We start from the raw sequence: 220,450 nt of genomic DNA on the forward strand, positions 1-220,450 counted from the left end.
CCTCAGAATCCGAGGTTTTGCAGACTGACAAAAGATGCAGGAAGGAAAACACTAGGCTCTCATTTCCACATGCCAGTCCGATACCAGTAAGTGCTTTCTGTGAGGGCACAATGAACACCACAATATCCCTTTTGGCATTCTGACACCTAGTAATTAGGCCTACACATCAAAATGTTTGAAGGGTATAAGTGGGACCTCCATGAAGAAAGTGGGGAAAAATAGATAAACAGAGACATCACTGCTGCATTTGTGGACAAAATTGTCAATGAACTTTTATTTTTTTAAACAATCAATGGGTCTTGCTGCAACTAGCACCGTAAACCCTTCATTTTGAAAATTTACAGCTGAATTAAGAAAGTGGGAACAAACAAACACGTGGGCACAGAGCTGGGTGAATTATGAGACAGATGGTCCATTGAACAATTTGTCACCCAGCCTGACCCTTTGCCTGCTGAGAACAAACTCTTCTAAATGTTGCTGCCTGCTCTGATCAGACTCTTGACAAGGCTTTGCATTTGTTTGATAGTGACTGCAAAACTCTGTCCACTCTCAGACATGACCCCTGCCACATTTTGCAGGAAAAACTAGGTTCACACGCAGACCGAGTCTAACTGTGTGGGACAGACTTAACCAAGGGTGTGGGACATGGTCGCCTTTTTGTCAAACGACATTTGGGGATTTTTACTATTTGTTACATCCAATGTTTGCAAGTAACATTTGAATGGCATAGCTTTAGCATTTATTCTGATCTGTTCTCACAGCAATATTTTGTCTCTGTTCTGAGCAAATGCAGGTCAGGGCAAGATTTTGCTTGCTCAAATGTGATTTATATCCTTTATTTATAAAACTGTAAAACCTGAGTCAACGCGCATGCACCAACTAGTCACATCCATTCAAAGCGTAAACTGCATGGATCAATTACATATGAAAAAAAAACTCATCTATAATCTCCCTTCCTCCTTGAACTTCTGCAGCAGGGGGTCATCAGCCTTCAAGGCAAAGGTCAGGGTTTGTTTCTGGTAGTACTCCGGATCCAACTGCAGGTTCTCTATCACACTGGAGAGTAGATGTGCACGTTCCACCATGGTGCCTGGAGCATCGTAGCCAACAGCAGTGAAATGAACATGCAGGTGGTAGTAGGAGGGCTGATAATGGAGGTAAATCCTCAGGCTGCTCTTTGGAACATTATATCGCTTAAAGATAGCCATCTGTGGGGGAAATATAGACTTAGTTTAGTTTAGTATAGATAAAGGGTGGAAACAGGCTGTTCAGCCCACCGAGTCCACGTCAACCATCGATCACCCCATACACTAGTTCCATGTTCACTACTTATATATCCTACATATTAGGGACAATTTATAGAGGCCAATAAACCTGCAAACCGACACACCTTTGGAATGTGGGAGAAAACCCGAGCACCCGGAGAAAACCCAGGGCCGGATTTACGTATAAGCTTCACAAGCTTACGCTTTGGGCTTCGAGATCCAGCGGGGCCTCGCAGAGCCGGATTTACCACTACGCTTCATAGGTTGAAGCCTAGGGCCTCGAAATCTAGGGGGCCTCCGGCTAAGGCAGGACACCTGCCGTTCAACTCTGAGCGGGCCCCCCTCTCTATCTTTCTCTCTCTCTGTCACTCTCCGTCTCCGCCCGCCATCCGTATCCGTGTCCAGGTCTCCGTTCTCCGTCCGCTCATCATCCGCCGGCACGGCCGGCCGCCTTGCACATGCGCACTGCACGGCCAGCACATCCTCCACCCTGCACATGCGCACAACCGCGGCCAGCACATCATCGGCCGCCCTGCGCACGCGTACTGCCACAGCGACTGGTCGGCACAGGGACTTTGGAAGTCGTCTGTGAACGCTGGTCACCACAGCGTCTCGAGTGAATCGTGGATGCAGAAGGGAAGGTAATGTTGCAATTTGATGGTTAATGTTTGCAAACTGCATGAATAGCAGTTTTGATTAATACAGTATTTCTAAACTGAATTTGTAATCAAAGCTCCTTGTTAAGGGAAAAAAAAAGTCGTTGAGCACCTCGCAGCAGTAGAGTTGCTGCCTTACAGCTCTTGCAGCGCCTGAGACCCGGGTTCGATCCCAACATATCACCACAATAACCCTAACCTCACCCTAGCAAACCAATATCCTTTGTTGTAACTGTTCTTCACTCATCCTCTCTCATTTTCAAGCTCACTTGTTTTCTCACTTTCCTCATTTTGAATGTTCACATAACTGTTTCTCTTGCTATTTATTAATGCTCTCTGATCTACTGAATTTTCACAACACTTTCTGTTTCTATTCCAGATTTACAGCATTTGCATTTTTTGTAATTTTTAATTGGGGTCATTCACTGGGTCATCACTTTCTTCCAACACTGCTACAATAACAGTGAACATCACAGTTTGGTGCATATGAGCACCGCAGTCGTCTCAGTCAACCTCCAACACGTGTGATATTACAAGGCCCACGGCTCAAACTTGTTTACAAGCTTGGGCCACATTGGGCATCAGTAAGGGCAGAATTGAACTGTTCTCCCAAGATTCAACGGCACTGAAGCCAAAGGAAAAAGCGTATAAATGTCAGGAACTGAGTTAGAGGGAAAACCGTGGGATTGATACAGAGTCACTTTAGCCAAAAGCCAGCCAGTGTGCCAAGAGACTTTATGCACAGTAAATCTCAATGGTTTCATTCTCTCCATGGATGTCATGTAGCCAGCTGCATATGAAAACAAATTGGCTGATGCACGCTAAAGGCAGCAGCTGCAATTTCCACATAACCAACACTTCCTAATGCGAAGGAAAGGGCACTGTAGCTTGAGAAAACAGATTCATACCTGTCCTTCCTGTAGTATGGTCTGTAGCATCGGCAGATGCTCTGCTGTCAGATCCCGCAGTGACTTCACCTCTCGGCGGTGGGCAATAGCAATCGCATACAAGTCATCAACCTGCAGCAAGCAACAGAGTCAGACAACTTCCTTCTCAGAACATTTACTGTGCTCTAGTATAAAACTATTCCCTTAAACTCATGTCTCAAGAACAAGTGTAAAGAATTCTTGATTATCCTCTGACATGGAGCTCATGGATATCTCTGCCCAACCACTTCTATCCCTTCTCCCCTTCTCATGGTCTCTCTTCCTCCAGCATCAAACCCATATCCCTTTGCTGTTCTCCCAAGTCGTCAGCTCATTTTATTCATGACTCAGTTTTCATCTGTGTTCAAGAAGGAACTGCAGATGCTGGAAAATCGAAGGTACACAAAACAGCTGGAGAAACTCAGCGGGTTCAGCTGCATCTATGGAGCAAAGGAAATAGGCAACGTTTCGGGCCGAAACCCTTCTTCAGACTTCATCTGTTTTAGTTACCAAATCAGGGCTTTCGCTTAACTTTTTTTCCCTGTTGCCAGCTGGGCAACCTTGGCAGCTTTTTAGGTTGCCAAATGACAGTTTAGGTGGTCATTTAAGATGGCTTGCATGACGTGTGCGATAATGTGCTCGGACGAAGTGCGTAGTTACCAGTCGGAATTATACTCAATGAAGCATTCACATATTATTTCTGCTTCAAATAAAGTCACAAACTAAACATTCACCAATCAAGACATGATATATCCCACAATGATATGCAGAAAATTATAAGACAGTATCTCAACTTTTTTTACACATTGCAATTAATGCAATTTCTATTAGTTCTTTCCACTTCCAAACAAAAATGTGGTTAAATTATTCAGCGTATGATCAACCTGTGTCAATAAATCCTGGACCATGGTAACATATATGCATACGTATAGTTGTGAATGTTGCTCATTAAATAACTACAGTACTGATATTCCATATTAAGAGCATTGATTTGCTGTTAAAATTAATTCTGTAATAACGTGTCAACGGTAGCAGTGACAATCGAACACTGCGGTTTTAATGTTTCATGTGTTCACAATATAATTAATCCATCTTTATGGATTAAAACAAATAATAACATTGGGAATTAAAACACATTTGATCGCATTCCGTTATCAAACATAGTCAATGTTCGCTCTGAAGAATTTTCCAGGACAATAGGGTCAGGGAGGGGGGTATGTACGAGTCAGTGCGGGGTGGATAGATGGCGGGGCGGGGGGGGGGGGTTAGAAGGCAGTCGGTGCAGAATGGATGGATTGAGGCAGGTGAATTAGTACGTGTTGGTTGGAGTAGGTAAAATTGTGAGGGGAGAGCACGGGGGATGTCAGTGATGTTGAATGGGGGGGTTCAGTACGGGATGGATGGGGTAGACAAAAGTGCTGGAGAAACTTAGTGGGTGAGGCAGCATCTATGGAGCGAAGGAAATAGGCAATGCTTCTTCAGACTGAATGGGAGGATCAGCACAGGTTGTATGGGGGCGGGTAGATCAGCACAGGATGAATGGAGGGAGTCAGTACAATGTGGATCGGAGGGTCTGTGCAGGATGAATGGGGGATCACTACAGGATGAATGAGGGGACGGTGCAGGGTAAATGGAGGGTGGGTCAGTACAAGATGAATGCGTGGATTAGTACAGGATGGATGGGGATGGATGGGCGGGTGGCAGGAGAATCAATGTGAGGTGGATAGGGTGATCAGCGCAGGATGGGGAGATGGGGAGGGGAGCTCAGGGGATGTCAGTGAGGACTGAATAGAGGCGGGAATGGGGATCAGTGCTAGATGTAGAGGAGGGGGTCCCAGGATAAGTGGGGAGGGGTGGAGGGGGCGTACAAGAGAGAGAGAGAAGGGGGGGGGGGGGGGGGGCGAGGTGGGGAGGAAGGAAGGTCAGCGCCCCTCGGACAACATCGCCCCGCTGCCTTGGCCGTTGGGAACTCCTCGCCACCGCCTCCCTCCTCCGCCAGCCAACAGCAAGGTGTGGGGCCGAGCGGTGCAGCTCCAAGATCCTATAGCTATAGGATCTATGGTGCAGCTGCTTCAGAAGTGTTGGAGCGAATGATGGGTCCCGCACAGCAGCCGCGACAGCGGCTCCATCTCTTCCTCTTCCCTGATAGCGGCCGCTGCTTTCAAATCAAACCCTCCCGCATGCCGAGGCCTCCCGCTCCCTCCCTCCTCCCGGCCTCGGCGTGTGGGAGGGTTTGTTTTGAAAGTGCACCGTTAGCGGATTTTCAAGCAGCGGCCCTTATCAGGGCTGGCGGGGGGCGGGAGGAGGAGGAGATGCAGCCGCTGTTGCTGTTTGGGGGCCGTCATTCGCTTCAACCCTTCGTCACCCCGCATCTAGTATCTTTCCCACGCAATACAGCCGTCACCACCGACACAAAATGTCTCGTTCCTTTTCTCCAGAGATGCTGCCTGACCCGCGGAGTTACTCCAGTTTTTTGTGTCTATCTTCAGTACAAACCAAGCCGGGTAAAATGACTCGGTGTTTAGGTTGCCCGGCGGCGCTTTGAGTGGTCAATGGCACCCGGGCAACCGTTAATTTCGAGCCCTGCAAATCCCTTGAACGTGCTGTGACTAAATCTAAGCTCATCCCTGCCTTAACTCAATACCACAGGTACCACAGGGAGTTTGTATGTTCTCCCTGTGACCACGTGGGTTTCCTCTGGGTGTTCCAGTTTTCTCCCACACTCCAAATATGTGCTGGTTTGTTGGTCAATTGGCTTCTATCAACATTTTGGAGTGTACAGGACAGAACTAGCGAACTGGTGATTTTTGGTCGGCAAGGACTCGGTGGGCTGATGGGCCTGTTTCCATACTGTATTGCTAAACTAAACTAACCCAAATTAAACTAGTGAAATGCACAAATGATTATGGAGAATTTATATTTCAATTTAGGCAGCTGATTATTATTAGGATGATCTGTAATGATGGCACAATAATTCAGAATTCAAAGGCTGGACAATGTGTTTCCAGATTAATTAAGGCTTAAACCAGGAACGTGTGATGGAATACTCTCCACTTGTCTGGATGAGAGCAATTTTAACACTCAAAAGGCTCAACACCATACAGGACCGAGCAACCCCTTCACAACCATTCACTCACTCCACTACTGACTCAGTGGCAGCAATCAGCACCATCTACGGGATGCACTGCAGCAACTCACAAAGATTCCTACAACAATGCTTTCCAAACCTACAAACTCAACCAGATAGAAAGACCGGGCAGCAATGATTAGGCTGCATCCTTTTATCCCCTATTCCCATTACCTTGTATTTGTACACCGTTTATGGAATTGTGCAGGTTAATGGGGGATACAGTGGAAGACTATTGAGTGGATGATACAGTGGCATGAGGCATGATATGGTGAGATACTGTGGGGACGTATTATGTGGGAGTCTGGGGGAGAGGTGATGTGGTGGGATATTGTGTAAATGAGGGATGATAGACTGGGAGGACAGGCTGTGATATTCAAGATTCAAGATTCAAGATTCAATTTAATTTTCATTTGGACCCCTTGAGGTCCAAACGAAATGCCGTTTCTGCAGCCATACATTACAAACAAATAGATCCAAGACACAACATAATTTACATAAACATCCATCACATCGCTGTGATGGAAGGCCAAAAAAACCTATCTCTCCACTGCACTCTCCCCCCCCCGATGTCAGAGTCAAAGTCAAAGCCCCCGGCTGGCGATGGCGATTGTCCCGCGGCCATTAAAGCCACGCCGGGTGGTGCGAGGTCGCACACCGGGTCTTGGTGTTAGAGCCCCCGGCGTGCGCTCGCAGAGTCCCGCGGCCATTCCAAGCCGCGCGGGGCGGTGCTGTAAGGCCCCGCTCCAGGAGCTCTTCAACCCCGCAACTCGGGCGGGAGAAGTCGCCGTTGCAGGAGCCCTGAAAAGCGGTCTCCCTCCAGGGACCCGCGGGCTCCCGGTGCCGCCGTCCGCCAGACCCACAGTTGCAGCCTCCGAATCACCGGAGGTTGGGCCGCAGCAGCAGCGCTCCACCACCGCTCCACCCGCTCCAGACTCGGCCAGCTCCGCGACGGTGAGGTGAGTCGTCGGCACCAGAGTCCCCGGTCTTCTCCTGTTGGAGGCCGCTCCTCGTTGCAGCCCCAACGACAACGGAGACCCGACAGAAAAGGTTGGGTCTCCCGTGCAGGGAGAGATTTAAAAGTTACCCCTTCCCTCCCACCCCACCCCACCCCCCCCCCCCCCCCCCCCCCCCCCCCACACACACCCCCCAACAAAAAATAACAAAAACTACATAGAAACATAGACAAAAAATAATAAAAACGCGGACGGGCTGCAGAGGCCGCTGCTGACGAGAGTCATGCCGCCTACCGGGCAACATGGATACTTGATTGGAATCCAGTATAGTCTTTCGCTGGTACACAAAAAAGCTGGAGAAACTCAGCGGGTGCAGCAGCATCTATGGAGCGAAGGAAATAGGCAAGGTTTCGGCCCGAAACGTTGCCTATTTCCTTCGCTCCATAGATGCTGCTGCACCCGCTGAGTTTCTCCAGCTTTTTTGTGTACCTTCGATTTTCCAGCATCTGCAGTTCCTTCTTAAACATAGTCTTTTGCTGATTGGATAGCATGCAACAAAAAAGCTTTTCACTGTACTTTGGCACACATGACAATAAATTAAACTAAAAAAAACGTAAATCTGCACCACCTGAAAGTTGCCCAATCCACACGCTATCCAGACTTGGAAATATATCATTGTCCCTAGCCCCTTTTTGGGTCAAAATCATGGAACTCTTCCTAACAACAGTGGGTAAACTCACAACTTCCGGCCAACACTGGTTCAAGGAGGCAACTCGCCACCACCTTCTCATGGGCAACTAAGGATGGGCAATTAAATACTGACTCTACCCGCAAACCCATTATCATCTTCACAGAGAACTACACATCACGCCTCCCACTCGTTCTGAGGCTGTGTCCTCTGGTCCTACCCCACTAGTGGAAACTAGTTCTCAATTATAACTGAATGCTCCCTCTCACTTGGGTAATCATGGCTTGAGATTTCTCATTCCAGAAGGATGTTTGTTTTTAAAAGAGGCTTTAGGAATCCTTAAACTGTCTCCGGGATCTCCGGTTTCCATCCACACTCCAAAGACATACAAGTGTGCAGGTTAACTGGCTTGATAACATTGCAAATTGTCCTAGTATGTGTAGGATAATGTTACGTGTGCGGGGATCGCTGGTCAGCGCAGACTCAATGAGCTGGCAGGTCTGTTTCCGCACTGTATCTCTCAACTAAACTAAACTAAATGTCTGAAGAAGGGTTTCGGCCCGAAACGTTGCCTATTTCCTTCGCTCCATAGATGCTGCTGCGCCCGCTGAGTTTCTCCAGCTTTTTTGTGTAACCTAAACTAAATGTTTTACTGACAGAGGCAGAGAGGTTGGACATTGAAGGAAGGTTGGTAGAGCCTTCATGTTTGTAGGAGTTGACACATTTCACTGAAGAATCTGAGAGACTGGATCTAACCATTAATTTCCATAAAACCAGATTATAATGTTAGACTATTAAACCAGTCAACTTGTGATTTACCTGCTCCAACTGCTCAAGATCAATCAAGGACAGAGAATAAATATAGCTTTGCTGTATATTGACCCACATCTCAAAACTGAAGGAATGGCACCTCATTCATCATCATACCTGCTTTTGATTCCACTTGAAGTCTGGAATAAGAATGAAGCCATTTTTTGGGTCCGGATGTTCATGAATTATTCGATCTGCTTCAGCCTTCTTTTCCAGAATGTTATACACCCACTGAAAGAAAATACACAAATCAATCTAATGAAGATGAACAGACCTGCATGTCTGTCACCAAGATTACGTCATTATACATATTTGTAAGCATCTAAAGCCGCAAATTATGTAAAAAAACAGGCGAATGCTATGAATAGGTTATAAGGTCATAAGTGATAGGAGCTATTCAGCCCATCAAATCTACTACCGCCATTCAATCAAGGCTGATCTATCACTCCCTCCTAACCCCATTCTCCTGCCTTCTCCCCATAACCCCTGACACCCGTACCAATCAAGAATCTATTTATCTCTGCCTCAATGGATAAGAATGAGGGAACTGAGGGCTACTGCTGAATGGGGGTCTTGATTAAGCCTTTTGTTATTCTCATCTAGTCTTTGAATACTGCCTGCAAATTAAACAAATGAAAGACTATTTGAGATGGCAGGTCTTTGAAATGCTTGTCCTGGGATTGTCATCATTGTAATCAACCCATCATCAAATAAAAAAATGCTCATCTTTTGTTTTGTTTTAAACAAAATATTTGTCATGGGTTTACTTGTGTGTGCGCATATCTGCCCTGAGTTCACTGTTGTTTGTTGTCGATATTTTACTGATGTGGATGACAATGTAGTGAATGTGGTTAGTGAATTAGCAGATGCCAACAATATTTGTGGCACAATGAACAGTGAGAAAGGCTAACTAACAAACAAAAGGATCTGGATCAACCAGAGAAGTGGGCCAAGGATAGGGAAATGGATTTTAACTTTGTTTAAGAAGTAACTGCAGATGCTGGAAAATCAAAGGTAGACACAATGTTGCCTATTGCCAGCTCCATAGATGCTGCCTCACCCGCTGAGTTTCTCCAGCATTTTTGTCTACCTTGGATTTTAACTTTGATGAGTTGATGATGATCTATTTGGGTAAGTCAACCAAGACAGATAATGAATGGTAGGGAAAAATAAAGAATCAAAGAACTGCAGATGCTGGTTTACATCAAAGATAAACACAAAGTACTGGAGTAACACCGGATCAGGAGGCATCTCTGGAGGGAAAGGATAGGTGACATTTCAAGTCATGGCCTTCGTCAGACCTGAGGAAGGGTCCTGACCCGAATTGCCCCATATCCTTTTTCTCCAGCGATGCTGCGTGACTGGCTGAGTTACTCCAATAAATGGTGTGGTCCTGAAGAGTGTACTGGGGCAGAGAGACCAAGGGGTACAGGCACACAGTTCCCTGCAACTGGCAGCACAGGTGTGAAGGAATCATTGATCATCCTTGTTTTCATTGGTAAGGTACTGAGTACTGGAGTTGGTACGATATGCTACAAATGTCCTCTGTCCATTCCCTTCACATATGCTGTATAAAAATAATAATAATAATACATTTTATTTGTGGGCGCCTTTCAAAAGCCTCAAGGACACCTTACAGAATTTAACAAGGGTAAAAAAACATATAATCGGACCCGCTGAGTTCCTCCAGCAGTGTTTTTTGCACGTGAAGCAAAACTATCAGTTCTATGTTACAGACTATTCCGACCTAGACATAACATCACCTTTCCTTCATCGTAATTAGGTGCAAAAAAATCTGGATGATTTGTCTGTGTCAACTACTGGCCGACAATAAATATTGCTTTAAAAGATTAAATGTCTTGCCAATATTCATTTGGTGAGCTCACATGTGAAGTATGTATGCCTTTGAGAGATCCTGGAGAATGGCAATTGCTTGTGATACTGTCATTCAATTCAAATCTAAAACTTTAACATGATAGGGAAGAAGAACTGAGCAGGGGAAGGAATATGTGGATTGCTATCTGGTGGGGAATCATTTGATGTGTGATGGACTACCACTGCAATCATTCAAAGTAGCCATCCAGAGAACATTCTATTTCAGTCTGGGACTGATGCCCAACTAAACTACTGTGCAGCTTGGCTCCAAGTTTTTGCTATTTCTGCTGCAACACAGACTTAACAAAAATAATTTCAATAAATAAATGGACCAAGCACACTGCTTTCAACCCGATAAAAAGTTTTGATGCAAGACAGAAAGGCGTTAGAAAATGCTGTACAAAATTGGAGTGAGGCTACGCTGGAGAGATTAGGGCATGCGATATACTGGATAGGACTATCCTTAAAAATCAGTGTTTACTTTAAAATAAAGGTGATGTATACCGAGAAAGCTTTGAATGCCGGAAGCGTAGACTAGAGAGGACTCTAGATTTGCTCAGGGCAAGTACCCTGTATATAGCCCCCACATTCATGCATCTCTCATAGAAACATAGAAAATAGGTGCAGGAGTAGGCCATTCGGCCCTTCGAGCCTGCACCGCCATTCAATATTATCATGGCTGATCATCCAACTCAGTATCCCATCCCTGCCTTCTCTCCATACCCCCTGATCCCTTTCGCCACAAGGGCTACATCTAACTCCCTCTTAAATATAGCCAATGAACTGGCCTCAACTACCTTCTGTGGCAGAGAATTCCACAGATTCACCACTCTCTGTGTAAAAAATGATTTTCTCATCTCGGTCCTAAAAGACTTCTTATCCTGGAACTGTGACCCCTTGTTCTGGACTTCCCCAACATCGGGACTAATCTTCCTGCATCTAGCCTGTCCAACGACTTAAGAATTTTGTAAGTTTCTATAAGATCCCCCCTCAATCTTCTGAATTCCAGCGTGTACAAGCCGAGTCTATCCAGTCTTTCTTCATATGAAAGTCCTGCCATCCCAGGAATCAGTCTGGTGATTGTGCTTCCAGGCCAAAATTTAAAATGACCATCCTTGAGATTGAAATACAGGTGCACCAACGATTTTTCAGCAGGCGACTATGACGGGATGTGGCGACTATGACGGGATGAAGCGGCCGATCTTGACCTGATCGTGACTTTCGCGTCCAATCGGCGGGTCGATTCTGCCCCCTACGGCCATGGCTCTGGAAATCCTGCCTGGCCGGAACCGGCAAATCCATTCCCATACCGGACTACCGAGTCCGACTTTGTTAGCTGGTTTTTCAGACCCACCGAGGCCGCGACCTTCGTTGGCCTGGCAAAGTCGATAATACGGCAAGGCCCAGAACCAAGGGTGCCGGAAAATGGGTGGTGAGCCTGTACTCCATGACCTCACCGCATTTCATTAATGTGATCTCATTGAGACCATTCATCACTCTAATTCTGACCTCTGACCTTCTTCAATCGACACAGTAGACTCCACAAAAACTACAGCTGGAGGCGCCATTCATTGAACCAGGACCATAATAGCCCTTTCTGGTCAAAGATTCGTGACCCAAAGATATTACAATTCTTTCCCACCACACAGTCACGCCCCATAGTTGCTGCTTGACCCACTCCAGCAGTAAGTATAAGGCAGGCATGTGCCCTGAGTAATTTCTCAGGGTAGGCAATCAGTCAGCTTTTAAAAAATCTTAAAACGCGCATGCGCAGATTGTTCTCCTCTCTTTAAGCAGTCAGTCGACTGTTATAAAGTCTTCAAAAGCCATTTCTCTTAATAAAGTACCATATTTCCAGGCAATGAAGACGCATCCCCATTTTGAGTTGCTAAATTTTGAAAGAAGGCTAGTGAGACATAGAATTTCTCACGCTCAAAAAAAATAAAATAAATGGAGTAATAATTCAATTTGCCCAAGGCTTCCAAATCTCCTCCATTCTGAATTACTGAATGGGTGGAGGGTGACGGCAGGTGGAGAGATGGTGGGAAAAACGGGAGCACACTGGGACAAGTTGAATCAGTTGTGATCTTATTGAATGACAATACTAGTTCAAGGGACCAATTGGGGGGAGAGTTCCTTTCACAGCATGTGGGGAGTCTGGCGAGGGGTAAAGTTGCGGGGAGGGCAGGATCGTTGAGAAGGAGGGGGTCAGGGACCATGACAGTAACCCACTCACTCACTGCTGCTGCGGCACTCCGGGCGCGGAGCGACCGCATTGTGGCCGGGGAGGGAAGTAGCTCAGGTGGCTACGAGCAGCTGCCGGGACCTCAGCGTCTTCTGCCAGCCCATTCACCTCTGGCAGTGCTCTCTGTCCGAACAGCGAGGGGACCAACTCAAGAGTAAAGATCATAGAGCGGAGCAGGCAGTGGGCGATGGGCAACAGGACAGCGGGCGGTGGAGCTTACTCCTGTGTCAGCGCGAACAAGGGACCAATTGAGGTTACTCGCGCTGACACAGGAGTAAGCTCCACCGCCCGCTGTCCTGTTATCCATCGCCCGCTGACCCGCTCTTCAGCTGGTTGCTGACATGATCCCCGACCCCCTCCTTCTCAACGCCCCTGCCCTCCCCGCAACTTTACCTCTGTAGACTCCCCACACACTGCGAAAGGAACTCTTTCCCCCCCACCACAGCGGTGCTGTCCTTTTACAGCCACTTCCCACTTTACAGCTGCTTCCTATCAGCTGCTAGCAATGAGGGATAGACTTGGCTATCCCTCAGTATAGCAACACCGTTCTTGATGTTGCTGTACTGAGGGATAGCGAAATCTATCTTTGTAACAACCTAACCTTCGGCCTCCAAGACGCATGTAAATTTTCATGCCTTATATTTGGGCGAAAAAATAGCGTCTTCAATGCTGGGAAATACGGTATTTAAAAACATATAGCTCAAAGAAATCTGCTTACCACATTATTTGCACACAAACTCCATTCTTCTCTCTTTGTTTCTTAAGATACTCTTAAGATAATGACAATCCATGTTTGAAAAACCCGCACTGGAACTTGCGCTGCGCATGCACAGTACGTAGTCTACGGTGCAAATGCAGAATTTCAGCTGCCTTTAGCTCCCCCTTTCATTGAAGGCTTGAAGCAGTGTCGACGGCACGTCAGCTGCACACACTTTCGCATATCACATGTACTCCGGATTAAAGGCACGGAGAATTATACCGACCTAAGAGATTGATGCCTAAGATTGATCTCTTAGGTAGCCATAATTCGCCTGTGCCTTTACTATTTATATTTAATAATTATCATTTTATAATTTTAGTCAGGGTAGGCAGTGCCTACGTTGCCTACCCTGATGGCATGTGCCTGGTATAAGGGATAATAAATCTATGGAAATAGTGCAGATGAGAAACTCACCTGTGTGGATAGACACAAAAAGCTGGAGTAACTCATTGGGACAGGCAGCATCTCCGTAGAGGAGGAATGGGTGACTTTTCGGGTTGAGACCCATCTTCAGATGGGTCCATGATGTGGCCTGGATTGGAGGGCTTTTGTTGTGGGGAGCGAGTGAAAAGACTGGGGTTGTTTTCCTTGGAGTGAATGTAAGTTGATAGTGGTAAATATGATTGTGAGGGACACAGGTAGGGTATAGGAGCATCACAGACAGAGCTCGGTTTTTTAAGGTGAGAGGGGGGAGTTTTAAAGCGGATCTGAGAAAAAAAGGTTTTTATGTGTAGGAAGGAACTGCAGATGCGAGTTTACACCGCAGACACAAAATTCAAGAGAAACTCAGCGGGTCAGGCAGCAGCTCTGGTGAAAAAGAATAGGTGACATTTTGGGTTGGAACCCTCCTTCAGACTGCAAGTGTTAAAGTTTGGTTGGAGCTGCAGGAACCGTTGCCAGAGGAGGTGACAGGATCAGATACAATTACTATGCTGATGAGTAGAGCCAGGATTTTGCTATAAATGCCATGTGTCTTTTTATGCCTTCTTTGAAATTTCACAATGCCTTTTTCATGATCGAGTGCCTAAACCAGCCTTTTTTGACGTTTTGCTAAAAGGTCGTGCTACGTATATTACTAAAAGTGTGATCTTGACCGCTTTTGGCCCACTGTGCTGTGATTTTCAAGAGAACGCCGCCACCTACGGCCTACATTTTTGGCCACCTCGCTCAGAGCCCCCCTCCGCCTTCCTGGACCGGAGGATTTTTCCCCATCAATGACAAATCAGAGAGATATTAATGTTTTTTTTTAATTCACCATTCTCTCTGCTGCCTGTGCTGGAGGAAGGGGAAGGGACTATAAAACCAGGAAGTGGTGTGCCTCACTCAGTCTCTGCAAGATGGATGAATCCAAAGGGTCACGTCTCTCTGAGCTCTGAATAACACTGAACTCATGTCTACTTAACTGTGAGTCCCCTTAATGTGGTTTGAAAATGAAAATATGGTTTGTTTGAAGTAAAAAGGCACTGCCTGCAAATGGTTGTTTGGGTGCTATGGCGAAGTTAAAAGGCACTACTTACTGCAAATGGTGGTTTGGGTGCTTTGGGTTGAAGTTAAAAGGCACTACTTATTGCAAATGGTGGCTTGGGTGCTTTGGCTTGAAGTTAAAAGGCACTACTTACTGCAAATGATGGCTTGGGTACTTTGGCTTGAAGTTAAAAGGCACAACTTACTGTAAATGGTGGCTTGGGTGCTTTAGCATTGGTGGGCGGCGCAACTCACGTCGCAGCGGCCTCTGCAGTCCGTCCGTCTTTTTATTATTTTTTGTCTCGTTTGAATGTAGTTTTTTTTTTTTTGTGTGTATGTGTGTGGGTATGTGTGTGGGGGGTGGGGGGTGGGGGAAACTTTTAAAATCTATCCCCTGCACGGAGAACCTGACCTTTTCTCTGTCGGGTCTCCGTTGTTGTTGGGGCCAAGCACTGTGGAGCGGCCTCCAGCAGGAACGACCTGGGGCTCCAGTCGCGGAGCCTGCGGACCTACTCACCATCATGGAGCTGGCCGATTTCGGAGCGGGTGGAGCTGTGGTGGCGCTCGGCTACGACCCGACCCCGGAGATTCGGAGGCTTCCCGCAGGTCTGGTGGACAGTGACACCGGGAGCCCGCGGGTCCCTGCTGGGAGACCGCTTTTCGGGACTTCCGCAACGGCGACTTCACCCGCCCGAGTTGCGGGGTTGAAGAGTACCTGGAGCAGGGCCTTACATCATCGCCCGGCGCGGCTTGGAATGGCTGTGGGACTTTGCTAGCGCACGCCGGACGCACCAACAACAAGATCCGGAGCGCGGCCTTGCATCACCCGGCGCGGCGTAAATGGCCGCGGGACAATTACCATCACCTGCCGGGGGCTTTGACTCTGACATCGGGAGGGGAATGTGGAGTGCAGGGGACAGATAAGTCTTTGCCTTCCATCACAGCGAGGAAGAGATGCGCTGTGATGGATGTTTGTGTAAATTGTGTTGTGTCTTGGTTCTTTCTTGTGTGTATCTGCAGAAACAACATTCCATTTGAACCTCAATGAGGTTCAAATGACAAATAAATTGTATTGTAATGTATTGGCTTGAAGTTAAAAGGCACTACTTACTGCAAATGGTGGCTTGGGTGCTTTGGCCTGAATTTAAAAGGCACTACTTACTGCAAATGGTGGCTTGGGTGCTTTGGCTTGAAGTTGAAAGGCACTACTTACTGCAAATGGTGGCTTGGGTGCTTTGGCTTGAAGTTGAAAGGCACTATTTAATGCATATGGTGGCTTGGGTGCTTTGGCTTGAAGTTGAAAGGCACTGCAAATGGTGGGTTGGGTGCTTTAGCTTGAAGTTGAAAGGCACTACTTACTGCAAATGGTGGCTTGGGTGCTTTGGCTTGAAGTTGAAAGGCACTATTTAATGCATATGGTGGCTTGGGTGCTTTGGCTTGAAGTTGAAAGGCACTGCAAATGGTGGGTTGGGTGCTTTAGCTTGAAGTTGAAAGGCACTACTTACTGAAAATTGGCTCAGTCACTCCTGCTGGAGTGGCCCAGCCCGAGGGAGGAACGGCACTCCCGCTGGAGTGGCCCAGCCCGAGGGAGGAACGGCACTCCCGTCGGAGTGGCCCAGCCCGAGGGAGGAACGGCACTCCCGCTGGAGTGGCCCAGCCCGAGGGAGGAACGGCACTTCCGTCGGAGTGGCCCAGCCCGAGGGAGGAACGGCACTGCCGCTGGAGTGGCCCAGCCCGAGGGAGGAACGGCACTCCCGTCGGAGTGGCCCAGCCCGAGGGAGGAACGGCACTCCCGTCGGAGTGGCCCAGCCCGAGGATGGAATGGTACTCATGTGAGGGCGATCCGGTCTGGGGGCTGGGACGGTGCTCCGGTGGCTGGGACGACGTTCTGGCGGCGGTGTCCAGAGTCCTGGGCTCAGCCGCGGGCCGGCGGCTGCGTGTGCTGGACTGGAGGTGCGGCGGCTTCGACCACCCCCGGGCCGCAGTGTTTGAACCGGCCCGTTCGCGGGGTTCGGTGAGCTGCGGGACTGTTTGTACCATCGCCCGGTGGGGTATCGCCTCAGCGCAGAGGGAGAAGAGGAGGGAAGACTGCAGCCCTAAGATTTTTGCCTCCACCACAGTGAGGAGGTGTTTGGAGCACTCACTGTGGTGGATGTTAATTTGTGTTTATTGTTGTTTATTATTGTATTATTGTATGTATGACTGCAGGCACGAAATTTCGTTCAGACCGTAAGGTCTGAATGCCAATAAAGGAAATTCATTCAAAATGGTGGCTTGGGTGCTTTGGCTTGAAGTTGAAAGGCACTACTTACTGCAAATGGTGTCTTGGGCGGTTTGGCTTGAAGTTGAAAGGCACTACTTACTGCAAATGGTGGCTTGGGTGCTTTGGCTTGAAGTTAAAAGGCACTACTTACTGCAAATGGTGGCTTGGGTGGTTTGGCTTGAAGTTGAAAGGCACGACTTACTTCAAATGGTCGCTTGAGTGCTTTAGCTTAAAGTTGAAAGGCAGTACTTACTGCAAATGGCGGTTTGGGTGCTTTGGCTTGAAGTTAAAAGGCACTACTACAAATGCACTTACTTTCTGTTTGCACTGTATATTGATTTTAGATAAAACGCTACCACTTATGGATGTCATTTTTGGCCATCTTACTCAGTCACCCCTCTGCTCAGCAGGTGCAGAGAATTATTCCCATCAATGAAAAATAAAAGTGTTATCAGTGTTTTAAAAATGTTGAGAATCTCTCTCCTGTCAATCACGCCATGAAGGCCACACCTTTTCCGGTGGGAGGGGGAGGGGTTATAAAACCCGGAAGTGTGGGTGTGGCTCAGCCTCTGCATGATAGGGGAGGGAGAGGTCACAACTCTGTCTGAACTGTGAATCAACTGAACACACTGAATGTCTACTGAACTGTGAGTTTGGTGTTTTGTGTGGTTTTATGGTGGTTTCACCCTGCATGAAATGGTATGAATCTGCATTTGAATTTGGTGGCTTTGCACCCTGCTTGAAGTGGAATGAAACTGCACTTGAATTTGGCGACCTTGCATCCTGCTTGAAGTGGTATGAAACTGTACTGAATTTGATGGCCTTGCACCCTGCTTGAAGTGGTAGGAAACTGCACTTGAATTCGGTGGCCTTGCACCCTGGTTGAAATGGTAGGAAAATGGATTTGAATTTGGTGGCCTCGCACCCGGCTTGAAATGGAATTTCAAGGAATAGCCATGAGTCAACTGCCAGCCCACCAGCCGTGAGTGAGCTGCCAGCAGATCAGGCTTGAGGGACTTAGCTGCCACCCCAAGAACCCATACCAGCGCTCCAGAAAGCCCCCCCCCCCACTGGCCACCAATATTGGAATTGGTGGAGAGGTGGAATATTGCGTCGGGGGACCAGCCCTCCCGTGTGAACATGGGACCCAACGGGTCCCACTTAATCTAGTCTGCAGTCAGAATCGTCAGTGAAATCATGCAGAAAAAGTCCCTCTTGTGTTTATTGCTTCCAATTTTGCAAACGTCCCACAAGCTACCACTTCCCTTGAGAAACGTGGCGAAACATTAGTGAATAACTTGCAGGTTTTCAACAAAGTAACTGATGATATCCGTAAAGTTCTTGGCGATGTAGGTAAAGACATACAAGGAAAATGTGAGAATGATTTTAGATCTTGAAATACAAAGGACAGCTAAGGTTCTCAAATGTAGTTGTAATGCAAAAGATATCAACATGAATATAGAGTATGTAGCTTTTTTTTGGGTATGCACCAGTGACCTCAGCTGGGGTGAAAGAAGTTTTTCACAACTGAAGTATATTCTGTCTGACAGATGGCATAGTTTACCACCAGATAATTTGAAAAAAATGCTAGCAACTGGTCATTTAACGTATTATACTTTATATTACTATTTTTAACCATATTTTGGTGGTGGAAATAAATGCCTATTTATACCTTTTTTGTCAATGAATGCCTTTTTAGACCTTTTTTTGTCAATGAATGCCTTTTTATACCTTTTTTGTAATTTTATTTTGCCCTTTGATTGCCTTTTTGCCTGCCTATTTCAGAGTTTTTTAGTGCCTAAACATCCTGGCTCTACTGATGGCGCATTTAGAGAACACTTAAATAGCCAAGGCGTAGAAGATTACAGTTCCAATGCAGGCACATAGGATTAGTGTGGATGGGCAAGAAGGTCAGCAAGTGGTGGAGGGCAGAAAGATTTGTTTCTGTGCTTGGGCAACTATGAGTATGTTTTACATGAATCGAAACAAACTCCAATGTTGCATTTTGCACCTTTTATGTTCCCTTGTTGTATCTTCACTCACTAACCACCCTCGCTTAAAAGCTTTTGTTTCCTTGTTCAGATTCTCTCACTAAATGTCCATATATACCCATCGACCGGTTAATCTCAAGTTTAGCTAATCTCCACCGCAACCCTGGCATCACTTCATCAGAGATATTCCATTCGTACCAAAGATGCTCTTTGCAACTTAAAATCTATTTGTTTTCTCCTCCTCCTCAGTTCTGATGAAATGCCTTCAACCTGAAATCCTGCTTCTCCTTCCATAGCTGCTTCTTGAAGCAGTGATTGTTTCCATTGTGGGTTTTTTTTAATATAATGAATAGCCTTTTTAGCAAATAACGCAACAGAAAGTGTTTCAGATGAAAAACTTGGCAAAAAATGGTGTGCCGTGGTTACGAAAAGGAAGGCAGCTAGAATGTTCAGATTTTAAACAGCGTGTGCTTTAAATGGTTGAGAGACAATATGATTGTAATTAACACCTGCTAATGAGTACTGTGCAATTTTGAACCATATTTCAAAATATATTAGATTATTGAAAGAAATGCAGACAAAGGTTTTCTGAATTCATTCCACATTAAAAAGGGTAGGACATTCAGAACAAATTAATGACTCCTGCACATAACAAAGGGGTGATGTAATTGCTTATTTAACATTTGAAACAATTGGATAGGTGGATATACAGACCCTGCCATGCCTGAGCTTCTCGAACAAGACAATTACTTTTCGAGTTTAGGATGACAGCAAAATATGGATTTCAAGGAAAACTTAATTAAAAATGACAATAAAATTATAAAACAGGGTACTCAGAAGGAGTTCAAGCAGGGCCCACGCAGCTTCCCACCAGCAAATACGGGCCAAGATTATTGACTTAGAAATGCATAAAGAAAACAGTGCAACTTGTAGAGCTGCCACTGTACTACTCCAGTGCTGTCTGTGTGGAGTTTGCATGCTCTCCTTTTAATGCATGGGTTTCCTCTGGGTATTGTGTTTTTTTCCCATATTCCAATACATGCACTTTAGTCGGTTCATTGGCCACTAAATTGTCTGTGTGTGTGCAGAAGAGTGGTATAATCTGGGGAGGGGGGAGGGGGAAGGATGGAATTAACAGGAGTATAGTGAAAATAAAATGACATTATAGAATTAGTATAAAAATGAGTGCTAGATTATTGGCAAGGACTCAATGTGCATACAAACCTATTTCCTGTTCTTTTTTTATATTTTTATTTTTATTTTTTTTATTAAGAAAGATAGAAATAAAAGAAGTAAGGAAAGTGAGAAAGAGTTGTGAAAGTGCAGGAAAGTATTGGAAAAAGAGAGCCCATTAGAGAGAGAGTTAGAGAAGAAAGTTAAGAAATAGACCCTAGAAAAGAAAGAGAAACAATCGCTCTATTATGAAAAACTCCGCAAAAAGGGATATACCAACCATATTTTTCATCCCCCGTTACCAGATCCTGGCACCATTTATTTTTTAAATTACTATTGCACCTTATGCTTCTAGAAAGCTCATAAATGCAGACCACGTCTTTTGGAAGTGGTCTGCTTTGCTTGCGAGGAGGAGTCTCATATCTTCCAGGTGTAATGTTTCAAACATGTTTGAAATCCACATTTTTATTGTTGGTATAGGAGCGTTTTTCCAGAATTTGAGTATAAGCTTTTTTCCCATTATTAGCCCGTAATTAAATAAATTCTTTTGAAACACGTTTAGTTCAGGGCTACCTTCCATTATTCCAAAAATAATCCATTCTGCTTTTGGTATCAGTTTTATTTTAAATAGATTTGTGAAAATTTCAAATATTTCGTTCCAGAATTTTTGGATTTTTATACAAAAAACAAAAGAGTGCGCTATGGTAGCTTCTTGAGACTGACATTTATCACAAATGGGTGAGACGTTAGGGAAAAGTTTATTTATTTTGGTTTTTGAATAGTATAGTCTATGTAATGTTTTGAATTGAATTAGAGTATGCCTTACATTGATCGAGCATTTATGCACATATGGAAAGTGTTTATCTCAGCTCTCTTTTGACATTTTTATAGCTAGTTCTTGTTCCCAGTCTCTTCTAATACCGTCAGTTGTAGGTATTTCTATATTTAAAATAGTGTTATATAAGTATGATATTAGGTTTGCTGATTCGGCCTTTGTCTTCATTGCTTCGTCCAGTAAGTCTGGAGGCATGTTATGATAGCCTTTTGTGTATTTTTTCAGATAGTCGCACATTTGAAGATATTTGAAATATTGATTATTTCTCAAATTATATTTCAGTTGTAATTGTTGAAATGATAATAATTTTCCACATTCATGCGAGTCTCCGAGCGTTTTGATTCCTATTTTTTCCCATTGTGTAAATGATTTATCTATAGTAGGTTTAAACGACAGATTATTGACTATTGGCGATAAAAGAGATAGATTTCTTAATTTTATATTCTGTTTTATTTAGAAACATAGAAACATAGAAATTAGGTGCAGGAGTAGGCCATTCGGCCCTTCGAGCCTGCACCGCCATTCAATATGATCATGGCTGATCATCCAACTCAGTATCCCGTACCTGCCTTCTCTCCATACCCCCTGATCCCCTTAGCCACAAGGGCCACATCTAACTCCCTCTTAAATATAGCCAATGAACTGGCCTCAACTACCCTCTGTGGCAGAGAGTTCCAGAGATTCACCACTCTCTGCGTGAAAAAAGTTCTTCTCATCTCGGTTTTAAAGGATTTCCCCTTTATCCTTAAGCTGTGACCCCTTGTCCTGGACTTCCCTAACATCGGGAACAATCTTCCTGCATCTAGCCTGTCCAACCCCTTAAGAATTTTGTAAGTTTCTATAAGATCCCCTCTCAATCTTCTAAATTCTAGAGAGTATAAACCAAGTCTATCCAGTCTTTCTTCATAAGAAAGTCCTGACATCCCAGGAATCAGTCTGGTGAACCGTCTCTGCACTCCCTCTATGGCAATAATGTCCTTCCTCAGATTTGGAGACCAAAACTGTACGCAATGTTTCCAAATTCTAATTGCGCTATGTATAATTGGATTTTTATTGTAATTTTTGTTATTCAGATTCATTGGTGAGAGGAGAGTCGCTCCTATATTGCACGGAGAGCAGTCCTCTCTCTCCATTACAATCCAGTCCACCTGCTGGGCAGAATTGTCCAGCAGGTGAATCATAATTTTAATATTTACTGCCCAATTATAGTACGTAAAGTCAGGGAGCGCTAGACCACCCAGCTCTTTGGGTTTACTCAGGTGTGTTCTTTGTATTCTGTGGGATTTATAGTCCCATATAAAATTTGTAATGTCTGAGTCCAGTTTTTTGAAAAACTTTTTTGGAAGATATATAGGGATTGATTGAAATAGATATAGGATTTGTGGTACAAAGATAATTTTTATAGCATTTATTCGACCTATTAAAGACATCGGGAGCTTTTTCCAGAATTTCCTGGTCTTAAGCTTCTGCAGATAGACACAAAAAACTGGAGTAACTCATTGGGTCAGCCAGTATCTCCGGAGAAAAGGAATAGGTGACTTTTCAGGTCGAAACACTTCTTCAGACTGAGCGTCGGGGAAAGGGAAATGAGAGATATACAGTGCTCTCCATAATTTTGGGACAAAGACCAATCATTTATTTATTTGCCCCTGTACTTCACAATTTGAGATTTGTAAAAGAAAAAAACAATCACATGTGGTTAAAGTGCACATTGTTTAAATTTTAATAAAGGCAATTTTTATACATTTTGGTCTCACCATATAGAAATTACAGCAGTGTTTATACATAGTCCCCCAATTTCAGGGCACCATAATGTTTTGGATATAGCAATGTCATGCAAATGAAAGTAGTCATGTTTAGTATTTTGTTGCAATGACTGTTTGAAGTTTGCGATTCATGGACATCACCAGTTGCTGGGTGTCTTCTCTGGTGATGCTCTGCCAGGACTGTATTGCAGCCATCTTTAGCTTATGCTTGTTTTGGGGGCTAGTCCCCTTCAGTTTTCTCTTCAGCATATAAAAGGCATGCTCAATTGGGTTCAGATCGGGTGATTGACTTGGCCACTCAATTATTGACCATTTTTTAGCTTTGTAAAACTCCTTTGTTGCCTGAGCTGTATGTTTGGGATCATTGTCTTGCTGTGGAAAGAACCGTCAGCCAATGAGTTTTGAGACATTTGTTTGAACTTGAGCTGATAGAATGTGTCTATACACTTCAGAATTCATTATGCTACTACGATCAGTAGTTGTATCATCAATGAAGATAAGTGAGCCAGCAGCCATACATGCCCAGGTCATAACACCCCCACCACCGTGTTTCACAGATGAGGTGGTATGCTTTGGATTTTGGGCAGTTCCTTCTCTCCTCATTACTTTGCACTTGCCATCACTCTGATATAAGTTAATCTTCGTCTCATATGTGCACAGGACCTTTTTCCAGAACTGTGGTTGTTCTTTTAAGTATTTCTTGGCAAAATGTAACCTGGTCATCCTATTTATGCGGCTAACCGGTCGGTGGTTCGCATCTTGCAGTGTAGCCTCTGTATTTATGTTCATGAAGTCTTCTGCGGACAGTGTTAATTGACAAATCCACACCTGACTACTGAAAAGTGTTTCTGATCTGTCGGACAGGTGTTTGAGGATTTTTCTTTATTATACAGTGAGTTCTTCTGTCATCAACTATGGAGGTCTTCCTTGGCCTGCCAGTCCCTTTGTGATTAATAAGCTCATCAGTGCTCTCTTTCTTCTTAATGATGTTCCAAACAGTTGATTTTGGTAAGCCTAAAGTTTGGCTGATGTGTCTAACAGTTTTATTCCTGTTTCTCATTCTCATAATGGCTTCTTTAACTTCCATTGGCACAACTTTGGTCCTCATGTTGATAAACAGCAATAACAGTTTCCAAAGGTGATGGAAAAACTGGAGGAAAGACTAGATGCTGAGTGCTCTCTTATACAGTGCTTTCAGAAAGTATTCAGCCCCCTTCACTTTTTCCATATTTTGTTATGTTACAACCTTATTTTAAAATGGATGAAACTCTTTTTTTTTTAATCATCGATCTACACAGAATACCCCATAATAAAAAAGCGAAAACACGTATTTCAAAATTTTTGCAAAGTAATTAAAAAGATATAACTGAAATATCACATTTACATAAGCATTCAGTCCCTTTACTCAGTACATTGATGAGGCACCTTTGGCAGTGATTACAACCTCAAGTCTTCTTGGGTATGACGCTAGAAGCTTGGCACACTTGTACTTGGGTAATTTCTCCCATTCTTCCCTGCAGATCCTCTCAAGCTCTGTCAGACCAGATGGGGATAGACAGAGTTGACGTGGAAAAGCTTTTCCCACTGAGAGTAGGGAAGATTCAAACAAGGGGACATGACTTGAGAATTAAGGGACTGAAGTTTAGGGGTAACATGAGGCGGAACTTCTTTACTCAGAGAGTGGTAGCTGTGTGGAATGAGCTTCCAGTGAAGGTGGTGGAGGCAGGTTTGTTTTTATCATTTAAAAATAAATTGGATAGTTATATGGATGGGAAGGGAATGGAGGGTTATGGTCTGAGCGCAAGTATATGGGACTAGGGGAGATTATGTGTTCGGCATGTACTAGAAGGGTCGAGATGGCCTGTTTCCGTGCTGTAATTGTTATATGGTTATATGGTTATATGGGAGCGTGAATGCACAACGATTTTCATGTCCCTCCAGAGATTGGGTTCAAATCCGGGCTCTGGTTGGGCCACTCCTGCGTTGTCTTGGCTGTGTGTTTAGGGTCGTTGTCCTGTTGGAAGGTGAACCTCCACCCCAGTCTGAGGTCCAGAACACTCCAGAGAAGGTGTTTAAGAGGGAACTGCAGATGCTGGAGAATCGAAGGTTACACAAAAAAGCTGGAGAAACCCGCTGCACCCGCTGAGTTTCTCCAGCTTTTTTGTGTAACTCCAGAGAAGGTTTTCACCAAGGATCTCTCTCTGTCCTTGCTCCGTTCATCTTGTCCGCAATCCTGACTCGTCTCCCAGTTCCTACCGCTGAAAAACATCCCCACAGCATGATGCTGCCACCACCATGCTTCACTGTAGGTATGGTATTGGCCAGGTGATGAGCAGTGCCTGGTTTACTCCAGACGTGACGCTTGGCATTCCGGCCAAAGAGTTCAATCTTGGTTTGAGAGTTCTTTAGGTGCCTTTTGGCAAACTCCAAGCGGGCTATCATGTGTCTTTTACTGAGGAGTGGCTTCCATTTGCCCACTCCACCATTAAGGGCTGATTGATGGAGTGCTGCAGATATTCTTCTGGAAGGTTTTCCCATCTTCACAGAGGAACCCTGGAACTCTGTCAGAGTGACCATTGGTTTCTTGGTCATCTCCCTGACCAAGTCCCTTCTCCCCTGATTGCTCAGTTAAGCCGGGTGGCCAGCTCTATGAAGAATCCTGGTGGTTCCAAAGTTCTTCCATTTAAGAATGATGGAGGCCACTGTGCTCTTCAGGACCTGCAACGCTGCAGAAATTGTTTTATACCCTTCCCCAGATGTGTCTCTCGACACATCCTGTCTCGGAGGTCTACGGACAATTCCTTGGTCTTCATGGCTTGGTTTTTGTTCTGACATGCACTGTCAACTGTGGGACTGTGTATAAACAGGTGTGTGCCTTTCCAAATCATGTCCAATCAATTTAATTTACCACTATCAAGTTGTTGAAACATCTCAGGATAATCAATGGAACAGGATGAACCTAAGCTCAAATTTGAGTGTCATAGCAAAAGGTCTGAATACTTATGTAAATGTGATATTTCAGTTATTTCTTTTTATTTACTTTGCAAAAATTCCAAACACTGTTTTCGCTTCTTCATTTTGGGGTATTATGTGTTGATTAATGATAAAATACCCTTTAATAAAATCTGACAATGTGCACTTGAATCACATGTGATTTTTTTCTATTACAAATCTCCAATTGTGGAGTAGAGAGGCAAATAAATAGAAGATGTGTCTTTGTCCCAAACATTATGGAGGGCACTGTAGACGGTGACATAAAGAGATGTAGAACAAATGAATGAAAGATATGCAAAAAAGTACCGATGATAAAGGAAACAGGCCATTGTCAGCTATTTGTTGGGTGAGAATGAGTACAGACAATAAGTCTCAACAAGATTACTTTGAAACTGGTATGACGGGTGGGGGAGGGATGGAGAAAGAGCAAGGGTTACAAAGTTAGAGAAATCAATGCTTCTATGATGCCAAGATGATTAATTGGTCAGCCAAATGGCCTGGTGTGTCTTTCTGTTGTCTGCATGTAATCATCACTTTATTTTGATTGTATATATGTGTTGGCTATTGCCACCAAAGATCTTAGCGCAGAGCAAGATAATCCACTCCTGCGAAATACAATGGGCTGACGTGTAGTACGCTATGGAGGGGATCCTGGGCATTTTTCACCGCCCATTTTAGTACCCGGAGCCTACCCGACCCGACTCGCAGTGTAATCAATATTGCGGGGCAACAGTGGGTAAGTTTGTGTGTGTGATATAGGGTTAGATTCATAATTTTGTCAGTTCATACTTTTGTCAAGAATAAAATTTGACTCTGGTAATTGTCTTTTTTAATGTTTTTTAAATCATTTCTTTTTAAATGGCTCACAAGCAGTGTTTGAGTTGATTTTGTAGTAACCGGAACCTACCCGACCCGACCCGACCAGACTCGCAGGGTAATTGACATTGCGGGGGAAGTTTTTGAGTGTGATATAGGGTTAGATTCATAATTCTGTTAGTTCATAATTCTGTTAATTCTTGTTAAAGAATAAAATGTTTATAAACACACATACATGAATGTGATATAAATGTATATAATCATATAACGCACACAATTATATTTCTTCTGATCCAATGATGAACTTTATTTCAGACTAGACAAGGGACATGTCCCCCTCCATGCCCCTCTCCCCGCTGCCCCGGGCCGCTCACTCCCTCTCCACGGGCCGCTCACCCCCTCTCCCGCTGCCCCGGGCCGCGCAACCCCTCTCCCCGGGCCGCGCACCCCCTCTCCCGCTGCCCCGGGCCGCACACTCCCCCTCCCCCGGGCCGCACACTCCCTCTCCCCCCGGCCCCACACTCCCTCTCCCCGGGCCCCCCACTCCCTCTCCCCGGGCCCCAGACTCCCTCTCCCCGGGCCCCGGACGCCCTCTCCCCGGGCCGCACACTCCCTCTCCCCGGGCCCCACACTCCCTCTCCCCGGGCCCCACACTCCCTCTCCCCGGGCCCCACACTCCCTCTCCCCGGGCCCCACACTCCCTCTCCCCGGGCCGCACACTCCCTCTCCCCGGGCCGCACACTCCCTCTCCCCGGGCCCCACACTCCCTCTCCCCGGGCCCCACACCTCTCTCCCTCCCTCTCCCCACTGCCCCGGGCGGGCACACACTCCCTCTCCCCCCGGGGCCCCACACTCCCTCTCCCCGGGCCCCACACTCCCTCTCCCCGGGCCCCCACACCCCTCTCCCCCCGCTGCCCCGGGCCCCACACTCCTCTCTCCCCCCGGCCCCACACTCCCTCTCCCCCCTGCCCCGGGCCCCACACTCCCTCTCCCCCCCGCTGCCCCGGGCCCCACACCCCTCTCCCCGCTGCCCCGGCCCCGGGCCGCACACTCCCTCTCCCCGGGCCCCACACTCCCTCTCCCCGGGCCCCACACACCCCCTCTCCCCCCGGGCCCCACACTCCCTCTCCCCCGGGCCCCACTCCCCCTCTCCCCCCCCGCCCCACACTCCCTCTCCCCACTGCCCCGGGCCGCACACTCCCTCTCCCCCGGCCCCACACACACTCTCTCTCCCCGGCCCCACACTCCCTCTCCCGGGCCCCACACTCCCTCTCCCCACTGCCCCGGGCCGCACACTCCCTCTCCCCGGGCCCCACACTCCCTCTCCCCGGGCCCCACACTCCCTCTCCCCGGGCCCCACACTCCCTCTCCCCGGGCCCCACACTCCCTCTCCCCGGGCCCCACACTCCCTCTCCCCGGGCCCCACACTCCCTCTCCCCGCTGCCCCGGGCCCCACACTCCCTCTCCCCGCTGCCCCGGGCCCCGTACTCCCTCTCCCCGGGCCCCACACTCCCTCTCCCGCCGCCCCGGGCCCCACACTCCCTCTCCCCCCCCTCCCCGGGCCCCACACTCCCTCTCCCCGGGCCCCACCCTCCACTCCCTCTCCCCGGCCCCACACTCCCTCTCCCCGGGCCCCACACTCCCTCTCCCCGGGCCCCACACTCCCTCTCCCCGGGCCCCACACTCCCTCCCCCGCTCCCCGGGCCGCACACTCCATCTCCCCGGGCCGCGCACTCCCTCTCGCCGGGCCCCACACTCCCTCTCCCCGCTGCCCCGGGCCGCACACTCCCTCTCCCCTGGGCCCCACACTCCCTCTCCCCGGGCCCCACACTCCCTCTCCCTGGGCCCCACACTCCCTCTCCCCGGGTCCCACACTCCCTCTCCCCGCTGCCCCAGGCCCCACACTCCCTCTCCCCGCTGCCCCGGGCCGCACACTCCCTCTCCCGGTGCGGAAAAAAGATACGATCTTGGGCCGGAAGCAAGATGGCGGAACAAGACGCGGGGGCTGGTCGCAAAAATGAGTCCTATAATCATCCATGAATCTGCCCATGAGCGTACTACACGTTTGCGTGAGAGTAACCCATCTTGCTCTGCTCTAAGATCTTTGATTGCCACCTCCCCATTCTTTGTGCATGATTCAAATGACAGCACCATCAAAAAAGCATGCAATTGCACCTAAACAATTGCAGAGTCAAGGAGTCACAGAGAGATAGAGCACAGAATCAGGCCCTTCGGCCCAATGACTCCACCCTGACCCCATTTACACTAATCCTGCATTAATCCCATTTTTTATTCTCCACACAGACCCTGGGGCATCAGCGATAGATGCTTTTTCGCTGCATTGGGGGAAATTGTTTTTCTATGCATTCCCTTCTTTCTGCCTCATCAGTCGGGTATTACGCAAAATACAACAAGACTCGGCGTCTGGTATTTTGGTAGTGCCCGATTGGCCTACTCAACCATGGTTCCCTGTGATACTCGACATGGTCTTAGAACCATGTATCACCATCCTGAAATGACCAGATTTGTTGGTTCATCCCGTAACTCGGGATAGCCATCCATGTCATAATACAACAAACTTATTAATTTGTAGAGTTTAAAGAAACCTCTACTGGAACTGGGACTGACGGACTGAACATTGAACGTTATCTCAGCGGCTCACAGGCAGTCCACCAAAAAACAATATCTGGTATACATCAGGAAATTCAAGATTCAAGATACATTTAATTGTCACATGTGCCAAATGGCACAGTGAAATGAAATTCCCATACAGCCATACAATAAAAATAAAGAACACAACACACTATAGAATTTGACATAAAACATCCCCACACAGCAGAATCAATGTTTCCCACTGTGTGGGAAGGCACCAAAGTCAGTCTCTTCCTCCATTGTTCCCCGTGGTCAGGGCCTCCCCAAGCCCTCCGCAGTTGCCGCTACGGGTGGCCCGATGTTCAGGACCGCTCGCCGGTGTGTTGTAAGTCCGACGTCGGGGCTGCGGGACGTCCTCAGCGGCGTGGACACCAGAGTCGGCCCCCTCCTACCGGAGTTGGCTGCTTCCAAAGTCCGCAGGCCGCGCCGGGTGGAGACTGCTGCTGGAGACCCTCTGCAAGGCGCCCTAGGACTCCACGATGTTGTTCAGCGCCACCCACGTGGGAAGCTCTCCGCACCAGAGCTCCACGATGTTGGAGCAACGGCTCAACGCTCCGGAGCTCCAAACGGCGACCCAGGTAGGCATCGCCCGCTCCGTGGTGACTCCAACGCTGCGCCGCCTTTGTAGCAGCCCTGGTCCGGTTCCTGGTCCCCGGCAGGAAAGGCCGCTCCGATCCAGCTGGTAGGCCGCGAGGTGGGGGGGCGAGGACGCGACTCGGAGAAATAGTCGCGTCCCCGCCAGGAAGAGACTGGGAAACAGTTTCCCCCTTACCCTGCCCCCCTCCCCCACATAGAAAAGTAAAAGTTTCCCCCAACACAAGACTTTAGACTAACTTAAAAAAAAAAAAAAAGATAGAAATTACAGACAGGCTGTAGGTAGAGGCTGCTGCCAGTGCAGCGCCCCTAGAGAAACTTCTCCACATTCACTCTCTCGGACTTTCATTATTTGGTAAGTTTCAATGAGGTCTCCCCCTTATACTTCTAAACTCCAGCGAGTACAGACCCAATGCCTTCAAACGCTCATCATATGTTAACCCAATCATTCCTGGGATCATTTTCGTAAACCTCATCAGGATCCTCTCCAACACCAGCACATCCTTCCTCAGATATGAGGCCAAAACTGCTCACAATACTCCAAATGCAGTCTGACCAGTGCCATATAAAACCTCAGCATTACATCACTGTTTTTAATATTCTACTCCTCTCGAAATAAATGCTACCCTATTGTGTTGAGACATGAGAAAGGAGAGAGCACAAGGAATAATATTTATTGAAGTGGACAATACCTGAATACTGAAGGACTGGGATTGAAGGTATGGAGCGGTAATATTCTTGTAGTCATCTGCTGTTTCATTAATCAAGTGCATCTCCTGCTGCAGGTACTTCTTGATATGCTTCTCTGTAGCTGGATATACCACTGTGGTCTTTATTTCTGCCAAAGAATGCAAACTTTCTGTTAGAATTTAAAAAATATTAACACAAAAACAAAATCCAAGTCTTCAACTATTGCCTTCTCCCAACGTAATATGTTTGAGTTAAACCCAAACAAATGGCCTGTTTCTTAGCCTCCAATAATTTTATTCTATAAATAAATAGGATTTATAGAAAGTAACCTTAAGACGTTTCGGGTCGAGACCCTTCTTCCCACTCTCGAATGTCACCCATTCCTTTTCTCCAGAGATGCTGCCTGACCCGCTGAGTTACTCCAGCATTTTGTGTCTATCTTCGGTGTAATCCAGCATCTGCAGTTCCTCCCTTCACAGATCAGATCAAAGCTCTGTTGATGGCCTGCGGAGGAATGCTGCCTTAACCACTCACGTTAAGTACACAGGAATGTTGATGGCCTTTGCGGAGGAAGGAACTGCAGATGCTGGTTTAAACCGATATAGACACAAAAAGCTGGAATAACTCAACTGGTCAGACAGCACCTCTGGAGAAAAAGAATAGGTGACATTTTAGGTCGAGACCCTTCTTCAGACTCAAATTATTTTAATAAATAATAAGAACAGGCCTCAGTTATTTGCTTGCCTGTCACATAAAGGCTACAGGGGGACATCAACTGTTCTTGCACCAAAACAGACGGCTTGCCTGAAAAGATCAGTTAATGTTAGTATCTACATGAGCCATCTATTCCAATCTCACTACCATGCATATTTTCCAAAACAGTCAAGAGAGTCAAGAGTGTTTTATTGTCAAATGTCCCAGATAGAACAATGAAATTCTTACTTGCAGCAGCACAACATAATATGTAAACATAGTCACAAAATGCTGGAGTAACTCAGCGGGACATGCAGCATCTTTTACTGAGAGAAGGAATGGGTGATGTATCTGGTCTCTAGCATTTTGCGTCTATCTTCGATTTAAACCAGCATCTGCAGTTCTTTCCTACACAGAATATGCAAACATAGTACACTGTAAACAATATAATAAACAAGAGAGAAAAACATGTTTAAAAATGCATTGAAACGCCCTAGCCCCATTGATCCAATGAGGGTAGAAGAAATAGGTAGCAAGGTGAAAAGTAAAAGTGGCAGGCAGACAAAACCAGGGCAAAAATCAAAAAGGGCCACTTTTCAACATAATTGTATAAGGGGTAAGAGTGTTGTAAAAACAAGCCTGAAGGCTTTGTGTCTCAATGCAAGGAGCATTCGTAATAAGGTGGATGAGTTGAATGTGCAGATAGTTATTAATGACTATGATATAGTTGGGATCACGGAGACATGGCTCCAGGGTGACCAAGGCTGGGAGCAGAACATCCAGGGATATTCAATATTCAGGAGGGATAGAGAGAAAGGAAAAGGAGGTGGGGTAGCGTTGCTGATTAGAGAGGAGATTAACGCAATGGAAAGGAAGGACATCAGTTTGGAGGATGTGGAATCGGTATGGGTAGAGCTGCGAAACACTAAGGGGCAGAAAACGCTGGTGGGTGTTGTGTACAGGCCACCTAAAAGTAGTAGTGAAGTTGGAGATGGTATCAAACAGGAAATTAGAAATGCGTGTGACAAAGGCAAAACAGTTATAATGGGTGACTTCAATCTACATATAGATTGGGTGAATCAAATTGGCAGGGGTGCTGAGGAAGAGGATTTCTTGGAATGTATGCGGGATAGTTATCTAAATCAACATGTAGAGGAACCAACGAGAGAGCAGGCTATTTTAGACAGGGTATTGAGTAATGAGGAAGGGTTAGTTAGCAGTCTTGTTGTACGTGCCCCCTTGGGCAAGAGTGACCATAATATGGTTGAGTTCTTCATTAGGATGGACAGTGACATTGTTAATTCAGAAACAATGGTTCTGAACTTAAAGAAAGGTAACTTTGAGGGTATGAGATGTGAATTGGCCAAGATTGACTGGCAATTAATTCTAAAAGGGTTGACAGTGGATATGCAATGGAAGACATTTAAAGACTGCATGGATGAACCACAAAAATTGTTCATCCCAGTTTGGCAAAAGAATAAATCAGGGAAGGTAGTGCATCAGGGAGGGAGAGAGAAAACGGGGAATTACAGCCCAGTTAGTCTAACATCAGTAGTGGGGAAACTGCTAGAGTCAGCTATTAAAGATGGGATAGCAGCACATTTGGAAAGTGGTGAAATCATTGGACAAAGTCAGCATGGATTTACAAAAGGTAAATCATGTCTGACGAATCTTATAGAATTTTTCGAGGATGTAACTAGTAGAGTGGATAGGGGAGAACCAGTGGATGTGGTGTATCTGGACTTCCAGAAGGCTTTCGACAAGGTCCCACATAAGAGATTAGTATACAAACTTAAAGCATACGGCATTGGGGGTTCAGTATTGATGTGGATAGAGAACTGGCTGGCAAACAGGAAGCAAAGAGTAGGAGTAAACGGGTAATTTTCACAATGGCAGGCAGTGACTAGTGGGGTACCGCAAGGCTCAGTGCTGGGACCCCAGATATTTACAATATATATTAATGATCTGTATGAGGGAATTGAAGGCAATATCTCCAAGTTTGCAGATGACACTAAGCTGGGGGGCAGTGTTAGCTGTGAGGAGGATGTTAGGAGACTGCAAGGTGACTTGGATAGGCTGGGTGGGTGGGCAAATGTTTGGCAGATGCAGTATAATGTGGATAAATGTGAGGTTATCCATTTTGGTGGCAAAAACAGGAAAGCAGACTATTATCTAAATGGTGGCCGACTAGGAAAAGGGGAGATTGCAGCGAGACCTGGGTGTCATGGTACACCAGTCATTGAAAGTAGGCATGCAGGTGCAGCAGGCAGTGAAGAAAGCAAATGGTATGTTAGCTTTCATAGCAAAAGGATTTGAGTATAGGAGCAGGGAGGTTCTACTGCAGTTGTACAGGGTCTTGATGAGACCACACCTGGAGTATTGCGTACAGTTTTGGTCTCCAAATCTGAGGAAGGACATTATTGCCATAGAGGCAGTGCAGAGAAGGTTCACCAGACTGATTCCTGGGATGTCAGGACTTTCATATGAAGAAAGACTGGATAGACTCGGTTTGTACTCGCTAGAATTTAGAAGATTGAGGGGGGATCTTATAGAAACTTACAAAATTCTTAAGGGGTTTGGACAGGCTAGATGCAGGAAGATTGTTCCCGATGTTAGGGAAGTCCAGGACAAGGGGTCACAGCTTAAGGATAAGGGGGAATCCTTTAAAACTGAGATGAGAAGAACTTTTTTCACACAGAGAGTGGTGAATCTCTGGAACTCTCTGCCACAGAGGGTAGTTGAGGCCAGTTCATTGGCTATATTTAAGAGGGAGTTAGGTGTGGCCCTTGTGGCTAAGGGGATCAGACGGTATGGAGAGAAGGCAGGTACGGGATACTGAGTTGGATGATCAGCTATGATCATATTGAATGGCGGTGCAGGCTCGAAGGGCCGAATGGCCTACTCCTGCACCTAATTTCTATGTTTCTATGTTTCTATCACCTATCCACACTAAGTAGACAATAAAAGCTGGAGAAAATCAGTGGGTGAGGCAGCATCTATGGAGAAAAGGAATGTGCGATGTTTCGGGTCAAGACCCTTCTTCAGACTGGGGGGGGGGGAGAAAGCAAGACCGTAGGCTATGTGGGAGAACTGGGAAGGGGGTGGGGAAGGAGGGAGAAAGCAATGACTACATTAAATTAGAGAAGTCCACGTTCTTAATGCTGGGGTGTAAACTACCGGAGCGAAATATGAGGTGTTGTTCCTCCAATTTGTGATGGGTCTCACTCTGGCAATGGAGGAAGCCCAGGACAGAAAGGTCAGATTCAGAATGGGAGGGGGAGTTGAAGTGTTGGGCAACCAGGCAGTCCTTACTTTCTCTCTCCTTCCCCTCCCACTTCCCAGCTCTCCCACATAGTCTATGGTCTCCACCTCTTCCTTTCTTTCCCCCTCGCCACCCCGACATCAGTCTGAAGAAGGGTCTCGACCCGAAACTTCGCCTACTCCTTTTCTCCATAGATGCTGCCTCACCCTCTGAGATTCTGCAGCATATTTTGTCTACTTTTGATTTTTCCAGTATCTGCAGTTCCTTCTTAAACCTATCCACACAAGTTGTTATCCCAGTTTCACATCCATCCCCTGCACACTCGGGGCAATTTACAGAGGCCAATTAACCTACAAATCTGCATATAGTTAGAATGTGGGGCGAACGTTTTCCTTCCGCCCACAATATTTAAAATGTAAAAGAATATGTGATTCTGTTTGTAGTTTGGTTGTTTGTTTGTTTGTTTGTTTTTTTTACACAAAGTCCGCGAGCATTACCACTTTTCATTTCACTGCACATCTCCTATGTGTATGTGACGAATAAACTTGACTTGACTTGACTTGAAATGGGAGCACCCGGAGGAAATCCATGTGGTCACAGGGTGAATGTGCAAACTCAACAGAGACAGCACCCGAGGTCAGGATCAAACCCGGGTCTCTGGTGCTCTACCAGCTGCGCCACAGTGCCGCAGTGAATAGATAGCTTCGTCCAACTGTTATTAGGCAATTGAACCATCCTACCAACAACTAGAGAGCAGTCTTGAACAACTAGAGAGCAGTCCACCTCACTGGAGACCCTCGGACTATGTTTGATCGGACTTTACTGGTATTTATCCTGGACTAAAAAGCTATTTAAATTATTCCCGTTATCATGTACCTGTGGACTGTGGATAGCTCGATTGTAATCATGTGTTGTCTTCCCGCTGACTGGTTAGCATGCAACAAAAGCTGTTCACAGTACCTCATGAACGATGAGGTACACGTGACAATCAACTAAACTCAAGCTGTTTCATTATATACAATATTAACATCCAACAATCTGAAATATTGCCAGGGATGTCCGAACCAATAGTGTGCATTTGAGATCCTGAAGTCGGATGAGTTTCTAAATTGTACGAATGATCATAAGATCGTAAGTCTGCCCAGCATCCATTATGGATCAGTGGAAATTTTGTTCAACTAAAGATCAGGAAAAGTTCAACAAAATGTTGGACAAGCTTTTGATTATACCTAGACTGCACACAAATAAGTTTGGTTTACGCAAAATCACCTTAAATATCTCAGCCACCTAATTTATATTGCAGTACTCTTACTGCAAATATACTTTAATCAGATTAACTTTATTTAATTGAAGGTGTTGGCTGTCCATGTTCACTTGCATAATCTAACTTCAAGATACTCGGTTGTGCATGAGTATCCTTCCGTGGTCCACTACAATATATAGCCATAACAAGATTTTTTTTCATTTTTTTTACAGTGAAAAGCTTTTGTTGCATGCTATCCAGTCAGCAGAACGATACACCTTTCACCCCACGAGCCGTCACATAGGTGCAGGTGTAGGCCATTCGGCCCTTCGAGCCTGCACCGCCATTCAATATGATCATGGCTGATCATACAACTCAGTATCCTGTACCTGCCTTCTCTTCATACCCCCTGATCCCTTTAGCCACAAGGGCCACATCTAACTCCCTCTTAAATATAGCCAATGAACTGGCCTCAACTACCTTCTGTGGCAGAGAGCTCCATAATAATCTCCCTTTTTGTTCTTGCCACCAAAGTGGATAACCTCACATTTATCCACATTATACTGCATCTGCCATGCATCTGCCTTGTCACCCAACCTAACCAAGTCACTGTGCAGCCTCATAGGATCCTCCTCACAGCTCACACTGCCACCCAGCTTTTGTGTCATCCGCAAATTTGGGGATGTTAACAGAACACTTAATGCAAAAGATGAAGATTTGTGTCACAGCACTAAGGTTCATCTATAGGAATGAGTTATTTGTAGAAAATAACAGAGGAAGCATCAGGAGTCAGCTGTGATTTATAACCACAGATCTCACAAGCAAGCAAATTGCTCAGACTTGGCTTCAAATGTTGTTTGACGCCGAGGTAGCTGATTGTGGCTGAGTGGGAGATGCAGGCAAAGAAGTGTCACGCCCGAAACTTTACCTGATCCTTCTATCCAGAGATGGTGCCTGTCCCATTGAATTACTCCAGCATTTTGTTCTATCTTGGGTGTAAACAAACATCTGCAGTTCCTTTCTACACATAATCTATTTACATATCTCTCAATCAGCAATGGAGGAAGCAAAACAACAAAACAAAATTACATCTACATTGCTGAGACCAAGAGCTCTCTGACTGCCAAGCTTATTCTATATAAAGCACCGAGCAACAATGTACAACAGTGGCAATGCAGTCACCTGGGTGAAGCAAAGGAAACAAGCAAACATATCAACAAAGTCTCTGGGAATTACTCCAAACCTCTTAGTCAAGTAAAGCCTCAATCCCACATGAATTACTATTAACCTTCTAAAATAATAACTATACACTCTCCAATCTAACCTCAGATAAAAGTGGCTCTATTGATGAATTGGAGTGGGTAAGGAACACATTGGTTGGTTAATGTTGACATATATGAAAAATGTGCTCTCAATTGTAAAGAAGTGAATTTTAATGTTGTATTGTTACTCAGACAAACTTGGTGCAGGTGGTGAATGACTGACAATGATAGCAGCCAATAGTAACTGACAATGATAACAGCCAAAGAGAGGTGCTGTTATTGACAGCCAATGAGAGGTACTGTAATTGATGTGTGAGCTTGTGTGTAAATAAAGTTTCTCTTCCAGTTTGAACAAGATGGATGCCCCACTGTGTTTTTTACTGCTCTGAATTATCTTCGGTCTAGCACTGGGTAGGCTGCAAGAATCGCTGCACAATGCACCTCTGCCAACAGGTTATGGGCCCAGCTTTACCTAGAGTTACCCAGAGGTACCCAGAGACAGTTACCCAGGGATTTACCACCGAGAGAAACGTCGCGACATACCGCCTTTCCGGTGAGAGTTAACTTGCTAAGCTAGCACCATGAGTAGACGGAGCGCCCAGTCGAGTAGCCGCTGGTCTCGGCTAGTTTTTGACGGAGATGAAAAGAACTATGAGCTGTTGGAGACGAAATTCTTGGGCCATCTTCGGTTGCAAGAGCTAAAGGATACCATCTTGGAAGAGCCTACCGACAATGAAGAAGAAGACAAGGCCAAAAATGCAGCGGCATATGCTGAGCTAATCCAGTTTCTGGATGACAAGAGTTTGTAGCTGGTAATGCGAGAAGCAGCAGACGATGGGCGGAAAGCGCTAACTATTTTGAGAGATTATTATGCGGGTAAGGGAAAGCCACGTGTAATAAGCCTGTATACAGAACTGACTTCACTTCAAAAGTTGAGCAGCGAGAGTGTAACTGAATATGTTATACGGGCAGAGACAGCCATCACAGCATTGAGAAACGCTGGTGAGGTGTTGAGTGACGGACTGTTAATTGCAATGATTCTGAAGGGACTGCCTGAATCTTTCAAACCATTTGCTATCCATGTCACGCAAAGTGAGCAATGCCTTTTGCCGAATTTAAAACTAAACTACGGAGCTATGAAGACACGGAAAAGATGCGTGCAGCAGCATCCGACGACAATGTCATGAAGGCACGTGTGCAACCGAGTGTGAGACCCGACACGACAAGTACAAGTGTGGAGAGAGCGGACATTGTGTGCTTCAGGTGTGGCCTAAAAGGACATAAAGCCAGAGCATGTCAACGCAAGCAGTGGTGTAGTCACTATAAAAGCACCACACATCGGGACGCAACCTGCAGACGGAAACAGCGGCGGGACGACGCACGACAAGTTTCCGGGGAGACTAACAACAAGGTATATGCATTCCTGGTGAGTGAAAGGGACGCGGTGATTCAGTCAGAGCGTGGAGTCGAGTTGAAAGGGCTGATGGTCGATACGGGGGCAACTTCGCATATCATCACTGATATAGCAAGGTTCAAGAAGTTCGACGATATGTTCCAGTCCGAGACACACTGTGTGGAGTTGGCTGACGGCACAAGGTGTGATGGAGTCGCGGTGCGCAGAGGAGACGCGGAGGTTTGCTTGGTCGACAGCCAAGGGCGCCGCCACAACACAACACTGAGGCAGGCGTTGTACATCCCCTCATACCCGCAGGACATCTTCTCTGTAAAAGCAGCTACTTCCACCAGAGCAACCGTAATCTTCAGGGACGGGGAAGACGTCCTACAACACAAGGACGGTACAAAATTCCACATTCATGAGTACAACAGACTGTACTACTTGCACACGGTAAACGTTGAATGTGATGCCCAATGTAAGAGCAGTTATGATATGCAGACATGGCATGAGATTCTAGAGCACTGTAATTATGAAGATATTCAAACATTACAGAATGTTGTTGAAGGTATGGCAATTAAGGGCAAAACAGACAAACCTGCTCTACACTGTGAAGTGTGTACTCAGGGAAAGTTTATCCAAACTAGGAACAGGGACCCTGATGTAAGAGCCAAAGCAGCTTTGAAGTTGGTACACACAGATTTAGCGGGACCGATAGACCCAGAGTCCAGAGAGGGGTACAGGTTTGCGCTATCATTCACTGATGATTATTCCAGTGCAGTGTTTGTGTACTTTCTAAAGAATAAGAGTGACACCGTGCAAGCCACCGAGAGGTTTCTTGCTGACACAGCCCCATACGGGAAGATTAAATGTATGAGGTCTGACAATGGTACTGAATTCATGGGAAAGAATTACCAGGCACTACTCAGCAGAAATTGCATTAGACATGAGACCTCAGCGCCATACTCACCACACCAGAATGGTACTGCTGAGCGAAATTGGCGCACCCTGTTTGACATGGCCAGGTATATGCTAATAGGGAGTGAGTTACCTAAACAGTTTTGGACCTATGCAGTGCAGACAGCAGCTGTAGTGAGGAACAGATGCTTTAACAAGCGCTCAAAGTAGACGCCTTACTTGATGCTGACAAGAAAATGGCCCAACCTGTCTAGGATGCAAAAATTTGGGTCTGAGTGTTATGCCTATAAACAGGACAAGAGAAAACTGGACTCAAAGTGTGAGAAGGGAATCTTTGTCGGGTACGACAAGAATAGCCCAGCTTACATGGTTTACTATCCTGACAATGGGAAAGTAAAGAAGCACAGACTGGTGAAGTTTGTGACCAAACCAATTGTAGAGAGGCAGACACAGACTGACATGACCCCCAGTGACGATGACTTTGAGGTGCAGAATAGGGCCAGTAGGATGAGAAAAAATACTGATGAGAGTCCAGGACATACTCAGAGCCAAGATCCAGTAACTAGGCCTGAGGTGAATAGCCAAGCACAGATAGGTGAAAACAAGCATGAGCCTGCACGTTACCCTTCTAGATTGAGGAAGAAACCAGGTTACTTAAGTGAATATGTAACTGGCAAGGCGAGTGATGATCATGTAATGATTAACATAGATTATTGCTACAGATTGATGTGTAACATCCCCCTAACATTCAGGGAAGCTGTAACCTCAACTAACTCAAAGGAATGGGTTAACGCAATGCATGAGGAAATACAGTCGCTGAGAGAAAATGACACATTTACCCTAACCAACTTGCCTGAGGGTAAGAAAGCAGTGGGGGGTAGATGGGTATATGCAATCAAGAACAATGTGGATGGATCTGATAAATACAAGGCACGGTATGTAGCCAAAGGATACAGTCAAATATTGGGTGTAGACTATGAGGAGACATTTTCTCCTGTTGATAACCTGACCAGTATCAGAGTGATGATGTAAAAAGCAGCACAGGAAAACCTGATTTTACATCAGATGGATGTCAAAACTGCCTACGTACATGCACCAATAGATTGCGAGATTTACATAGAACAGCCAGAAGGTTATGATGTAAAATCCAGCGTAAATGAAAAGTTGGTGTATAAGTTAGAAAAGTCACTTTATGGGTTACAACAGTCGGGTAGGAATTGGAACAAAATGCTACACGAGTATCTGACTGAAAACGACTTTGTGCAAAACCCAGCTGATCATTGTAAATTGTCACAGTACTTTAGTGAGCCGACGGAAGAGCAATGGGCTACTGTAAAACATGTACAGGTGCACAACCTTTTATCCGATGATCCAAATAACGAAAACCTCCGAATAGCGGACATTTTTTCAGTCCTTGAAGAAAGGTCCTTGAAAACGTTCACCGAGGGCGGCCCGCAGAGGTGACAGCGGCACCTCTGGTCGGTCCTCGAAGAAAGGGGAACTAAATCCCCATTCATAAAAGAGAAGGTGAGGGTATATTGCGCAGGAGGGTTAATAATTGACAATCTGCTGCTGTCTGCCCGCTGAGTTAAAAAGTTCCCACGGTAGACTCACGATACACAGTGTATCGTGAGTCTTGCGTGGGAACTTTTTAACTCAGCGGGCAGCGAGCAGCATATTGTTGCTCCCTTCAGTTTCACCCCACCTACACCCCTCTGCTTCCCGGCCATGTGTGTGACCCCTTCCCTCCCCTCTCCAGCTCCCCGCCCATTGCACCGGCGTGGGGGCTTTGCACTGTCTTCACGTCGGCGATGCCAGCATACAATGCCAGTCACCGGAGACGTCAGGACCAATGGGACACCGACCCCCAGGCCCACTGCAAGCACGGAGATCCCAGAGACCCACAGCCAGCAGCAGCCCAGCCCCGTTCCAACTCCAGAGGAAAACTGCAAACTAGCGGGAGACATCAGGACCACCAGAAGCCGCTCCCCGATGGGCCGCTACGGCGACAAGTGGCAGTTCGCCCACAGCCCGAGCTGTGCCCCCTCATCGGGATACCGACCCCCAGGCCCCCTGCAAGCACGGAGATCCCAGATCAGCAACTCCAGCCCAGCCCCGCTCCAACTCCAGAGGAACACGTAGGGGCAGAAGCTGATGGTGTGCAAGGTACGTCTTGTTCTTGGGGTCGCGCAGCTCGGGCTGTGGGCGAACTGCCACTTGTCGCCGTAGCGGCCCATCGGGGAGCGGATTCCTCTGGAGTTCGAGGGGGAAACATAGAAACATAGAAATTAGGTGCAGGAGTAGGCCATTCGGCCCTTCGAGCCTGCACCGCCATTCAATATGATCATGGCTGATCATCCAACTCGGTATCCCCTTAAGAATTTTGTAAGTTTCTATAAGATCCCCTCTCAATCACCTAAATTCTAGAGAGTATAAACCAAGTCTATCCAGTCTTTCTTCATAAGACAGTCCTGACATCCCAGGAATCAGTCTGGTGAACCTTCTCTGCACTCCCTCTATGGCAATAATGTCCTTCCTCAGATTTGGAGACCAAAACTGCACGCAATACTCCAGGAGGGGGGTATTGTGCTGTTTGATCGCCCCCTGCTATCCCAGGGACAGGGAGTCAGGACGTTCACCGAGGGCGGCCCGCAGAGGTGACAGCGGAACCTCCGGTCGGTCCTCGACGAAAGGGGAACTAAATCCCCATTCATAAAAGAGAAGGTGAGGGTACATTGCGCGGGAGAGTAGGAATCCCAAGACAATGTTGAGTGAGCGCTCACGGAGGGTGGCCCGCAGAGGTGACAGTGGATCCTCCAGTCGGTCCTGGAAGAAAGGGGAACTAAATCCCCTTCATAAAAGAGAAGTGGAGGGTATATTGCCCGGGAGGGTATATCGCCTAACTGGAAGAACCCGGACATTTTTTCCAGGACGTCGTCTGCACACCAAAGCTCACGTTTGGCGCCAAACGCACGTCGCCTCTGCTGCACACGGATATAAGTGTGAAAATGTTGCCTTACATGCTAAGGGCATGTAGCCCCGCTAGGGTGACATGAGTGCGAGAGGTGATTCAATGCTGCGGTCACATTTACAAATTCAGGAATTCATTCAACACACTGCATTTCATACAAATATTTATTCTGCAAGAAAAAACTACATTGAAGACTCAAACTCGCGACCGAGGAACTGCCGGGATCAAGGCGCAAACTCGCGACCTTGCGGATATGAGCCGAGCACTCTACCACTGAGCCAGCCATTAAAATCTACGCTAAAAAAATTCCATTCCGAAGGCCGACAAATTCCGAATTACGAAAAGTGTCTGGTCCCAAGGCTGTCGGATAAAAGGTTGTGCACCTGTACTGAGATATCTGAGAGGCACAATTGAGAAAGAGTTGTGTTACAGGAAATGTGACGATGAGAAACTGGCGTTACAAGCGTACAGTGATGCAGATTGGGCGGCTGATGTAACCGACAGACGTAGTACAACCGGTTATTGTGCAAGCCTAAACAAAAATGGTCCTTTGATTTCATGGAAAACCAAAAAGCAGCCCACCGTTGCACTGTCAACTTGTGAGGCTGACTATATGGCGTTAGCCACAACACTACAAGAGTGTATGTACCTAGTACAATTACTAGAAGGTATTGATGAACATCAGTACCCAACACCCAAGGTTTATGAAGATAACCAGGGTACAATTGCGTTAGCAAAGAATCCTGTAAGTAGACAGAGGTGTAAGCATGTGGACATAAAATATCACTTCGTGAGGTCCACTGTGTATCATGGCAAAATAAGTTTGGAGTATTGCCCAACAGACCAGATGGTAGCAGATGTGATGACAAAACCTGCAACAAAACTTAAGTTGATGGAGTTTGCAAAGTTTATGTTTGGAGAGTAACCATGTATGTAAAAGTCTACATGATGTAACGTAGAAAACCTTAGGATGTTTTATTTTGAGTTAAGATAATAATGCAAGAGCAAGTGGGGGTGTTGACATATATGAAAAATATGCTCTCAATTGTAAAGAAGTTAATCTTAATGTTGTATTGTTACTCAGACAAACTTGGTGCAGGTGGTGAATGACTGACAATGATAGCAGCCAATAGTAACTGACAATGATAACAGCCAAAGAGAGGTGCTGTTATTGAGAGCCAATGAGAGGTACTGTAATTGATGTGTGTGAGCATGTGTGTAAATAAAGTTTCTCTTCCAGTTTGAACAAGATGGATGCCCCACTGTGTTTTTTACTGCTCTGAATTACCTTCGGTCTAGCACTGGGTAGGCTGCAAGAATCGCTGCACAATGCACCTCTGCCAACAGTTAAGCACGAAAGCCAAGTTTGCAACATTGGAAATACATCCAAGTAATCACTCAATCTAAGACAACACTGGGCTGGCCTTTCCATCTGAGCATTGGTTTGGCAGGCATAATCACAAAGAACAAGCATATTTTCCACAATAACACATAACCCATTTCTGATTAGCAACTCAAGAGCTAGAACTGGAAAATATGTGCTGGAATCACCACATGGGATTAAATTTTGCCTGTTAATTTAGCACTTAAAATTTCTGTTACATCCACATTATGAGAACTTTAGACTCCACTCACTGCACTGTTGCTGGCCTATAGGTTGCGGTCACAGCATTTGAATGTTGGAATGAAATCATTGGCCACAACGATCAGCAATTTTGGGACCTCCAGCTGCGCAGGAGTGAAGCAACTGTAGTCTGTTTGTTTGTTATCTAAGGTGATTATAATGCCTCAGATTTAATAAACATTGCTCATCACAAGGAGCATGCTTGACAATCGTGAGATCATTTTATATTTATGATTTTTACTGGGAGAAAATAAACGAACCCATTGTGCAAATTAGAACCATAGTGGTACAGCGTAGTAATGGCCCCAGGTCCCGCCAGGTCCATATGATACACCAATTCACATTTGTTTTGCACCAGTTCTGTACCCTTCCACGCAGCTCCTTGCCTATTCAACAGCCGGTCTAATCTCTCTTAAACACAGTAATTTATTCTGTACTCTGAATGTACTATGGCTGTACATTCAAACACTAGAGGGTATGGCTTTAAGATGAGAGGGGTGAATTTTAAAGGAAACTAGAGCAATGAATCAATGAAAGTAGAGCTTCTCGAGTTCTGGATACTTTATCAAAAGTGAAGGATGGATGACCAGTCAGAAAGGCAATGGAACAGCCAATTCCACTGGCCTCCTGCAGTAATCCTAGCATGATAATTACCAGTCTTCAGCCGATACGGTTTACTCTTTGTGATATCAAGAAATGGCTAAAGGCATTAGATGCAGCAAGGGCTATGGGCCCTTCCAACGTTCCGGCAACAATTAGGGATGTTCACTGATAACTATATAATATTCGGGCCTCTTCAGATAATGAAGCAGCCCACACGCTGATGCAGCAGCACCTGGACAGTACCCTTCTAGGCTGGTAAGTGGCAAGCAAAGATCTTAGAGTAGAGCAAGATAAGCCACTCCTGCGAAATACAATGGGCTGACGTGTAGTACGCTACGGAGGGGATCCTGGGCATTTCGCACCGCCCATTTTAGTAACCGGAGCCTACCTGAACCGACCCGACTCGCAGTGTAATCAATGTTGCGGGGCAACAGTTTGTGTGTGCGATATAGGGTTAGATTCATAATTCTGTCAGTTCATACTTCTTGTCAAGAATAAAATTTGACTCTGGTAATTGTCTTTTTTAATGTTTTTTAAATCATTTCTTTTTAAATGGCTCACAAGCAGTGTTTGAGTTGATTTTGTACTAACCGGAACCTACCCGACCCGACCTGACCCGACTCGCAGGGTAATTTACATTGCGGGGGAAGTTTTTTATGCGTGATATAGGGTTAGATTCATAATTCTGTTAGTTCATACTTCTGTTAATTCTTGTTAAAGAATAAAATGTTTATAAACACACATACATGAATGTGATATAAATGTATATAATCATATAACGCACACAATTTTACTTCGGAGTCACGTGAGTGACTATGTGAAGAACCCACCCAGCGCGCAGGCGCGGCATTACGTCAGCAGTGCAACAGCGGCAGCAGCTGGAGCCAGGCTCTCCAGCTGCAGCATAAAGACGAGACCTCAGGTAAGTGCCTTTTTTGTTACAGAGTCGCGCTAGAGAGAATAATGGCCTCTCGCAAGCGACCAGCCAGGAGGACTGCCTGCCCAACTCCACCCGAGGACGGGTCCATAGCGGGACGGCAGCCTCTCGCAGCGGAGGAGCTTTTTCAACGCTCCCGCTCACCCGACACCGAGCCGCCCCCAGTGCTGCAGATTCCAACGCCCCGCACAGGGAGGAAGGCGACACATAAAACCGACCGGCCGGTGTCCTCCGATGAATCGGAGGAACGGGAACACTCTCCCCCACCGAAAAGGGGAGACGCTCGGATCAGCTGCATGAGGCAGCTCCTCGAGCGCATGATAAACGAGGAGATGCGGCATCTCCCAGGAGGACGGGCTTTGGCCTCCTCCTCTCCACACCCTTCTGTACCCTCTATGTTCGAGGGCAGTAAGGGAGGCCAGGACTGGGCTGGCCTATCCCAAGGGCAGGCGGAGGATATCGTCAGCATGCCGGGCGTGCCGGAAGAAGAGCTACTGGGTGTAGTGGGCCGATATGCGGCACCACCAACAACTGGGATGGTGTTGCCATCCAGAATGGCGGCCACTATAAACAGGCTGTCCAACAACCCGCTGCAGGACAAGGCTGTCCAGCAGGCCCTTGACAACTACATCGCGCCAGAAAATTGCGAGGCGCTGAGGGTCAAGACGGTCAATGGGCAGATCTGGAACCAGCTGGGGCAGCAAATCAGGGCTCAGGAAGTCAAAATGCAGCGAGTCCTGAAGCTCCACTCAGCAGCCGTCACCGCCTTTGCTCGGTCCGTTGGGGATGAAGACCTGACCATACCCCAGCAGGATGCCCTCGCACTGATGTGCAGCACCACGTATGAGCTAAATAACCTACGGCGGGACAACATCAGGCCTGCCCTCAACCCAACATATGCCGGCCTCTGTAAAGCTCCAGCGCCCGAACGACAGGCGCTGCTATTTGGTGCGGATCTGGCCAAAAGGCTCAAGGAGTTGGAAGAGGCGGCAAAACCAGTAGGCCTCATGAGGGCAGGGCCAGGACCGAGCAGGGTGAAGACACCCAGTTGGCCGCACGCCTCGGCAGCCACCAGCAGATACCGAGCTGGTGAAAGCCTGGTGACCGCCTCCCACTACCCCCAGTGCTCTTTTTTAGAGCGGGGCCCAGGGCGGAGCCGTGGGAAGATGCGCCGCCCCACCGCAGCACCAACACGGACAACCTTGGGCCAGACCCACCGAAAACGACCCCACAAGTGAACATGGAGGTAGGTGGGTCTGGTTCCTGTCAACATACACAGACAAAGGGTGTAGTATTAACAGGGGGACGTTTGAGGTTCTTCAAGCATGTTTGGTGCTCCCTTACTAACAATAAGTTTATACTCAACAGTATTAGTGGATACAAAATTGAGTTCAAACCAGGCGTAGAACCGCCAGTTCAGCACATGCCCCAAAGGGTGTTCCTTCCCTCGGCAGTTGAGAAGGTAGAAGGACAAGCTGAACTTGATCGGCTCGTGGCTAAAGGCATCATAGAAATGACCACACACGAGCCGCAAGAATTTGTATCAAATATTTTTCTCAAAACCAAAAAAGATGGTGGATGTCGCATTATTATTGATCTGACGTCACTGAATCAGTCTGTTGAGTATCAACATTTCAAAATGGAGACATTTGTCACTGCCAGACAACTGATCTCCAAGGGATACTACATGGCAAGCATAGATATCAAAGATGCTTACTATTTGGTACCCATTCATAAAGATTACTTTAAATATCTGAAATTTATCTGGAGGGGCCAGCTATGGCAGTACCGAGCTTTGCCCAATGGTTTAACGACAGCTCCCAGACTATTTACGAAAATTCTTAAAGTGGCCATGAAGAAATTGAGAGAACTAAAACATTTAGTTGTGGCCTATCTGGACGATGTTCTCATATTAGGAAGAACACGGGATCAAGCTGTCGCAGGAGTGTTAGCCACTAAACAACTCCTTGAAACTTTGGGTTTTATCCTTCACCCAGATAAATCAATATTGGAGCCTACTACTAACATGGATTACTTAGGCTTCACTATTGACACGATTCACATGACTGTCACTCTGCCCAGAAACAAAACAGTTTCACTCATTGAAGCTTGTAGCCATTTAATTGCTACACCGCAACCTAGAATACGGCATGTAGCCAGAGTTATTGGCTCTATAGTAGCAGCATTTCCGGCTGCCCAACATGGGCCCTTGCATTATCAAAATCTACAAAGAGCAAGGACTCATGCATTACGCCTTCATAGGGGGCATTATGATCGCAAAATGGATTTACCCGCTGAAGCCAAATCAGAACTTCAGTGGTGGGTTGACAATATTTGGCACAGTCACAGTCCTATCGCCGTAACCAATCCTAACATAACCATTGCAACGGATGCCAGTGCTTTAGGCTGGGGAGCTACTAACTCCATAGACAGCACAGGTGGCAGATGGACTAACTCAGAGGCATCGCTACTACAATCACTGGGCATTAACTTTTTTGAAATGCTCGCCGCCTTTTATGGGCTAAAAGCATATGCATCTGATATGCGGCACGTGCATGTTAGAATTATGATCGACAACACTACGGCAGTATCTTATATCCAGCACATGGGTGGCATTAAATCAGTATCATGCGACAAATTAACTGCTATAATCTGGCAATGGTGTGTCGAGAGACATATTTGGCTATCAGCTGCCTATTTACCAGGCAAGCTAAATTTAGTGGCGGACACCAGGTCACGAAAATTCAACGACAACATCGAATGGATGTTGGACCCAAAATTATTTGCTAAAATTGTCAAGCAATATGGTACGCCAGATATAGATTTGTTTGCGTCTAGGTTAAATCACCACCTACCCATGTATGTGGCTTGGGAACCAGACCCAGAGGCAGCAGCGGTAGATGCCTTCACGCTGGATTGGGGAAATTTCTTTTTCTATGCTTTCCCTCCCTTCTGCCTCATCAGTCGGGTACTCCAGAAAATTCAGGCAGACTCAGCCTCTGGCATTCTGGTCGTGCCCGACTGGCCTACCCAACCATGGTTCCCAATGTTCCACGACATGGTGGTAGAGACACCAATGGTCCTTCAACACCACCCCCAATTATTGACTCACCCGGTAACTGGCATTAGCCATCCATGCCACCAAAAATTGAAACTCCCTGGTTTCCAGATTTTGAACAGGCCTTACCGGGGATGGGGTTATCAGACAGAACAATCACCACCATGTCGGCATCCCTGCGAGTTTCCACCAAGAAACAGTACCTGACCTTCATCATGGGAACAGAAAAAACAGGACTTCAAGTTAACTGGACTTGGCCAACAGACTGCACCATAGAAAGGGACATCCGGGTATTGGGGTTAGAGACAGAACAATCACCACCTGTCGGCATGTGCGGAGTTTCCAAGAAACAGTACCTGACCTTCATCATGAGGAAAATGGGAACACCTGAGTACTGTCTGACGCAGGGACATCCTACAAGACGGCTCGATCTCGGATGTGCTGGAGTTCCTGGCCCACCTGCACCCATGATCTCAAGATGAGCTACAGTGCCATCAATACGGCTCGGAGCGCACTGTCCGCATACCTCATGCCGATAGAACAGCATAGTGTGGGATCCCACCCTCTGGTCATCAGACTCCTTAAGGGGATCTTTAATACCAAACCCCCTACACCTAGATACACTCACATGTGGGATGTGAGTGTAGTTCTGACACACCTTCGAGGTTGGCCTCCGGTGGGATCCCTGAGCCTGGAACAGGCCACTTATAAAACCCTCATGCTCATGGCGCTTGTCTCAGCTCAAAGGGTTCAGTCGCTCCATCAGCTAAATCTGAACTACATGGTGACCACCCCAGATACCATTACTTTCACCATGCCGGGGTTGGTAAAACAAAGTAGACCAGGTACATCAAACTCCCCATTGATCTTCCGGGCTTACCCTCCAGAACCTAGGCTGTGTGTGGTGACCCACCTTCATCATTATCTAGACACAACCCAAACGCTTAGAGGGAGAGAGAAAAGCCTTATGGGTTAGCCACAGAAAGCCTTTTGGACGGGTAACCAGCCAAACATTATCCAGATGGTTGAAACAGGTCCTCAGCATGGCAGGGATTAACACAAATGTTTTTAAATCCCATTCAACCAGGGCAGCGTCCACCTCAGCGGCGGATAGGATGCAGGTTCCCCTAGACCACATCCTCAGAGCAGCGGGATGGTCAAGGGAATCGACATTCCAGCGATTTTACAGGAAACCGCTGATGGAACAGGACGTCTTTGCGGATACCATTTTAAAAACCGCAAAGTTATGATTTAAAGCCCATGGGAGCTATTTTTTGTTATAGTTAATAAACATTTCTTTTATAACTAAACAAACTTGTTGGTCTTTAGCTACCACTTCCTCCCTCGATGATCTTTCGGCAGTGAGTGATATAACTGTTACACGGTTTGAAATCACAGACCTTTGAAGTCTTCACGTAGTCACTCACGTGACTCCGAAGTAAAATAGTAAGATTAAACGAGTACTTACCAGTACGAAGTTTGATCTGTATTTTATGAGGAGTTACGATGAGGGATTACGTGCCCTCCGCTCCCACCCTCATTATATAGATCAAATTCGGACTAATGTCTCGTTGGTCTTTACTATCTTTACTTCAACTAGTGTCTATCTGTGATTCCACACCGCTGCTTGGAAGTATGCCGCGCCTGCGCGCTGGGTGGGTTCTTCACGTAATCCCTCATCGTAACTCCTCATAAAATACAGATCAAACTTCGTACTGGTAAGTACTCGTTTAATCTTACTATTATATTTCTTCTTTTTTTTTTTTTTTGTATATTTTATTAGAAGTTAATACAGTACAAAACAGTACAGTGGAACCTAATTTTAGGTGCCAACTATGTAATACCGTGATCCATTCTATGTACAACCTCTAGTTTTATGTTATGAGAAGGAAGTAAGCAAGACAAGAAAAAGAAAACAATAGAAAGAGGAAAAAGTGGAAAAATAGATGGTAGAGAGTAGAAAAACGTGAAGTGTGTATATAAAAAAATAAAAAAGAAAAAGTGGAAATTAGAAATAGAAGAGAAGGCCCCTTAAAAGAGAATTTTTCAAATCTGTATTCGGAGATGTAGATCTATCCACGTCATGAACTGAAATCAGCAATCTTTACGGTACCGCTTCATCACATGATTCCAAAAGGTCGATGAAAGGAGACCAACTCCTTAAGAATTGGTCATATTTATCTATTAGTCGGAGTCTCATTTCTTCAAGGCGTGCTATGTCCATCATATTCCTAAACCACATTTTAACAGTTGGTATGGTTGTATTTTTCCAAAATTTAAGTATCAATTTCTTTCCAATTATTAACCCATAATTAAAAAAAACATTTTGGTCTTTATTTAAATTGGTATCTTCTCCTATTATTCCAAATATAATCCATTCCGTTTTGGGTTCTATTCTTGACTTGAAAAGCTTTGTAAATATATCAAATAATTCACTCCAAAATGTATTGAACTTTGTACATCCTACAAATGAATGTTAGCGTTTTGAAACAAACATTTATCGCATCTGGGAGAGACGTTTGGATAAAATTTATTCAACCTCGTTTTTGAATAATATAGTCTATGTAATAATTTGAATTGAATTAAATTATGTCTTGCATTAATAGAACAGTTATATGTATTCATCAAATACTTTTCCCATCTATCCTTCGAGATCTTTATCATTAGCTCATGTTCCCAATCTTCCCTTAGTGCTTCTGTTGAGGGTGATTCTCTATTTAATATATTACTATAAAAGTATGATATTAATTTTTGTGAATCAGCCTTAATATTCATTGCTTCTTCTAAAGGGTCCAAAAATATAGTTTGAAATCTATGTGTATATTTCTTCATCGTCACATACCTGTATATATTTAAAATATTGATTATCCTTCAATTTAAATTTTAATTTTAATTGTTGAAATGATAACAGCTTGCCCACTTCATACATATCCCCTACTTTCCTAATCCCCAGTCTATCCCATTGTTGATATGTGTTGTCGATGAGAGAAGGTTTGAATGCAGGGTTGTTCAATAGTGGGGTTAGTACTGATAAATTATTTAATTTCAAGGATACTTTTATTTGTTTCCAAATTCTTATTATATTGTGAATAATTGGGTTCTTCTTATATATTCAATTTTATCAGTGAGAGCAGGATCCTTCCTATATCATGAGAGACCTCTTCCACCCCTGCAACAGACTGTTCCAGCCGCTACGGTCAGGCAAACGCCTCCGTTGCCATGCAGTGAGAACGGAGAGGTTGAGAAGGAGTTTCTTTCCAGAGGCAATTCGGACTGTAAACGCCTTTCTCACCAGGGACTAACTGTACAGAACGTTTTTCCTTCTATTATTTATTATGTAAAATAATATGTGTGTTATGATTGTGTTTATAATTTGTTTGGTTGTTTTGTTGTTCCGCGAGCATTGCCACTTTCATTTCACTGCACATCTCGTATGTGTATGTGACAAATAAACTTGACTTGACTTGACTTGATATCGTGCGGATAGCACTCCTCTTTCTCCATTCTTATCCACTCCAACTGCTGAGTGGAACTATCCAGCCAGTACATTATGTTCTTAATATGCACTGCCCAGTAGTAATACATAAAATTAGGTAATGATAAACCCCCAACTTCTTTAGATTTGCACAAATGCTTTCGTTGAATTCTATGTGTTCTGTAGTCCCATATAAAATTAGTGATAGTGGAATCTAGTTTTTTGAAAAAATATTTTGGAATATATATTGGGATCGCTTGAAACAAATATATTAATTGTGGTAAGAAAGTCATTTTTATAGCGTTAATTCTACCTATCAATGAGAGCGGAAGCGTTTTCCAAAATTTAATCGTATCATTCAGTTTATTTAATAGTGGTATAAAATTGGCACTAAATAATGATTTGTGTCTTCTCGTAATTTGAATACCCAGATACTTGAATTTTTCTGTTGCAATTTTGAAGGGGAATTTTAGTAAGTGTCTCGAATCCTGTGGTTTTAAAGACATAATTTCGCTTTTATTCCAATTTATTCTATATCCTGAAAAAGAGCCGAATTCCTCAATTAGTGTTAATAAGGTGGGTATACTCGTTTGTGTATTAGTAATATATAAAAGGATATCATCAGCATATAATGAAATTTTATTCCTTGAGTCCTTGGTGTTATATCCGTGAATATTCGGGTGATTTCTAATCCTTTCGGCCAGCGGTTCTATCATAAGGGCAAATAGAAATGGTGATAAGGCACACCCTTGCCTATTACCCCTTGATAAGTAAAATTTTGGAGATAGCGTATTGTTAGTTAATATTCTTGCCGTAGGTCTATCGTAAAGTAGTTTAACCACAATTATATTTCTTCTGATCCAATGATAAACTTTATTTCAGACCAGACAAGGGACATTAAATAAGAAACATTGTAAACCTCCCCGTAACTTCACACACACTAGGCCTTATCCCACCCCTCTACTCTCTCCCCCCCCCCCCCCCCCCCCCCCCCCCCCCCCCCCCCCCCCCCCGGCACTCCCTCGCCTGCCTCCACACTACAATATCTCCCCCCTCCTATGCCCCTCTCCCCGCTGCCCCGATCCGCGCACCCCCTCTCCCCGGGCCGCCCACTCCCCTCTCCCCGGGCCGCACACTTCCTCTCCCCGCTGCCCCGGGCTGCGCACTCCCTCTCCCCGCTGCCCCGATCCGCGCACCGCCTCTCCCCGGGCTGCACACCCCCTCTCCCCGTGCCGCGCACTCCCTTTCCCCGCTGCCCCGGGCCGCACCCTCCCTCCCCCCGGGCCGCGCACTCCCTCTCCCCGGGCCATATATTTCCTCTCCCCGCTGCCCCGATCCGCGCAACTCCTCTCCCCGGGCTGCACACCCCCTCTCCCGGGCCGCGCACTCCCTCTCCCCGCTGCTCCGGGCCGCGCACTCCCTCTCCCCGCTGCCCCGGGCCGCACACTCCCTCTCCCCGCTGCGGAAAGAAAGATCCGATCTTTGGCCGGAAGCAAGATGGCGGAACAAGATGGCGGAGGCTGGTTGCTAAAATGGGTCCTATAATCACCCATGAATCTGCCCATGGGCGTACTAGACGTTTACGTGAGAGTAACCCATCTTGCTCCGCTCTAAGATCTTTGGTGGCAAGTACCATTCACACTGCATGTGCCAGCTGAGGATGATAACCAGCAAGAGGAAATCCTGCTATTACCCCCTGACCTCCAGCATAGTCAAGCATCAGTCTCACACCAGGCACTCCATCTTCTTCTCCCTCCCACCAGGCAAGAGGTATAGAAGTGTGAAAATGCACACCTCTAGATTCAGAGACAGTTTCTTCCAAATTATTATCAGGCAACTGATCTATCCTACTGACAATTAGAGAGCAGTGCTGAGCTACTATTTACCTCATTGGAGACCCACGAGCTATCTTTATTTGGATTTTACTGGACTTTATCTTGCACTACACATTATTCCCGTCAGCATGTATCTGTACACTGTGGATGGCTCAATTGTAATCGTTTACTGTCTTACTGCTGACTGGTTAGCACGCAACAAAAGCTTTTCACTGTACCTCGGAATCTGACAATAAACTAACTGAACAAAACATTCAATGGCATTACCAGTATTAAATTCCCACCATCAATATTCAATAATTTTACTGACCAGAAACAGAACTGGAGTAGTTAAATGCATAATTAGACTACAAGAATGGGTAAGAGGTTAGGAATCTTGCATTTTACCCCCTGACTCCTCAATGGCTGACCACCATGTACAAAGCCCAAGTCAGGACTGCAATTGAGTACTCACCTAGAAGATGCATTCAACACTCAAGAAGCTTGATACTTATCAATAACAAGCAGACTGCTTGCAAGGGATCCCAGCCACAGCCATTCATTCACTCCACCACCAACATGCAGATACTTCTTGCTTTACTTCACAAAATAATCAATTAATACCACACCATTTAGGCAATTTGGCACAACCAATCCATTCTAAGGAGATGTCAGAACGAGATATGGACAGTGATATAGCACAAATGAATAAGAGATAAGCAAAAAAGTAATGATGATAAAGGAAACAGGTCATTGTTTGCAAGGGGCTGAGTGAAAACGAGTTACAGACAATGAGAGTCAACAAGACGACTTTGAAGCTAACCATTGTTAGCTGGGGGTTGGCCCCTGACTTTCCCGACTCTCAGTCTGAAGGGTCTTGACCCGAAACGTCACCTATTCCTTTTCTCCAGAGATGCTGTCTGACCCAGAGTTACTCCAGCTTTTTGTGTCTATCTTCAATCCATTCCAAGGTTGTCCCATGCAACCCAAAATGCTTGAATTTATTTCCACTTTTCCTTTTTCCTCCCACTTCATTAATCCATCCACACTTCTCTCACATATATTCAGTGATTACAAAGACCATGTCCTCACTAATCCTTGGCTAAATCCTGCAGAAGGGTCTTGACCCGGAACTTCACCTATTCCTTCTCTCCATAGATGCTGCCTCACCTGCTGAGTTTCTCCAGCATTTTTGGTCAATCATTGGCTAAAATCCTCAAGGGCGAAGGTGAACATCCGGAAGTGGTAGTGCATGTCAGCACAAACGATGTCGGAAAAAAGGGGATGAATATTCTGCAGCGTGACTTTAGAGAGCTCGGAAAAATGTTGAAAAGCAGGACCTCCAGGGTTCTTATCTCCGGTTTGCTTCCAATTCCCCGTGCTAGCGAGAGCAGGAACAGGGAGATATAGGACCTGAACGTGTGGCTGAGGAACTGGTGCACGGGGCAGGGATTTAGATTCTTAGATCACTGGGATCTGTTTTTGGGTAAGGGGGAACTGTACAAAAGTGACGGATTGCATCTTAACAGGTGTGGGACCAGCATTCTGGCAGGCAGGTTTGCCACTGCTACACGGGTGGCTTTAAACTGAATAAGGGGGGTGGGGTGTTGAATGGGATAGTGGAGGATGGAGTTAAAGGGAAAGGGTTTCTTAAATGTGTGAGCGTAGAGACCGAGGGGTGTAAAATGAGGGTAGAAGAAATAGGTAGCAAGGTGAAAAGTAAGTGGCAGGCAGACAAAACCAGGGCAAAAATCAAAAAGGGCCACTTTTCAACATAATTGTATAAGGGGTAAGAGTGTTGTAAAAACAAGCCTGAAGGCTTTGTGTCTCAATGCAAGGAGCATTCGTAATAAGGTGGATGAGTTGAATGTGCAGATAGCTATTAATGACTATGATACAGTTGGGATCACGGAGACATGGCTCCAGGGTGACCAAGGCTGGGAGCTGAACATCCAGGGATATTCAATATTCAGGAGGGATAGACAGAAAGGAAAATGAGGTGGGGTAGCGTTATTGATTAGAGAGGGGATTAATGCAATGGAAAGGAAGGACCTTAGTTTGGAGGATGTGGAATCGGTATGGGTAGAGCTGCGAAACACTAAGGGGCAGAAAACGCTGGTGGGTGTTGTGTACAGGCCACCTAACAGTAGTAGTGAAGTTGGAGATGGTATCAAACAGGAAATTAGAAATGCGTGTGACAAAGGCAAAACAGTTATAATGGGTGACTTCTATCTACATATAGATTGGGTGAATCAAATTGGCAGGGGTGCTGAGGAAGAGGATTTCTTGGAATGTATGTGGGATAGTTATCTAAATCAACATGTAGAGGAACCAACGAGAGAGCAGGCTATTTTAGACTGGGTATTGAGTAATGAGGAAGGGTTAATTAGCACTCTTGTTGTACGTGCCCCCTTGGGCAAGAGTGACCACAATATGGTTCAGTTCTTCATTAGAATGGAGAGTGACATTGTTAATTCAGAAACAATGGTTCTGAACTTAAAGAAAGGTAACTTTGAGGGTATGAGACGTGAATTGGCCAAGATTGACTGGCAATTAATTCTAAAAGGGTTGACGGTGGATATGCAATGGAAGACATTTAAAGGCTGCATGGATGAACTACAAAAATTGTTCATACCAGTTTGGCAAAAGAATAAATCAGGGAAGGTAGTACATCCATGGATAACAAGGGAAATCAGGGATAGTATCAAAGCGAAGGATGATGCGTACAAATTAGTCAGAAAAAGCAGCATACCGGAGGACTGGGAGAAATTGAAAGACCAGCAGAGGAGAACAAAGGGCTTAATTAGGAAAGGGAAAATAGATTATGAAAGAAAACTGGCAGGGAACATAAAAACTGACTGCAAAAGTTTTTATAGATATGTGAAAAGAAAGAGATTAGTTAAAACAAATGTAGGTCCCTTGCAGTCAGAAACAGGTGAGTTGATCATGGGGAACAAGGATATGGCAGACCAATTGAATAACTTCTTTGGTTCCGTCTTCACTAAGGAAGACATAAATAATTTGCCGGAAATAGCAGGGGACCGCGGGTCAAAGGAGTTGGAGGAATTCAGTAAAATCCAGGTTAGCCGGGAAGTGGTGTTGGGTAAATTGAATGGATTAAAGGCCGATAAATCCCCAGGGCCAGATAGGCTGCATCCCAGAGTACTTAAGGAATTAGCTCCAGAAATAGTGGATGCATTAGTAATAATCTTTCAAAACTCTTTAGATTCTGGAGTAGTTCCTGAAGATTGGCGGGTAGCAAACGTAACCCCACTTTTTAAGAAGGGAAGGAGAGAGAAAATGGGGAATTACAGACCAGTTAGTCTAACATTGGTAGTGGGGAAACTGCTAGAGTCAGTTATTAAAGATGGGATAGCAGCACATTTGGAAAGAGGTGAAATCATTGGACAAAGTCAGCATGGATTTACGAAAGGTAAATCATGTCTGACGAATCTTATAGAATTTTTCGAGGATGTAACTAGTAGCGTGGATAGGGGAGAACCAGTGGATGTGGTGTATCTGGACTTCCAGAAGGCTTTCGACAAGGTCCCACAAGAGATTAGTATACAAACTTAAAGCACACGGCATTGGGGGTTCAGTATTGATGTGGATAGAGAACTGGCTGGCAAACAGGAAGCAAAGAGTAGGAGTAAACGGGTCCTTTTCACAATGGCAGGCAGTGACTAGTGGGGTACCGCAAGGCTCAGTGCTGGGACCCCAGCTATTTACAATATATATTAATGATCTGGATGAGGGAATTGAAGGCAATATCTCCAAGTTTGCGGATGACACTAAGCTGGGGGGCAGTGTTAGCTGTGAGGAGGATGCTAGGAGACTGCAAGGTGACTTGGATAGGCTGGGTGAGTGGGCAAATGTTTGGCAGATGCAGTATAATGTGGATAAATGTGAGGTTATCCATTTTGGTGGCAAAAAACGGGAAAGCAGACTATTATCTAAATGGTGGCCGATTGGGAAAGGGGGAGATGCAGCGAGGCCTGGGTGTCATGGTACACCAGTCATTGATGGTAGGCATGCAGGTGCAGCAGGCAGTAAAGAAAGCGAATGGTATGTTAGCTTTCATTGCAAAAGGATTTGAGTATAGGAGCAGGGAGGTTCTACTGCAGTTGTACAGGGTCTTGGTGAGACCACACCTGGAGTATTGCGTACAGTTTTGGTCTCCAAATCTGAGGAAGGACATTATTGCCATAGAGGGAGTGCAGAGACGGTTCACCAGACTGATTCCTGGGATGTCAGGACTGTCTTATGAAGAAAGACTGGATAGACTTGGTTTATACTCTCTAGAATTTGGGAGATTGAGAGGGGATCTTATAGAAACTTACAAAATTCTTAAGGGGTTGGACAGGCTAGATGCAGGAAGATTGTTCCCGATGTTAGGGAAGTCCAGGACAAGGGGTCACAGCTTAAGGATAAGGGGGAAATCCTTTAAAGCCGAGATGAGAAGAACTTTTTTCACACAGAGAGTGGTGAATCTCTGGAACTCTCTGCCACAGAGGCTAGTTGAGGCCAGTTCATTGGCTATATTTAAGAGGGAGTTAGATGTGGCCCTTGTGGCTAAGGGGATCAGGGGGTATGGAGAGAAGGCAGGTACGGGATACTGAGTTGGATGATCAGCCATGATCATATTGAATGGCGGTGCAGGCTCGAAGGGCCGAATGGCCTACTCCTGCACCTACTTTCTATATTTCTAAAGATGTTTTTTTTTGTCTAATTAGATTTCTTGTTGCTTAGTCTCATTTAGTTTAATTTATTTTAGAGATACAGTGCAGAAACAGACTCTTCGTCCCCCAAATCTGTGCCGCCCGGTGATTCCCAGCACATTAACACTACCCTACACACTAAGGACCATTTACAATTTTATCAAGCCAATTAACCTACAACCTATACGTGTTTGGAGTGTGGGAGGAAACCGGCGATCCCGGAGAAAACCGACACTGGTCACGTGGTGAACGTACAAACAGCACCCATAGTCAGGATTGCACCCGGGTCTCTGAAGCGGTAAGGCAGCAACTCTACTGCTATGTCACCATGCTGCTCAACTTTATTAAGAGGCCCTAGTGTTGTTATTCCCTTCCGAGGTTATTGCAATCATAAGTCTATTAAAATGACTTTGATTCTTCAGACCATTGAAAATCATGTCTTTAATCCATCAGCTTTCTTTTGACAAAGAGGGAATAAAAAAGACTTTGTAAACTGCGAATGATGATTGTTTTAAACAAGACAACTCATGTAACTGAGCTGCAGCTGTTGTTTCATTAATAATACAAGCGGTAACAGTTATACACAGCAATCAATTTAAAGTACAGTAAGGTTCTAAACAAAGAAACATGGAAACTATGCCAAATCCAGAGCTACACTCTCTGCCAAATGGCGATTAACGCACACGATTTGCCCAACAGTTATTTGAGATTAAGGAATCCTGCTCCTAGTCTTCATCCATGCATTGGACATCAGAAGCAGGGTGGCTAATTCCTGAACCCACATTGACTGCCCCATCACAATCCCTTTTACTGAAACACAGGATTGAAGCCCTGACCATACTCTTGCCCAAAGTATGTAAATCGAGGACCAGAGGACATAGGTTTAAGGTGAAGGGGAAAAGATTTAACAGGAATCTGAGGGGAAACATTTTCACACAAAGGGTGGTGGGTGTATGCACCAAGATGTCAGAGAATGTAGTTGAGGCAGAGACTATCAAAACATTTAAGCAGCAGTTAGACAGGTACATGGATAGGACAGGTTTGGAGGGATATGGACCAAACACGGGCAAGTGGGACTAGTGTAGCTGGGACATGTTAGCTGATGTGGGGAAGTTGAGCCGAAGGACCTGTTTCCACGCTGCATCACTCTATGACTATTATTGTAGCTAAAACAGTGTACTTCCAATATAGCATGAGGCTCACTTTGCAGAACTCTGACGATGTATAACTTAGGAGCCCATCAGGTCCATGGTGACTCTCATCACTCCCCTTAGTTCTATTCCCACTTTTCTTATTTCTTTGTATTCCTCCAACTTATTTTCAATCACATGTGTCCATCAATTCCTCCCTTGATTCTTTGGCATTAATCTAGACAAAGGAGCCAATTGCAAGTCTTTGGGATGTGGGAGGAAACTAGTTCAGTCTTGGAAAACCCATGCAAAGTTCACATTGGCAGCACCCGGGGTGAGAATCAAACCTTGGGTCACTGGACCTGTGAAACAGCAGTGCTAACTGCTGTGTTACAATACTCTTTTAATTAATCTACTGGGCTAACAGGAAACTTGATGGGCAGTGTAAATCTAATTTTAAGATTTATTTTTAATCTCAGGATTCACATTGCATATTAATGGATGACTGGAATACAGTGGTTTGTAACCAACATGTTTAATCTTTTAACATTATAACCTTTGAAGCCTGAAGAAGGGTCCTGTCCCCTAAATGTCACCTATCCATGTCCTCCAGAGATAGTGCTTGACCCACTGCATTACTCCAGTGCTTTGTGTTCTACATATAGACAATTAATTTTACATTTTCTGCTTCTTTTGGGCTCCGTTACCTAGAAGTAAATATCTCTAACAACGTCAGACCACCCTTATTGAACCAATAACCAAGAAAGTTAGGACGTTCGACATGTCTCCAACAACTCTCACCGACTTCAACAGATGTGCCGTAGGAAGCATTTTATCAGGATGTATCACAGCATGATTGGGAAAAACTCCAAGAAAAACTCCATCCATTGTGGACGCAGCCCATACCATCACACAAACCAACCTCCCTTCCATTGACTCCATTTACACCTCATGCTGCCCCGGCAAGGCCACCACTATAATCAAGGACGAGTTGCACCCTAGCCACTCCCACTTCTCCCCCTCTCCCATTGGGCAAAAGGTATAGAAATGTGAAAACGCATACCTGCACATTCAGGGACAGTTTTTTCCAAGCTGTTATCAGGCAACTGAACACCGGTAACCAACAACCAGAGAGCAACCCTGAACTACTATCTACCTCATTGGAGACCCACAGGCTATCTTTGATCGGACTTTAATGGACTTATGTTGCACTAAACGTTATTCACGTTATTCCCTTTATCATATATCTGTACACTGTGGATGGCTCGATTGTAATCATGTATTGTTTTTCGGCTGACTGGTTATCAAGAAAAGCTTTTTGCTGTACCTCAGTGCATGTGACAATAAACTAAACCCAACTGTCTATTTTTTTTGTTCAAGAAGAAACTGCAGATGCTGGAAGATCGAAGGTACACAAAAATGCTGGAGAAACTCAGCAGGTGCAGCAGCATCTATGGAGCGAAGGAAATAGGCGACGTTTCGGGCCAAAACCCTTCTTCAGTCTGGTGGGAGGTGGTGGGGAGAAGGAAGGAAAAAGGGAGGAGGAGGAGCCCGAGGGCGGGGGGATGGGAGGAGACAGCTTGAGGGTTAAGGAAGGTTAAGGTCTATTTTTTTTTACAAGGTCTCTTGATTTTCTATGTACAAGACTGATCAGCTGCCTACAATCCATTACTTGGTTGGCAGAACAGCTTACATGTTAATTTTGGATCCTTTAATTAATGTGATGGTCAAAATAGCCTTTGGAAGTATAAGGAGGAAGGATTTCTCTTTGAACACACAAATACTGTACCGGAAACTAAAGGCTCATCCAGAAGACCTGATACCCAACACACATTGAGTTTCCACTAGCCCTCACAGCCTTCTCCAATGCACTCCTTATTTTTTACTTCCCCTGCCTGGTCTCCCTGCTTTTTGTATTTGCTCTCAAGGCAAAATGCCTCACCTGGACTGCCAGGCAAGATTTTCAGATTAAAAAAAACATGTTTCAAATGCTAAGGATAGACACAAAAAGCTGGAGTAACTGGTCAAGTCAAGTTTATTTGTCACATACATATATGAGATGTGCAGTGAAATGAAAAGTGACAATACTCGCGAATTGTGCGAAAAACAAACTACAAACAGAATATTCACATATTACATATTTGTGGGAGGGAGGGAAGATAAGGAAAAAAACACCAATTTTAAATAGACACCACACAACAGTAAAATTGTACAGTAAAGTTAGTCTCTGGAGAGATAGGAGTTTACAGTCCTAATGGCCTCTGGGAAGAAACTTCTTCTCATCCTCTCCGTTCTCACAGCATGGCAACGGAGGCATTTGCCTGACCATAGCAACTGGAAGTTGCTCGGGTGGAAGGGGTCTCCCATCATCTTGTTGGCTCTGGAGTTGCACCTTCTGATGTAAAGTCCTGCAGAGGGGCGAGTGAAGTTCCCATAGTGGGTTCGGCCGAACGCACTACTCACTGCAGAGCCTTCTTATCCTGGTCAGAGCAGTTCCGAAACCAAATTGTGATATTTCCGGACAAGATGCTTTCCACAGCCACTGAGTAGAAGCATTGGAGGATCCTCAGAAACACTCTGAATCTCCTCAATTGCCTGAGGTGGTAAAGGTGCTGCCTTTCCTTACTCACGAGTGCTGCAGCATGTGATGCCCAAGTCATATCCTCAGAAATGTGGACTCCCAGGTATTTAAAACAGCTCATCCTATCCACAGTATCCCCATTTATCTTCAATGGTGTGTATGTCCTCGGATGATGTGCCCTCCTAAAGTCCACGACCAGCTCCTTCGTTTTTTTTGATATTTAAGAGGAGGCTGTTGTCCTGACACCAGTGTGCCAGATCAGCCACCTCCTCCCGGTAGGCCTTCTCATCGTTGTCTGAGATCAGGCCCACCACCACAGTGTCATCAGCAAACTTGATTATTGAGTTGGAGCTGAACCTGGCCACACAGTCATGTGTGTACAGGGAGTACAGTAGGGGGCTGAGGACGCAATCCTGGGGGGGATCATGTGCTCAGGGTGAGGGACTTCGATGTATTTCCTCTCATCTTGACTACCTGGGGCCTGGTGGTGAGAAAGTCCAGGACCCAGACAACATCTCTGGAGAAAAGGAATAGGTGACTTTTTTGTCGAGACCTTTCTTTAGACCAGAAACGTCACCTATTCCATTTCTCCAGAGGTGCTGCCTGACCCGCTGAGTTACTCCAGCTCTTTGTGTTCATCTTCGACTTATACCAGCATCTGCAGTTCCTTCCGACACATTTCAAATGCTATGGGGATTCAGATATAGAGCATCTGGGATGGCCTTTCATTATTTTTGCATTCTCTAGCCCTGTTTACAGATGTACTCTTGGGTTTTTACTCCTTACCCCTTCTTGTCAGTTTGTTTATATGTTAAATATCTTTCTCTGTAGTCCTTATTCAATTTACGACATACAATTTACCACAAGGAAACATTTTGCCTCAATAAATCTCAGTCTAAACAGGATCCACTGATCTACAAGTTTGGTTTAAAAAAATAACTTTTATTTCTTGTGCTGGACCACTTTCTGTTTGCAAATATTAATGCCACCTGCTGGATGTTCAGGTTCCTACAGCTTTGGGTTACCTTTCCTGTTAGGCAGGAAGTTGTCATAAGCCAGGAAGCCCAGCTCAGGGACAGTACCGCATGGTGCACACTGTAATTCTAGTGTGTAATTTTCTGCCATCCTACCGCACCAGTTTGTTAGACGCATTGTCTGTGAGTAATCATGTTTGTGTAACAGCAGCTTTATACGTTATTGTGCAGCATTGCTATTATTAACAGTTAAGAATGTTTCATGTGCCCTGGCTGGTTTCTTACATAACAGCATTGTATTTAGTGGTGGCATCATAGTTTATGTTTCTATACCAAGTGTATAACGTTACTAAATATGCGGTTTCCCTTTCTGCTTGTATGTTACAGTTTTACAGTTGAATACAGTAAAGAATCAACGACATCTCGTGTCTACGGGTCTTTATTGGATTAATTGTTTAACTTGCTAGATAGCTGGATAGGGACATCCAGCGAGTCCAGTATAGTAAAAAGACAGCACCACAACAAGCTGTACTACAGGGTGGCTCACATCATCACATTGTCCGTCCACACCTCAACGCCATGGCAACAAGCAACCAAGACAACGCTTCACAGAATGAAGCCAAGTCCCTCAGCGTTCGTTCGTACTGCTCTGCAGCCAGCTCCAGTGCCAGCATGGCCGCCCTTAAAGCACGGGCTAAAGCAAAAGCAGCCGAAGCTAGAGCAGCATTCGCTCAGAGAGAGATAGACATGAAGGTCGATGCTGCGCGGATGCAGGCAGAGATGCAGGTCGAGGCTGTGCGGATGCAGGCGACCTTAGAGGCCTTGCAGCAAGAAAAAGAGATGGAAGCAGCCATTGCAGAGGCCGACACCATAGAAGCAGGTTTAATAGAAGAACAAGGGTCACGTAATAGATCACCGAGCCCTGCTCGCCCTCAAAACCAACACGAGCGTACTCTGGACTACGTCATAGAGCAAGCCAGCATAAAGTCAAGCCAACATGTCACTGATTATGATATCGAGAGTGGTAGCATAGTATTTTGCCCATTGCCGCCCATTCACCAGACCAAATCTAATCTGGCCAGTTCATTTCATAGTCATCACAATCCCAGTAATGTGCAAGGAAACGTGGAGCATAAATTGGAGGATAGAAAGCCAACGGCAACCTTTCTGCACAGCGGCTCTAACAACTCTCCTCAAGCCACCAACGATATCAATCCCACCACCATGGACCTTGCCAAATACCTCGCCCGCAGCCAGCTTGTTACAACAGGATTGACGGCCTTTAACGACAAGCCTGAGAATTACTGGGCTTGGAGATCCTCCTTCCAAAACGCCATAGAAGGCCTGGGCCTTTCACCCGGAGAGGAGCTCGATCTTTTGGTAAAATGGCTTGGGAAAGAATCCTCTGAGCAGGCAACAAGAATTAAGGCTGTCAACATGAGGAATCCTAAAGCAGGTTTGAAGATGGCTTGGCAGAGGCTTGAAGAAACTTACGGTTCACCCGAGTCTATCGAGCATGCCCTCTTTACCAAGCTCGAGAACTTTCCCAGGATCACCATCAAAGAGCCATACAAGCTACGTGAGCTCGGGGACCTTCTGTCAGAAATCGAAGCGGCAAAGGCCGATGGGTATCTACCTGGTTTGTCTTACCTTGATACCTCCAGGGGAGTTGCACCGATTGTTGAGAAGCTTCCTTATAATATCCAGGAAAAGTGGACTGAATCTGGATCCAATTATAAACGTCGCCACCGCATCTCTTTCCCCCCATTTAAAGTGTTTGCCGACTTTATCCGTGCGGAGGCAAAAACCAGAACGGATCCCAGCTTCAATCTTTGCCTCTCTCGTCCAGCAATCGTCCAGAGGGATAACATAGAGAGACATGGTAAAACTCTCGTCTCCGTCCACAGGACACAAGCAACTCCAACAACTCCTAAGACACAGAAATCCAGTGACCCATCAAAGCAGTGTCCCATTCATGCCAAGATTCATCCATTAAAGAAGTGCAGAGCCTTCAGAGAAAAGAGCCTGGAAGACCGCAAACACTTCCTTAAGGAACATTCCATTTGTTTCCGCTGCTGCTCCTCCACAAGTCATTTCGCCAAGAACTGTACAGCGGAAGTGAAATGTACCGAGTGCAACAGTGACAGACACCTCTCCGCTCTACATCCAGGCCCAGCCCCCTGGAAGTCCGAGCCATCTCCCCCCGCATCTGAGCATGGCGGGGAGGAAGAGGTAGCAGTAAACCAGGAGATCACCTCCACATGCACGGAGGTGTGCGGTGATGGGGTCAGCGCGAGAGCATCCGCTAAGATATGTCTCCTCTCAGTCTATCCAGAAGGACGTCGCCAAGAGGCACGCAGGATGTACGCCATCTTAGATGAACAGAGCAACCGCTCTCTTGCAACATCCGAGTTTTTCAATATCTTTGGGGTTAAAGGCAATCTTAAGCCATATTCACTGCGGACATGTGCCGGGCTCAAGCAGACTGCAGGTAGAACAGCCTGCGGTTACATGGTGGAGTCTGTGGATGAGAAGACATTGCTCCCTCTTCCTCCACTCCTAGAATGCAATCAAGTGCCTAACAACCGTGCCGAGATCCCCACTCCCAACGTTGCGCTTCACCACAGCCATCTCAGATGCATTGCAAATGCGATTCCTCCACTGGACCCAAACGCCAAATTACTGCTCCTATTGGGAAGAGATATTCTGCAGGTGCATAAAGTGAGGAAACTAATTGACGGTCCCAACAATGCCCCGTACGCCCAGAAGCTGGATCTGGGATGGGTAGTTGTTGGCGATGTAGGTATTGGTGGAGCACATAGACCTACCCAAGTGGAGGGACGTGTTCCAGGATCTACAGATGCGACAGATTCCACGGCCCTACACCACATTCTCAAAGTTGAGCATGCTACAACAGGAGCTCTATCTGTTCTCGGACGCATCAGGCAAGCCAAGATACGCAGTTGCCTATCCGAGGGTCATCACCGAAGACGGAATAACGGAGGTGGGCTTCATCTTTGGCAAAGCAAAGCTAGCAACCCAGCCAGAGCTCACTATTCCAAGACTAGAATCGTGCGCAGCGGTCTTGGCTGTCAAAATCGCAGAGACGATTGGAAAGGAGATGGACGACATCCCCTACCACACGGACGGCAAAGTAGTACTGGGGTACATCTGTAACCGATCGAGGCGATTTACACATGCGTCCACAGCCGTATCCAACGCATCCATCAGTTTTCGCCATCTCATCAGTGGAGGTTCGTTCCCACGCACGACATCCCAGCTGACCCCGGGTCACGGTCCGTCCCAGAAGCTCTAGGTCCGCCCAATCACCGAAATGGTTCTCCTCCTGTCTCCCGAGGACTCTGAGGGTTAAATGGGAAATGTGCATGGGGTCTGGGAGACCCCAGGCGGGGAGTGTGCTGGACCACTTTCTGTTTGCAAATATTAATGCCACCTGCTGGATGTTCAGGTTCCTACAGCTTTGGGTTACCTTTCCTGTTAGGCAGGAAGTTGTCATAAGCCAGGAAGCCCAGCTCAGGGACAGTACCGCATGGTGCACACTGTAATTCTAGTGTGTAATTTTCTGCCATCCACCGCACCAGTTTGTTAGACGCATTGTCTGTGAGTAATCATGTTTGTGTAACAGCAGCTTTATACGTTATTGTGCAGCATTGCTATTATTAACAGTTAAGAATGTTTCATGTGCCCTGGCTGGTTTCTTACATAACAGCATTGTATTTAGTGGTGGCATCATAGTTTATGTTTCTATACCAAGTGTATAACGTTACTAAATATGCGGTTTCCCTTTCTGCTTGTATGTTACAGTTTTACAGTTGAATACAGTAAAGAATCAACGACATCTCGTGTCTACGGGTCTTTATTGGATTAATTGTTTAACTTGCTAGATAGCTGGATAGGGACATCCAGCGAGTCCAGTATATTTCTACTTCTTTCTTCCAGTTCCATATCTGTAGAATGCATCATGCTTGGGAAAGTTGCCATGCAGATATGTTGATACTGTTCCAGACGTTTAGAAAGTTTCTTGGCCAGAGTGCATTGTTGCAGACATGTAGCAACATGTAACAACACTGGTCATAAGGTACATAAACATCCGAGATTTTGTCTCAATAAATTGAAGCAAGGCTGCTGATGACCATCCAAACAACTCTGAAAACCTCATGAAAAATAACTCTATGAAAGATCATTGCAGCATATATAGTTACGATGCTGAAACAATTCAACTTGTTAAATCCCGAACTAGATCATATCTATTTAACAATTAGATACCAGACAGATATAGTGAAACAATCTGGCACAAAATAGAAATAGTCTCTTGCAATGCCATTCTGTTATGAATTCTTATGATTTGTGATCAGGATTAGAAGAAAATTATGCAATGCTCTGATTAGCAATCGATGAATCATTGCATTTTCAGTAACATGTTGGGATGGAAGATTGCAACCCTGTTTCGACTAATGCAATCAACTCGACGTGCACAAATGGAAGATCAAATAGAACAAGTTGTCCAACAACTTTAGGCTGTGCACGTAACACGAAAGAAGAAGAAGTAACACGTTAACCACCATGACATATACAGGTGCACAACCTTTTATCCGACAGCCTTGGGACCAGACACTTTTCGTAATTTGGAATTTGTCGGTCTTCGGAATGGAAATTTTTTAGCGTAGATTTTAATGGCTGGCTCAGTGGTAGAGTGCCCGGCTCATATCCGCAAGGTCGCGAGTTTGCGCCTTGATCCCGGCAGTTCCTCGGTCGCGAGTTTGAGTCTTCAGTGTAGTTTTTTTCTTGCAGAATAAATGTCTGTATGAAATGCAGTGTGTTGAATGAGTTCCTGAATTTGTAAATGTGACCGCAGCATTGAATCACCTCCCGCACTCATGTCACCCTAGCGGGGCTACATGCCCTAAGGCGGCCTAAGGCGACATTTTCACACTCTTATATCCGTGTGCAGCAGAGGCGCCAAACGTGAGCTTTGGTGTGCAGACGACATCCTGGAAAAAATGTCTGGTTTCTTCCAGGTAGGCGATATACCCTCCCGCGCAATATACCCTCCACTTCTCTTTTTAGTTCCCCTTTCTTCCAGGACCGACCCGAGGTTCCGCTGTCACCTCTGCGGGCCACCCTCGGTGAACGCTCACTCAACTTTGTCTTGGGATTCCTACTCTCCCGGTCAATGTACCCTCACCTTCTCTTTTATGAATGGGGATTTAGTTCCCCTTTCGTCGAGGACCGACCGGAGGTTCCGCTGTCACCTCTGCGGGCCGCCCTCGGTGAACGTCCTGTCTCCCTGTCCCTGGGATAGCAGGGGGCGATCAAACAGCACAATACCCCCCTCCCCCTCCCCCCCACCCCCAACTCCAGAGGAATCCGCTCCCCGATGGGCCGCTACGGCGACAAGTGGCAGTTCGCCCACAGCCCGAGCTGCGCGACCACAAGAACAAGACGCACCATGCGCACCATCAGTTTCTGCCCCTCTGGAGTTGGAGCGGGGCTGGGCTGGAGTTGCTGATCTGGGATCTCCGTGCTTGCAGTGGGCCTGGGGGTCGGTGTCCCGATGAGGGGGCACAGCTCGGGCTGTGGGCGAACTGCCACTTGTCGCCGTAGCGGCCCATCGGGGAGCGGCTCCTGGTGGTCCCGATGTCTCCCGCTAGTTTGCAGTTTTCCTCTGGAGTTGGAACGGGGCTGGGCTGCTGCTGGCTGTGGGTCTCTGGGATCTCCGTGCTTGCAGTGGGCCTGGGGGTCGGTGTCCCGTTGGTCCTGACGTCTCCGGTGACTGGCATTGCCGACGTGAAGACAGTGCAAAGCCCCCACGCCGGTGCAATGGGCGGGGAGCTGGAGAGGGGAGGGAAGGGGTCACACACATGGCCGGGAAGCAGAGGGGTGTAGGTGGGGTGAAACTGAAGGGAGCGACAATCTGCAGCTCCCTGCCCGCTGAGTTAAAAAAGTTCCCACGCAAGACTCACGATACACTGTGTATCGTGAGTCTACCGTGGGAACTTTTTTAACTCAGCGGGCAGACAGCAGCATATTGTCAATTATTAACCCTCCCGCGCAATATACCCTCACCTTCTCTTTTATGGATGGGGATTTAGTTCCCCTTTCTTCGAGGACCGACCGGAGGTTCCTCTGTCACCTCTGCGGGCCGCCCTCCGTGAACGTTTTCAAGGACCTTTTTTCAAGGACTGAAAAAATGTCGCTATTCGGAGGTTTTCGTTATTTGGATCTTCGGATAAAAGGTTGTGCACCTGTAAAAATAGCATTTCCTATTTTAAACAAAAAAAATTGAAAACTATACAAAGCACAAATGATTAAAACTTAAATTTGTACTCCCACAGGACAAATAAGATTTTGGCGTGGCTCAGTGGTAGAGTTGCTGCCTTACAGCGCCAGAAATCCGGGTTCAATCCTGACTACAGGTACAGAAGTTTGTACATTCTCCCTGTGACCCCGTGGGTTTTCAGTTCTCTGCTTTCCTCCCACATTCCAAAGATGCACAGGTTTGTAGGTTAATTGGCTTGAGTAAATTGAAAAATGTCCCTAGTGTGTAGGATGGTGTTAATTTACAGTATGGTGGGGTGGTGTGGGGGGGTGGAATGGTGGGGAATGGGGTGGTGTAGGGGGAGGTGGGGTGGTGTGGCTGGGTGTGTGGGGAGGAGGGGAAGGGGAGAAGGGGTGTATGTGGGGAGGAGGGGGAGAGGGGTGTGGGGGTGTGTGTGTGGGGGGGGGGGGGTGTATGGGGAGGGGGGAATCCACTCAGCGACCACCAGCTGCGGCACCACACAGCGACTTTCCCGACTCCACTCTTTGCGGACTCAGTCACCACTTGCGGATTCAGCCTCCTCTCAGGGGCTTTGTTCTCCAGCGGGTGCCGGAAGGGGCGTTACCTTCATGGTGACTAACAGGCGAGAAGACCAATCGGCTGAACAAACGATTTTTAAACCTTCATAACTTTGGTAATCATCGACCGATCGGAACAAAACTTGGTGCGCTTGGAAGAGAGAACGGTGAGTAAGGTGGCGATAAAGGGTACCGATTTTGCACAAATATTTTTTAAAAGCAAATCGGAAGTGGTTAAGATGAAAGTTTTAGTAATAGTATAGATAGGTGTGCTATTGATAATTATATTGAGCAAGTCAAGTAATTGGTGAAGTAGGGAGGAATTTTAACCTATATAGTGGAGGAAGGGGGAGCAACATTACAAAATTGTAGTAAACTGAGTAAGGGCTACAGAGAAAGGTATTAACATATAAAATAATAAAATGTGACATGAAGGGTTAGGGAGTGAAAATCTATGAGTAAATCTTTAGTTAAATGCTAGAAATGCAAAAATAATTTTAAAAAAAGGCTCTGTTTGCTCTGTATCTGAATGCACGGAGCATTTTAAATACGATTTATTGATCGGGAAATTTTCCTTGACCAAGAATTTGAAGAAGTAGCATGCGGAGTGGATTAGAGGAAACTAGCAATGTACTACACTTAGATTCCCAGTAAATATTTCATAAAATACTGTATCAAAGGTATAAAAATATAAAAATCCATGGTGAAGGACGTAGCATCTTGTCAAGTAGTTAGGCATGTTATTGCGAGGGTAAATGATAAACTTCAGTTATGTAGGGCATGAATGAGACTACATCAGGAATACAGTGCACAGTATCTGTCTCTTCATTTAGGTTGAAGATAGACACAAAATGCTGGAGTAACTGGTTGGACGGCATCTCTGGAGAAAAGGAATGGGTGGTGTTTCGGGTCGAGACCCTTCCTCTTGTTGTGGCTAGACAAGAATGTGCAGTTGAGTTACAGTCAGATCAGCAAAGATCTTATGAAATGGTGGAGATGGTTGGAAAAATCAAGTGGCACCCAATTCACGCACACGTGTTGGAAGGAACTGCATATACTGGTTTACACCGAAGAGAGATGCAAAGTGCTGGAGTAACTCAGCGGGTCAGGCATCATCTCTGGAGAAAAATAATAGATGATGTTTGGGTCTGAAGAAGGGTCTCAACCAGAAACGACACCTATTCCTTGTATTGTTGACTATATTTTTCAGATCCATGTTTTTTCAAATATTAATATTTGCTTCAACAATCATGTAAAGTATTTCCTGTTGCTAATAAATCATGATTACAATTATGAACAAATTGTTATCACTAAAAATAGGAATAAAATGGAGATACCTCTCTAAAAAAAATGAAACTGCTAGCATAAGAATCAATTATTATCCAGCAAAAGAGCAACAAATGGAAGACCTAGTTAAAAACCTGTGAGGTAAGATAGTGATGATAGAAAGATGCATTACGTTAATAAATAGCTTTTGAATTCATAATGGTGCTTAAAGAAGCAGCAAGTATACAGAAACATATTTGCGCAGGATATGGAAGTCCAAGCAAAATAATCAGAAACTGCAAAGTTATTTTTTTTCCCTCTATTTACAGCTTGGAGCATTGCTTGCAAGGTCAGGTTTTGATATCCATCAATAACTGCTTTATCATCAGCTGCAGTCCTTATAGCAAAGTACTCCCACAACAGCTGTTACATGAGGAGGCCCAGGATTCTGACAATGATGATAAAGGACCATGAATAAATGTCCAAGTCAGGATATGGTGTGACCCGGGTGGGTGTGAGGGGAGGGTGGAAGGGGGGGGGGGGGGGGGGGGGAAGAATGTACATTTCCAATTTGGCAACTCCCCTCACTGTACATCTGTATGAGTAACTTACTTGTGGACAGGAGACCACACTGATTTTCCCCAAACTGCTCATTCTAAACCAAAGAATCTGCTTCAGCTTTTCAGTGAAGTCGATATTTTTCTTGCCAACGAGGTGACAGATGTTCTATCCCTTTCTGCATTGGAATTAATGTGTGACTGTAGCTGGTGGATCGCATGCTGGGCCAATAGTGCATGTCTGAGTGCCACCTGGTGGCTATGACGTTTGCCTTTCCTATCACCTATATGCATGCAGAAGAAAATACAGCAACATGGAATGAAACAGCACTAGGAGTGATGGTTCAGCTCAATGTGCTGTGTTGATTCTTTCAATGAGCGTTCCTAACTTACTCGTGAAAGTTTAGTTTAGAGATACAGTGCGGAAACAGGCCCGTTGCCTCACCGAGTCCGCATTGACCAGCAATACCCGCACATTAACACTACCCTACACACACTAGGGACAATTTTACATTTATGTATTTATGCCAAGCCAATTAACACACAATCCTGTACGTCTTTGGAGTATGGGAGGAAACCAAAGCTTTCGGAGAAAACCCAGGCGGTCACAGGGAGAACGACCAAACTCCGTATAGACAGCACCCGTACTCCGAATCGAACCTGGGTCTCTGGCGCTGTAAGTGCTGGAAGGCATCAACTCTACTGCCGCATCACTGTGCTGCCCAGTAAAGTTATTAAATCTACTCCAAGCACGTTCTCAGGCATTGAATTCCAGCTCATCACAATTATGTCAAGGAATATTCTTCATGTTACCCACCATTTGCAGCTAATTATTTTATTCCTGTGTTCTCCAATTTCTGACATCCTTCATTGGAAACAGTTTCTCCTTATTTACTTAATCATCCCGAACACCTAGCAGATCTTTAATCAGCTTTGATCCGAGGAAAGAGCCCTAATTCCAGCATCACTTCACCATTCATAGAAACATAGAAACATAGAAATTAGGTGCAGGAGTAGGCCATTCGGCCCTTCGAGCCTGCACCGCCATTCAATATGATCATGGCTGATCATCCAACTCAGTATCCCGTACCTGCCTTCTCTCCATACCCTCTGATCCCCTTAGCCATAAGGGCCACATCTAACTCCCTCTTAAATATAGCAAATGAACTCGCCTTGACTACCCTCTGTGGCAGAGAGTTCCAGAGATTCACCACTCTCTGTGTTAAAAAAGTTCTTCTTATCTCGGTTTTAAAGGATTTCCCCCTTATCCTTAAGCTGTGACCCCTTGTCCTGGAATTCCCCAGCATCGGAAGCAATCTTCCTGCATCTAGCCTGTCCAACCCCTTAAGAATTTTGTAAGTTTCTATAAGATCCCCTCTCAATCTCCTAAATTCTAGAGAGTATAAACCAAGTCTATCCAGTCTTTCTTCATAAGACAGTCCTGACATCCCAGGAATCAGTCTGGTGAACCTTCTCTGCACTCCCTCAGATTTGGAGACCAAAACTGTACGCAATACTCCAGGTGTGGTCTCATCAAGACCCTGTACAACTGCAGTAGAACCTCCCTGCTCCTATACTCAAATCCTTTTGCTATGAAAGCTAACATACCATTCGCTTTCTTCACTGCCTGCTGCACCTGCATGCCTACTTTCAATGACTGGTGTACCATGACACCCAGGTCTCGCTGCATCTCCCCTTTTCCTAGTCGGCCACCATTTAGATACTAGTCTGCTTTCCTGTTTTTGCCACCAAAATGGATAACCTCACATTTATCCACATTATACTGCATCTGCCAAACATTTGCCCACTCACCCAGCCTATCCAAGTCACCTTGCAGTCTCCTAGCATCCTCCTCACAGCTAACACTGCCCCCCAGCTTAGTGTCATCTGCAAACTTGGAGATATTGCCTTCAATTCCCTCATCCAGATCATTAATATATATTGTAAATAGCTGGGGTCCCAGCACTGAACCTTGCGGTACCCCACTAGTCACTGCCTGCCATTGTGAAAAGGACCCGTTTACTGCTACTCTTTTGCTTCCTGTTTGCCAGCCAGTTCTCTATCCACATCAATACTGAACCCCCAATGCCGTGTGCTTTAAGTTTGTATACTAATCTCTTATGTGGGACCTTGTCGAAAGCCTTCTGGAAGTCCAGATACACCACATCCACTGTTCTCCCCCTATCCACGCTACTAGTTACATCCTCGAAAAAATTCTATAAGATTCGTCAGACATGATTTACCTTTCGTAAATCCATGCTGACTTTGTCCAATGATTTCACCACTTTCCAAATGTGCTGCTATCCCATCTTTAATAACTGACTCTAGCAGTTTCCCCACTACCAATGTTAGACTAACTGGTCTGTACTTCCCCATTTTCTCTCTCCCTCCCTTCTTAAAAAGTGGGGTTACGTTTGCTACCCGCCAATCTTCAGGAACTACTCCAGAATCTAAAGAGTTTTGAAAGATTATTACTAATGCATCCACTATTTCTGGAGCTACTTCCTTAAGTACTCTGGGATGCAGCCTATCTGGCCCTGGGGATTTATCGGCCTTTAATCCATTCAATTTACCCAACACCACTTCCCGCCTAACCTGGATTTTACTGAATTCCTCCAACTCCTTTGACCCGCGGTCCCCTGCTATTTCCGGCAAATTATTTATGTCTTCCCTAGTGAAGCCGGCCAGCCCCACGATGTTAAGTCCGCAGCTCCGCAGGCTCCGTGACTTGAGCCCCCAGGTCTTTCCAGCTGGAGGCCGCTCCACGGTGCTAGGCCCCAACGACAACGGAGACCCGACAGAGAAAAGGTCGGGTCTCCCGTGCAGGGAAGATATTTTTTTAATGTTTCTCCCTCCCCCCCCCACCCCCCCGGCCCCCCACATATACACTATTAAAAAACACGAACAACTACATTTAACTAGACAAAAAAAAAAGACAGACAGGCTGCAGGGGCTGCTGCAACAGGCGAGTCGCACCGCCGCCAATTCGGTGTCCTCCAAGCTCTTATAGCGTTTCCTAGTCTTGGAAACTATTTTCTAGCGCCAGCCTAATGATTTATAAACATTTGGTAAATCTTTGAAAGCTAATTTATTTTATGCCTAGGCTTTCCAATTACTGACTGCCTTCATTGGAAACAGTTTCTGCTTATTTACTCAATCAACATCTTGAACGCTAAGAAGGAATGGGGGACCCGGCGGGGGAGGGGGTACCTGTGGCCATGACCGGCAGCAGGCCTGAATTGCCGCTGCGAGCAGAAGACAAAACTGTTTGGTGAACTTTTTCGGTGCCAGAAACGTGCCGGCTCTTGTGAGGACTGCTGTATGATTTTACTAGGTTGTATGCAAAACAAAGCAGTTCACTGTACCTAGACACACGTGACAATAAAGTATCATTGAATCGAATCATTGAACACCTAGAAAATCTTGAATCTGCATTGATCCACGGAAAACAGCCCTAATTCCAGTCTCTTTGCACTATTCCTTTACAATTCGGTGTCCTCCAAGCTCTTGTAGCCCTTTCTACAGTGTTGGATACTGCTTTCCCACACCAGCCTAATATTTGAAAAATGTTTGGTAAATCTGAAAGCTTTCTATTCTATATCTGTTGACACAGTCAGGATCCCATATAGGATCCTGGCCAGGTCCGTGGTGGTTGCCAGAGGTTGGTCGAGGACGCGTTACCGAGGGAAGAAAGAGGGAGGGAACCCAGAGGGAGCCGGTGTGGAGGAGCCACCAAGAACAAAGAGGGAGCCAGTGTGGAAGTGCCACCAGAACAAAGAAGGAGCCGGCGTGGAGGGCCACCAAGAATAAAGAGGGATCATTGGGACTACATTGAACATTTTTGTAACTTTGTCGGCACCCTGTACGTGGCGACTCTGCATACTTTGTGTACGTTAGCAAAACAAAGAATTTCACTGTGATTAAGAAGGAACTGAACTGAACTGAATGTTATTTATAGAGCACTTTAAAAACAACCACTGTGCAACAAAGTGCTGTACATGACTAATCATAAACATAAAACAAAACAATAAAAATATTAAAAGACATTAAAAACAATAAAAAAACAATAGAAACACTAAAACAGGAGCAAAGTCTCATGCAGGGTCGAAAGCCAAGGAATAGAAAAGGGTTTTAAGACTAGTTTTGAAAATGGAAAGTGAAGGGGCCTGTCTAATGTGCAAAGGTAGAGTGTTCCATAATGTCGGAGCAGCAACAGAGAAGGCTCTATCCCCTCTGAGCTTCCGCTTAGACCTCGGTATCTCCAGGAGCAACTGATCAGCTGACCTGAGGCACCGGGCAGGAGCGTAGGGATGAAGCAGCTCAGAGAGGTAAGGCAGGGGCGAGACCATTTAAAGATTTAAAAACAAATAAAAGAATCTTAAAATGAACTCTAAAGTACACAGGCAGCCAGTGGAGGGAGGCCAGAATAGGCGTTATGTGCTCCCTCTTATGTGTTCCAGTTAAAAGGCGAGCAGCAGCATTCTGAACCAACTGGAGACGTGCAAGGGAAGATTGGCTAACTCCAAAATAAAGTGCGTTACAGTAATCCAGCCGAGACGTGATGAAGGCATGGATTACTGTTTCAAAATGCTGTCGTTCAAGAATGGGCTTCACCTTTGCCAGCTGCCTTAAATGAAAGAAGCTGGACTTAACTACCGCGCCTATTTGACGATCTAATTTAAAATCACTGTCCATCTTAAAACCCAAGTTTAAAACTGTTGGCTTCACATACAGTGTCAAGGGACACAAGTCAACAGGGGGAGGTTCACGGGAGCCATTGGGACCAAACACTATCACTTCTGTTTTCTTTTCATTAAAATTTAAAAAGTTTAGGGCCATCCAGGATTTAATGTCATCAAGACATAACAGAAGTGGTTTGACTGAGAAAGCAAGATTCTTCTTCAGCGGCACATATATCTGACTATCATCAGCATAACAATGAAAAGAGATGCCATGCTTTCTAAGAATGGAACCCAGAGGAACTAAGTACAATGAGAAAAGCAGGGGCCCTAAAATTGAGCCCTGTGGAACCCCATATGACAGAGGAGCAGGAGGAGGATTCAGAACCAGCAAGGCTTACACACATAGTTCTGTCTGCCAGATAAGATCTGAACCATTCCAGGGCACTACCACAAATGCCCACTAGGTGCTGTAACCGAGATCTGCAGATGCTGGAAAATCGAAGGTAGACATAAATGCTGGAGAAACTCAGCGGGTGCAGCAGCATCTATGTAGCGAAGGAAATAGGCAGTGTTTCGAACCGAAACGTGACATGTTACATGTAATAATAACATATCATTCATAATAAAGTTTCATTAATTAATTCATTCAGCTTTGAACCTGCCATCATCAGGCACACTTCACACTTTACTCATATTTCAGACTAAAATTAATTACTTCACAATTGTTCTGTTATGTTTCAGCTGCCAGGAGTACTCCATCCGTCATCTTGATCCGACACCTGATATTAACTTCCCCACAACTTACAAGATACAAGGTTTCCACTTCATCCAGGTGGTGAATTTCATGTTCATAAGTGATAGGAGCAGAATAGTAAGATTAAACGAGTACTTACCAGTACGAAGTTTGATCTGTATTTTATGAGGAGTTACGGTGAGGGATTAAGTGAAGACCCCAGCAGGTACTGCGCATGCGGCATACTTCGAAGCAGCGGTGTGAAATCACAGAATAGACACAATATTTGAAGTAAGATAGTAAAGATCACGAGACATCAGTTTACTAGTTCGATCTGTATAATGAGGGTGGGAGCGGCGGGCACTTAATCCCTCACCGTAACTCCTCATAAAATACAGATCAAATTTCGTACTGGTAAGTACTCGTTTAATCTTACTATTTTACTTCGGAGTCACGTGAGTGATTCCGTGAAGACTTCAAAGGTCTGTGATTTCAAACCGTGTAACAGTTTTTATTTCACTCACTGCCGAAGTTTATGAGGGAGGAAGTGTTATCGTAATCAACCAGTGGATCTGCTTTCAAAAGAAACAGAAAGGTATTTGTTAACAATAACAACATAAAAGAGCTCCTCTGAGCTTAAATTAATATTGCAGTTTGTAATATTCTCCTGCAATTAAATCAGGTTTATCAACGGTTTATAATAAAAAATGTTCTGAACACGGTTCCCTTGACCATTCTGCTGTATTGAAAATGTGGTCAACCGGGATGTCCATTCGTTCAGCCGCTGATACCAATGCTGCCCTAGTGGAATGGGATTAAATGTATTATATCTATTCCGGCAGCTTTCGGTACCTGTTTGAGCCACCTTGGAGTGGTTTGGCTCGTACCCCGTCTTGGGTTACTGTGGTTGACCCATAGGCTTTCCTCTCCCTCTGAGATAGTGGGTTGTGTCTATATATAGTAGTAGATGGGTCACCACACTCAACCTGGACTCTGGTGGGTAGGCCCGGAATCCCACCAGTGAATCGGGCGTTCCTGGTCCATATAGCCATATAACGACTACAGCACGGAAAACACAGGCGATCTCGACCCTGCTAGTTCGTGCCGAATCCATATACCTGCGAGTTAGATGTTACCAGACCTAAATATGAACTTGATGCGTCTGGGGTAATCACCATGTATCCAGTCTAGTTTATGGAGTGACCGGACTCTTTGAGCATGTACGAGAGCCATAAGCATGAGCCTTTTTTAAAAAACATAGATTAAGCAAGCTGAGGGATCTGGCTGGTGCCATTCTCTGAGGTATGTCAATATCACACCAATATCCCATACATGGGTATATACCTGGGTGTTTGGGGCTTATATTATAGTTGCCCTTCATAAGTTTACCTTCAGTGGATGGGATCCCATGCTCTGCTGACATGCTGTTTTAGATAAGCAGATAAGGCGCTCCATGCTGTATTTACGGCACTGTAACTCACCTTTAGTCATGGTGTAGATGTTCCAGGAACTCCAATGCGTCAGTGGTTGAATAGTTCGTTGTCCCTGCGTCGTGGCAGTATTTTACCCATGTTAGCTTTTAGTGACTGTTCGCAGGGATGCCGACATGGTGGTAATGGTTCCTTTGGATAATCCCAGTCCCTGGTAAGGTCTATTCAAAACCTGCACCCAGGAGTTTGATGTTTCCCTGGCATGGGTGGCTTATGCCTGATACTGGGTTGAGTCAGCAACCATGGTCCACTAGGGAAATCCATAGGTGACTCGCCCACCGTGTCGTGATGAACTGGGAACCATGGCAGTGTAGGCCGGTCGGGCACGTTCAATATCTCGGAGACAGATCCCATCTGTATTGCGAAGTGCCCGACTGATGAGGCAGAAGGGAGGAAGGCAAAGCAGAAATTCCCCCTTCCAGCGTATAGGCATCTATCGCTGCTGCCTCTAATCTGGTTCCTAAGTCACATACATGGGTTACTGGTGATTCCGTCTTGTGCAACCAAATTGATATCTGGCTTTCAAACTGCTTAATAAATTTAGCAGATATTTTGGGTTATGACATCTATTCAATGTAATCATAAATTTTACCCCATGACATGGTGTCTCCCACTGTGTTCTAGCTTCCTAGGACATAGGCAGCTGATAGTTAAAATGTCTTTTGACACACCATTGCCAGATTTGTTTGACCAATTTGTTGCACAATAATGATTATTATGCTCCCCATATGGTTGATATAAGCCACCACCATAGTATTATCAATCCGTAACCACATATGTACGTGCTGCATTTGAAATGCATATGCTTTTTAGCCCAATAGGCGATCACCAATCCCAAGAAGTTGATGCCTGGTATGTGTAGTAACGATGTTTGTGACTTGGTCCATCTGTTACCTGTGCTGGATATGGAGTTTAGTTGCTCCCCAGCCTAAAGTACTGGCATTGGTTTTTAAAATAACCAAGTTGGGATTGGTGATGATAATAGGGCTGAAAACTATGCCAAATATATGTCTGCCCACCACCTTAATTGTGATATAGCTTCAGTGGGTACATTTATGATTTGATTATAGTGACCCAAGTATCTTGGCAAAGTAACAGTCATATGGACGGAATTATTATTGAAGCCCAGATAATCCTTGGTAGAAACGCTTCAATTCTGGTTTATCTGGGCGTGGGATGAACCTCAGCTTTAGGGAGCTGTTTCGTAGCTAGAACTGCTCCACAGCTAATTCCTTTGTTTCCCCTAATATGAGGATATCATCCAATATGTGCCATGATTATGCTTGTTTTCTTAATATTTTCATGGCCATTTATAATAGTTTAGGGCTGAGGTTTAGACCATATGAAATGCTATATGCTCCCATGGTTGCCCTAACCGGGATATCCATGATCCAGGTAAATATATTTAGGTATCTATAATGATCCTAGTGTATGGGTATAAGATAGTTAGCATCTTCCATATCAATGCTCCCCATAGGTATCCTTGGGAGATCAGATGTCTGGCAGTGACAAAACCCCGTCTCCATCTTAAAGTGGATATACTCAACAGATTTATTTAGTGATATTAGATCAATGATGATGCTACATTCACCATCTTTTATAGTTTTGGTGAATATATTCGATACAAATTCCAATGGTTCATTTTTACTCCCAAGATCCGTTTAGTAATGAGCCTTTTTAGTTCAGCTTGCCTTCTCACTTCTCTTTTCTTAGAGGGAGAAAATGCCCTTTGGGCGCATTGCTGAACTGGCGGTAATATGCCCAATTTGAATTCGTTTTTATCCTCTAATACTGTTGAGTATATTTTAGTTATTTGTGACAGCATCCCATGCTTTATCCACAAGTGTAAATGCCCCCCCCCCCCCCCCCCCATGCAGTTAGTAGAACACCCTTGTTTTAGTGTTAACTGGGAGGAACCAGACTACCTACCTCCATGCTTGTTGTTTTTCATGAAGGCGTAGTTTTCTGGTATGCTGGTGCTGTCGGTGGGGCGGCGCATCTTCCCACGGCTCCGCTCTGGGCCCCGTCTAAAAAGAACTATGGGGGATGTGAAGCGGTCACCAGGCTTTCACCAGTCCTTGTTTGATATCGCTGGTGGATGCCGAGGGGTGCTGCCAGCTGGGTGTTGGATGCGATGTCCTGCTCGTCCCATAGCCTGCCTTCATGAGGCGCACAGGTTGGCTGCCTCTCTTCCCGCAGCAGTGGTTTGCATAGCCCCATATATTCGGGGTTGCGGGCAGGTCTATATGCACCATTGTTCAGTCGAGTATCCCAAATATGGGAACATCTTAGGCGTCAGCACCCTGATAGTGCAAAGGGATAGTCCTTATCCTGGGAGAATATAATCCGTGGAAAAGGCGGCATTGTGGTAACATCTTGACCTTCTGTAGAATTCGCTGCTTGTCTGCGAGTCTACTAGACCCAGCTGCCTGCGGATTTGCCTCTGGAAAGGCCTGCTCCTGCAGGGCTTTTGTTGGGAAGATGGTCGCGTGGAGGAGCCATGTAGTGGCCCACGACACCCAGTAGCTCTTCCTGATCCTGCTCCCCTGGCATACTGCTGTTCTCGTCCGCCTGCCCTGCGCTTAAGCCAGCCCAGCCCTGGCCTCCTTAGCTAGCCTCTAAAAAGGGAGCAAAAGGGGTGCGCTAAATTGGAGGAGGCATAGCTCAAACTCCGCTGTTGCATCAATCCCTCGACAAGGGAGATGGCTAGTGCAATAGCACTGGGGTAGGAGTCAGCTCCCTTGGCATTCAGCCAGTGCCCCTTTTCTCCTGGAGGTAAATTCCATGACCTCCTCTGGCTTGGGGAGACAGATACTCTTATTCTTGCTGTCTTCAACCTGTGCCAGTTTTGGAGGAAGTTGGCTCCTGTAGAACCTGTAAATTGGTAAGATTTTCCCCTTACCTGCATGTAGAGGCTGCCTGCCGTATTCCAGGCGGCATTGTGGCGGTTCCCGGGCGGTGATTCTCCTAGTCAGGAGTCTGCAGGGCTGCCGGTCGGGTTTTTAAAAACTTCACGCTGGTCCGCTGCTGTTTACCAAACAGCTGTTCAGCGGACCGGTATAGCGCAGCACCCTGCAGCGGTCCGCAGCGTTTGCGGTCCGGGTAGCGCTTTTTTTTTCCCCCGTCCACTGTCGGCTCCACGCTGGAGTCGAAACGGGGCCGCTCACCATGCCTCTCTACTTTGCTCCCCCTGGAGCAAAAACCACAAGGCCCGATTAAGGTAAGTACTTACCTCTCGTCCTTGGATGCGGGAGCTAGCCCGACTCCCGCTGGCCGCGTTCTGCACAGCTGCGTAATGCCGCATGCGCAGTACCTGCTGGGGTCTTCACGGAATCACTAACGTGACTCAGAAGTAAAATTAAGCCATTCGGCCCATCGTCTACTCTGCCATTCAATCATGGCTGTTCTATCTCTCCCTCTTAACCCCATTCTCCTGCCTTCTCCCCATTGCCCCTGACACCAGTATTAATCAGGAATCTATCTATCTGCTTTAAAAATATCCATTGCCTTGGCCTGCACAGCCTTCTGTGGCAATGAATTCCACAGATTCACCACTCTCTGACTAAAGAAATTCCTCCTCATCTCAATTCTAAAGGAACGTCCTTTAATTCTGAGGCTATGGCCTCTGGTCCTAGACTCTCCCACTAGTGGAGAAATTCACTCTATCCAGGCCTTTCACTATCCGGTAAGTTTCAATGCGGTCTCCCCTCATCCTTCTAAACATCAGCATGTGGAAGCCCAATTTAGTCAAATGCTCATCATATGTCAACCCACTCATTCCTGGGATTATTCTTGCAAACCTCCTCTGGGCCCACTCCAGAGCCAACATGCCCTTCCACAGATATGGGGCCCAAAATTGCTCATAATAATCCAAATGTGGTCCGACCAGCACCTCAACATTACATTGAAGATAGATACAAAAAGCTGGAGTAACTCAGCAGGACAGGCAGCATCTCTGTAGAGAAGGAATGGGTGACGATTTGGGTCTCGCAACGTCACTTATACCTTCCCTCCATAGATTGTTTCTATCTTTGATTTAAACCAGCATCTGCAGCAACTTCGTACACATAGCATTACATCCCTGTTTTTGTATTCTAATATATAGACATCAATGTAAAACATCAATTCCTTCTGAAGATCTCTCCTGGTCCGAGAACACTGATGCAATTATAAAGAAAGCACATCAGCCCCTCTACTTCCTGAGAAGATTATGGAGAGACGGTATGTCAAGGAGGACTCTCTCGAACTTCTGCAGGTCACAGTAGAGAGCATGCTGACCGGTTGCATCGTGGCTTCGTTCGGCAATTTGAGCGCCCAGGAGCGGAAAAGACTGTAAAAAGTTGTAAACACTGCCCAGTACATCATTGGCTCTGACCTCCTGACTTTCTTCTGAATTCAGGAAAAAGCAGAAAAAAGCTTCAGTAACTCGTATCTAATTCATTTTCTGGAATTGGATGGTGTAACAACTTTGGTGGCACAGATTCAGATTCAACTTTAATTGTCATTGTCAGTGTACAGTACAGAGACAACGAAATGCACAGTGGCACAGCTGGTAGAGCTGCAGCCCCCAGCTCCAGAGACCAGGTTTGATATTAAACTCGGGTGCTCTGTATGTAGTTTGCAAGTTCTCCTTGTGAGTGTATGGATTTCCTATGGGTGCTCTGACTTCCTCCCACATCCCAACGACGTACGTGTTTTTAGGTTAATTGACTTCTGTAAATTGCCCCTGTTGTGGAGGGAGTAGATGAGAAAAATGGGTAACAGAAAAAATGTGAATGGGTATTCAATAGTTAGCGTGCATTGGGTGGGCTGACAGGCCTGTTTCAATGCTGTATTTTCAATAAAATAAAACCCACTCCTTTAACTCTCTTCAATTTCTCAAAACAAAAGGTATAACTTTGAGAACGTTACTAGGCTCAAGCCAATCTATTTATAGGATCCATTCTTTGTTTAATCTTACTTAGGTCCTTTCTCTCAGTTCGTTTTTGCTTACATTGATATCTATATAATGCTATTCCCTACCTTTGTACACAACTCATAGGTTTCATAGACTCTAAATACAATTGCTACCCTGCTCCCATTTTCACCTTGCCCATACACAACTTTTTGCTTCTCTTTCACCATTTTAGTGACCTGCATCCAAGTACAAGCCCAAGATAGACACAAAAAGCTGGAGTAACTCAGCGGGTCAGACATCATCTCTGGCAAAATGGAATAGGTGACTTTTCATGTCGAGACACTTCTTCAGACTGAGAGTCAGGGGAAAGATATGCAGAAAAATGAAAGAAATGCAAAAAAGTAATGACGATAAAGGAAACGGGCCATTGCTGTGCTCCCTTTGAGGACTAACTCCACTCTCCTGGTCTCCATCCCACCTATTCCAACATTGCCATCTTCCACACCAGTTCTTTCAATACCTTTTATCTCAACAATGATTTACCTTATCATGGTTGGTTAAGTGTTTGATTGTATCTAAAATGTACTCAAAAAGCTGGAGTACTTCAGCAGGACGGGCAACATCTCTGGAGAGAAGGATCTCAACCCGAAACATCGTCCTTTCCTTCTCTTCAGAGATGCTACTTGTCCCGCTGAGTTACTCCAGCTTTCAGTATAAACCGGCATCTGCAGTTTCTTCCTACATGGTAGATTTTATCTGTTCCATTTCTTGCTATTTCTTGTGCTGAATCCCTCTGTCCCCATTCATAACCGATAGAGTTCATCCATCCACCAATCATTCAGTTTCTCCAGCACTTTTGTCTACCTCCGATTTTCCAGCATCTGCAGTTCCTTCTTGAACATAATATGTGAATACTTCATTGAGCATAATTCCAACTGGTAACTACACACTTCATCCAAGCACATTATCACATGCTTCATGCAAACCGTCTTAAATGACCACCTAAACTGTCATTTGGCAACCTAAAAATCTGTCAAGGTTGCCCGTCTGACAACAGGGAAAAAAAGTTAAGCGAGAGCCCTGATCAGTCTAACTTTTTCTTAAATGTTGGGATGGTCCCTGCCTCAACTACCTCCTCTGGCAGCTTGTTCCATACACCCATCACCCTTTGTGTGGATAAAGTTACCCCTTAAAAAGTTACCTCTTAAAAATACTTCATACAAAAAACATTGAAATCATATTTCTACAGTGCACTAAAACATGATTTTAATACATCAAATTTCAAAAGGTTCCTACCCTGGGAGGGGGGACACCCTTCTTCCACACCCTCTCCCCACTCGGTTGCTCCACTCCCTCACCGGGTACCCCCAAGGCCAGGGGTCAGTGATCGCACAGCCTCCCCCCCTTTCAAAAATGCTCCAATCCAATTTAAAGCATATATATTGTATTCACCAGTATGCACCATATTGCACAATTTCAAGCTGAAAAATGCAAATGTTCCGTACCAATGGGAGAGGGACTATGCTGCCCCCGGGCTTGGTCTATCGCAATTTCTCACTCCCAACTCTCACCCAATGTCGGCAGCCCTGTTTTAAGACAAGAAAAAAGTGTTGTTTGACAAATCCACTCTCGTTTGCCCGTAAGTAGCATGATGGATCAGAGGAACATGACATATTAAAAAAATATCTAAATTGTTAGATGAAAAAGATCTCAAATATTTTAGGGCAACATATTAGCAGGAACAGAAAATGGACAATTTTCAGGTTGCTATTTGTCATTAAGGTCGTGATAGGAGCAGAATTAGGCTTTGGCCCATTAAGTCTACTCCACCATTTAATCACGGCTAATCTATCTCTCCCTCCTAACCCCATACTCCTACCTTCTCCCCATAACCCTTGACACCTGTACTAATCAAGAATCTATCTATTTCTGCCGTAACAATATCCGTTGACATGGTCATTAATAGCATGACCGACTGCAGAAACTCAGCTATTCACACTCTAAGGGATTAGAAGAAAGTACAATTGCCACATATCCAAGTTGCTGACAACCAAGTGGCAAAAGAATGAGCAATGGGAAGGAAGCAGAGAATTTGCACAGAGAATTACAGGAAACATGCGATTAAGTTAGAAAGGGTGCAGAAATGATTCACAAGGGTGTTGCCTGGATTGGAGGTCTTGAATTATGAGGAAAGATTGGATAGGGCGGAATCTGTTTTCCTTGGAACAAAGGAAGCTGAGAGGTGACATGATAAAGGTATATAAAATTATGAGCGTCAGAAGTAAGGTAAATAGTCAGTGTCTGTTTCCCATGACTAATGTGTTTAAAACCTGAGGGCATATATTTATGGTGAGAGGGAGGAGATTTAAAGGGAATCACACAAGAAAGAGTAGTTGGTTTCTGGTTTTTGGGAATCAGTTTAGTTTAGTTTAGTAAACAGGCCCTTCGGCCCATTGGGTCCGTGCCGACCAGCGACCCCTGCACACTAACACTATCCTATACACACCAGGAACAATTTACAATTATCCCAAGCCAATTAGCCTGTAATCCTGGACATCTTTTGTAGTGTGGGAGGAAACCGTGGATCCTGGAGAAAACCCACACAGATCACTGAGAGATGTACAAACTTCATACAGACAGCACCAGTAGTCTGGATCGAACCTGGGTCCCCGGTGCAATAAGGCAGCAACTACTGCTGTGCCACTGTGTCACCCATCTCAGCTGCCAGAGAAAATGCTGGAGGCAGGAACAGTAATGACATTTTGGAGGCACTTGGACAGATACTTGAATGAGCAGTGCACGGCAGAATATCAAATTAATGCAGGCATGTGGGACTATTTTTGGTGGGCGTGATGATGGCGGGTTGAAGGACGTTTCTATGCAGTACAGCACTATGACACTGCAATGGTGAGGAATTAATAAATGCTTGTATTCAGAGGATCAGGTGGCCTACATAAAACTTAATGTGTGGGTACAACAAGCAATTGGAAAATTGCTGGAGAGAAATCACTAAGTTAAGGAAATATTTCTGTAATGATCCAGGTCCTTGATGGGATCACACAGGCATTGAGTGCAGTTTTGTCTTTGAATCCAAATAAGGATATACTTGCCTTAGAATTTAAATTTCATGGTGCAGTTGTTGGAGTCCAGTCCTGTGGTTTACTAGTGTGTAGAAGGAACTGCAGATGCTGATTTAAACCGAAGATAGAAACAAATGAGGGAGTAACTCAGCGGGACAGGCAGCATTTCTGGAGAGAAGGAATGGGTGACGTTTCAGGTTGAGACCCTTCTTCTTCAGAAGAAGGCATGGTCCCATAGTGACATCCTGGGTGCTTTGTCCCAGCATGGAGCAAATAGATCTACAGGTACATACAAACACACACTGCGGATCCAATCACTGTCAATATATGTAAAACTAAAGTGATCAGTTTATCACCACTTGTGTGACAAGTTGTGTCAAATAGTCGCCCACTGTGTAACATGAAAGTCATAACTCTAATTGAGCTGTAACAATCCTTGCTACAGCTGCATCTTATGATTTTAAACCAATTTCTGCTTCCATGCATCCAACTACAGGCTAGTTTTTTGCTTGCAGTGCCCTCCATAATGTTTGGGACAAAGACCCATCATTTATTTATATGAAATTTGTAATAGAAAAAAAAAATCACATGTGGTTAAAGTGCACATTGTCAGATTTTAATAAATGCCATTTTTATACATTTTGGTTTCACCATGTAGAAATTGCAGCTGTGTTTATACACAGTCCCCCCTCCCCTTCTCAGGACACCATATTGTTTTGTCAATGTCATGTAAATGAAAGTAGTCAGGTTTGTATTTTTTTTCATATCCTTTGCATGCAATGACTGCTTGAAGTCTGCAATGCATGGACATCACCAGTTGCTGGGTGTCATCTGGTGAAGCTCTGCCAGGACTGTATTGCAGCCATCTTTAGCTTATGCTTGTTTTGGAGGCTAGTCCCCTGCAGTTTTCTCTTCAGCATATAAAAGGCATGCTCAATTGGATTCAGATCGGGTGATTAACTTGGCCATTCAAGAATTGACCATTTTATAGCTTTGAAAAACTCCTTTGTTGCCTGAGCTGTATGCTTGGGATCACTGTCTTGCTGTAGAATGAACCACCGGCCAAGGAGTTTTGAGGCATTTATTTGAACTTTAACAGATAGGATGTGTCTATACACTTCAGAATTCATATTGCTACTACCATCAGCAGTTGTATCATCAATGACGATGAGTGAGCCAGTACCTTTAACAGCCATACATGCCCAGGCCATAACACCCCCACCACCATGTTTCACAGATGAGGTGGTATGCTTTGGATCTTGGGCAGTTCCTTCTCTCCGCCATACTTTGCTCTTGCCATCACTCTGATATAAGTTAATCTTCATCTCATCTGTCCACAAGGCCTTTTTCCAGAACTGTGGTTGCTCTCTTAAGTATTTCTTGGCAAACCGCAACCTGGCCATCCTATTTTTGCGGCTAACCAGAGATTCAGATTCAGATTCAATTTTAATTGTCATTGTCAGTGTACAGTAAAGAGACAACGAAATGCAGAGGTTTGCATCTTGCAGTATAGCCTCTATTTCGGTTCATGACGTCTTCTGCGGACAGTGATAATTGACAAATTCACACCTGACTCTTGAGTGTGTTTCTGAGTGTGTTTCTGATCTGTCGGACAGGTGTTTGGGCATTTTTCTTCAGAGAGAATTCTTCTGTCATCAGCAAATCCTTTTTCATAGCAAAAGGATTTGAGTATAGGAGCAGGGAGGTTCTACTGCAGTTGTACAGGGTCTTGGTGAGACCACACCTGGAGTATTGCGTACAGTTTTGGTCTCCAAATCTGAGGAAGGACATTATTGCCATAGAGGGAGTGCAGAGAAGGATCACCAGACTGATTCCTGGGACGTCAGGACTGTCTTATGAAGAAAGACTGGATAGACTTGGTTTATACTCTCTAGAATTTAGGAGATTGAGAGGGGATCTTATAGAAACTTACTAAATTCTTAAGGGGTTGGACAGGCTAGATGCAGGAAGATTGTTCCCGATGTTGGGGAAGTCCAGGACAAGGGGTCACAGCTTAAGGATAAAGGGGAAATCCTTTAAATCCGAGATGAGAAAAACTTTTTTCACACAGAGAGTGGTGAATCTCTGGAACTCTCTGCCACAGAGGGTAGTTGAGGCCAGTTCATTGGCTATATTTAAGAGGGAGTTAGATGTGGCACTTGTGGCTAAGAGGATCAGAAGGTATGGAGAGAAGGCAGGTACGGGATACTGAGTTGGATGATCAGCCATGATCATATTGAATGGCGGTGCAGGCTCGAAGGGCCGAATGGCCTACTCCTGCACCTAATTTCTATGTTTCTATGTTATATGTTTCTATCAGCTGTGGAGGTCTTCCTTGGACTGCCAGTCCCTTTGCGATCAGTAAGCTCACCAGTGCTCTCTTTCTTCTTAACGATGTTCAAAACAGTTGATTTGGGTAAGCATAAGGTGTGGCTGATGTCTCGAACAGTATTATTCTTGTTTCTCAGTCTCATAACGGCTTCTTTAACTTTCATCGGCACAACTTTGGTCCTCATGTTGATGACAGCAATAAAAGTTTCCAAAGGTTATGGAAAGACTGGAGGAAAGACTAGGTGCTGAGAGCTCTCATAGATCTGCTTGAAGGAGGCAATTAAACACACCTGAGCAAACACAAATGCCTGTGAAGCCATGTCTCCCAAACATTATGGTGCCCTAAAATGGGGGGACTATGTATAAACACTGCTGTAAATTCTACATGGTGAAACCAGAATGTATATGGCCTTTAATAATATCTGACAATGTACACTTTAACCACATGTGATTTTTTCTATTACAAATCTCAATTTGAGGAGTAGAGGCAAATAAATAAATCATGGGTCTTTGTCCCAAACATTATGGAGGGCACTGTATATTAATGATTTCTACATTAACTCTATAGTGGTGCATTGGTAGATCTGCTGCCTTATTGTGCCAGAGACCCAGGTTCGATTCTGACTATGGGTGCTGTCTGTAGGGAGTTTGTACGTTCTCCCTGTGACTGCTCCGGTTTCCTCCACATTCCAAAGACGTGCAGGTTTGTAGATTAATTGGCTTTGTAAATTGTTCCTAGTGTCGGATAGAACTAGTGTAGGGGTGATCACTGTTTCGGTGCTGACTCGGTGGGCTGAAGGACCTGTTTCCATGCAATATCTCTAAGAAACTGGTGTCCTGGTGTTAGCCATGTCTAATGGAAAATGTGGTACCAAGATGGCACCCAACCCAGACAACTATTTGTGTGCTAGTCACAGAAGCGGAACTGCTATCACACATTACAATCGCTCCACGCTTTTAAATCTCTATTCCCTTATCCTGTATCTGCACACTGTGAATGGCTCAATTGTAATAATGTACTGTCTTTCCGCTGACTGGTAAGCACATAACAAAAGCTTTCACTGTACCACGGTACACGTGACAATAAACTAAACTAGTATGATTACTAAATATTATAGAAACATAGAAAAAGGGTACAGGAATAGGCCATTCGGCCCTTTGAGCTAGCACCACCATTCAATATGATCATGGCTGATCATCCAAAATCAGTACCCCGCTCCTGCTTGTTCTCCATATCCCTTGATTCTGTTAGCACGAAGAGCTAAATCTAACATTATTAGTATAATAAAATACAATTTTGTCAGACAGAAATTCGGAAGACTGATGAGGTGCAAGCTGCACTTGTTAAAATAACACTGGGCTCGAGTGCAGTGGTCTGTGTGTTACTGTTAAAGTAACAATGATTGCTGACCATGCAGAAAGCAAGGCAAGAATGGGTTTGTACTGTACCATTGAGGGCCGAAGGTGCATGAAGGTGGTGTGTGCTGTAGATGTCATTCTGCATTTGAAGACGAAGATCTGCATTCTTGTTGAGAAGCTGTGGCAGTGTTTCCTCGCGGAAAGGAGTCTTCTCGAGAATGATCACGGCATCTTGATCATCACCACAGTCTTCTTCAACCTGCCGCGGGAAAACAGCTGGTTAACAATCTGATAGAATTCTCTCTACACCAGAAACTGCATTGAAAATTATTTAGCCTGTTCAATACAACCTAATTAATTAGGGCCTGCACGGTTGTGCAGCAGTAGCGTTGCTGCTTTACAGCGCCAGAGAATCGGGTTCGATTTTGATTACGGGTGCTTGTCTGTGCGGAGTTTGTAAATTCTCAACACACAGTGACTGTGTGGATTTTCTCCAGGATCTCCAGTTTCCTCCCACAATCCAAAGACGTAGAGGTTTGTAGGTTAATTGGCTTGGTATAATTGTAAATTGTCCCTAGTGTGTGTAGGATTGTGTACATGTGCAAGGATCGCTTGACGGCACGGACTCAGGGGGCCGAAGGGCTATTTCCATGCTGTGTCTCTGAACTAGACTAAAAACTGAGCAACGTGGATCCTTTGTCAAGCAACAATAAAACCAGCTTACATCAATATTCCACTTTAAACAAAGCAAAATCCCTCAAGATGTTTCACAGGAGTATTGTCTAACAAAATTTGTCACCAAATCTTGTAGGTATTAGTGTACAATGCACTCCATAATGTTTGGGACAAGATCCATCATTTATTCATTTGCCTCTGTATTCCACAACTTATAATAGAAAAAAGTCACGCGGTTAAAGTGCACAGCGTCGGATTTTAATAAAGGTCATTTTTATACATTTTGGTTTCACCATGTAAAATTATAGCAGTGTTTATACAGTCCCCCCATTTCAGGGCACCATAATGTTTGGGACACAGCAATGTCATGTAAATGAAAGTAGTTTGTTGCATATGCTTTGCATGCAATGACTGCTTGAAGTCTACGATTCATGGATATCACCAATTGCTGGGTGTCTTCTCTGGTGATGCTCTGCCAGGCCTGTATTGCAGCCATCTTTAGCTTATACTTGTTTTGGGGACTAGTCCAGTTTTCTCTTCAGCATATAAATGGCATGACAATTGGGTTATGATCGGGTAATTGACTTGGCCACTCAAGCTTTGAAAAACTGCTTTGTTGCTTTAACAGTATGTTTGGGATCATTGTTTTACTGTAGAATGAACTGCCAGCCAATGAGTTTTGAAGTATTTGTTTGAACTTGAGCAGATAGGATGTGTCTATACACTTCAGAATTCATTATGCTACTACCATCAGCAGTTGTATCATCAATGAAGATAAGTGAGCCAGTACCTTCAGCAGCCATGCATGCACAGGCCATAACACCCCCACCACCGTATTTCACAGATGATGTGGTATGCTTTGGATCTTGAGGCAACTCCTTCTCTCCTCAATCCTTTGCTCTGGATCGCCATCACTCTGAAATAAATTAATCTTCATCTCATCTGTCCACAAGACCTTTTTCCATGACTGTGGTTGCTCTTTTAATTACTTCTTGGCAAACTGTACCCTGGCCATTCTATTTTTGCAGCTAACCAGTGGTTTGCATTTTGCAGTGTAGCCTTTGTATTTCTGTTCATGAAGGCTTCTGCAAATAGTGGTCATTGACAAATCCACACCTAACTCCTGAAGAGTTTTTCTGATCTGTCGGACAGGTATTTGGGGATTTTTCTTTATTATAGAGAGAATTCTTCTGTCATCTTCAGCGGATGTCTCCCTTTGCGATTTGAAAGCTCACTAGTGCTCTCTTTCTTCTTAATGATGCTGCAAACTGTTGATTTTGGTAAGGCTACGGGTTGGCTGATGTCTAACGGTTTTATTCTTGTTTCTCAGTCACATAATGGCTTCTTTGACTTTAATTGGAAACTTTGGTCCGCTTGTTGATAAACAGCAATAAAAGTTTCCAAAGATGATGGAAAGATTGGAGGAAAGACTAGATGCTGAGAGCTCTCTTGTACCTGCATTAAGGAGGCATTTAAACACACCTGAGCAATTACAAAGACCTGTGAAGCCATGTGTCCCAAATATTACGGTGCCCTGAAATGGGGGGAACTATGTATAAACACAGCTGTAATTTCTACATGGTGAAACCAAATCGTATAAAAAATGGTCTTGAATAAAATCTGACAATGTGCACTTTAACCACATGTGATTTATTCTATTACAAATCTCAAATTGTGGAATACAGAGGCAAACAAATAAGTGATGGGTCTTTGTCCCAAACATTATGGAGGGCACTGTATATAACCAGAGGCTTCATATAAATTGGTTTCAGATTACATTGGCAGAAATAATGCCCTGAGGTGCAAAATCTAGAGGAAATTCCAGATTTTAGCATCTTTGACAGCTGAAAGCTTAGCTGCTGAAGGTGAAGCAAATAAATCTTTACAAGCTTAGTCAAAATTAGATGCACATATTTATACTGAATAATTATATGCCTGGAGGGTATAGTAGAAGAAACAAGATTACAGAGTTTGAAACCAGGAGAAGGATTTAAGAGGCATGTAAACATGGAATCAATATCTCCATAGATCAGAACAGAATTTCCTGCGCTGAAACGAGTCAGTAGGTTCTGCCATAATTCACTTCATCATATCAACATAATTCTCTAAACCTTACCTGTTAAATAGTTTCCCCTTAATGCAATTCTCCTTTGTGGTTTAAGTACTTCAATATCCTTGATTGGACTTTGCTGACTTCACCTTGTACTAAACGTTATTCCCTTATCATGTATCTATACACTGTAAATGGCTCAGTTGTAATCATGTATTGTCTTTCTGCTAACTGGATAGCACGCAACAAAAGCTTTTTGCTGTACCTCGGTAAACCTCCAATAAACTAAACTGAACTAGAATGTATTCTTTTTTTTAAGAAGGAACTGCAGTCTTCCAGCATTTTTGTCTACCTAGAATGTATTCTACATCTGATGCGTATAAATAGTTTTCTCCTGAGCCTCATCGATTTTTGGACGCCATCACAAATGGGGCGGCATGCTGACGCAGCGGTAGAGTTGCTGCGTTACAGCGCCAGAGAACTGGGTTCGATTTGGACTTTGGGCATTGTCTGAATGGAGTTTGCACTTTCTCCCCGTGACCGCGCGCGTTTCCCCCGGGTGCTTCCGTTTCTTCTCACACTCCTAAGACGTATAGGTTTGTAGATTAAGATACAAGATACAAGATAGTTTTAATTGTCACGTGTGCCTAATGGCACAGTGAAATGAATTTCCATACAGCCATACATTAAAAAAAAATCAACAGGACACAACACACTATAGAGTTGACATAAAACATCCCCACACAGCAGAATCAAAGTTCCCCACTGTGTGGGAAGGCACCAAAGTCAGTCTCTTCCTCCACTATTCCCCGTGGTCAGGGTCTCCCCAAGCCCTCCGCAGTTGCCGCTACTGGCGGCCCGATGTTCAGGCCCGCACGCCGGGGTATTAAAAGTCCGACGTCGGGGCTGCGGGACGTCCTCAGCGGCGTGGAGAGTCGGCCCCCTCCTACCGGAGTCTGCTGCTTCCAATGTCCGCAGGCCGCGCCGGGTGGAGACTGCTGCTGGAGACCCTCTGCAAGGCGCCCCAGGACTCCACGATGCCGTTCAGCGCCGCCCGCGTTGGAAGCTCTCCGCACCAGAGCTCCACGATGTTGGAGCAACGGCCCAACGCTCCGGAGCTCCAACGGCGACCCAGGTAGGTATCGCCCGCTCCGCAGTGACTCCAGCGCTGCGCCGCCGCTGTAGCAGCCCTGGTCCGGTTCCCGGTCCCCGGCAGGAAAGGCCGCTCTGATCCAGCTGGTAGGCCGCGAGGTGGGGGGCGAGGACGCGACTCGGAGAAATAGTCGCGTCCCCACCAGGAAGAGACTGGGAGACGGTTTCCCCCTTACCCTGCCCCCCTCCCCCACATAGAAAAGTTAAAGTTCCCCCTAACACAACACTTTGGTCTAACTAAAAATAATAAAAAAGACAGAAAAAACAGACAGGCTGTAGGCAGAGTTGGCTTTGGTAAAAACTGTTAGTAGTTCTTAGTGTGTAAGATAGTGCTAGTGTATGGGGATCGCTGGTCAGCGCACTCGGTCGGCCAAAGGACCTGTTTCCACGTTAAACTAAAATTAATTTATCCACTCTTTTCAACTCGATTCACAACTTAATAAATAAATGTCAGAACAATCAACCTTTCTTTTCAAGATTAAGGGGAATTGATCTGGTAAATGCATAGAATGTTTTACCCAGGTAGGAGAGTCAAGAATCAGAGGACATAGGTTTAAGATGAGAGGGGAAAGATTTAACATGAACCTGAGGAATAACTTAATCACTCAAAAGGTGGTGGGTATATGAGGTAGTCAAGGCAGATACAATAGCACATTTGGAAAGACTCAAAGCGGTACATGGAACGAAGGAGATGGCAAAAGGTGAACACTGCCCGGTCCATCACGGGTACTGACCTCCCCACCTTCTAAAGGATTTATAGGAGGCGCTGCCTCAAAAAGGCAGCTAGCATCACCAGAAAGTAGGGAAAACGCGGGGACTTTGCAGGCCTGAACGCTGGTCGCCGTGGGAGGTCAAGTGTATTGTTGATAAAGTTGGCAATATTTTAATTTGATAACTGTTTGTTTGTAAACTGCCAATATAGGCAGTCTTTGATCGTGTTACTTCTCTGTATTTTTGTTTGATTTGAATAAAAGCATTTTGTATTATTAAAAAAATCATCATCAGAAACACACTCCACCCTGGACACACTCTCATTTCCCTCCCGTTCAAACAACCATAATGCTATTGAACATTACAAACTCCAACTACGAACTACCTTAGTTTCACAAGGGCAGCATTTCTCAAACGGGATCCCCCAGAAGGCTAGGGTTCCACCAGAGGTCGTGAGGGGTTCCGCGAGAAACAATGATAAACTACCGGCTCGCGGGCCGGATGCGGCCAATGAAGGGGTCCAATCCGGCCATGGGGATGATTTCCCCAATGCCAGAGCGGGCTGCAGCTGTCCCTGGTGCCGGATCGGGCTGCAGATATCCCCGGTGCCGGGGCGTCCGGATCCCCTTGAGCTGCCGCTTGTGCTCGTGACCCTCCTCCCTAGTCAGCCACGGGCTCCTTATATGGCATGAGAGGCCACGGCTGCACGTTGCCAGCATGTGACGGCTCCTCGACTGATACCTGATCTGACCAATCGAACTGCAGATGCCGCTCGGGGGGGGGTCCGAATGCGGCGAGAGCTAGACAAACAGGCTGACCGTCATCCCGCGTGACTGGACAGTCAGCTGTGGCCAATGAGGAGGGAGGGGGAGGGCGCTGAGCAGGGTTCGTTTGCGCGGTGTGGAGCGGCTGGATGCTGGGTTCAAATGCTGTGAGGAAACAACAAGTTTAGCGATGCGGGCTGCGCGGTGGATACTTTTCTCTGCACTGTGTGGTGCAGCATGGCGTAGCAGAGAGCTCAGCCGACTGCAAAGCGTCTCTGTTCTAGGCCCTTCCCGGTCTCCCGATCGTCCCAGAAACCCGCACTGACCACAATCTCTCTTGGATGCCAGCACTAAAATGGTGGGGGAGAAGTAAATATAGCGAAACAACAATTTGTTTTGATAGTTCTACATGTGTGTCTGCTAATGTTCGATTTCAAATGGTTTATTAATGGAAAGGATGTGGCTCCCAAAACAATCTTAGCCAAAATAGCATTGTTTTTTTCCCTCTCTCATCACAACTTTCTTATAGCCTACGATTGGTAAGTTAATACCAATTATAAACGTAATGCTTGCTAGGCAATCGTGTTCATAAGAAACAAAATTCGTAAAGTGAAACACTTTGTAGTTATAACCATATAACCATATAACAATTACAGCACGGAAACAGGCCATCTCGGCCCTACAAGTCCATGCCGAACAAATTTTTTTTCCCTTAGTCCCACCTGCCTGCACTCGTACCATAACCCTCCATTCCCTTCTCATCCATATGCCTATCCAATTTTTTTTTAAATGATACCAATGAACCTGCCTCCACCACTTCCACTGGGAGCTCATTCCACACCGCCACCACTCTCTACGTAAAGAAGTTCCCCCTCATATTACCCCTAAACTTCTGTCCCTTAATTCTGAAAAGCAAGAGACTTATAGCAGAGACTGAGACGCGAGAGCAGATTGAAAAAACGAAGGGGACCTGCCCTTCCCCAACTGCGCAGGCGTGGCTGACGGGTCCCCGTTGTGACTCCAGAGATCGCCATTGTGCAAGTCAAAATGGCGATCTCAAAATGGCGGCGGGCCCAGCAGCCCCCAACTCAGGGGTTCCCTGAGACATGAAAACAATTTCAAGGGTTCCGCAAGGGTGAAAAGGTTGAGAAACGCCGCACTCGGAACTTTGGGCTTTCTTTTTTTTTGTACTATATTATTTGTCTAATATTTAATTTATTTTTGTTTATATTATCTATGGAGTACTGCTTACAAACCTGTTGTGCTGCTGCAAGTAAGAATTTCATTGTTCCATTTTGGTACATATGATAATTAAACACTCTGGAGTCTTGATAGGAAAAGTGTAGAGGGGTATGAGCTAGATGCAGGAAAATGTTTCCCAATGTGGGGCGAGTCCAGAACTAGGGGCCACAGTCTTAGAATAAAGGGGAGGTCATTTAAGACTGAGGTCAGAAAAAACGTTTTCACCCAGAGAGTTGTGCATTTATTAAATTCCCTGCCACAGAGGGCAGTGGAGGCCAAGCCACTGGATGGATTCAAGAGAGAGTTAGATAGAGCTCTAGGGGCTAGTGGAGTCAAGGGATATGGGGAGAAGGCAGGCATGGGTTATTGATAGGGGACGATCAGCCATGATCACAATGAATGGCAGTGCTGGCTCGAAGGGCCGAATGGCCTCCTCCTGCATCTATTTTCTATTTCTGTGTAAATGCAGGCAAATGGGGCATCTTTGTTGGCATGGACGAGTTGGGGTGAAGGGCCTGTTTCTGTGCTGCATGACTCCTTGTCCTTCTCTATAAATAGTCCTCATTCAGTTCTGCATCTGGCAGCCAGTTTCACATTAAAGCAGTTGTTTCTCCATGAACAAATGCATTGTAGTTATATTGAGCAAGAATTGATGACAAGCGCTGCAAGAAAATAACAGATTCATTACCCTGCAGATTGAAGTGATCTATTCATATGCCAGAAAATGCCCAATTGAAATGCAAAATGTAATCAAGGGGTAAAAGGTGTACATCATGACCTTCTGAAGGAACATTCCTTCATAAGGTGGCTCAGCCATAATTGTGAATTTGAAGCCACAATTTCCTATGACAAATCATCAGTCCTTTGTGGCAGTGTTATAAGCTCTTTCCCCTGAATCATACGATTCAAGTCCTTTTCAGGCATTTGTGCATAACATTTGCTGGCATATCATGGCTGTAATAATGGAATGCTTCATGTACAAAGTGGCACCTTTAAGATTCGCTATGAAATTGATGACACCTTTCAGGTGAATATATAATCCAAGGCGTTAATTGCAAGAGGACAATCCTCAACCACCGATTAAACAGGTAACCTGGTCAATTTTTCATGAACCTCGCAGAATATTCAGTTAGAATACACCTGGAAAGTAGTGCGGCCGGGAGTGTTCCCAGCGAGTGGGGCCAAGCCCTCCAGTAGTCCGGCTCCCTCACTGCGGATGTTGGATCTGCCCAGTAGGCCCGGCTCGCCTGCTACGGACGGCAACCGCACTGAGAGAGCGATGAGGGATCCTCGAGCAACCGCCGAGAGTGAGGAAGGCCGTCAGAGAGCGGGGTGAGGTGGGCCATCGAGGAACGAGGTGGACCACATTGTGGACTTTGTAACTTTGTGGGCATCCTGTAGGTGGTGACCCTTTACATACTTTGTGTATGGTATGCAAAACAACGAATTTCACTGTGACGTCACATGTGATAATAAAGTATCAATCAATAAACCAATCAATCAACTAATTTAGTATGTTATTCAAGGAGGGTCTCTTTCACTGAAATGAAGGGATAGAAACACATCAGGAGACAATCATTCAAACAAAGGCCTCCGAAAACAAATAACATGGAATTTTTTTGAAGATGATCATGGAGCTCCGTGCCGCGTAGTGTTTCCGTTCCGTCCCCACGCTGGAGTCTCCATCATCCCGACGAGAGAGTTTTAACATCGGACCGTTGGCAGAGGCATTGCGGAGGGTTCAAAGGCCCTGACCATGGGTGAACAAAGGAGGAAGATAACTGAACTTTATTGCCTTCCATCACAGTGAGGAATGTTGATTCCGCTGTGGTGGATGTTTATGTTAAAATTATTGTCTATAGCGTACTTTTTTTACTTGTATGGCCGTATGGTAACTCAAATATCACTGTACCTTAATTGGTGCACGTGCCAATAAATGTGAACTTGGTAAGATGTCTGAAATAAACAAGCAATCTAAAAATGAAAAAAACTCTTGAGCAATTGTAATTTTCCACCCCCGGCAACAAAAGCCACAGGAGGAATGGCTTGCATTGAGCATTGAAGTTGCATTGGGCTCTGGCTGGGAAATGTCAAGGTCACCTGGTAAGCCTAAGTAGCCTGGTAAGGCCATCACCGACAAAGCTGATCAAATCCTAATGTGGCCGATCGTCTTCCAGGGTTATCGCCATCACATACACCAGTCACATACCAACCTCTCCACGCTCAATCATCAGCACAGTGACAAAAAGTGTAATCGAAAGTGGTCAAGAGATACTTCTTAGCAAGTTGCTCACAATGTCCAGGTTACACTTCACTAGGAGGATTCAGCTCATTGCCTTACCACCCTTAAGCAAAGGGCTCAAATACACAGGTAAGATCAGAATGCTTGTTCTTGGCATCGGGCAGGCTTTTGAGTGAGGGTAGAATCAAGGAAAAAGTTAAAAAAAGTCAAAAGACATCAGAGGGAATACTGTTACGGTTGAAGTCATATCCCACACAAGGAATGCACTACTGTTATTAAACGTTATTTAACCTTACTCCAGGAATCACAACAGGAGTTCTGCCCAAGATTTTTGCAGAGTTGCAGATGTACTTTAGTCCATCTCACAAACCAGACTCCCCAATGTTGACTCTATCTATACATCACATTGACTTGGAAAAGCAGCCAATATAATGATAGACTTAAGATAGAAACTAAGTGCTCGAGCAAAGGAGAAAAAGGGTGATGTTTTGGGTTGAGACAATTTTTCAGACAGAATTCAGATTTCACATTTGAGGCTGAAGAACGGTCCTGGCCTAAAATGTGTCTATCTTTTGTATAAACCACCATCTGCAGTTTTTTGCTTCTACAAAGACCACCAGGGGGCCGGGGCGATGGCTGCCCTGCCGGCAGTCTATTTGTCTTTTCACTCTTTTTGTTATTTTTTTAGTTTGTTAAAAGTTTTTGTTTTAATGTTATTCGGTTTGTTTTATGTGGGAGAAGGGGGGAGGGAGGAGGGGATCGGGGGAAACTTTTTTTTCAGGTTCTTACCTTCCCAGAGATGTGATTGAATTTCGGGCCACATTCGCCGGGCTCTGCGGCCTACCATCGATGGAGCTGGAAGCCTCCTCGGATTGTCGTGAGCCCCGCCGCGGGGCGTAGACTTAACGTCGGAGCTGATCCCTTGCCTGGGATCGCTCCCACCACGGAACCAACACCAAGGGCTCGCAGTCTTTGGGAGAGCCCGAGTCGGAAAGCTCAAACGTCGTGGAAGGTTCAACCTGCCCCGACGCGAGGTTCGATCGCCCGACGCAGGGGAGCTGACATTCCCCTGATGCGGGAGCTTGATCGCATCGACACGGAGGGCCCGAACGCCACCGGCTTGGGGAGTCAAGATCATCCTGTCAACGGGGGCTCGAGGCCCACGACCGAGGAAGAACTAAGGGAAGGACTTGAACTTTATTTCGCCTTCCATCACAGTGAGGAATGTGTAGGAGTCACTGTGGTGGATGTTCATTTTAAAATGTGTTTTTGAGTGATCTGTTACTTTTAATTGTATGACTGACCTGGAAATGAAGTTCCTCTTATGTTGCAAAACATACTCGGCGAATAAAGTATGATTCTGATTCTGATTCATAATCATAGACTTGACCCACCCCAGTCATTACTTCTCTCTGCTCCTGTTAGGCAAAAGATACAGAAGGTTGAAAGCATGCACCACCAGACTCAGGAACAGTGTCTTCCCTTCTGTTAACAGGCGTATGAACGGTCCTGCCATGAACTAGGGTACTGCCGGCTACATTGGAAATTGTTTGTGGAACCGATGCGCAACGTAGAGAACTATATTCTGTAGTCTGCATCCTCCTTTGCTCTACCTATTGGACTTGAATTTGACTAGATTGTATTCAAGTATAATATTGTCTGATCTGATTGGATAGTATGCCAAACAAAGCTTTTCACTCTACCTCGGACTATCTTTAATTATACTTTACTGGACTTGATCGTGCACAAAACGTTATTCCCTTCATCATATATACACTGTTTGAGTGCTCGACGGTAATCATGTACAGTCTTTCCACTGACTGGTTAGCACGCTGCAAAAAGCTTTTCATTGTACCTCAGTACCCATGACAATAAACTAATCTACCTAATTACACATGACAATAATAAACCTAGCCCTTAAACTAATTCATTTAATGGAAAATAAAGGACATAAAATACTCCCATGAATACACAGTTACTGCTATATGTTTTTAATTCCTGGCTCTTTGTTAAAAATGTGAGGGATCGCTGGTGATGTGGACTCGGTGGGCCAAAGGGCCTGTTAAGAAACATTGAAAATAGGTGCAGGAGGAGGCCATTCGGCCCTTCGAGCCAGCACCGCCATTCATTGTGATCATGGCTGATCGTCCCCAATCAATAACCCGTGCCTGCCTTCTCCCCATATCCCTTGATTCCATTAGCCCCTAGAGCTCTATCTAACTCTCTCTTAATTCCATCCAGTGATTCGGCCTCAACTGCCCTCCGAGGCAGGGAATTCCACAAATTCACAACTCTTTGGGGTGAAAATGTTTTTTCTCACCTCAGTCTTAAATGGCCTCCCCTTTATTCTAAGATTGTGGCCCCTGGTTCTGGACTCGCCCAACATTGGGATCATTTTTCCTGCATCTAGCTTGTCCTGTCCTTTTATAATTTTATGTTTCAATAAGATCCACCCTCATCCTTCTAAACTCCAGTGAATACAAGCCTAGTCTTTTCAATCTTTCCTCATACGACAGTCCCGCCATCCCAGGGATCAATTTCGTGAACCTACGCTGCGCTGCCTCCATCACAAGGATGTCCTTCCTCAAATTAGGAGACCAAAACTGTACACAATACTCCAGATGTGGTCTTTCCAGAGCCCTATACAACTGCAGAATAACTTATATACTGAAATCCTCTTGTTATGAAGGCCAACATTCCATTAGCTTTCTTCACTGCCTGCTGTACCTGCACGCCAACTTTCAGTGACCAGTGTACAAGGACACCCTGGTCTCGCTGCACCTCCCCTCTACGTAACTCCATTAAGATAATAATCTGCCCCCTTGTTTTTGCTACCAAAGTGGATAACCTCACATTTATCTATATTATACTGCATCTGCCACGCATCTGCCCACTCACTCAACCTGTCCAGGTCACCCTGCAACCTCCTAACATCCTCTTCACAGTTCACACTGCCACCCAACTTTGTGTCATCGGCAAACTTGCTAGTGTTGCTCCTAATTCCCTCTTCCAAATCATTAATATATATGTTAACCGTAGCAGCCCCAAACACCGAGGCTTGCGGCACTCCACTCGCCACTGCCTGCCATTCTGAAAAGGACCCGTTCACTCCTACTCTTTGCTTCCTGTCTGCCAACCAATTTTCTATCCATTTCAACACCCTACCCCCAATACCATGTGCTCTAATTTTGGTCACCGGTCTCCCGTGCGGGACCTTATCAAAGGCTTTCTGAAAGTCTAGATACACTACATGCACTGGCTCCCCTTCATCCATTTTACTTGTCACATCCTCAAAAAACTTCAGAAGATTAGTCAAGCATGATTTTCCTTTCATAAATCCATGCTGACTTGGACTAATCCTTTTACTGCTATCCAAATGCACCAATATTACCTCGTTAATAATTGACTACAGCATCTTTCCCACCACCAAGGTCAGGCTAACTGGTCTGTAATTCCCAGTTTTCTCTCTCTCTCCTTTCTTGAAAAGTGGGATAACATTAGCTATCCTCCAATCCACAGGAACTGATCCTGAATCTATTGATCATTACACGCTGTATCTCTAAACTAAACTAAATACTAGTGGAAACTCCCTCTCCAGCACTTTGCATTATGTTCACAAAACTTCTTGCCTTCTGCACTCCTTTTATGACCTTCTGGAAGGCATTGGTAATGGTAATCACTTAATGAGCTGCAAATGCTCATTAAGCAGAACATCTGTGTAGATATAATTTTTTTAAATAACACATTGGCAGAAAAAAATCCACTTGCCAAAATATTTTTCCATATTTCAGAATTCCCATTAGACAGAGACAAATAATAATACTATTACAGCAAAGTACAGGAATACTAATTTCCAATATTTTCCAAGTTGACTGAATAATAACAGTATTATAAGGCTTCCTGCAAACTTCAGTAGTAATAATCTCGTGAATGCTTCATACTCCCGATTTCATCATTACTGGTGGTTAGCTGGTCACAGCCAAGGTGACATGTTCAAGGAGCACAAGGGGCAGTGTAGATGTATGTCAGGACTCATATCAGCCAATCTCCCAGGTCCCCTTCCCACACTGACCTTTATGGCTTAGACCTCCTCCATTGTCAGATTGTGAGCCTCTGGGTTAGGAAGACAAATAGTTCATCATATGCAGGGATTGAAGGTTTATTGATCACATGCAGGCAGAGGCGATAACTTTAACTTTGCATCATGTTCAGCATTGATATTGTGGGCTGAAAGGACTGTTCCTATGCTGCACTTTTCTAAATTCTCTGATCTCCTGACTGACTGCTCTGAGATTAGCTGTTAAAGACTTATTACTCTACAACAGGCTGGCATTAGTGAAAATGTTTAATTAACTGTGTTATAGTTTAGGCCCTCAATTTCATGAATGAAATTAATTAAAGTCCATACAGATAGATTTTCATAAATTCAGACTTTAGTCTCACTTTTTAGTTAGAGTTGATTCATGGGGGCCTTCTTTGTGTTCCAGCACATCAGCAAGGACTTTGAAGACTTTCTTGCACTTTAATCCACTGCAGCACTTTCTTCAGCCTTTTTAATGCTTTTCCCACTAAATACAATTAACCTGCTGCAAGTTTCCACGACATTTATTCCACAGAACAACACATCGGAATCTCCAGTAAAACAGGCATCTGTGAAGCCCCCTCAGCCATTTTGTGTGCTAGCCTGAAGCAAAGCGCGTGATTGGCCAACTGGCAGACAACTCAATGTTAAGCATGCTTTGATTGGACTAATAAATTCCCGACATTTTTCCGTTTTTTCTCTAATTTAATAAAAATGTGCAAGTCTTCTTCATATCAAGTTTCAGGGGTGATTTATATAAAAAATGTTCACAATATATGAAAATTTCATGTAATTTGGTGACTTAGGTCACGAAACTGCAGAATAAAGCTCCTCGGCCCACAGCCTACTATAGACATGAGGCTATTAAACACAAGTAGCAACGGAATGGGTGACGTTTTGGGTCGAGACCCTTTCATTGCTTTGGTCTTAGAGGGGGGGGGGGGGGGGGGGTGTGTGTGTGTGTGTGTGTGTGTGTGTGTGTGTGTGTGTGTGTGTGTGTGTGTGTGTGTGTGTGTGTGTGTGTGTGTGTGTGTGTGTGTGTGTGTGTGTGTGTGTGTGTGTGTGTGTGTGTGTGTCTTATATATATATTCACACATACAGTGCCCTCCATAATGTTTGGGACAAAGACCCATCATTTATTTATTTGCCTCTGTACTCTACTCAAAGATTTGTAATAGGAAAAAAAAATCACATGTGGTTAAAGTGCACATTGTCAGATTTTAATAAAGGGCATTTTTATACATCTTGGTTTCACCATATAAAAATTACAGCTGTGTTTATACATAGTCCCCCCCCCCCCCTTCTCTGGTGATGCTCCACCAGGACTGTATTGCAGCCAGCTTTAGCTTATGCTTGTTTTGGGGAGTAGTCCCCTTCAGTTTTCTCTTCAGCATATAAAAGTCATGCTTTATTAGGTTCAGATCGAGTTATTGGCCACTTAAGAATATACCGTTTTTTAGTTTTGAAAAGCTCCTTTGTTGTTTTAGCAGTATGTTTGGGATCATTGTCTTACTGTAGAATGAACCACCGGCCAATGAGTTTTTAGGCGTTTGTTTGAAATTGAGGAGAAAGGATGTGTCTATACACTTCAGAATTCATTATGCTACTACCATCAGCAGTTGTATCGTCAATGAAGATAACCGAGCCAGTACCTTCAGCAGCCATACATGTACAGGCCAAATCAACCTCACCACCGTGTTTCACAGATGAGTTGGTATGCTTTGGATCTTGGGCAGTTCCTTGTGTCCTCCATACTTTGCTCTTGCCATCACTCTGATATAAGTTAATCTTCATCTCATCTGTCCACAAGGCCTTTTTCCAGACTGTGGTTGCTCTTTTAATTACTAGTTGGCAAACTGTAACCCGGCCATCCTACTTTTGCAGCTGAGCAGTGGTTTGCATCTTGCAGTGTAGCCTCTGTATTTCTGTTCATGAAGTCTTCTACGGACAGTGGTCATTGACAAATCCACACCTGACTCCTGAAGAGTGTTTCTGACCTGTCCGACAGGTGTTTGTGGATTTTTCTTCACTATAGAGGGAATTCTTCTATCATCAGCTGTGGAGGTCTACCTTGGCCTGACAGTCCCTTTGCGAATAGTAAGCTCACCAGTGCTTTCTTTCTTCTTAATGATGTTCCAAACAGTTGATTTTGGTAAGCCTAAGGTTTGGCTGATGTCTCCAACAGTTTTATTCTTGTTTCTCAGTCTCATAATGGCTTTTATGACTTTCATTGGCACAACTTTGGTCCTCGTGTTGATAAACAGCAATAAAAGTTTCCAAAGGTGATGGAAAGACTGGAGGAAAGACTCGGTGCTGAGAGTTCTCTTGTACATGCATTAAGGAGGCAAGTATTACACACCTGAGCAATTACAAACACCTGGAAAGCCATGTGTCCCAAACATTATGGTGCCCTGAAATGGGGGGACTACATATAAACACTGCTGTAATTTCTACATGATGAAACCAAAATATATAAAAATGGCCTTTGACCACATGTGATTTTTTCTATTACAAATATCAAATTGTGGAGTACAGAGGCAAATAAATTAATGATGGGCCCTTGTCCCAAACATTATGTAGGGCACTATATATATAGTGCCCTACATAATATATATATATAATATATATAATATATACTAGACCAAGTGCAGACCCGTTGGGTCTGCTCCCCCAATGGTGTGATCCCCCAACCCAATATTCCACCATGCACCCGTCTCCTCCAATGGAACTGAAGCCGTTCTCAAAAGTAAGATTCCAGCACTGCCCTGCCTCCCTCAGCAGTGGATTAAAAAAAAAATCCAATGGCACCTCCCCTGCCTGCTGCAGCAGTGAAAAGTTCAGAGTGTTCCTGTCTTGTAACTTTGTTTCTAAGTGTGTTGGAAGCTGACATGTAAATGGAGAAGCCAGTTTATTTTTGAAATACTTGAGGGTGGGGGGGGGTGAGAAGGATTTGATTAAAAACGTGTACTTCAACACGACGAAATGTAATGAGGAGCGGATAATTAGAAATAAAAGCGAAATCTCTACCGAAATGGAAAAGATCTTGGAGATTGAGCGTCTGGATTGGGCGTGGCAATGAATCAAAGGAAGAAATGCAGCCGGCAGCCGTACATGCAAATGGATCCATTCCGATTGGACATCTGCGAGCATCGGCCATTCCGATTGGACATCTGCGAGTATCGGGCATGAATCAAAAGGCAGAAAGGGATCCGGACGGCAAGCCCCAGAGTTTTATATATATACTAGACCAAGTGCAGACCCGTTGGGTCTGCTCCCCCAATGGTGTGACCCCCCAACCCAATATTCCACCATGCACCCGTCTCCTCCAATGGAACTGAAGCCGTTCTCAAAAGTAAGATTCCAGCACTGCCCTGCCTCTTTAAAAAAAAATCCAATGGCACCTCCCCTGCCTGCTGCAGCAGTGAAAAGTTCAGAATGTTCCTGTCTTGCAACTTTGTTTCGAAGTGTGTTGGAAGCTGACATGTAAATGGAGAAGCCTGTTTATTTTTGAAATACTTGGCTGTGGTGGGGGGGGGGGGGGGGGGGGGGGGAGAAGGATTTGATTAAAAACGTGTACTTCAACACGACGAAATGAAATGAGGAGCGGATACTTAGAAAGAAAAGCGAAATCTCTACCGAAATGGAAAATATCTCGGAGATTGAGCGTCTGGATTGGGCGTGGCAATGAATCAAAGGAAGAAATGCAGCCGGCAGCCGTACATGCAAATTAATCCATTCCGATTGGACATCTGCGAGCATCGGCCATTCCGATTGGACATCTGCGAGTATCGGGCACGAATCGAAAGGCAGGAAGGGCGCCGGTCAGCAGTCGGTCGGAAGGCCCCAGAGTTTTAAATGTATACTAGACCAAGTGCAGACCCGTTGGGTCTGCTCCCCCAATGGTGTGATCCCCCAACCCAATATTCCACCATGCACCCGTCTCCTCCAATGGAACTGAAGCCGTTCTCAAAAGTAAGATTCCAGCACTGCCCTGCCTCTTTAAAAAAAAATCCCTCCCCTGCCTGCCGCAGCAGTGAAAAGTTCAGTGTTCCTGTCTTGCAACATTGTTTCGAAGTGTGTTGGAAGCTGAGGAAGGAGCAGCCGTCAACGAATCGAAAGGCAGGAAGGGATCCGTACTGCAGGCGGACTGATTTGAGTTTTATATATATACTAGACCAAGTGCAGATCCGTTGGGTCTGCTCCCCCAATGGTGTGATCCCCCAACCCAATATTCCACCATGCACCCGTCTCCTCCAATGGAACTGAAGCCGTTCTCAAAAGTAAGATTCCAGCACTGCCCTGCCTCTTTAAAAAAAATCCCTGCCTGCTGCAGCAGTGAAAAGTTCAGTGTTCCTGTCTTGCAACATTGTTTTGAAGTGTGTTGGAAGCTGAGGAAGGAGCAGCCGTCAACGAATCGAAAGGAAGGAAGGGATCCGTACTGCAGGCGGACAGATTTGAGTTTTATATATATACTAGACCAAGTGCAGACCCGTTGGGTCTGCTCCCCCAATGGTGTGATCCCCCAACCCAATATTCCGCCATGCACCCGTCTCCTCCATTGGAACTGAGCCCGTTCCCAAATGTAAGATTGCAGCCCTCCCCTGCCTGCTGCAGCAGTGAAAAGTTCAGTGTTCCTCTCTTGCAACTTTGTTTCGAAGTGTGTTGGAAGCTGACATGTAAATGGAGAAGCCTGTTTATTTTTGAAATTGGGGGTGGGTGGCGGAGGGGGGGGGAGAAGGATTTGATTAAAAACATGTACTTCAACACGACGAAATGAAATGAGGAGCGGATACTTAGAAAGAAAAGCGAAATCTCTACCGAAATGGAAAATATCTCGGAGATTGAGCGTCTGGATTGGGCGTGGCAATGAATCAAAGGAAGAAATGCAGCCGGACGCCGTACTGCTGGCGGACGGACTGATTTGAGTTTTATATATATACTAGACCAAGTGCAGACCCGTTGGGTCTGCTCCCCCAATGGTGTGATCCCCCAACGGTGTGATCCCCCAACCCAATATTCCACCATGCACCCGTCTCCTCCATTGGAACTGAGCCCGTTCCCAAATGTAAGATTGCAGCCCTCCCCTGCCTGCTGCAGCAGTGAAAAGTTCAGTGTTCCTCTCTTGCAACTTTGTTTCGAAGTGTGTTGGAAGCTGACATGTAAATGGGGAAGCCTGTTTATTTTTGAAATACTTGGGGGTGGGTGGGGTGGGGGGGGAGAAGGATTTGATTAAAAACATGTACTTCAACACGACGAAATGAAATGAGGAGCGGATAGTTAGAAAGAAAAGCGAAATCTCTACCGAAATGGAAAATATCTCGGAGATTGAGCGTCTGGATTGGGCGTGGCAATGAATCAAAGGAAGAAATGCAGCCGGACTGATTTGAGTTTTATATATATATAGAAGATAGATAGATATATAGATATATAGATAGATAGATAGATAGATAGATAGATAGATAGATAGATAGATATATATATACACACACACACATACACATATATACATATATACACACACACACACAGAACTTTTTCAACTCAGTTATTATATTATTTACAGATTACTGTTTATCAGGCACGCGAGTAATCACTCATGGTAGGCAGTCAGTCGGCTTTTTTTTTAATCTTATACCGTGCATGCGCAGATTGTTATCCTCTCCGTAAGCTGTCAGTCGACTTTTTTTTAAATCTTAAAAAGCCATATCTCTTAATTAGGTACCGTATTTCCCGGCAATGAAGACGCACCTGCGACGAAGACGCAGCCCCATTTTGAGTTGTTAAATTTTGAAAGAAGGCTGGCGGGACATAGAATTTCTCACGCTCAAAAAGATAAAAAATAAAAATAAAGAAAGTAACAATTCAATTTGCACAAGACTTCCAAATCTCCTTCATTCTGAATTACTGAATGGGTGGGGCGTGGGGGGTGGAGGGTGACGGCAGGCGGAGAGATGGTGGGATAAACGGGAGCACACCGGGACAAGTTGAATCAGTTGTGATCTTATTGAATGACAATACTAGTTCAAGGGACCAATTGGGGGAAGAGTTCCTTTCACAGCGTGTGAGGAGTCTGGCCAGGGGTAAAGTTGTGGGGAGGGCAGGAGCATTGTGAAGGAGGGGGTCGGGGATCATGCCAGTAACTCACTCACTCACCGCTGCCATGTCGCTCCGAGCACCGCAAATCCTTAAATTCCAACTGCCGCCAGGAGCAGGACATGGCCTCACTTGTTGCACTGGATGACACTGCATGGCATTTACTACCATGTCTTTCAATGGAGACTGGACACTGATGGAGACCGGACAATGATGGAGACCGGACAAGTGCGGGTCAGCGGGCGATGAATAACAGGACAGCGGGCGGTGGAGCTTACTCCTGTGTCAGCACGATCAAGGGACCAATTGAGGTTCCTCGCGCAGACACAGGAGAAAGTTCCACCGGGCAGTGAATACCATGCAGTATCACCCAGCGCAGCAAGTGAGCCCATTTCCTGCTCCCCGGCGGCAGTCGGAATTTAAGGATTTGCTGGAAACGGCTGCCATGAAACCGCTGTCCGGTCCCGGTGGCCGCTCGCAGCCACCCGAGCTACTTCCCTCCCCGGCCACAATGCGGTGGCTCCGTGCTCGGAGCGTCGCGGCAGTGGTAAGTGAGTTTCTGGCATGATCCCCAACCCCCTCCTTCTCAACGCTCCTGCCCTCCCCGCAACTTTACCCCTGGCCAGACTACCCACACGTTCTTGATGTTGCTGTACTCAGGGATAGCCAAGTCTGTCTTTCTTGGCTAAGAACCTAACCTTTGGCCTCCAAGACGCAGGTAAATGTTTGTGCCTTATTTTTGGGTAAAAAATTGCATCTTCATTGCCGGGAAATACGATATTTAAAAACATTTTGCTCAAAGAAATATACTTACCACATTATTTGTACATAAACTCCATTCTTTTCTCTTTGTTACTCAAGATACTCTTAAGATAATGGCCATTCATGTTTGAAAAACCTGCCAAGAAACTTGTGCTGCGCATGCGCAGTTGGTTGTTGCGCATGTGCTGTACACAGTCCACGGTGCAAATGCAGAATTTCAGCTGCCTTCAGTTCCATGTCATTGAAGGCTTGAAGTTGCATCAACAGCACGTGAGCTGCACATATCGATCTCTTAGGTAGGCATAATTCTCCCGTGCCTTTACTATTTATATTTAATAATTACCATTTTATAATTTTAGTCTGGGTAGGCAGTGCCTACCTTGCCTACCCTGACGGCATGTGCCTGCTGTTATTATATTTTGTAGTGCTGCTGCAAGTAAGAATTCCATTGTTTTATCTGGGACATATAATAATAACACTCTAGATTCTTAACAATGCCACTTGAGTCGTGTATTAGAAAATACCCTACACTATCCCAGCAAGGAGCCTCAAGTTATTTGGATAATCAAAATATATTGTCTAGGTTAGCATCAATACTAATCATCCAACAGTGCTGAATCCAACAGTGCTTTGATTCAAATGCATATTTCTCTTCCAGGCAATTAAGACTTCCATCTATGCACGATGGCTGCAGTCTGATGCCAAACACCTGGAGTCCACAAGCAGCAATGTTGTCCAGAAAAGAGCAGCTTTTCCCATGAGAACATTATGTCAGAACCCGGCTATCTCCATCTGGATGAGATTTGCTGCATTATGACAGAAATACATAAGAATGTTTTATTTATTTTTGAATTCATCCCAGAAGTAAAAGCAGAAAGCAGATCATGACTAACTCTATATCATAATTTAAAGGGCTGTGTCATTATAGAGTGGATGGAGGTGGAGGGAGGGTCAGTGTGTTTTGTTTAACTCCAGGCCAACACATTTAATGAAGCCATTTTTGAGTAAAATCAGGTTTATGTGGTGGATTGGTGGTCAGAGGCCATGTAGAAATATATACAGTATTCAATGACGTAACTGGTAGGCCTAGCAGGGAAATTGTTTTCCTGGGAGTGTACATAGTTTCATACAGCACAGAAACAGACATTTCGGTCCCACTTGTCTACGCTGACCAAGATGTCCCAGCTAAATTTATCCCATTTGCCTACATTTGGCCCAGATCCCTCTAACCCTCTTCCTAACCATGTGCATGACCAAATGTATTTTAAATATTGTTATTGTACCTGCTTCACCTACCTTCTCTCACAGCACCGTCCACGTATCCAATGCCCACTGAGTGAAAACGTTGCTACTCTGGTTCGTTAAAGCTTTCCCCTCCCACTTCAAACCCATGTCTTCTGGTTCTTGATTCCCATACCCCGAGTAACAGACTGTGCATTCAACCTTTTAATTCCCCTCATGATTTCATATACCTCTTTAAGATCACCACGTCAGCCTCCTGCACTCCAAGAAATAAATTCATAGCCTGTGCAATCTTTCTCCATAGCTCAGGCCCTCATGTCTTGGCAACATCCTCGTAAATGTAATAAAAAGGAACTGCAGATGCTGGTTTACACCAAATATAGATACAAAATGCTGGAGTAGCTCAGTGGGTCAGCTAGCATCTATGGATAAGTTCTCAACCCGAAACGTCCTGAAGAAGGGTTTCGCACCCAAAACATCACCTATTCCTTTTCTGCCTGACCCACTGAGCTACTCCAGCATTTTGTGTCCATCTTCGGTGTAAACCAGAAGTTCCTTCTTACACATGGATAGGTTTTCACTGTACCTCAGTACATGTGACAATAAACATAACTAAAGTGACATTTTAGGTCAGGACCCTTTTTCAGACAGATTGGAATAAGGGGACCAGGAAAAAAAACATCCCTGTAAATCTTCTCTGCACTCAAGTAGACTTTTGACCCAACCTATCCAGCCAACCAAGTCTTATAACCGAGCTAGTCCATTTTGCCTGTGTTAGGCCCATATCCCACTAAACCTTTCCTTTCTATGTAACCACTGTACCCACTTTTACAGCTTCTTCTAGCAGCTTATTCCCTCTCCTTTGCCCAGGAGTCTCATTCAAATACTTTCCTCCCTCAACTTAAACTTACACCCACTTATTCTGGACTCCTCTATCCTGCCTCACCTTATCTCTGCCTCTCATCGAAACATAGAAAATAGGTGCAGGAGGAGGCCATTCAGCCATTCGAGCCAGCTCTGCCATTCATTGTGATCATGACTGATCACCCACAATCAGTAACCCATGCCTGCCTTCTCCCCATACCCCTTGATTCCGCTAGCCCCAAGAGCTCTATCTAACTCTCTTTTAAATTCATCCAGTCAATTGGCTTCCACTGCCTTCTGTGGCAGAGAATTCCACAAATTCACAACTTTCTGGATGAAATTGTTTTTTCTCATCTCAGTTTTAAATGGCCTCCCCTTTATTCTTAGACTGTGGCCCCCTGGTTCTGGACTCCACCAACATTGGGAGCAGTTTCCCTCCATCTCGCTTGTCCAGTCCTTTTATAATTTTATATGTTTCTATAAGATCCCCTCTCATCCTAAATTCCAGTGAATACAAGCACAGTCTTTCCAATCTTTCCTCATATGACAGTCCCGCCATCCCGGGGATTAACCTCATGAACCTACGCTGCACTCCCTCAATAGCAAGGATGTCCTTCCTCAAATTTGGAGATCAAAACAGCATACAATACTCCAGATGTGGTCTCACCAGGGCCCTATACAACTGCATAAGGACCTCTTTACTCATATACTCAAATCCTCTTGTTATGAAGGCCAACATGCCATTAGGTTTCTTCACTGCCTGCTGTACTTGCATGTTTACTTCCAGTGACTGGTGTACAAGGACATCCAGGTCTCGTTGCACATCCCTTATCCTAATCTGACACCATTGAGATAATAATCTGCTTCCTTGTTCTTGCCGCCAAAGTAAATAACCTCACATTTATTTGTTGTTCGGCACGGACTTGTAGGGCCGAGATGGCCTGTTTCCGTGCTGTAGTTGTTATATGGTTATATGGTTATTTATCTACATTGTACTGTATCTGCCATGAATCTCACTCAACCTGACAAAGTCACCCTGCAACCTCCTAGCAGTTCACACTGCCACCCAGCTTTGTGTCATCTGCTAGGAGGTTGCAGGGTGTTTTGGTCAGCCTCTTTTCCTTCTTCCGTCAGGTTGCCATGTCATTGCTATCTTAGTTGCATGTTCACGTGATATTCAAAATACATGTCCTGCAAATTTCATCCTGCATCCCTCTATGTCCTGGCTGAGAGGCTTTGTTGCAGTTTCACGGTAGATCTCCTAATTTGTGATGTGGTCTCTGTAGCTAGTCTTCAGGATGTTCCTCAAGCAGCGTTGTTGGAATGCATTCAATTTCTTTTTCATCTTCACATTGATTTTCCATGTCTCACTGGCATCGAGGGCTGAAGGGAGGGCTACAGACTGGAAGGGCTTGACTTTTAGCATCTTGGATATGCTGCCACTAGACCATATTGGCTGTATTCGTCTGAAGACTGATGCAGCTCTACCAATTCGGGAGTTGATGTCGACCTCTACATCTCCATAGACTGTGAACATGCTGCCAAGATAGCTAAATCTTGTAGCATTTTCCACAGGTTCCCCCTTGATCATCAGACTATACCCCTGAATATTTAATTCCCAGCTCTGATCCTCCTGCAACCACATCTCTGTAATCCCCACAATGCAATATCTACCAATCTCTAACTGGGCCTCAAGCTCATCCTCTTTACTTCTTATACTTTGCACATTCATATATAATACTTTTAATCCATTACTGACCTCACCTTTCACATCAATTCCTATTTCACTTGGCTATACTCTGCTATCCCTTTGTGAGCTTAATACTATACACCCGATTAAACTCTACAATAAAATGTTGGACATGAGCATTCACCCAGCCATGTGCCATTGGATTCTACACTTTCTAACAAACAGACAGCAAAGAGTCAAGGTGGGTGAAAAACTCTCCAGCCCTCTGACTCTCAACATAGGAGCCCCCCAAGGGTGCGTTCTGTCACCCCAGCTCTTCTCACTTTACACCAACAACCTCACATCCCAATGCAGCTCAGTTAAAATTTTTAAATATGCAGACGACACTACAATAATTGGCCTTATCTCAGTCAACAAAGAATCACAGTACCATCTAACAGTCGATAGCGCAGTCAAATGGTGCGCAGACAACAACCTCCAGCTTAATACTTCAAAAACCTTAGAAATCATCATAGATTTCAGATGCAATCAAAACCACAAACCCCCGGTCCATGTCAACTCTCACCCCATAACCTCCACGAACTCATTTAAGTTTCTAGGCACCTATATCTCCAATAACCTAAAATGGCACATAAATGCAGACCACGTCATCAAGAAAGGTCAACAACGCCTATATTTCCTCAGACAGCTCAAAAAGTTCAGAGTGCATAAACACCTCCTGGTCCGTTTCTATCAATCAATCATTGAAAGCATCATCACCTCCTCAATCACAGTCTGGTACGGTAACACCGATAGTCACTCACTACATAGAATACAGCGCATTGTTTCCAAGGCCTCCAGGATCATCAACTCCCCCCTCCCCTCAATCCATTCCATTTATCTTCAACGCACCTCAAAACGGGCAAAAAAGATCATCTCGGACCACTCCCATCCAGCAAATCACCTTTTTCAGTCTCTCCCTTCAGGGAGGCGCCTCAGGTCACTTGCTACTAAAACCACCCGCTTTAAAAAGTTTCTTCCCCTCAGCAATAAGAACTCTTAATTCCGTCCAATAATCAGACAATAATATGATTTCTGATGTATTACAGTGTCTTGTCTATGGTCTTTGTTTGTTCTTTTTGCATTATGTAATGTTGGTGAGATGTGTGATTTGTGATGTGGTATGGATGCACTTTATTACGGTGATCTGTGTTATTAGTGGTATGTAACTAAAGCAGTGTACCATCATGTACCGAACCCAAATACCACCAACCCTGGTTGCGTGGCAAATAAAGATTCTATTCTATTCTATTCTATTCTTTCTGTCCCGTTAATTCTGAGTAATAGGTAGATCCAGGAAATGAGGGGTTGATTGGGAGATGTGGGAGAATGTAACCAAGGTTGTTGGTGATGTGGAGAATGCAAAAGATTCCAAATGGTGGAATCTGATAAGGAAGGAAGGTGGAGTGTGAAATGTAGAATGAGAGGAATGGGTAGAATGCATTGAGGGACATGAATTAGGGGGGGGGGGGGGGGGGGGCATTTATCCTCAATATTATTCTTTAAGACTACATGCACCTGTTCTTTTGTCAGTTGGATCTGGTCCAACACATCACTACTGATTTCCCTCTGCTCCTTTGCTACCATTACCATCTCCTTGGTAAATACGGATGAGCAGTATTCATTTACCACCTGTCTCATCTCCTGTGACATGACAGGATAACATGTTAATCCTTAAGGGGACTTATTCTTTATTCTCTCCATTGTTACCCTTTTGTTCTTAATACGCCTGCAGAATCGCTTTTGATTTTCCATTATCATGTCTGCCAGAGCTGTTCCATGTCCTCTTGAATTCCCTAAGTGCACGCCTACACCGCCTTTCAATGGAGCCTTATTTGTCACATATGCAACTGCACAGTGAAATTCTCTTTGCATATATTACACATGTTAATCGGTCGGTGGAACTCACCCGGAAGGCTCGTTGGTCAGCTCCCAACCGGACATGCTTTCTGGGTGAGGTTCACCGACCGATGAACCGTGGCACTTCGGGTCTTATAATTTTCAAAGGATTCACTTAATCCCAGCCTGATACCTGATACAAGCCTCGTTTTTTTTACCTGACTGGGGCCTCAATATCCTTCCGTCAGCCAAGGTTCCCCGAACCCGCCAGCCTCACCCTTCATTCTAACAGGAATATGCGGTTAATAAACTCTCCACAATCCCACCTTTAAAAGCCTCCCACGTCCTGAAGTCCCTTTCTTTACCTGTAAACAGCATCTCCCAGTCAAACCTCTGCAAGTTCCTGTCTAAGCCCTTCAGAATTGGCTTTACAACAATTTAGGACTTTGATTCATGGACCAGTCTATTATTTTCCATTACTATAAAACTCATAGAATTATGGTCACTAATCACTAAGCGTTCCACTACCCACACTACAATACCCCCAAACAACCAGAGGAAGTTAAAAGAACATGTTGGGAAGTTTCTGAGAATAATTAATCTCCAATAATAACAGGGTTTCAACCACCCTGACATTAACAAAGACGGCAACAGAATGAAAGGCATTGAAGCTTTAGATACCATGAAGTGAACTTTAAATGAACTTTTTAAATCATGCACACACAGCAAGACGAATCTGGACAGTTTTATGCAATGAAACTGGGAAAGTGCAAAGGGCAAAATATAAGATCTGAAAACATTCAGCAGGTCAGGCAGGTACAATGTGAGGAAGTAGAAACAAAGAACTGCAGATGCTGGTATATTTCAAAGAGAGACACAAAGTACTGAAGTAACACACCTGGTCAGTCAGCACCTCTGGCAAAAAAAATGGATAGGTGATGTTTCGGGTTGAGTGGGAAGAAGGTTCCTGACCCGAAACGTCACCGATCCTTTTTCTCCGGAGATGCTGCCTGACTTGCTGAGTTTCTCCAGCATTTTGTGTGTAGCGTAACTACAAAATGAGGTTGAGCAGTATCGCTGGCAGCAAGACAAGCCTATCCTACCAGGTGAATGCTCGCTTTGAACAAACGGTCGATGGACTGACATCACCGTCCTGACAGTCTGGGAACGCCTGTACCCACGGCCATTGTTGCAGAAAGCAACTGTCTCAGATAAAGGACCCAGCAGCGTGGGCCAGCTGGAAGGACATTCATGAACATCTTTAACTGTTCCCAGGTGGCGCTGAACGATGGCTGCCTCGCCAACGGTCCGTCTCGTCTTTTTCCTTCTTTGTTGTTTTTAGTCTGTTGTTAAATGTATTTTTTAGTGTTTCTTTAGCTTTGTATAATGTGGGGGGGGGGGGAACTTTTTTAATCTCTTTCCTCGACGGAGATGCAACTTTATCCGTATTATATCTCCGTCTGCACTGCGGACTATCATCGTCGAGTTGGCGGCCTCTTGCTGGGGATCGACTTTGGGAGCTCCAACTGCGGAAGCCTGCGGATTTAACATCTCGGAGCTGGCGGTCCCTTTGCCAGGGATCGATCTCTGAAGCTCCAACAGCGGGAGCCTGCGGACTTTAACATCGCGGAGCTTATGGTCCCTGGTTAGGGACCAGCTTCGGGAGCTGAAACCGCAAGAGCCTCGACCGCCCCGATCGCGGGAGGTTCGATCGCCCCAACATGGGAGCTTTGATCGCCGTCTGCAGGAGCCTCATTTGCCCTGACTGCGGATGGTTCAACTGTCCGGCCGCGGGAGAAAAAGGAGGAAAGAAGATAAGACTTCAATGCAATCCATCATAGTGGGGAATATGGAGGAGCCTCTGTGAAGGGTGCTTATGTTAAATTTTTACATGGTTGCGTGTTTTGTTGCATTTTTGGTATGATTGTATGGCAAATCGAATTCCTCATATGATTTTCATACTTGTTATGTTATCATACTTGGCTAATATAATCAATAAAATCAATTACAATTCCATTCTGACGTTCTTACCTTCTCCTCAACCCTCCGAGTCATAGAAACATAGAAAAATAGATGCAGGAGTGGGCCATTTGGCATTTCGAGCCAGCACCACCATTCAATATGATCATGGCTGATCATTTAAAATCAGTACCCTGTTCCTGCTTTTTCCCATATCCCTCGATTCCTTTTGCCCTAAGAGCTAAATCTAACCCTCTTTTGAAAAAAATCCAGTTATTTGGCCTGCACTGCCTTCTGTGCCAGAAAATTCCAGATTCAGAACTCTCACAAGTCCCTCTAGAAGTTTGATTTTACCCCAGATTCCAGCGTCTTGTGTAACTCTTTGGCTTAGTTTAACTTAGAGATACAGCGTGGAAAAAGGCCCTTTGGCCCACCAAGTCCGTGCCGACTTGCGATCCCCCAACACTAACACTATCCTACACACACTAGGGACAATTTTTACCAATTACCAAGCCAATAACCTACAAATCTGTACGTCTTTGGAGTACGGAAGGAAACCAGTACTCCCGGAGAAAACCCAGGCTGGTCACGGGGAGAACGTACAAACTCCGTACAGACAGCACCCATAGTCAGACTCGAACACGGATATCTGGCGCTGTAAGGCAGCAACTCCGCCGTTGTGCCACTCATTACTTTGTTAGTACTGTTCTGATGAAAGATATTTGAAATGGGGGGGGCGGGTGAAAACATTTTGTGGGACTATGAGCAAAAGCTGTGCAAGGAGAGTTAGAGCAGGCACAAGGGGGTCAAGTTACATTTGTCTTTTCCATCTACTCTTGTCAAATAGAATTGGAAGTGCTTTTGGCTTTCCCGAACGCATTCAATTTTATGCAACAGAGATAAGAGTGCAGGGAGTTAGGACCACTTATTCGAAACATTTAAACGCACTGATGTTACCAGCATGCTGCAGAGCATCACTGATCAGTCATACCAGTGGTTGGTATACGGAACGAGCTGCCTGAGGCAGGTACTAGAACAATATTTAAAAGGCATTTGGATAGGTACATGGATAGGAATGGTTTAGGGGGATAAGGGCCAAACACGGGCTGGCGGGACCAGTTTTGATGGGGTACCTTGACTAAATGTTTTATGAATCTTTAAATGCTCTGGTGCATGATTAAGTTGGAAACTGGGTATACTGCAGTAAGATTCTCATCAGCTGATGCCCCATATCTTGACCAATGCCCACAGAACAGAAGTCAGGAATGTGATCGAAGTTCAGCTCCAACAACTCTCACCTGTAGCACGTACCATCCACAAAAGTGCGCTGCTATTACTTGCTCAGGTGGCACGGTGGCGCAGCGGTAGAGTTTCTGCCTTACAAGACCAGAGACCCGGGTTTGATCCTGACTACAGGTGCTTGTCTGTACGGAGTTTGTATGTTCTCCCCGTGACCTGCGTGGGGTTTGGGTTGTCCAAAGACGTACAGGTTTGTTGTAAAATTGGCTTTGGTAAAAATTGTAAATTGTCCCGAGTGTGTAGGATAGAGCAAGTGCATGGGGTGATCGCTGGTCGCTCCATACTTGGTGGGCAGAAGGGCCTGTTTATGCTCTGTATCTCTAAACTCTCAACTAAACTATTCTTCAGCAATTGTTAAATCTGTGATTTCAATGACTAAAGATTAAGTCAGCAGATTTAGAGAGACAGCACCCTCTACAGGATGCTGATCTTGCACATCAGACAGAGTTGCTGGTGTTTACACGTGTTTAACTTCTGGAACTGCCCACCTCAATTGTTCAAGGGAGATCGCAATAACCTTTTGAAGAGAAATAAGACATGGGGAATACACATTGACCTTGCCTCAATGCTCAGACCCCTGAAATTTTAGTTTAGTTCAAAGACACAGCATGGAAACAGGCCCTTCCGCCCACCAAGTCCACGCTGACCAACGACCTGTACACCTGTTCAATCCTACACATTAGGGACACATTTACATGAGCCAATTAATCAACAAATCTGCACGTCTTTACCTGCAGGAAACCCACATGGTCAAAGCAAGATTGAACCCGAGTCTGTGGAGCTGTAAGGCAGCCACTCTATGGCTGTGCCACCATGCAGCCCTTCTTTTTTAAATGAACTTAAGAACGAAGAAAGGAAGTTTTGACACAGAGCTCTGGGGAAACCAAAGTTCATTTGTATCATTTGAGTCACGGTTAGGGTTACAGGATGTTGTTTTCACATGCGTTTCCATAACTGCAGGCGATGAATTATGGAACTCTATTTGGATTGGTCACATTACAATTTCCGTGAGGAATTAGAGAACCACTACAAAATCAGTTTGGAAATTGGCAAACAGATAACAAACTCGTTTGGCAGTAATCAGATTCCATTGTCATTTCAGAACACGTGAACTATGTGAGTTTTCTCTGAGATCTTTGGTTTCCTCCCACACTCCAAACCCCGTAGGTTAATTGGCTTGGTACAAATGTTATATTGTCCCTAATGTGTGTAGGTTAGTGTTAATGTGCGGGTATCACTGGTCGGTGTGGACTCGATGGGCCGAAAGGCATGTTTCTGTGTATCTCTAAACTAAACTTGTAGCTATCAAAACATAGAAACATAGAAAAGCTGCAGGAGTAGGCCATTCGGCCCTTCGAGCCTGCACCGCCATTCAATATGATCATGGCTGATCATCCAACTCAGTATCCTGTACCTGCCTTCTCTGGTACCCCCTGATCCCTTTAGCCAGAAGGGCCACATCTAACCCTCTTAAATATAGCCAATGAACTGACCTCAATCACCCTCTGTGACAGAGAATTCCACAGATTCCACAGATGTGTGAAAAAAAAAATTCTCATCTCGGTCCTAAAAGACTTCGCCCTTTTCCTCAAACCGTGACCCCTTGTTCTGGACATCCCCAACATCGGGAACATCGGGAAAAAAACCTTTATGTTTGAAAATCGTGTGAGGAATCATTTTTGTTACTGCGTGTTTTAAAGCTCTCGCCCTTCATCCCCCTTTCCCCCATTGATTTATCGGTTTTACAACCGGTTTTCTGCAGATATGAGGAACTACAGCTGCTGGGATCTTGGGATCTGCACAAAAAGGAGGCTGCAGCGGAGTCTCTCCGATCCCTCCACATCTGCTGCCTGGCCTGCTGTGTCACTCCAGCAGTTTGCTTCCTGTCACTCGAGGAGCGTGACTTAAGTGCCAGTGGTTGGAATGACCTGACCCGACCTGGGGCAGTGAGGGGACAGAGACATTGGAGATATAGTGGAGTGAGACGCGTAGACATTGAGAGGGTGGGGAGAAGGTGTGGCACAAGTTCTCCCCAGACATACCCCCCGTCCCGACACCCCCCTCTCCCCAGACACCTTCTCCCCCGCTCCCCAGACAACATCTTCCCCCCCTCTTCCCAGTCAACCCCCCCCCTCTCCCCAGACGACGATGTATGACGATAGAAGTGACGCTGTGTCATTCGACAAAGTAAAACTCGACGTCCCAATGTTTTTTACACCCAACGCAAGAGTGTGGTTTTCGATAGTAAAAGCTCGAATTCACTCCCTCAATGTCACGAGCCAACAAAAAACAATGTTGGTGCCTAGCAAAACGGGGAATTACAGACCAGTTAGTCTAACATCGGTAGTGGGGAAACTGCTAGAGTCAGTTATTAAAGATGGGATAGCAGCACATTTGGAAAGTGGTGAAATCATTGGACAAAGTCAGCATGGATTTACGAAAGGTAAATCATGTCTGACGAATCTTATAGAATTTTTCGAGGATGTAACTAGTAGCGTGGATAGGGGAGAACCAGTGGATGTGGTGTATCTGGACTTCCAGAAGGCTTTCGACAAGGTCCCACATAAGAGATTAGTATACAAACTGAAAGCACACGGCATTGGGGGTTCAGTATTGATGTGGATAGAGAACTGGCTGGCAAACAGGAAGCAAATAGTAGGAGTAAACGGGTCCTTTTCACAATGGCAGGCAGTGACTAGTGGGGTACCGCAAGGCTCAGTGCTGGGACCCCAGCTATTTACAATATATATTAATGATCTGGATGAGGGAATTGAAGGCAATATCTCCAAGTTTGCGGATGACACTAAGCTGGGGGGCAGTGTTAGCTGTGAGGAGGATGCTAGGAGACTGCAAGGCGACTTGGATAGGCTGGGTGAGTGGGCAAATGTTTGGCAGATGCAGTATAATGTGGATAAATGTGAGGTTATCCATTTTGGTGGCAAAAACGGGAAAGCAGACTATTATCTAAATGGTGGCCGATTGGGAAAGGGGGAGATGCAGCGAGACCTGGGTGTCATGGTACACCAGTCATTGAAGGTAGGCATGCAGGTGCAGCAGGCAGTAAAGAAAGCGAATGGTGTGTTGGCTTTCGTAGCAAAAGGATTTGAGTATAGGAGCAGGGAGGTTCTACTGCAGTTGTACAGGGTCTTGGTGAGACCACACCTGGAGTATTGCGTACAGTTTTGGTCTCCAAATCTGAGGAAGGACATTATTGCCATAGAAGGAGTGCAGAGAAGGTTCACCAGACTAATTCCTGGGATGTCAGGACTGTCTTATGAAGAAAGACTGGATAGACTTGGTTTATACTCTCTAGAATTTAGGAGATTGAGAGGGGATCTTATAGAGACTTACAAAATTCTTAAGGGGTTGGACAGGCTAGATGCAGGAAGATTGTTCCCGATGTTGGGGAAGTCCAGGACAAGGGGTCACAGCTTAAGGATAAAGGGGAAATCCTTTAAAACCGAGATGAGAAAAACTTTTTTCACACAGAGAGTGGTGAATCTCTGGAACTCTCTGCCACAGAGGGTAGTTGAGGCCAGTTCATTGGCTATATTTAAGAGGGAGTTAGATGTGGCCCTTGTGGCTAAGGGGATCAGGGGGTATGGAGAGAAGGCAGGTACGGGATACTGAGTTGGATGATCAGCCATGATCATATTGAATGGCGGTGCAGGCTCGAAGGGCCGAATGGCCTACTCCTGCACCTAATTTCTATGTTTCTATGTTCTATTTTTCCATCAGCTGTGGAGGTCTTCCTTGGCCTGCCAGTCCCTTTGCGATTAGTAAGCTCACCAGTGCTCTCTTTCTTCTGAACGATGTTCAAAACAGTTGATTTGGGTAAGCATAAGGTGTGGCTGATGTCTCGAACAGTATTATTCTAGTTTCTCAGTCTCATTACGGCTTTTTTGACTTTCATCGGCACAACTTTGGTCCTCATGTTGATGACAGCAATAAAAGTTTCCAAAGGTTATGGAAAGACTGGAGGAAAGACTAGGTGCTGAGAGCTCTCATAGATCTGCATGAAGGAGGCAATTAAACACACCTGAGCAAACACATTTGCCTGTGAAGCCATGTCTCCCAAACATTATGGTGCCCTAAAATGGGGGGACTATGTATAAACACTGCTGTAAATTCTACATGGTGAAACCAGAATGTATATGGCCTTTAATAATATCTGACAATGCACACTTTAACCACATGTGATTTTTTCTATTACAAATCTCAATTTGAGGAGTAGAGGCAAATAAATAAATCATGGGTCTTTGTCCCAAACATTATGGAGGGCACTGTATATTAATGATTTCTACATTAACTCTATAGTGGTGCATTGGTAGATCCGCTGCCTTATTGTGCCAGAGACCCAGGTTCGATTCTGACTATGGGTGCTGTCTGTAGGGAGTTTGTACGTTCTCCCTGTGACTGCTCCGGTTTCCTCCACATTCCAAAGACGTGCAGGTTTGTAGATTAATTGGCTTCTGTAAATTAAGAGAAGGCAGGTACGGGATACTGAGTTGGATGATCAGCCATGATCATATTGAATGGCGGTGCAGGCTCGAAGGGCCGAATGGCCTACTCCTGCACCTAATTTCTATGTTTCTATGTCTTCCAGAATAGATCGCATGTGAAGTCGAAGACGTGTTCCTTAATCCTAAGGACAAACTTAAATCCGCTGTCTTGGAGCGAACGCAGACCTCGAAACAAGCCCACATTTCGGAGCTGTTGGGAGATGATAATCTCGGTGATATGAGGCCATCACAAATGTCAGGGATTACTGAAACAATTTCCGTGACTAGTCAAGTCAAGTCAAGTCAAGTTTATTTGTCACATACACATACGAGATGTGCAGTGAAATGAAAGTGGCAATGAAAGTGGCAATGAAAGTAATAACTCCGTCTTACCGGCACAATGATATCAAACACTCTGTCACGCATCAAATTCAGACCCGCAACCCTCTAATTTCGGCAAGAGCGTGCAGGTTACCCATGGATCGTCTCAAGGTGTCAAAGGCGGAATTTGACCATATGTTAGAGCCTGGGATCATCCGTAGGTCTAGGAGCTGCTGGGCATCACCTCTTCAAGTTCGAGTTTATTGTCATGTGTCCCTGATAGGACAGTGAAATTCTTGCTTTGCTTCAGCACAACAGAACATAGTAGGCATCGACTACAAAACAGATCAGTGTGTCCATAAACCATTATATAAATATATACACACATGAATAAATAAACTAATGAAGTGCAAATAACAGATAATGGTCTATTAATGTTCAGAGTTTTGTCCGAGTCACGTTTAATAGCCTGATGGCTGTGGAGAAGTAGCTATTCCTGAACCTGGCCGTTGCAGTCTTCAGGCTCCTGTACCTTCTACCAGGGAGAGTGTGTGGCCAGGATGGTGTGGGTCTTTGATGATACTGCCAACCTTTTTGAGGCAGCGACTGTGATAGATCCCCTAGATGGAAGGAAGGTCAGAGCCGATGATGGACTGGGCAGTGTTTACTACTTTTTTTTGTCTTTTCCTCTCCAGGGCGCTCAAGTTGCCAAACCAAGCCACGATGCAACCGGTCAGCATGCTCTCTACTGTGCACCTGAAGAAGTTTGAGAGAGTCCTCCTTCAAATGGTCCCGAAGAAGTTCACTAAACAGTGCCAATATACTGTTTTGATACAGCATTCCACATTTGCAGGATTTCTCTGCAAGCCTACAGGGTAAGCAGATGTTCACAAGCATCGATCTCTTGTGCGCCCATAATCAAATTCCAGTTGACCCTGCCGATAGCCCCAAGACAGCTATGGTCACTCCGTTCGGGACTTTTGAATTTCTATAGATGCCATTTGGTTTACGGAACGCAGCACAATCGTTCCAGCATTTCATGGACCACGTACTCTCCGGCCTCGATTTCATCTACGCAGACATCGGCAACGTGTTGGTAGCGAGCTCCAGTGAAGAACACAAGGAACACATTGGAATACTGTTCCGATGTCCCGACGAATATGGTATTGTCATTAAGACAAACAAATGGGTGTTTGCCGCTCGTGAACTCACTTTCCTTGGGCATCGAGTGACGGTGCAGGAAATCCGAAATTACCCAGTGCCAAATTCGTTAAACCAATTACGGCGATTTTTGGGGATGATGAATTTCTACCGCCATATTCTACTGAATGCCACGGGTTCCCCGTTACCCTTGACTAATTTACTCAAAGGTTCGGACAAATTGTCCTCAAAGAAACCGTTGAGTTTCTCAGAGGGTGCTGTGCAAGCCTTCAACGTCGCTCATAGGACTCTCGCCAACGCAACTACGCAGGTCCATTAGAGGCCCAATGCCTTATTTTCACTCACCACTGATGCCTCCGTCAATGCCATGGGAGCCATCGTGGAGCAGCGAGTCAATGGCAGGTGTGAGCCTCTGGCATTCTTTTTGGCAAAATGATCAACCACTCAGGTGAGGTACAGTACGTTCGGGCGAGAACTTTTGGCTATGTACCTCGCCGTCACGCATTTCCGCCATCTGTTGGAAGGCCGTCTACACTATTTATACGGATCACCAACCGCTCATATACACTGCCCGTACAAGTGTGGGGAACGATTCACTGCGGGAAAATCGCTACTTGGATTTTGTTTTGCAATTCTCCAGTAATATCAGACATATTCCAGGAAAAGCAAATTTGGTTGCCGCCGCCCTATCTAGACTGGACGTGGATGCTCTGAATGCAGCCACACTCATTGATTTTTATGCCATGGCTCGCGCAGCACACCTATCCCGATCTGATCCATTACTAATGCATGCAGCTCTAAAATTGGAAGATGTATCAATCGGTGACACGAGAGAAACCATAATTTGTGACATTTCCACTGGCAAACCAAGGCCGTTTGTGCCTAGGAGGATGCGTCGAGATGTTTTCAGCGCGCTGCATAATTTATCACATCCGTGCAAGAAGGCTACGATGAAGCTAATCTCTGAATGTTTCATCTGGCCTTACATCGTTGGATTGTGGGCAAAGACTTGTCTACTGTGTCAACAATCCAAGATCTCCAGACACACTAGGATCCCTTTCGGATAGTTTCCCGAACCAAACACCCGTTTCGAGCATGTGCACCTGGACTTGGTCGACCCACTACCACCGTCAAGAAACTACACACATCTGCTCACTTGTGAAGACCGGTTCACAAGATAGCTAGATGCCAGCCCAGTCATCAACATTTCAGCAGAGACAATAGCCCGTGCTTTTGTTGACCGATGGATTTTGGGCTTTGGGGTCCCAAGTACGAACACAACAGACCGAGGACCACAATTCGAGTTGCGCTGTTTCAAACATCAACCGACCTTTCGGGTACGAACCAAATTCGAACGACGGCGTATCATCCACAAGCGAACGGCCCGATTGAACAGTTCCATCGCCAGTTGAAAGCTGCTCTGGCAGCCAGAGAAGACGCGTTGAACTGGAACGGTTGCCTCTGGTTCTGTTCGGCATTCGTACGGTGGTGAAAGCAGAGCTATGGTGTTCGTCGGCGGAAATGGTTTACGGCACAACTCTGAAGCTGCCCGGCGAATTTATCGAACCAATTCCCACGGACAGATCCTATGACCCAAACAGGTATGTCGATCAATTACAGCGAACTATGCAACTACTCAGGCCAACACCAACGCAGCAAACACCTACAATGGTCTACGTGCCTGTTGATCTCCAAAGCTGCACACATTTTGGTACACCGCCCTCATCAGCAAGCATGCAGCAAACAAGCAACAAGGTATATAAACATACCCCATACCAAGCCACCCAAGAGTTTCGTAATCAATCGGAACAGAAAAACGGGCACTATACCCGTCGACCGGTTAAAGCCAGCATATGCCGAGAACCAACCGACAACCTCGCTCACCGAGCGGGAAAAGTCACAGGACACGAACGCTTCCTGTCAAAGACCTTCCACACTGCAGTACCAAATGAGATCAGGCCATAATATCAATCCGCGAGACCGGTACGGGGCAGGACAAAGCCAGGCAGTCGCCACCTGTGTGACTCGGTGGCTAAGGGGGAAGCTGTGGCAACTTCAGGCCCACGTGGTTTTTAGGTACAGCTTGTTCCCGTTGCCTAGTAACGAGCAGTGTCACGTGAGGGTCGAGAGCTGAGATTCAAACTCCGAGGTCAAAGGGCATTCGGACATATCTGTACATGAGAAATTTGAGGAGATTGAAATTAAACGAGGCACAAGGTGTTTGGCAAAGCTTGGTATCGCTTGTCCTTTACTTTTCGGTCGTGAGCTTTAGTGGATTCTACAACACCTTCCCCCGCTCTCCCCAGACATCCCCCTCTCCCCAGCCACACCCCCCCCAGCCACTGAGTTGCAGCAGCGTTTTGTGTGTGTCCCCGTTGATGGCTGGTGCACGACTTTCACCAGTGGTGGTTCGATTCTGGCTGCTGATGAGGCGCGAGTCTATTTGCGCGCAGCACTTTCCCCATTTCCCACTCGCATCTGCCCCCTCTCGCTTTTACTCCCCGCTCTTCCGTTACCCTTTCCTCAGATTAAATATATTTTTACACATAAATTATGAATAAAGATAAGAATTTATAGTTTATACAGGCAGCGCTTCGTTCACTTTTTCTTTATCGCGAATGACCTTTGACAAATCCCATGATTCCTTGCGTTTTTCGGAATACCGAAATCGCTTATTGGCTTGGTGTATGTGTAAATTGTCCCTGTTGTGTGTGTAGGATAATGTTAATGTGCAGGGATCGCTGGTCGGTGTGGACTCGGTTGGGCCGAAGTGCCAGTTCCCGCACTGTATCTCTAAACTAAACTAAACTCTCCGCATTCCCCCCTCCCCCAGACACCCCACACTCCCCCAAACTCCCCCAAACCCTCCCCCAGACACCCACACCCCCCCCCCAGACACCCCCACACCCCCCCAGACACCCCCCACTCCCCCACACACACCCCCTCCCCCAGACACCCACACTCCCCCAGACACCCCCACACAGACTCCCCTCCCCCCCTCCCCCAGACACCCACACCCCCCCCCCCCCCCCCCCAGACACCCCCATCCACACTCCCCCAGACACCCACACTCCCCCTCCCCCAGACACCCACACTCCCCCAGACACCCCCCTGATCCACTGCCCGCCCCCACAAGGCCGTGCCCGCGCCCACCTTGCCGTGCACGAACACCGTCTTGTCCCGCGCGCTCCCGCGGAGGATCTTCTCCAGCCGGAAGCTGCCCAGGTTGAACCGGCTCCGCGGCGCCTCCATCGCTCCCCCGTCGCCATCGCCATCACCACTGCCGTTGGCTTTGTGCATCTTGAGCTGGGGCTCCTCCGCGTTGTCCCTTACACACTCAGCCATCCCTCACCCTGCCGGCGCCCGCCTTCCCCGCTCTCGACAGCGCGCCCCCTGCCGGCCGGAGGAGCTCCACACCGCCCCCTGCCGGCCGGAGGAGCTCCACACCGCCCCCTGCCGGCCGGAGGAGCTCCACACCGCCCCCTGCCGGCCGGAGGAGCTCCACACCGCCCCCTGCCGGCCGGAGGAGCTCCACACCGCCCCCTGCCGGCCGCAGGAGCTCCACACCGCCCCCTGCCGGCCGCAGGAGCTCCACACCGCCACCTGCCGGCCGGCCGGAGCTCCACACCGCCCCCTGCCGGCCGGAGGAGCTCCACACCGCCCCCTGCCGGCCGCAGGAGCTCCACACCGCCCCCTGCCGGCCGCGGGAGCTCCACACCGCCCCCTGCCGGCCGCAGGAGCTCCACACCGCCCCCTGCCTCCTCTTCATGGAAGTAGGGGAAGGTATTCCGTCCATCCTGGTGTGGGACGGAAGTGAAGGCAGATTATCTTCACGGTGAAGATGGACCAGGTGGGACGAGCAAACCAGAAACTATCTGTGGAGGAAATCAGAGGTAACATGGGTGTAAATGGAAAGAATAGAACAAGGAGTGAAAGAATAGTGTCAGGGTGGGATGAAATGAATCAGATGGGGAAGAACAGATGGCACAGTGGCGCAGTGATAGAGTTGTTGCCTAAACTGTTTCCAATGAAGGATGTCAGTAACTGGAGAACACAGGAATAAAATAATTAGCTGCAAATGGTGGACAACATGAAGAATATTCCTTTACATAATTGTGATGAATTGGTATTCGCTGCCTGAAAACTAGGAGTAGATTTAATAGCTGGGTGGCACAGCTGTAGAGTTGCTGCCTTACAGTCGGAGACCCGGGTTCGATCCCATCTGTACGGAGTTTGTACGTTCTCCCCTTGACCTGCGTGGATTTTCTCTGAGATATTGGGTTTCCTCCCACACTCCAAAGACGTATAGATTTGTAAGTTAATTGACTTGGGATAAATGTAAATTGGCCCAAGTGTGTGTAGGATCGTGTTAGAGTGCGGAGATCGCTGGTCGTTGCAGACTTGGTGGGGAAGGGCCTGTTTCCGTGCTGTATCTCTAAAACTAAAATACTAAGACTGAAACGATGGGTTGGTTCACAGAGTTCCCTATGCTCCACTGTGTGTGGAGTGTAGGGTGAGGCAATAGCAGGGGATGCAAAACTGGATGAATGTCAGTCTGGATGTGCAGTGGGAAGGTCTCTTGAGGAAACTAGCTCATTTGGGTGAGATCTGCAAGGTGCAATCTTCAGGTAGAACACATCCAGGTAAACAGTTGAGTGAAGACAGAACATTTCCTTCTGCAGCACCTTTCTCAGCATGGAATGACCACAAGACCTACTTTGGAACGATTGCCACTGTGGTCACCAAGAAAATCCAGCAGCTAAACTGCTCACACTTGGGGTTTACAATGGACGCAGTGATGATGGCACATGGTAAAATATCGATCAGCCGCACACACTAGCTCTATGTTATCCCACTTTCTCATCCACTCCCCACACACTGAAGGCAATTTTTTTTAGGCCAATTAAGCTACAAATCCTGACTTGGTAGATGTGCACAGGCGCTGGTGTGAAGGTGAGGGAGGTGATGCAGCAAGTGGAGCTGAGTTACTGATGGACTGTGATCCAGGGTGTTTCCAGCTTCAGGTTCCTGGGGGTCAACATCTCCGATGACCTCTCTTGGACCCACAATACCTCAACTCTGGTCAAGAAGGCTCACCAGCGTCTCTTCTTCCTGAGGAGACTGAAGAAGGTCCATCTGTCTCCTCAGATTCTGGTGAATTTCTACCGCTGCACCATCGAGAGCATCCTTACCAACTGTATCACAGTATGGTACGGCAACTGCTCTGTCTCCGACCGGAAAGCCTTGCAGAGGGTGGTGAAAATTGCCCAACGCATCACCGGTTCCCCGCTCCCCTCCATTGAGTCTGTCCAAAGCAAGCGTTGTCTGCGAAGGGCGCTCAGCATCGCCAAGGACTGCTCTCACCCCAACCATGGACTGTTAACCCTCCTACCATCTGGGAGGCGCTACAGGTCCCTCCATTGCCGGTCCACTAGGTCCAGGAACAGCTTCTTCCCTGCGGCTGACACACTACTCAACAATGTGCCTCGGTGACTGCCAATCACCCCCCGCGCCCCCCCCAGCCCCCCGGACACTCCTTCCCACAGGAAAAACACTATGACTGTATGCATGTAAATAGATTTATTTATTGAAATCATATTCTATGTCACTCTTCCAGGGAGATGCTAACTGCATTTTGTTGTCTCTGTACTATACACTGACAATGACAATTAAAGTTGAATCTGAAACTGATCTGAATCCCACAGAAGAACAGGAGAAGATCAGTGTACAGCAGGGCTGTGATCTCCTGCCCCGCATCCATCTCACTAGGACCAAGGATTCCAATCCTATCCTCGAGCAAGGAGTGTAGACACAAGATGTTGGAATCTACAAAGTGCTGGAGTAACTCAGCGTGTCAGACAGTATCCCTGGAGAACACGGAAAGGCGGCATTTTAGGTCAGGACCTTCCTCAATCTGGGCTGCATGTATTCAGACCATTCATTTCTGACAATTATGGTAGACAGTCAGAACCTTTTCACCAGGACAGAAAAGTCAAGTACTAAAAGGCATAGCTTGAAGGTGAGATGGATAAAGTTTAAAGGAGATGTGCAGAGCAATTATTTGAAGGCAGTTATTGGAGCGCAGGTTAATGGTTGAGGCAGATACAATAGTGGCTCTTAAGAGCTTTTGAAACATAGAAACGCAGAAAATAGGTGCAGGAGTAGGCCATTCGGCCCTTCGAGCCAGCAACACCATTCTCTTGATTCCGTTAGCCCTAAGAGCTAAATCTAACTCTCTTGAAAAACATACCGTGAATTGGCCTTCACTGCCTTCTGTGGCAGAGAATTCCACAGATTCCCAACTCTCTGGGTGAAAAAGGTTTCATCGTCTCACTCTTAAATGGCCTACCCCTTTTTCTTAAACTGTGAACCCTGGTTCTGGACTCCCCCAACATCGGGAGCATTTTTCCTGCATCTACCCTGTCCAATCCTCTCAGAATTTTATATGTTTCTATAACGCCACCTCTCATCCTTTTAAATTCCAGCAAATACATGTCCATTCGACCCATTCTTTCATCACATGTCAGTCACACCATCCCAGGAATTAACCTGATGAACCTACACTGCACTCCCACAATAGCAATAAAGCCCTTCCTCAAATTAGGAGACCAAAATCACGCACAATACTCCAGGTGCAGTATCATCAGGGCCCTGTACAACTGCAGTAGGACCTCCTTGCTCCTAAACTCAAATCCTCTCGCAATGCCGGCCAGGGCCGGATTTAGATAAATAGAGGCCCTAAGCTGTTCCACTTGTGAGCCCCCCCCAATCCCCCACCCCCATGACTAGAGGAAGATAGTCCACCAGATTGACACCGATTTGCAGCCGAACGTGGCCAATGAGATAAGGGGCTGGAAAGCTGCGCTTTATTTATTTATTTATTTATTTATTTAATGCCACTGCTAGTGTTGAGTTATTGGCTTAAAACACTATTATTCTGAAATGGAGGGCAAGGAAAATTACTGAAGGGTTGTTTAGACACTACAGTGCTTTGTGACAGCATATGTAAGAAAGGCCTATGACAGTGTCAAAAATATTATACACCTTGCAGGGCTCTTACTTAATTTTTTTTCTCTGTTGTCAGCCGGGCAATGGCAGCTTTTTAACTTGCCAAATGACAGTTTAGGTTGTCATTTAAGACGGCTTGCATGTAGTGTGCGATAATGTGCTTGGATGAAGTGCGTAGTTACCAGTCAGAATTATGCTCAATGAAGCACATATTATTTCTACTTCAAATAAAGCCACAAACGAAACATATTCAAGACATGATATATACCACAATGACATGCAGCAAAATTATAATACAGTATCTCAACTCTTTTTACACATTGCAATGAATGCAATTCCTATTATTTCTTTCCACTTCCAAACAAAAATGTGGTTGGATTATTCAGCGTTCGATCAACCTCGGTGAGACCAAGCGCAGGCTTAGCCATCACTTCGCACAACACCTCCACTCAGTTCGCAATAATCAACCTGATCTCCTGGTGGCTCAACAATTCAACTCCCCTTCCCATTCTGAATCCGACCTTTCTGTCCTGGGCTTCCTCCATGGCCAGAGTGAGGCCCACCGCAAATTGGAGGAACAGCACCTCATATTTGCTTGGGTAGTTTATACCCCAGTGGTATGAACATTGGCTTCTCTAATTTCAGGTAGCCCTTGCTTTCTCCCTCCTTCCCCTCCCATTCCCAGCTCTCCCATAGCCTACTGTCTCCGCCTCTTCCTTTCTTTTTCATGTCACCCCGCCCCCCTCCCCCTCGGACATCAACCTGAAGAAGGGTCTCGACCCGAAACGTCGTCTATTCCTTCGCTCCACAGATGCTGCCTTACCCGCTGATTTTCTCCAGATTTTTTGTCTACCAATGGGATCCCACCACTGGCCACATCTTCCCATCTCCTCCCCTGTTGGCTTTCCGCAGAGACCGCTCCCTCCGTAACTCCCTGGTCAATTCGTCCCTTCCCACCCCAACCACCCCCTCTCCTGGCACTTTGTCTTGCAACCGCAGGAAATGTCACACTTGTCATTTTAATTAAGTTCAAGACTATGGGGCTGTACATTGGTCATAAAGCTGCTGCCTAAAAGTGCCAGAGACCCGGAATTGATCCTGAATATGGGTGCTGTCTGTATGGAGTTTGCACCTTTTCCCTTTGATCACATGGGTTTTCTCCGGGTGCTCTTGTTTCCTTCCACATTCCAAAGGTGTGCAGGAACCTATTTTAGACCCAACCCAAAACATAATATTTTCCTTTTGTCCAGAGATTCTGTCTGACCTGTTGAGTTACTCCAGCTTTTTGTGTCTATCTTCCGTTTCAACCAGCATCTGCACTTCCTACACACATGATACTATACAATAGAACTTTATTAATCCCAGGAGAGGAATTGTGTGTGTGTGTGGGTATATATATTATACACACTCACACACACATATATATTGATATAGTTATATATTCATATAACCATATAATATATGTAAATATACACCATTTTGTTTTCTCGTTTATAACATTGTTTACAGAGTACTATGTTTACGTTTTCTGTTGTGCTGCTGCAAGAAAGGATTTCATTGTTCTAACTGGGACGTGAGAGAATAAAACACTCTTGACTCTTGACTTACTCCGCTAATGTGTGGGAAAGAACTAGTGTACGGGTGACCAGTGGTCGGCGTGGACTTGGTGGGCTGAAGGGCCTGTTTCCACGCTGTATCTTTAAATTAAACTAAAGACACTAAAACCAGAGGGAGTCTAAAGAAGGGTCTCTACCCGAAACGTCACCCAATTTCTTCTATCCTGAGTTGCTGGCTGCTCCATGGAGTTCCCCCGCACAATTAAAGCATGGAATAGTCTTCACCCTACCATAGTTACCCAACCAGATGCAACTAAATTTAAGGTACCTCTGTTTTCCCCAAGAACCCTTTTTGCTTAAGTCCAAGTCAATAATAATAATAATAATAATAATCTTTATTTATATAGCACTTTTCAACAAAACCAGTATTTGAACCAAAGTGCTTTACAGAGTTTGATTAAATTAATAGAACAGACCAAATGTCAATATATCCATACAAAACAAAAAAGAGAAAAAGAAAAAAAGACACAGAACAGTACACTATAGAAATCAACATGAAACGTCCCCCCACAGCAGAATTCACTGTGAGGGAAGGCACTAAAAATATCCAGTTCTCCCCCTCATAGTCCACCCGAGGTCGGGGTCTATATGTGGCCTCCTCAGCCAACTCGATGTTCTCAGGCCCTCTGCCGCGAAGCTGGATCATCGGCGTCGGGTGAACATTCTTCAGCGGCCAGGACTGAAGCGGCCGCTTCCTCCCTGAAGACTGCAATGTCCAAAGTTCTCAGGCCACGCTGGCCGGACCTCTGACACTGGCGAACTCGGGCACAAATCAAGAGTCAAGAGAGTTTTATTGTCATGTGTCCCAGACAGGACAATGAAATTCTTGCTTGCTGCAGCACAACAGAATATGTGAACATAATACAGAACAGGAGATAAAAGTTCAGTGTGTTTATATACCATAGACAGGCCCGTAAGAAGCTTTTCAAAAAGGGGGGGTGGCATGACAGGATTTGCGGAACCAGGGTTGGTTTACAGGGCAAGGCCAACGAATGCCCTTGCATTAGTAGAAGTAGTGGTAAATGGCAATATACATTCAGGAGCACCTGTTCCGTTGTTTTGCACAATCCGCAGGCATTGCCACTTTCATTTTACTGCACATCTTGTATGTGTATGTGACAAATAGATTTGACTTACCTTGACTTGACGACAAGTGATTTCCTGTTGTTCACAAACAAGGCACAAGGTAGGCAAAAGACGGCATCCACATGATCGTTATATACAAGCCAGGGGTATGCTAGTAACCAGTCAGGGTTAAATCTTCGCCAGCATCCAATCTTATAGAAGGCACAATATTTGTATGGTAGACCCAGTTTAAAGTGATTCTGCATGAGGTACAGCTCCTGAGCATCTGAGAGGTTGGTAATAGCTTTAGCAGCTTCTTCTTTGGCTATGGTAGAACTAAGGAGAACTAGACCAAGTGCAGACCTGTTGGGTCTGTTCCCCCAACGTGCGTGGGTCATACACATTAACCACCCCCACACACTAACTACCCCCCCCCCCCCCGCACACGCGCTAACTACCCCCCTTGTCAATATATTAATGTTATTAATTTGCTCCTATTACCCCGTAACCACCCCATCTACTGACGCATAGCCCCCAACTCACAGGCGCATCTAGAATAGAATGCTATTTATTGTCATTGATCCATCTAGGATCCAGACTCCTTGCAACCTTTCACAGAAAGTGGACAAACAGGCTTTGCAAATGCAGAGATTCTCCATTTTGTGACATATTTTATTTGGCCAATATTATCATTAACAGGACATTACATTACATGTATTCAAAAAATATTTTACTGATAGGCTGCATATATGTGAAGTTTTCACAATTCTTGTAAGAACTCATGATATAGAATCAGAAAACGTTTGTTTTTTACTGCACCAAGGAGATCATCCAATTACATCTTCTGCCGAGCTTCCACAGCAGCAACATCATCAACGGACTGCTGCATTACATGATGACCATGAAAACATGCATAATTTTGTAATGTTCAAATTATATTAAAAATATGCTGCAAAATGAGTCCCAAATTTTGGAATTCATATTTTTCAGTATTGTTATTCAAGGCAAAGAAAGCAGTTCCAATTGTTCGGTATTATTTGATATTATTCATGAGGAAAAAATATAATACAGGTGCACAACCTTTTATCCGAAGTTCCAAATAACGAAAACCTCCGAATAGCGGACATTTTTTCAGTCCTTTAAGAAAGGTCCTTGAAAACGTTCACCGAGGGCGGCCCGCAGAGGTGACAGCGGAACCTCTGGTCGGTCCTCGAAGAAAGGGGAACTAAATCCCCATTCATAAAAGAGAAGGTGAGGGTATATTGCGCGGGAGGGTTAATAATTGACAATCTGCTGCTGCCTGCCCGCTGAGTTAAAAATTTCCCATGGTAGACTCACGATACACAGTGTATCGTGAGTCTTGCATGAGAACTTTTTAACTCAGCGGGCAGGCAGCACCAAATTGTCGCTCCCTTAAGTTTCACCCCACCTACACCCCTCTGCTTCCCGGCCATGTGTGTGACCCCTTCCCTCCCCTCTCCAGCTCCCCGCCCATTGCACCGGCGCGGGGGTTTTGCACTGTCTTCACGTCGGAGCTAGTGCCAGTCACCGGAGACGTCAGGACCAACGGGACACCGGCCCCCAGGCCCACTGCAAGCACGGAGATCCCAGAGACCCACAGCCAGCAGCAGCCCAGTCCCGTTCCAATTCCAGAGGAACACGCTCCCCGTAGGGACCGAAGTTGATGGTGTGTAAGGTGCGTCTTGGTCTTGAGGTTGCGGATGAGGGGGCGCAGCTCGGGCTGTGACGTCTCCGGCCACCCCCTGTACAGGAGCTGAGACTGGGAACTGTGGAGTTGTTTGCAGTTGCAGAGGGAGGGGGCAAGGGCGGTACAGTTCCCAGTCTCAGCTCCAGTCCAGAGGGGTGACCGGAGACGTCAGGACCAACGGGACACCGACTGCAAGCACGGAGATCCCAGAGACTCACAGCCAGCAGCAACTCTAGCCCAGCCCCACTCCAACTCCAAAGGAACCCGGGTTGCAGATGAGGGGGCGCAGCTCGGGCTGTGGGCGAACTGCCACTTGTCGCTGTAGCGGTGCATCGGGGAGCGGGTTCTTGTTGGTCCTGACGTCTCCGGCCACCCCCCTGGACAGGAGCTGAGAGACGTCAGGACCACCAGAAGCTGCTCCCCGATGGGCCGCTACAGCGACAAGTGGCAGTTCGCCCACAGCCCGAGCTGCGCCCCCTCATCGGGACACCGACCCCCAGGCCCACTGCAAGCACGGAGATCCCAGAGACTCACAGCCAGCAACAACTCTAGCCCAGCCCTGCTCCAACTCCAGAGGAACCCGGGTTGCGGATGAGGGGGCGCAGCTCGGGCTGTGGGCGAACTGCCACTTGTCGCCGTAGCGGCCCATCGGGGAGCGGATTCCTCTGGAGTTGGAGGGACAGGGAGACACAGTGGCTTTTGACAATGGTGGGCAATCACTTCCAAAGTTCTGCCCACACAGTCAGTACACCTCTCCTACACTCCGTCTGAAGAAGGGTTTCGGCCCGAAACGTTGCCTATTTCCTTTGCTCCATAGATGCTGCTGCACCCGCTGAGTTTCTCCAGCTTTTTTGTGTAACCTTCACCTCTCCTACACTTGTCTCCCGCACTAAGATTATCTCGCAAAGAATGATCCCAGCCTAACCCTCCCTATTCTCTCCTATTCTGCAAGAAAAAACTACATTGAAGACTCAAACTCGTGATCGAGTAACTGCCGGGATCGAGGCGCAAACTCGCGACCTTGCGGATATGAGCCGAGCACTCTACCACTGCGCCAGCCGTTAAAATCTACGCTAAAAATCTTCCATTCCGAAAGCCGAAAAATTCTGAATTACGAAAAGTGTCTGGTCCCAAGGCTTTCGGATAAAAGGTTGTGCACCTGTAGCTCTAAAACCTACCTCAATTTTACAATCTCATTAAAGATATTCCCCCTTTCCCTCTCCCTTCCCCTCTCCCCTTCCCTTCCCCTCTCTCTCTCTCTCTCTCTCTCTCTCTTTTTTTTTTTCTTTTTCAAAGACTTTATTCAACACATCAAATAATACAACAGATCAAGTCATACACAAAACAAACTTACATTATATCGTGTCATTATAGTACAACATTACAATCATTATTCACAATACTCTCAACCCCACGCGGCGACCAGCGCCCACAGAATACCTCCAAAGTCCCCGTGAACACCGCATGTTCCCTCTCCAGGGACACAGGTGCACGGACGTAGGTCCGAAAGAGGGGCAAGCAGCCGACTCTTGCCTGACCATCCATGGCCTGCTGCCTGGACCCGCGTATGGCCATCTTGGCCAGGCCCAGGAGTAGACCGACAGGTAGGTCCCACCCTCCCACTTGGCTCTCCCCACACCCTGCCTTGTGTCCAAACACAAGAATCGTAGGACTAAAATGTAACCAGAACTTTAGGAACAACCCCTTCAGATATTGATACAGGGGCAGTAGCCTCTCACACTCCATATAAATGTGGAACACGGTCTCTTCCTCGCCACAGAAAATACAAGCAGCGGACGAGTCCGTGAACCAACTCAAAAGTCTGTTACATGCCACCGCTCTGTGCAGCACTCTCCACCCCAGGTCCCCCACATAAAGGGGGACAACTCCCTTGTACAGGGACCCCCACTGGGGCGCTCTCTCTCTCTCTCTCTCCCTCCCTCTCACCGCCGACACTCTCTCTCTCCCACCCTCTCCCGCCCGACTCTCTCTTACCCCCTCGACCCTCCCTCTCTCTCTCTCTCTCTCTCTCTCTCTCTCTCTCTCTCTCTCTCCCTCTCTCTCTCTCTCTCTCTCTCTCTCGGCTCCGAGCCCCCCCTCTTTCTGGCGTGGGGCCAAGATGAAGGCGGCGCGAGCCCATCGGGGGTCGGCGGGGGTGGCGGGGTGGCGGGGATGAGCGGGGGTGGCGGGTGCGGAAGATGGCTTGGGCCCCGGCGGTGGGGGGAGGTGAGGGCTGTGGGCCCCGCCGCAGCGGCATATGTTATTGAGGTCACAGCAGCTCCCACCCAGCGACGGGAGGACAGTCTCCTGGTCGCCAGGCTGGCCGATGGCGAGGCTCCGACGCCGCGGATGGAAATGTTGGACCGGGGCGGGCAGACAACTACCTGGAGTAGACGCGAGGCATCACGCTCAATGGGTGAACCACAAATGGCTGATCCTGCCCGGGCCCACTGCGCACGCGCGGATAGATGGCGCCATTTTGCGTCGTTTCCCCAACTGCGCAGGCGCGGATGGGCACATTTATTTCTCCCCCAGCGGCCGGAACCAGAATTTCAGATGATTTCCCACAAAGTGGAAACGCTGATTGTGCTCTGATTAAAAAATAAATAAAAAATTCTGGGTTTTTTTTCTTATTCTGGCGGGAAAAGGGGGGGGGGGGGGGCGTGCGGTTGCACCCAGCGCACCGCCCCTTCGGACGGCCATGATAGACCATATATATATATATATATATATATATACACAATAAATAAACAGATAAAATGCAATAGGCTGTTATTGTTCAGCCCTCCACCACCACCAGTTTAAATTGCATTTAGAATATTTATGGAGGACCAGGAAACCAGAAGCAAGAGTGGTCCAGGGTCAGGGAGTGATTCTGCATTGGTTTTACAGCGCTGGCGGCGAGGCAGTGTGGCGCTGGTGGCGAGACAGCAATGGCGGCCAAATCTCCCACAAAAATTCAAAGCAAGGGAGAAAGTGCCCAGCGCTGACCAGTTGCCGTGGCAGTGCGCATGCGCAGGGCGGCCGATAATGTGCGGGCCGTGGTTGTGCAGGGGGAGGACGTGCAGGCCGCAGCAATGCGCATATGCAAGGCGGCCTGTCGGGCCGGTGGATGAGGAGTGAGCGGAGAGCGGAGACCCGGCGGCCCGGACACGGATAGCGGTTGGAGACGGAGAGAGATAGAGAGGGCGGCCCGCCCAGCGTTGAACGGCAGGTGGCCTGCCTTGGCCGGAGGCCTCCTAGATTTCGAGGCCCTAGGCTTCAGCCTATGAAGCCTAGTGGTAAATCCGGCTCTGCGAGGCCTCCCTAGGTCTCGAGGCCCTAAGCTTAAGCTTGTCCAGCTTATACATAAATCTGGCCCTGATGACGGCCATTAGCTTTCTTCACTGCTTTCTTCACTGCCTGTTGTACCTGCATGCTTACTTTCAGTGACTGCTGTACAAGCACGCCCAGGCCTCATTGCACCTCCCCTTCTCCTAATCTGACACCATTCATCTAATAACCTCACATTTATCTACATTATACTGCATCTGCCATGCATCTGCCAACTCACCCAACCTGCCCAAGTCACTCTGCAGACTCATAGCATCGTCTAAATAGTTAATATATATTGTAAACAACTGTGGTCCCAGCACCGATACTTGCGGCATCCAAAAGTCACTAGCTGTCAATCAAGGTTTCAAAGGTAGACGAAAATGCTGGAGAAACTCAGCGGGTGAGGCAGCATCTATGGAGCAAAGGAATAGGTGATGTTTCGGGTCGAGACCCTTCTTCAGACTGATGTGGGGGTGGCTGGTCGGGAAGAAGAAAGGAAGAGGCGGAGACAGTGGGCTGAAGGAGAGCTGGGAAGGGGGAGGGGGAAAAGAGGGAGAAAGCAAGGACTACCTGAAATTGGAGAAGTCAATGTTCATACCGCTGGGGTGTAAACTACCCAAGCAAAATATGAGTTGCTGCACCTCCAATTTACGGTGGGACGAACTCTGCCCATGGAGGAGGCCCAGGACAGAGAGGTCGGATTCAGAATGGGAGGGGGAGTTGAAGTGCTGAGCCTCTTGGAGATCAACAACCTACTCTTTACCACGTACTTAAAATAACAAGAACAGAAGGATGGACAAAATGTTAGCGAGGCAGCCACATTCTGAAAAGGACCCGTTAACTCCTACTCTTTGCTTCCTGTCTGCCAACCAGTTCTCTATCCATGTCAATACCCTAACCCCAATACCATGTACTGTAATTTTGTACACTAATCTCTTGTGTGGGACCTTGTTAAAGGCTTTTTGAAAGTCCAGATACACCACATCCCCTGGCTCTCCCTTATCCATTCTACTTGCTACATCCTGAAAAACTTCCAAAAGATTAGTCAAGCATGATTTCCTCTTCATAAATCTATGCTGGCTTTGACTGATCCCATCACTGCTTTCCAAATGTGCTGCTATAACATCTTTAATAATCAGCTCCAGCATTTCCCCCACAGCCGATGTAAGGCTAACTGGTCTATAATTCCCCATTTACTCTCTCCCTCCTTTCTTAAAAAGTGGCTACCCTCCAGTCCACAGGAACTGATCCAGAGTCGAGAAAACATTGGAAAATGATCACCAATACATCCACAATTTCTAGGGCCACCTCCTTAGGTATTCTGGGATGCAGACTATCAGGCCCTGGGGATTTATCTGCCTTCAGTCCCAACAGTTTACCTAACACCATTTCCTGACTCAAGTACACCTGGACCATTTCTGACACTTCCCTACCATTCCTTGACCTCACTATCTCCATCGCAGGTGATAGACGTCTGACCGACATCCACTATAAACCTACTGACTCCCATGGCTATCTGGACTACACTTCTTCCCACCCTGCTTCCTGTAAGGACTCCATCCCCTACTCCCAATTCCTCCATCTACGCCGCATCTGCTCCCAGGATGAGGCGTTCCACACCAGGGCATCTGAAATGTCCTAATTCTTCAGGGAAAGGGGGTTCCCCTCCTCCACCATAGATGAGGCTTGCACCAGGGACTCTTCCATACCCCGCAACACTGCTCTCTCTCCCCATCCCCCCACTCGTATCAAGGGCAGAGTCCCCCTAGTCCTCACCTTTCATCCCACCAGCTGTCACATACAATAAGTAATCCTCCATCAGTTTCGCCACCTCCAATATGACCCCACCACTCGCCACATCTTCCCATCTCCCCCCTTCCACAAAGACCTCTCCCTCCGTAACTCCCTTCCACAAAGGCCTCTCCCTCCGTAACTCCCTTGTCAATTCTTCCCTTGCCTCCCATACCACCCCCTTCCCGGGCATTTTCCGTTGCAATCGCAAAAGATGCAACAATTGTCCCTTTACCTCCCCCTCGACTCAATTCAAGGACCCAAGCAGTCGTTCCAGGTGCGACAGAGGTTCACCTGCATCTCCTCCAACCTCATTATTGCATCCGCTGCTCTAGATGACAGCTGATCTACATCGATGAGACCAAGCGTAGGCTGGGCGATCGCTTCGCTGAACACCTCCTCTCGGTCCGCAATAACCAAGCTGACATCCCGGTGGCTCAGCACTTCAACTCCCCCTCCCATTCCCCATCCGACCTCTCTGTCCTAGGTCTCCTCCATGGCCAGAGTGAGCAACACCGTAAATTGGAGGAACAGCACCTCATATTCCGCATGGGGAGTCTGCATCCTGCGGGCATGAACATTGAATTCTCCCAATTTTGTTACCCTTGCTGCCTCCTCCCCTTCCCCAGCCCTCGGGTTGTCTCCTCCCATCCCTCAGCCCTCGGGCTCCTCCTCCTCCTTTTTCATTTCTTCCCCGCCACCCCCCCCCCATCAGTCTGAAGAAAGGTTATGGCCCGAAACGTTGCTATTTCCTTCGCTCCATAAATGCTGCTGCACCCGCTGAGTTTCTCCAGCATTTTTGTGTACCTACCATTTCCTGACTAATGTGGATTCACTTCAGTTCCTCCCTCCCACTAGATCCTCAGTCCCCTAGTATTCCTCGGAGATTGTTTGTGTCTTCCTTTTTTTTTTTTTAAATATTTTATTTTATTAGAAGTAAGTACAGTCATATGGCACCAAAGTGCCTAATATATATTTTCATAATACATTTTATGTACAACTTCTTTTTTTTTGTTACATTGAAAAAAGATTAGAATAAGAAAAAGAAGTTAGATAGTAAAGGATAGAAAGATGTGAAATATATAGTGTGTGAAGAAAGAAAACGAGTAAATGAAGAAAGTTGAGTGAGAAAATAGAGAAAAGAAAATAAAATAAAAAAGAAAAGGAGATCATTATTTATAATCTTGACCAACCCTCGTCCAGTCCTGAAACAGTTATTTTTTACAATTGTGTTGCACCATATGATTCCAAAAAAAACGACAAATGGAGACTAACTCGTTATGAATTGGTCTGATTTATCCATTAGGAGGAATCGCATTTCCTCAAGATGAGCGGTGTCCAACATACTTGCAATCCACATTTTAAGCGTTGGTATTGACGTACCCTTCCAAAATTTAAGTATTAATTTTTTTTTACTATTATTAAACCATAGTTAAGGAATAGATTTTGAGATGTGTTCAATTTATTCCCATCTTCCATTACACCAAATATAATCATTTCAGTATTAGGTTCCATTCTTGTCTTGAATAATTTTGGTAAATATTTCAAAAATATCATTCCAAAATCTATAAAGTTTTATGCAGGAAACTAAGGAGTGTGTTATAGTTGCCTTTTGGGCTAGACATTTATCACAAGTGGCGGATATATTTGGATAAAATTTGTTCAATCTTGTTTTTGAATAATATAATCTATGTACAATTTTAAATTGAATTAGATTATGTCCTACATTAATTGAACATTTGTGAATATATATCAGGTATTTTTCCCATTTAACCTTCGTAATTTTTATCATTAATTCCCGTTCCCACTCTTCTCTAAGTACCTCTGTCGATGGTAGGTCTATATTTAGAATACTATTATATAAATATGATATTAATTTTTGTGAGTCAGCTTCAATATTCATTGCTTCTTCCAATAAGTCAGGAGTTACTTTTTGATATCCTTGTATATATTTTTTCACGGTCGCAAATCTGAAGATATTTAAAATATTGGTTGTTTTTCAATTTAAATTTTAATTGTAGTTGTTGGAATGACAGTAGGTTTCCCATTTCGGACATATCCCCGATCCTTCTAATTCCGAGGCTTTCATATTGGTTATATGTCTTATCAATAAGAGATGGTTTAAATAAAGGGTTATTCGCAATTGGCATTAACAGTGATAGATTTCTTAATTTTAAAGATAATTTTATTTGTTTCCAAATTCTTATTGTACCATATATAATTGGGTTCTTCTTATATATTGTGTTATTCAGTTTTTTGGGGGGAAAGAGGATCGTTCCTATATTACAAGGATGGCAATCCTCCTTCTCCATTTTTATCCATTCTGTCTGTTGGGTAGAACTATCCAACCAATAAATCATATTCTTAATATGCACTGCCCAGTAATAATACATAAAATTTGGAAGTGAAAGTCCCCCGACCTCTTTTGGTTTACATAAGTGTTTTTTTGTGATTCTATGTGATCTATAATCCCAAATATAGGTCCCTATGTGATCTATAGTCCCTGACTAATGTGGATTCCCTTCAGTTCCTCCCTCCCACTAGATCCTCGGTCCCCTAGTATTCCCCGGAGATTGTTTGTGTCTTCCTTAGTGAAGACAGAACCAAAGTACTCGTTTAACTGTTCTGCCATTTTGTTGTTTCCCATTATAAATTCACCTGTCTCTGACTGTAAGGGACCTACATTCGTCTTCACTCATTTTTTCCTTTTTACATACCTAAAGAAGCTTGTACAGTCAGTTTTTATATTCCCCGCAAGCCTTCTTTCATGATCTTTCCCCCCCCCCTCTTAATTAACCCCTTTGTCCTCCTCTGTTGAGTTCTACATTTCTCCCAGTCCTCTGGTTTGCCACTTCTTCTGGCCAATTAATATGCCTCTTCCTTGGATTTAACAGTATCCTTGACTTCCCTCATCAACCACGGTTTGAGCCTTCCCAGTTTTATTTTTTCGCTAGACAGGGATGAACAATTTCTGGAGTTCATCCGTGCGGTCTTTAAATCTTCTCCATTGCATCTCCACTGTCAAGCCTTTAAGTATAATTTGCCAGTCTATCCTAGCAAATTCCTGTCTCATACCTTCAAAGTCTCCTTTATTCAAGGTCAGGACCCATGTCTCTGAATTAACCGTGTCACTCTACATTCTAATCCAGAATTCCACCATATTATGGTCAATGTTGCCCAAGGGGCCTTTCACAACAAGATCGCTAACTAATTATTTCCCTTTTACACAATACCCAGTCTAGTCCTGCCCTCTAGTCAGTTCCTCTACATGTTGGTTTAAAAATCCACATCCCGTATACATTCCAGGAAATTCTCCTCCTTAGCACTGTTACCTATTTGCTGGCCCAATCTATATGGAGATTAAAGTCACCCATGATAATCGCTGGACCTTTGCTACACGCATCCCTAATTTCCTGCTTGATGCTATCCCCAACCTCCCTACTGCGGTTTGGTGTTCTGTATACAACTCTAACAAGCCTTTTCTGCTCTTGGCTATTTTGCAGTTCTACCCATACTGATTCTACAGCATCCAAGCCAATTATTCTCCATCCCCTCCCCTCCCCTTCCCAGTAGGACCAGTCTCGAGTTTGGCATTGCGCATAAGGCCACGTGTAGCTGTGTCTGCTGGAGGGGGGGGGGGGGGGGGGGCGGTTATCTCCAAACTCTGGGAGCTTGGAGTCACATCCTTCCTCTGCCACGCGATCCGTAATTTTCTGGCCCACAGTCCTCAATCAGTCAGTTTACATGACAACAACTTCCTCACAATAAGACTCATCGCCGCTGCCCCGCAAGGATTCATTCTCAGTTCCCTAATATTCTTTGTTTACACTTGTGACTCAAGGCTGAGTACAGCTCCAATTCCGTCAACGTGCTCGCAGACAACGTCACTGTAGTGTGTCGGATCACAATAATGATGATGCGCAATACAGGTGCACAACCTTTTATCCGGTGTTCCGGAAACCGAAAACCTCCGAAAACCGGCCATTTTTTCCAGGATGTCATTGGCACACCAAAGCTCGCGTTTGGCGCCAAACTTGACCCGAAACGACCCACGGTCAACCCAGGTCTGTACTACTGTAGTGGCTGCCTCCTCCCCGGAGACCGGGGAGACACTTAAACATCTGTAAATCATTGCTTAAATGTTAGTCAGTTAGTTTGGAGGGCTTTTATGTGAAGGGGGGGTTGAAGGGGTAAACTTTAATTCTTAGTCCCCTACCTGGTCGGAGAGACGGGGAGCGGTCAATGCCTTACCGGGTCGCCGTGCAGTAAGCTCCGCAGCACTGTGGCCGCTCAACTCCCAGCTGGGGCTGCGGGAGGCGCCGGTTGTAGCTCCGACCCCGACAACTCTACCCCTGGCTGCGAGGCACTCCAAATCCACCGCCGCCCGCGGGGATACCAGCGGGGAGCGGGCAATGCCTTACCGGGTCGCTGTGCGGTAAGCTCCAGGGCGCGGAGGCCGCCTTCTCCCAACATTCGCGGAGCTGGGGCCGCGGGCGGCGCTGGATTTGGAGCGCCTCGCAGCCAGGGATAGAGTTGCCGGGGTCGGAGCTACAACTGGCGCCGCCCGCGGCCGGACGGAGCCCCCAGCTCCGCGATGTTGGGAGTCGCCGACCAGGTAGGGGACTAAGAATTAAAGTTTCCCCCTTCACCCACCCACCCCACCACCACCACCACATAAAATCCCTCCAAACTAACTGACTAACATTTATGCAATGATTTACAATGATTCCCCGGTCTCCGGGGAGGAGGCAGCCGCTCCAGACTTTTCAAGCCGCCCGCGCTACCTACCTAATCTACGCTAAAAATCGTCCATTCGGAAATCCGAAAATGTCCGAAATCCGACAAGTGTCTGGTCCCAAGGCTTTCGGATAAAAGGTTGTGCACCTGTACAGGCAGGAGGGAGAGTACCGACTGAAATCATGTCTTGAAAATACCCACTTCCCCGATGTTAACAAGACTAAAAAGCGTGGTGTAGTACACGCGCCAAATCAGCATCAATGGTGCAGAAGTGGAAATTGTTGAGCTGTTGAGTTGCTTGGCATTAATATTACCACCGATCAGTCCAGCATCAACCACATAGATGAGGTAGCCAAGAAGACAAACTCAATGTTCGGAGGAGACAGACAGAAGTTCTACAAACCTCTACGGATGGACCATAGAAAGCATACTGTTGCGATGCATCGCAGCTTAAGGGCCTGTCCCACCAGCATGCGATAGCATGCGTCTAGCACAACCAAACGTGGTTGCTTGAGGCGTACGGCCTCGCTGGGCCGGTCCCACTTCGATCGCCTGAGGCGTAGGGAGTTGTGCGGGGCTGGTCCAGACATCGCACGGGGCTCCAAAAATCTTGCACTGTCCGAGAACCCCGCGTGACAACGGCCTGTCGGCCCGCAGCCGCATTGAGGCCATACGCAGTGCCTCGACGTCTTGACACCGTATGCAGCGTCTTGATGGCATATGCCTAGCACGTGGCATTGCGCGATGACGTCACCGCCCGGCGTGCCGTTGCGTGATGACGTTACCGCCCGACGCCGTGCGACGTCCAACTTCAGTCGGCCCGCCTCCTGCCCAGCTGATTGGTGAGTATGATGTCGGAACCAGCCCCGCACAACTCCATACGCCTCCGCGGTTGGAATTGGGACCGGCTCCGCGAGGCCGTACGCCTCAAACCACATTTGGTCGCGCTAGACGCATGCAATCGCATGTTGGTGGGACAGGCCCTTTAGTTTGGCAAATGTTCTGCCAAAGACGGCTAGAAGTTGTAGAGATATTTTAGATGTGGCACAGTCCATCACACAGATCAGACCTCGCACAATTGGCTCCATCTCGACCACGCTGCCTCGCAAAAGCAACAAACATAATAAAAGCCATGGCCCAACACGATAATTCATTTCCACCCCTTTTCCCGTCCAGTAGAAAGTACAAGCACTCGAAAGCGCACTACTACACATAGGAATAGTTTCTTCTCTCCCATTGTCAGATTACTGTTCGAAACATCCCTACACCTTGGTGGATGTATTTCCATGGAACATATGCGCTATCATGCTGCGGACTATGTTCTGCATTCTGTATCTCCCCCTTTGCTTTATCATGCGCCGCAATACACATGGCAATAATAAACCTAAACATGAAAACCTAAACATCTTAATGCCCCTTGCAACTTAATTGTTTACACCTTCACAAACCAAGACTCATAGTTAATAGAAGCATTGCATCATTAATCTTTCTAGCTATGCACCTCGGCACGGTTGAACACAAATTTTACATCAGGTTCAATGATGGTTTTGTGTTTGCACAAAGCTCTAGTCCTCTAAATGCAAAGGTGCAACTCCTAGGAGAACGGTAGACTGGAAATATGCAATGTGGCTTGAGCAACGATTGTTCATTGTTCCATATACCCGGACAAATCGGGGTTCGGTGGAAATAAAGAATCACATTCAGCATGATATTCTGTATCATGATCTATATTCTACATTCTGTATCTTCCCCTTTACCCGATCTATTGCACTTGGATTTACATAGATTGCTTTTGTGTCTGGAATATTTGAACAATTATTTCTACTGCAGCTTGCTACATGTGATAATAATATAACTAACCTGACCAAATGACCCGTGAGATAAGAAATAACTCTGATCAGTGGGAATATTCATACTTTGACGCTGACTAAGATTGTAGACGAGACACGTGCGGTGATGATGTAAAGGAGAAGGTGATGAATGGCTGTTAACCATCAATGGGTTCTTTTCTATTTATTTATTTATTTAAAATTTATTTTTATTAGAAGCAATTGTACAAGGATAAGACGATCGGCATAACAATTATTCAATTATTGTACAGCTTCATTTTTAACCTTATAACATAAATTTGTTTTTAAAGAAATAAAAGAAAAAAGGGAAAACAAGGAAAGAAGAGAAAAAAGAATGAAGAGATAAAGTCGAAAAGAACAGTAAAAATACCCCTAAGCTACCAAAGCAGTGCAGAAGCAAGGAAAGGAAATAAGAAAGAAAAGATGGAGATATATCCCCCCCCCCCCCCCCCCCCCCCCCCCCCCCCCCTCCCTCCCCCCCCACCCCATCATGGCATCAAATTTAACTTTAAATTTGTGTTTAACCATTCTGTTGTTGTAAAAATTCAGTAAAGGGTACCCGTGTCTTAAGGATTTGATCTGTTTTTTTCCGCCAAGACAAGCCTAATGTTTTCCAAGTGTAGCGTCTCGGACATATCTGTAATCCACATCTTCACGGTGGGGACTGTTGTCTGTTTTCAAAATGTAAGTATTAATTTTTTTTGCCATTATTATGCCGTAATTGAGGAAACGTCTTCGAAATATCGTTAGCTTAGAGCAGGCCTCTGACATACCTAATATGATCAGTTTTATATCTGGGTCCAATTTAATTTTAAGTATTTTGGAAAAGGTATCAAATATTCCCCTCCAGAAGTTTGTAACTTTGTACGAGAAGCAAAAGAATGGGTTGTAGTCGCTTCTTGGAGGAGACATTTATCACAAATAGGAGAGACATTTGGGAAGATCTTGTTCAATTTGGACTTTGAATAATAGAGTATGTGCGGTATTTTAAAATGTATCAGGGAGTGCCTAACATTAAGAGAGCTATAATGTATGTATAAAAGGCTATCCTCCCAACTATCCTTTGAGGTTAGTAAACCCAATTCATCTTCCCATGCTCGCCTAAGCGTTTCAGAAGATGGGATGTGTGCAGTTAAAAGGGCATTGTAAATGTAGGATATGTATCCGCCTTACTAGTATCAACCTTTCTATTCATGCATTTGTCTAATATATCTGGGCCCATAGGATGACAGTCTTGTGTGTGTGTTTTCACAGTCTCAGATTTGAAGATATCAAAAATGAATTTCTAGCTTTCAAATGATATCTATCTATGATACTAAAACTAAGACCATGACCGCTTTTGATTTCCGAGAGAACGCCGACACTTACAGCCGTCATTTTTGGCCACCTCGCTCAGAGTCCCCCTCCGCCAGATTCAACCAGAGGGTTTTCCCCATCGATTAAAAATCAGAGTTAATGTTAATTTTTTTTTTTATCATTCTCTCTGCTGCCCCCGCTGACGGCATGGGGGAGGGACTATAAAACCCGGAAGTGTCGTGCCTCACTTAGTCTCTGCGAGACGGAGGAAGCGAGAGGGTCACGGCTTTCTGAGCTGCGAATAACACTGAACACACGTCTACTCCACGGTGAGTCCCCTCGATGCGTTGGGTCCACTGTTGTTTGTCATGTACATCAATGATCCGGATGATGGTGTGGTAAATTGGATTAGTAAGTATGCAGATGATACTAAGGTGGGGTTGTGGATAATGAAGTAGATTTTACTTCGGAGTCACGTGAGTGACTACGTGAAAGAAGCCCGCTACGACGCATGCGTGTCATATCGCATACACGCATTGAACGAGTCAGACGTGGGAGACGACGTCTCCCTAGAGGAAGCAGGTAAGAGACTGAAAAAAAATTTTCCCACTTACCTTACAGGTAGGGCTGCAAGAAGCTGCGGGACGCTGGAGGGGAGAACCGCGGAGACAGCGGGCAGCCAGCGGCAGCCGACGGCACGCGAATCCTCTTGGAGAGGAAACAGCTGTGCCCGACGTCGCTCCCCGCACCGGCAAGATTGACTGCTGCCGGGCGGGAAGCGAAGCAACACGTCCCGGGGGTGTCCAGACTCAGGCGAGTCTATGTTGGACGCAGTCGCTAGCGGCTCCGGAGCTGATTGAAGCGGCTGCAGCACCCGGAAGAGAGCAGGACTACTTCTGTAGCTGTCAGCCGACAGCTGGGACAGCAGCCCAAGGACCTACGCTACGGGGTCCGTGGGGCTGCGGGAGGAAGGACGTTCCTCCCAAACGGCAGGCTGAGAACAGGTAAGAACAAAGTTCCCTTACCTTTGTTTTCTTTTACAGCGGTTTGCTGCCGTATTCTGAAGAGCAGCAGGCAGCCAGCTAAGGACGTCAGGGCAGAGCCACAGACGTTGCTGCTGTGTTGCTGAACAGCAGGCAGCCAGCTAAGGGGGCAGAGCCACAGACGTTACTGCTGTGTTCTGAACAGCAGGCAGCCAGCTACTGATGTCAGTACAGAACTGAAGTGCTCCCACACGAAATCGCTGCTGTTTAATGACCAGCAGCAGGCAGCAATGAATGTCGGCACCAGCATCTCCCATAAGGGAGCAAGTGCCAAACTTCACCCTAAATGGGTAGAGGTGCCTGTGAGTACCGGGACCATGGGGAGCGACCAGTGCCCGTAGGCATGGGGACCGGCTGCGGGATATACCGCGTGCGACTAGTGCCCGAGAGCACCAAGTTCGGCAGGAGCGGTCCCATATATTAAAGCACCCGCGACGACTAGTGCCCGAGAGCATGTAAGTCGGCTGGAGCGGTGGCTGGAGTAAATTTCTCCACAGTGGCAGGCTCCGGGATTGGAGGATAGCCACAGTGGGCAAAAATATAAGTCCCACAGCAGTTTCCCATAAGGGCTGCATGAAATATCAGACGCCTCTGAGGAGGGTATGGAAGGTCTGACGGGGTAAAATCTGAGCAGGTGATGGAGCCACCTTTCTCCTATTGAAGGGTGGGATATAACAACCTGCTAAACATGATGAGCCAGTACTACCAGCAGGAACACACTGAGAATGATCTCGAGAAGGATGGCTGTGAGTATTGAATATATGTCCACCCATCAACTTCAAGCTAATATTTTTGCTGAAGTGTTGGCAAGGCATTTATACCCCGGGAAATTGTGGTGCTCTTAAATGTAGCCAGTGTTACAGGTGCACTTGCAGACATGTTGGGAGGCCATTAGGAGTCCGGATATTAAAATCCAAAATACTCTGAAAGGTCTCATGGCGGGCATAACAGCTTTGGCCCGCATGGTAAGAAAAGGTGGACATAATTAGTGACCACAAGGATGCTATTGCACTATTTTTTGCAATGTGCAGTTTGAACTAAATATATTAGAAAGAGGGCCATTCAGCCAGCTCTAGACCCTAAGTTCGCTATACTATGTAAGCAAACGGCTATAGAACCTGTTATTTGGGGGAGACCTGTCCAAACAGGTTAAAGAATTGGATGAGGAGGCTCGACTTTGGGCCTGATTAGAGCATCCAAAGGATATCTGGGGAAGACATTAACCTTATGTGCATCCTAAGAGAGGTAGTGTTTGTAATTATACTACAAAGAATTGGGCACAGGTACCCAGCAGCAGCGTTCTGTTTAGGGTTTTTGGCCCGGGACGACCACTGTGGAAGATGCAAAAGCCTCTACGTCAGCATCTATCCTAACCTAAACCTTCAGGCCCTCCACAACCGCGAATGAAACCAAGAAAATACTTGGTTACCACCGATAACCATGGAGGTAGGTGAATTTGGGGCTCCAACAAATAGGGAGCACGGAAGTTGGAGGGACATTGCAACTTCATGTTGAAGCTTGGTGTAATATATCTATGGACAGATATATCCTTAGCAGTTTTAAGGGATATCTGATAGAGTTTCTACACAAACAAAACCCTCCAGTACAACATAAACCGGACAGATATACATGCTTACTAAAAGGGTAATGGAATAAACCAAACCTGAACAACAGGATTTGTCAAACATCTTTATTAGAAATAAGAAAGATGGGGGTTGCCGTATTATTATGGATTATCAACGCTTCACAATGTTGTGCAATATATTCATTTTAAAAATGGATACTTTTAGCAGTACTATAGAGTTAGTTTGCAGCAGGCTACTTTATGGCAAGTATTAATCTTTAAGATCCTTACTATTCAATATCCAACAGGAGAAAAATTTTAAAACAGCTTTGGGACTGCTGCAACACAAAAATCATAGAGTAATGGCATAGGTGGATGATATCCTTATTGTGGGAATAACTTATGAATTGGCATGTTAGGCAGTGGTGGCCACTAAACAATTGTTTGAACAGCTGGGATTCATTGTCCATCCACTTAAGTCAAAATTGACACAATTAACACATTTAATATGCTAATGACTTTACTAATAGGGAAAGCCACAGAGTTCAATGGGCTCAAAATTATAGAGGCCATTTATTTTGGCCAATGGAGCTAACAATAGAAGCTATAAAAGAATTACAATGTTGGGAACATAATGTTAAGTATTGCTCCAACCCAATAGTTATTCACAACCCGTCTGTGCTATTACAAACAGATGCCAGTGCAATTGGTTACGGTACAACTGATACCATCTCGAGCTATGGGGGAGATGGAATATACAAGAAGCTAACCTACTTAACACTAAGGGTATAAGTACTTAGAAATGTTAAGTGCATTTCATGGGCTAAAATCTTATTGCTCAGGAATCAAACTGCAGCATGTTAGATGGTAGATAGATAATACCTCGGTGGTGGCATATATAAGTCATATGGGTGGAAATATATCAACATCTTGTGATGAATTGGCAAATTCAATTTGGCAATGGTGTGTCCAAAGGAATATTTGGTTATCGGCTACGTATCGACCAGGGATACTAATTCAGTGGCAGACACCAGGTCACGAAAATTTATTGAAAGTACTGAATGGATGTTGGATAGAACGGTATTTGCTGAAATCACAGTAAAGTATGTAAGGCCGGATATTAGAATTGCATCCAGGTTTAAATCACCAGTTACCGAGGTATGTATCATTGGTACCAGATCCTGAGGCAGAAGCTACAGATGCTGTTTCACTGCACTAGGGGGGGGGGGGGAAGATTTTCATTTATGTATTTCCTCCTTTTCTACTTTATCAATTGGGTACTAAGGGAAATTCAACAGGAATTGGCATCGGGGATGTCTTAGTACCTGATTGGTTTACCCAACTATGGTTTCCGGGGTACAGGACATGGTGCTGGAACCATGTATAACTGTAAGACATAGTCCTAAGTTACTGGTGCATCCAGTAACTCAAGATAGCTATCCATGTCATAGAAAATATTGATTTAGTAGGTTGTGGACTATAAAAGACTGCTACGGGATATGGGGCTATTAAAAAGAGCTGTGGACATGATCACAGCAGCACAAAGAAGGTCTACACAAAAAACAGTATTTAGGTCATATTAAAAATGGACTCATTACTGCCATAATAACCTTCTGGGCCACAGAAATAAGGATGTTCCGGCGGTGTTAGAGTTTCTCACCAGCCTGCACTATGGAGGACTCAGTTACAGCACTGTGAATAGTGCCAGAAGTGCATTGTCAAGTTATTGGTGGCAAGGAACAGTAAGACAGTCTGTGGGGTCACATCCTCTGGTAGTTAAAATTTTAAGAGGCAATGTTAACACCAAGCCACCAAAATAAGATACTACTATATCTGGGATGTAAGTGTGGTCTTGACCTTGCTAAGGAATTGGTCGCCGGCTACAGCATTAAATCTGGATAAACTAACTAAGAGATGGTAATGCTGATGGCGCTAGTCACAGCGCATAAGGTCCAGTTATTGCAAAAAGTCAGACTGGATGGCTCACTATGGCGGCAGGAAGTTTGGGGGTTGTGATCTAGGACCGTATTATTAAACAAAATAGGCCAGGATCAGCGGAGCAGGTCATAGAATTGATGGCCTACCCGGAGGACAAACGCCTCTGTATAGTGAAGCACGTTTTGTTATACAGTGAAAGTACAAAGGCTATCAGAGGCAAGGAAATGGCGTTTTAATCAGCTATAAGAAACTGTACCGTAGAGTGTAACTCAGACCATTTCGTGGTGGCTGAAATATGGGTTAAGATAGGCGGGAGTGGACAATAACATATTTAAATATCACTCCACCAGGGCTGCAGCTACATCTGCAGCAAAACGCCTTCATGTATCCATGGACCAAATCCTCGGGATCGCAGGATGGTTGTCAGAGAAAACGTTTCAGCAATGTTATAACAAACCAGTTAGCAGTATGGGAACATTTTCGGGGGACATTTGAAGTTCTGTATGATAATTTATCCCTGAACAATACAGGGTTATAATTTGAATTAATTAGATATTATTTATCATTTCCATTAAATAATTGGTATGAATGGTTTTGAATATAATTAACAATTTCTTCCTAACTACCAAGGCAGTTGTGAAGCATGGACTCGTTTTCCACGGCATGAGGTCACAGAGCTTTGAAATCTTTCACGTAGTCACTCACGTGACTCCGAAGTAAAATAGTAAGATTAAACGAGAACTTACCAGTTTGAAGTTTGATCTTTATTTTATGAGGAGGAACGTTGAGGGAATACGTGCCCTCCGCTCCCACCCTCGAATGGTCATATCTTAAACTGGTATCTCTTTAATAATCTTATTATTTTAGGTCATTATAGTGTATCTGTGACCTCACACCGCTGCTTTGAAGGATGACACGCATGCGTCGTAGCGGGCTTCTTTCACGTATTCCCTCAACGTTCCTCCTCATAAAATAAAGATCAAACTTCAAACTGGTAAGTTCTCGTTTAATCTTACTATTTTAGTCTACAGAGAGATTTATGCCAGTTGGAAGAGTGGGCTGAAAGATGGCAGATGGAGTTTAATGCCGATAAGTGTGAGGTGCTAGATCTTGGCAGGACAAATCAAAATAGGACGTACATGGTAAATGGTAGGGAATTGGAGAATGCAGGTGAACAGAGGGATCTGGGAATAACTGTGCACAGTTCCGTGAAAGTGGAATCTCATGTAGATAGGGTGGTAAAGAAAGCTTTTGGTGTGCTGGCCTTTATAAATCAGAGCATTGGGTATAGAAGTTGGGATGTAATGTTAAAATTATACATGGCCAATACTGGAGTATGGTGTACAATTTTGGTCGCCTAATTATAGGAAGGATGTCAACAAAATAGAGAGAGTACAGAGGAGATTTACTAGAATGTTGCCTGGGTTTCAGCAACTAAGTTACAGAGAAAGGTTGAACAAGTTAGGGCTTTATTCTTTGGAGCGCAGAAGGTTAAGGGGGGACTTGATAGAGGTCTTTAAAATGATGAGAGGGATAGACAGAGTTAACGTGGATAAGCTTTTCCCACTGAGAGTAAGGAAGATTCAAACAAGGGGACATGACTTGAGAATTAAGGGACAGAAGTTTAGGGGTAACATGAGGGGGAACTTCTTTACTCAGAGAATGGTGGCTGTGTGGAATGAGCTTCCAGTGATGGTGGTGGAGGCAGGTTCGTTTTTTTCATTTTAAAATAAATTGGATAGTTATATGGATGGGAAAGGAATGGAGGGTTATGGTCTTAGCGCAGGTACATGGGACTAGGGGAGAATACGTGTTCGGCACGGACTAGAAGGGTCGAGATGGCCTGTTTCCGTGCTGTAATTGTTATATGGTCATATGGTTATATGATGTGGTTTTCAAAATATGTGTTTGTTGCTTGCAAAGTGTTTGCCCAATTGGCTTGGCGTTTAAAGGGCTTTCAGAAAATGTGTTTTGCTGGCTTGCAAAGTGTTTGCCCAATTGGCTTGGCTTTTAAAGGGCTTACAGAAAATGTGTTTTGTTGGCTTGCAAAGTGTTTGTCCAATTGGCTTGGCTTTTAATGTCTTTTGTTGGCTTGCAACGTGTTTGCCCGATTGGCTTGGCTTTTAAAGGGATTTCAGAAAATGTATTTTGTTGGCTTGCAAAGTGTTTGTAATTGGCTTGGCTTTTAAACGGCTGTCAACAGTTTTCAGATGGATAAAGCTTGAATAAACATTTTATTAGATCAGGACTGTGTTTAATTGCAAAATTGGCGCTCATTCGATGACTTCCGCATCGCGGCAAGATGGCGCTGAATTCGTAATTTCTAGTTCTTGGCAAGATGGCGCTGACTTCGGAAGGCACAGAGTGAAGACGTTGTTGAATAATTCAAGAGAGCTTACTGCTCTGTCTATGGTGTGTGTGTTTGTTGGACGTTATTTAAAGCACGTTTTTGCTTCAGAAACAGCCTCAACAGGAGGCTTTAAACGTTTGATTCATTCGGTTTACACACCGTATGTTCACCACGTTCTGAAGTAACTTGGCATTTTAGTATTGGTTGTGTGTGAGTGAGTCTGTGTGTGTGTCAGCCTGTGTGTCTGTGTGTGTGTGAGTAAGTATGTCCGTGTGTGTCTGTGTGTGTGTGTGTGTCTGTGTGTGAGAGAGACTGTGTGTGAGTGAGTCTGTGTGTGTGTATAGGGGGTTGCAAGTAAGGTCTCTGGGTGAAAGGGCTTGACGAACGGAACCGCTTAATCCATCTGAAGGACATCGCAGCTTCCGGTATATGTTGTTAATACATGAAATGCGTACATTCCTACTACCTGTTAAAAATCGCCAAAATGGTGAATCTTTGCACTGTAAATAATTGTGGAAATCAGGGTAACTGTGAAAGACATCTATCCTACTTCAGAATTCCAAAAGTGAAGAGAACTGAAGGTAAAGAGAAGCGAGAGCTGAAGGGACAACAACAGCTAAAGTCCGTGGCGAACATTGGCCGTGCAGATATCGAGATTGAAGATATTGGGGAATTATCGCGTTTGCTCACTGCATTTCATCAACAGTAAGGCATTATTTGTGTGTTTTCTTGATTCCTTTGGTATCTAAAAAGTTTTAGAAGTGATAAATCTGGCTGTAACATTTTAAAATCGCCCATCGCAGTGGGTTTTTACATGCGAATAGAAAATGCTTCTGAAGCTAAATTTATCGTTAAAAAAATCTCCAGTCTTACGAGTGGTGTGTGAAAAATTAAGTTTTCTAATATTATGGTATTGTGATGTATATTTTGGCAAATAATAAAATGTCCTGACCACTTAAACACCCACTCCCTTTCAATTGGATATTGTCAATTTGCTGAGGTTGATTATGTCCAATTAACAACTAACAATTATGCCATTCCTTGGCTTACATCTGAATAAAATGCAATTTAAAACCCACGTACGGTTTGCAATTTTTTTAAGGGTACTGCCAACCCATCAGCTGTGAGTGACTGAGCTGTCAGCCCACCAGCCACGAGTGACTGCACTGACAACCCACCAGCCGTGAGTAAGTGAACTGCCAGCACACCAGCCGTGAGTGACTGGACTGCCAGTCCATCAGCCATGAGTAAGTGAACTGCCAGCCCATCAGCTGTAAGTGACAGCCCAATAATCCATTCAGTCCATCCTCTCCCCCTTCTCTCTCACACAGAGTCTGTCACCTGTTTTGGGCAGAATTTCTGGCAGTTTCTCAGCTGCCTGTCTGCCAAGTCTGAGTGACTGTACTGCCAGGCCTCAGTGACTGAGCTGCCTGGCCTCAGTGACTGAGCTGCCAGTCAAAGAATCCATTCGACCCACAATGTCCATACTAGCCCTCTGGAAACCGGCCCACAACACCCATACTAGCTTACCAGAAAGCCCCCTCCCTCACTGGCCAGCAATATTGGAATTGGTGGAGAGGTGGAATATTGCGTTGGGTGACCAGCCCTCCCGTGTGATGCTGGGACCCAACGGGTCCCACTTAGTCTAGTCTATATTACTAAAACTAAGATCTTGACTGCTTTCGACTTTATGTTTCGTGATTTCCGAGAGAACGCCGTCACTTACAGCCGTCATTTTTGCCAACCTCGCTCAGAGTCTCCCTCTGCCAGATTTGACTGGAGGATTTTTCCCATTGATGAAAAATCATAGAGTTATTAATGTTTCGCCATTCTCTCTGGCAGCAGTGGGGAGGGACTATAAAACCCGTAAGTGGCATGCCTCACTCAGTCTCTGCGAGACGGAGGAAGCGAGAGGGTCATGGCTCTCTGAGCTGGGAATAACACTGAACACACGTCTACTCCACGGTGAATCCCCTCGATGTGGATGTAAATTGTTTGCCAAATTGTCTTGGCTTTTAAAGACTTTTCAGAAAATGTGTTTGGTGCTTGCAAAGGGTTTGCCAAATTGACTTGGCTTTGAAAGACACTTCAGAAAATGTGTTTGTTGCTTGCAAAGTGTTTGCCCAATTGGCTTGGCTTTTAAAGACTCTTCAAAAAATGTGGTTGTTGCTTGCAAAGTGTTTGCCAAATTGGCTTGGCTTTTAAAGACTTCAGAAAATGTGTTGGCTGTTTACAAAGTGTTTGACAAATTGACTTGGCTTTTAAAGACTCTTCAGAAAATGTGTTGGCTGAGTTGCTGGTGTGTCATTTCCAGTTCGTGGCAAGAAGCAAGACGTGAAGATGGCGCCAAGTGCAGACGTCGTTGAATAATTCAACAGAGCTGACTGCTCTGTCTATGGTGAGTGTGTTTGTAGGACATAATTTAAAGCACGTTTTTACGACAGCAGCAGCCTCTACAGCAGGCTTTAAACATTTGAATAATTTGGTGTACACACTGTATGTTTACCACGTTCTGAATTTACTTGCCATTTTAGTATTGGTTGTGAGTGTGTGTGAGTGTGTGTGTGAGTGTGTGTGAGTCTGAGTTTGTGTGTGTGTGAGTCTGAGTCGGTGTGTGTGTGAGTCTGAGTCTGTGTGTATGTGTGAGTGTGTGTGTGAGTGTGTGTATGTGTGACTATGTATGTGTAAGTCTGTGAGTGAGTGTGTGTGTGTGTGAATGTGTGTCTGAGAGACTGTGTGTGCGTCTATGTGAGCCTGTGTGTGTGTGTGAGACTGTGTGTGAGACTGTGTGTGTGACTGTGTGTGTGACTCTGTGTGTGTGTGTGTGAGTCAGTGTGTGTGTGTGTGTGTGTGTGTGTGTGTGTGAGTCAGTGTGTGTGTGTGTGTGTGAGTCTGTGTGTGTGTGTGTGTGTGTGTGAGTCTGTGTGTGTGTGTGTGTGAGTCTGTGTGTGTGTGTGTGTGTGTGTGTGTGTGCGTGTGTGTGCGTGTGTGTGAGTCTGTGTGTGCGTGTGTGTGTGTGTGTGTGTGCGTGTGTGTGTGTGTGTGTGTGTGTGTGTGTGTGTGTGTGTGTGAGTCTGTGTGTGTGTGTGTGAGTGTGTGTGTGTGTGTGTGCGTGTGTGTGAGTGTGTGTGTGTGTGTGTGTGTGTGTGTGTGTGTGTGTCTGTGTGTGTGTGTGTGTGTGTGTGTGTGTGTGTGTGTGTGTGTGTGAGTCTGTGTGTGTGTGTGTGTGTGTGTGTGTGTGTGTGTGTGAGTCTGTGTGTGTGTGTGTGTGTGTGTGTGTGTGTGTGAGTCTGTGTGTGTGTGTGACTGTGTGTGAGTATGTGAGTGTGTGTGTGAGTCTGAGTGAATGTGTGTGTGTGACTGTGTGTGAGTCTATGTGCTGAATTAATATGCAGAAATGGATGCTCTGTGGGAGACTCACTCAGAGTGCATGGGGGTAGGTTGTGGGGAGATGGACTGAATGTGTGGGGCGGGGGAGGGCGATGGCAAGGAGCAGTGTGGGAGGGTGAAGGGAGCAGGGGTGACTGAGTGAACTGCCAGTGTACCAGGCGTGAGTGAGTGCACTGCCAGCCACCAGCTGTCAGTGACTGCACTGCCAGCCCACCAGCCATCAGTGACTGAACTGCCAGCCCACCAGACATGAGTGACTGCACTGCCACCCCGCCAGCCATGAGTAAGTGAACTGCCAGCCCACCAGCTGTGAGTGACTGCACTGCCAGCCCACCTGCCGTGAGTAAGTGAACTGCCAGCCCACCAGCCCACCAGTTGTAAGTGACTGAAGTGCCAACCCACCAGCCGTGAGTGATTGCACTGCCAGCCCACCAGCCGTGAGTGATTGCACTGCCAGCCCACCAGCCGTGAGTGACTGCACTGCCAGCCCACCATCCGTGACTGCACTGCCAGCCCACCAGCCTTAAGTGACTGAACTGCCAGCCCAATAATCCATTTAGTACACCCTCTCCCCCTTCTCTCTCTCACAGAGTCACCTGTTTTGGGCAGAATTTCTGGCAGTTTCTCAGCTGCCTGCCTGCCAGGTCTGAGTGACTGTACTGCCAGGCCTCAGTGACTGAGCTGCCTGGTTCAGTGATGGAACTGCCAGCCCAAGAATCCATTCGGCCCACAATATCCATACTAGCCCTCTGTAAACCAGTCCCTTTGGCCCACAACACCCATACTAGCGCACCAGAAAGCTTATAATGTACTGCGGACCTTAGTAATTCTCCGGCATCTGAAATACAAAAGGAAGACATGATATACTCAGATGACAGAAGACATCGGCGGAGAAAGGGAAAATGTAAAATTTCAGAAGTTAACTAGACTAAGTGGGACCCATTGGGTCCCAGCATCACACGGGAGGGCTGGTCACCAACGCAATTTTCCACCTCTCCCCCAATTACAATATTGCTCGCCAGTGGGGGTGGGGGGGGGCTGTCTGTTGCGTTAGTATGGGTTAGTTGCGGGCTGAAGGTACTGGTTTCCAGAGGGCTAGTATAGACATTGTGGGCGGCAGGCATCCAACTGTTGTAACGATTTTAAAAGCCAAGCCAAGGCGAGGCAAACAATTAGGCTGCTGCCACCCTACAACAACCAAAATTCATTTTGTGAACGCAAACTTGTTAAAAAAAAGCGAGGCAAACAATGGTGCTGCAGACACCCTACAACCAAAATTCATTTTGTGAACACAAACTTGTTAAAAAAGGCTGCAGCCACTTTACAGCCGCATCGAGGGGACTCACCGTGGAGTAGACGTGCATTCAGTGTTATTCGCAGCTCAGAGAGCAGTGACCCTCTCGCTTCCTGGTCTGGCAGAGACTGAGTGAGGCACGACACTTCCTGGTTTTATAGTCCCGCCTCCTGCCGCCAGCAGAGAGAATGGGGAATTTTGTAAAAACATTAATATCTCTCTCATTTTTAATCGATGGAAAAAATCCTCCGCACTCATATGGCGGACGGGGGCTCTGAGCGAGGTGGCCAAAAATGACGGCCATAGATGGCGGTGTTCTCTCAGAAATCGCAGCACAGTCGGCCAAAAGCGGTCAAGATCAGAGATTTAGTAATATAGATCTCATCAAAATTCCGATATTGATGAAACGCATGCGGTGTGGTATCATTTTTCAAAGTACGTCGGCAAACACTCATCGACACCTGAACATTATTCCAGAATCAGTTCCTGCTCAACATTTATTGCTCAACATCTACCTATCTATTTCTTACAACTGTTGAATTGGCACCGAAATTTCCAAACATTCTTGCTCTAGAACACTTCTCAACTAACTCCTCAGAGCGCTTGTTCCATATACCAACCACTGTGGGAGTGTAAAGTATTTCTTTCAGGTTCCTGTCAATATTACCACTAATGTGCTGCAATCACATTGATGCGACACCCATGAAAGCAGGCAAACGAAAATAAAAATACATTTGTCATGTCTCCTGTTACTCTTGCAAAAATACGGTAAAAAGCTTATTGTCACGTTGCATCGTAAATTGTTTTGGAAACAACTATGCCAAGACCGCGAGATATTGCAGAGGGTTGTAAATATAGCCCTGTATGTCACAGAGCCCAGACCAATCATAGTCTTCATCTGCACTTCACGCTGCATAACATTTATCCAAACACCCAACAAAATCAAAGACTTGGCAAATCCCTGTCAGTTTTTTTCTTTCCCCAACACCTATCCAGCAAAAGGTAGAGATGTTTGTAAGCACACTTCACAAGGTTTAGGAATTGGTTCATTCCCTCCATTACATTACATATGAACGGTCCCTCCAAAGGCTAGGGCACTATTCAATCCCCTCTAGCCCATTATGGACATTGAACTGTGTCTGAGGTACTGATATATAAAATAGCGCTACAATGCTGATCAATGTGTTCTGCCCTCTCTATTTTCCACCTTGCTCTATCTATTGTCATGAGTCACACAATGCAGGAACAGTTCCTGCAGCCCAGCCTGCCAACGTTGATCAATGTACACCATCAACTTAAGTCCCACCTGCCGTTTTTGGTGCATGTCACTTCCTATTTGTGTTTGGCCAAATGTATATTAAATAGTGTTCAAGAAGGAACTGCTGATGCTGGAAGATCGAAGGTACACAATAATGCTGGAGAAACTCAGCGGGTGCAGCAGCATCTATGGAGCGAAGGAAATAGGCGAAGTTTCAGGCCGAAACCCTTCTTCAGACTGATGGGGGGTGGGAGAAGGAAGGAAAAAGGGAGGAGGAGGAGCCCGAGGGCAGGAGGATGGGAGGAGACAGCTCGAGGATTAAGGAAGGGGAGGAGACAGCAAGGGCTAGCAAAACTGGGAGAATTCAACATTCATGCCATCCGGACGCAAGCAACCCAGGAGGAATATGAGGTTCTGTTCCTCCAATTTCCAGTGTTGCTCACTCTGGCAATGGAGGAGACCCAGGACAGAGAGGTCGGATTGGGAATGGGAGGGGGAGTTGAAGTGCTGAGCCACCAAGAGTTCAGGTAGGTTATTGCGGACTGAGCGGAGGTGTTCGGCGAAATGATCGCCCAATCTCCGCTTAGTCTCCCCGATATAAATCAGCTGACATCTAGAGCAGCGGATGCAGTAGATGAGGTTGGAGGAGATACAGGTGAACCTTTGTCGCACCTGGAACGACTGCTTGGGTCCTTGAAAGGAGTCGAGGGGGGAGGTGAAGGGACAGGTGTTGCATTTCTTGCGGTTGCAACGGAAAGTGCCCGGGGAGGGGGTGGTACGGGAGGGAAGGGAAGAATTGACAAGGGAGTTGCGGAGGGAGCGGTCTTTGCGGAAGGCGGACATAGGGGGAGATGGGAAGATGTGGCGAGTGGTGGGATCACGTTGGAGGTGGCGGAAATGGCGGAGGATTATTTGTTGTATTTGCCGGCTGGTGGGGTGAAAGGTGAGGACCAGGGGGACTCTGCCCTTGTTCTGAGTGCGGGGATGGGGAGAGAGAGCAATGTTGCGGGGTATGGATGAGACCCTGGTGCGAGCCTCATCTATGGTGGCGGAAGGGAATCCCCGTTCCCTGAAGAACGAGGACATTTCCGATGCCCTGGTGTGGAATGTCTCATCCTGGGAACAGATGCGGCGTAGGCGGAGGAATTTGGAGTAGGGGATGGAGTCTTTACAGGGGGCAGGGTGGGAAGACGTGTAGTCCAGATAGCCATGTGAGTCAGTTGGTTTGTAGTGTATGTCGGTCAGAAGTCTGTCACCTGCGATGGAGATGGTGAGGCTAAGGAACGGTAGGGAAGTGTCGGAAATGGTCCAGGTGTATTGGAGTGCCGGATGGAAGTTGATGGGCAAGTGGATGAAGTCAGTCAGTTGTGTGTGGGTGCAGGAGGTGGCCCCAAAGCAGTTGTCAATGTAACGGAGGTAGAGGTCGGGGATGGGGCCCTGGTGCATATTGAACAAGGATTGCTCAACATACCCGACAAAGAGGCAGGCGTAGCTGGGGCCCATGCGTGTGCCCATAGCTACGCCTTGTGTTTGGAGGAAATGGGAGCAGTCAAACGTAAAGTTGTTGAGGGTGAGGACCAACTCCGCTAGGCGGAGGAGAGTGTCAGTGGCTGGGTATAGGTTGCTCCTCTGGTCGAGGAAGAACCGGAGGGCTTTGAGGCCATCCTGGTGGGGGATGGAGGTGTAGAGTGACTGGACATCCATGGTGAAGATGAGGGGGTGAGGGCCTAGAGAGTGGAATGCGTGGAGGCAGCAGAGAGTGTTTGAGGTGTCTAGAACATAGGTGGGAAGGGATTTGACCAAGGGGGATAGTATGGAGTCAAGGTATGTGGCGATGAGTTCGGTGGGGCACGAACAAGCAGAGACAATGTGTCTGCCGGGAGAGCCGGGTTTGTGGATTTTGGGGAGAAGGTAAAAACTGGCCGTGCGGGGCTGGGGAACGATGAGGTTGGAAGCTTGGTCGGGCAGGGCGTGGGAATTGATGAAGTCGGTGATGATGCTAGATATGGTGGCCTGGTGCTCGTCAGTGGGGTCATGGTCCAAGGGTAAGTAGGAGGAGGTGTCCGAGAGTTGGCGCGTGGCCTCAGCTTTGTAGAGATCGATGCGCCAGACTACCACTGCACCTCCCTTGTCGGCTGGTTTGATGACCCAATCTGGGTTTTTGCGGAGAGATTCAATGGCAGTGTGCGTTCAGTGGGGGAGAGATTGGAGTGAGAAAGGGGAGTGGAGAAGTTGAGGCGGTTGACGTCGCGGCGGCAGTTCTGGATAAAGAGTTCCAGAGCCGGGACGTTACGCGAGGGGTTCCACGAGGAGTGGGTGCGTTGGAGACGGGAAAAAGGGTCATCATTGGGGGGCGAGGACTCCTTCCCTCGGAAGTGCGCTGTGAGGCGGAGGCGACGGTAGAATGATTCACCACTCTACGTGAAAAATGTTTTTCTCATCTCGGTTTTAAAGGATATCCCCCTTATCCTTAAGCTGTGACCCCTTGTCCTGGATTTCCCAACATCGGGAACAATCTTCCTGCATCTAGCCTGTCCAACCCCTTAAGAATTTTGTAAATTTCTATAAGATCCCCCCTCAATCTCCTAAATTCTAGCGAGTACAAGCCGAGTCTATCCAGTCTTTCTTCATATGAAATCTTGACATCCCAGGAATCAGTCTGGTGAACCTTCTCTGCACTCCCTCTATGGCAACAATGTCCTTCCTCAGATTTGGAGACCAAAACTGTACGCAATACACCAGGTGTGGTCTCACCAAGACCCTGTCAAACTGCAGTAGAACCTCTCTGCTCCTATACTCAAATCCTTTTGCTATAATCAGACCCTGTTTATCCAGATGCTTATGTATATTATCTCTAAGTATCCTTTCCATGAATTTGCCCACCACTGACGTCAAACTAACAGGTCTATAATTGCTAGGTTTACTCTTAGAACCCTTTTTAAACAATGGAACAACATGTGCAGTAGAACCTCCCTACTCCTAGACTCAAATCCTTTTGCTATAATTAGACCCTGTTTATCCAGATGCTTATATACATTATGTCTAAGTATCCTTTCCATTAATTTGCCCACCACTGACGTCAAACTAACAGGTCTATAATTGCTAGGTTTACTCTTGGAACTCTTTTTAAACAATGGAACAACATGCGCAGTACACCAATCCTCTGGCACTATTCCCGTTTCTAATGACATTTGAAATATTTCTGTCATAGCCCCTGCTACTTCTACACTAACTTCCCTCCATGTCCTAGGGAATATCCTGTCCGGACCTGGAGACTTATCCACTTTTATATTTCTCAAAAGTGTCAGTACTTCCTCTTCTTTGATCCTCATAGTTTCCATAGCTACTCTACCTGTTTCCCTTACCTCACATAATTCAATATCCTTCTCCTTGGTGAATATCTAACTCCCTCTTAAATATAGCCAATGAACTGGCCTCAACTACCTTCTGTGGCAGAGAATTCCAGAGATTCACCACTCTCTGTGTGAAAAATGTTTTCCTCATCTCGGTCCGAAAAGATTTCCCCCTTATCCTTAAACTGTGACCTCTTGTTCTGGGCAGATCATGGATCTGTCCGCAGTAATGCAGCAGTCCGTTGATGATGTTGCTGCTGAGGAGGGGGCAAATATGCGTCAAACCGATAGCCTAATTATTAAAGAGTTAAAAGATAGCCTAATCGATAAAGAGCTGAGAAGTGGAATCAGAGCTGCCAAGGACAATAGTTGAGGAGCAAGTTCTCAGCTAGTGACTCTTCTTCAGTTTGGAAGGGCATGTAAGAAATCACCAGCTATAAGAGGAAAGTCCCCCGCTCTTTGGACAATCATCAGCTGATGAACGACCTGAATGAGTTTTACTGCAGGTTTGAAAATCAGAAACATAACCTTGAATCCCCCTCCTCAACAAACACAGCGAGACCCCAGTCAGCAAAGAATGGACCCTGCACCTTCTCCCTCCCATTCACCACATCACACCTACTTAAGGCAAGACTCCAGTATGAAAAGAGTGGACCCTTTCCCACCCCAACCAACACTTCACATCCACTCACAGCCTGACCTCAGTCTGCAGACTGTGCCCTTCTACACCCAACCCACTCCAATCACCACTTCACACCCAATTACTCCTTTTTATTCAGTCCCTGCAAAGATGTACTGTCCCTGCCTGCTTCAAAGTTTCCACTATTGTCCCTGTACCCAAAAAGGCAAGGATTACTGGTCTTAATGACTACAGACTTGTCGCACTGACGTCTGTAGTCATGAAGACATTTTGGAAAAAAAAAAATGAAGACCCTTGAAAGGCTTGTGCTGGCCAAGCTGAAAAATATCACAACCCCCCTGCTGGACCCTCTGCATTTTGCATTTTGGGCCAATAGATCTGTGGATGACGCAGTCAATCTGGGCCTGCACTTCATCCTCCAGTATCTAGACCGCCAGGGGACCTATGCGAGGATTTTGTTTGTTGATTTTAGCTCTGCATTCAACACCATTGTGCCATAGGTACTAGTGCTCCAAACATTCTGAGTTGACTGTGCCTGAACCCCTCTGTCGGTGGATCACTAGCTTTCTGACAGACAGGAAGCAGCATGTGAGACGGGAAAGCATATCTCGGACGCGTAAACGCTCAGTATAGGAGCACTGCAAGATGCGTCCTCTCCTCTCCTCTCGCCATACCAATGACTGCATCTCCACAGACACCTCTGGTAAGCTTCTCATGTTTGGGGACGACATAACCCTGATTGGACTGATCCTGGATGGGGATCTCTGTACTCTTTTCAATTTGACATATTTCCTATAACGTGCCCAGAACTGAACACAATATTCTAAATGCGGTCTCACCAGCGTCTTATACAACTGCAACATGACCTCCCAACTTCTATACTCAATACTCTGACTGATGAAGGCCAAAGTGCCAAAATACTTTTTGACCACCTGATATACCTGCGACTCGACCTTCAAGGAACCATGCAACCATTCCTCTTCCCACCTGGCTAATTGATCCAGATCCTGCTGCAATCATTCACAACCATCTGCACTATTTGCAAATCCACTCAATTCTGTATCATCAGCAAACTTGCTAATCTTGCCCTGTTCTGTGACGTTTCGCAGAGTGCTGGAGTAACTCAGTGGGTCAGGCTGAGTATAGAAGTTGGGAGGTCATGTTGCAGTTGCCTAAGAAGTTGGTGAGGCCGCATTCAGAGTATTGTATTCAGTTCTGGGCAACATGTTATAGGAAAGATGTCATCAAACTGGAAAGGGTACAGTGAAGATTTATGAGGATGTTGTCAGGACTGGAGGGCCAGCGCTATAGGGAGAGGTTGAGTAGGCTGGGGCTATTTCATGGAGCACAGGAGGATGAGGGATGATCTAATAGAGGTGTATAAAATCATGATTTGAATAGATACAGTTGAGTCTTTTGCCCAGAGTAGGTAAATCGAGCAGAGAACATAAATTTAAGGTGAAGGGCAAAAGATTTGATAGGAATCGGAGGGGTATATTTTTCACACAAAGGGTGGTCGGTGTATGGAACAAGCTGCCAGAGTAGGTAGTTGAGGCAGGGACTATCGCAAAATTTAAGAAACCGTTAGACAGGTACATGGATAGGACAGGTTCGGAGGGATATGTATCAAACGTGGGCAAGTGGGACTAGTGTAGATGGAACATGCTGGGCTGAAGGGCCTGTTTCCACACTATCACTCTATGACTCTATCTATCTTTCCCTCTCAAACCCATTTTCCTGCCTTCTCCCCATTACCTCTGACACCCATATTAATCAAGAATCTATCAATCGCCTCCTGAAAAAGGTCCATTGACGACCTCCACAGCTGAGTGTGGCAATGAATTCCATAGTTTACCACCCTCTAAACTAGTCCCACTCACACGCGTTTGGCCCATATCCATCTAAATCTGTCCTATCCATGTACGTGTCCAAATGTCTTAAACAGTAGGATAGTCCCAGCCTTAACTACCTCCTCTGGCAGCTTGTTCCATACACCCACCACTCTTTATGTGAAAAAGCTACCTCACAGATTTCTGTTAATTTCTGAAATATTGGTCATAAATTTATTCTAACAATGCTCCAAAATAAGGCTCATAATGCATCAGAGAACATCTAAACCCCCTGAGCTTCCAGGGCCCAGGACCCCGGCATCGAGTGACTTCACGCTTCGCACTCGTGCTGTGCTTAACACGCACATTATTTCACATTAAATTTCTTGTAATCCTGTCATGCCACCCCCCTTTTTGAAAAGCTTCGTACGGGCCTGAAGATTGTATATTGTCTCTCGTTGCGAGCTGTATCTCTAAACTAAACTCGTCTCAAATGGTTGAAGAATAGATTTCAAATATCGAGTATTCCACAAAGTATCAAAAATGCTTTTATTTTATTTGGAAGAACAGTAAATAAAACAGCGAAAGTTATAATGTACAATTGTCTCTCTTGAGTGGGTGAGAGGGAGAGAAGGAGAGAGAGTGAATGAAGGAGGGGTAGAAAGATGGAGGGATAGAGGAAGATGGATGGGGGAGAGGGAGGGAGTGGGAGTTAGGGGGGCGACAGGGAGGGGGAAAGAGGGAGGGAGAGAGGGAAGGAGGGAGGGAATGAGTGTGTGAGAGTTTTGGAAAGTTTGAGAGAGGAGGGTGGGAGGGAGAGGTGAAGAGATGCAGCCTCTGTCTTCATTTTTCCTCTCGCTTATTCTGATGCTCAGTTTCGAAGGAAAGGTTCCTGAAAAGTTGCTTGAAGACTTCTAGCCTGTAGGAGTGATGCTGATGTGTGTTAGTACCTGCCCTGTAACTCTCTCCCCTCTCACTCTCTTCCCCTCACCCTCCTCTCTCTCTCCCCTCTTGCCCCCATTCTCTCTCCCTCTCTCTCCCCTATTCCTCCTCCCTCTATCTCCCCTCCTGCCCACTCTCTCTTCCTCCGCCCTCCATCTCTCCTCTCCCCTCCTCCATCTCCCTTTTTCTCTCCCCTTCTCCCCCTCTCTCTCCCCTGCATCTCTCTCACCCCCTCACCTCTCTCTCCCCTCTTCACCTTTCTCTCTCCTCTTCCCCTTCTTTCTCCCCTGCTCTCTACCTTCTCTCTTGCCCCTCCTTCCCTCTCCTCCCTCTCTCCTGCCCCGTCTTCCCCCCTCCCTCTCCCCTTCACTCTCCCACCTCACTCTCCTCCATCTCCCCTTTCTTTCTCCCTCTCACTACCCCTCTCTCTCCCCCATATCTCTCTCATCCCCTCACCTCTCTACCCCCTCTCTCTCTCTCCCCCCTCTTTCATTCACTCTCTCCCCATTCCCTTCTCTCTCTCTCCCCTCTCTCCCTCCCCTCCCTCTCTTTTCCCCCCTCTCTCTTTTCCTCTACCCCCTCCCCTCCCCCTAACTCCACCTCCCCCTCTCCCCCCCCCCTCTTACCTTATGCGGACCAAGTCCAGGACAAAGGGGAGATTTGGTCACGTAGACTCAACTAAATCTGCAAATGTCTAAAATATAGGGGAGAGAGTTGGGGGCCAAGAGGTTGGGTAGAGAGTTGGGGGAGAGAGATTTGGGGGGGAGAGAGAGAGGGGAGAGAGAGAGATAGGAGAGCGAGGGGGAGAGAGAGAGAGAGGGGAGAGAGAGAGGGGGAGGGAGGGGGAGAGAGAGGGGGAGATGGAGAGAGAAGGGGGAGGGGAGAGAGGCAGAGGAGAGAGAGGGGGGGGACAGAGAGGGGAGAGAGAGAGAGGGGAGATAGAGAGAGGAGAGAGAAGGGAGAGCTGGGGGGAGAGAGTTGTGGGGGGGAGAGAAAATTAGTGGGGATGGAGAACTTACCTTAAACGTACTAATCAAAGTTATACAATCTGTTCGGTTAACAGATTTGACTGTAGTTAAACAGTCTGTTACCTGTAATCAAAGGAAGAGTTATATTTAAAAGATGCCACACAAATAGACAGCCCAGGTACACAGTTGCTGAAAGTGTGGTCACAGTCACAGAGGGAGTGTTGGCGAGCCGTGCAATCTAGGTGTGTGATCAATATTCAACCACAGAAATGTAATCATTGTTTGTTTAAGGCACTTTAAATTCCTCTATTAGTTCTAGTCTGCCTTCAACGCCTCTTCTCTCCAATTAACTAGCAATTACATTTAATACCCGGCGACAGACTATTGCAAATCTTCTCAGAAAGTGAGGCTGTAATTCCTATACATTTCATCCCTCTCTCTCCCCCCCCCCCCCCCCCCCCCCCCCCCCCCCCCCTCCTACCCTCACCCATTTGGAGAGTGAGGGTGAGGGGGGGGGGGGGGGGGGGGGGGAGAGAGGGAGAGGAGAGCGAGAGGGAATGAGAGAGGGAGGGGTATTAGATAGCTGGTTTTGAAACCATCCTCTCCCCTCCCCTCCTCTCCCCACCTCCTCCTCTCATCTCCTCCCCTCCCCTTTCCCTCTCCTCCTCCCATCCTCTCATCCCCTCCCCTCTCATCTCATCTCATTCAGTCAGTCATAGAGTGGCAGAGTCAGAGGGAGTCAGAAAGGAGAGAGAGTAGATGTAAGTAAACAGATTACTTCCTCACTAACCCTCCACTCATTTCCACCACTCTCTCTCTTCCCCCCTCTCGCTCTCTCTCTCTCTCTTTAAACTAAACTAAACATTATCCTGTTTCTGTACACTGTGGACGGCTCTATTGTAAACATGTATTGTCTTTCCGCTGACTGATAGCACGCAACAAAAAAGCTTTTCACTGTACCTCGGTACACATGACAATAAACTAAACTCTCTTTCCCTCCCCCTCTCTCTCTCTCTCCCTCACTCCAATCCTAGTAGCATGAGGGAGGGTATCGGAGAGGCAGATGGGGTTGAAGGGAATGGAGGGATGTGGATCAAGTGCAGAGGAGATCAGTTATTGGCATCGTGTACAGCACGATGGTGGGCCGAAGGGCCTTTTCCAGTGCAGTACTGTTCTCTGTTAAAGGAGAGGGATGGGGGGAGGGAGACAATTTAGCTTTGCAAAGGTTTATAAACCTGCCCCACCTTCTCCCTTCCTGATTAACCCTCCCCTCTCTTCCCCTTCCTTATTTAATCCTTTACTCCCATTTATTTCCTTCCTCCCTCTTTCCCCTCTCTCCTCCTCCCTCATTTACACCCTATAATCCATTCCTTCCCTATCTCCCTCCTCCTTCTCTTCCCCCTCACCCTCTCTTTTTCCACCCTCTCTCTCCCTCCCCATTTATGCTTTTTAATCACTTCTTTCCTCCTCTCTCTCCCTCTCTCTCACCTTCCTCGTTTACACACTTTGATCCTCTATCTTTCCCTCCTCCCCTCTCTCTCCCTCCCTTGCTCATGCCATTTAATCTATAATCCCTTCTTTTCCCCCTCCTCCCCTCTCTCTCCCCCTTCCTCGTTTACGCCCTCTAATCCCCTCTCTCTTTCTATCCCTCCTCTCCACCAGACTCCATCCAAGATGGCCATCGCTCCAGTTGGTTGTCGGAGAGACCTGAACTGGATTTACTTCGGCCTGTGCAGCCTAAAGGAGGCCTGGGGCATTCTTGTGGAGTCCCTGGCCTCCTTCGGCCTACTATTCGGGGCCTGCCTGCTGCTTGCCCTGCTCGTAATTGAAGTACGGGCCCGAAAAACAGACGGGAAGGGCCGGTTCGCTCTTCGGGCCTCGCTAGGCTTTGGAGCCTGGGGCCTAGTAGGCCTGAGCCTGGCTTTCGTGGTCAGGCCTCACCCCAACAACTGCTCGGCCCGCCGCATCCTCTTCGGGTGCCTCTGCGGCCTGTGTTTCAGCTGTCTTTCGGCCCTGGCTGGTAGTTTGGCCTGGAAATCTCGCTACGGCCGCCCACCGAGCGATGGGGCTTGCCTGGCGGCGGCCCTGGGCCTGTTCTCAGTGGAGTGCGTCATAAAGGCCTCCTGGCTCCTAACATCCACCGTCAGGGCCAGGCCTTTGGAACGGGAGGCTGGACAGAGCCCTTGCTCGATCGCCAAGGCTGATTTCACCGGAGCCTCGGCATATGTTATGGGCCTGCTGCTCCTTGGCCTAGTTCTGGCAGGCCTGGGCCTACGTTGCCCTGGGAAACGGGACCGCAGGCTCGCAGCCTACCTCTTCTCTTCAGCCTGTGCTTCCGTAGTGGTCTGGACGGCCTGCTTTGGGGCCTATCTCGGCGGAGAGAGAAGGCCACGTCTGGGAGCAAGGCCTGATGCTTGGGATGACCCCCCCCTCGCCTCCCTCCTCCTCGCCCAGGGATGGGTCTTCCTCTGCCTCTGTCTCGCCCCCTGGGTCATCGAGGGAGCCAGGGGGCAGAGGCAGAGGGAGAGGGAGGTAGGTCCGAACGAGGTCTACACCGTCAACAAGGCCTTCCACACGGAGGTGGAAGATGGTGAGTGAGGGAGGGAGGGAGAGGGGGAGGAAGAGGGAGAAAGAGAAAGGGAGGCAGTGAGGCAGGGTGGGAGAGAGGGAGAGAGAGGGAGGAAGAGGGAGAAAGGGAGGGAGATTCAGGGTGGGAGGTGTCAGAGAGGGATAGAGGGAGGGATGTAGGGAAGGAGGGAGAGGGAGGGAGATGTGATACGCATTAAATATTCTCTCTCTCCTACCAGAGAATCCGATAAACTCTACCATCGACGATGTCTCTCTCAACTTAGAACCAAAATCGATCGATTCAGAGCAGAAATCTCTCGAAAACTCTGTAAGTGTCCCCTCCCTCCCCGCCTCCTCTCCTTTCTCCCTGCCCTCCTTTCTCCATCTGTCCTCTCCCTCTCTTCTTTCCTGCTCTCTCCCTCTATCCCCATCCTACTATCCCTCTCTCCTTCTCTCCCTCCCTCCCTCTCTCCCCATCCTACCATCCCTCTCTCCTTTTCTCCCTCCCCCCTCTCCCTCCCTCCCTCTCTCCCCATCCCTCTCTCACACTAACTCTTTCTCCTCTCTTCCCCCAACAGATTCGAAGACAAGATCCACTTTATCGAACCCACTTTACCTGAGTCTCGGTAATGCTGTAGATTTTACCTTAGGACCCTGTTTCCTCCATCCCTCCCCCTCTCCTCTCTTTCAGACTTTCCAAAACATTCTCCAAACTTATACACTCATTCCGTCTCTCTCCCCCCCCCCCCCCCCCCCCCCCCCCCCCCACGTCCCCTGTCCCATCACACACTCCTCCTGGGGGTCAGACACACACACGTCTTTTAATAGTCACTGTGTCAGAGTGATACAACGTAGAAACAAGCCCTTTGGCCCAACTTGCACACACCGGCCAACATGTCCCATCTACACTAGTCCCACGTGCCTACGTTTGACCCATATCTTTAGATATAGATATAGATATGCCATTTATTGTCACTATACATGTACAGTGAAACTGAAAGCTGCTCGTACTCAGTGCGTACATACAATTTAGCACAAAAAACAAGACCTGTCCTATCCATTTACAAACCTGTCCTATCCATGTACCTGTCCAAGTGTCGTGATCGTCCCTCAACTGCCTCCTCTGGCAGCTCGTTCCATATTCTCACCACCTTATGTGTGGAAAAGTTACCCCTCAGGTTCCTATTAAATCTTTTCCCGTTCACCTTAACGCTAAGTCCTCTGGTCCTCGATTCCCCTACTCTGGGCAAGAGATCCTGTGTGTCTACCCAATCTATTCCTCTCATAACTTTGTACATCTCGAAAAGATCACCCCTCATCCTCCTGCAGTCCAAGAATGGAAGTCCTAGCCAGCCCCAACGTCTCCGTGTCGCAAAGACCCCTTGAGTCCTGGTAAACAACCTCGTAAATCTTCTCCGCATCCTTTCCAGCTTGCCAACATCTTTCCAACCACACGGTGCCCAGAACTGAACACAATACTCTAAAGGTAGACAAAAATGTTGGATAAACTCAGCGCATGAGGCAGCATCTATGGAACGAAGGAAATAGGCGACTTTTCGGGTCGAGACCCTTCAATACTCTAAATGTAGCCTCACCAACGTCTTGTACAACTGCAACATGACCTCGCAACTTCTGTCCTCAATATTCTGACTGAAGAAGGCCAATGTGCTAAAAGACCTTATCTATCTGTGACGTCACTTTCAGGCAACTGTGTACCTGCGCCTCGAGATCTTTGTTTTACGAGCTTCAAAAATAAAATGTATTCAAATCCACGCTGAATATAATCTTGTCGTTATTGTGGGAAATGAGATTATCAAACAGTATTGAATAGAAACAGGCCCTTCGGCCCACTGTGTCTGTGCTAAACACCACCAAGTTAAACTCATCTCCTGAGAGAAGGGGAGGGAGAGGGGGGAGAGTGGGGGGAGAAGTTTAGTTTAGAGATAGAAGGGGAGAGAGATAGGAGAGAGGGGAAGAGAGTGGGGGGGAGAGGTGGGGAGAAAGAGAAGTTTGGTTTTGTTTATTGTATTAGTTTAGAAAGAGTTGGGGAGAGGGAGAGAGAGGGAGAGAGGTTTAGTTTTGGTTAGTTTAGAGAGCGGGGAGAGAGAGGGGTTTAGTTTAGTTTATTGTCACGTGAGTAACAAAAGTTCACTGTACCTTGGTACACATGACAATGAACTAAATTAAACTGAGAAAGAGAGGGGAGGGAGTGAGAAAGAAGGAGAGGGAGAGATGGAGTAAGGGAGGGAGTGGGAGAGAGAATGTATCGTCTTTCCGTTGACTGCATCGCACGCAACAAGAAAGCGTTTCACTGTAACTCTGTACACGTGACAATAATTAACCAAAACTATTAATTACCTTTGATATGTAATCCTGTTCCACTTTCTCCTTCAATATATCAGCTGGCTTATTCTCGTACATCTTGTAGGTTTCCAGGTACCGCGCTGTTTCTTCAAAGCTGCAATGGGTACGAGAGTGTGTGATGAAACGGTGCAGAACGAGGGAGCGAGAGAATGAGTGTGTGAGAAAGTTTGAGAATGATTTGGAAAGTTCAAGAAAGTTTGAGGGAGGGGGAGGAAAGGAGGGATCGAGGGAGGGTGGGGAGGAATGAATGTGAGAAAGTTTTGGAACGTTGTTCGAGAGATGAGAGGGAGAGAAAGGGAGAGATGGAGATGGAGAGGGAGGGAGAGGGATAGAGAGGAGAGGGAGGGAGGGAGGGAGATACAGAGGGAGAGAGGGATGGAGGGAGAGAGGGAGGTAGGGAAGGAATGTACCTCCAAGCTAGAATCAATGTGCAATCTGCTAGGATACAAATTCGAGCCAAATCGTTGAGGACGTCGTAAGTGTTTCTGGAGAAATAAACGTTGGGATTGGGTGTCATTTAAATCAAATCAGTTACACACTCTCTCCCCTCACCTTTCTCCCCTAAGTCTCTCCCCATCTCTCTCTCTCCCCTAACACTCTCCCTCTCTCCCCCACTCTCTCCACTCTATCCCCTCTCATTCCCCCTCTCGCCCTCTCTCCCCCTCCCTCCCTATTTTCTCAAACTTTCCACAACTTTCTAAAACTTTCCACACTAATTCCCTCCCACCCTCAAGCTTTCGAAAACTTTATCAACATTTCTCATACTCACTCCCTCCCCCTCCATCCCCTTCCCCTCCTCACCGTATCCACTTGATCCAGAAGTATTCTTAGAGCAAAATCCTTTCCTCGATTTCCAAGGCTTCGATGAACGTAATCAGGGTGTAGACAATGTTATCGGAGACTGTAGGAAGAGAGAGAGGGGGAGAGGGGAGGTGGGGGGGGGGGGGGGGGGGGGAGAGAGGGGGTAGAGAGAGAGGGGAGAGAGAGGGGGTGTTTAGTTTATTGTTACATGTATCGAGGTACAGTGAAAAGATTTTTTGTTGCATGTTATCCAGTCAGCGGAAAGAATATCTATCTATACATAACTAAAGCTCTGATCTTGTTATCTTCCAGTTTGCGCGGTCTTTCTATTTGCGCACACACGGTACACGATAACGCTAAGATTTTTTGTCAGCTTACTCACTATTCTCATGTGCTGTGAGTGCTCCACGTTTTGTTCCAATCGGTGGTCTAATGTGAAAGTTAGACAGGTTTAAAAATCTTAAAAATCGGGTGTGCGCAGATGGATCTCTGCTGCCAGTCAGCACCGTGTGGATTGGTGTTTTCTCCTGTCACTCTGCAGGACGGTCTTGCTCCTTCCTGTGCCATCGTGTCTCTACTGGAGCTGAGGATGGCCAGCGGAGGTTTCCAACCGGACACAATTTTCGGAGGGGCCGGAAGATGTCGGCGCGGGAGAGTGGAGATTCTGATCCCGGCGGAGAACGTCCAGCGACCAGCGCCCGCTGGGAGTCTTCATTGCACCGTCCACTCCAGCCCCTTCCCCGCTGGCTCCTGCCTCCTTCCCCCGTGATACCCCCCGCAGGCGCGTGCTGTGAGTAATTACTCAGGGTAGGCACTAGGCAGTCAGTCCACTTTTAAATCATCTTAAAAATCGTTCATGCGCAAATTGGTGTCCTTTCCTGTGGGCATGCGCAGCACCTTGCACCCAGGCCATGGTGCCAAGGCAGAATTTGAGCTACCTTTATTGCCCGTTGCTAGTGAAGGCTTGAAGCAGCGTCCACGGCAAGTGAGTTGAACATTGTACATTTTTTTTTGTCTTGTTTGAATGTAGTTTTTATTTATTTTTTAAACTGAGTATGTGTGTGGGGGACAGGGGGTGGGGGGTAAACTTAAAAAATCTTTCCCCTGCGCGGAGAACCTGACCTTTTCACTGTCGGGTCTCCGTTGTCGTTGGGGCCGAGCAACCGTGGAGCGGCCTCCAACCAGATCGACCTGGGGCTCCAGTCGCGGAGCCTGCGGACATACTTACCATCGCGGAGCTGGCCGAGTTCGGAGCAGGAGGAGCTGTGGTGGCGAGCTGCTGCAGCCCAACCCCAGAGATTCGGAGGCTCCAACGCAGGTCTGGTGGACAGTAACACCTGGAGCCCGCGGGTCCCTGCTGGGAGACCGCTTTTTGGGGCTTCCGCAACGGCGACTTCTCCCGCCCGAGTTGCGGGGTTGAGGATCACCTGAAGCGGGGCCTTGTATCGCCCGGCGCGACTTTGAATGGCCGCGGGACTTGTTAGCGCCTGCCGGGGGCTCCAACACCAAGACCCGGAGCGCAGCCTTGCATCGCCCGGCGCGGCTTTAAATGGCCGCGGGAGTTATTAGTGCACGCCAGGGGCTTTGACTCTGACATCGGGAGGAGAATGAGGACTGCAGGGGATGGCTCCTCCTCACTTCCATCACAGTGAGGAGGAGCCATCTTGGGGAATGGCTGCTAACCAGCAGCCGTCCGTTTAATTCACTTTTTTTTGTAGTCCTGGTGTGTCCTGTGTCTTGTTTGTGGGGGAAATGGACTTTTTAATATGGGGGGAAAGGGTAACTATATTTCTAGGTCCCTACCTGGTCAGTGAGGCAGCTTTTTCTCCAGGCTGCCCCGTCAACCCGTCCTCGTGGCCTACCAGCGGGCGTGGAGCGCCGTTTGCTGGCGGAGACTGCCCAGCATCTCGGCTTCGGAGGCGGCACAGCGCTGGAGCGCTATCGCGGAGCGGAGCGGGCGATGCCTTGCCTGGGTCGCCGCGCTGGATCAACACGCTGGAGCTCCGGTGAGCTGTGACCGCCGAGTTCCACACCTCCGGGCTGCGGGTCTGCGGAGTGGAGCGGGCGGCGCCGACTTCAACATCGGGAGCCTGGGAGCTCCAAACCGGCACGTTCCAGGTGGCCCAGCCGCTGAGAGGATTCTCCCGACGCCGGGACAACAGCACAAGGCGAGAACGGCCAGGAATATCGGTCCTCCGTAGAGGCTATAGCGGAGGCCTCAATAGGCCTGACTTTGGGAGAACTGGGGATGGGGACTGGACATTGTGCCTTCCCCCACAGTGGTAACCATTGAGGGGGGATGATTTTTGTGTGTAAGTGATTATTTTAGTTTACGTCCAAGATGGCTGTCGGAAGGGAGAGTGGATGCTGGCACGGTTTAGCTGCCGCTGCTCTCTCTTCACAATGTGTTTTTGATTTTTTTGTCTCTGGATCGAATTCTGTCTTTAATTTGTGTACTGATGATGTCTTTATTATTTATTTTACTCCAATTATATGTTTTTTACTCTTGTTAAATTCTGTAAGATGTCCTTGAGACTTTTGAAAGGCGCCCATACATAAAATGTATTATTATTATTATTATTATTCACTGTGATGGATGTTTGTGTAAATTGTGTTGTGTCTTGGTACTTCTTCTTTTTTGTATGGCTGCAGAAACCAAATTTTGTTTGAACCTCTGGGTTCAAATGACAACAAATAAATTGTATTGTATTCTATTGAAAGGCACGGGTGAATTATGCTTACCTAAGATCAATTGTTAAAATAATAACCATTTAATAATAATTACTGAATTTAGGAAATGAATTGGAAATGTTTACTATTTATATCTTAATAATTACCTTTTTATAATAGTAGTCAGGAAGGGAGGGAGAGGTGGGGGGGAGAGAGGGGGGCCGTGAGAGGGGGCGTGAGAGAGAGGGAGGGACGAGAGAGCGGGGGGTTGAGATGGGGGGGCGAGAGGGGGGAGAGAGGGGGAAGAGAGGGGGGGGAGAGAGGGGGGGGAGAGAGAGGGGGGGGAGAGAGGGGGGGGAAAGAGAGGGGGAGGGAGGGGGGTGCGAGGGGAGAGAGAGGGTGGGGGGGTAAGAGAAGGGTGGGTGTGAGAGAGGGAGGGGGAGATATTAGTCACTGCATACCCTGAAGGCACGTGCCTGTGCCCCCTCTCCCCAACCGTCTTTTCTCTGACCTCTCATACCCCTCCTCCCTCCATACACCTCCCACATCCCACCCACGCATCCCCTTCCCCACAACCCACCCCGTCCACACCCCCCTCTCCGGCCACACCCCCTCTCTCCGGCTCCACAAAGCTTGCTGCCCTCCCCCCCACACCCCCTGCCAACACACACCCCCCTCCCCCACACACACTCTCCCCCACACACACCCCCCCCTCCCCCCCACACACCCAGCCACACACACTCTCCCCCACACACACCCCCCCTCACCCACACACACCCTGCCCCCACACACACCCCCTGAGATAGGAGAGGGAGAGGGGGAGAGGGTGTGGGTGGGCAGAGGAAGAGAGGGAGGGAAGGATTGAAGGAATGAGTGAGAGAATTTGAGAACGTTTTGGAAAGTTTGAGAGGGAGGGGGAAATGGAGGGAGAGAGGGAGGGATTGAATGAGTGAGAAAGTTTCAAAAGGGAGGGAGGGAGAGAGGAGGGAGAGAGGGAGAGAGTACAGAAACTGGCCCACCAAGTTCCTCCCTCCCTCTCTAGCCCTCTCCCTCTCCCTCTTCAACGCCAGGGCTCTCGCTTAACCTTTTTCCCCTGTTGCCAGCCGGGCAACCTTGGCAGCTTTTTAGGTTTCCAAATGACAGTTTAGGTGGTCATTTAAGATGGCTTGCATGACGTGTGCGATAATGTGCTCGGACGAAGTGCGTAGTTACCAGTCGGAATTATACTCAATGAAGCATTCACATATTATTTCTGCTTCAAATAAAGTCACAAACTAAACATTTACCAATCAAGACATGATATATCCCACAATGACATGCAGCAAAATTATAAGACAGTATATCTTTTTACACATTGCAATTAATGCAATTTCTATTAGTTCTTTCCACTTCCAAACAAAAATGTGGTTAAATTATTCAGCGTATGATCAACCCGTGTCAATAAATCCTGGACCATGGTAACATATATGCGTACGTATAGTTGTGAATGGTGCTCATTAAATAACTACAGTACTGATATTCCATATTAAGAGCATTGATTTGCCATTAAAATGAATTCTGTAATAACGTGTCAACGGTAGCAGTGACAATCGAATACTGCGGTTTGAATGTTTCACGTGTTCACAATATAATTAATCCATCTTTATGGATTAAAACAAATAATAATATTGGGAATTAAAACATATTTGATTGCATTCCGTTATCAAACATAGTCAATGTTCGCTCTGAAGACATTTCCAGGACAATAGGGTCAGGGAGGGGGGTATGTACGAGTCAGTGCGGGGTGGATAGATGGCGGGGGTGGGGGCGGTGGTTAGAAGGCAGTCGGTCCAGAATGGATGGATTGAGGCAGGTGAATTAGTACGTGTTGGTTGGAGTAGGTAGAATTGTGAGAGGAGAGCACGGGGGATGTCAGTGATGTTGAATGGGGGGGGGGGGGGTGGAGATCAGCGCAGGATGAATGGGGGAGGGGTCAGTACAGTGTGGATCGGGAGGGTCTGTGCAGGATGAATAGGTGTTCACTACAGGATGAATGAGGGGAAGGTGCAGGGTAAATGGAGGGTGGGTTAGTACGGGATGGATGGAAGAGAAGTGCAGGATGGATGGGAAAAGGGTAAGTACAGGGTGAATTGGGAGGGGGGGTGGCAGGAGTCAATGTGAGATGGATAGGGTGATCAGCGCAGGATGGGGAGGGGGAGATGGGGAGGGGAGCACAGGGGATGTCAGTGAGGACTGAATAGAGGCGGGAATGGGGATCAGTGCGGGACATAGAGGAGAGGTCCCAGGATGGGGGAGGGGTGGGGTAGAGGGGGCGTACAAGAGAGAGAGAGAGAATGGGGCGGCGAGGTGGGGAGTAAGGAAGGTCAGCGCTCCTCGGACAACATCCCCTTGCTGCCTTGGCCGTTGGGAACTCGACGCCACCGCCTCCCTCCTCCGCCAGCCAACAGCAAGGTGCGGGCCAAGCGGTGCAGCTCAAAGATCCTAAAAGATCTATGGTGCAGCTGCTTCAGAAGTGTTGGAGCGAATGACGGGCCCCGCACAGGGACCGCAACCGCGGCTCCATCTCCTCCCGATCACGGCCGCTGCTTGCAAACCCGCTAACGGCGATAACCGCTTTCAAAACAAACCCTCCTGCACGCCGAGGCCTCCCCCTCCCTCCCTCCTCCCGGTCTCGGCAAGCGGGAGGGTTTGTTTTGAAAGTGGGCCGTTAGCGGATTTGCAAGCAGCGGCCCTTATCAGGGCGGGCGGGAGGAGGAAGTGATGGAGCCGCTGTCGCTGTTCGGGGCCCGTCATTCGCTTCGCCCCTTCATCACCCCGCATCTAGTATCTTTCCCACGCAATACAGCCATCACCGCCGATACAAAATGTTGCGTTCCTTTTCTCCTGAGAAGCTGCCTGACCCACAGAGTTACTGCAGTTTTTTGTGTCTATCTTCGGTACAAACCAGTATCTGGTTGCCAAGCCGGGCAAAATGACTCGGTGTTTAGGCTGCCCGGCGGCGCTTTGAGTGGTCAATGGCACCCGGGCAACCGTTAATTTCGAGCCCTGCAATGCCCCATCCTCTCCTCCTCCCCCTCCCTGCCTCTGGGGGAGAGAGAGGGGGGGAGAAAGTGAGGGGGAGAGGGAGAAAGGGGGATTAAGAAAGGGAGAGGGAGAGAGGGGAAGAGAGGGAAAGGGAAAGGTGGGGAGAGAGAGAAAGGGAGGGGGGGGGAGAGGGAAAGTGAGATGGGGGGGGGGGAGAGCAGGGAGAGGGAGAGGGAGGGAGAGAGATGGAGAGAGGTAGGGAGGGAGAAGCTTCATAAGATCATGGAATCATCAGTTTAACCATCATTGTGTGGTTAATCTCAGTGTAACAGAGTAACTATGTAGTAAACAAGGAGTGATTTATATCAGTTTAACCATAATTATCTGTGTGTGATCATTGATGATTCACCTCCCCTCCCCTCCCCATTATCTTGGTGTACCTCCGTGTAACTCTGTGGGTGTTTTATACTTGTTTATCCAACATTATCACAGTGTGACCATTGATGATTTCACCTCCCCTCACCATTATCTCAGTGTACCTGTGCAGCGTAGGTTCACCAGGTTAATTCCCGGGATGGCGGCACCGTCATACGCTGAGACGTACGGGGGCAGATTATTATCTCAATGGGGTTAGGTTAGGTAAGGCGGAGGTGCAGCGAGACCTGGGCGTCACTGAAAGTTGGCATGCAGGTGCAGCAGGCAATGAAGAAAGCAAATGGAATGTTGGCCTTCATGACAAGAGGATTTCAGTATAGGAGTAAAGAGGTTCTTATGCAGTTGTATAGGGCTGGAATATTGTGTTCAGTTTTGGTCTCCTAATTTGAGGAAAGACATCTTTGTGATTGAGTTCAAGTTCAAGGGAATCTATTGTCATGTGTCCCTGATAGGACAATGAAATTCTTGCTTTGCTTCAGCACACAGAACATAGTAGGCATTTACTACAAAACAGATCAACGTGTCCATATACTATAATATAAATATATTGTAGGTTCACGAGATTGATCCCTGTGATGGCGGGACTGTCATATGAGGAAAGATTGAAAAGACAAGGCTTGTATTCACTGGCGTTTAGAAGGATGAGGGGATATCTTAGAAACATAGACATAGAACATAGAAATTAGGTGCAGGAGTAGGCCATTCGGCCCTTCGAGCCTGCACCGCCATTCAATATGATCATGGCTGATCATCCAACTCTGTATCCCGTACCTGCCTTCTCTCCATACCCCCTGATCCCCTTAGCCAGAAGGGCCACATCTAACTCCCTCTTAAATATGGCCAATGAACTGGCCTCAACTACCCTCTGTGGCAGAGAGTTTCAGAGATTCACCACTCTCTGTCTGAAAAAAGTTCTTCTCATCTCGGTTTTAAAGGATTTCCCCCTTATCCTTAAGCTGTGACCCCTTGTCCTGGACTTCCCCAACATCGGGAACAATCTTCCTGCATCTAGTCTGTCCAACCCCAATCTTATAGAAACATATAAAATTATAAAAGGACTGGACAAGCTAGATGCAGGAAAAATGTTCCCAATGTTGGGCGACTCCAGAACCAGGGCCACAGTCTTAGAATAAAGGGGAGATCATTTAAGACTGAGGTGAGAAAAAACGTTTTCACCCAGAGAGTTGTGAATTTATGGAATTCCCTGCCACAGAGGGCAGTGGAGGCCAAATCACTGGATGGATTTAAGAGAGAGTTAGATAGAGCTCTTGGGGCTAGTGGAGTCAAAGGATATGGGTAGAAGGCAGGCACGGGTTATTGATAGGGGACGATCAGCCATGATCACAATGAAGGGCCGAAGGGCCGAATGGCCTCCTCTTGCACCTATTTTCTATGTTTCTATCTCAGTGTATGTGTAAGCGATCTCCGTGTGATCTGTGAGTGTTTTATACACATCACAATGTATGATCATTGATGATGCTCACCCCCTCCTCACCATTATCTAAGTATAACTGTGTTTAACTAGTAAACTATGAGTGCGTTATACACATTGTAAGTGTGTTATCATTGATGATAAACTCACCTCCTCATTAACCATCTTTAAGTGTTTTATATTGATTATCTAATAAATTGTGAGTGTTTTATACACAGTGTAAGCGTATGGTCAGTGATGATGATCTCATCACCTCCCCAGTTATCTCAGTGTATCTGTGTGTAGATTATAGAACACAGTGGAACTCTCTCTGTGATCACCATTGATGATGGGAGTGTAATAATCTTGGTGTGATCTACGAGCGATTAACCAGCACAGTGTAACTCAGTGATAAATTCACCTCCAACCCTCTATTATCTCAGTGTGATCTGTGTGAGTAGGAGTGAACGGGTCCTTTTCAGAATGGCAGGCAGTGGCGAGTGGAGTGCCGCAAGTCTTGGTGTTGGGACCGCAACTGTTTATCATATATATTGATGATTTGGAGAGGGAATTAGGAGCAACACTAGCAAGTTTGCGGATGACACAAAGCTGTGTGGCAGTGTGAAGAGGATGTTAGGAGGTTGCAGGGTGACCTGGACAGGTTGAGTGAGTGGGCAGATGCAGTATAATATAGATGATATATGATGTGAGGTTATCCACTTTGGTGGCAAAAACAAGGGGGCAGATTATTATCTCAATGGGGTTAGGTTAGGTAAGGGGAAGGTACAGCGAGACCTGGGTGTCCTTGTACACCGGTCACTGAAGGTTGGCCAACAGGTACAGAAGGCAGTGAAGAAAGCTGATGGAATGCTGACTTTCATAACAAGGATTTCAGTATAGAAACATAGAAAATAGGTGCAGGAGGAGGTTGCCCTTCGAGCCAGCACCGCCATTCATTGTAATCAAGGCTGATCGTCCCCTATTCCTATAGGAGTAGAGAAGTTCTTCTGCAGTTGTATAGGGCTCTGGTGAGATCACATATAACCATATAACCATATTACAGCACGGAAACAGGCCATCTCGACCCTTCTAGTCCATGCCGAACACGTATTCTCCCCTAGTCCCATATACCTGCGTTCAGACCATAACCCTCCATTCCTTTCCCGTCCATATAACTATCCAAATTATTTTTAAATGATAAAAAACAAACCTGCCTCCACCACCTTCACTGGAAGCTCATTCCACACAGCCACCACTCTCTGAGTAAAGAAGTTCCCCCTCATGTTACCCCTAAATTTCTGTCCCTTAATTCTCAAGTCATGTCCCCTTGTTTGCATCTTCCCTCCTCTCAGTGGGAAAAGCTTATCCACGTCAACTCTGTCTATCCCTCTCATCATTTTAAAGACCTCTATCAAGTCCCCCCTTAACCTTCTGCGCTCCAAAGAATAAAGCCCTAACTTGTTCAACCTTTCTCTGTAACTTAGTTGCTGAAACCCAGGCAACATTCTAGTAAATCTCCTCTGTACTCTCTCTATTTTGTTGACATCCTTCCTATAATTAGGCAACCAAAATTGTACACCATACTCCAGAATTAACCTCACCAATGCCTTGTACAATTTTAACATTACATCCCAACTTCTATACTCAATGCTCTGATTTATAAAGGCCAGCACACCAAAAGCTTTCTTTACCACCCTATCTACATGAGATTCCACTTTCAGGGAACTGTGCACAGTTATTCCCAGATCCCTCTGTTCACCTGCATTCTTCAATTCCCTACCATTTACCATGTACATCCTATTTTGATTTGTCCTGCCAAGATGTAGCACCTCACACTTATCAGCATTAAACTCCATCTGCCATCTTTCAGCCCACTCTTCCAACTGGCATAAATCTCTCTGGAGACTTTGAAAATCTACATCATTATCCACAACCCCACCTACCTTAGTATCATCTGCATACTTACTAATCCAATTTACCACACCATCATCCAGATCATTGATGTACATGACAAACAACAGTGGACCCAACACAGATCCCTGTGGCACCCCACTAGTCACTGGCCTCCAACCTGACAAACAACCATCCACCATTACTCTCTGGCATCTCCCATTCAGCCACTGTTGAATCCATCTTGCTACTCCACCATTAATACCCAGGGGTGGAAGATTGCAACCTTCACGTGGTCCGCCCAGTTTCGACTAATGCAATCAACTAGACGTGCACAAACAGAAGATCAAATAGAACAAGTTGTCCTTTTAAGCTGTGCATGCCACACGAAAGAAGAAGATTAATACCCAACAATTGAACCTTCTTAACCAACCTTCCGTGAGGAACCTTGTCAAAGGCCTTACTGAAGTCCATATATACAGCATCCACTGCTTTACCCTCATCAATTTCCCGAGTAACATCTTCAAAAAATTGAAGAAGATTAGTCAAACATGACCTTCCTGGCACAAATCCATTTTGACTGTTCCTAATTAGACCCTGTTTATCATTCTTTATACTCCTCAAGCACCTCATTTACTCCATGCTGCCTATATTTATTGTCGATCTCTCTCTTTTTCCAAACCAAGTGTCCAATTTCCCTTGAAAACCATGGCTCTTTCCAATTTTTACTATTTCCTTTCAACCGAACAGGGACATAAAGATTCTGTCCTCTTAAAATTTCACCTTTAAATGTCCCCCATTTCTCTTCCACATCTTTCCCATAAAACAAACTGTCCCAATTTCCTCCTTATAAATCCTTTTGCATCTCCTCAAAGTTAGCTTTTCTCCAATCAAAAATCTAATACCCTAGGTCCAGTTCTGACCCTCTCCATAATTATATTGAAACTAATGGTATTGTGATCACTGGTCCCGAACTGTTCCCCAACGCATACCTCTGCTACCTGACCCGTCTCATTTCCTAACAGGAGGTCCAGCACCGCCCCTTCTCTAGTAGGTACTTCTATGTATTGCTGCAAAAAACTATCCTGCACACATTTTACAAACTCCAACCCATCCAGCCCATTTACAGAATGTGTTTCCCAGTCTATGTGTGGAAAATTGAAATCTCCCACAATCACTACCTTGTGCTTACTAATAATATCTGCAATCTCCTTACATATTTGCTCTTCCAATTCTCGCTCCCCATTTGGCGGTCTATAATGCACCCCTATAAGTGTTGCTACCCCTTTCCCATTTCTCAGTTCCAGCCAAATAGCCTCCCTAAACGAGCCCTCTAATCTATCCTGCCAAAGCACTGATGTAATATCTTCCCTGATAAGCAATGCAACACCTCCACCTCTTGCCCCTCCAATTCTATCACACCTGAAGCAACGAAATCCTGGAATATTTAGTTTCCAATCACAGCCCTCCTGCAACCATATTTCACTGATCGCCACAACATCATACTTCCAGGTGTCAATCGAGGCTCTAAGTTCATCCACCTTTCTTACAATGCTCCTAACATTAAAATATACACATTTAAGAAACCCACCCTCTCTTATTCTCTATTTATTGTCTCTCCTCTACGTTTTGGGTCATAGTGCTACCATTCTCTGCCTCCTGCCTCACACACTGACTGCTAGAGCTTTCCCAATTCGAGTACCTCCCCCCAACCATACTAGTTTAAAGTCTCCCCAGTAGTCTTTGCAAATCTCCCCGCCAGGATATTGGTCCCCCTCGAGTTCAAGTGCAACCCGTCCTTTCTGTACAGGTCGCACCTTCCCCAAAACAGGTCCCAATGATCCAGAAACATGAATCCATACCCACTGCACCAGTCCCTCATCCACGCATTTATTCTCCACCGCGCTCTATTCCTACTCTCACTGTCGAGTGGCACAGGCAGTAATCCTGAGATTGTTACCTTTGCAGTCCTTCTCCTTAACCCTCTACCTAACTCCCTAAATTCTTCTTTCAGGACCTCTTCTCTTTTTCTGGAGCATTGTGTACAGTTTTGGTCTCCTAATTTGAGGAAGGACATCCTTGTGATTGAGGCAGTGCAGCGTAGGTTCACGAGATTGATCCCTCGGATGGTGGGACTGTCATAGAAAATAGAAACATAGAAAATAGGTACAGGAGTAGGCCATTCGGTCCTTCGAGCCTGCACCGCCATTCAAATGATCATGGCTGATCATCCAACTCAGTATTCCATACCTGCCTTCTCTCCATACCCCCTGATCCCTTTAGCCACAAGGGCCACATTTAACTCCCTCTTAAATATAACCAATGAACTGGCCTCAACCACCTTCTGTGGCAGAAAGTTCCAGAGATTCACCACTCTCTGTGTGAAAAATATTTTTCTCATCTCGCTCCTAAAGGATTTCCCCTCTATCCTTAAGCTGTGACGCCTTGTCTTGGACTTCCCCAACATCAGGAACAATCTTCCTGCATCTAGCCTGTCCAACCCCTTAAGACCCCGTAATTTTCTATAAGATCCCCCCTCAATCTCCTAAATTCTAGCGAGTACAAGCCGAGTCTATCCAGTCTTTCTTCATATGACAGTCCTGACATCCCAGGAATTAGTCTGGTGAACCTTCTCTGCACTCCCTCTACGGCAATAATGTCCTTCCTCAGATTTGGAGACCAAAACTGTACGTAATACTCCAGGTGTGGTCTCACCAAGACCCCGTACAACTGCAGTAGAACCTCCCTGCTCCTATACTCAAATCCTTGTGTCATATGAGGAAAGATTGAAAAGACTAGGCTTGTATTCACTGGAGTTTAGAAGGATGAAGGGGTATCGTATAGAAACATATAAAATTAGAAAAGGACTGGACAGGCTAGATGCAGGTAAATGTTCCCAATGTTGGGCGAGTCCAGAACCGGGGGCCAGTCTTAGAATAAAGGGGAGGCCATTTAGGACTGAGGTGAGAAAAAAACCGTTTTCACCCAGAGAGTTGTAAATTTGTGGAATTCCCTGCCACAGAGGGCAGTGGAGGCCAAATCACTGGATGGATTTAAGAGAGAGTTAGATAGAGCTCTAGGGGCTGGTGGAATCAAAGAATATGGGGAGAAGGCAGGCAAGGGTTATTGATTGGGGACGATCAGCCATGATCATAGCCATGATCAATAACCCCACTCTCACCATCGACGGCACCACTGTCTCCCCATCTCCCCAGGCCCGCAACCTTGGCGTGATCTTTGGTTCCACCCTCTACCTTGAGCCTCACATCCGCCATGTCATTAAAACCTCCTTCTTTCATCTCCGCAACATCGCCAAACTCAGACCCTCTCACACCTCCCGCTACTGTAAGACTCATCCATGCCTTCATCTCCTCCCGACTGGACTATTGCAACTCACTTCTCCTTGGCATCAGCTCCACCTACATCAACCAACTCCAACTGGTCCAGAACGCAGCCGCCCGACTCATCACCCACACCAAATCCTGGCATCACATCACTCCAGTCCTCAAACAACTTCACTGGCTTCCCATCTCCCACCGGATCACCTACAAAATCCTGGTCCTCACCTACAAAACCCTCCACCATCTGGCCCCCCCATATCTCACTGACCTCCTCTCCCCCTACCAACCCTCACGGTCCCTCATCAGCCGGTCTCCTCTCCATCCACAAGTCCAACCTCCGCAGTTTTGGGGACAGAGCCTTCTCCAGGGCAGCTCCCAGGCTCTGGAACTCCCTCCCCCAACTGATCCGCAATTCCGTGTCCCTCACCATCTTCCAGTCCCGCCTCAAGACCCATCTCTTCACCTCTGCCTATCCTTAGCCCCACGTCCCCCACCCTTTTCATCTGTGCATTAATTGTGTTTTGAATTGAATTCTGTCTCTACTTTGTGTACTAGTCATGTCTACTAATTATTTCTTTCCCCTTATATGTTTTTCCTCTACCTGCTAATTTTTTGTAAGGTGTCCTTGAGACTCTTGAAAGGCGCCCATAAATAAAATGTATTATTATTATTATTATTATAATGAATGGCGGTGCTGGGTCGAAGGGCCAAATGGACTCCTCCTGCACCTATTTTCTATGTTTCTATGATCATTGATGTCGTAAAGTATCTTGGTGTATCTGTGATTGTTTTATCCACCATTATCAGTGATGCTGATCTCCTCTCCTCCTCGTCATGGTATCACCATGTGTAACTGTGATGATCTGTGTGTGGCTGACAGTGATTTATACACATTTTCACAGTAGTGTGGTAGAGTATATAACAGTTTATATAACACAGTGATGATGAACTCCTCTCTTCCCCATTATCTCAGTGTGTGTATGTGTGAGTGATTATTGATGCTGTAATCAGTGTTTTATACAGTTTATCCATCATTAACACATTATTGATGATCTCAACTCCTCCCCTCCCCATTATCTCAGTGTGATGTGTGTGATCATTGACGCCGTACAGTATCTCTGTGTGTATCTGTGAGTGTTTTATACAGTGTAACCATCTTTAACCAGTATAACTCTGTGATGATTTGTGTGTGTCTGTGTGATTAAATAACACCATGTAACTCTCTCTCTCTCTCTCTCACTCAGTGTAACCGTGTGTGTGTATCTGTGAGTGATTTACGCAGTGTAGCTGTGTGTGGGTGTGTTTATCTGTGAATGATTTACGCAGTGTACCTGTGTGTGTATCTGTGAGCGATTATATAACACAGAGTAACTCTCTCTCTCTCTCTCTCTCTCAGTGTAACTGGGTGTGTCTGTCTGTGAGTGATTTACACAGCGTAACTGTTTGTGATCCATGATTGATTTATCCACCATTATCTTTCTGTGTGATTATATAACACGGCTACATAGACACATAAATAATACGTGCAGGAGCAGGCCATTCCCCCCTTCAAGCCAGTACCACCATTCACTGCGATCGTGACTGATCATCCACAATCAGTACCCCGTCCCTGCCTTCTCCCCATATCCCTTGATTCCCCACGCCATAAGAGCTCGATCTAACTTTCTTATAAATGTATCCAGTGAATCGGCCTCCATTGCCTTCTGAGGCAGAGAATTGCACAGACTCACAACTCTCTGTGTGAAGTTTATCCTCATCTCAGTCCTAAATGGTCTATCCCTTATTCTTAAACTGTGGCCCCTGGTTCTGGACTCCCCGAACATCGGGAACATTCTTCCAGCATCTAGCATATCCAATCCCTTAATAATTTTATATGTTTCTTTCAGATATCCTCTCATCCTTCCTAATTCCAGTGAATTCTAGCCCAGTTGCTCCATTTGTTCATCATATGACAGCCCTGCCATCCTGGGAATTAACCTTGTGAACCTACACTGCACTTCCCCAATAGCAAGAATGCTCTTCTGCAAAATAGAAGACCAAAACTGCACAGAATATTCCAGGTGTGGTCTATCCAGGGCCACGTACAACTGCAGAAGGACCTCTTTGATCCTATACTCAACTCCTCTCGTTAAGAAGGCCAACATACCATTCATTAGCTTTCTTCACTGCCTGCTGTACCTGCATGCGTACCTTCAGTGACTGATGTACAAGGACACCCAGGTCTCGTTGTACTGTCCCTTTTCTTAACCTGACACCATTCAGATAATAAGTACACAAAATGCTGGAGAAACTCAGCTGGTGTAGCAGCATCTATGGAGCGAAGGAAATACGCAACGTTTCGGGCCGAAACCCTTTTTCAGACTGAAGAAAGGTTTTGGCCCGAAACGTTGCCCATTTCCTTCGCTCCATAGATGCTGCTGCACCCGCTGAGTTTCTCCAGTATTTTTGTGTACCTTCGATTTTCCAGCATCTGCAGTTCCTTCTTAAACACCATTCAGAGAATAAGCTGCCTTCCTGTTCTTGCCACCAGTGGATAACCTCACATTATTGATGAACTCCACCCGTCATGATACCACCGTGTGTAACTGTGATAATCTGTGTGTATCTGTCAGTGATTGATATCAGTGTCACTGTGATTATATAACACAATGATAATTGAATCACCTCCTCATTATCTCTGTGTGATATCATTGATATAGCAGAGTATTGGTGAGTGGTGAATCTCTGGAACTCTCTGTCACAGAAGGTAGTTGAGGCCAGTTCAATGGCTATAGGGGGGTTGCACGGAAGGTCACTGGGTCATAGGGCTCGACGCACGGAGCCGCTAAATCCAACTGGAAGACATCCATCACTTCCGATATATGTTATTAATTCTAGAAACGCGTACTTTCCTACCTGTTAAAAACCGCCAAAATGTTGAATTTTTGCGCTGAAAAAAATTGTGGGTCGGGATAAGTGTGAGAGAAATGTACCTAACCAGAATTCCAAAAGTGATGCGAAATGAAGGTATAGAGAAGCGAGAACTGAAGGGACTACAGCAGCTAAAGTGCTTGGTAAACATCGAAAATATTGGGAATTATCGCGTTTGCTCACTGCATTTCATCAAGTAAGGCATTATTTGTGTTTTTTCTTGATTCCTTTGGTATCTAAAAATTCTCAGAAGTGATAAATCTGGCTGTAAATTTTTCTTCAGATGCGTTTTCATTTTGTATGTAAAAACCCATGAGAACCATGGGCGATTTAAAAAAATTACAGCCAGATTTATCACTTCTGAAACTTTTTAGATGCCAAAGGAATTAAGAAAAAACACAAATAATGCCTTAGTTGATGAAATGCAGTGAGCAAACGGCCAATGTTCGCCAAGCACTCTGGCTGTTGTTGTCCCTTCAGCTCTCGTTTCTATCTACCGTCATTTCTCCTCACTTTTGGAATTCTGAAGTATGCTAAATGTCTCTCACGCTTATCCCGAATTCCATAATTATTTACAGCGCAAAAATTGACAATTTCAGCAGGTTTTAACGGGCCCGCTACGCTGGAAACAATGGCAAGTGCCTACCTGCAATACATCGCGTGTAATCCATTTGGAGTAGCCTAGCAACTGTACGGGTCATGGATCGTGACCCGACTGCCGTGAAACCTCCCTATATTTAAGAGGGAGTTAGATGTGGCCCTTGTGGCTAAAGAGATCAGGGGGTATGGAGAGAAGCAGGTACGGGATACTGAGTTGGATGATCAGCCATGATCATATTGAATGGCGGTGTAGGCTCGAAAGGCCGAATGGCCTACTCCTGCACCTATTTTCTATGTGTCTATGTATCTGAGTATTTTATCCAGTTTAGTTGTAATTATTGATGAACTCAAATCATCCCCTCCCAACATGATACCACCGTGTGTAACTGTGTGATGATCTCAGTCGTGTAACAAAGTAACTGTGAGTGATTATTGATGTAGTAATGTGTGTGTCTATATAACAGTTTATCACGTTAGTGATGAAACCTCCTCCCCTCACAATTATCTCATTGATGATACAACACTGTGACTATATCTGTGATGATATGACACTGTGTGATTATTTATACACCGATTATCACATTATTGTTCAACTCACCTCCTCCCCCCCGTCATGGCGGCGCCGCCGTCTCACTGACGTCAGCGTCCGGGGTGGAGGGGGGTCGCAAACGTCACCCCAGGGGCGGGGACAAAGACGTCAACCCATGGAGGTGGAGGGTCACGGCCAACGATCCGCTCTTTAGGTTGAGGTGAGCGGCGATGGTCCTCCGGGCCGGTCCTCCAGACGGGATGAGGCGAGCGCCGATGGTCCTCCGGGCCGGTCCTCCAGACGGGATGAGGCGAGCGCCGATGGTCCTCCAGCCTGGGCCTAAGAGCGAGAGCGGGCGGAGACGTGGTCTGGACCGGGCCGAGGTGAAGGGGACCCGCACTGGCCGGCGGCCCGGGTGGGTGAGTGGACGAGGGGAGGAGGGGGAGTGCAAGCGGGAGTGGGTTTGGTGCCGAGGGGGATGAATGGGGACAGGGAACTGAGGGGAGTCAGGTGGGGGTAAGGAGGAGGGAGCAAAGGATGGTAAGGAGCAGGAGGCGGCGGCAGGGGTAAGGGGCAGGGACCACAGGGAGGAAGCCCCTGTTTGGGGGTGGGGAGGATTTAGTTTACGAAGTGAAACCAGGGCAGAGTCTTCACTGTGAATGGCAGGGGACTGGGGGGAATGTGTAGAGCCGTGATATCTAGAAGCACAGGTACGAATTGTGCTGAAGGGCATTTTTCCACGCTGTAGCACTCTATTACAAAGTGTTGGAGCAACTCAGCAGGTCAGGCAGCAACTTTGGAGAAGACAGACACGAAAAGTGCTGGAGTAATTCAGTGGGACTGACAGCATCTGTGGAGAGAAGAAATGGGTGATGTTTTGGGTCGAGACCCTTCTTTGATTTAGTTTAGTTAGGAGATTCAGCGCGGAAACAGGTCTTTCGTCCCACTGAGTCCGCGCCAACCAGCAATCACCCCGTACACTAGCACTATCCTATGCACATTAGGGACAATTTAACAATTTTGCAGAGGCCGATTAATCTACAACCCTGAATGTCTGAAATGTTGAAGGAAACTGGAGCACCCACACAGGACAAGTAAAAACCCACGCAGGACAAGGGGAGAATGCACAAACTACACTCAGACAGCACCCGTGGTCAGGACCGAGCCCGGGTCTCTGGCTGTAAGGTAGCAGCTGTACCGCTACACCACTGTGCCGCCATAAACGTGCCCAATATGTGCTTGTAATGTCCTGTTTGCCAGCTTGTTGACACTCTGTGTTCCCCTCCTGCAGGGTTTAGGAGCCGTTGCTGTGAGAGACGGGGACGTGAGTGGCCATGGAGGGCGGGGAGGGCGCCCAGGGTGTCGGTGAGCCCTACATCTGCTCGGTGTGTGGGCTGAGCTTTGATGGGCTGGCGGCAGTGGAGGACCACATGATGGTGCACAACAAGGTGAAGCGTTATTCGTGCGACGTTTGTGGCAAGGCCTGGCAGCACCCGAGCCAACTGGAGAACCACCGGCAGGTGCACACGCAAGAACGCCACTTCGACTGTTCCAAATGCGACAAGAGCTTCAAGACAGCTCAGGAACTGAAGAACCATCGACGGGTGCATTGGGGCGAGTTGCTCTATGACTGCTCCACCTGTGGCATGAGCTTTGTCCAGTTGTCGGTGCTACAGCGGCACCAGCGGGTGCACAGCAGTGAACGACCCTTCACCTGCTCCGACTGCGGCAAAGGCTTCAAGTCATCGCCAGACCTGAAGGTGCACAGGCTCCTGCACACCGGGGAGCGGCCCTACACCTGCAGCGAGTGCGGCAAGGGCTTCACCCGCTCCAACAGCCTGCTGAGGCACGAGCGCACCCACACCGGCGAGCGCCCCTACATCTGCGCGCAGTGCGGCAAGAGCTACACACGCTCCAGCAACCTGCTGGAGCACCAGCACACCCACGCCGGCAAGCGCCCCTACACCTGCGCCCAGTGTGGCAAGAGCTACATCCACTCCACCAGCCTGCTGGAGCACCAGCGCACCCACACTGGGGAGCACCCCTACACCTGCGCCCAGTGCGGCAAGGGCTTCAGCCGCCCCTCCAGCCTGTTGCAGCACCAGCGGGTGCACGCCGCTGACCGTCCCGTCCCCAGCCCGGTGTGTGGAGAGCGCTTTGCCACTGCCTCCCACGCCCCGTCTCACTAGCACGTGCATACCAGTGGCCATCCCTAAGACTGCCCGTACTGTGGTGAGGCATTTGCCAGCTCGCGGGGGGTTGCAGCAGCACCAGCGGGCCCACACTGGCGAGCGGCAAGCATTTCAAGAGCACAAGGGGACTGCGGGTGCACCAGCCAGTACACACCAGAGAGAGAACCTTTGTGTGCGCTGAGTGCCAAGAGTTTCACACGCATATCCAGCCTGTGGCAGCACCGGCGTACCCACAGTGGTGAGTTACCCTTCCCCTGTGTTGAGGGCTTCACCAGTCTTGACCATCTGCTGGAGCACCGGCGAGTCCACACCGGCCAGCGCCCTTTCACCTGCCCGCTTTGTGGCAAGGCCTTTGCCTGCTCCTCCAGCCTGCTGGCACACCGCAACAAGGATAGGTGCTGTTTAGGTAGACACAAAATGCTGGAAGGAATGGGTAACGTTTTGGGTCGATAGCCTTCTTCAGTCTCGACCCAAAACCTCACCCATTCCTTCTCTCATGAGATGCTGCCTGGCCCGCTGACTTATTCCAGCATTTCGTGTCCTTTTGTGTAAACCAGCATCTGCAGTTTCTTGTTTTTAAACCATTCTGGTTAATCATCTCTGCTCCTTCCCCAAAGCCTGCACATCAGTCCTGTAATGGAGTGACTAGCAATACTCCAAATGCTACCTGACCAATGTCCCTTAAAGCTACACATATACATTCCTCTCCTTATCTCACACCCTTTTATCATATTTTCTCTCGCCTCAGTCACTCACTTCACTCATCTGCCGATCACCCCCTCATCTGTCAACATAGCGTCAATCTGAAGAAGGGTCCCGACCCGAAATGCCATCTATCCATGTTCTCCACAGATGCTGCCAGACCCGCTGAGTTACTGTCGCACTTTGTGTTAGAATCATACAGTGAAAACTGGCCTTTCAACCCAATTTGCCCACACCTACCAACATGTCCCAGCTACACTAGTCCCACCTGCCTGTTTTTGGTCCATATACCACTAAACTTGTCCTATTCCATGTACCTATCTAACTGTTTCTTAAATGTTGGGATAGTCCCAGCCTCCACTACCTACTCTGGCAGTTTGTTCCCTGCACCCACCACCCTTTGTGTGAAAAGGATCCCTCTCGGATTCCTATTAAATCTTTTCACCTTGAACCCATGTCCTCTGGTCATCGATTTCCCCCACTCCAGGCAAGAGATTCTGTGCATCTAACTAAATTGTGTTCTATGCAAGATTCCAGCATCTGCAGTTTCTTGAGTCTCCCTCACCTCTACCCACCTATCACTTCTGAAGAAGGTTCTCAATCTGAAACGTCACCCATTTCTTCTTTCTGGAGATGCTGCCTGTCCTGCTGAGTTACTGCAGCATTTTGTGAACACCTATCACTTGCCAGGCTTTGTCCAGCCCCCATCTCCCTTTTCCAGCTTCCTGCCCCACCCTCTCCAATCAGGCTGAGGATGGGTCCTGACTCAAAACGTCGTCTGTCCATTCCCTCTAAAGCGGTGGAGGAACTTGTTGTACTTCGTGGTCCGGTATCTGTTATACCATTGTTATGACTGGAATGACGGCAAGTTCATGTATTTAGGGGTTTGAAGCTGAGCATAAATCAAGGCTCTGTTTAATTCACGGCCATCTGGAACCAGAGTGCCCCGCCCATATTAAGTCATTCCCACATATACATGTTGCTACGTGGGCAAACCAAGTAGTCCTTGTGATATAACAAAATAGTCCTTGCAATATCACAACACCCCCCTTGTCTTACATCAAATAAAAAATATGGTTAATAAACAAAACTCTACACACAATCAGTCTGAAGAAGGGTTTTGGCCCGAAATGTCGCCTATTTCCTTCGCTCCATAGATGCTGCTGCACCCGCTGAGTTTCTCCAGCATTTTTGTGTACCTTCTACACACAATTGCTTTCTTATAAAAACTAAAATTCTTCAATAATGATTATCAACTGTAACGTGCAGGTTTCTTACTAACACGTCCTGAACGTGTCATGTATTCTCCATCAGCAGTATGTGCCGGTTGTTCCTCCTCTTTATATTTGGTCTTGCAATGGGGACCACAACCTGGTTGCTCCAGTGGAGGAACATCTCACAACTGCACCCGATTCCGTCTTAATCTATTTCCATTTGGAGTTTCAATTATGTAAGATCTTGATTGGGGTTTGTCACAGATTGTTCTCACTTCTGCTGGTATCCAGTCATGAGTTGCTTGATCCAGAACCCGGACCTGGTGTCCAATGTGTAATGGTTTCAAGTTTTGTCTCTTGACCGAAGTATCAAAATGCGCCTTCATTCGCTGCCTGCGCTCTTCAAGTCACTCAAAGTTCCTCTGCCCTTGGTATGTCTTGTCCGTGTCAGGGTTAGTGGCTAGAGGTGTCTGTATCTGTCTTCCAAACATCATCTCTGCTGGTGACGGTAACTTGGAATCAATCGGTGCAGCACGCAAGTTGAGTAAAGCTGCTGCTACACTCTGTTCCGTTGTCAAGGACTTCTTGATGACGGATTTCACCGTTTGTACAATTCTCTCAACAAGTCCATTCGACTGAGGATACCTAGGTAAGAACGTCGTCTGGGTGATTCCCCATTGCTTGCACTTGAACAAGTTCTCCAACAAACGTTGTCGGAGATTTCCGTCGGTGCTCCTAGGAGGCCAAATGTTGCAGTCACCATATTAGCAGCCATGGCACTCGTGGTGCTTGTCAACTTATGCACCACCAGAAACTTGGAATGGTAATCTACCATAACAAGATATTGTATCTTGTCAAGTTCAAACATCCATTGCTATGTTGGTCCAAGGTGTGACTGGTATCTCGTGTGGTATGAGTGTTTCCCTCGTTTGGTCTGGCATGTGCTTCTGGCACTGACTACACCTTTGTACAAGGTCATCAATGTGACGGTTCATGTTGAGCCAATAGATCATTTGTCTTGCTAGAAATCGAGTCTTTTCGATGCCCTGGTGGCCAGCATGAAGTTGATGCAGGATATCCTGCCTCATCGACTCAGGATTGATTACTTGCCTTCCTTTGAACATGGCCCCATTCGTCTCATGAAGGCCAGTAGGGCCATAGTTCAGCAGGTATCTCCTGTCGCTGGTCATCCAGAATGAATGTACTGCATGACCATATGCAGTATAGCGTCACGACAACTTTCTGTCTGCAGCTCCTCTTTTGGGTTTGCCGAAGTTCATCAAGTCGATGTCTAGTGTGTCTTTGACATTGTCGAAGAAGATGCTCTCAACATATACATGGAGATCGATGCTCTCTATCTCTGCGGGTTGGGCAGTCTGCTGAGAGTGTCAGCAACGATCATCTCTGCCCTACGTCTGTGCTCTATGGTGAAGTTGTATCCTTGCACCTTGATGAGCATCCGCTGCAGTCAGGGTGGGGCACTTGGGAGTGGTTTGCCACAGATAGTGACAAGAGGAACTTTAAAATCTCGCCCAAATAGGTACGTATGAAACATTGTGATTCCAAAGACTAAGGCAAGTTCAATATTGCAGTAGCAGGACTGGCATGAAGACAGAGCTTTTGAAGTGTATGCAACAGGCCGTCCTTCCAGCGAAAGGCATGCTCCTACTACTTTCAATAACGCATCTACCTCGAGGGTGACGGAAGCATCTGGGCGATAGTGCTGGAGTACAGATTCCTCTTGTATGCTGCCCTTCAGGTCGCAGAACACCATCTGGTGGTCTTCTTGCCACAAGAATGGGACATCTTTCATCAGTAAATCCCTCAAGATGGCGGCCTGGTCAGCATAGTTTGGGATGTAGGGCGACAAAAAATTAATCATCCCCAGGAACCGTTGCAGATCTTCTTTGTCCTGCGGTGTTGGCATCATGTGAATGTTCTTCATGTTACAAGGAACTGGTCTGATGTCTGTGTCTGAATAGACTGACCCGAAGAAGTTGATGGCCTTCACTACGCACTTTGCACTGTTGAAAACTAGTCCTTCCTGGGATGCTGTCTCAAACAGCTTCTTCAGATTACCGGCATGTTCTTGTTCCGTGGATCCCACTACGACAATATCATCTGCAATGCAGATGCATCCAGGACCCTGTTCTATGATTGTGTCCATACGTCGCTGGAATATATCCTGGCTCATGGACAAGCCGAAAGGTAACCTGTTGCAATACCTGCCAAAAGGTGTCCGGAACGTGGTAAGTTCCTGGCTTGCCTCATCAAGTCGGACGGACCAATAGCCCGCTTTTGCATCAAGTTTGGTGAAGGATTTCACATTGGCAAAAGCTGGATTGATTTTTTTCAAGGATTGGATCTTGTGTGGGCAACATTTGAGACTTGCATTGAAACGTTTTGGGTCTAGGCATACCCTGCTTGATCCGTCTTTCTTAACGGAGGTTGTTATTAAACTGCACCAGTCCGTATGGTGAGTTATTTTTCTGATGATTCCATCCTCCTCCATTTTATCCAACTCGGCCAGCAACTCGTCTCTGATATGGACACTGCATTTCCTTGGTGCGTCTATGTGTGGTGTGGCCTTCTCCTTGAGATGAAGGGTTGCTGGCTCCTTGAAGTTGCCAATCCTGTCGAACTATTTAGGCCATCTCTTCACTAGGTCTCCCACTGAGTTGAAACTGTCTTGCTCCTTCCGAGCGTTTGATGGGTGCTCTTCTGTTCCCATGGCATATATCGTGAAGACCTGAAGTTGCTTGATACCTGGGAGGCCAATGAAAGCGGGTCCTGCCACGTCCATCACGAATAATTCTTGAGTACACCACCTTGGTATCGGCATGAAATGGATATAGTTCCAACACAAAGGATTTCTGTCCCGTTATATGCCATCAGTTGGACTTTGCATGGTCGTAGGTACTGCTTATATTTGTCACGTGGATACATGTCTTGTATGACCCGAAGGGGAAGGGTATTTCCTCCAGCTCTGGTGTCTATCTTCACCTTCAGTCGACATTGCCCCTTCATCGATGGGCATATGATGTTCAACACTGCAAATGCCTCGTTGCCTATTGGAGGCATCCTGTCCAGACTTGAAATGGTGATGGTATTGATAAACCTATTAGATCCTTCATTTTGACTGTCGCAGTACAATGCATAACCTCCTTGGGACTGTTGCCGTACCTCGTCAACCTGTTTGTATTTGCCACTTGACAATTTAGATGGGCATATATTATTCTTAGACCTACAACAACTTGCCCAATGCCCTCCCTTGCCACACTTCTTACATGTGACGCGATACGCTGGGCATTGCTTGTGCTTGTGAAACAAAGCACATTGGCCACAAGGGTTTTGTCTCTCCTCATCTTGCGGTTTTTGCTTCGTTGTCCCTCTTGTCTTGACTGCATCTATATTGCAAGACCTGGGCTCTAAATCTGCAATGCATTGTCTGCCTGCCGCAATGGCCTCGTACTGCCTGCCTAATGTAAACGCCTCTGGAATGGTGTATCCCACATGCTTCTGTAGAAGCTCTCACTGTAAACCTTCATAGGGCATTGACGCAATTATCAACAATGATTCTTTCATTGAGCTCGGGATCAGTGAAGTTACATTGGAAACTCTTTTTTCGGCACCGGGTCACAAATTGATCGAGCAATTCATCCAGTTTCTGGCGATACTGCATCAACTCCAACCTGTAGACTCTGAAATTTACCTTTGCCCTCAGGTGGCCCTCAAAGAATGTCCATATCTCTTCTCGCTTGTTTTGATTCTCTTTGCTCAGACCTGATGCATTCAAACGACAGAGTCCTTCTCCTGAAGCAAGTTTTATCTTTGTTGCCTGCTTAGAATGTGATTTCTAAGTCTTGCAGGCACAATTTCATCCTCTGCTTGATCAAGGAGAACTCATTGGCAATGTCTAGCACTTGCCAGTTCATTTCAGGTAACCGAGGCATGTTACTTGCCATATACGGCGTAAAGACGGTAACCTGAAATATTAAATTTGGATTCAAAACAAACGTATTACAGAGAGTAATGGTGGATGGCTATTTGTCAGGTTGGAGGCCGGTGACTAGTGGGGTGCCTCAGGGATCTGTGTTGGGTCCACTGTTGTTTGTCATATACATCAATGATGTGCATGATGGTGTGGTAAATTAGATTAGTAAGTATGCAGATGATACTAAAATAGGTGTTGTGGATGATGAAGTAGATTTTCAAAGTCTACAGAGAGATTTAGGCCATTTGGAAGAGTGGACTGAAAGATGGCAGATGGAGTTTAATGCTAACAAGTGTGAGGTGCTACATCATGGTAGTACAAATCAAAATAGGATGTACATGGTAAATGGTAGCGAATTGAGGAATGCAGTTGAACAGAGGGATCTAGGAATTACTGCATAGTTCCCTGAAGGTGGAATCTCATGTAGATAGGGTGGTAAAGAAAGCTTTTGGTGTGCTGGCCTTTATAAATCAGAGCATTGAGTATAGAAGTTGGGATGTAATGTTAAAATTGTACAAGGCATTGGTGAGGCCAATTCTGGAGTATGATATACAATTTTGGTCACCAAATTATAGGAAAGATGTCAACAAAATAGAGAGAGTACAGAGGAGATTTACTAGAATGTTGCCTGGGTTTCAGCACCTGAGTTAGAGAAAGGTTGAACAAGTTATGTCTTTATTCTTTGGAGCGCAGAAGGTTAAGGGGGGACTTGATAGAGGTCTTTAAAATGATGAGAGGGATAGACAGAGTTGACGTGGATAAGCTTTTTCGATTGAGAGTAGGGAAGATTCAAACTAGAGGACATGATTTGAGAATTAAGGGGCAGAAGTTTAGGGGTAACATGCGGGGGAACCTCTTTACTCGGAGAGTGGTAGCTGTGTGGAATGAGCTTCCAGTGGAAGTGGTGGAGGCAGGTTCGATTTTATCATCTAAAAATAAATTGGATAAGTATATGGACGGGAAAGGAATGGAGGGTTATGGTCTGAGTGCAGGTCAATGGACTAGGTGAAAGTAAGTGTTCATCACGGACTACCCTGTATAAGGGTCGAGATGGCCTGTTTCCGTGCTGTAATTGTTATATGGTTACACACCTCTTGCTATCGTTATTACAATATATGAGCTTCAAATTCAAACACTAATTGTATTTTGTTACTAGTTGCCAGTATTTGCGCAATCTTAAGGGGGTCCTCCAAGTTTCATACTTCAGTACATTTTATAAAGTTAGAATTCAAAACATCATTAAATTTGAGATTTCTAAGGTTCCTTGTTTATGGCTGCCTTGGTAACGGTCGTTTTCAGTACGGCTTATATCGAATAGCCTTCTGCTTATCTCAAGACCGTTTTCCATACACAGCTTTTTCAATACTGCCTCTACAGCTTTTGCAGTTTTCAATACTGCTTCTGCAGCTTTTAACTTTAAAGCTCTTAGGTTTTAAAGAAAAAACATCCTTTCGGCTTGCTTCGTCTCCGTGAGCATTCGGTCTCACCAGTCGCCGCGCCCCTGTGTGCGCCCGGTCTCTCCGGTCGCCGCGCCTTCATTTGCGTCTGGTCGCTCCGCCTTCCGAACGCGGGCCTGCCCAGGGCTGGAGACCAAACGCTCACGGAGACGAAGCAAGCCGAAAGGATGTGGGCCTTCACTCACCACCCTCAGCTGCTTGAAGTGTCCCGTCGATAGCTCCAACCAGGTATTTATGTGTAGTGGCCCCATCGAGATGCATTCGTGGCATTCTTTGCTGAGCTGGAAGGCGTCCATTTTTCTAGGGCTTTCTTTTTTCTGTTTCTTTCTTGGGCTAAATCACACAAACCACTGCCACCATGTTGTATGTTACCTGTTATACCATTGTAATGACTCTGGAATGACCACAAGTACACGTATTTAGGGGTTTGCAGCTGAGCATAAATCAAGGCTCTGTTTATTTACGCGGGCAAACAAAGTAGTCCTTGTGATATAACAAAGTAGTCCTTGAAATATCAGAACAGAACTCAGTGGCTTCGGTCACATCTGCAGAGGGAAGGGAATCTAAGGCGACCACTCCCACCTCTCCTTTCCACCCCCCCACACCAAGCAGTCTGACGAAGGGTCCTGACCTAGAATGTTGCCTGTCCATGCTCGCCAGGTGCAAGTTACTCCAGGAGATTGTGTCTCTTTTTGTAAACCGGCACCTGCTGTTCCTTGTATCTAGACTAGGCGTACAGTTCACCCTACACTTGCGCTCGGTCTGCCAAGGCCTGTTGGATCTCCCGTTTGGCAACTACTTTAACTCACCTTCCCACTCCTACACTGATCTTTTTGTCCTGGGCCTCCTCCATTGCCAGAGTGAGGTGACACACAAATTGGAGGAACAGCACCTCATAGCTTACAGCCCAATGACATGAACATTGAATTCTCCAAATTAAGGAGACATTCCCCCCCCCCCCCCCCCACTCCTAGTCAAGTCCTGGAGTCTGTCCAGACCCATCTCTTTTATCCAGCTTTCTCCCCCAACTCCATCAGTTCAAAGAAGGGTCCAGTTCTGACACGTCGCCTGTCCATTCCCCTCCAAAGTGCCGATAGAACACAGCCGTGGTGGGAAACGGATGGAGAACTGTTCCCAATATAAGCCCTACTTGCCCTGTCGAGAATGCTGTGTCCATTCTTGGGATGGGATGCAAGGTCCGAGCTGACCACTCGTGAGTGAGTGAGCGGGATTGTGGGTGAGTGAGCGGGATTGTGGGTGAGTGAGTGGGATTGTGGGTGAGTGAGCGGGATTGTGGGTGAGTGAGCGGGAGTGTGGGTGAGCGAACGTGGGTGTGTGAGTGTGGGTGGGTGTGTGAGTGATTGGGGGGGGGTGGGGTGTGTCTGAGGGATTGTGTGTGAGTGAGTGTGTGAAGCCCCAGAGCTGCGCGAGTGTCGAGGTGAGTTGGTGCCGGTCCAGCACCTCTAAAAATACATGGCTACCCTCTTTTTCTTTACTTGCTTAATAATTACATTTACTGATAATTAGTGTGTGCAACATATTGTTAAATTAAGTATTATATATACTGGCTCTGCACTGGGATGTTGTGATAGGCTATAATCTTGTTTGACCCACTTGGAGACTAGCTTGCCCCCCCCCCCCCCCCCCCCCCCCCCCCCCCCCCCGGGCCCCAAGCAGAACCTGAAATGAAGCCCCCGTTGAAGCTCCGGCACCTAAAAAATTTGCGCTCGCCGTGTCCATTCTTGGGATGGGATGCAAGGTTCAAGCTGACCAATCATCAACAGCCCCCCATCGTGGGCCATCTCTTCGTCATTCCTCTGCCTTCGCGCTGGCAAAAGGCGTCAGGATTAATCCCGAGTCACCGCTTCCCATTCCCCGGCCGTTCCCCCTCAGCTACGAATGGTGGGATCTCGTTCACCGCTCTTGGACGTCCGCAAGACTCTGGCTGTGGTCAACAAGGACTTTTGCTCGTAACCTGCTGGAGCCAAGTTGTATTCCAATGAAATAAATGTGTTTTTTTATAGCCTCAAATAATCAGTGTCTTCCCATGATACTCTTTGCTCTATATATGTATTTAAAAAAAAACAATAATGCTAACTGATCGTGCACAATTGTGATGGATTGATTCAAGGGCAGGGGCATTCCCTGAGGGATTCTGGGGGGGGGGGGGGGGGGGGGAGGTTTGAAGATGCTTCTTCTGTGTTTTTTATTTCTCAGTTGTCTGGGGAGGAATGCTTTGGATGCTTTGGCTTCAAGTTGAAAGGCACGACTTGCTGCAAATGGTGGTTTGGGTGCTTTGGCTTGAAGTTGAAAGGCACTACTTACTGCAAATGGTGGTTTGAGTGCCCCGGCTTGAAGTTAAAAGGCACTACCTACTGCAAATGGTGGTATGGGTGTTTTGGCTTGAAGTTAAAAGGCACTACTTACTGCAAATGGTGGTTTGGGTGCTTTGGCTTCAAGTTAAAAGGCATTACTGCAAATTGTGATGGCGAGAGCAGGAACGGGGAGATACGGGACCTGAATGTGTGGCTTAGGAACTGGTGCACAGGGCTGGGATTTAGATGCCCATGTACCGAGGTACAGTGTCAAGCTTTGTTTTGCATGCTATACAATCAGATAAGGATATATTGAACATAAACACAATCGTCAAACTCGAGTATAACAGATTGCGCAAGGTGCAATATATGAGGTTGCTTTGGCAAGTAAGGTGAAAGTAAATCCAAAGGGTTACTACAGCTATATTAAAAGCAAAAATATAACGAGGGATAAAATTGGTCCATTAGAGAGTCAGAGTGAACAGCTATCTGCTGAGCCAAAATAGATGGGGGAGATATTGAACAATTTATTTTCTTTGGTATTCACCAAGGAGAAGGACATTGAATTATGTGAGGTAAGGGAAACAAGTAGGGTAGCTATGGAAACTATGAGGATCAAAGAAGAGGAAGTACTGACACTTTTGAAAAATATAAAAGTGGATAAGTCTCCAGGTCCTGACAGGGTATTCCCTTGGACATTGAGGGAAGTTAGTGCAGAAATAGCAGGGGCTATGACAGAAATATTTCAAATGTCATTAGAAACGGGAATGGTGCCGAAGGATTGGCGTACTGCGCATGTTGTTCCATTGTTTAAAAAGAGTTCTAAGAGTAAACCTGTTAGTTTGACGTCAGTGGTGGGAAAATTAATGGAAAGAATACTTAGAGATAATATATATAATCACTGGAAAAACAAGGTCATGGAAGGTCATGTTTGTCTAATCTTGAATTTTTTAAGTTACTAGGGAAATTGATGAAGTTAAAGCGGTTGATGTTGTCTAAATGGACTTCAGTAAGGCCTTTGACAAGGTTCCACATGGAAGGTTGGTTAAGAAGGTTCAATTGTTGGGTATTAATGGTGGAGTAGCAAGGTGGATTCAACAGTGGCTGAATGGGAGATGCCAGAGAAGTGGATAACTGTCAGGTTGGAGGCCAGTGACTAGTGGGGTGCCTCAGGGATCTGTGTTGGGTCCACTGTTGTTTGTCATATACATCAATGATCTGGATGATGGTGTGGTAAATTGGATTAGTAAGTATGCAGAGGATATTAAGATAGGTGGTGTTGTGGATACTGAAGTAGATTTTCAAAGCCTACAGAGAGATTTAGGCCATTTGGAAGAGTGTGGGCTGATACATGGCAGATGAAATTTAATGCTGATAAGTGTGAGGTGCTACATCTTGGCAGGACAAATCAAAATAGGACGTACATGGTAAATGGTAGTGCATTGAGGAATGCAGTTGAACAGAGGGATCTAGGAAGGTGGAATCTCATGTAGATAGGGTGGTAAAGAAAGTTTTTGGTGTGCTGGCCTTTATAAATCAGAACATTGAGTATAGAAGTTGGGGTGTAATGTTAAAATTGTACAAGGCAATGGTGCGGCCAATTCTGTAGTATGGTGTGACAATTTTGGTCGCCATATTATAGGAAAGATGTCAACAACATAGAGAGAGTACAGAGGAGATTTACTAAAACATTGCCTAGGTTTCAGCACCTAAGTTACAGAGAAAGGTTGAACAAAGGGTTTTATTTTTTGGAGCGCAGAATGTTAAGGAAGGGCTTGATAGAAGTCTTAAAAATTATCAGAGGGATAGATAGAGTTGACGTGGATAAGCTTTTTCCATTGAGAGTATAGAAGATTCAAACAAGAGGACCTGATTTGCGAATTAATGGACAAAAGTTTTGGGGCAACATGAGGGGGAAACTCTTTACTCAGAGAATTGTAGCTGGTGGAATGAGCTTCCAGTGGAAGTGGTGAAGGCAGGTTCGTTTTTATCATTTAAAAATAAATTTGATAGGTATATGGACCGGAAAGGAATGGAGGGTTATGATCTGAGTGCAGGTAGATGGGACTATGTGTGAGTAAAAGTTCGGCATGGACTAGAAGGGCCGAGATTGCCTGTTTCCGTGCTGCAATTGTTAATTGGTTATATGGTTATACAGAGTGCAGAATATATCTCCCAGCATTGTAACACATCAGTTCCAAAGCAAAGTCAATGATAATATTTAACATTCATGTTATAGGGATATGGGTCAGACGCAGGCTGGTTATACGAATGTATGGGGCATGGACATGGACAAGTTGGGCCAGAGGGCCTGTTTCCATGCTGTAAGTCTCTATGCCTGAAGCCCCCACCGCCTGCACCAGCTCCTGAGTCACCCAATGATCTGCACTGTCTTCCAATTTCTTGTCTCTTGAACAGTGGCACAGGTAGCGTGATCCCGGCCATTGAGATAGTTCGAATGAACTAAAGTGCACTCTTCCTCTCTATGAAACACGGTAAACCTGTGTGTGAAGTTTGCGCCAGCTACAGCACTAACAAATAAATTGCTTTTAAACATTGACCTGACAACTGTTTGGATATTTAGTCACCATTAACTCTCGCCTTGAATCAGATGAATGAAACATCAACAGATGTCCACATTTCTCAAATATACAGATTAAAAGGAAATCATAGAATTGCCTGCCCAATAAATTGGTCATTTTTAATAACAGTCCCTGCTGCTCATTGAAGTGTTGATTCCACTTTGTACCGGTACCAGCTTTACACTACACGATGGGAGATCTGCTCTCTTGAATTACTTGATAAACAAGCACTTCAATAAAGTCTGCGTGTGTGTGTGTGTGGCAGCTTTCTCTGTACCGCTGTGTGGACAGCCTAGGCGGATGAGTTGGTCATTTACACTCAGGCCGATCTTGCTGACTGATCCATCGGTTTAAATTCACCTGTCGACAAAATAAACTGCAGATTGAACAGAGCCTCAGCCATTATTCAATCTCTCCCTGGACAAGTCCCAATTCCCTGCCTGCTTCAAAAAATCCATCATTGTACCGGTACCAAAAAATGCCTCCCCAGCCTGTCTGAATGACTACCGTCCGGTGGCCCTTGCCTCGGTAGTCATGAAATGCTTTGAGAGGCTGGTGAAGAATCACATCTGCGCCTTCCTCCCTTGGAACATGGACCCGTTGCAGTTCGCATACCGTCCGAATAGGTCCACGGACGATGCGGTCTCCCAGGTCTTGCACACCGCTCTCTCCCATCTGGACAGCCAGAAGGGGGGCTACGTGAGGATGCTGTTCATAGACTACAGTTCAGCCTTCAACACGACAGTCCCCACCAGACTGGCCGGGAAGCTACTGGAATTGGGGCTCAACACCTCCCTGTGTGCCTGGGTCCTGGACTTTCTCGCCGCCAGGCCCCAGGTAGTCAAGATGGGAGGGAATACATCGGAGTCCCTCACCCTGAGCACAGGATCGCCCCAGGGTTGCGTTCTCAGCCCCCTATTATACTCCCTGTACACACATGACTGTGTGGCTAGGTTCAGCTCCAATTCAATAATTAAGTTTGGTGATGACACTGTGGTGGTGGGCCTGATCTCAGACAACGATGAGAAGGCCTATCGGGAGCAGGTGGCTGATCTAGCACTCTGGTGCCAGGATAACAGCCTCCTCTTGAACATCAAAAAAATGAAGGAGCTGATCATGGACTTTAGGAGGGCACATCATCCGAGGACGTACACTCCATTGAGAATAAATGGGGATCCTGTGGATAGGGTGAACTGTTTTAAATATCTGGGAGTCCACATCTCTGAGGATATGACATGGGCATCACACGCCTCAGCACTCGTGAGTAAGGCAAGGCAGCGCCTTTACCACCTCAGGCAATTGAGGAAATTCAGAGTGTCCGAGGATCCTCCAGTGCTTTTACGTATCGGCGGTGGAAAGCATCTTGTCCGGGAACATTACCATCTGGTTTGGGAATTGCTCTGCCAAGGACAAGAAGGTTCTGCAGAGAGTAGTGCGTTCGGCCGAACGCACTATGGGAACTTCACTCACCCCCCTGCAGGAACTATACAACAGGAGGTGCAATTCCAGAGCAAACAAAATCATGGGAGACCCCTTCCACCCCTGCAACGGACTGTTCCAGCTGCTATGGTCAGGCAAACGCCTCCGTTGCCATGCGGTGAGAACGGTTGGGAAGGAGTTTCTTCCCAGAGGCAATTCGGACTGTATACGCCTATCTCACCAGGGACTAACTCTACAGAACGTTTTTCCTTCCATTATTTATTATGTAAAAGAATATGTGTGTTATGATTGTGTTTATAATTTGTTTGGTTGATTTGTTGTATGTCTTTTGCACAAAAGTCCGCGAGCATTGCCCCACCCTTTTTCAGAGCTGAAGCTGCATTTTTATTTTTATCAGCATTTTGTATTTTTCTTTCAATTGAGAGAGGCAATTAGTATTTCAAGGATTAGAGGCAATTTGTATCCCGGAGAGGGGCAATTAGTAATTAAGATGAAAATAACAAGTTAATGCATCTTCACGTGCCGTGTTTACCAGCGTGGATAGAGCAGCAAGATGGAGTTAGTGCTCATTACAGTTGAGATTAATTATGGATACTGAACTTCAGTTAACCGTTTATAGTTAAACATTTGAAATACCCAGTTCCCAGTTCCGTCGCACGCTACCCAGATATATTTTCACCAGTGGCAACACTGACAACATTTGCCTTGTGCTGACGCACTGTAGAAGATTGGACATGTTTGCAGGTTACCTATCCACGTGTGACCATTGGACGAACTGCTGCAATAATAATGTTAAAAAGTGTGATTAACCGGGTTTGTCTTAAATTGAATCTGTTCTAAGATCCCGGCACAGAGATCCATGGCCAAGTGAGGAATACCTTACTGCATTATTTGTGCACACACACACCCTCCAGTTACAGAGGCACAGAGTCTCACAGCGTCTTCAGCCCAGCCTGCCTGCCTGCCCACACCGGACCACACGTCCCATCCCCATATTCCTACAAATGGCATGTCTGTCTGTCCATACACCTGTCTAAATGTTCCTTAAAGTTTGCCGTAGTACTTTTTAGTTCGTACATTTATATAGTTATAAGGAGAAATAGCAGAATGGATTGAAATTTGGCTTCAGGGAAGGAAGCAGAGGGTGATGATGGAAGGAAGGTTGCTTCTCAGACTGGAGGCCTGTGACTAATGGTGTGCCTCAGTGTTCAGTGCTGGGCCCGTTACTGTTTGTCATCTACATCAATGGTTTGGCTGAGAACTTACAGAGCAAGTTTAGCACATTTGCAGATGATACAAAAGTGGGTGGTTTTGCAGAGAGTGAAGATGGTTGTGATTAATTGCAGTAGGATCTTGATCGATTGGCCAAGTGTGCTGGGGAATGTTTGATGGAATTTAATGCAAAAAATTGTGAAGTATTGCATTTTGGGAAATCTAGCATGAGGAGGATCTACACAATGAATGGTAGAGCTCGAGGTACAACTGTAGAGCAGAGGAATCGTGGAGTGCAGGTGCATAGTTCCTTGAAGGTGGAATCACAGTCGCTGTAGGTCGGTTGGTCAAAAAGGCGTTTGGCACATTGGACTTTACCTGGCAGAGTATTGAGTATAGAGGTTGGGAGGTCATGTTGCAATTGTATAATACCTTAGTGAGGCCGCATTTGGAGTATTGTGTTCAGTTCTGGGTACTGTGTTATTGGAAAGATTTTGCCAAACTAGAAACTTTGCAGATACATTTTACAAGGATGCAGTAGCCAGGTCTGGCCTGTGGGGAGTGGTTAAGTAGGCAGGGACCCTATTCCTTGAAGCGCAGGCAGGAGGAAGAAGGGTGATCTTATAGAGGTGTATAAGATCATGACAAGGATATGAGGATATAAGATCATGAGAAGGATAAATTAGCAGTAGCGCCCACGTTACCTGCCATCCCCAGGACTGGCTGGAGTGCCCAGGTCACCTGCGAGTCCCGGGACTGTCCGTAGCACACAGGTCGTGAAAACAAATTGAAAAAAATATACCTCCTTGAGTACACTGGGATGCAGACCATCAAGCCCTGGGGATTTACCTGCCTTCAGCCTCAACAGTTTAACTAACACCATTTCCTGCCTAATGTGGATATTTTATCAGTTCCTTTCTCTCGCTAGATCAAGGGTCGGCAACCAACGGCCCATGGGCCGGTTCAGTCCCGTAAACCGATATCATCTGGCCCGCAGGCGTATTTTTTTTCAATTCGTGTCGCGACCTGTGTGCTACGGCCAGTCCCGGGTCTCGCAGGCGACCTGGGACATCATCTAGTCCCAGGGCTCAGAGGCGACCTAGGAACTACAGCTAGTCCCGGGGCTCACAGGTGACCTGGGCACGGCAACCAGTCCCGGGGATGGCAGGTAACATGGGCGCTAATGCTAATTTATCCCACTCATGATCTTATATCCTTATATCCCTGTCATGATCTTATACACCTCTATAAGATCACCCTTCTTCCTCCTGCGTGCGCTTCAGGGGATAGGGTCCCTGCCTAGTCAACCACTCCCCACAGGCCAGGCCTGCATCCTTGTAAAATGTATCTGTAAAGATTCTAGTTTGGCAAAATCTTTCCAATAACACAGTACCCAGAACTGAACACAACACTCCAAATGCGGCCGGACTAGAAACATAGAAATCAGGTACAGGAGTAGGCCATTCAGCCCTTCGAGCCTGCACCGCCATTCAATATGATCATGGCTGATCATCCAACTCAGTATCCCATACCTGCCTTCTCTGCATACCCCCTGATCCCTTTAGCCACAAGTTCCCACATCTAACTCCCTCTTAAATATAGCCAATGAACTGGCCTCAACTAACTTCTGTGGCAGAGAGTTCCAGAGATTCACCACTCTCTGTGTGAAAAAAAGTTTTTCTCATCTCGTTCCTAAAGGATTTCCCCTCTATCATTAAGCTGTGACCCCTTGTCCTGGACTTCCCCAACATCGGGAACAATCTTCCTGCATCTAGCCTGTCCAACCCCTTTGTAAGTTTGTAAGTTTCTATAAGATCCCCCCTCAATCTCCTAAATTCTAGCGAGTACAAGCCGAGTATATCCATTCTTTCTTCATATGAAAGTCTTGACATCCTGACACTAAGGTCTTATACAACTGCAACATGACCTCCCAATCTCTATACTCAATACTCTGCCAGGTAAAGGCCAATGTGCCAAAAGCCTTTTTGACCACCCGATCTACAGCAACTGTGATTCCACCTTCAAGAAACTGTGCGCCAGCACTCCACGATCCCTCTGCTCTACAATTGTACCTCGAGACCTATCATTCACTGTGTGGATCCTCCCCATGTTAGACTTCCCAAAATGCAATACCTCACAATTCTCTGCATTAAATTCCATCAACCATTCCCCAGCACACTTGGCCAATCGATCAAGATCCTACTGCAATTAATCACAACCATCTTCACTATCTGCAAAACCACCCACTTTTGTATCATCTGCAAACTTGCTAAACTTGCTCTGTAAGTTCTCATCCAAATAATTGATGTAGATGACAAACAGTAATGGGCACAGCACTGAACACTGAGGCACACCACTAGTTACAGGCCTCCAGTCTGAGAAGCAACCTTCCTTCCACCATCACCCTCTGCTTCCTTCCCTGAAGCCAAATTTCTATCCATTCAGCTATCTCTCCTTGTAACTGTATAAAGGTACGAACTAAAACGTACTACAGCAAACTTTAAGGAATATTTATACAAGTGTATGGACAGACAGACATGCCATTTGTAGGAATATGGGGGTGGGACTTGTGGTCAGGTGTGGGCAGGCAGGCTGGGCTGAAGACGCTGTGAGACTCTGTGTCTCTATGGCTCTATAACTGGAGGGTGTGTGTGTGTGTGTACAAATAGTGCAGTAAGATATTCCTCACTTGGCCATGGATATCTATGTTAGGATCGTAGAACAGATTCATTTTAAGACAAACCGAGTTAATCATGCTTTTTTACATCATTATTACAGCAGTTTGTCCACTGGTCACACATGGATAGGTAACCTGCAAACATGTCCAATCTTCTACAGGGGGTCAGCACAAGGCAAATGTTGTCAGTGTTGCCACTGGTGAAAATATATCTGGGTAGTGTGCGACGGAACTGGGAACTTGTTATTTCAAATGTTTGACTACTAAGGGTTAACTGAAGTTCAGTATCCATAATTAATCTCATCTGTAATGAGCACTAACTCCAGCTTGCTGCTCTATCCATGGCTCGTGAGGATGCATTAACTTGTTATTTTCATCTTAATTACTAATTGCCCCTCTCCGGGATACAAATTGTATCCAATACTTGAAATACTAATTGCCTCTCTCCAGGATACAATTGAAAGAAAAACACAAAATGCTGAAAAAAAATAAAAAATGCAGCTTCAGCTCTGAAAAAGGGTGGTTGAGAAACTGTTCCCTTCACCCAGTGTGGCATATTAGTTCCAGCCGGTGAACACAAGGCGAGGCTGTGTTCAATCTGAAGTTTATTTAGTTGTGAACTACTTCAGACCAGTGGACAGGGAGATGTGTATTCAAACCCACGGATCAGACAGCAAGGTCGGTCTGAGTGTAAATTACCAACTCAACCGCCTAGGCTGACCACACAGTGGTTCAGAGAAAGCTGCCAAACACACACAGATTTTATTGATGTGCTTGTTATCAAGTAATTCAAGAGAACATATCTCCCATCATGTAGTGTAAACCTGGAACCGGCAGAAAGTGAAATCAACACTTCAATGAGCAGCAGGGACTGTTATTAAAAATAACCAAATATTGGCCAGGTAATTATATTATGTCTTCCTCGTAATCTGTGTCTTTGAGAAATGTGGACACGTGTTGATTTTTCATTCATCCAATTCAAGACGAGTTTATTTGTGACTAAATATCCAAACAGTTGTCAGGTCACCATTTAAAATCAGTTTATTTGTTAGTGCTGTACCTGGCACAAACTTCACACACAGGTTTACCGTGTTTCATAGAGAGGGAGAGTGCACTTTTGTTCATCTGAACTATTCCCAATAGCCAGCAAATGATAAGCAGTGACATGAGGAGAGAGAGAAGGGGGAGAGTAAGGGGGGGGAGGGAGGAGAGTGAGGAGAAAGCGAGAGATGGGGCGAGATAGAGAGGGAGGGATGAAGAGAGCGGATGAACGAGAGAGAGGAATAAAGAGAGAGAGACCAGGAGACAGAGAGGGCAAGGGAGGGGGCGATAAAGAGAGGGGCAGAGAAACACCAGCTTCACCCAACATGCAGCTAACAATGGCCTGTTTCCTTTATCATCGTTACTTTTGACATAACTTTAATTCATTGTTCTTTATCTCTCTAAAATATTGTCTATATCTCTCTCTTTTCTTATCCCAACCAGTCTGAAGAAGGGTCTCGATCCGAAACGTCACCTATTCCTTCTCTCCCAACATGTTTGGAGTGGGTACCTAACAATAGACCATTTTTCCTGCACCCATCTTTGCTGTGACCCTTGTCTCTCCGAATGACTTGTTAACAGCTGAACCTGGTGTAAAAATAAAAGATGCCATGCATCATATCGACCACATTCCTTGCAGTCTCTGTGACCCGAGCGTTGTGTTCCAAAGTGCCCCTTAACCTGTGAGCTTCTGAAGAGAGGGAGAGAGTTACCCCCGGTGGATGTGTCTGAACGCGTCCAATATATCCTGAAATGGGAGGGTGAGGAGCCCGAGGTTGCGGTACATATAGGTACCAATGACATATAGGTAGAAAAAGAGAAGAGGTCCTGAAAGGAGAACTTAGAGAGATAGGAGGAGAGTTAAGGCGAAGGACCGCAAAGGTAACAATCTCGGGATTACTGCTTGTGCCACGCGACAGTGAGAGTAGGAATGGAGCGAGGAGGAGGATAAATGCGTGGCTGAAGGACTGGTGCAGAGGGCAGGGATTCAAGTTTCTGGATCATTGGGACCTCTTTTGTGGAAGGTGGGACCTGTACAAAAAGGATGGGTTGCACATAAACCCATGGGGAACCAATATCCTGGCGGGGAGATTTGCAAATGCTACCCTTTTAAACTAGCACGGTTGAGGGGATGGACTCAATGAGAAAGCTAGTAACAGTGTGTAAGGCAGGATGCAGAGAGGGAAGCACTCAGAGGTAGGGTGAAAATTGAAACAAATAATCAACATAGAATAAGACATGGGGTTCTTAAGGAGCAGAAGCAGAGCGCTGTAAAATGAGGGTAGGGCAGGCAAGGATGGACTGTTGTTAAGGCTTTGTATGGCTACAGCCACCGTTGCCGAACCAGCAGGTCGGCATTCTTTCCGGGAAGCTGTGTCCACTCTACCTAACAAATGTACCTCGGTGAACTGCCAATGGGCATGAGCTAGGACACTTAAAATTTATTATTTTTATTCAGTTTCGTTTGCTATGTGAAGAAGGGAGATTCTGGTGGATGAAATGCAAATTCGTTGTCTCTGTAGGGAACTGGACATGGCTTTTTAACCAAGAAAGCTGAACTCCAGAACTTTTGTGGAGGTGGGACCTGTACAAAAAGGATGGGTTGCACATAAACCCATGGGGAACCAATATCCTGGCGGGGAGATTTGCAAATGCTACCGCGGAGAGTTTAAACTAGAACGGTTGAGGGGATGGACTCAAATAGAGAAAGCTAGTAGACAGTGTGTAAGGCAGGAGGCAGAGAAGGGAAGCACTCAGCATGTAGGGGGGAAAGAAGAAACAAATAATAAACATAGAATAAGAGGTGGTGGGGTTCTTAAATGTGGGAGCAGAGAGGCAGAGGGGTGTAAAATGAGTGTAGAAGCAATAGGTAGCAAGGTGAAAAGTAAAAGTGGCAGGCAGCCAAATCCAGGGCAAAAATCAAAAAGGGCAACTTTTCAACTTAATTGTATAAGGGGTAAGAGCTTTGTAAAAACAAGCCTGAAGGCTTTGTGTCTCAATGCAACAGCATTCGTAATAAGGTGGATGAGTTGAATGTGCAAATAGCTATTAATGATTATGATATAGTTGGGATCACGGAGACATGGCTCCAGGGTGACCAAGGCTGGGAGCTCAACATCCAGGGATATTCAATATTCAGGAGGGATAGACAGGTAGGAAAAGGAGGTGGGGTAGCGTTGCTGGTTAGAGAGGAGATTAACGCAATGGAAAGGAAGGGCATTAGCTTGGAGGATGTGGAATCGATTTGGGTAGAGCTGCGAAACACTAAGGGGCAGAAAACACTTGTGGGTGTTGTGTACAGGCCACCTAACAGTAGTAGTGGAGTTGGGGATGGCATCAAACAGGAAATTAGAAATGTGTGCAACAAAGGTAAAACAGTTATAATGGATGACTTCAATCTACATATAGATTGGGTAAAAGGGGGAATTTCAGACCAGTTAGTCTAAAATCGGTAGTGGGGAAACTGCTAGAGTCAGTTATTAAAGATGGGATAACAGCACATTTGGAAAGTGATTAAATTATTGAACAAATTCAGCATGGATTTACGAAAGGTAAATGTCTGACGAATCTTTTTCGAGGATGTAACCAGTAGAGTGGATAAAGGAGAACCAGTGGATGTGTTATATCTGGACTTTCAGAAGGCTTTCGACAAGGTCCCACATAAGAGATTAGTATACAAACTGAAAGCACACGGTATTGGGGGTTCAGTATTGATGTGGATAGAGAATGGCTTGCAAACAGGAAGCAAAGAGTAGGAGTAAACGGGTCCTTTTCGAAATGGCAGGGAGTGACTATAGGGTTACCGCAAGGCTCAGTGCTGGGACCCCAGCTATTTACAATATATACTAGACCAAGTGCAGACCCGTTGGGTCTGTTCCCCCAACTTGCGGTTGTGGGGGGGGGAGGCGGCATGCTGCATCACACACTAACTACCTACCCCCCTCCCGCACTCACGCTAATAGAGGAGAGGAGGGGGGGGGGGTTATGGAGAGAGAGGGGGGGGGGGGGGGGGGGGGGGGGGGGGGGGGGGGGGGGGGGGGGGGGGAGGGGGGGGGGGGGGGGGGGGGGGGGGGGGGGGGGGGGGGGGGGGGGGGGGTGGGGGTGGGGGGGGGGGAGGGGGGAGGGGGGGGGGGGGGGGGGGGGGGGGGTGGAGGGGGGGGGAGGGAGGGGGGGGGGGGGGGGAGGGGGGGAGAGAGAGGGGGGGGGGGGGGGGGGGGGGGGGGGGAGGGAGGGGGGAGGGGGGGGGGGGGGGGGGGGGGGGGGGGGGGGGGGGGGGGGGGGGGGGGGGGGGAGGGGGAGGGGGGGGGGGGGGGGGGGGGGGGGGGGGGGGGGGGGGGGGAGAGAGAGTGCTTTTTACTTCAACCCAAACCCAAACAACCCATTTGCAGGCAGTTTGGGTTTCAACCTATCTCTGTAACTTAGCTTTTTTACCTCTAACCATATTTTCATTTTCAAACCAAATTAAGGGTACTCACAGTGCTGTAGACATTTGTCAGTGTCATTCAAAGCTCTGATTGAGGCACACCACTTGCAGAGACTGATTGAGGCACACCACTTGCAGAGACTGATTGAGGCACACCACTTCCTGGTTTTATAGTCCCTCCCCCTCCCTCCAGCAGGGGCAGCAGAGAGAATGGGGAATGTTGTAAAAACATTAATATCTCTGTCAATTTTCATCGACGGGAAAAATCCTCGGCACACACGCGGCGGAGGGGGGCTCTGAGCGAGGTGGCCAAAAATGATGGCCGTAGGTGGCGGCGTACTCTCGGAAACCGCAGCACAGAAAGCCAAACCCGGTGAAGAACAGAGTTTTAGTAATATAGATTAATGATTTGGACGTGGGAATTGAATTGCGGATGACACGAAGCTGGGGGGCAGTGTTAGCTGCGAGGAGGATGCTAGGAGGCTGCAAGGTAACTTGGATAGGCTGGGTGAGTGGGCAAATGCATGGCAGATGCAGTATAATGTGGATAAATGTGAGGTTATCCACTTTGGTAGCAAAAACAGGAAAATAGACTATTATCTAGATGGTGGCCAATTGGGAAAAGGGGAGATGCAACGAGACCTGGGTGTCATGGTACACCAGTCATTGAAAGTAGGCATGCAGGTGCAGCAGGCAGTGAGGAAAGCGAATTAGCATTCATAGCAAAATGATTTGACTATAGGAGCAGGGAGGTTCTACTGCAGTTGTGGAGGGTACTGGTGAGACCACACCTGTAGTATTGTGTACAGTTTTGGTCTGCAAAGCTGAGGAAATACATTTTTGCCATAGAGGGAGTACAGAGAAGGTTCACCAGACTGATTCCTGGGATGTCAGGACTTTCATATGAAGAAAGACTGGATAGACTCGGCTTGTACTCGCTTGAATTTAGAAGATTGAGGGGGGATCTTATAGATACGTACACATTTCTTAAGGGGTTGGACAGGCTAGATGCAGGAAGATGGTTCCCGATGTTGGGGAAGTCCAGGACAAGGGGTCACAGTTTAAGGATAAAGGGGAAATCCTTTAGGACAGAGATGAGAAAAACATTTTTCACATAGAGAGTGGTGAATCTCTGGAATTCACTGCCACAGAAGGTAGTTGAGGCCAGTTAACCATATAACCATATAACAATACAGCACGGAAACAGGCCTCCATTCCTTTCTCATCCATATGCCTGCCTCCAATTTATTTTTAAATGATACCAATGAATCTGCCCCCACCACTTCCACTGGAAGCTCATTCCACACCGCTACCACTCTCTGAGTAAAGAAGTTCCCCCTCATATTACCCCTAAACTTCTGTCCCTTAATTCTGAAGTCATGTCCTCTTGTTTGAATCTTCCCTATTCTCAAAGGGAAAAGCTTGTCCACATCAACTCTGTCTATCCCTCTCATCATTTTAAAGACCTCTATCAAGTCCCCCCTTAACCTTCTGCGCTCCAGAGAATAAAGACCTAACTTATTCAACCTATCTCTGTAACTTAGTTGTTGAAACCCAGGCAACATTCTAGTAAATCTCCTCTGTACTCTCTCTATTTTGTTGACATCCTTCCTATAATTGGGCGACCAAAATTGTACACCATACTCCAGATTTGGTCTCACCAATGCCTTGTACAATTTTAACATTACATCCCAGCTTCTATACTCAATGCTCTGATTTATAAAGTTTTTTTTTTTTTTTTTTTTTTTTCTCTTCAAACAATGATCTCCGTTTCTTGATTCCCCAATGTTTGAAAAAGCCTAAATATATTTACCCTATTCCCCTTGTGATTTTATACACCCCACAACGTTTATTCAGTTTCATATACTCCAAGCAATAAAGTCTGCCCAACCTCTCCCACAACTCAATAACAAGACTCAATATTTTTAAGGACTTTTGAAACTACAAGATGGGGTGCCAGAATCCTCTCATTTACTGGTGCCCTCCCCTAAATCCCCATTTACTGGTGCCCTCCCCTAATTCCCCATTTACTGGTGCCCTCCCCTAATTCCCCATTTACTGGTGCCCTCCCCTAAATCCCCATTTACTGGTGCCCTCCCCTAAATCCCCATTTACTGGTGCCCTCCCCTAATTCCCCATTTACTGGTGCCCTCCCCTAATTCCCCATTTACTGGTGCCCTCCCTCCCCTAATTCCCCATTTACTGGTGCCCTCCCCTAATTCCCCATTTACTGGTGCCCTCCCCTAAATCCCCGTCCCCGTTTACTGGTGCCCTCCCCTAAATCCCCATTCACAGATTCACCAACCTCTGGCTATAGAAAATGTCCTTATCTCCATTCTATTTGCCTGTTGAGGCCGTAATTGGGAATGTTTAAAGTGGAGATTGATAGGTTCTTGGTTAATAAGGGTGTCAAATGTTATGGGGAGAAGCCAGGAGAATGGGGTTGAGAGGGAAAAGTAGATCAGCCATGATCAAATGGCAGAGCAGGCTCAATGGGCCAAATGGCCTTATTCTGCTCCTGTGCCTTATGATCTAACAATTGCTCCTTTCTGCTTTAGCATTCAATCCTGCCCTGCTTCTTTTCCGTACGATGCAAGGGTGCAAGCTGAGGAAGGATGGTAGGCGACAAGTTGGAATTACCATGCTTGCAATTACAACCGTATCATACTCAAGCTGTATTTTATATACATGCTGCAACTCATACAGATCATGATTCCAAATGTTAACACCTGCCTCAGTTTGCTAAGAAAAGGCTCGTTGATAATTCCCACATATTTCATTCATGGCTAAACCATTTCCATCCATTAAGTTGACTGATAATCTTAGTGTTGGCAAACTTTTGTCTTCCCTCAGTCTCTTGCAAAAGTCACTTAGTCATTAGCCAGAGAAATGTGAAACAGACTCTGCGCTCCATAATCAGTGAAATCCGAGGGTCAATTCCAAAAGGATTTCAGTGCACAGAATTCCAATGAGGTCTACTAAAAACAGTTTATTTCAAATTCATTCTTCAGGAAGCAAAAAAGCCAACAAAAAAAACTACGTTCAAAGGAGCTAATCCATTCACCAGATTTGTGAAGAAAATATTAGGCTGTGCCCAGTTGACAGATCGCCGGGAGCAGTTATAATCCTTCAGTACAGTGGCCGTCATTGCTTGTTATGAGCAAACTTCTTCATTGTACGCCGTTCACATGGGAAACATGGGAATACATTTGTTTCAAACAATAGATCAAGTACAAACAGAAAACTGCTCATAAGGTCATGCCACATCCGTGGGATGAGCTGTTAAATATTTCTAGCACATGCTGTCCATATTTTAGATATGCAGCATCAGGAAACTATTATTATTTTCAGTTGAAACTTTAAAAAACAATTCAAAATGTGAACATTTTGATTTTTATTTGAAAAATAACCTTTTGATATTTATTTATTTACTGGAATAAACTTTTTCTAATTACTAAACCAAACTCGTTTTTGATATTTATTTCAAAAATAACCTTCTGCCTCTCTCTCTAATTCCTAAAAATTAAACAATAACCTTTTCCAATGTCTAAAATGAATA

The 220,450-nt window shown here is 46.3% G+C and overlaps 4 protein-coding genes across 14 annotated transcripts; 2 read left to right on the top strand and 2 right to left on the bottom strand.

Moving 5' to 3' along the window:
- Positions 1-246: 246 nt before the first annotated feature.
- On the bottom strand, positions 247-128,538 carry dcps (decapping enzyme, scavenger). 2 transcript variants are annotated; one of them, XM_055660906.1, is made up of 6 exons: positions 128,297-128,538; positions 90,546-90,714; positions 30,549-30,694; positions 8,546-8,659; positions 2,830-2,940; positions 247-1,208 (listed from the first exon to the last, which is right to left on the bottom strand). In XM_055660906.1, exons 1-6 carry the CDS (start codon positions 128,486-128,488, stop codon positions 942-944), a joined length of 999 nt encoding a protein of 332 aa, XP_055516881.1. In that variant the 5' UTR covers positions 128,489-128,538; the 3' UTR covers positions 247-941. The 2 variants fall into 2 exon arrangements, with proteins under 2 accessions (XP_055516881.1, XP_055516882.1); XM_055660907.1 differs by lacking the exon at positions 128,297-128,538 and adding an exon at positions 126,474-126,618.
- Positions 128,539-168,723: 40,185 nt separating this feature from the next.
- Positions 168,724-192,852, bottom strand: ercc1 (excision repair cross-complementation group 1). 7 transcript variants are annotated; one of them, XR_008726064.1, is made up of 6 exons: positions 192,711-192,852; positions 175,800-175,931; positions 175,441-175,515; positions 175,025-175,124; positions 170,150-170,221; positions 168,724-169,107 (listed from the first exon to the last, which is right to left on the bottom strand). XR_008726064.1 is itself a non-coding variant. In XM_055660915.1 (5 exons), the coding sequence occupies exons 1-5, from the start codon at positions 192,725-192,727 to the stop codon at positions 169,060-169,062; spliced, it is 312 nt and encodes a 103-aa protein (XP_055516890.1). In that variant the 5' UTR covers positions 192,728-192,824; the 3' UTR covers positions 168,724-169,059. The 7 variants fall into 7 exon arrangements, 4 of the variants coding, with proteins under 4 accessions (XP_055516890.1, XP_055516888.1, XP_055516889.1 ...); XR_008726062.1 differs by having other exon boundaries at positions 175,832-175,931; positions 192,711-192,851; XR_008726063.1 differs by lacking the exon at positions 192,711-192,852 and adding an exon at positions 185,695-186,851 and having other exon boundaries at positions 175,832-175,931.
- Positions 170,756-174,471, top strand: LOC129712457 (G-protein coupled receptor family C group 5 member C-like). 2 transcript variants are annotated; one of them, XM_055660909.1, is made up of 5 exons: positions 170,756-170,859; positions 171,761-172,688; positions 172,906-172,994; positions 173,245-173,292; positions 174,097-174,471. In XM_055660909.1, the coding sequence occupies exons 2-4, from the start codon at positions 171,773-171,775 to the stop codon at positions 173,284-173,286; spliced, it is 1,047 nt and encodes a 348-aa protein (XP_055516884.1). In that variant the 5' UTR covers positions 170,756-170,859; positions 171,761-171,772; the 3' UTR covers positions 173,287-173,292; positions 174,097-174,471. The 2 variants fall into 2 exon arrangements, with proteins under 2 accessions (XP_055516884.1, XP_055516885.1); XM_055660910.1 differs by lacking the exon at positions 174,097-174,471 and having other exon boundaries at positions 173,245-173,378.
- A 67-nt stretch (positions 192,853-192,919) lies between the features above and the next one.
- Positions 192,920-214,563, top strand: LOC129712458 (zinc finger protein 239-like). Of its 3 annotated transcripts, none has more exons than XM_055660912.1 (2): positions 192,920-193,056; positions 193,933-204,234. In XM_055660912.1, the coding sequence occupies exon 2, from the start codon at positions 193,976-193,978 to the stop codon at positions 194,828-194,830; it is 855 nt and encodes a 284-aa protein (XP_055516887.1). In that variant the 5' UTR covers positions 192,920-193,056; positions 193,933-193,975; the 3' UTR covers positions 194,831-204,234. The 3 variants fall into 3 exon arrangements, 2 of the variants coding, with proteins under 2 accessions (XP_055516887.1, XP_055516886.1); XM_055660911.1 differs by having other exon boundaries at positions 192,932-193,060; XR_008726061.1 differs by lacking the exon at positions 193,933-204,234 and adding an exon at positions 213,912-214,563 and having other exon boundaries at positions 192,934-193,060.
- The last annotated feature ends 5,887 nt before the right edge of the window (positions 214,564-220,450 follow it).

This window comes from Leucoraja erinacea, chromosome 32, assembly GCF_028641065.1.
Source record: "Leucoraja erinacea ecotype New England chromosome 32, Leri_hhj_1, whole genome shotgun sequence".
In the NCBI taxonomy this organism is placed as follows: domain Eukaryota; kingdom Metazoa; phylum Chordata; class Chondrichthyes; order Rajiformes; family Rajidae; genus Leucoraja; species Leucoraja erinaceus.

What these genes read in the sequence shown, in the direction of transcription:
- dcps (XM_055660906.1), bottom strand. Translation starts at nt 128,488, where the DNA reads ATGGCTGAGTGTGTAAGGGACAACGCGGAGGAGCCCCAGCTCAAGATG. An exon ending in CGGTGTTCGTGCACGGCAAG is followed by an intron (nt 90,715 to 128,296) that starts GTGGGCGCGGGC and finishes TTCCCGCGGCAG; the next exon opens with GTTGAAGAAGACTGTGGTGA. An exon ending in TGCACCTTCGGCCCTCAATG is followed by an intron (nt 30,695 to 90,545) that starts GTACAGTACAAA and finishes ATTCTTTGGCAG; the next exon opens with AAATAAAGACCACAGTGGTA.
- LOC129712457 (XM_055660909.1), top strand. Translation starts at nt 171,773, where the DNA reads ATGGCCATCGCTCCAGTTGGTTGTCGGAGAGACCTGAACTGGATTTAC. An exon ending in CCACACGGAGGTGGAAGATG is followed by an intron (nt 172,689 to 172,905) that starts GTGAGTGAGGGA and finishes CTCTCCTACCAG; the next exon opens with AGAATCCGATAAACTCTACC. An exon ending in AGAAATCTCTCGAAAACTCT is followed by an intron (nt 172,995 to 173,244) that starts GTAAGTGTCCCC and finishes TTCCCCCAACAG; the next exon opens with ATTCGAAGACAAGATCCACT.
- ercc1 (XM_055660913.1), bottom strand. An exon ending in AACAGGATTACATATCAAAG is followed by an intron (nt 170,222 to 175,024) that starts GTAATTAATAGT and finishes CTTTGATTACAG; the next exon opens with GTAACAGACTGTTTAACTAC. An exon ending in CTTTGATTAGTACGTTTAAG is followed by an intron (nt 169,122 to 170,149) that starts GTAAGTTCTCCA and finishes AACACACATCAG; the next exon opens with CATCACTCCTACAGGCTAGA.
- LOC129712458 (XM_055660912.1), top strand. Translation starts at nt 193,976, where the DNA reads ATGGAGGGCGGGGAGGGCGCCCAGGGTGTCGGTGAGCCCTACATCTGC.